The sequence below is a fragment of the Pararge aegeria genome, chromosome 3 (assembly GCF_905163445.1).
Source record: "Pararge aegeria chromosome 3, ilParAegt1.1, whole genome shotgun sequence".
Lineage (NCBI taxonomy): Eukaryota > Metazoa > Arthropoda > Insecta > Lepidoptera > Nymphalidae > Pararge > Pararge aegeria.
Genome location: NC_053182.1, coordinates 14201089 through 14436660, shown reverse-complemented (window position 1 = coordinate 14436660; position 235572 = coordinate 14201089). Strand labels below are relative to the sequence as shown.

The 235572-nt window shown below is 34.7% G+C and overlaps 10 protein-coding genes across 16 annotated transcripts; 4 read left to right on the top strand and 6 right to left on the bottom strand.

Annotated features, from left to right (window-relative positions):
• Positions 1-1949: 1949 nt before the first annotated feature.
• Positions 1950-37697, bottom strand: LOC120637122. The gene is made up of 5 exons (XM_039908780.1): positions 37653-37697; positions 17048-17156; positions 4513-4692; positions 3709-3845; positions 1950-2424 (listed from the first exon to the last, which is right to left on the bottom strand). The coding sequence occupies exons 2-5, from the start codon at positions 17154-17156 to the stop codon at positions 2179-2181; spliced, it is 672 nt and encodes a 223-aa protein (XP_039764714.1). The 5' UTR covers positions 37653-37697; the 3' UTR covers positions 1950-2178.
• Positions 37698-59363: 21666 nt separating this feature from the next.
• On the bottom strand, positions 59364-70495 carry LOC120637323 (NHL repeat-containing protein 2). The gene is made up of 11 exons (XM_039909113.1): positions 70222-70495; positions 69425-69591; positions 68662-68821; positions 67656-67834; positions 66419-66566; positions 65265-65432; positions 64323-64481; positions 63310-63417; positions 62220-62324; positions 61582-61691; positions 59364-60723 (listed from the first exon to the last, which is right to left on the bottom strand). Exons 1-11 carry the CDS (start codon positions 70376-70378, stop codon positions 59920-59922), a joined length of 2265 nt encoding a protein of 754 aa, XP_039765047.1. The 5' UTR covers positions 70379-70495; the 3' UTR covers positions 59364-59919.
• A 292-nt stretch (positions 70496-70787) lies between these two features.
• LOC120636372 (cysteine protease ATG4B) lies at positions 70788-77151 on the top strand. The gene is made up of 9 exons (XM_039907827.1): positions 70788-71060; positions 71141-71336; positions 71704-71850; positions 72758-72837; positions 73414-73562; positions 73991-74125; positions 75350-75448; positions 75713-75878; positions 76928-77151. Exons 1-9 carry the CDS (start codon positions 70940-70942, stop codon positions 76984-76986), a joined length of 1152 nt encoding a protein of 383 aa, XP_039763761.1. The 5' UTR covers positions 70788-70939; the 3' UTR covers positions 76987-77151.
• Positions 77152-79312: 2161 nt separating this feature from the next.
• LOC120636363 (protein phosphatase 1L) lies at positions 79313-83111 on the bottom strand. The gene is made up of 2 exons (XM_039907817.1): positions 82001-83111; positions 79313-81676 (listed from the first exon to the last, which is right to left on the bottom strand). Exons 1-2 carry the CDS (start codon positions 83000-83002, stop codon positions 81296-81298), a joined length of 1383 nt encoding a protein of 460 aa, XP_039763751.1. The 5' UTR covers positions 83003-83111; the 3' UTR covers positions 79313-81295.
• Positions 83112-83742: 631 nt separating this feature from the next.
• Positions 83743-146607, bottom strand: LOC120637367 (dedicator of cytokinesis protein 9). Its single transcript, XM_039909183.1, has 34 exons — positions 146560-146607; positions 144651-144770; positions 143963-144135; positions 142759-143053; positions 140910-141081; positions 140328-140535; positions 139008-139311; positions 138235-138452; positions 137473-137663; positions 136459-136703; positions 135739-135938; positions 135282-135402; positions 134855-135127; positions 133959-134075; positions 133640-133822; positions 133189-133326; positions 132643-132838; positions 132395-132465; positions 131691-131850; positions 130779-131018; positions 130161-130278; positions 129351-129494; positions 128374-128591; positions 127380-127616; positions 125871-126031; positions 125298-125418; positions 124735-124830; positions 124124-124254; positions 122939-123080; positions 93698-94110; positions 92871-93087; positions 91943-92108; positions 90795-90920; positions 83743-88084 (listed from the first exon to the last, which is right to left on the bottom strand). The coding sequence occupies exons 1-34, from the start codon at positions 146605-146607 to the stop codon at positions 87871-87873; spliced, it is 6177 nt and encodes a 2058-aa protein (XP_039765117.1). The 3' UTR covers positions 83743-87870.
• Positions 95167-102382, top strand: LOC120637371 (venom acid phosphatase Acph-1-like). Of its 2 annotated transcripts, XM_039909187.1 has the most exons (7): positions 95167-95322; positions 96115-96225; positions 97102-97341; positions 98284-98466; positions 99059-99179; positions 99971-100179; positions 102176-102382. In XM_039909187.1, exons 1-7 carry the CDS (start codon positions 95167-95169, stop codon positions 102338-102340), a joined length of 1185 nt encoding a protein of 394 aa, XP_039765121.1. In that variant the 3' UTR covers positions 102341-102382. The 2 variants fall into 2 exon arrangements, 1 of the variants encoding a protein (XP_039765121.1); XR_005659429.1 differs by lacking the exons at positions 95167-95322; positions 96115-96225; positions 97102-97341; ... (1 more) ...; positions 99059-99179; positions 99971-100179 and adding an exon at positions 101737-101991 and having other exon boundaries at positions 102176-102299.
• LOC120637370 (prostatic acid phosphatase-like) lies at positions 103362-107440 on the top strand. Its single transcript, XM_039909186.1, has 7 exons — positions 103362-103574; positions 104039-104149; positions 104224-104466; positions 105503-105685; positions 105758-105878; positions 106576-106787; positions 107209-107440. The coding sequence occupies exons 1-7, from the start codon at positions 103422-103424 to the stop codon at positions 107368-107370; spliced, it is 1185 nt and encodes a 394-aa protein (XP_039765120.1). The 5' UTR covers positions 103362-103421; the 3' UTR covers positions 107371-107440.
• Positions 110130-122903, top strand: LOC120637368 (venom acid phosphatase Acph-1-like). 2 transcript variants are annotated; one of them, XM_039909184.1, is made up of 10 exons: positions 110130-110227; positions 113267-113382; positions 114530-114597; positions 115698-115805; positions 117315-117396; positions 117991-118148; positions 118823-119005; positions 119782-119902; positions 120691-120938; positions 121815-122903. In XM_039909184.1, the coding sequence occupies exons 1-10, from the start codon at positions 110196-110198 to the stop codon at positions 121977-121979; spliced, it is 1281 nt and encodes a 426-aa protein (XP_039765118.1). In that variant the 5' UTR covers positions 110130-110195; the 3' UTR covers positions 121980-122903. The 2 variants fall into 2 exon arrangements, with proteins under 2 accessions (XP_039765118.1, XP_039765119.1); XM_039909185.1 differs by lacking the exon at positions 110130-110227 and adding an exon at positions 111654-111865.
• Positions 146608-147549: 942 nt separating the features above from the next.
• On the bottom strand, positions 147550-197579 carry LOC120637278 (muscle, skeletal receptor tyrosine-protein kinase-like). Of its 5 annotated transcripts, none has more exons than XM_039909036.1 (11): positions 197085-197579; positions 155445-155526; positions 154991-155134; positions 154432-154518; positions 153823-153909; positions 152746-152889; positions 152164-152264; positions 151000-151203; positions 150264-150432; positions 149414-149572; positions 147550-149336 (listed from the first exon to the last, which is right to left on the bottom strand). In XM_039909036.1, the coding sequence occupies exons 1-11, from the start codon at positions 197136-197138 to the stop codon at positions 148564-148566; spliced, it is 2004 nt and encodes a 667-aa protein (XP_039764970.1). In that variant the 5' UTR covers positions 197139-197579; the 3' UTR covers positions 147550-148563. The 5 variants fall into 5 exon arrangements, with proteins under 5 accessions (XP_039764970.1, XP_039764969.1, XP_039764973.1 ...); XM_039909035.1 differs by having other exon boundaries at positions 147551-149336; positions 150264-150486; XM_039909039.1 differs by lacking the exon at positions 197085-197579 and adding an exon at positions 155708-155746 and having other exon boundaries at positions 147551-149336; positions 150264-150486.
• Positions 197580-228435: 30856 nt separating this feature from the next.
• Positions 228436-232906, bottom strand: LOC120637448. Its single transcript, XM_039909297.1, has 4 exons — positions 232569-232906; positions 231289-231480; positions 230792-231003; positions 228436-230674 (listed from the first exon to the last, which is right to left on the bottom strand). Exons 1-4 carry the CDS (start codon positions 232745-232747, stop codon positions 229521-229523), a joined length of 1737 nt encoding a protein of 578 aa, XP_039765231.1. The 5' UTR covers positions 232748-232906; the 3' UTR covers positions 228436-229520.
• Between the last annotated feature and the right edge of the window lie 2666 nt (positions 232907-235572).

Sequence of the window (235572 nt, the reverse complement as noted above, 5' to 3'; positions counted from 1 at the left end):
ATGCCCATTAAGTACTTACAGTAGATTGTGATATTAAAAAGTTAAGTGTACCTTTTGAAGCGCTTTTTAGTTACCAATATCTTGATAGTCGATGGCTTAATTTTGAGCTGCCAGTAAGTATTTTGTTCCTAAAATTGCAATTTTCTTATTTTTTTCTATATAAGTGACTAAATAATCATTATCTTATAAATAACGATCCATTGAATCATACAAGTTACTTATTTTTTTAATAAAACTTCCCATCGATGTTGTAATTTAAAAAACAAATCTAAATCTGTTAGTGTTTTTCAAAAAATGCCACGTTAAATTGACTGTTCAAATTTTAGAACGAGTGATTGAAATAAAAGGATTAGGAATATTTTGTTTTACGTTGAAATTTCTATTTTAAGATACAAATGTTAATAATAAGCAGGTGTCCTCTGAATCGGTCATAAAAAATTTTGAAATAATTAGGACCAAGTGACATTATTTAGTACATTTGACATTATTTACATTTACTGTGCAATGTTCATATATTTTAAAGACTGAAATAGATCTATCCACATTATGTTTTTTGTCATGTAAAGGAACGCTTTAGGAACCTAAGTACTTTGAAATTGCTATTTTCATATTTTTTCCAATAAATTTCAATGTTTAAGTAGTAAGTCAGAATCCATGGAAAAAGGCAATTTTACGTGAAACTTACCACCAATGTTATTAATTAAGGACTTTTTCAGAAAACTGTTTAGTTTTTTCGTTCGTTATTATAGTAGTTCAGTTTAGAACATTTTTTTTACGTTATATCTATCTGCAATCGGCTTTGCCAGCCATAATAGATTTTATGTTGTTTAATTTTGAAGGGTATTCGAGTAAATATCCTCCCCTATAGAGTTAATTATAGTGCGGTCAGTAAAGCTTTATCTTCGTCCAAGTACGTGCCATCTTTTCAGAAGTTTAGTATTTGTGTCTGCAGTGGCGTGCACTGGTTTTCTTACCAGGGAATGCATACAGCAGGGAAATTGAATAAAACAGCAAAAAAATCTACCTCCGATACGAGTTATATATAAATTTTAGGGTAGGCAGTGCTTTTGTACATGTATGAAGTGCACGCCTTGGGATGTTTCTCGAGTCTGAGCTTGTGTTTCTTGGAGTATTTGTTCACTTCCTCTTTGGTGGTTGGTATTTAAAAATATCTTTGAATTTTCTCATTCCGTGTGAACCAAGGTGTACCAGAGATTGCTCTAAGGACAATGTTTTGGAACCTCTAGTCTGGAGTATCTCAAGATTGGAGTTACTAGTTGATCCCCAGAGTTAGTTTAGAACATTTGAGTGTTCATTTATTTTTACCAAGTGATCGAAATAAAAAGATGAGTTATTTTTTCGGATTTTTTATTTTATATACAAATGGAAATCTTCCCTTAAGTAAATAATATTACTAACTTATTTAGACTTATCCTATTCTGTACAAAGATTGTACGACGGAAAGGCAGTGCGTGTGAAAGAGATCGCTACATGTTGGGAGTATGGCAAGTCCTCAAAAAGGTGCTTCATAAAATACGGTGCTCTTGTTTTATTTTAACTGGTAATTCGATAAATTTATAAAGCTACATGCACATGTGATATTTTAACTGGACAGGTACGACATTTCACAAAAAAGTTGCAGTATAAATTGCACTCTACTGAGACAGATACCGAAAAGTCTGCTTTTGAGAGCAGCTCGCGCATAGTCAGTCCATCTCTAAGAACCACCAAGTTGTTTTGTGGTAAGTATACCATACGGGATTACAACCATTGCTTAAAGCAATCCGTATTATCTTAATATTGTTAACGTTCTTGCTCGAGATATGCAATCCTTATTTCGAGGATGTGAACTCTGAAGGTATATATTATAATACTGTCGTTTTAAAATAGTGTTGCGTTATGCGGTTGGTGTCATAGGTAAGCGACTGCGAAGTGTATTTTTTTCGAGAGAAGTTCGACTTCAAAATAAAGGGTTACTAAAAGTAATACCATTTATCTACAATTGAATCGGTGTTTTAGTCAAATTCCTTCAAATTGTAACTACTGTACCAAGTGTTTACATCATAAGATACCAGATACCAGAAATAAAAAAAAAGAAAATGTAGCTTTATCGTATCATCGTTGAAGTAATTCAGGTGTAAATGAACAGATATAAGCTTATGTTTAAACTGGGTTCAATCACAGACGTAGGCCGGGGTTAGTACTGGCCACGTAGTTCAAGAGCTCTTCGGAATCCTCGCATACAACAGGTTTCTCGTGGTAGCAGGCGACATCGTGCCACGCAATACCATCGTTGTAAACGTTGTTGAGGATAGAAAGGCAGGACTCTGTGGTTCCGTTGATGTCGAATTCGGCGTTGTCGGGTTGACGCTGCTTCTTGTGACCAGTTTGAGACCATGGGTTGTAGCCCCAGCCGTTGGGAATCTGAAATGATAAGTTATTTAAGTTCGCACTCTACGTTAAACTTTGATCTTGCATGTTTTCGATATTTAAATAACAAGTGACGCCGACGCTGTTGTAAAAATATCTCAAATAAACTAATTTGACAGGCTGAGAGTTCAGTTGACGGGTAAAGCTGTCCTATTCATACATGTCTTGGAAAAGGATAGATGAACTATAACTTTATCTATAATTATATATAAGTATATTAACTATAGTTTTATCTACACCTATTTGGGACATGTTTTTTTATTTGCGTGTCAGTGGCGTGCATAGAGGGTATGCACAGGGTATGCGGACAGCAGATGATATTAAATTAAGAAAATCTCCAGTACGAGTTATGAATACTTAAGAGTAGGACTTTTATAACTATAACAATGTCAAAAGTTTTTTATAAGTAGTACTGGAGATTTTCTTAATTTTACATAATCTGTATCCAGTGTGTATACCCTCTAAGCACGCCACTGCCCACCATGGAAACCATCGCTTATAAACATAACAACATGGCCGACAAAGTATCGCCCTGTGTCTATTAACCTGAGGTGTTAAGACTCATGCGCCTGTAATTACTTTAGACGAGAACAAATTATAGCAAAAATACGACTTTGCCGCAGAAATAAGCGTGGCGGTAGTACTTCCCAGGACGAACTCTGTCATAAAAGCCTCTTCATACTGCTATGTATAACTATTTGCGTGTTTAATTTGCTTTTTACTTTATAATTTTTTGTCCTTGGAAATTCCCTTAGAAAATTGAAAAAAATTATGAAAGCAAGCACGCCTTTCACACGTGCAGATAAATAAGGGATACCTACAGTTCATCGGCTTTAATCTCGTAAATGCCGAAAGCGTCATGACACTGTATAGGCACTGGGTATTGACCACTTCGTGTATGCATTTTTTTCTTGAAGGCGTAAAGCAGGATGATTGCATAAAATGGAAAACGTTAAGGACAAGTATTATAAAGTTTCATAAGGCAGAGCTTTAGTGCATATACGAAATGCACGCCACTGTCTGTATGCCTATCACTGTATCTGTGTTATGTATTACTCTGTGGCGGTACTATTTCGTTTGAACATAAATCTCTGAACTAAACAGTCAGGTCTGAAACTAAACTTATATTAATTTTCCTTGTGGAAAAGCCAAACACTTGAGGCTTGCCAGTTAGTTATTTTATGTAATTTAGCAGCAATGTTGCAGTTAGATCTACCCTCCCAGTATGGTACCTACTAGAAATTACTTACTTAAAAATGTAAATGCAATTTAACAAACCTGGTTAGTGGATCCAATCTTTTCACGATTAGCAGACCAGAACCATCCTAAGATGTTCTTAGGCTCGAGGTCCTTACGGGATTCGCATCCTTTGAAATCGCAAAGACGGCCAGAGGTCCAGATGTATGGAACGTCGTCTGTAAATAACCGAGTAGAAGTAAATACGAGATATCAAGTTGATAATTATAGGAGAGTCTATTTAAATAAAATCTGGTTGGTCTTTTCAGATAAAACTTATTCAAACAATAAATCTCAAGTATTTTTGGGTAAATCTATTTACAAGAGTTTTTAAGTACCGAATTGTCCTGAACAAACAATATAAATATAACGCGAAGTGAAAAATTAAGAAAAAACTAAATACGTTGGTATCTAAAACTACATTCAATTTAACGACGCGAAATCCAGGTAAACCTACAGTCGTTATACACAGACTTGATAAGACAAAGCCTACAGGCGGGTGAAGCTGAATAGCTAGTGATTTAATTCAAATTCAAATTCTTTATTAAATTTCTTTATTCATGTAGGCCTATTACAGGCACTTATGAAGCGTTCATACATATATGTTTACATAATTGTAAGGGGATGGTGATAACTTCGTACGCCAACTTAAACCTAAAGTCCGTTCCAAACGCGCCCTGGTCTAAGAACAGCCCACAACAAACTTAGCAATTTTTTTTTTGTTAACACCATCTTACAGTTTATAAGTCTTAAGCTATGAAGCTAGAGAAATTCACACCCAAGCTTTTTTATCGTTCAAGTAATCCTTAATATTATAATAGGAAAATTACAATTAATAATACTTACTTTGCTGGATAAGTTTGAAGATTAGATTATTTTCTTCCTGTGTCTCCATTGAGACCAGGTCCATGCAGTACTCGCGGCAGATGTTGCGGCCGTCTAACCAGTCCACCTTCCTGTTAGCTAGCTCAGGAACGTGCCCACTGTAGAAGTAATTGTGTCCACGGTAGAAGAATTCCTTTGGTCCTGAAAAGAAATATTGTATTTAATATTTAACAAAGTCAAATGCAAAGGGGGTAGATACTAGCACAGCATCCGTGAATGTATCATTAACACATCATTTAGAGTACATAATTACTGGAATTGCCAATATCATAATTATCATATGAATCCAATACCGGCCCACTGGAGCCCCGGGTATCGGTCCAGCCGTTTCGGAGCCTTTACGGAACATACTCACACACTTTCTCTTTTATATATATAGAAGATAGATAGAAGATTTGATAATTTTCCTAATGACAAGATTGCATAATAAATATAAGCACGCTGCTCAGTTATTCTCTCGCAAGATAGATAAATAAAGTGTGCGTGCCACACGTTGCAGGACATGTTCTTTACACGCCCTGTGAACTGTTGCTCCTTTCCTTAAAACGCACATAACTCAGCCTAAGGCAGGAATCGCTTCTAAGCGATAAGGCCGCCTTTTGTATTCTACTCCAGTCTTTGTGTTTCTCTCTATCCATCCTTTATTTTTCTAATGTATGTAGTGGTGTACAAATAAAGAGTTTAAATAAATAAATAACTTAGAAAAGTTAGTTGTGCGTGCTTGGATTCAAACTCGGCCCCCCAAAAGAGAGGCCGAACTCCTAACCACTAGGCTATCGATGCTTTTAACTAGAATTCTAAGCAACTAAAATTCTTTATAATGTCAACCTTAAATTATGGCATTTAACCTACATAGTACTTATGTGGTAGGTACTTAGGTCCCCAAAATTCAAGAAATCCATCTTACATCCTGATCGACTACTATGACTCTCCTGCAGCGGTACGTGGCATAACAGAAAACTCGTGCATGTAGAATGTCCGGTCGGTAACTTTTGCAAATAGTGGGTACCTACAGTGGATGTCGCTTGCACCGGTATGATGTACGAGCAGCTCGCATCAGTAAAATATGCAATATGTTAACGGGCGATATGGCGGACGGAGTTCTTGCTAGACTTGCGAGTGTAATTGCATGTAGATATGCGCCTAATTGCGTGTGATCTCCGAAATCGTTTGCGATGTAAGTTGAATGTACATGTGTAATTGAACCGACGACTTGAAGCAACATATTGTTCAGCGTATGCACCCCTTATCTAGCGAAGGCCCACCATGGAATGGTGCTAAATTCCTACTAGACTTTTCTGAAATAATTTTACCTCAAGCGCATGATAAATCGTAATTTGTCAATTTCGAGACAACAAATCAGTATGTTATAACAGCTTTCAAAAAGTTGTGTGTATCGATATTTCTAAATCAAGAAATATAAACCTAACCAATACTACCAGTATTTAAATAAATAGCACAAATGCCATTTGACCTCTGGTAACCGGCTCAAGACGTTTCGATGGACCAATTGCATATTTATTGGAATCATTATTGACCATTTGTATCTTTAAATGATTAATACAAATCGCTTCGAATATAGTTATCGAAATTATCTATTTACAACTCGTCATCATCAACCTATTAACGTGCAAATGCTTATACAGGGCTCTTCTCTAATAGGAGCGACGGTTTTAGACCAACGTGGCTTTGACACAAATATTGGCACATTGTTTACTACCTAGCCTACCTGTTTTCCTATATTAAATTTTGTACTTAATATTTTTTTACGCAATGGAAAAATACCTAATAATAAAACAGTATCGAAATCAACAGTAAAATGAAATTAAGGTTTTTTTAACTCTTATAAGAAAGAGATGATTTATAAAATTCTTTTTTCAACCAAATTTCTTAAGGAATCTGTCGCTGCAGTACCTGAGACTTATTTAGGTAGTTACCGACTCAAAATCCCTGTCGTATATTAATGTGGCCAGTACATTGTATTTAAGCAATGAACCTCTACAGATTATCGGGCTTTAACTATTCATCATCAACAACAACAACAACAACCCTTTACCGGCCCACTACAGGGTACGGTATACGAGTGAGAACACTCTGAGAGAATCCGTGGATTTAAGCCCAGTGCCCCAGGTTTGGTAGACATCACATACCCTTGAGAACTTTATGTAGAACTCTCAGGCATGCAAGTCCTCACGATGTTTTCCTTCACCGATAAAGGCATAATAAATATATAAGTATATTAAAAGTGATATATAATATATCTCATTGCTTAAATTGAAAAACTATTAGTATCACATATTATACTGTTATCTAAGCCGGAGGCTTAACGTGTTGATGTATATCGATTCCCACGGGATGTAAAACCTTCACTTAATAACTCTGGACTGGTTTAGGGAAATTTTTGATAGTAAAACCTGACTACCTTAAAATTTTTGCCATACCCAGGAATTGAACTCATGGTGCTCAGATATGCTAACTTAAAGTCTATCGAGGCAGAAACTTTTCAATCTATCTAAATTGATTTTTAGACAAAACCCACCGAAGTCGGTTTAAGCTAAGGTAGGCCGTTGAAACAGGTTGGAAGAAGAAGAAGAAACACTTTATTGCACGTATAACATACAGGAAAAGAAACAGTAAGGAGTATACAGTACACGGAGTAAAAGTAAGTAACGCATGTCACCAGATACAATTTGCAGTGGGTACTTAGGCATACAAATACGACAAGGCTAACTATTCGGCCTCACGTAACACAATCAACAGCAAGAACAAATAAATGAATAACAATTCACACGATCAGTTAATGCAGTTACCTATATGTTTAGAGGTGCGTTAATGGCTGACGACACTCGGTACCACAGGTCATGTACCTAACGAAACTACGGAGCCTATCACGGTCGCGACATTGAAGTGTAGCTGAATTTAATAAACGTTAAATTGTGCCTCGCGTGTCGCAAGTGCAATGGAACTCGTCTTTATATAACCCTGCATCGTCGACCTTTCCGTGTTGAGTAAGATTGGTCACCTAACATGTAAAATGCGTAAGCGCTACCAAAATATAATCGGTTGACCAGTTAATGAACTGAATTCTGTTTGGACCTGAAATTAAACTACCCACCTATACATAAGGCTACGACCAGTTTTAATTTTTATTCTATATAAGGTAAATGATGATACAGTCTAAAATAGAAGCGCCCTAGCGGCTTATCTGTATGGAATTTAGAACCCCCATCGGCTTCTACGTAGCATCGTACTGGAACGCTAATTTGCTTGGCGGCACGTATTTCTTGGTAGGAACACTAGTCATGGCCAAAGCCTTGCATAAGACCGCACATTTGTAGGGTATGAAGTTCTAATAAAAACTGTTGAGTAAGTAAGTCACCTTACAAAATATGATAAATGGTTAGCGTTGCCCACTTTATAACCGAATTCCGTTTCGATTTAGTCCACCTATCCGCACTGGGCCCTGGGCCAGCGTGGTGGACTACGGTCAAGTAGTGCAACGTTACTAGGTTAATTATGATGATGGATATTGTTCTTCGAACAATGCGTGTGATGACTTACGGATCTGAAACGTGGCTGCTTCCTATGGGCCTCATAAGAAGGTTCAGAGTCACCTAGCGGGCGATGTAGAGAGCTATGCTAGGAGTAACTCTACGTGATCAAATTAAAAAAGAGGAGATCCGTAGAATAACTAGAGTTACCGACTTGGCTCAGCGAGACGTTAAGCTCTAGTGACAATGGGCGGGGCACATAGCTCGGATAACCGATGGACATTGGGGTCTTAAGATGCTTGAATGGCGGCCCCTAGCAAGGGGGACAGACGACATCAAGGGAGTCTTTGGGAGGAGAAATAAGCGGCCTAGGACCTTGGATTGTGGAACTCCCAGCAGAGTGCAGAAGACCTATGAACATCAGTGGACGACAAGCGGTTGAATTGAATATGAGGTAAGGTTGATCATCTATAACGTATATAACAAGCGAGTAAAATCGGTTGCCCATGCGGTGAACTAAATTCCGTTAGGATGAAATTAAACTACAGCCGATTCCTAGGGTGCGTCCGTAAACAACAAGACAAAGTTAAAACGGTTTTGAGTGCGATTATGGAAACCAGTTGACTGGTGGTCCATATCCTTAAAACATTTAAATTACATGGAAACGGCATCAGCCCCGGGATGCGTTTTTGCGTCCTATAGCAAGGTATAAAATAAATACATGACAGGTATCCAAACATCCCTCTAAGCCAAGATGTCAAGTCTACTACTGCATTAGTAAATTCCAAATTGTTATGTATAACATATTCAAATTTACTGTGACCAGAGCCGGCGCGCCCCTGTGTGCAAAATGTGCGGAGCCATCGAAGTTATTTTTGTTACACTTTCACAACAACATATTATTTATAGTGGAGTATCGATAACGAAGTAGATACAATTTTTCCTTCTTAAGGTTTACTTTTAAATAAAGTCTGCTGTCTGCCGTAGTGTTTGTATCCTCTTTGGTTTCAAAGGTTTTATTTTGTCGTAGTAATTGGCAAGCGGAAGCGAACTGGTTTTACCTATTAAGGAAAATATTCTCTAAGTATATAAAACTGGAGAACATTTATTTTAGAAATGCACAATTCTTCATAGGTTTCGCACTCAGCCGCTGTAGGGGGTGGCACGGCCCCTGACACAGCAAGGACAGTCAAAATTCAGTAAAACACAGCACAGAGATAAAGAGTAGGTATAAAGGTATGTTCCATCTGACCTGCCAACTTAGACTGGCCGATGTGGATGATAGTGAAGATCGCTGAGGTTGTCTGAAGATTAGTCTTTATTATGAATCTAATTTGGCTGACAATGCGTGTGACGAAGTTGAAGTATGCCAAGGAATGCGTACAACTTAACTGGGTAGCTAGGTAGTAGGTACCAACTATTTTAATGTCTAAGTGCCGTCAAAGATGACTGTAATTGTTCAAATAAGTGCGGTATGTACCTACCTAAGTTCGGATAAAATCAGACTTAATGTGAGTATCAGTTACGTTTGTATTTCATTTCTTTACATTTATTACAATCAGGGAACAACGGAAATCAAAATACAAAGTATTATCATCTAAATCGTCCGAATCGCGACGCACCTAATACTTAGTCGCACCGTACTTAGTAATATCCATCGCCCGTTTTTCGGTATAGCCGGCAGACGGTTTGGTAATCGCAGAAGATGGTGGTACACGAAGGACGCTTGTGCGCGTTCTCCGTTATATTACCTTAGTGACTAAGGGTAACCGACAACGGGACTCATCCGACACCCGGGGCGTAAGAGGAGGGGTGATAACTGTATTCTGATCTGACGTCACCACACGCCACGGTAAGACATGCGAATTTAATATTACCTAAAACTACCTATACAAACCTACTTAGATGTATGAAAACCTACTCAGTTAACGACTTGTATAAGTAGGTATAATCTTTGAAGACTTATTTGTAAAGATAAATGCGTGTCTATTGTGCAGCGTGCTTGATCACGACACAATCGCACATCTGTTTGTCTGTCAACGCACAAGGTTTCATTCTCGTCGTGCGAATCTTAGCGCATTCAACTCCACAATCGCAGCTCATTATAAATATTTGTGCAATTGCCTATAGAGATTAACATTAGAATTATATACGTATAGCTGAGTGAGTACGACAACCATGCAATAAAACAAACAAGAAAATAAGCGTAGATAATTTATTAGTTGAACATCTGGATAGGTAAGTTTGTTAAAGCATTGAAAAAGAAATTGATAGTCAGGCCCAGGTTACATTGAAAAGAAGATTTAGATAGCTTTTTAAATAACTTAGTAAGGACTCTTTAGTAGACTATTATGATAGATAAATATGAGAACTGAACGCCAAAATATTTCTCATATTTTGGCGTTCTTTGGCTTTAAGAGTTTGCAGGTTTTGAAAACGACCGCCGCGTCGCAGCGTGGTGATTATGCGTAAACCTTCAAGGTTCGGAGAGACCTTCAGTCCAGCAGCGTATTGTGTTAGGCTATTGATATATCTTATGACCGTAAAACTCAAGTTAGGCTTTTTTTCTTATCACAAAATGCGTTTACGGATCCGATTTAACGGATTTTGGGGTAAGAAAAAAAGTAAATAGGTAATTCCGTGAAAAAGGGTTCTACAATTTGTGCTAATTCGTTTATACTGTTGTCTAAACTTAACAATTGAAAGGTCTTAAAATAGTGATATTCTTTTGTAATAGACAAATTGTTAAAAGAACAGCTACACTTTAAAAACAGTTTACTAAAACAATTGTGCATTTTGGAGAAAAACTATTTTGATACAAAAGACTTTAAACTCCGAGATCCTATTCAATTATATCCTTACCTAGGTAAGTTCTATTTTCGTCAAAGTCAATTTGAACTTTAGATATCCTAGTAAGTAGGTTCTAAGCAGGATAATTTTATATTAATAAATAACCTTTTTATTTGCTTCGTTAAACATTTTAAGTGGGTATGAGATTATAGATGTACTGACTTTAAATCCATTTATTAAAACTAGATTTAAAAACGATGCAACTTTCAAACACCTACCTCTCTACTTGTTATGTAATCCTGATGCTAAATTGCAATATAATAAAATAAACGATAAAGTTCCATTGGTATCAAAAGAAATTCATAATAACAGTAATTCTCTAAGGTGTGTAATCAGTAATCTCTAACGTTTGAATATGTCAATCTCTATTATAATAATTATAGGTTGTCTAGACGCTGTTCATTTGAAAATATCACAGCTTACTTGGCGTTCCTAAGGCGAAATAAGTATAAAATTTTACAATAGGATTGTAGAATTGAAAGGTTGTGTTTGGATGAAGGCTGAGTTGCAACATTCCTGCATCGTCGTGAATTTATTCAACTAAATTATGAATTATGGCGATGAGATGTGAGAATCTATTTTCGATAGAAGATTCATCAATATTATACCTACCTTCCTACTTATCGATTACGGAATATAATAATAATTTATTAACAGTAGATAGTTCTGTCATGTGGCAGCCATTTTATCTAAAAACTGGTATCAAACACGTTATAAAAATTATTACCGTTACCTACACCCTAAAGCTAAACCCTTCCATTCAAACTTTAATAGAGCTGAAGTTTTTAAAATATGGCTGTGACTTTTATTATGATGCGCACCACGAAAGAGTTATGTTCACTTATTATGTCGTCAATCTCTATAGTAAAAATACGAGTAACGGGTAGAGATAAATATCTCGTGATGCATATGCTAACCCTACAGGCTAGGCGACGGATAGAGGATGCTTGTTTGACTGCAGAACCCTATTTTTTGTCGTGGTACAACATATTTATTGTTCCTTATATATATTATATTACACATATGTACACAGTGGCGGTACTGCCATAGAAGCCGAAGCCAGGCTTTTATTATCGAAATCGAAATTTCTAATCAAAACTCGCGTGTGGACCATAATCGTAGTGTTTTTCAAAGATGAGTTGATGTTTGTTTTTTGGCACATCAACAACTGCCATATATTGGCCATATGATGAGTCGAATTAGTCCTATATGTAACTGGGCTTGCTCTTATTCAAGACCCTAGGAACGCCAATGTATGTACATATTATGTTTTTCCCAAACTGATATCTGGCATACTCGGACTCCCGGGGTACCCGTTGTACTCTTTCCGGACGTGACTACGGAACCCTAAGAGGAAGTTTATATATTGTATTTAAACTTTAAGCACATAATAAAAGTTCTTAAAGCATATCTAAGTATGCATCCAGCTTAAAGCATAAGCTAAATATCTGTATAAGTACCTAGACAACATTAAATAAAATTAAGTAGAAGGTAGCTACTTCTGCAGAAAATATTGTACGTGAATTGTGCAACCTCCTTACAGTAGAGTTGAAAGATAGTTATAATAAAGTTAAGTGCTCTATCCGCTACTTTCCTATTGTTTGTGGTAAGCCGTTTTAGAAACAAGGAAATCCAATTACAGGTAGCTACTATCTAGCTAGGATGGTACCCATCTAAATATCTTATGCTAAATAAATTTATTAAATACATATTTTATATTGTGCTAAACAGATATTCTATTTTCATTTTTAAGAAGTATTTATTTTTCGTATGTTGCTGTTAAGAATTATTAATCCGCAACAAGGCGATACGTACCTACTTATTTTTGCCGATATGTATTTTATCATTCAGCAAATTAGAAACCTGAGGCGTAGCTGTTAAGCCCGTATGCTCCTGTAATTACACCGGTAACCATGCTCTTCAACTGCAACAATGTTGCTTAGCGGCAGAAATACGCATGGTAGTAGTACTTCGCCAGACGAGCTCTGTCACAAAAAGCTCTACAACTATTAAGAATTTTACTACAACCCATGGGCGTCTACCCATGAATTTCCAATTTCCACGCTTAGTGCCGTTTGTATCCCACTGATCGCTGCGACAAGTTTATGTTGTCCTGTCCACCTATTTGTCAATTTTCTCCCTCTTATTTTAGGGATCGTTTTCGCTTCATTTCTGACTCTACTTCTCATTCCAACCTTCGATTCCGCCTTGGTAACCGTCTGGTCCCATTTTGTAAAACGAAGTTCTTCGGTAATTCTTTCACCTTTAAAGCAATTATGCTATGGAACAATCTGCCTTCTGAAATCCGTGGAAGTAATTCCCTTCCTATATTCAGAGTCGTCTTAAGGACTACTGCCTCTTTTTGTGTGATGGCATGTGAAGTTGTTGCTTTATTATTTGTAAATTATGTATTAAAATCTACTTTTATATATTATATGTTTATTTTATATTTATATTTCACGTATATTTATTTAAATTATCTATGTATTTGTATACAATATCTCGTTCTCTTGCTGTAAGTTCTTTCTACAAAGGTTGCCTATAAGAGATTGCTTACAGCAATAAGGCCGCCGTTGCATGTCTACATTGTTTACTGTATACCTTCTCCTTAATGTTTCTTTTCCAGTATGTTTACGTTCAATAAAGTGTTTCTTCTTCTTCTATTTGGGGGTGTAACTACTCGTACCAACGCTGCTTTTACCGGTGCGCTGTCGCCAACCTACCAGTAGCGTCATGGTAAAGCAGTGTTTATTGGTTCTCCGAAGAATAAACGCTGCTCGTTTTGAATAGTAAGAACCTACACAATCATTTTTGTTAAGGTTTCAAACACCTCGGTAAATACCACAGCTCGTAAGCAGCGGGTACTTTATCATTCGGGCAGACTGTTTAACTACTGTTACGTGATCCATTCATTTTCACCGCATCTTTCGATTGTTCGGCGTATAGTGTAGCTATGACGAGTCACGAGCGGCCTATTTGCGACATTGAACTTCATTCATATTTACGAGTATATACCTACACGAATGTGTTTTTTTACTCTGATTATTTTAATGACCTTACGGATATATTTAACATAAATATGGCGTTTACATAACCTTGTACCTACGTGTAATAGGGAATGGCATTTCACTGACTGACTTACGTATTGTCTGAATAGCTTATAATCATGAACTCATGCACTATTAAGCCTTAACTAACTACCTAGATTCCTTTATAGGGTGTTAGCGTTTTATTGAAAATGTTAAGGATTAGAACGTTATTAAATCCTGTGTTATTCAAATTAGAGACACGAAAAATCATAAAGTTAAGTGGCTTTGCCTTTATTTCATGCAACAAGGTAATAACAAAAGATAGGAGGGTTCATAAAACTGAAAATTTGTAGATATCTATAGCCCGGTTTTCACTGTAAATTTCTTGCCACGATGTATATATAATATATTATGTAATACACCTATTAAAGTACGTCACAAAAACAAGCCTGACTCTACGGTTACACAACGAATCTGCCAAGACAAGGAAAATCGCTTTCCCTGGCACAACACGTATATTTTGCATGTGATGAATTTACGCTCCGTTTCGTTTCCTCACGATGGTTTCCTTCGCAGTTTAAATTAAGTGATATTTAAATTGTTTAAATTAAAACGCACATAACTCCTAAAAGTTAGTGGTGCGTTCCGGGTCTCGAACTCGGGTCTCCACGAAAGAAAATCCGAAGCCTTAACCACTTGGCTATCACCGCTTTTAATCATATTATTATAAATTGCATCTAAGACTGTATTGTATAAGTATTATCATGTTTTTAAACTTAACAAATCATGATTTATAGGTATAATATATTTATAATAAATACCCACGAAATATATTTATTTAAATATTTAACAAAGTAACATTGAATTTTCAAGTTATCGATATGTTCCCTAAGCAATCTAACGAGGGCAATTATATTATTCTCAGTTAGCACATCATGTGCTCTTGAAGGTCGTCGAATTAGGGGTCAAGGCTGCATAGATCTATGCCATTACGCATTTAAGTTTCTCCATACCGATTTGACGAGCCGATTTGCCCACCTAAGATGGGCTAATCACCTTTAAATTATCTAAACCGGTTCAGTGCAAAATATGTAGAGGCTCATAAATTAAGAGGCACTTTTAGGATTTGTGTACAAGGTAGAGCCAATTACGGTAGGTACCTTTTATCTCGGTTCTACAATCTGGGTTGGATTTCTGATTTGCTGTGAAATTGTGCCATCTGTAGGTGGTACGTTAGCCGATGATAAAAGTTATGGCAGCAGTTCATATAACTGATATTATTTTCGTTTTATTACTCAAAGTTACTGATGTTTCGTTTTTTATTCAATTATAAGTTAGCCCTTAACTGCGATCTCACCAGCAGGGTTAACACAGGCAGGAGACAAAAATTATATCCCCCATTATATCCCCTGACAGGGCGTTTAAACTCATAAATTCAAAATTCAAATTCAAAATTTCTTTATTCATGTAGGCCTATCACAGGCACTTATGAAGCGTTCATACATATTTGTTTACATAATTGTAAGGGGATGGTGATAACTTCGTTCGCCAACTTAAATCTAAAGCTACGAGGGTTCCAAACGCGCCTTGCTCTAAAAAGAGCCCACAACAAACTTAGCCGGGTAAATTTTGTTTTTGTTATCACCATCACACAGTAAATTTATATTAAGCTATGAGCATAGGTTCCCCCTATAGGTTTCTAAGCGACGTCGTACCAGCAGGCCTAATCGTTTGGCAGTGAGGTGATAACCAGCAACGGAAAAGCCACAAGACCGGACCAGAATATTCTGCCATTGATTGAACCCGGGATATTCGAATTATAAAACCCTAACATCAATCTGTGTCGTACCCCTATTGCTTTATTAGAATCGTGCGACGCGTGACCGCTCGATCAATAGTTACATCTATCAATAAATAGTTGCGGTCAGTCTGAGTTATTTTGATGGCAAGTTTAATTAATACCTTATTCACTCGTATGCAAAACTTAGGATGCTGCACCAAATCAAGATTTTGTTTCAAATGAAATAGCTCTATTACCCATAAATGTAGGTAGTGACTGCGATACACGTATAACATACATAATACAACATATTTGTATGGGTAATAAGCCTGGTAATAAGTCATAACATACTTTCGAGGCACTTATTCTACTTTTCCATACAGCATTAATTACGCCTTGTACAAATAACATTGTTTGCTATTAACATCTAATTAGTGTGGCATTAGATTACTTATTAGAAGCAAAAAAAAAATTTTAAATTCATCACTATCGTTAACGTCCGATTGATGGACACAAAAGAGAGATCTTGTGCATAAATCCACCACACTGTTCCAGTGTAGGTTTGGTTTTAACGATTTAGTGTCAACAACCGGGGACCGCTATACCTTAAAGTACATAATCTTCGAGGTGGTCTGAATGTACTAAAATGCTTTCAATCTCTTATGAATTTATTTTCATGTTTATCTTCGCAGAGCATAACCGCATACACACACAGATACCGAAGTTTCATTAAATTGCAGATATAAATCATTAATACATATTTTATACAGAGGATATAAAACGACTCGCAGAGAGTCAAGCGGCACAGAATCATAGAGTGGAAATACTTAAAGCAAACTATGTCCAGCAGTGGACAAATATAAAGGATGATAGATTTATAAGTTTGGTTATTGGATGCTAGGTAGGTAACCTACCGAATAAGAAGAGATCGAAGTTTCTTCTCAAGATATATCCAAGAAATCATATTTTACGGTTTGTTAAGTTACCAAAATATTGTGAAATACCTATAAGCAAATTTTGATGCTATATATAAAAAGTTGTTCTTGCTAATTTTAGAAGTAGTTTTGAAAATGTCGCCTTATCTAGAGCTTTAACAAAGAGGCTGAACATGTTTAACTTGTTTTTATTAATGCGTCAGTCATTATTTTTAATAGAAATAAAATCTTATTCAATTCAATGTTTTGAATACATATCCATTTAGCGAGTAGGTACTAGGTAGTAATATAATTAAATGTATCACATTTTTATATGTGAATTCTATGTAAAGACGATATTAAGTAACAAAATTATAATCAATATATGTGAAGCGTTCGGCAGATGTTACAAAGAACAGGTAAGGCACTTACTGTTGGCGCATTTTTGAGGATTAGGAAGGGATAGAAACCTTCCTGGTTTTTGAGCTGTCGCTAACGCCACCAGCACCGCCGCACACGCCACCACCAGCCACGCATGCATCTGTGAACAATGGGTAAAACAATTTAAAATCAACTTACTGTGAACGACAACTCATCGGCAACAACAAACAAACTTCTTCATACTTATATCTACATATATATCCATATAATTTTCCCATATGGTTTATATAACAAAGCGTAATTAGGTTATTTTGTAATAATTATTTAAAAATTATATTTATTATTATTATTAAGTACCGATTGTCATTGTGTACCTACTAAAGAATTGTAGATCTTCTTGAATCCTACAGAAAACCCTGCACCGGCATTCTCTATCTGTTATGGTAGAATCACGGTTTATAGTTCAGTTAAACGTCTCATTAAAACTTAGAACACTTTAGATAAAATCAGGTTTTTTTTAAATCAAACTGTTCTTAAAATATCCTAGAATAAGGTAAGCAAAGTAAATAGTTTCCATAGGTTTTAGGTTGTGTTAGGGGTAGGCCTGTTACAGTGTATTACTGAAAAATTACCTGTATTCCAAACTCAAACTCAAATTCGTTTATTTCAAGTAGGCCTACTTTATAAGCACTTTTGATACTTCAAGTATGTATGTTTATAAATTATAAATATACTACGACAATAAACACATCGCCATCTAGCCCCAAAGTAAGCGCAGCTTGTGTTATGAGTACTAAGATGACTGATGAATATTTTTATGAATAATATACATAAATACTTATAATATATAGATAAACACCCAGACACTGAAAAACATTCATGTTCATCACACAAATATGGTCCAGTTGTTGGAATCGAACCCACGGCCTTGGACTCAGAAAGCAGGGTCGCTGCCCACTGCGCCAATCGGCCGTCAAAGTCAAAGTTTGTAGGGACTCTACCATAAATTTACTCTTACTTTACCCATGTAGTTAAAACCATGTCTTACACGCTCTTCCCTTTTATTACTGTAATATTACTTAGGTAGCCAAACCCTAATTCCCAATCTATATTATTTGTAAGGTTCCCAACGGCGGAGCGAAAGATCTATCTAGTATGTATCTAGTTACTACGCGTATAAATATCTTATACATTATGCATATGGTATAATAAATCTGAATCACATGCCATGATCTACCCAAGATCGGACATAATATAACGTAACCGAACAGAAATGTCTTTAATTAATCTGTCACTGGAACAGAGTGGCCATTTTAAATATTTTCAAACCAGGATAACTACGGAAAATGCAGGATAACTATATCAATGTTCGGTCATTTTCGATAGATAAGTACTTTTTACTAATTCCTATCCCTACTACTAGTACTATATGCGAAAATATGATTGTTGGTTTATTCTTATATAATTTGGCAGCTAGTTTTTGAAATAAACAATAATACGCTGCACTAGATTGCGCTGCTATTTCGAAACTCTCAAAAGATTAATGTATTTTGTTCAACTCATACGAAACTATTACATGAAGAAATGAACAAATTTGTAAATTGCATTTCAAGTATAGCTTTTGCCGATGCAAACAAATGTAATTTAGCTAATGAAGCTTTTAATAAATTTTATGATACATTTAAGCTATTCTATGATCTTTGTTTTCCCACTGTAAGAGTTAAGATCAGTAATCATAGAAGGCCACGTTGGATATCAAAAGGTATAAAACTAGGATGTAAACGCAAAAGAAAACTCCTTTGGAATTATAGAATAAACTCAAATAATGAAAATAAATGGATCTTTAAAAACTACTCAAAACGATTAAAAAAGATCCTTTGTTTAACGCAAAAATCTCAAAATAACTACTCGATAAATTGGTCTAACAATAAGTCTAAGGCAATGTGGAACATCATAAACCAACCGAAAAATAATTATCCAAGAGAATGTATAACCCAAATTAAGGACGGAGATGAGGTATTGAGAAATCCTATTGACATTGCGGAAATTTTTAATGAGTTTTTTGTATCTCGTCCTAAAAATATTAATAATCAACATTGTGTCAATCGTATTTCCACTAATATTTCTCATTCACTTTTCATATTCCCAACATCTACTCAAGAAGTACATTCAGTCATAAAACAATTAAAAATGACACATAGTACTGGATATGACGATATATGTACAAAAATTATAAAACATGTTTCATGCATCATCTCACCTGTTTTATGCCACATAATCAATCTGTGTTTAGAACAAGGAATATTTCCAGATAAATTAAAAACATCTATTATAAAGCCGTTGTTTAAGAAACAAGACAGAGAAGATATCTCATGTTACCGACCAGTGGCCTTGATTCCAGTGTTCTCTAAAATCATTGAAAAAATTATATACAATAATTTTTACAATTTCTTTGAAAAATTCAATATATTCAATGCAAATCAAATGGGTTTTAGGAAATCCAAAACTATAAATACGGCTATATATAACTTTATTTATAATGTAATGACGAATATAGATAATAAACTAATTGTATCATCATTGTTTATGGATTTAACCAAAGCGCTCGATTATGTTGACCATAACATACTATTGTCCAAATTAAATTGCTACGGAGTTAGAGGAAACGCATTAAATTTAATAAAATCGTACCTTACAGATAGATTTCAAATAACACAAATAGATAAGATTAATGAACAAACACGAATAGAAACTAAATACTTCTCTAAAACACTAAAAGTTACTTGTGGCGTGCCTCAAGAAAGTGTGCTAGGGCCGCTACTCTTCCTCATATATATCAATGACCTGCCACAAGCGACAAAACACCATATGGTGCTATTCGCAGATGATTGTACGGTAATTTATATTAGTAAAAATGTTAAAGAACACGAGACTGCAATAAATAACAGTTTATCGGATATAGTAAAATGGTTAGGTGATAATACTCTAAAGCTAAACTTCAACAAAACAACGGTTATGACATTTCAAAATATACGCCGTAAAACTTCATATAATTTAAAAATTAACTATTTAGGTAAAAAAATTGAAGTAACGCACTCAACTAAATTTTTAGGCTTAAAAATTGACGAAAACCTTACCTGGAAATCACACGCTGAATATGTTTGCTCAAGACTAAATCAATTTTCCTATTCACTATACATGTTGTCCAAGAAGGTTGACCAGAAAACATTACTAGTAGCATATCATGCCCAAGTAGTTTCAATTCTTAGGTATGGCATAGTTTTTTGGGGAAACGCAACAAATATTAACAGTGTGTTTGTTGCGCAGAAAAGGTGCATAAGAGCGATATGCGGAATCAAAAAAAGAGAAAGCTGCAAGCCATTCTTCAAGAAACTTAATATTCTCACTGTCCCATCCTTATACATATTTGAACTTGCTTTATTTCTAAGAAACAATGAGAATTTATTTGAGCGGCATAAACGAGAACGCTGTAGGGATAAGTTTAGGTTTCCCCCTCACAAAACCGCGTTCTTTAACAAAAGTGTCTGTGTGATGGCTATACAAATATATAATAAGTTACCAAAGATCGTAAGGGAAAATAATTTAATTAATTTTAAAAAAGAGTGTTTTAAATTTTTAGTTAACAACACATTTTATAATATTAATGAATTTTATAATGAGTTTAAATATGACATTTAATGTACTAGTTCTAAATAATTAACTTTAGTCTGTAAAATATAAAACCTACACTGTAATTGTTGCACGCCCAAAGAGCCAATATACATTGGGACTTCATACTTATAATTCTATCCAACCTGACCTGTAATATGCAATAAATGAATTTGAATTTGAATTTGAATTTGAACTAGACAAGATTGCGTAAAATAATAATAATAGTGTTTTTCGAAGGCATATAAGACCCATACACAGCATGATGATTTTAGACCCAAATATAAATTTTTTAAGCTATCGATTAAGTAAGTTAAAATTAAATAGAAGATTCGCCTTATAAAATAGTCATAAATTTATATAGGAATTGAGCGCTGTTCCCTACGAAAAAATATCCTACAAAACAGGGAAACTTAAGGACCCTACACAAAACTGGTCAATTGAACAAGAAGCAGCGTTGCATAAGAATTCTTAAGAATTGATTAATTTTTTGGATGGGATTGGAAATGCGCGCACTTTAAATGTCATGGGGTTAATAGATTTTTAATAGGCTGCTGGAATTTACAAGAATATTAAGCACGAGGAACTCTAGCATCACGATTGACTTTTGGTAACATAAACGCGTTGAGCATTTTGTGTCGACACCTTTATTTAAATTATGTATTTTAGAATGAAACTAGGATTCTGAGGTTCTGAGGTGAGGTGGAAATTCAAATAGTTTGGAAAGGATAATCTCGCTTATAGTCTCATTAAGGAACAAACAATCTTTTGTTGCATTTGTCACATTGATACCCATTATATTTTAAGGGTCGATTGTCGATTAAAGTTCGATGTCTTGCGTAATTACAATTTTTAAAGCAGCTTTTAAGTATGCACTTAAAGTCTTTACATTTTACCAAATAAACAAAAGCCGGTCCGAGCGATAAGTTACATTCTTGCAATAAAATTTCGTCACAACACATTTTCAAGTTTAGTGCAATACCGTCACTCTGCGATTTGGCGGTCAACGATGCAGATGAAGAAATATTAAAGCATTATTAGAAACTTGGAAATGCCCACAGGCGCAAAAAATAATAAAAAGTTGACAAAGATAAACTTCGGAATTTAAAAGTTAGATGTTAGATGTGCGTGAAAAATAATTTGAATTTGGTCGCAGTACAAGATGTGAAATTGTAATGCACTAAGGGCCATTGTAATTTGTACGGTTTAATAACTTATGTTAAAGTGTTAGAGGTCAAATTGATAGAAAAACAACTTAAGAGATAATCTTGACAGTGACAGCTGACAGCTGCCAAAAACAAAACTATTAAGCTGTAGTTATAAAATGTGCAGACTATAATTTCGCTAATACACTGACTGTACTTTACACTTGCTATTTGTTTAATTCGTTGACAACGTTATTCTATCTGATTTACAAGCACTTCCATCAACAAGACAAGCAATTGGCAAGTAAAGGAGGGTAAGAAGTGTACACAAATAGACCAATCAAATCATGGCGACATGACAAGATACAAAGTCTCTCAATTTTTGGTAAATTCTTTGACATAATCACATGATACAAAAATCTCAATATCCGGCAATCTTCTTGACTCCTTTGAAGCAAAGATGAAATTGCTTAGTTATGTAAGAGATTAACGCTAGTACGATACCATCATCATCATGATTATCGTCATTATCAACCCAATACCGACTACCGGGCACGCGACTCCTCTCAGAAAAATAAGGGCTTAGGCTGTAGTCGCCACGTCCAAGTGCGGATTACTGGAATTTTCACGCCTTTAAGAGTATTATGGAGCTATAATACATCCAGGTTTCCTCACGTGGATTTCCTTCACCGCTAAAGCAATTTAAATTAAATAGCTGAAAGCGCATATAACTCTAAAAAGATAGAGTTGCGTGGGGGGGATTGAACAGCAGGATATAAGACGTCTTAAAACCGTCATCACACATTCCGTAGCCGAGATAAATGATCATATTCTACCAAAGTTATCCATTTCATTGCATCCATAGTATGTCACGCATCAATGATGTGTCAATTTACAGCTGGCAGGACATTGATCAAGCGGCTCCACTGCCCGCATGCTCGGCTGCGAGCTGTTGCACATTACGTAACGGCCAGACGCGTCTGACGGACCGACTACGCCCGTCGGCGACAATGTACTTACATGTAAACGAAACATCGACCTAATTTATAAACAAGCGTAAACTGTTAACCGTGTCACAACCCATGAGACACTGCAATTGCGCTAACAACCTTTTTTTTTTACCATATCTCTTACACGATTATCACACCACCCACTCATTACTGAACTAGTTAAGAAATCATATTTACCCATTACAAAGGTCGCATCGAATATACCAAATGATCTAAATATAACTTAAAATTTAAGAAACTGCATACACATATATTCCTCAATACTCATTTCCTTTCAATATAGTGAATATTATTCTACTAGACGAGCTCTTTCATTTGATACCCATATTGAGGGAGTTGTGAAAAAATATGTAATTGGTGGCGGCGGCCATCTTGGGCCGATTTCCATCAAAATAGCTATGATCACTCCCGACGAATCATCTTTCGAACAAGAAAAAATCAATAGCGGTTCATCCGTTCGGGAGCTACGATGCCACAGACACACACATACGCGTCAAAATTAACCCGTCGTTGTTAAAAACGTGTGTTGAGTTAAAAACGAGTGTAAATGTACTTAAAACTAAAACTCGTCGCGAGCGTGTGCACACAGGCTTTGTATATTCTAATATAGACTCCATGGCATCAGCATAAGAATAAAACCAGCGTGTATATAGACCCGGAAACTGTCGGTGTCGTCAAGCGGAATGCAGAGAAGTAACCTAGTACCAACCTTGACACGTTTTACTGCTTTTAACTGATGTAATTGCCATAAGCGGCTAATTATGAGCGATTCCACCTCATCAATAAAGATGGCGTCGCGTCATCACGAGTACAGATACAGACGTCGATGCGATGCTTCGTGTAAGATCAGGGCTAGATGGATCTAATTAATATCCTAAGCGTCAGATCGCAGTCTATATGCAGCACGATATAAATAATCTGACCTCCATCGACATTGAAAAGAAAAAGGAGATAGGAAATAGATTTTTCTGACCTAATCCTATTTTTGGCAACATCGTAAAATTAAACAGGCTTCACATGCCAAATGTTTATAGACAAAATTAATGATTGTCGATGATTGATGATGATTGTTGATGATTAGAATTAATCAAATAAGCGTTACAAACCACCTAGGCTTCTTCAATGCCTCTTAGGTACCCACTGCAGAATGTTACCTTTAATAATATGATATTAGTATGAATCTTCATGTTTATTCAGTTATATTACATTTATTTATCTACAAAAATTAACATAATAATAATTATACCTATGTCAAATAGATCAATAAGTATAATATAGACATTATAATTATTATTTACACTGTAAACATACTTCACGGTAGGTATTTCTAGAGAATCGCAAGTAGAAGACCACTTTGTAATGTAGGTACTTGAAAACCTAGATGTGACAATAACAAAAATAGCATTTTAAATCATTGATTATCATTGATTTCAAATGTTATTTTTGTCTGTAACAAAAAAAACACTCAAATGGTGCCGCAGGTTTAATTGTATTTTTACTGGCATTTTTAATTTTAATGTTTCTAATTAATTTTAATGTTTCTAAAAAACATAGTTGCCAACTTTAGGCCTCATAAAAACGCTTAGAGTCATTCAACGGAGAATGGAGAGTTCTTCTAGAAGAGAGAACCACAGTTTCATTGTTTAACGTCGGGCGAACAGAAACCGATGGACGCTGGATTGCCACGGTGCTATAATGGCTACCCTATAGCGAACGAAGCGTTTGGAGAACCGTAACTTGGTTGACTTGTCTTGTATGACCTAAGTTGAAACAGCAAAATCAATGGAGGAATATAAATAATAGTCTGGAATAGTCTAGAAGTATGATAGTCCCTATCACTCGTTCCGGAATTTCCCCCTAAAATACATGTTCCCCAAGAACTGAGACAAGTTGACTAAATTAAGAGCTATGTGTAAGAGCTGAAGAATTACTTTATAACACCGATACAATAGCCATTAGCGTTCCAATCCCCAACTCATTACAAAACAAATAAATCTATCACTACCTAAATCAACAAACGTGCGTTATTAAAATAAAGTACCTGGCACGGCTCCTTTGCATTCACTCCTCACGTCTTACATTCATCAAAGCTCGCAAATTCAATGCTTATTCTTCTCTTAACCAATCGCGAATTTAGTGCGAGACCCGACCACAATGTTCCACGGTTTTGCAAGCGGCTGTCGAGGCCGGTCCATCAGTTTCACGATACTCACGACGCGCTTCGTGAGCCACTTTAGGAAGCCAATTTAACAAACGCCTTGTAAATATGTCGAACATTCTCATTATCAAATAGATACGTGATTTGAGATACTTCTACATTAACATTAAGGATAGCAGAGTCGTTCTATTTTCATCTAAGTTTTGATTTTTGATCAGTCCTCAACAAATGCTTCTACAATTCTGTTTATTTCATTATTTATTATAGATTATAAAAACATTTTAAATTTCAAGTTACTGTGCAGCTGTTGATATGATTATAAACAATCTTTTTTTTTACTACAGTCGATTTGATTGATTCTAGCGGTACTTAATATTATGAAGCTGTAGCTTCTGCATGTCTGATTATTGAATGGAAACTAGAAGGGTACCTATAGGTAGGATACTAAAGGCCGTTTTCACTAATGCCTAATCAAAGAAGATTCCCATGCATACATTTATATACCTTTCACCGATCGATTTTCACTAGGCAACTCATATAACCTAACTTGAGGTTCTTGCCACCAGATGTGGTATTTTGTGTTTGCCTTTTCATATATTCATTATTCGCGTGGATTTAAGGTTATTAAAAAAACTAGGTAATTTATATTTTTTTCATCAGTCTGTCAAGTGCCAGTTTACTAGTCCCCTAAACTTTATTTCCCCTATATCACTAGGCATTCGATTATTCCTAGGTTTAGTAAAAACGGGCATAACTGTTGTAAAAAATAATTTCAAATCATTTATCGAGGAACGTTTCAGGTTATTATCTTTCAATTGAACGCTAGTGAATACTCGGGACCCAGCTATATACCAAAAAGTCCCGTGACTAGTAAGTTTACCTTATGGGATGGTTGGTTGGGAGGTTTTATTACATCTTTAAGGCAATTTATTGTATACGTACCCATTTACTGCTTAAAACATCTATTAAAATTATAGTATTATTAATAAATCGATCGTACACAAACCTAACCAAATCGCGAAATTGACTGCTCTAAAAATAGCTTAGCTCCAGTGACCAATGGGAAAATTGTGAAAAATTGTTTTCTGTTGCATGCAACAGTTAAGTCTTAAAAAAATCGAGAGTCTACGAACAATAGTTTTCAACACCAGTATATAACAGAGCACCAATTATATTAAAACCACTTCATAAAACATCATCTGTATGCAATGATATGACAATGGGAAAGCTCGAAGTCTAATTGCGATTCAACTCATAGCCCATGTTCCATTATTTGCCTATACAATGCTGTGCAATGTCGGCTGTCTGCGTCTATATAAACAAGTGAAACTTTTTTATGATTGTATCCACGTAACATTTGATCTTTTACGTTATTTAGATAATATTAAGGATTATTTTCTTATTTATTAGTTCTTATTTATTAATAACATTAATATTATACTATACCTAGTTGGAGATATATTCTTTAAAATAATTGTTTTATAAATATAACCTAAAGTAAACTAATATACTAATATATTAACTAATATTATACATCTAGTTTATTTGATATAGATAAATCCTTTAATGTATATTATAGAATCGGTCAGTCATCTTATTATTTGTTAATTCCAACCAATTAGGCTACTGCAAAAAATTTAATAAGAAATTATCTAGGCTTCTTACATTTTTTTAAAATTATGCGACCATTTACAACAATAGCTGCCCATGTAATTGTATGAATGTGATAATCATTATGTAAGTAGGATAATAGTAGATTATTAATCTAAATTGTCAGTTATGAAATACGTAAAATGGGTGAGATTAGACATCTAATGGTTCGAGAATTACAAGCAGATCTTGGGAATGTAATGTAGGTTATCTTTGCGTCGTCGATTACTTTTTGTGTATGCGTCGTAATAAGTTTAATGTGTATGCATTGCATAATTATATTTATAAATATAATATATATAGTAGTAAATATTATATAGTATTTTGTTGTTTATCATAGAGCAAAAAGAATAGTATGGATGTTTCCTCTATCTTATTTAAACATTAAAAGTGTGTCTGTTTGTTTGTTACCTATATTCAGCTAATCTAAAGCGACGGGAAACTCCCGCAACCTTATCCTATAGAATAGAAAAATACCCTTCGATATCTTGTGTTGCGTAATAAAGAACAAGTATAGCAAATTTTTATTCTGGCATGGCGTTTTTATCGTGGTACAAAGTTTACCAGGTCATATAGTAATAAATAATAATTAAAATTACCTCATGCTGCATTTCTAAAATATAGTTAAAATGGCTGTTATCATAAGCAACTTTATAACGATAGCATAAGTATGTTGGAAATCTCTTACGAAACTCATCTATCGAAACTGACGATATTAAGTCCCCAGTTAAAATGAATTGTTTCTATTTGGCATTTATAAAGAATTTGCTATTTGAAATACACGTGTCGCAATTTCATTGCAACAGCATATAAACTTTATGACAAATAACAAGATGGGCTTTAAAATGTAATTTAAAACCGCTAATATAGCATTTATGAGGTCTCATTTGATATAAATATAATTTTCCCATCTAGTAATTGATTAGGATATCTTCTTCAAAACTTGTTTTGGATGAGATAAGTAATTTTTTTATCAGACTTCTATTGAAGATACAAACAGAATTATATTTATATTAAATTTTTGTTTTTTTTCCGTAATCTCTATTTGTTCTAGTTTTATTAAGTACAATTGTTAAAGTTGTAATTTCTATATTCTTCTATTTCCGTTTTTAATCCCGCTCGATTTCCAAATATTATTTAGAACGACTTCTACATGATTCTACGAGACCATAAAGACAAAACATACGTATATTATGAGCAGCAGCTAAGGCGGAAATCACACATATTAGCATCGGTAATGTATGTGTATACATTAATTAGCAACGTGATGTAGCTTTGATGATCACATCATTAAAGCTAAGATCAATGTCATGACTTTTTTATTTCGACATGTTTTGTTCGTTTGCTAGTCTGTTACCACATCAGCATTATTATTGAGGTAAGAAGAGCTAAACTATCTCAATTTTTATATAAAATATAGATAGGTTATAAACAAATAACAACTTAGTTGGGGTCGTACTTTGGTTGGCCTATTTTTAGTGCAAATGTAGCTTGAAAACATGGTGAGTGTAACAAAACATAAATAAATAATATTTTACATTATAATTACGCACGCTTATCTGTATATCATCTGCTAATCTCTATTTAGGATTTTAATGTCTCTATTGCACAATTGCTATTATTCAAATCAAGCTGTTCTTTTCCAAGTATTTACACATTTCAAGTTCCAAAACACTCTTGTTTAAATTTGTTGATTATAATTACGATATTTTTAACTCTACTTCCATCATTCGTGTAACTACTTGTATAGATAGCTGTTGTGTAGCAGAAATTAATTAGTTATATTCATAATCTGAGATGGGGTTCTAAACATTATATGAGTCCTAAAAGCATTAAAATCTACTGTTACATTTTTAATAAACAGTCTCTTTAGGTATCGTTGAATAGGGGACGACGGCCTACACGTGAAAATATAACTTTTAAGAAATTATACGCCTAGTAAGTCGTGGCCAACCGCTAAATAAATATAGTTCCATTGCTTGCTTAATAATTATTATTCATGTATTAGACATCAACGCGCTCAAGAGTATCGATCTCATATTTTACAGAAGCGCGAGTTTCTTAATTCACGTAGATAATTTGTTTTCTGTCTGTGTATAGTGAAAGTAACAAGGGTAGACAAGGTAAAATAATTGTAATTAATATTAACTTTTTGATTAACTTTGGCAACTCATAAAACATTTTCTCTTCCAAAGATTAAAATTAAGAGTTAGATATTTTATTTATATTTACGTTTGTAAATACACCGAAAGAATTTTCCGCTTAAACATCTGTTAAGCTTAGTACCGATAGAATAAAGAATAATGCGCTGAGGTATTTTATTTCTCATCTCCGTAGTAGCCTTGAACCATTGCGCAACTCGTTGTTTGTGCCACCGCCCGCCTGACTCCGCGCACCGTGTTTAAGAAACTTCAATGCATTTTAGATTTGTTTAGACAAGATAAGAAGAAATAGGTACTGGTGCCAATTCTGTTGTACACAGATTTCTAAACTACATTAGCAGGTCTAAATGCAGCGCTGTTCTTCTGCACAATCTTTGCCCCTGATATATATTAGGTCAGTGATGTTTGCCTTCAAAATTCACTACCTTAACACATTTCAATTTAGTTGAGCTTGGTGATTTACGAGTCAAGTAGCACTCTCTTTACGGAGAAAGGACAAAAACTATATCCCCTCCCACTTGGATACTTCCGATGGATTTAATATAATATCCAAATAAATTAAGTTTCTTACCCCATTTTCTGTGTTTTGGCAGGCGGAAAAGTAATTTCTATCCATTGTCAGTGGATTTCATTGGAAGATTTTGCTCCCTGGAATTTGCATTTTGTCCTCTGAAAATGCTGGCCGTTGAGTATGGTCACTATTTATGTAAAATATGTATAAAGCGAAACAAACGAATAGACTACGCTGAGTGGATGTTATTATCGGCCGATTCTAGAGTACAAAGAACCTTGTGAATCAAAGTCCTTCATAAACATGCTTGTATTCTACTTGATTTTAGTGTAAGATACATGGAAACCCCATAAAGAAGCTTCACGTACAAATACGAATTCAATCAGTGTGTCAGTGAATAAAGTAATATAACTATTTAATTATCCGTACTTCTGATAGAATTAAGAAACTATTTGTCGCGATTAGCTTTACTTAACAAGTATGTATTTCTTAAACCTATCGAATTTCTTTCTAGTATGGGCACTGACTTAACAATTGGTTGTTTCCGAAAGCAATACGTTCGCAGTTTTGGTAGTTTTAAATTATAATAGAAAAGTAAACGAGTGGTATTTGGTTTCGCTTGCTTTAATCTAGTCTAAAGCGCATTATGACAACAAGAGCAATTAGTTTTCCCCGCACAATCCAACATTTGAGTAAGTAGGTACAATGTTTGTTCACTTTATGCCTTAACGAATAAACCCTTTACTGCTATTTTACCTTATGCTAAGATGGTAGCCGGCTATTTTGTTAGGAGTAAAGCAGTTATATTAAATCCAACCCCCTTAAGTTTTTACGCGGCATCGTATTGAAATGCTAAATTTCTTTTTCGGCAGGGTGGTAACTCCCATGGCTTTCCACCAGACGAAACGAGAAAAAAATCTGAAATTGAAAATTATCTTGTTGTTCCTGCTGGGAATTGATCCCGTGATCTCCGCCTAATATTTGATAAAAAAACACTCACCACTGCGCCACAGGGAGGTCGTCAAAAATATTCTTCAACTTACCTACCCAACAGCAGTTCACTTCAGGAAGTTTTAAAATATGTTGGTAAAGTTTTCATGGTGATTAAGATTTAAAATATAGTAAGACTCCATAATACATATTTATGAAATAGTTATGTAATAATTTATTTATTTTAAGTGCATGCCACCTGTAAGTATCATTAAACAATTTGGTTACCACAAGATACTATCCAACCCCGATGATACAACCCTATTCGCAACTAGTATCCGCCATATGGAAGATTTTTTGCAGGAAATGGAGGACATAAGTCTTGAATTTGGCCTCAAGATCAACCGCAGTAAGACGAAAGTTATGATTGTCGACCGCATGAACAACAACTTGCCAGAAGTTTCTAAAATAGCAAACTGTGAAGTCGTCCAATCATACGTCTATTTAGGAGCGTTGGTCTCGAACAATGGAGGTTGCATAGATGAAATTAAGCGACGCATGGCGATATCGAGGTCCGCTATGGATAAGTTGCAGAAAATATGGAGGAACCGTAACATAACCAAAGCCACGAAAATCCGGCTTGTTAAAGCGCTTGTGTTCCCCATATTCCTCTATGCTTCGGAGACGTGGACCCTGCGGGAGAGTGAGAAAAAGAAGATAGACGTTCTTGAGATGTGGTGCTGGAGAAGAATGTTAAGAATACCTTGGAATGCATTCCGGACCAATAAGGCCATTCTTGAAGAACTCGGCATCACGCAACGTCTATCCTCCATAGTACAGGCTCGTATTCTCACGTTCTTTGGTCACGTATCCAGAAGAGACAACGACTCCATTGAACGTCTGGTTGTCCAAGGAAGAATCGAGGGCACCAGATCACGCGGAAGATCGCCCTCATGGGCGCCCATCTCATGATGGGCTGACCAAATAAAGGCTGCAGTGGCTGTCCCCTTACATAAGTGTGCAAGAAAGGCAGCTGCCAGAGAGGAGTGGCGACGAATAGTTAAGCGTGCCACAACCCTTAAATGACGACCACGACCGCTCTGACAAGAGCGAACCGACTGAGAAGAAGATACTATCCACTGAATAGGATTGTGCTAAGACGTACGTTTTATAATAACTCTTCAAAGACTTGTCTGTCCCGATAAAACGCGTTCAAAAAATTACAAAACGGTTTACAAAAGACTAGATAACATCATGTCTATCTTATTAGGGGGTCGAGGTCATTTCACATTTGTATCGTATTATCTTTGCAAATCGCATTTGATAATATACCTATCATCTTGGTATTTATTACCCAAACAATTATTAGATATAAAATACGTAGTTTAGGTATCATTTGTACAAAACAAAGAATAAAAATATAACTTGAGTTAAAACAACCACCACAGAAGAACGGTCTAGATTTTATTATTAAAAATTATAAAGATTCGACGGCCGAGTGGCGCAGTGGGCAGCAACCCTGCTTCCCGAGTCCAAGGTCGTGGGTTCGATTCCCACAACTGGAAAATGTTTGTGAGATGAACATGAACGTTTTTCAGTATCTGGGTGTTTATCTGTATATTATAAGTATTTGTGTGTATTATATTCATAAAAAAATATTCATCAGCTATCTTAGTACCCATAACATAAGCTACGCTAACTTTGGGGCTAGATGGCGATGTGTGTATTGTCGTAGTATATTTATTTATTTATTTAAGATAAGTTTCGCAATTGATGCCATGTATTAGTAGCTTAAATTTTACTTGGAATAAATATAAATACATCGAAACAGCAATTGAAATTTTATTTAACCAAACGTATAATTTAAAGGTTGTACTGTCGTTGGATAAGCCATTCATAATACGGAAAACATAATTATTTATTATTATTATTTATTTATTTATTCCCATCTTACATTTTGTCATTACAGGAAAAAGTTATCCTAATACGACAATGCAGCATGTTATGTAAATTTTAATAATACTCGTATATATAACTATAGTGTATATGATAAAAACCAAATCGCAAGATTTTTCTAAATGATTAATGTTGATTTCTAAAGATATAGTTAGTGAAATTATATTATCTTTCCGGTAATATGTACTTAAACTTCTAATAGTAAGACTAAGGGTAATTTTCCAAGATATTACCCAATGTGTCCTTCCTCGTGCAGTAATCACGTACACCATCGTATTGTGCCGAGCTGCGCCGTGGGACCAGACGTTTTGCCACAATCAGGCTACAATACAAATGTTCTTTACCACGACTAAAGTTCCTAATTCAAGTACTTAAATCCCACGAGCTTAAAAAAAGAATTGAACCTACTTATTTACCATGATACCCTGGTAGTTGCAACTTACTCGCATACCAATCCGATGTAAAAATACTACACGAGCGTTTTATAATAGTTATTGTGTGCCATACTATGATTTTTTCTACCTACGTTTACTTAGTCGATCGCGTGAAAGTTAGCTGCGATTTATAAGGAATCTGAAGAGCGTCATCTGAAAGCGCCATGATTGGCATAGGAAAATATAGGTAGAGAATCACCCCTGTAGAAGTTTAGTAGTTTTACTTTAGGTTTTATACATAATATTTGTCTAAATCGACAGTTACAGTTTCTTATCATTTAATTTACGTTTAGTACGAGATATATCTATACAATTTGCTTCCAGACTGACGAGATGTTATATACGTTACATAAGCTTATACGAGTACTAAAAATAATAGGAAGAAACGGAGCGGAAGAATCAACCATTAACAGTAAAACAAGTGATACTGAAAAGTTATTATCCTTTTGATTTGCCTTCAGCCTTCAAACAAACAAACATACAAACTATTTAGGCTTTATAACAAAGTATAGATTTGCCGCGCTAAATCGTGTATTATTAACTTAGATGCATAATAATATAGGTTGCGTTTCTCGCCATCCGTCTTCGCGTATTTTGATGTGGTCATTTGTAAACAACTCGAACTCAAAATGTTAATGCCCCAATAGGAGTCCTCTGTAATCTATATCACAAAACCAGTTATGCATTTACATAATTGATCGTTCTATGTGTTCATCTGATAAATTATTCTATATTTATGTTACATAAGTGAAAAATTGGAAGAATCTAAATTCAAGTAGGCCTAATATAAGCACTTTTGAAACGTCAAGTATGTCTGTTTGTAGTAACTCTACCACCGGTTCGGAAGGCAGATTCTACCGAGAAGAAGCCGGCAAGAAACTCAGCAGTTGCTCTTTTCCAATATCGTTTTACAATTTAAGAATCATTGTTCTATCTTGTGTGAGATGAAATCGGAGCGGCTCTTTCCAGGCAACCTTGTCATTAAGAAATTCATCAGTAGTAAGTAACCTCGATGTATTAAATGTGTTTTTATACATTCTTTAAAGTTATGTAATGGTAAATCTAATATTACTTTCGTTAGCATGTTATAAGCTCAGCCCTGTATAAGGTAAAAGGTTTTCTGTACTTTCCTAAGACGATATGCTGATATTACTAATTTATGACCGTTTCTAGTAAGTCGATGTTGTGTTCTACAAAGATTAAATTGTTATAAATATATTGCGATGCTATTTCTTAAAATTTTTCACGGAGAGATTCGCGTGATCGAAGTTTGTATATTGATCGGCATACCTCGTCCATAAAACACGTATGTTTTAAATTACTGGATTTGGCATAGGTATCTACGAGTATGTAACTTCGGTGACAATGGTGAGTAGCACACAAATATCTGAACTAAACAAAATCGACTGGTCTAAAAGTAATGCTGTCCTTATTATACCGTATCCACTAGAATAGGATAGCACTATTTTACGAAATCTCAATATACGAGTATAAATAATGTTTATAAATATATTATGTACAACGGAATTGGCATGATTGTAATTATTTGGTATTGATCTGGGTCTGATAACGATGGATTGGTAAGTTGGTCATTCTGTCTCCGTTCTCAGTTAAAGAAGACCCAACAAGCAGCTCGGCTGCTATGATCTCTGATTAAGCCAAGAACAAAATAAAATCATTAAATTTATCTTTCTAAAATTATCTCATTTTTGACCAGAGTAAACCCGGAGAGCGACTTTTTATAACTTGAATATCCTGAATTGCCACTTAATTGTCCTATGCAAAATACCTTTCCTTTGCGATGACCGATAGGTATTATTAATGATAGCCGACTGAGTAATAATGATGCAACGTTTCGCTGAACGTTGGTTTAAGATATGATTCTAAAATATTACTATCAAGTCTTATAATTCATTCGAATAAAAATTAACGCAATATTTTCTAATTCTGCACTAGGCATAGCATTTGCTGAATAACAATTACCACTGTCTACATCAAAGAGATGTCATTGATACTTTTCATTAACATTATAAATTCGTTGTTATAGTCGTATTTTGACATTTTTCATGCAGCAACGGAGCAGCAGTACGTGGTTTTATGTATTAAGATTTAAAAATCGGACGTGAAGATCAAATTGTACCATGTGATATTAACGAAAAGATTTTAACGAGATTTTTAAATACCATTTACCATTCACCGCGCGAAGAGAGTTTATAAGTAAGTATTAATTTATTAAAATAAATATATTAATAGTAAGACAGAATATAACAATGGGACAGCAGTCGAGTGCAGTGGGTTTCCTACCGGGGTATGCATACAACAGGAAAATTGCATAAAACGACAAAAATCCTCCTCCCATACGAGTTATATATCAATTTTAGGGTAGGCAGTGCTTTTGTGCATGTATGAAGTGCACCGTGCACGCCACTGTAGGTCAGGTAAGTAATAGGTTATTGTAGATAAGAAATGAAGAAATGTTCGACTGGTTTCACATCTCTACCAGGTCAGAAAAGTGCTTAAAAACTTTTATGAATAAAAAGTAAACACGTACGTAAGCTAATTTAACTAACACACTTACAGAAAACCGCATAACAACGGTAAAATTCACACAACTTAATATTTTGTCGAAACCTAACCTAGAGCTAGTTGGTTTACGTCTGATTATTCTATTGTGTGTGATATAGATCTTTTAAGAATTTATGAACTAAAGAAACCATGAGCGTACAAATTGACTTAGAAGTTACGCATGCATTTATATACTCACATACTTTTCTAGCGTCATAGCGAAAATCCGCATTTACATAAATTAGTACCACGTTCAATTGATTATTTATAAATAGTACTAGTGATGATTTGATTAGTTGGGCTGCGCTTAGGATTAAATATGTTGTAGTAACTTATCGCAACTTACCCACATTCTAAAATAGTATCAATCTAGTTCAAAATCTACTATCATTTTTAGACTAAATTAAAAAGATTTTTTGTCTACTTGGAGGCTTTGGCCGTGGCTAGTTACCACCCTACCGACGAAAACGTGCCGCCAAGCGTTTAGCGTTCCGCTAGCCTTATGGTATGCGCTTAGCTTAAGATTTCGAACTTTACGAAATCGGGTGCTTGACGTGAATACTAAATCATGTTTGTCACAAAATATTTGAAAGTCGACATCTTTGCCGGCGTAATAACCTTCATAATGGTAAGTTATGAAACATAAAACTTTGATCTACTAATTAGAATATGCATAGCATGCATTTTTTACAACACGAAATACAAGACTACTATTAAGAAACGTAAAACTTATCTACTTAAGTCGTTGTAATCTTTCTTTGGAAGTAACATTTCAAATAACGGTATATTGGGTAATGGATTACAAGTAAAAATATACACTAACTTGATCATCATCATCATCATATCAAACTATTACCTATCGACCTAGCGCGTATTGGTGACTTCACACGCTTTTGAGAACATTATGGAGACATCTCAGGCATGCAGATTTCATCACGATGTTCTTCTTTGCCGTTGAAGCAAGTGATATTTTAATTACTTAAAACGCACATTAATTTACTTCAACAGTATTATAAAGATTTTAGTTGAACGTTTAAGTAGCGGCTATGCCATTTCATTAGTATACAACTTAAGATTCGCGGTAGGTTAAAAATCCCAGACTCCATGCAAACTTCGGGCAAATGCTAAATATTTGCTAGATGCGTTCAATGGTTTATAGGTTAGAGTAGAGGGTCACAAATTAAAAAAAAAACTTTCGCATTTTTGATATTAAGTATTTAGTGTGGATTTATGTTCGAAACGAAACACGAACGAAAAAAGACGGACGAAAAAAGAGCATAATTTATAAAACGACCGAACTTAGATTAACTTGGCTTTGCTTTAGTTTAAATGACCATAATCCAATTTGCAGACTTTACAGAATTTTATTTATGTGCCTGATTATGAAAATTTATTGATTTTAAATAATTTTAAAAACAGCTGGATCATTTTTTGCGCAAAGAATCAACCTGGCTGTTTAGAGTGACCAGGATTCTTTGCACCATTACGCGCGGGCATTAATTAGTTAAATTATAAGTTTTACTGTAAAATTATCAAAAGGAAATAAAATTTTACCTTACTACTACTGTTGGTATTAATTTTATATTTGTATGACAAGAACCTCATTCGAGCGAATTAAAGTATTATACTAGTCTCATCTTAGCTATAAATGTATTTTCGAATGAAATGCTAAATAGTATTAAATGCAAGATGCAATAATTCTTACATATTAAGTACAAAAGTTCAGGCGTACATATTATTTATGTCAGCTTAAAATTTTATCAAAATGAGTAATTTATGTTGCGGCCCCATAGAAAAGGGCCAGCAAACTTAACAGCAACCATGTTGCAACTCCGGCTTGACATACATACTATCCGAGTAATCTTCAGTTCGTTCGACAAAATACCTACTAACGTAAGGACACAGCTCCGAATAGTTTCCAATCATTGTCTATGAAAATAATAGAGATATTTATGGTACTTAAAGCTAGTTGAGATGTTATTGTTTTATTTACTTTAGAACTTTTAAGACCTGAAGATTGTTATTACGTGCAATTTTGCACATAATAAAAATTTGTTTTAATTTATTAATAAGCAATGAAACCGCCTTTTTATATTTTTATTTAAATTTTAGTTTAGTTTACAGAATATAAATAATGAAAATAAACACATAATCATTCTATTTTAAATTAGGTATTTAAATTTTATACAAAAGGCACTTTTATATAAATAATAAAAGATTGTCAATTAAAATTATTAATTGTATCTGTCCGGAGTTTCGATTTTATTTAACTCAGTAAGTTTCAAACTTTATATTTTCTCATTAGTAAGTATGTAATTTTTTCTTCCTTTACTTATTATAAACTTAACTTAATAGGACTTTTAAACTACTAACTCAATTAATTTTAATTGTTCTTAATTATTTTTTAAGGTCAACATTTTTATCCCGAAACGTCCCTAAAGCTTTAAAAATTTCAATGTGACTTACCTTATTGGATGATTAAAAAGTGCGGCAGGGGAAAATCACAAAGACACTTTTGTAATAGCGCGCGGCAGGTTTTGTCGAAGTCTTTTATAGTGAGCGTAGCGGGGATGCGACGTGTATGGTGGGACTTGACGTGCTACACGGTGCCAGCCTAAGTTGACCTCTGAAGAGCCTACTAGATAAAGGCCCTTATTTATTGAGGCATATTATGATTTACCTGGTCGATACCTTTTTCGGCAGAACGGAATCTCGTAAAGTCCATAAGTTTATAAAAATTGAAATTTCTCTTTAGTGTTCGAGTATGCATAAATAAATTAATGCTTTTTATCGCACTTAAGACGACTTCTGAATAAGCTTGTTGTAAATGAAATAAAATTTCATTTTTCATTTATTTAAAATATTTTTTTTGTTCTTACTTACTATTTGAAATAAAAGTCTGAGAATCCTTTTAATTTTTACAAATATTACTTTAATTTATTGCCATAACTCGGCTTTGAATTAAATTATAATTTTGCACTAGATTCCTACCTAGGCCACCCAAAGAGATGGCGTGATGAAATATGCTGTACCTAGTTTATTCGTTCTAAAACAATAAATATATTATGTACATATACTCCGTATTTCTTATCTGGCGCTATTTCTTTTACCAAGTTATAGTTTTTACCTTAGCTCCTACCTGGATACCCAAGAATACAGGTAGGGAGGGAGGAGGTACATGTAATTTATCTAAATACTCTTGAAAACGTTAACTAAATATAAATTTCGCTCCAAATTGTTATGAGACTCAGATCGAAAAGAAATTTTCGAAGGCATAGCACTATTTAGTTATACTTATATATAAGATAATTCATAATCGTTAGTAAAAAAAATAAAACGTAACCGAGCTCGTGACCCAGAGTAACTTACAGACATGTGTTATCGAGTTAAGGTCGCTACGAAGATGTCTGTCACGAGATTGTTTACTAACCGTGAATGTTATATCGACTAATATCTGTACCCTTAGCATAGGGTCTACAAACTCGCAATCGTATAGTAAAAATTCGTATAGAAATATTTTACATTACCGGGTTTCTCAAAAAATACTTGAATTAGGTACAAAAGTTTAAATCTTAAACAAAGTAAGTTGAAAACGGGTTCCAACACCCCCATAAAATTGTCACTACAACTCTATGCAGAGAGTTAGTGACAGTCTTTCAGATTCAGTAACTGTAATGTTTGAAATAGAAATAACACGTGTGTGTATGCGTGTAAACGCGTTAGTAAATCATCATTATCATTTTGATATTATCAAAGACCAAAATTTTTTTTTATTTGCCTTGTCTGGACCTCTCGTTCTACTCCAAGAACCTGCATATCCAATCGAATAATTATGGGTTATCACGGGTAATATGAACTGTGCTATATTATTCCCAATGACATACAGATAGTTATACGGTTATGCCATGCATGCAATTTCTTAGATTGGCGTGCATGAACTCCATCTCTCATTAGTCTCCATTATCAATAAGGTCAGGCTGTTATTAAATAGCTGTTTATTTTCATTGAACACTTTGAACGTTACATTAATATAACTAGGATAATATACATGCGATTATAGGTATCATCGGCAGGTCCATTAAATGTTTAATTAATATGGTTGTTAACATTGCTAATACGAGAACATAGTTACAGTTGTCGTGAATAATCTTGACGATTGGAAGGTTCTTCGATGCAGGATCCCATAACTTTGCGTTGGTTTGATGGAAAAGGAGTTATGTAGTAAATTATAATTTTATTCATCATTCATTTGTGTAGTAATTTACTACACAAATTAGCCCATTATTTTGCGTATACGTAAGTTAAATATTTATTATAACTGCAAAATAAAATTCATTCGCATTCATATGCAATTATTACACAACTTTTATTTATTATTAAAGCATTAAAGTTTTCTCAGCGCACGCCAACTAACGAATTTTATATGCAAAATTTTGCAGCTTCAGGTTACATTATTGAAAATATCTAATTTATTTGAAAAAAATCTTTCTGATTGTAAATAGTATGGTTAAAATCGGCAGAGTAGTTTCGGCGTCTATTGGGTAGGTACATCAAACAAGCAAAAAAATATTTTCAATCTATGATATCTTAATGCATTGCAATTAAATTGTAAAATGTGGGTCTCACTATTTAATGGACAGCAATAGGTCTGATTAGCTCAAGTTCGCCGCGGCATTTTTCATACTTTCAACATTTTTTACCCGTCGTAACTTCTAAAGGATAGGTCCAATTTGAATAATTTTAAGAAAAAATTTCAGGTATGTATCAATCGCAATAGTAAAACTAATTATTTGAATAAGAATTAATATCATGACAGGTATGTCATCATCTTTCTGCTCTGATTGAAAAATTTGAACAAAAATCGGTTATTGTGACTTAACTATAAAAGTTAAACATCGCGGACTTTTTAGTTGGTAGTTAATGTTTATAACTTCAAACATTTAATACCTATATTATATTTATGTACTATCATTAACAATTTTCTCGGCGCACGCCAGAAAAACTCCCAGTAGGTATGATTTTTTCAACATCTTTAACAATCGTCAGTCAATCACTTAATCATATATTTCAGCCAATTTATAGAAAAACATAAGGAATTATACACTAAAACCTTCCTCGTGAATCATTCTGTCCATTAATCAAAACCGTTTGAAAATCCGTTCGGTAGTTTTCGAGTTTTTCGCGCACAGACAGACTGATACACGTGGAGAGGGACATTGTTTTATAATATTTAAGGATTAGGATAAGGACTAAGTTTATTACGTTTTTATACAAATCCCTCCTTTTATAAAAAGTAGCCTATTTTACATGTAATGCAAAGAAATGGGAAGGATTAGGATAGGAAGGACAAAGGATTTTTGACAACAAAAATCAAGTCGGTGATTGGTTGTCTACTTAGGGAGTTAAGGAAGAAAAAACAAAAAAACAATCAACTTTCACACTTGTAATATTAGTTAGGATTATCAATTAAAAAAGTAGAGATTGATTTTACTCCTTTAGGGGAGATATTTTAAACAAAAAAATTACATATATAAAATTAGACGGCCGATTGGCGCAGTGGGCACTGCTTTCTGAGTCCAAGGCTGTGGGTTCGATTCCCGCAACTGGAAATGTTTGTGTGACTAACATGAATGTTTTTCAGTGTCTGGGTGTGTCGGTATATGATAAGTATTTATGTTTATTATTCATAAAGATATTCATCAGTCATCCTAGTACCCATAACACAAGCTATGCTTACTTTGGGGCTATCTGGCGATGTGTTCAGTAATCAGAAAATTATGGGAGTGTATTACCCATAACTTTGATTGCCCACTACTCTTTTGTAGATCGCTAATGCGTGGCGCGGCCTTGCCCTCACGTGGCCACTACCCGCGGCTGCCGGCTTGCCACAGACCAAAGCCAAATCGTCAATTTGTATAGCCGAGTATAGAATCTACAACCTTACATTCATCACGCCACATCATAAGCATTGTGAGATCCCTCTTAATCAACATTCATGATAGAAACTATCGTCAAAGAAGGTACTTTTAACTTGCTATATCGACTTTTGACTGAAGTACAATTTTGTTTATAATTTTTCATTTTCAACTAACTTATTATTGTTAATTTAAATGTGTACCTAATGTTAACCCAAACTCAACGTAGTATAGTATTTAAATAACATATAAGTAGAGGTGCATACTAATAATTAGGTACCTATTGTGGGCTATGTAGTTAAACTACTATAAAACAAACAAAGTGTTCTATGTTGAATAAAAAAAATTGGTTTATCCAAAAATTAAGAGTTGCTGATATTGTTAATAAAGGAAGAGATTGTTGGTATCTGTATCTCAGGGATAACATGTACTTACCGTACGCTTCTTAAAATCAATTCGATTCAGCCTGAGTACTTTAAATCCTTATACTTCCTTTACAGTCGTAAATATCGTTGAATATTGCACTACATCGGCTAAAATAAGCTGATCTACTTTATATGTTGCTGGTAAGGTACAGTATATGTTATTCTAGATAATTCCTAGTCAATGTCTTCAATACTAAAAATGGGCAGGAAATGTGTTAAATAAATTTATTATTAAATGTCCTGTACTAATCGGAAATACGTCATATTCCATTCGAACTGGTCTTCTTTCCAGATTTGCAAAAAAGAAGTGTGGAGATAGAAATAGTAGGTAGGAAAATGGGGGTGCGGAAGTATCCATGAGGATTTAATTTTTGCAACCGTCACTTAGAGTTCATTGGGTGATAGGTCTGCGCCACGACTGTAAGTGATTTTTTATAAATGAACTACTCGTTCTTTTGCGATTCCTTTTTGTTACCTTTACATGCAGTAATTCTTAACAATTTTTTTATATGTTCACGCTTTTCACTTTAACCTGCCTCCCTTTATGTATAGTACCTACACGATAGATATTTCAAACATTGCCTAAGAAAAACCAGCATTAAATATAATAACAAGGTATTCTTAATTTGACGAATTTTCGGTACCATATATACGTATATGTTAATTAAACCATGCATATGCAAATATATTCGACACCTCGCATTCTTCCGTTTTCTTGTAAATATAATTCTTTCACATTATGGTTTTCTGAAAATAAGGTTCAAACAATATAAAGTTTTATTAAATCTATGAAGTTTTTCACAGCAATAAAAAGATATGTTACTATCGACCATATTTTTGATTAAATGTTTGTCCTTTAACGGAAATTTTATGTAAGGGGTTATGAGGTACGAAATACCACAATACCACTACACATAAAATATGGAGGGATAAGGTATGGAATATTTCGGTTATGTTTAATTTTATTTAAGCAAGTAAAAATTTAAAAAAAACGTGGAAATGGAAAAGTGTCCAGAGCGCCCACGTAGCATTTTAATTTGAGTTTCAGTAGGCAGCGTCAAATCCAATTCAGTCATATCCAGTTTAAAAACTCTATACGACAGATTTACGTTACTCCGAAGTTAAGTTCGTCAACGTAGGTAAACTTGATAAGTTATTCTAGGGATTAGGCTGAATTTCATATATAGGCACCAAATTTTTATTGCATTGTATGCTGAAAGCAAATAATTCAGAATGATTCAGAATCTTATTTTTAAAATTATTAAAAATGTTTACACTTGAGTAAAATAAAACCTTTATATTAAAAATTAGCATCTAAGTTAAATGAACCGCATAAAGTTCAGGGTAAATATAATCACGTATACGTACGAGAAATATATTTAAAACTTTTAACGTTACCTTTAGTCGACCTCAATATAATGTCTATATTTATCGTTCAATTACTTACTTATTATTTTTTCCGATGACGATATGTGGACTTGATCAAAATAAAATAATTACTACGGTCTGTTTTGAACCTCTGACGTAAAAACGAAGAAGGTTTGACAATTCTGACGTGCCTGTTTACTTGTGTTTGTCTGTCTGTGGCGTCGTAGCTCCCGAACGATCCGATCCGATCGATTTTGATTTTGTATTTTTTTTTTGCTTGAGTTTTATTTTATTTTATTTTATAAGTAGCTGGCAGTGTTCTTAGCTGTTTGATATAAATTGGTCCAAGTTGGCCGCCGCCAAATATGGCGGATTATATTTTTTACTCATCTCCCTCTTTATGTATATCAATGGGCTTGACTATACACTATGACAAATTTTAAATCCAAGATGGTTGCTACCACAAAATTACAAATTACTTTTTCTTCATAACTGTCTTAATATGGATATCAAATGAACTTCTATAACTATCATATCAAATGCTTAGTTCGTAAAATAATGTACACTATATTGGAAGTCGGGAGATTACTATATATTATAGTCTGCTTTAAAATGCATTAACATGGGCCGAAGACATTTTTCTCCCTAGGGAAAGGATAAAATTGTACCTTCCCAACGGTTTCATCAGCTCTCCAAGCATTGGTGCACTTATGGAAATAATATACGGGTAATATACGTGTAATAATAAACGGGGGTAATCCAAGATTCCTTAGCAAAGGGAACTGGCGCCAGTCTTTAGTACTTAGTATCTCAGATGGTATGGAAGAGTAAGGAGTTGCATGGCAGAATCCACAAGGCCCAGGGATCGGATATAAATCAAATCGCATATGTATCCTGGTTACAATTCGGTGACCTATTTGGGGAAACCGACATTATGTCTGTTCAATTATGGGCGAAGTCATCAAGACGAGAAACTATCGGAAACACATTATGAGGCTCTCTAGACATACTCGTATGTCCAGCTTGTCATCGCCCTGGGGAGTAGTCTCTCAGACATAAAGTTTCCGGGTGTTCTCATCTTGTTCACGGCGAATACTTGCGCAGACATAATCAAGTAGACAAGATAATACACCAACAACTTGCTCTTAGGCATGGCCTTATAGATTTTGAGATGCCTTACTAAAGGAACGACCCAGCGTCAGTTCTTGAAAATAGTAGTGCATTGTTCTACTGGGATCGAACGATTATCACTGACAGGTATAATATTACAAGTAATAGACCTGATATAGTGCTAATCGATCGATCAGTGCGCCGTGCAATAATTGTTGACATTACTATTCCACATGATGATAATTTGGTTAAAGCTGAGTTGAGTCGACCGTTATCGTTCCGATAGTCGTTTCAGTCAATGATCTTCTCGCGAAAAGCTTCGTCCAACATCTTAAGAAGCTTTCTTTTGGTTGTTAGATCAAGGGTCGGATACAGAAGACAGTAGTCCTTGATATGGCACGCATTGTGAGGAGGTTCAACACTCTGAAGCCCTCGACGCCGGTTGCTTGGGTATTCAATAAAATTATTAATATTGTTTTTTTTGTGTACTTATACTTATAATTTAACATTTTTAAGAATTAAAAAAAAAGGGGGTAAACTTCTCCTATTCCCTGTTGTGGCAGGTGGACACGTAAATTTTATACAGTCAGGGGAATAATTGGAGGATATAATTTTTATCTCGGCTATGCTAGCCGTGCACTAGGTACCTCCGTAACATACCTAACCTAGCCTAACCTACCGTACCAGTTCAGGATTAATGAATTGATGTTGTCCACCCCCGTACCTTTGAAAGCACGTGTCAGTCCCGGTATTATAACTAACTTATTGTAAGCCCGGCAACCCATATTGGGGATGCGTGACAGTTTCTATTAACCTATTAATACATATGCATAGCAGGAGACACAATATTTATAGAATCCAGAGATAAAACCAGTTTCTAAACAATAAAAATAGGCTAACTATGATGAAAATTATATTAAAGTTTTTAATTAAAGGTATAATTAGGGGGTTAAAGAGCTCTGTGTAGTTAACACAACATAATTCAACTTAATTTTTTTTTTCCATTAAAGCTTTATAATCAATATTACCTACTTCACACTATACAAGAGCTCTCTAAGACTAAACAATATGAGTAAAAACTCTATTAAAACTCTTTAATCTTTAAAGAGCCCTAGACGCTATATTCAACTTTAAAATAATAGTCTGAACTCTCCATGATAGTTGGAACTTCTTATAGATGATGGTATACACAAATAACGACACTCATATTAGGTACAAGAACATATTTTTAGTTTGAACAAAATAATCGCGTAATATTACTTACAAGAATAGTCTCTATTTATTAACAAATAAGTAAAGTGGAAATATCTGTCGGTTTTAAAACACCTATCCATCATGATATTTCTTATTTATAACTATAACAAGGGGCAATGGGGCCTTTCAAATAATTAAAGGATTTTATCAATAGTTATAATAACTGTGCTTCTACAATAAATTTTTTGACATTTAATTTTGTATATACACCTAAGTAATTGAATTATTCACTGTATAAGTATATTAATTACTCATACAGTGAATAACTGTTGTGCTGCACAGTGGATTTAAAATAATTCAATTCAAATAATAACCATCGAAAAGACAATTAAAACGTTGCATAGTATTCATAAAATACTATTTTCGAGTGGTCAACATAATCTAACATAATATAATAATATAATTGTCAAACACTCCGAAGACACAGCAATATATTAGTGAATATATGAGTATACACAGGCCGCTACACTGCGCGTCGCCCGGGGCGCAATACGTCACGAGCATGTCGAGGTAATAGGTGACGCGAACCTTTTCCACTACCAAAATTCGTTCAATGCGGCTTAAACTGTTTTCACTTTAAAATACACAGTCGAATGTGCCATTGCAGAAGATATTTTTTAACCAACACCGAAGCAGCAGCTTCTTTATCCGCGAAAGAGAAAAGAAATCCTGCACGTGCAAATTCGCGTGTCAGGTACTATAGCTAGTTACAGAATATGTCATGTGAGACTAATGATTAAATATAATAAGATAGATAGACTGCGCAATCGCAGGAAACACACACGGATCTAACGCGGATCTCCGGTTCATCTCGGTAGGTATAATGGTTGCTACCAAAATATATTTTACGAACTAGCTGTTGCTCACGTCCACGACCACCTACTTTTTGTAATATTTATTGCGTTCAACATTTTGACCCTTAATCTATATCTAGGTCGGTTATGAGAAAATGAGATTTATATTTATTATTTTAGAAGAATGTTTAACTCCCGATACAAAAACGACCGGGTGTTATAGGTTTGACTTGTCTGTGTGTGTGTCTGTGTCTTCTGTGGCATCGTATTAATCCTAACGGATGAACCGATTTTGATTTTGTTTGAAAGTTTGAAGTACGGAGTGTTCATAGATATGTCTGGTGAAAATCGGTCCAAGATGGCCGACGCTTCAAAATGGCGGATTACTACTTTTTCCACCACTCCCTCAATAACTATGGCTATCAAATGAAAGGGCTTGGCTACAAGAATAATGTTTACCATATTGAAAGTCAAGTTTATTTAAATTTTTTATATTTATATTTAAATCTATGGAGATTTTAATGCCCTAAAAACTTTCTTTATTTGTCTTAAAGCTAGCCCTTGACTGTAACCTTATCCGGTGCTAAGTGATGATGCAGTTAAAGATAGCAGGCTAACCTATTAGGTATGGCACTTATTTAATATTAAACCCACACCCCTTATCGGTTTCTACGCGGCATTGTGTCAGAACCCAAAATTGCTTGGCGGCATGTCTCTGTCGGTAGGGTGGTAACGAGCCATGGCCAGGCCAGATTAGAGAAAATTCAGTAATTCTGAATTCCCAAATTTCCGGGGATCGGCCAGGGCCTCCGACATCCACTCACGACGCCTTTCACTTATAATAACAAATATATATATGATGACGATGTTACAACTGAACCAGATTCCACTCGTGCTGTGGCGTGCAATTAATGCATGCACAGAAACAGTGCCTACCTATATTCATATTACTTGTACTGGAGGAGAATATTGCGATTTTATGCGATCTTCCTCCATTGTGCCTTCCCTAGTCAAAAACTTAGTGCACGCCACTGCACTCATGAGTCGTGAGGCATTATCTAACTGACGAGACTTACGAGTTCTATTGCTAAGTTTATTGGTGACCCTGCGCTATGCAGCGGTTTTCGCGGTGGCCTTATTCCCAGGTCCCAAGTTTCGGACAAGGTAATTCCTCAGTTTTGACGACACTTCGGCACTAAACTTATTATTTTAATTTGATCTGATATACTGGAGATTACACCATCTTACCTGCAAAGAGACATCACCAAGTTTTGAAGTAAATTGCTATGGTTCAGGTACAATGCCATATAGAAATCTAAACTAGTGATCTAATTACTGAACAACCCTTCCAGATAAGCATGTATCGCCACTCATCAGGTCATAGCATCAGGTGAGAACGCCAACAGCTGCGAGTTACTTAATTTTTGTAGGTATAGTATTTTATCTATGACTTAACACAGGCAGTTGTTTTTATTATCAATATTCTCGTATCGTTATGAACTTGGCGTATTGTTTCAATTCATTACGTTAACAATATAGCTTTCCCATGAAGAAGACAATAAGATTTGGCAATCGTTTTAATGTTGACAAATAACATTATTGTGAAGTTGTGAAGATATACTTGTCGGGTCATAATGAAATTCCTATGCAGGTATGTCCTACCTACTACCTACCTAATGTATTTTGAAACTAGCTCATTTCAAGCAGATACCATTTTTTGTAGCTGTTCGCTTTCCGATTCGCCTTTTTGGACTAGAGAATGCAAACTAATAGAACACTCGCTTACCCGATAAGGTGTCAAACTGTGTTTTAAAATATTGATAGACTCAGAATGATGGATTTCCCACGACAAAGAGTTCCAAAGTTTTACTACTTTAATAGTAAAAGATTCATTATAACGCTGAGATACGGGCATCTCAAGTTTGTTGTCGTTCGCCGACTGGAGACTGTCGAGATGGAGAGAAAACGCGAAACGTTCATAAAGGTAAAGGGGAGTGGAGAGCAATGGCGTGCATACAGGCTATGCACAACGTATGCACCAAGCGGGTAGATTAAATAAAATAAAATAAATCTCTAGTACGAGTTATAAAAAACTTAAAGATAGGCCTACTCTAAGTTTTTATAACTCGTACTGGAGATTTTTTCATTTTATATGATCTGCATACCATGTGCATACTCGCTTTCACAGGGTACTGGTGGAGAAACCATAGAGAATAGGATATGATAGGACTAACCACTTTAGCTGGGAACGCTATTGAGGGATATGATCAAAGAACAATGGCACTTCCAAACCAATTTTTGTAGTTTTTTTTCTTGCATTGACTAATGAAAAATTAGTTAATGTGTTAAGAATGAATTCTTAAGCATTTTCTTTTTAAGGGTTACTTTTAAATAAACGGTTCGTCGGCCTCGGGTTATCGGTAATCGGTATTAGTCTTCCAACTGTCATAGATAATAAAATAATGATTGTGATACACCTTACAAGTAAGAGTAGTAAGAATTGTAAAGTAAAATTAGATGCTTTCTCTGCATAGATTGCATAGATTGCACTGTTTTTTTTGCTAAAAGAATAATATTTATAATATAACACAAATGAGAGTATTGAAAAAAAAATAATTATTAAACACACCTGCACACCGTGACAACAACATTATTCTTTTAGTTCTGAGATCAGCACAGTCAAGTAGGTAAAATACGTTAGAGAAAATGTTTGAATAAATAGTACCTGGTTAGCAATTAGAGCTGACATTAAGCCTTTATATGATGTTATTACATAAATATATAATTAAACAATTATTAACATTAACAATACCGATAAATCGATTGTTATTTATTGCTTTACATGCATAATTAATACCACGAATCGATGTTTATGATGAAAACAATGTACCTACATTTCGTCACTGGACTGAAATCTGTCTTAAAAAAAAAACGTGAAGAAGCAGCATAACTCAGAGGTTTTTGATCATTAGGTAATTATATTTATTAACTTCTCTGACAGTTCATAATCATCATCATCATCATATCAACCCACCCTTCTCACTGTGGACGGAGCCGTGCCCTGTAGTGGGACGATGGGTTTTTAATAATGAACGCAGCCTCACATTGACTGATTATTGAAAAAAAAAACATTTAATTCAGACAAGTGTTTATTTGTGAGTGTGTGACAATTTTTTCCTTACGTAGAAATCTATTGGGTTGTTACTAAAAAATAAAATTGCTGAGGCCCTACTGATAATTGTATAACAACTTAGTAGCATGTTTTTTTTATGTACATATGTCTTCATGTAGCATTGCTCGGCACGTCTTTGTCGCTTGGGTGTAAAATAGCTACGGTAAAAGCCTCCAATCAGACCAGACGAGAGATTATACAGAAATAATAAATTCCCAAATTGGCCTTGCCGGGAATCGAACCCGGGATCAACCACAACGCTCACCGCTGCGCGAGAGAGGTCGTCAAAAATATAGAATAATATTCAAAAAAGGATTCGAGGATTTTCTTATTAGGTTTTCCCTGCAAGCATTTCGCAACTTTATGCGTAAGGCCACGAAATCCTTTTTAGCTGTCTGTGTATTAGCATACAATCCTTTGAATACAGCTCGAGGTACCAATATTAAAACAATGTGTACCTACTCGTAAGTTAATAATTGACCATTCGTCCGTACTGTGGTGTGAATTCCACCGTCGCGTTTTGATCGAAAGATAGTGTCCTATTGTTTTACTATGAGATCGAAAGACATGTATTTGTTTTATTGAATAGAATCAAAGTTTGTTTTGCTGTTTATTATTAATACTTGACATAATTCATATTAAACCTTCTAACTAACCGATAGTAAAGAGGTATATACAAGATTATATATAAAAGATTTAATGCGGGTAGAATTGAACAATACCAAAAATATTGTAATATTAAAAAAAAATGTGATTTTATTTTACACCTTCATCAAATGAATGTGTGGAATGGCTTTAAATCACTTCCTGAGATTAGCCCCATAAAACATAAAAAAAAAATTTCAGGTTTTGGTTATCGATTCACCAAGAAATCTTTTTGCACTAAAGTCGAAAGTATTTTAAGTTAAGAACTATTTCCTTTTCTCCCTACAAAAGACCTAGCACTCATCACTTCAACCGATTGATGTCTTCATAATGATATTTCCACCAAGTGCAGGTAAAAAGCATTTATATAATTTCATTTAGACTTAATCCAACAACCCCTAGTTAGTCCACGATATCATGAAAAATAACAAATAATAATAATCATTGAAAATTGCATCGTCTTCGCATACTTAAATCGAATCCGGTCATGGCACAATATTAAATTAGTTTAATTATCGTGCTTTTGGACAACATACACACTCTTTAGCTTCATAATATATATCTATAACAGCTACATACATACTGTATAGCTATTAAAATAGAAAAGGGTCACTCACATTCAATCCAACAAAGCGCATAACATGTATCAAATTAAGTGAAACGAATTTGTTTTACTGCAAGGTAGGAGGAGGTAGATCTACAACTAAATTAAATGTAATAAAAAACCAATCGAAATTAAATATGAGTGCAATACGCTCAGAAGGGTATAATATTCCTTATTAAGTTATGAGTAAGCATTTTTATGGAGTATAAACATTTTACTGCATCTACTTCAGCTGAGTCGGAGCCTGGCATGACACATCGACCAGAAACTGTTAAAATGAACTTACAAGCTATTAGATTAGGGGATTCTCCGTATTATGAATAGCTGCATGTATTAGGTATATCTTTATGTTTTGTAATGGTCCTGGTCTGGCCAATGAAAAGTATTGGGGTTTTCTTTAAAGGCAGAAATTCTTAGTAGCCCGGGGTTTGGAAATTGGCCCCGTGCCTCGCAGAGCAAGTTAAGCTGTCGCTCCCGGGCCTGATCTCTTTTCGGTCGTTTCAGATCTGACGCTCCATTGGACTACTGAGAGTGAGGAAATAGAGAACGCATCTGTGTTTGCGCACGCACTTGTGCACTGTTATATTCATGCCGCGCAGTTGTAAAAATCTCTCAGGAGATTGACCACCGTGGCTGAAATGTGTCTTTATATATTACTAACTGTTGCCTGCGACTCGGTTCGCGTTTATTATTGTTTTCAAAGCATCCCGAAGGAACCGTTTATTTGGGCGATGTGTGCCATTGAATGGAGTCGTAGTTCTACTGATTTATGTTCTAATTTTTAATTTAAAATCGGGTGAAGTGTTTAACTATAAGTTTTTCAATTAAATGTATGCCTATGGAATGAATTTAAAAATATTTCATTGCTATATTCTTGATGCTAAAAGTATTTACTTACTTTTACTACGATACTAATGTAACCCAGTTATGTTTCACCGGCGATTTAATACATTTTTAGAACACAATAGCTGCTTGCTCGCGGTCTTTTAGGTAATATTCTTTCAGAACTTCGAGCTATAGGGTCTATAGCTTATATACCTACTCGTATATAGGTAAGAAATTTGAATTCATAAGTTGATCGAGACTCGAGAGTACCTTTGATGCTGGTTTATTTTCCTTTTGTGTACCGTAAAATTATGTCTTGGCTTGCATTATTATAATTCTTCATTGTCATTGATTACTCAGTTTCTCGGCAAGCGGCCAGAATTATTTAATGAATTCTATTACGCAATCGAGTACCTACGCTCAATACAGTCGGCCTGCCCTAGCCCTTGATCCTGATAGAGCGCGATGGTTTTTGGTCACCATTTGGACACATCACATTACCTAATTTTATTTAGTTTCGATATGTATGATAACCTCGGGGACCTCGTCTTGCCTCCAACAGAAGTCGATGGAGACAGTTTACCAACGCGAAGTTGAGATCTCACCAGGACCACGATCTTCAGTCATGAAGGAACGACCATAGAGAGAGAGAGATGTATGATAAGCACTATTTTCTTTTTACTAACTTTTACAGCAAATGCGGCAGATTTTTTATAGTCATCATCAAAATAATTTCAACCGATTGTCGTCCACCGCTGGACATAGGTCTTTTAAAGAGAGTTCCAAAATCCACGATCCTGGGCCTCGTTTCCAGCTGCTCCCATCCACTCGCTTGATGTCTCCTGTTACCCTCTTTGGGGGCCGACTTACGGAGTCGCCACTCGAGCACCCTAGGACCCCAACATCAATCTACATAGTTTAGAGAACGATTGAGGTTGGAGTCCTACATGGGGGCTGCACATTGCCATTTCAGCTTCCCGACTCGTTTTGCTATATCGGTAACTCTAGTTCTTCCACGGATCTCCTCTTTTATGATTTGATCACGTAGTGAGATATACTAAATTCTTGAAAGATTCTTGAATATTCGGCTAAAAAAATTAATGCAAAACCTCCTTTTCTATATTCTACATTAAATCCTGAAACTAATTATGTTTCTCCTTCAGCAAAATCAAAAGGAGTATGACTAACTTCAGCTATTAATGATGATAAAAAACATAATCTTAAAGGTAATATTATATAAATAAATCAAATTAACTTTTGATAATCTATAAATTTTATTAAATTAAAATCTATAACTAAAATAATTCTAGCATGGCTTTTAGCATCGCCCGCAGATTGACTCTAAGCTCCAGGCCCATAGTAAGTTACCACATTTATTTTTATTGTTTTTCCACTTACCGGTCAATTATTACTATTAAAAAGCCTTACAGGAAGCACCGTTAGATTGACGTTCCGCTGATGTCGTAGAGCCCTAGCTAGGGTTGACAGGCTAGCTTTGCGTTTGCCCCATCCCTTTGTCACTGTAACCACCCTTATATTGGTTTAAACTACTCTATGCGAAACAACAACTAAATCATTTCTATAATCCCTAACAGTAGGGAAATAATAATACCTATTTTATCCGTCGAGCGTGATTGCAAAAGCATTTAGAATCGGTGCGTAGGTAGGTATTTATATCAATTTGTCTTGAATGTGCGTAATTATCGCTTTGCATTTCAATGTGGATGCTTCTCAAGCTTTGCATAGCAAATAGATCGTCAATAGACAGCGAAGCGACGATCATTGTAATGTTGAAAGATGATTTTTTCCTTAGTAACAAGATCAGTGGAAGAACCTACTTAAAAAAAACTATATATCTATTATTATACTATTATTATGGGTACTTCGTATTTTCTATCATTTATTGATTTTCGTTTATTTATTTATTTTAAGTCTTATGCCGCTAAATAGCTTTTTTTCCAGCAGGAATACTATGTTCCGGTCTGAAGGGCGTGGTTGCCGGTGTAAATACAGGCACATGAGGGTTAACAAAACCAACCAAAAACCAATACCTCAAATTGATGGACACAGAGCGGCATGTTACAGGCACGTGCCCCTTGCAAAGTTGCATTTTCCTTGAAGCATTGCCTTGTTTGTAGGCGATGATTTTCCACCTACACTCAGATGGGCCATGTGCTTCGTCAATTAATTGTAACTATAAAAAAAATACCAAAAAAAAGTTGGTGTTCTACCAATGTTCCGATTACGATTGGTTCTTCCTCGGATCTCCTTATTTCTAGAGACGTAAAGACTTCCTTTCGTCGAAGATCAAACAGTGCATTTTTCCAGTGATAGCTTATGGCTCAAAAAAGAATAGACTATGAGAAGACATTAAAAGGCTCCACTGATATTTTTATGTTCTTATTTTTAAAATCGGGTGCAGTTCTTAACAATAAGTTTTTCAATTAAGTAATAATAACTGTTTTATTTAGGTGTATAGTGTTTAAACTCGCGACTAATTCTAAATCATATGTTGAATTGGTATGAATTTAAAAATATTTTATTGCTATATTCTTGATGATAAAACTATTTACCTACTTACTTTTACTACGATACTAATGTAACCCGGTTATTTTTCACCGGCGATTTAATACATTATTAGAGCGACTTAATATGATAACATCGTGGTCTTTTAGGTAATAATAAGCAGGTAATTTAATTAGCTCACGCTAAGTAATGAATTTCATAGGCAAAGTTTTGCTACTTTGGGTAATATCATTGCAATTTTCTTAAGGATCTCCATTTTTTAAAATAAGTAATAGCCTATATTTCTTCGTGTTAGTTACTTCGTGAAGAAATTATTAAAATTGGCTTAGTACTTTCAGAGCCTATCGGGTACAAACAAACAAACAAAAAAAACTTCCTCGGCTCCAAAACGTTGACTATGAGCCTCATTAGAAGGCTCAATAGTCACTCAGCGGGCGATGGAGAGAGCAATGCTCGGTATATAACTACGTGTCTGGATGTACTTAGAAATAAATTCAATCTTAAATAAAAATACATTTAAAACTTATTTATATTAACAATCGTAGCAGATCATAGCAATATCATGGACATGCCCGCAAAAAATCGCCTGCTTCTAACCAATATATGAAAGTAATCTTAATTGTCTCTACCTTCAGGTAGGTAGGTATAGGTGCAAATTATTTCCGAAGTTACCTATTATTACAGGTAGATTTAGGTGCATCGCACGGTCTAAAGAAACTAATTGTCGACCCACGATGCAATTGTTTCGACTTTAGGATACCAGGTTGTAATGATTGAGCCGACCTTAGCCCGCTTGCGCTCCGAGTCTCGCACTGATACCACTGAATTATTTAAATCATTCGCACTCAGTAAGATGTTAGATGACAGCTTTTTATGGTATGATGCCGCGTTGTTTGCGGTAAGCCAAAGGTCACCGGCTACATTGTAACAATTACAAATACAAGCCTACTGCCTACGTTTAAAATTATGCTATATATACCTACGCATATCTACACTTTTATGAACATTATACATTACGTTTTAATTATTACTTTTTATTTAGACACAAAATGCGTTATTGTTACTTTTTTTTTTATTAAGTACCTATATTGTTTGGCAGACTTATACTAATACAGGTGTAGGTTCTTAGGTTTTAGATCTACTAATAGTTTTTAATATCTAACTTAAAGTTAATATAAAGCTTTTAAAATAATTGACGACGCTTGATTTGTGAGTAAAAAGTCAATAAAATCAATATTGAACTAATAAACTATTAAATAAATGATGTTAAATTCAACTTCAGCTGATCGATATGATAAGCGAAATATTTTTTCAAGGTTAAGATATATTAGATTAGAGAGTTCTTATTTTATATCTACTGTGTAGGTACTTAGGTAGTTAGGTACGCCGTTTAACTTGACGACCTCTGTATTTTTCTGCGCAGAAGAGAAATAGCAATTGTAGCTTACAGCTTTCTCTATAGATAGGTCTCTATGGCCAGGCGACTACGGCTCAGGAATGGAACATTGCGTAAAAATTAAAAAGCTTCGGGCTATGCGACGGCTGAAATAATGCAGATATTAAATTAAAGGTCATTCATTCTATCGAACCATTATGTTATCGTGACTTTACGTCCATTAAAACTATGATCATATGAACTTGGATTGAAGATGATATTGTAGGTACTATATTTTGCACCCGACTTTGTGAGCTGTTTTTCCAGGAGTAGTATAAACGGTTTGTGTACCTACCTACCAAGGAACCTTACTGAGGTAGTCACAAAACAAATTTAATAATAACATATAGGTACCTAACTGTTTCGCTTAAAGTTTTTTCAATATGTAGGGTTGTTGTTACTCGGCGCCTAAGGGTTGACGCCTTCACAAATCCATGTGACAAGGTGTACAAGAACAAAACATTTTTTAATTTGAATTTATCTTTATGTTTTAAGCTGGACTTATATGCGGTCGTAGGAGCGGGGACCACTAGTGACTTATAATTAACTATGTGTTTATTACGGTTTTTTAGAAATACCGTGGGAAACGCTTGTGTTATTTTCAAGTAATTCTAATGCCAAAAATCAAATTGATTGGTTGCATAGTAAGAGCGTTAAGGTAGGACAAACAAACAAACAAACTTGGCATTTATTTCTTTATTTATATTCTTATTCTAACACTATCTTTACAGAATACTTAAACCTATTTATAATACATATACATATACTATACTACGACAATACACACACCGCCATCTAGTCCCAAAGTAAGCGTAGCTTGTGTTATCGGTACTAAGATAACAGATGAATATTTTTTTTTTTATGAATAATATAAGTAAATACTTATAATATACATATAAACACCCAGACACTGAAAAACATTCATGTTCATCACAGAAACATTTTCCAGTTGTGGAATCGAACCTACGGCGTTGGACTCAGTAAGCAGGGTCGCTGCCCACTGCGCCAGTCGCCGTCAATATTACCTATTTATAATAGTAAGGATTAGGTATGCCTTTTCCTTCCAAGGCTGTTGTCCGTAAGATTACTTACTGCACAACTATATCCTATTTAACATTTAACTCAAACTCAATTCAAATAGACAGCCAGGTGGCGCAGTGGACAGTGAGCCTGATTTCTCCAACGCCATGGGTTCGATTCCCACCACAGGAAAAATGTTTGTTTGAACATTCATGTTTTTCAGTGTCTGGGTGTTTATCTGTATATAATAAGTATTTATGTGTCTTGTATTCATAAAAATGTTCATCAGCTATCTTAGTACCCATAACGCAAGTTACGCTTACTTTGTCGCCGTATATTTATTTATACTACAAAAAAAATTTTACTTACCAACAAATTATTTGGCGAGGTCGGAACGGTCGTGATCATATAAATTGCTGTTGGAGCGCGTTTGTATCCTGGTAACAAATGTCAAAGCCATCTTTGTCGTCAATGCACACGGGGCTTCCACGATTATTATTCGGCTGTAATGTTCTTTTCTAATAAGCAACTAATTTTAATCGAGGTTATGCGACTCGATAGACCCTCTTATCCTTCTTTGTATATAAAATAGGTAGGTACAAGATAATGCAGTCGGATGCTAAAACCATTACCTTGTTTAGTAACTAACATACTAAATCGATGGTTAAGGTAATTTATTTATTTTACTACCTGCCGCGAATTCGTCAGAGTTATATTTCTGAGAAGTACAATTCAGCAAAAAGTTTATTTCGCTATTCTAAACAATATACCACCCGCCTCACCCGCTTCAGGATGTAGGAAGTAGTAACTGGATGTTAAATTCCGCAAGAACTGTGCTGGGCTATCAAAATATTTTTTTTTTTATCCGACACTTATAGTCCGACATCCGACACTTTGTTATTTTGTTTGTTTATTTGCTTGAACGCGGTAATCTCTGGTACTATTACCAGAGATTACCGCGTTCAAGCAAATAAACAAACAAAATAACAAGATCTTTATTATTAGATTAGTACACATTTATAAACAAATTGGTGAACATAATTTACACTATAATATTTTTTGGTCCGAAATCCTTTAAATCGATAAAAGCAATTTCGGTTTTGCACCGGGTAGCAAAATACAGACTAGTGACTTTTGTATAAAATGCCGTTTTTTATATTCCACTAAAAGTTAGCCCTTGACTGCAGTCTCACCTGATGGTAAGTGATGATGCAGTCAGATGGTAGCTGGCTAACCTGTAGGGGGTTAGCCAGTTATACTACACCATACCCCTCATCGGTTTCTACGCGACATCGTACCGGAACATTAAATCGCTCAGCGGCACGTCTTTCTTGGTGGGGTAGTAACTAGCCTCGGCCGAAGCACGCAACGCTGCGCCAAGGAGGTCGTGTTTCATTATCATTTTGTATAATCTACTCTAACAGTCACTTAACATGCATTCTTCATTGGGTCAATATTTCTAACCTCATATAAAACGAACACGAGTATAATGTAATAATTAATTTATTATTCAAATAAATCATAGACATTTTAAATAAAATATTTTTCTTAATTAACTTAAAATTAATTACAGTTCTTGTCATATTAGTAGTTAAAAAAATATATAAGTATGAAATCGACGCTGCCACAAATAAATATGTAAAATATAAATGTTTCATTTATGAACCATTTATTTTAAGATATAACAATTAAAATAATTACTGTAAACTGCTAAATGAATGAAGTGACCAACCGCCTTCGAGAAACACTACGAAAGTGGAGTGGTTTTTTATGCTTCAATATTAGTCGTGTACACGGATGTCCTTAATACAGTGTTTTATACTTGTTCAAACTCATACTTAAATATCGATAATTCTAAAATTAATGCGATCCTTTTTATTATATTATTTGTGCAAAAGCGTAGCACTATTTTAAGATTTGTCTATTAAATTATAAAAATTTGTGTAAAACTGAATTGCCACGATGGCTCAGAATTAGTATTGTCAAGTTCGCGAGTCAACGCAACGAAGCACTAAAGCTGGACTTCTAATTAAATGCAGTTTCCTAACGTTTCGTGAATTGTTCGTCGGTCACTACTTTTCTGTAAAAGCATAGGGATGTTGATGAATATAAATTAACTGAAATTAAAGTACTATTTTATTTTGGCAACAAATTTTTTACAAGACGGAAAAAATTGCGTTAGAAATGCTCGAAAAAAAGAGTCCGTTTTCTGCTGCTGCTGTTTTAGTTATTGGCTAATTTCAAAACAAAAAAAAATATTTTTCTTTCAGATAAATTCACTTTAGTCACTTAATATGCAAAAGGTGCAAATGATTGAAACAAAATGTCTTTATTAAAAATTTTAAACTTAAGAAAGAAAACTCTATTATTAAAGCATTAAATTAGTCTTAAAAAATAAAGTTATTTTAAAATTCAAAATTCATTTATTTCAAGTAGGCCTAGTTTATAAGCATTTTTGAAACGTCAAGTCAGTCTGTTTGTAGTGACTCTACCACCGGTTCAGGCAGATTCTACTGAGAAGAGCCGGCAAGAAACTCAGCAGATTGCTCTTTTTTTTATATATATTGTGTAATTTCTTTTATTATATTTATATTGTGTAATATATTGTAAAACTCATCATATATTGTAATTCTCACTTTATACTGTTGATTTTAAAGTATACTTAATTCGATTCAGACTTGTTTGCATTGTTTGTCTCGCTGAGTAACTAATGAAATATAATAAACCAACCTTCTTACTTATACAGACTATTTTTAAAGCTCGAGAGCATTTCTAATATTTATCAAATATATCAATGTATTACATAAAATAAAATCAGGATGTTGAAAATAATAAATAAATACACTATGACAATACACACATCGCCATCTAGCCCCAAGTAAGCGTAGCTTGTGTTATGGGTACTAAGATGACTGATGACTTATTTTTATGAATAACATACATAAATACTTAGAATATACATATAAACACCCAGACACTGAAAGACATTCATGCCCATCATACAAACATTTTCCAGTTATGGGAATCGAACCCACGGCCAATCGGCCGTCGAAAATATAAAATATTATATTCAATTCAAGAAATTATTTCATTATATCAGCCAGTAGTAAACAGCCTTTTTTCATTTAATACATATAATAATACAACTATTATGACGATGTGTTGTCGTCTTTTGTGAAACGTATCATCACTATATAACTAGGTTGGCAACATTAATATACAGAATGGAATTTTAAAACGTTAGTTCACTGCACCTAATTTAAAGTCTGACTCTAAGGGCCTTACAAATAAATGTAGAATAACGACGGAATAGTTATTAAGTGTTGTGTTTGGTATAAAAAAAAAAAAAATACCTGGCTAAGTTTGTTGTGGGCTCTTCTTAGACCAGGGCGCGTTTGGAACCCTCGTAGCTTTAAATTTAAGTTGGCGAACGAAGTTATCACCATCCCCTTACAATTATGTAAACATATTATATGTATGAACGCTTCATAAGTGCTTGAATTTGTATTTGATGTGACAATACACTGAATAACGATTCCGTCGTTATTCCAGAGTATTAAAGATTATGGGCATATTTACAAAATTATAGTATGGTAACCAAAACCAAATTATGCATTCAATTAACGTGGAGGTAGATATTTTACATTCGTTTGCTTTGATCGGGATCCATGCGATTCATAGGGTTAACTTTACAAGTTATTTTATAAGACTCTACGATTTTAACGGAATCTCGCACCAGTATATTCGATCGTACGGTAAAAGCGTGCGCGAAACACACCCCGGCTTCACACAGCGCCGTATGAAAGCTGAGATACAAGCGATAATGAGTCTTATCCGTCCTGTTTCTAAGTTTCAATTCCACTCTTCCGGGTAATTTAGTTCCTTTGTGGGAGCACCCTACGAATTCGAACTCTTCGGTTGTTACGTCTCTATTGTGCTCGTCGCGTACGCAAAGGTGCCAGTTCTGCGGCGCGCCCGGAGTGAATTTAACCCTTTTAAAATCCGATTCCAAACTCACGTTGAAATATATGATGAGGTTGCCGCACTTTTTGTTCACGAACAGATCATTTTTGTACAAGATCAAATTGTCTGGTTCTATGAAAGTGGGATCTGCGAGACGGACTCTGAACTCTTGGCACACGTTTTTCGCCAAATTCAGTATTTTAATGCAATGGTTGTTAGTGTCCGCTATGTATAGATATTTTCCGTCCAAACTGAGGCAGAGGCCGGAAGGTTCAGCGAACTTCGCCGGGTCCGTGGTCTCGATCATCGTTGGATTTAATGTGGTGACCTTCTGCGGGCCGATGTCCACTTTTTTTATCTTGTGATTGTAACTGTCAGCGATGTACAACTTTTTGTTTGATTCGCAGTACGCGACTGCAAGTGGATGCTGAAGTTTTGCGTCGACACCTATACCGTCCACGTCCCCAAAGGCGAAAAGATTCTGAAAAGAAACACTTTGAAGGTCATTTTGCTTATAAAAATGTATGCGTAACGGAATTTTTTTATTCCACTACAAGTTAGCCCTTGACTAGAGGCGTGCACTCCATAGATGCACAAATGCACTGCCTAGCCTAAAAATTTCATACAAATTGTATAGAAGTAGAATTTATATATTTTATGCCATCTTTCTGCTTTATGCCTACCCTGGTTAAACGCCTATGCACGCCACTGCCCTTGACCAATCTCACCTGGTGGTAAGTAATGATGCAGTCTAAGATAGTAGTGCTAGCATGTTAGGAAGTATGGTAGTCATACCCCTAATCGGTTTCCACGCGACATCGCACCGGAACACTAAATCGCTTAGCGGCACGTCGCTTGTCGCTAGGGCGGTTACTAGCCACGGCCAAAGCCACCCACCAGACAAGACCAGAGAAAATTCAGAAATTATAAATTCCAAAATTGCCCCTGTCGGGAATCGAACCCGGGGCCTCCTACTTCAACATTATTTCGTAATTCGATTACACATTGTACATTGTATGGAGTTTTTCTGTCTAAAAATTCTGGGAACCAGTCCATAGTTGCAAATTTTGGCGTTGATTCAACCCTGTGGCGGACTATATGTTACCGAGTTAATTTGAAAAACATTTAGTAATCATGGTTAAAACCCATCATTTCTTATTGAAACTGCCTGGAGGGTCTAAGCCATTCGCCCCTTTTATGAGAGTGGATTGTGCAAGGTACTTGTAATATGCTGAAGTTGACGATTAGTACCCATAACACAAGCTACGCTTACTTTGGGACTAGATGGCGCTGTTTGTTTTGTCGTAGTATATTTATTTATTTAAAAATAAGTACTAACTAATGGGTTTCGGTCACCGCCGCAGAGCGTGGAGACTTGTCCGGTGGAAAGCATCATTCTTCGTATGGACGAACTCTCAGAATCAGCAATAAATAATTCTGGACTGGTACCTGTACAAAAAAAAACGATGATATATTATATTATATAAAACTACAAATCTTACTTCCTACTTATATTATAAATGCGAAAGTTGGATGTATGGATGAAAAAGATGGATGGGTAGATGTTGTTACTTCACGCAAAAAGTACTGAACTGATTTTGATAAGACTTCACTGTTATATAGATTAAAAATCAGAATAGACAATGTGTTGACTATAATTTATAAAGAAATTTGTAAATTGGCCTCACAACTTGACACAAAAGAGCTCACCGCTGCGCCAGGGAGCTCGTCAAAAAGCTTTTTCATTGCCAAGCGTTTTAGTAACCTTTGTATATACATTTCTTGTGTGCGTGTGTATGTCACTGAATTCCTCCTAGACGACTAAGCCGATTTGAATGAATTTTTCTGTATGCGTTTGGGTGGCACCCTGGATGGTTTAGATTCACAAATCAGCCCGACAGATGGCGCTGGGGTCAGCTAGTACCTATATAATTTTATGTGTGTATGACTTATGAAAAAAAACGATAAAGGACATACCTAGTCTTAGTGCGAGTCCAGAGGGCTGCGCGAATGCCGCAGTATGGGGATAGGCGCTGTTCCGAGCCGCCTCCGCACCCGATCCAGCGATGCATATAGAAGTACCTGCAACGCAAGCGTGCGACTAAAGAGTCTGTAATGCCTCTAACATGGCTGTTTTAAAAGGATTTCAAGGGATTCCATATTCAAAAATAATGGAATAGTATATTATGATACAAGCGTGGTAAGTTTCGCTTTTCTTTTTGACGGCCGTTTTTCCCAAATTGCTCCTGCCTGGGAGTTTATGGACCCAAGTAATTTCATACAAGCCTTCATGCTTATAATAATAATAATAATAGATAAATTTATTAACCAAAATTCACAAGTAGCCATAAAACTATTATGGTGTAATCATAAATTCTTACGAATTTACCGTGTGGTGTACGATAAAATTTGTGACGTCGACAAAAGGTAACATCTAAATAAATTAACTAACACCCACCTACTCACTACATCACTACATCAATTATTCTTATGCGTATGGAGGTCCATGCAGTAGGAAAACGAAAACACTAGTGTGAATAATTTACGACAATCTTACAAACAGAACTAACATTGTAATAACCTGCAAATTATTTTAATATTGGCATTATAGTATTGTAATAGTTTAAATATTAGTTAAATACTACTATTTAATGCCATAAAGTTCACTGTAATAAAAATTAGATGAACCGGTGAACTTCGTACAACCCAAAGAAAGCCAATTCACCCACTAAAATTTTAAAAAGTTTTCGGCTGTTCCTTTTGGTTTATTTTTCAACAACTGCATTGTGAATGGCACCAGAAAAAACCCTTCAAATTCAAAATTCATTAAATTCAAGTAGTACTACTTCATAATGACTTTTTAAAGATCAAGTATGTCTGTTTGTAGTGACTCTTCCATCGGTTCGGAAAGCGGATTTTACCGACAAGAAGCCGACGGTTCTGCCGGGGTAAGAGCGCAGCTATATTACAAACTACCTCGTCATTAAGAAATTCATCAATTGTTACTCGCTGTATTAAATTTTTCTTAACACATTGTTTAAAATTATGCATTAGGATAAATCCTTACCTTCAGGATATGATTTATATTTCCACCATAGTGTATTATCGAGGAACAATGCCCAGATCTGATGCGAACCGGCACAAGCCACCAAAACGACACGACGTTTCACATTTTCTAAAAAAAAAAATTCAACATTACTTAATTTTTTTAAAAGTATTCATTTTATTAGTAACCTTGATTATGTTTAACCGACTTCTAAAATGAGTAGGTTATTAATTCGTCGTAATCTTTTATTTTCTTTATGTATGTTACCCGATTATTCGAAGACGCCTGAACCGATTTGAAAAATTCTTTTTTTGTTTCAAATGGCATACTTTCCAGGTGATCCCATTTAAATTTTATCGAAACTGGTCGAGCAGTTATTAAAAAATCAACAATAATGCAATTTTTTTTTGCTTTTTAGTTCCGGGGCGTATGTTGAAGTCGGTTTTTTTTTTAATTAAAAAATAATTTATGTATTATTAGTCGCGAAGTTAGTAATTGACGGAGCAGATTACGCACGCTGCAGGGCTAGCACAGTTAGGAGACAAAAAATATATCAGTTGATCGACACAGAGCGCTTTGCTGGACGTTTTCCTTTTATGCCCTGAAAAATGTTGCTCTGTTTACAGGCGATGCTTACCACACCACTTACCATCAAGCGTGTCATGCATACAGGGTATGCACAGGTTATGCAGATTATATAAAAACAAGAAATCTCCAGTACGATTTATAAAAAAATCTTAAGGCTAGGCATTGTCAGAGTTATGAAAAGCCTACCCTTAAGTATTTATAACTCGTAATGGAGATTTTCATTTTGTATCATCTGTTTACCCTATGCATACCCTCTATGCACGCCATTGACCATCAGGTTTGTTATCAGCTTGATCCATCAATAATAAACTATAAAAAAAAAATATTTTATGTTTCTTTTTTTCTTGTATAATGTGGTGTACAAATAAAGAGTTATAATAATAATAATTAAAAAAAAAAAACTCTGAGTTATTACAAATGTCTAAAGAAAACTGAAAAATGTTTACCTTTCTCTTCGCTGTCAGTGTCCGGGGCGGTCTGACCGGAGCCTGTAGGCGCGGGTGGCGGTGGCAGGAGTGGTCGAACGGACATGTCCAGGTCGGGCGTCGAATATAGAAGTACGTCCCATGGAGAGGATAACGCTTGCAGTCCAAGGCATTTTCCGCCTGAAATCAAATCAATCATTAAAATATTTAAAAGTAATCTTAGTACCCATAACACAAGCCACGCTTATTTTGGGGCTAGATGGTGATTTGTGTATTGTCTTAGTATATTTATTCCAATTAAAAAGAAAAATTAATTTAATAAACATAAAAAAAATTGATCATACTGATGTTCTTGAGAACATTCCAGACCAGTTGTTTCTAGGTTTTATATTCCAATCCATTTACACATGCTTTTATCGCATTAGCGTTAACACCGCCTTTGCACACCTAAACTAGTTTTTTATTTTCTTATTTTATATATTGTGGTTATATAGTGGACCCCCGGTAGTCCGACAAACATTTTGCAGGGCAGTGTCGAACTATCGAATTCGTCGGATTATAGAGTACTGCCTAAGACCCCCTATAGTCCGGATTTTTTTACAAACGAGTACCTTGTAATCCGACAAATTACAGATCCAATGATAAGATTCTTTATACATACATATTATATATACATATGTACATATATGTACTCTGAAAAACTAATTATACTTCATTATGTATGTCAAATAATAATCAAAAACTATGAATCAATTATGTAGTTTAAGTTTTAATTTTTTTTTGTTTAACAGTTTAACGGATTACAGGGGGCGCCGGATTAGACAGGGGCCCGACTACCGGGGGTCCACTGTATTTGTATTTTGTTTTCGTGTGTGCAAAGAAGAATTTTATAATAATAATAGTCCCGTGTACAATGGTGAAGCTATAATTAAGACAATAGAGTTATAAGCACAAAGGAAATACCTGAATCGCCTACCCGAGCCTGTTCCCCGGTACCAACGAGCACTTCAACGCTGCCCTCGTCAATGTGTATGGTTCTTAAGGCGTGGTTGTTGGTATCGCACACCACTAGCACTGTACTCGTCAACCAGCAGATACCTTGCGGTGAATTGAACAGCGCCTCGCTTAGCTCTGTAATAGAATACTTGGTGGTAAGATTCGGTCAATAATTAGATTTGCTGAGGTCAAAGTGTCAGTGAAACGGTAGCTTTTTACACAGGGGTGTTGTAATGTCTTACGTCCCAAGGGACCTTATCCTTGTAGCACAAGAAGAAGGGTAATCCCTATTGTTTTAGATATTTTACTTTTCACACCTGCAGGGCTAGCACAGCCTGGAGATAAAATTGTAATCCCTGACAAGGGATATAATTAAAGTATAATTAAAGCACGGGAACATGGAATAGGAGAAGTTTACCCCCGTTTATTATTATACAAGTATTATTTGGATATTATTTCCATTTGTGCGCCAGTGCTCTGAGAGTCGATAAAGCTGTGGAAGAAGATAATTTTTTATCCTTTCCCTGGGGAGTAAACTGTCTCCTGACCATGCTAGCCGTGTTTTCAAGACAAACAAAAAACGTTTAGGAGATAAGTTTTGGAGGGTATATTTAATAATAATATATAGTAGTAAGTGATGCCGTTATTAATCGAAGCTAGCTCTAAATGTTGGAATAAACATAATTTCTTCAGTTGAGGTATATTTCTTAATTGAAATCACATTAAAACCCATAAGGTATCCATGGGGTAATGGATATCAATACAACATTACATCCTCACGGTGTTTAAAAAATAAATTATTATTCATGCATTGAAAGCCTTTTTGGTTAATTGGCCTTGAAAATACCTGTGTGATCTGAAGCCTTTGTGAAATAAAAGAAAAAATTATAAGCCTATATGTTAAATTTTTTTAACCATTGAAAAGGTAAGAAAATGGTTTATTAAAATTTTAACAGTTTTTAATGCCTGCTGAACTTCAAAGTTTTTTTTACATTGCAGTGGCCTTTAATTTAGGTTTCAGTAGACTTTTCCCCATATAAATGACGGGCAAAGAAAGCTGTTCAGACATAAACATCTACACTCAAGCAGTTTTTAAGTCAAAATGTCTTATTAATACTCACTCCCGTCTTTAAATCCAGGTTCCGTACCGCCGATGATACGCAGTACGATTCCCGAACAGTCCGTCAGTACCACGCGATGATTTCCGGTGTCAGAAATCGCAAGAAACGGCTCTTCGCCGCGACCCCGGTAAAATGGATTCAGTGCTACCTACAATAATTTAAATAATTACAGATCGAGCCAAAACATAACTGACGAACGCCCATAGACAGCAAAATTCCGAAGCACATGCAAGGAACACGTTTTAAAAATTGCCGCTTGAGGCGTAGGTGTTAAGCCTCAAGTTGAGGCATACATATGGCGGCATCTTTACTTCACTTTTAGCTGACGAAGTATTTAAATGCAGTTTTAAGAAAACCAGAAAATATACAATGTGTTACAGAATTACGAAATAATATTGAAAGATGCATAAGTCTTCTAATAAAGTTTTAATTTAAATATACATAAATATTTTAATTAATTCTTTAATTATTTAAAATATTTGTTTTATAAATATAACCTAAAATAAACTATTTAAAATCAATTAAATCTAAAACGTCTTCCACACCACCGCAGCGAGGCACAGTTCCTAAGATGCTGGCAGCATTAAGATAATGATGCACAAGTATATTTCACAAGGAATCACCCGGTAATAATATGAAATCAAAAGGAGCATATTTATTTTTCCATAAAAACGAATTCAAAACATTCTAAGTGTTTACTTATGGCAACCCTATTGAATATAAAAGAGCGACACGGGTGACGTGTACGGACTAACTTGTAATGGAATAAAAAAACTATATTACTACCTATATTATACTTACTAACTATATTATTATTTGACGGCCGATTGGCGCAGTTTGCTGCGACCCTGCTTTCTGAGTCCAAAGCCGTGGGTTCGATTCCCACAACTGGAAAATGTTTGTGTGATGAGCATGAGTATTTTTCAGTGTCTGGGTGTTTATATGTATATTCTAAGTATTTATGTATAATATTCATAAAAATATTCATCCGTCATCTTAGTACCCATAACACAAGCTATGCTTACTTTGGGGCTAGGTGGCGATGTGTGTATTGTCGTAGTATATTTATTTATTTATTTTATTATTTATTATAATGAATCATGCCAAGCAGCATTCGAACAGCGTGGCGGGTCTAAGTATATTTGCTTGTCTCAAATTAAATGGTGCATTATGATGTGCGCTGACTAGAAATCTCTTTGGTGTAATTTAATATTGACTAGCTATAAACAACACAAACCTTACTAGGGAAATAAAGTATCTCATTATTTGTAGCTTTCACATGTGCGTTAAGTGAAATGGGCAGTGGTGCCGCTGAGATCCGCAATCCAAAGTGACGCAAGGCAGCTTCAACATACCACACCAGCTTGTCTTTGTGTCCCTCACCAGTAATTACAAAGAGGGGTTTGTTAGCTGGGCCTGAGAATAACGAGTTAACAAAAAATATTTTATAATAGCTATAAATGTGTGTTTGTCTTATTCTGGCTTAATAAATGACTACTGGTTGAATAGCATTGGCCTATATATATAGCCATACATTACATATACATACATACATTACATATAGCATACTAGCTACTAGTTGGTTCCAGAGTGATCAACATACAAATAGATTTTAAAAAGCGGCAATAAATCTTCGGCCTGCCTTCTAGGACAGTAGGTATTTAATCTATAGCACACAATTCTAATAAGCAAACTAGTAAATAAAAACAACTTTTTGCAAAAACACAATATTACATTCAAAATGATAATATATGTATAAAAATTCATATTATTAATGTTGTTGTTTCCATGTTTGATGTGTCTGTCTCTCTTTGTCTTTAAACCTTATCACTTTTTTTTTAAATCATAAGAAAACCAGTATGCAGAGAGTTTTCTACAATGTTCTCGAAAGTGTGTGAAGTCTACATACTTGTGGACTATAGCCTAAATCCCTTAAAACCCTTCTCATTTTGAGAGGAGACCTGTGCCATACAATAGGCCAGTAATGGGTTGACAGTGGCGTGCACTTTATGCATACACTGCAAAAAGCACTGCCTACCCGAAAATTTATACAAAACTCGTATAGGAGGAGGATTTTTGACGTTTTATGCAATTTTCCTGCTGTATGCATACCCTGGTAAGAAACCCAGTGCACGCCACTGTGGGTTGATAATGATGCTGATAAGTTTCATAGTATTATTGTATATTATATAGTACCTAAATGGTATATGTAAATTTGTGAAAATTTAAATTGTTTATCTTACCTAATATGAGTAGTGTTGGCCAACATCTAATTCCCAAAGCTTCCCACATAGAACTATCAGCATCATTTACAACAGGGTGGTGTATACCATACCGTTGCACTGCAGATTTTATGTTATCAGAATTTTTTTCATTGTTAAACTTTGCACAATGGACACCAATCTAAAACAAAGTTGATTTGAATAAAAGTTTTTGTGAAAAGTTTTTACTGATGTTTACATTTTTTCTATCCAATTCATTCCATTTGACGGACACACCCATTATTCACCTTGTACAGAGAAATTGACAGAAAACTTATAAATTATGAAGACAGTTTAAGAGGCACCTATAGTTATAGTACTACTCCGGCAGTTTTCTGCGAATTTGTGTTTTTTTTTAAATCCTCCAACTATTACTATATACACTATTTGTTGTACCTATTTACGGGTCGCATAAAATTACATAATAAGCTGTGAAAGCTTAGTGGTTAGGACTTTGGCTTCACTTTTGGGGACCAAGATCGAATTTCTAACTTTTAAAAGTTGTGTTTGTTTTAAGCAATTAAATCATAACTTGCTGTAAAATGGTGAATAAAAACATGCATGCCTGAGAATTCTCCATAATATTCCCCTAGGTGTGTAAAGCCTACACATTTGCACTGGGCCAGTTAGATGGACTATAACAGCCTAAACCTATCTCATTGTGGGAGGACACCTTTGTCCTGTAGCTGGTAGGGGATTTACATAATAATAAAATTATATGAAATAACAAGATGAAATACCATACCACAACAAGTCCACTATGAGGTTTATGAATTTTTTCCAGGTGTGCCAGATCAGGTAGAACATGATAACAGTTTATACAGCAGTATGTCCAGAAGTCTAACACCACAATTTTCTCTGAACAATGCTGAGATAGAGAAATAGGTTCAGAGACATTTACCCATTCCAAATCTACAAAAATAGAGAAAAAAAATCTTTAACCAGTTTTGATAGTGTAATTGTTACACTAAATCTAAAGAAAAGGGATAATGTTAACAATCTTGCAATTGGCAGTGTTCAACAAAAAGGATCTGGCCCACATTTTGGTTGATTTGAGACACTTATTAGCAACAATAATACCACATTTATACATCTGGCCATAAACATCTCAACATTTATACCACATTTTTACATCTGGCCATAAACATCTTAAAACTACCTTAATGTGGGTTGGAGCTTTTGTGTTTAGCTATGTTCAATATAAGCAATGTTTATAAACTTATGCATTCACATGAGGGAGAAAAATACTTTTTTTCTACTTGCTTTTCTCTCACACCTAAATAAGGCCAAAGTTTTGTAACGATGAAAGATAAATTTATCAGAAATGTTATATTATAGGAAAATATTTATAGGTAACATTCATCTCAAATTTAGCTATTTTACTATGTATTTTTGTAAGCAATTCATTTTTGATTCGGTCCTATAAGAGGTAGCCTTTACTATTAAAGGATAAATATTTTACTCTAATCTATTTCTTATTTTTATCTATTCTTGGCTTGATTCCCATGTACACACGTACACAATACCTAAAAATAATATTACTTTTTTTGAAGTCTTCTACAGGCGGGACCACTGCCGAAACCTTCTTTATATGGTTTGTTATTAGAGAATCTCGATCTGCTTCGTTGCTTGCAGCTGCCGTAGCTTCGGTTAAATCCATACAGGCCTGGGCCACGTAGTCTAAATAGCTGGATTCCATCTTTACAACAAACTGTTTGAGGATACAATCAATTTATTTCAAATAACCATTGTATTTGAATTCAAACTAAAATAGCAGCAAATTGTATTTTGGGTATTTTACTGTTGTTCTTGTCAAAACCAGTTTTTTGATTTGATTGATGTACCGTTGTCAAATGTCAATACGTAGGTACCCAATTTGTCACTGTCAAGCCCACGACGGGATATTTAGATCCTCTTTGCCCATTTTTACTTAGTTTACAAAACTATCGACAATGGTTTTATCGAACTTAGATAAAAATAAGTAATTACTACTATGTAAAATAAGTATTACTACGTTAAATTTATTTGTGGCTGCTATAAAACGTAGTATCTATCATATTAATCTGTGGAAAAAATTTGACAAGCTGTGTGACTTCAGAGTTGTGACATGTTTACAAAACAATAAGATTCCTTCTACGCCGTGACTTGTTTTAAGTTAATTTCTTTGTCAGCTGTTTCATTCAGGTTATGTTAATTAATAAACATTATCAAATCCGTAATAAACTTTATCCAAAAACAGTAAGAAAAATTATGTCCGAAGATGGATGCCATGTTTGATATATGTTACCTTACGCCTGACGGAAATAATGTTGAGCCTGATGATATTCCAAAAACCAAGGACAATGTGTGGATATTAGGGAAAAAATATAGCGCGATCCAAGGTTTCTCAATATTAGTAACTTGCAATTCTAGAATACATAGGTGAAAAATGATTTTTGTTTACGAGGTATTTTCTTTTCAGATTTGGATCGTATAAGGCGCGATATAAGTTCTATAATTTGGTGTACGTACAGAAAAGGATTCGTGCCTATAGGAGACGAAGGTTTGACATCAGACAAAGGATGGGGTTGCATGTTGCGCTGTGGACAGATGGTGCTTGGTGTAGCACTGGTTAGAGTTCATCTTTCGTCTGATTGGGTATGGACGCCAGAAACGAGGTAAATGTAGTTATTTTTCGGTTTCACTATTACAAAATCTCAAAAGTAAGTATTGTACAACACTACCTACTGACCAAGACAATACTGTTGAATTTGTAAAGAAAAATTTACTTCCATAATTCTAAAATGTCTTACTATATCCCTCTTAGGTCAGCAGACAAAAAATGTATTTGTTTGTGGTATAATATATTATAAATCCTTATATCGGAAGAAACACTGTACTAAAGTGGGCATTACAACTTGTAAAAGAAATTATGAATGTTCTTATTTTATTAAAGCAACCATTTCCATATTTGCTAATACTTCCTCAAAATTGTGTAACTTTGTTTTTTTCACATATAAGAGCTGTCTATTATTATAATTTTAGAGATCCAACATATCTGAAAATAGTTCAAAGGTTTGAGGAGAGAAAACAAGCTCCTTATTCCATCCATCAAGTTGCACTTATGGGAGCATGTGAAGGGAAGGAGGTGGGCCAGTGGTTTGGACCCAATACTGTTGCACAAGTACTAAAGTAAGGGCTCTTTTTTGGTTAATAATTGACAAGATGCGTAATGCCACTGGGCGAGGCACTGATGAGTTGCCTGCTTTTATAGGATTGAACAACTCCAAATCATATGATTGAGGAAACATAGTAAATTTAAGCTGGTTCTAAGGTTTGGCAGAACACAGCCTAAACTATCTGGTTTACACCCATTATATAATTATAAGTAAAAGAAAAACACTGAAAAAGTATCACCATTCTTAATTTTTATGAAATATAATATGCAACCATAGCATATATGTATGTATGAAATATATACACTATGGTCTCAGATTTGGATTTCAGCAGGCATTCTCTGTCTGATGTCAAACCTTTGTCTCCTGCCAAGTATTTTATCAGCAATGAAGTTTTACACATGTGTTATGCCATGACTCCTAGAAGATGTAGCTCTGAATAAGTTTTTAGAATATACTGGGCAAATATCAAAAAGACAAAAAGCACAAGAAATGATATCTAGAAAAGCTGTTTGGCCTATTACATAAAAATAATAATAATATAAATCTGTACCTTTCGTTACCGTGGAAGGTGGAGTGGTATAGTGATAACCTTACTTAAGTGGGTAAGGCTTCAGCTTTCAGCTTTCCTTTTGGGGGTCCCAGATCAATCCTCTCTTTGGAACACCTTACAAAAGAGCTAAGTTCAGCAGTGGACATCTATTGATTGAAATGTTAAGATCAATCCTCAGCACACAGCGCTAACTTTTCAGAATTGTGTTGTTGTTGCTAAATATGGGTTAGTTGTTGGTGTTTAGAATATAAAGTTCCAACATATTCTGCTGACACATCAACATGCAAAATTTTAACATTAAATGAAATCCCTACTAATATTATAAATGTGAATGTAGTGTAGGTACTTTAATAATTTGATGTTATTTCAGAAAACTAGTTGTATATGACAAATGGAGCTCATTAGTTATACATGTTGCTCTTGACAACACAGTAGTAAAGGAAGATATTTGTAAGTACATTTTATAAATCTAACACACTGATAACACTAACAGACCATGTTATAACTTGTTTAGTATCAAATTAAATTACCTGAAATCTTTACAAAGACCTCAATTTTAATTTTCAATTGTTATTATGTTCATTTTCTTTTCTTTGTTTTGTTGTGGGATGTTATTGTAATTTTTTGTACATCAACTCGCCAACCAGCCTTGGCGCTGTGAAGATCTACTATCTTAATCATTCCCTCCAATAAGAGAAGAGAGCATGAACACAGCTCTCTTCTTCACAGTCTCCTTAGATCTCTTAGTGACTATGAGAGAAGAGAGAATGGACACAGTACTCTTCTTCCCACAGTGCCATTATTTCTCTTAGCATCTCTGAAAGAAGAGAACATGGACAAAGCCACTGTTTCATTAGTTCTCACAATGTCTATGAGAGAAGAAAAACCTTATGACAATGTTGTACACAGTTGATACATTTTGAATTTAACACAAGTTAAACCATGGGATACAACTAGTATGCAATTAAGAAACTTAATGAAGCAGTTAGCACTTATAATCAGTTTCATTTTTCCTTTTGATTGCAGTGAAACAGTGCATTGTGAATAATGATAGAGGGGACACGTCAGACTGTCCAGACAAGCTTGTAGTTCCGGATTGGATGCCACTCTTGTTGATAGTGCCCCTTAGACTTGGACTAAGTGAAATAAACCCTGTGTATTTGGATGGGATAAAGGTAAATCTTATACAATCAGTCATATTGACGGCCGATTGGCGCAGTGGGCAGCGACCCTGCTTTCTGCGTCCAAGACCGTGTGTTCGATTCCCACAACTGGAAAATGTTTGTGTGATGAATATGAATGTGTTTCAGTGTCTGGGTGTTTATATCTATATTTTATCTATAAATTTTTCATCAGTTATCTTAGTACCCATAACACAAGCTACGCTTAATTTGGGATTAGATGGCGATGTGTGTATTGTCGTAGTATATTTATTTATTTATATTTATATTACAATATTCTTTATCTGCAGCCTATTAATGTCCTATTGCTGGGAACAGCTTCCTCTCTCATAGGAGAGACAGTTTTAGGGCATGTAATCACAACGCCACTCCAATGCGGTTTGGTGGGCTAAAACGACTATTGTTTTGCAATTCGTTTGCAGACCTGTTTCAAATTGCCGCAATCCATCGGCGTTATAGGCGGCAAGCCCAACCAAGCTCTGTACCTCATCGGATGCGTCGGCGACGAGGTCATCTACCTAGACCCGCACACTACACAACGATCTGGTTTAGTTGAGGTAACAAATAATCAATTAATCTTTAGTTTTAGAGTTTTAGTACAGAGCTTTTTGTGACAGCTTGTAGGGGGATGTAATACGTCAATGCTTATTTCTGCCACTAAACAGTATTACTGTGTTCCAATTTAAGTATAAAAAGTATCATTCTTATTACAATACGATAAAAAAACTATTTTCTTCAAATACTCTGAATCACTAAAACATTTAGGGTCCATAAATTACGTTAGGTGTTTAAGATAAGATTTGGTGTGTAAGATTTTTCAAAATGTGGGTTTCTTACGTTAACGCGTTGGATTGTTATTGTAAAAAGACCAAGTGATATTTGCCGAGACCCCCCCCCTCTCTCCAACGTAAGATTAGATGAGATTTGATTCGACCTCCTTCCCCCCCTTAAATATTTCACGTTTTTTATGAACGCCCCCTTACATATTATATTTTCATGTGGTCCCCTCATTCTCCTGAAATTTTGGTAATTGGACCACTCCAAACAATAGAGAGAATTTTGTGATCAGCATTAATTATAGACGAGATTGAGATCAGCAAAATAAACATACAGTTTTTTTTTTTAAATTCTTTATTTATTCAGGACTTTTTTTAACAATAAGAATGTCAGCCCCATCGTTCCCTTTACAAGAATTGATACTTCCTTTCTCTTATCTTAACTTAAAATCTAATAGCATTCTGGCTACCTCTGAATAAGGTGCCGCCAGCAGTGGCGTGCATTTCATACATGCACAAAAGCACTGCATACCCAAATTATTTTATATAAGTCGTATTGTGTCTTGGTGAAGGAAGACATCGTGTAAAAACCTGCATGCCTGAGGTTTCTCCATAGTTTTCTCAAAGACGTGTGAAGTTAAACAATCAACTCTGTGCCAGCGTAGTGGACTATGGCGTAAACCCTTCTCATTTTCTCATCGACGGCCGATTGGCGCAGTGGGCAGCGACCCTGCTTTCTGAGTCCAAGGCCGTAGTTTCGATTCCCACAACTGGAAAATATTTGTGTGATGAACATGAATGTTTTTCAATGTCTGGGTGTTTATCTATATACTATAAGTATTTATGTATAGTATTCATATAAATTATTCATCAGTTATCTTAGTACCCATAACACAAGCTACGCTTACTTTGGGACTGGATGGCGATATGTGTATGTGTGTATTTTTATTTTGGGAGGAGACCTGTGCCCTGTTATGGGTTGATTATTAATGTATTTTTTTTCAGAATAAAATGACAGATGAACAGAAAGAAATGGACTGCACGTATCATTGTAAATACGCATCGCGAATACCCATGCTCTATATGGATCCCTCTGTTGCCGTGGTGAGTATTGAGATGTTTTTTTTTTAAACTATTGAGTTTTAAAAATCCCGCGAAAACCGTCACCTTTTTGAGAATAAAAGGATTCTACGCCCGTTGCAAATTATGATCTGCATATGTTCCGACGTTATGCCACGTTTATTTCAACTGACAGGCATCAGGTATGCATTCTTTGAGCGGCCGAATTGGATTGTAATTTTGCGAATGATGCTGTATATTGGTATAAATTGCTTTAATTTTTAATACTTTTCAAACCTTTATTTTTAGTGTTTTCTGTGCCGGACAAAGAGTGATTTCAACGAGTTGTGTTTAACAATAGAAACGAAATTAATGAAGGAGAGCCAGCCTCTATTTGAAATCTGTGATAAACGCCCAGCCCACTGGGGACCAAGCACTAACGATATAGATTTACAAAATACTACGCTATTTGCAGGTAACTATTTCATTATCGGCGTTAATCGCAAGCGCAAGCCTAACATTCCGTCAACAAACTGTTCTACAGTTTGACGGATTGTTTGTAAAATATCTTACTGTACTAATCGTAACCGAAAATAAAAGTATAAAAAAAAGCAATTGGTATTTGCGTACGTTAAAAACTTTACTTACACAATTTGGGAATCCATAATTTCTGAATTTTGTCTGGTCAGATTAAATGGTCTAGCTATTTCATTATTCCATGTTCCCGTGCTTTAGTAGGTAGACACGTTAATTTTATCCCTTGTCAGGTGATATAATCGGGGGATATATTTTTTGTCTCCTGCATGTGCATATATTTAAGGGTGTGTGGAGTCTCCAGTCACTGGTCAGTATGTTGGATTACCGCGCTTGTTATTATGTAAGATAATAAAAATAAGTAAAAACCGAACTACTAGCAAAGTTATGGTGCATATATAATTTTTTATACACGGCTATTTCGAAGTGTCTCTTCGCCTATGATTTACATCTGTATTCTTATTCCTGCGTGCAGTACTTTAAGAACTGTATATATTAAAAAAAAATTACGCGGTGACAACCAGCTATGTTTTTAGTAACTTCAGCTGTGTTATCATTTAAGGTTGCAACTGAAAGAAGATCACACATACTTTCACATGCACATATAAATGCTATGTCAAGGCATTGCTCCGGTTATTAAAATCTGTCCATAAGAATTTCCCTTTCTGGAACCCGTATCTATAGAGTGTAAAACCTTTGCGCTGTGTTTTTATAACTATCCCTGTTCAATCCCAGGCGGGTATATTTGGGAATTTATAATTTCGATTTTTTTATGGTCTGCTCTTACCTTACCGGCTAAGATATGCCGCCAAGCGATTTAGCGTTCCGGCACGATGCCGCGTAGAACGGATTGGAGTACCATAACACAAACAGGTGAGCCTGTTACCATCTTAGACTGCATCATCACTTTCCACGATGTGAGATGGTAGTTAAAGGCTAATTTAAAAAAAAAAATAGTAAAATAAAATATAATCTAATATTATTTTACAGAATTTGAAGAAGTTGATAGACAGTTTGATGATTCCGACGACGAATTCGAAATCCTATGAAACTGGCTTCAAAACAAAGGCGATATCGTCGCTGAACTGAAAAAGTATGCTACATAATATTTTTTAAAACGCATCACAACACTATATTATGATCTTAAAACGTTCTGTATGTTATATTTGAAAGACTTTGTGTTAATTTATGCAATTTAAACGCATTTTACGTTATATATTTGTTTATTGTAAAGTAGGTAGGTAAATATAATTGTATGATGCGGAAATTATGAATCGTGCCACTAAACGTTTACCTACTAAGTTCTATACTCTTTATGAAGGAAATAGGTACATACAAACATTTATTTTTAAACGAGGGAACGATTATTGTATTTCAATATTAGACCTTCGCAAACCATAAGTTTACTCTTGGTAGAATTGGAAATCTTCACTAGAACTGATTGTTTCCCACTTAAACCCGCGCTCCTGGGCCGTTTGTTTCCAGCGGCTCCCAACGACTCGCTTGATGTCGTCTGCCAACCACGTTGAGGGTCGACCAACGCTACGTTTAGGTTTTTACGCATCTAATTAATGGTCAGTTTCGACCACAGAATTAACAACTATTCTGTGGTTTCGACTACCCATCGAAGCAAATAAAATAAAATGGAATTTAATACCTTGTTTTAAAGCTTAAATTCGTTTGCCAAGTGTTAAAGCAAGCGCTCTACGAATATAAGCTTTCACCATGTTCGGATAGACATCTTTTTTCATTTTCGCTTAACAGTAACTAAGACTTACGTTAAGGCTATCCAACACTGGTCAGAAAGTGGACACATGAGACATGCCTTCAAAAAAGTAACGTTAGGTCTTTTTTGCTTTATTGTCCAAAATACTGCTAGCGACAACCATAGCAGTTGTGGCCTCCAATGCTGAAAAATAATAGAGTTCCTTGCCACAACTCGAATTATGTATCGACTGTTTTATTCGAGACTTTGGGCTACCATGATTGTCGCGATAACAAAATAGTGCTAGAAACATATGCAACAAACTAATAAAAACTCCGCGAAGCCGCATTACACCAGTGGCTTTAGGCCGTGTCGCTGATAGCTAATGTATCTATTATTAGTTTGTTGGTCGCAAGTACAATAGGTTGCCTTGCCGCAACGCGAATTATTTACCGCCTGTTCATCCCGTCAGGCTCGACAGGCATTGGACTAGCTGTCCTTATGGAAACGACAGCTAAAATGTTGTTCCGTTGGAAGCGCCACATGACCGATTCGCATCGCATCGCATCGTGTGAACCGGCCGTCTGCGGTCGGCGGTCTGTGATAAATTACATACCACAATTCCAAACGAGGTCTTACACGCTACTTTTGTAGTTGTCTTAGTGGTCGATCAGACACAAAGTACTAATAGAAAATATATGTTAGATTAAAATATTATCTGCAACTATTAAAAGTCAAAGAAGAAGCAAGCGTGATTCAGATCAGCAGTGCAGACTGCAGGCTTTTTTTTTATTAAATAATTCATTGTCAACAAACATACAGTCGGCAAAAAATAAACATAACTTGATTAGGCATGGAGCTAACCTAGTTTGGGTTGGGTACTAACGGAAATTCTAGTTATTGTCAAATTGAGTTTTTTTTAAATATAATTTTCTCTCATTAGTAATTTTTGTCTTTGGTCATTGACACAATAATTGTACAACGACAAACCCTACTACGGACTGATAATTGAGCTGTGCTTTTCTGCAGAGAGCACTGAATACGAATGGTCATAATACTAGATGTTGTTGTTATTTTAGTTGGAGGCCAAACACGTACCCAGGCTGTATATAAATAAGCAATATGTTTCAGTGCCTTTAAAAATAACTTACAATGTTCAATGGATAGACTATGTGCTGTATAATGTTTATCTATGTTGGAAGATGGTTTTTGCCTTCATATTGCCAACTCTAGTCATAATCATTTAAATAGGCAAGACCTAGCTAACGCAACTGCCTTAGACCGCTTATAAATTACTGTTTTAATAATATTTAAAGAAAAACTGGACAAAAGATTAACTAATAATCATTTAGAAAAAAGTTACTTCGGAATCTATTTATAGAATCTTCCCTTAACCCAGATTGTATCTACAATCATAAAATTGTAGCTTATTTTTTGGAAAATTATTACTTGAGTTGGATATCATTTACTTTTTCTAAGATTCCTTAAATCGAGTTTTGATTGAAGGAATTAAAAGATTAATTTGCTTAGGTAGAAATACGTTTATTATATTTTATATATAAATTGCATGGTCCCCACAACTGAACTAAGATGTAAATGAGTTTTATATATATTCCCATATTTTTAATATTAAATAGTATGTAAATAAAGTCTGAATAAACACAAACACATTGTTTTATTATAATTTTAATTGCCTGTATAATTATAGACACACATAATTGTTATGAAATGTTATAGTCAAAAATAAATACATATTCCTCTTACAAATTTAACACACACCATACAGGTACAAAATCAATTAATATATCAAATGATTTTACTTTTATTAAAACATAACCGAATTTCTGAATAAAGCTAAAAAAGGAACTTTTGATTAAGATATTTACATATTGTGTTAATTAACACTTTTGGTCTATGCAGAACCAATATCTAACAAGAATCATTTATGTATAATTAACATTTAAACGTTAAAAAAAAAACTTGTCCTCTGAATATTTCAGATAAAAAAAAATTCTAACATTCGACAAATGTACCTGCAATATGTCTTTAATAATATTTTAATGTCATTCATGAGTGCTAGGCTAACGAAGTTAATGTTAAATAATTATTGCAACACAAAATATACCTATGTTATAAACAACAAAATTCAAAACCAACATATTGAGGCGGACTAATATGCTAAAAAGCGGTGTCTACATTGATAGCCTATAGTAATCTTAATCTACATATTTCAAAATACGTATTACAATCTCAATATTTATGATGACAGATAAAAAAAAATTAAAAATATATTTCATTTTAAATTTTACTATTAAAATTTAGAATACATTCATTAGAGAAGTGTATATTGGAAAGGGGAATATAAGTTCCATTTATATAGAGTTAAATAAATGTTAAATATAATGCTTTGGCCCCAATTTGAGAACATTATTTAAAACATACATCAATATTTTACAAGAATTGTGCATTTAATAAAACAGAATATGGTAAATGATAGGACTCATCAACACCAAAAAGTATACCTACTAATCAATTTTTACATGTGGATCTATAGGCATAAATCAAATTTAGGCAACTTTAGATTGAAATATAAAAATATTTTATCATCATACAATTTTTATTTAATGAGACTTAATACTATCACAACAAAATGGTTTACCCAATCACATCACATTATACATCAATAATTTAAGTTATTATTTTCTTACTCTTTAGTACGAAAATATGTTAAAAGGCTACAACTTTTTTATTAATTTTAAAGTCAAACTACACTAAAAAGTATCAAAACGTTCAACATCATACAACAGGTAAAAATAAAATAACTATAGCTCCACTAAAAATTAGTTTAACACATATTATGCTCGTAATAGAGAAGAATTGTATTGACTAGCACCAGAGGTAAAAAAACATCTTGTACCTACTATTGCTAAATAAAGCTTGGGCATAAAATGCAGAACCTTAGTGTTTGATAAAGTATTAGTTCGTATTTATTAGTATTTCTAGAAGATAAAGGAACTATGCTGTGTAAAGCCATTTACTTTATTAAGTTTACCATTAACTTCCAGAAATATACTCCTTTTAAACTCACTTGCATTGACTCAACAACATTTAGTTTCACTAAAAAACACCTTGGCCTTTGTTTAATGACTCTAAATTTAAACTGAAGTTACAAATAATTGAATCTGAAAAAAAGTGACATTACATTCTTATGGATTTCAAATGACCCTTGTAAGAGAAAAAATCGTATTTGAGTGTGCGCTGAACACAAGTACTTGAATCATTTCTCTACATTTAAACTGAATCATAAGTTAAGCAAGCAACATGAATGTTTGCAAACAAATCTATTCAAATAATGTACAAATATTAAAAAAGTTTCAGACACAACATCTGTTAGTTTATTTACAAAAATGTAAGTACCACTTAATGTTAACAAATAGTTTAAACTGTCTAACTTATATAATATTTAATTTAGAAATTTATCAAACATTGATATTTTAAAATGGTAAATTTTTACAAAACATATTTAGCACATTTGTTTTGTAGTAAAAAAACAGCCCTTAAAATCTAGATTGTGTTAATAAATTACATAATCAAAAACAGATGTTAATATTAATTTCCTTTTACAGGTTAGAATTTTAATAACTGTGAAGTTTTCACTGAGTTGCTGTTGACCAGTTACTATTTGGAAATTTTAGGACTAGTACTGTGATATTGTCAACTGACCCTCGATAATAGGCTTGAAGGGTTAGGCTTTTAGCTCCATAGTCTGGTTCATCTAATCTTTCTTTAATAAATTTAACTGCTTCCTCATTTGTGAAAGTATCCCATAAACCATCTGATGCTAGTACTACAAACATTGGTTTGTGATCATTTAAATTAAATGTGAGTATGTCTGGATCTGCTATAACAAAGTTTTTGTCTTTTAGTGGATAGTCGCCCATTGCTCTTGAGGTTGCTAGGATGCCAGCAACTCTCCATACTCCATTAAATGCAATATAACCTCCAGCAGCCTCAATCCTTTTTTGTTCACGTACCTGTTGAAAATATAATCATTGTTTTTAAAAGTTACTTTATTTGTAGATTTCTTCATAAAAATTTTGCCTTGTAGGATTATGATAATTATGTAACAAGGCTAATATGATGAATGAGTAAAATTTACAGCTTTAATAACAAGACATGAATAAGCGAAAACATAATCTACAATGATTGCACTTAAAATAAAACATATTTTAAATATATTTTACTAAGCATTGGAAAATAAGTAATAATTAGAGAATTTAAAACATTTTAGCCAGAATTATGCATCTGAAACAAGGTAGGTAGACCCATATCTAACAACTTTATAAGTATAACCATACCTGTTGAGGTTTGTGGTCAAATGATACAGGTATTGCATTACCACGGCTATCGCACATTACACCCCTTGAATCTCCTACATTTGCTACAATAAGGTGGTTGTTTTCTAGTATAGCTATTAAAGCAGTTGTTCCTGCTACATTCATAGAGCGTTTAGCAGCTTCTACCAGCAACCTGTCAGCAGCTAAAACCTCATCTGTCAATAATTTACCATAATTTATTTTTCCTTTGTCTACATAACTTGATAATGGGACAGCAATATTTTTTACTGCTTTAGATGGCTTAACTTCTCTTGTTATAATTGGTCTTGCTTTGGACAGCTGAGCCAAAAGAATTGGATCAGTTATCTCTTTTTTTGATGTGTCATCAGCAGTACTAGCAGACTTTTTAAAGCTAGTTTTTCTTTCTAGATCAATATGGTTTCCCTCTTTTGGTTCCTCTGGACTGTCTTTTTGAGGCGTAACAACAATCTTGCCATCTTTGAAAGCACATATTTCGACAACTTTGTTGTACAAATTTTGTATGAGGTGTTCTTTAGCGTAGTTGGCGGCGAAATCTCCGCCGTGGCCGTCAAATATAGCAAACAAAGATATTCCGGTGCTATTTATATTTTCATTAATTATAAATTTGTCTTCCATGTGCATTCTCCTGCCCTTGATTGCATAAGCCGCACTTAGAGTACCTTTAAGCTCCCAGCTTTGTTTGTCGGCTTCGGAGCCTTCCATTAACTTCATCCGCTGCACGGCATTCAGCGGGCTCATAGCCTGTGATAGCCTGCTCAACAGTGTCCGGCTCCATAGCCCAAGCGTTTGAAGATACATGAAGAATATAATGATCGCTAAAGTAAACACAACCACTTCTGATCTCAGCAAATAAAGTCTCACCATCTTCCATAAATAGCTCAATGGAGTGTCAAACGCAACACTGCTTGTAAAGCGAGATAAAATTTTCATACACGACAAGTAAGTCTGGTGTAAAACCCTGTCTTCTAATTCGTCTTCCATGTCCTTGAAACAATTGTAAATAACTTAAAGTAAACTATTTTTCAGTGAAATTGCAAAGTTGCAGTTTTGCAAACAAGTAATAAACCATAGACTATCACTAAAATTATTATTTTTTCCTTCTGGCTTTACACAGATTAGCCCTTAAATTTAAAATTATAGAACAGATTACAGAAGTCTTGGATTCTGGTCTTTTGACATAAGACAGGTAACGAAGTTTGGGTTTCGCGTATAGAGCTAGAACAATGAATAATTATTGATCATTTGCTTTTCTTTTATTATAGTACGGGGCCGCCGCGTGCTTATAATAATTATACTCATTGGGAGACTGTACAAAATTTAATAACAGACGAATATTGTTGTAAAAATTCTTGTCAATAACATAATATTGATAGACCGAGCAGGTACCGTTATTTATCTTGCATGCTAGTCCCGATGTAAGTTATTTAACTTGAGAAAGTAACAAACCTAACTATAGCTAGAAAGTCATTGATTTTTTTTGAGTCATTGGACGTGGTTAGCTGAATAGGCTAAAATTAAGTAGGTACTCAATTCAGAGTTCTTTGCTCAAAATAATGTCGTGCCTCATAGGTGTAGTGGTTAGCATGTTCAAATAGGGATCACGCGTTTCAACCTAGAGTTTGGATATCTTATCTTATTTTTATAAGCGGCAAAAGTAAAAATAACGGAGCTAGGAGATGGGTACAAATGAAAAATACAGTTTATTCTTATAAATGTATTAAAACAGGAAATTCAGATTACAATATTCAGATTAAGATATAAAATCCTCAATTTATATTAATTTGTGCAAAGATACATCGTAACTTGTATATCAATCACGTAGATATAAATATACTTATTTAATATACAATATATTGTATGGCATACGTATAATATTTAGTACATATTGACACATAAACAAAAAAAATAAAGGATTTAAGTAAGTAGCAGTGTATACAAAAAATCATTTAATGTTTTTGTTTTCAATTTTTACCCAAGGCTAAGCTATTGATGTTCAATCATATCATTCCGGAAGTTACACTCATTTGACACAAAATCACCTTTTTTGTGGAACTACGCAACAATAAGAATAAATAAATAGAAACATATATGAAAGTAGGTATCTATTTATATAATCTTATTGGAACCATCTTATTTAATTATAAAACGACGTGCACAAGTACTGAGGTAAACCATATAATATTACATTCTAAAAATTATTTAAATTAATTTTCTTTCACAATTTGAATAACTTTTGTATCATACAATAATAAAATGATTACGGTAGGTATGCATATAACTTAGTATGGTGATAAGTGATAACATAAATTATTTATTAACATAATGGAATGAAAAGAGAATTAAAATATCAGGTTTGTATCCGACTGCGATGAGTTGCAAAAGTAGTTCATTTGTGAATGTAAAAAGTCTTTCTTTAGTCAATTCACAACGTGAGATGCAGAATTTTAAGAATATATATGAAAAATGAATTCTTTATACAATAAATAAGACCCATAAAGCCGGAATAAGAATTTAAAATACAAACAGGCAGCTGCAACAACGATCAACCGAACCTTTCCCAACCATTGGCGTATATTTTTTAGCCAAAACGTTCTCCTTAAAATTTAGTATTTTGCCGGCTATTTTCCCCTGAATGATGAGCTGCAGGAGGTCATATTAATAATTGGTCATATTACCAAAATACTCCAAATTACACCTTTAAACTTACATTCCACGTCGCAATCGTCATCACTGATCCAGCGATCTCCTACAAGTTATGATCGTAAATATTATGGTAAAAACATACTGCTTATAATTTAACGCATTATTTGTCGCTAGATAATAAAATCTATCGAATTGTTTCAAACACAAGTTGCTTTAGGTTAGGTTACAAGTTAGAACTTGAATATAACATGTGCCAAGAAACTTTAGTTCTTATAGGTCGTTTTCTTCCTTCCTTGTATGTGACGGTTTACAATCTTAAGACAGTTTACAGTCTCAATAGATAATAAAAACTAAAGTATTAAAAATTCGATGGCTACATCTAAGTCACAGTCGGTTTTTACAGCTTATTAAACGAATACCTTTAACAAAATTACATTAGTTTTACATAAAATAGGCTTACATCAACTTTAATGGCGACAACTAATGGGTACTATACCTATAAACAAATAAGTTAAACTGATATAAACTTCTCAAAATAAAATTTAAAAATGAACATCAACTGTCACTAAAGTATTAATTTTTATATTTATAATTATTAAATAAGATTGTTAAATTATATAAAAATACGCAGGTCATTTAAATGTATTATGAGAGTATATTCTTTGCATGATGCAAGTGATAAGTATTACTGAGGAACTACATTTTATATGATATGATATGATGGGTGCTTCAATCAATAATATAATAGTCCCGACTACACAATATAGCAGAAAAACTGACCGCTTTTTATTTTTACTGAGGGTCAAAATATTTAATAAAGTATATAACTCATGTTAGTACATCCTTAATTAAAGTAAGGTATTTTGTCACTTTCATCACACCAACGAAAATGGATTGCTAATTCGTAAGTAAATACTGATAGCATGGACACTTTTTGATAGCACATAAATATTGATCGACGGCCGGGCGTAATATAATTAAACTGCTATAAGAATTTTAAAAGTAACACATTTATAGGTATATATGTAAAGAAGGAATTTGTAATTTATATATGTTTTATATTATCTTTTCGCTATACGTGTATATTTTCCAATTCTCTTTTTTGGTAAAAACTAAATATTAATATATTTCAAAAACTATTCACATTATGAGGATTATTCATTTGTTTTGGACTTTGGTATTTATTTGACATTTGTAAAAAAGTTTTAACAGATTATTGTCTTTAAAATGGTATGCCAAATACATTTTAAACTAAACTAGACAAAAGATACATATCTAACTAGATAAATGATTATGACATGAGATTTATAGGGGATCTAACCGTATAATTAAGACACAAGTGTTAAAGTATAACTAGAGAATACGTACCTAATTCCGTATTTACATAACATGTTTGGTGTGTTGTAAATGTTTGGTGGATAAGCAGTGGCTATATAAGTCTAGATAAGCAAATGTGTGACAGCCCGCCAAAAGGAGAGTGTAACAGATATCTCAAGAGAGTGTGAAAAAGTTACTTGTAAGGTCAGGGTATTTTGTTTATAATTATTGAATTATAGTTATGTAATAAATGTGTGGTTTCACTATTAATACAAAATGTATGTTATATTAATAATGTTTTATATTATTAATTATTTTCTGATATAGGTGAGGGATTCCTGTATTTAAGAATGTGACGTCAGTGAATAAAGTGTAAGAAAAATTTAGAGAATTGGTGCGAACAATGTAAAAAATTGATATATTGTTCCCGAAAACTGTTGCCAAAATTTCGATTTGGGTATTAACATTTTATGTTATTTATTAGACCAATTATGAAGTGTTAAAAATAATACAAGTTACATGAGCATTGTCAGAGGATTTTAAAATTTATTTAATTATATTAGAACATAAAATTTTAGTAAACCATGAGTCAGTATTAGTTCAGCTGATTGAAATTTAAGATGTCAAACAACTGTAAAGGGATGGAAGATTTAATTGACTTTATTCTATATGTTATCAATAGTTTAGAATTATAATTATTAATATACAATACTTGCGTTGTTTATTATTTAAACAAAGGAACGGGGTGATAATCGGCTCAGTTTCATACTGTTGATGTATATTTCCACATTTTAAGTCATATTACAATAAAATCCTATCATATTAGTAATTTTGATGACAGATAATGTTATATTTACCTGCTATATTACAAATATTACTGAACTTTTGTTGCGCTATTTTCATCACAAACTACATCGCATAGTGTAGATTTTAGCAATATCGAAACGTCATACGTCATATCATCTACGAAAACTGACGCCGTGTCATCCTTTAATAATTTAATTTGTTGAACCTATGCTATGAGCTCCGATGCACTGTAAGACTTTCTTATCATTTCGATGTGTATAATCACTATGAAAAGTCCATTGGAGGGGACTTGATTATATAAATAGTAAATCATGCTATGTGTATAATAGTAAATATGTATCTTACATTAACATAGGTAAGTTATAAAATTGATAGACATTTAATGCTATCTAATCGATTAAGTTCTCTAGAAGAGAAAACTATGACTAAACTCACTATCGAATCATATTATAATAATACAGGTTTATATTTTGTGAGATTCCTTATGTCAAACGAAAATCAAAAATTTAGCTTCTGATTTAAATGGATTGCGTGGTTTTTGAAAAAATTATATTCGCATTTAAAAAACAACATTACTTAGAAAGGCGAACCCTAACTAATTTGATTCATTATTGATCATGTTTTTGGTTTCAGGCAGAACGGCGGGTTGATATCGTATATCACGACTGGCTTGCGGCAGGCGTAATCTTGCTATCTTTGCTGTCAAACGTCATTTTTGTATTTTTTTTTGCATACAAAACTAAAGTTCCAAATCGAGCAAATTTGAATGACGACGAGGAACTTTGAATATGTTATTTTTTTAAACCAATTATATTTTACTGCTACAAATAACAAATTGAAGATGTTTTTCGTTTATATAACTAGTCATGTAAGATTTTTTTTTTATTTGATAGCTTAATTCCTGAGGAAGGTTTTAAGCTTGGGTGCCGAGCAAACAGCGAGTTATAGCGCAGGCGGGCGATTTGTATTCTGAAGCAGGTCTGTATGGGAACTTATATGAAGGTGTACGAGGACGAAGATAATGGGAATCGCTGGTATTCTAGAAAAATTAGACTAGACAAATGTAAGTGTTATATTGTATTTTAAGCATTGCTAGATTCTAGTTCTACGCCAGTGACCGTGGTGCTGAGGTTCCCATTAAGAAGGATGTCCTGTAAAGGCTGACCGAGCACGCTCGCGAGTGAATCACTCAACTTATAGTAGTTGGTTTCGAGCGCTTCCTGATATGTCACTTGGTCGGAACTTATCAGCTTCGCGTTAAGTTGGAGAGCCGTGTGGCACACTGTCAGGAACTCCCTAAGAAACAAATTAAAATTAGTTTTAATTTTTTTAACACCAAAATGAAGTAAAGTAAAATAATCATAACCTAGATGTGGACAAGGAAACATTATCTCAATAAGAGTGTCTATACGAGACATGTAAGTCAAGAAGGGGAAAAGAATAGGTAGTCTACCTTTTCCGATTTGTCTTATTATCTAAACAATATTTTCTTTACATCATAGGGTAAGTTTACTATGTTTTATAAGTTCAAAACGATGTTTACACTAGTAATTAAAAGATTTTTGTATTATTTATTAGTGTTTTTACCTATGCTTGGAAGAAATAAACAACTATTATTATATTAAAGGATTAATAAAATTGAAACATTGTTTACATAATAAGACATGGAAGAAAAAATTTAGTGTACGACAGATATTGTGATTCAAAGAAAGAGCAGGGCATCGACAAAAGAAACGAAAAAGAATAAACTATTAAAAACATAAAATTGAATAATTCAAAAAGTAATTTACACGTACCTAATCAATTTTAAGCTTTGGCGAGACTAGGCGGAGGCCTACGCCCTAGAGGCGTCTTAAACGTAAATGTTTTAAAAAAGGAAATTAAATTGCACATAAAATTAAATTACTATATAAATATAATTGTAATTACGTTTTAGAAATAAAGGCTTTTCTTAACAATTTTAATTATTTAACTATTTATTTAGATAATAATTAATAACATGTTACGAATATCACCATCTATCAATTTTACCTAAGTTCAGAATGAAAAATTTATACTAAAAGCGGTACAGCCTCGCGGACTTTTTTGTAGACGATAGTAATTACTATGCACATATAGTACAGTATTTTTATGTACCAAATCCAATCATTTTCGCGACGTACGCCAAATAAAGCTCTAAGTCGGTATGACATCTTTTTTATTCCGTTATATTTCAGTTAATTTAAAGAAAAACATAATAAAATAAACTCTAAAACCGTCCGCAAGAGTAACTATATTCATTAGTTAAATCCGTATGAAAATCCGTTCAGTCAGACTTTCTTTTATAATATGTAAAATTAATGCTATAAATGCATGCATCATCACCATTATGATTGTAAACCTAATAAAGATCTACAGTAAGTTTCCTCGGAGGTTTCGGCCGTTGTTGGTTACCACCAAACCGACAAAGACGTGATGTGCCGCGACTGATTTAGCGTTCTGGTACGAAGTCGTGTAGAAACTGCAGAAGTAGGGCATTAATAAAGTGTCATACCGCTAACCGGTGAGCCCGCCCGAAAAAATTAAAAGATTGCTTTTAAGGACATTATGTAGAACTTTCAGACATGCGTGTGGCCTTACGTTGTTTTTCTTTATTATTAAAGCAAGTGATATTTTATTGCTTGAAACGTAAATAACTTTGGAAAGATAGAATTGCTTGTCGGAGATTGAACTCGGTGACCCCAAAAGCGAGCCGAAGTCCAAACCACTAATCAATCCCAATTTTTTAATACTTTATATTAAGAAAATATAAGAAAACGAGCATTCAAGAAACTACTGTGTTCCGATAGAATTTTGCCATTTTTATTTTTATCACAAAATCCTGTTTGAATACGATTAACAAACCATTAACAAACAAAATGTAAGTTTCTTATCTGTTACGGATCAACTTGCTAAAGGCTTTGTAATAACGCAAATAAGACGAACATAATTAACATGTTAATGAAATAAGAATACGCTATGTCGGCATTAGCGTTGCGCTGCAGTTGACATACAAACTGACAGAGAAACTATTGTAAATGCCTTTAATGAATATTTATATTGAGGTTTTTAAATGTAAGCATTCAAGCAAGCAAACGATTTTTTACGTATGTTTTTTTTGAGAAGTCTAACACGTCGATTAAAGATTTTGTAAAAAATCTGAAGAGGAAATGTTATCTGAAAATGCTTAGTATAATAAACATTAAAATAAACCGAATATGTATATATACTACTCAAGTACCAATTGGGTATAAAAACGCACAAAAGAAATCCGGTTATAAATATGCAGCCAATTTGATTTGTGAATGACCCTTTTTTATATTTTTCGCTATATTTAGTTCGTTATACCTTGTTTTCGAAGTCTTTAGTTTTGTTAACTTATTATCCTTACATAAATTCTTTTGTTTTTAAGGATGGCGCATTATGTTTGGGTTATACTATACTAAACCAGAATGGAAAATAAGAAAAAACAATCTCGGTAACTTTAATTATGGAGGAGAAAATATATACTCCTATGACAAGCAATAGTTTCTACCGTTTAAATTTAGTCTATTGTCTAGATGAAAACAAGTTTCACAAAATACTAACATAATATTCTCGGCAAATGGCCGTGACCTTTAATTAACGTTTTATTGATCTTATCTTAGCATATTTAAAATACAGTCCATTCGTAACTTCACAGTGTAATATTGGTTAGTTTCTATTGTTTAGGATATACTTAGTTTATTTTTATGGTCTTAATGGACCATAAAAATAAACTAAAAGTAAAAAAAAGTCAAAAATATCTTTATTCAAGTAGGCCCTGCATAGGTTGCACTTTTGATGCGTACATTAGAATTATACGGTGGTGAGATGATGGCGATAACCTATATATTTCCTGATAACTAATTATTTTCGGTAAACGTAATTTCAGAATTAAAATAAAGTATAGCGTTACGAACATGCATGTGAAATAGTCTTATATAAATAGATAATAAAGGAAACCTACTTGAATACGGCTTTCAGTTTATCGACCATGTCATCTGGATACATGAGGGCCAACGTTGGATCTAGGAACGCGTTTGCATACGCCAGGGGACCAGCGTTTACTTGCACGCAAATACTGCCTTGTAGTCTGAAAATTACAAAGAAAATCAGTTAGGAAAACAAATGATTTTTATATTTCCTCAGCGGAATAAAACCATGATTGGCAATTCACAGGTTTTCTAATAAAAAGCGTTATATAATATACATAAGAAAAAAACTAATCCGGTGTAAAAATTAAAAACACACGTCAGAAGTCAAACAAATATAAAAATGAATCTAAATTATTAAAATAAATGTAAGGTTTATTATTTTTAACCAAGCTTTAAAATTGTTTAATATTTTGTAAAATGTAAAATTTTATATTACATTATATGTGTTTATTTCTGTATCGCCACACATTTTCGTTACATCGAGTTTCAAAACACAATGCTTCTAAAAAAATTTCACTTAAAAAACAAACCATAAGATTGCCTGTTCCATGCGTCTCTTATCAGAAAGAAGTTCATAGAGCGGATATTAAGAGCAGTTCCACCGGCAGATAGTTTATTGTGAGATTTGTCAAACTTGATCACATGTACAGGGAGTCCGTAATTCAGTGCAATAGCATAATTATCATCATTATCAACCCATTACCGACCCTCTTACAGGGCGTGCCCTCTCAGAATGAGAAGCATTTAATAAGTGTATGGCCAAGTGCAGATTGGTAGTCTTCACAGGCCTTTGAGAACATCTCGGAGAACTCTCAGGCATGCAGGTCCTCCTTACTATGTTTTCCTTCACAGTTAAAAACAAGTGATATTGTAGATTAAAAACGCACATAGCTCTGAAAAGTAGGAGGTGGGTAACGGGTATTAAACTTGTTTACCCCTTATGGGAGGCCGAAGCTGTAACCACTAGGATCGCTTATAATATTATACATTAATATTACATTCATAATATTTTCATCATATCAAACGTTTACGGGCCCATTCCTGGACACGGATATTCTCCCACAATGGGAAGGGGTAAAAGCCAAAGTCCACCACGATGGCCCAGTGCGGACTGGTGGACTTCATATACCTTTTGAGAACGATATATGTGCATAATATTTTACTAAATATCAATAGCTACCTAAGTTGCAGTTTTTTAATATCGGGAGCTTTGGCGTTGACAATCTCCGCCAGTTCGGCAACCTGGCTCTCCATCTCGGACATGGCGACTTCTATGGGACTCTTTTCCTCAACCTGCGTTTCAATCACCTGGACTCGACGCTTCACGTAAGGAAACCAGTTCTCGGCTAGGAAAAAGAAAAGTATATTCGTGGAAAATCGCGGAATCTGCGGCATTATCCTTAAGAAATGCGCATGTGTGTGTCGCGACTGATCTGTATAATCGGATTTGGACTACATATATAAAACGGGGGGATCCAATACGATGCAGGATGTGTTCATTTTATAGGAGACACGTTTAATTCCGTCTCGTTCGATGTCTATCCCGTTACGTATGCTATATTTACAAAGCATTCATTGATTTATGTGTATTGTGTTTTACTGTGTGCAAAATTATTTTGGTTATTCCATGCTGATAAAATGGCACATTTGTTAGTTTAATAGATTACTATGCTATTCTAAATATAAAGAAAAATAGCATAGTTATTCTCTTAGATTTTGTGCGGGACTGCTTATTACTTTATGGATTTAAATTAATTAGGCTTTTCAACATATCACCCATTTCCAGCCCACTACAGCCTACAGGGCACGGGTCTCCACCCATATTGAGAAGGGTTCAGGCCGTTGTCCACCACGCCGGCCCAGTGCGGCTTGGTACTGGACTCTACACGCCTTTGAGAAAATTATGAAGAATTCTCAGGCATGCAGGTTGTTTTCCTGCATCGTTGAAACATGTGATTTTTCAATAGCTTGAAACGCACATATCTTGGTAAAGATTGAGGTGCGTGCTAAACTCGACCCCCTGAAAGTGAAGTCGAAGACCTAACCACTGAGCTATCACCGCTACAATAGGTTACAATAGGCTTTTACTTGCTTGGAAATAAACTTACCTGTTAGGTGAGTAAGTCGTAATCTCTGATGATGCACGGGTCCGCGCGCCGCTCCGTCCCTAGTGAAGGGAGTCTCGAAGACGAAACGTCTGACGTTGTGGACCCTCTCAAAGGTACCTTCACCTCCCGAATGGGTAGCCGCCATTCCTTCCGGTGACGCGCGAACCCACGTGACTTGGATGTAAGCTAGCTTGCTGTCCAGCTCTTCGCGTATCACCTAATAGTTTAAGCATATTTTTTACGTTTATGATTTAAAAACTCGACCCACTGGTTTAAAATAGAAAGCAATTAAAGCAAGTCAAAAGCAAGACTGTAGTACCAAACACGAATTGTCTGATTGCAGAATGGTGCACACGAACCGCCATATTGATTTTTTTGCCAAACTTATTTATGGCCCGAATCGTTCAGGACGATGTAAGGAAAAATACAATCTATCTATTAAGTAATTTATAATAACAATTTTAAAACTCACATAGAAATACTTTAAAATATATAAATACACACACTGAAAATACTATTATTTGTGGGCAGTCGTGTAACACATAGCTCATAATTGGAAACACAAAACGACAAATCTTTAGCTACATTAGATGTATAACAATAAAATCACTGCAAATAAAATAACATAAGCATGACAAGATTAGATTTCTCACATTAAGATTTTTATGTCCTAAAAATATGTTTTAATTATTATTTTAAATTGGGATTTTGCCAACGTTTATTTCGAAACAATTCTCTAATGGCCTCGCGGGCTCCATTAATATTCATTTAATTATTCTCTTATCCACAAAGCGCTTAAGTAACCTGTTTTTTATAGGTACACTTACCGGCGCCGAATCCATAATCATCTTGACGTTGCCAATACCAAACTTTTGCTCATAAAAAGTATGAAGTTTTTCCGAAATCTCGCTTAGGGATGTTAACTTCGGTTCTTTGTAAATAAACTCTATACCCTCTTCATCCTCCCCGAAATGATCTTTCCCGAAGAAAGCAACTCTATAAAATCTGCCAAGGAGTCGTTTACCGGAATTTGTGACTTCTATGACTTTTGCGTAAGCTTTCGTGAGGTGTTGGTAGCACGTGAGGAGAGCCTGATAATCCTTTCTTCGCTCATATATGGGAATCACTAGACGATAAAGAGGTCCCAGCAGTTCGTATCTTTCGGCCTTATCCACATATTCTGTGCACAAGACAAGTTGATCGAGGAGAGCTTGTTCGTTGTAATGGACATCGGCCATGCCTGTAACAAAAAGAAAATAATATCTAGTAATAAATATCTAGTAAAATATGAGCTTTGAGCCCACCCCCTCCAGCGAGTGTCGTAAGAGGCGACTTAGAGTTTTAGGCTATTGATTATGGGCATATAGACGTTTCCTATTATTTGTATACTTGGAAAATTCAACACTAAAACCAACTACATAGTAGTTCAGAAACCTTAATTTTTCAAAATTCAACCTACTTTTTTTTTGCTTTTTTTCCTACTACCTACGAACAATATAAATATGAATGATTCTCAGACTCAAAAACGTAAAAAAGCACCCCTTAATAATAAATATGGCGTAACGTAGGAATTATCACGTCGTCTTTTGGAACACTTCAACTGACAGCACCTTTCAAATCTCAGTACGTGTCACAAGACACGTAATTATTCGACACACATAAAATCTAACATAGAACTTCCTTCATTCTTGAAATCGGCTAACTAAGCAGCAGCAACAGACAACTGTTCCAACATACAATACCCATCCGTACACAGGTGATAATTCATAATAGCTCTATAGGTATTCCATTTATCAAGAATTCGCGTTCTGAATTGTGAATTAATTTAATATAAATCTGGTTACAATTACCCGCATATTCGGATCATGTGTCAGATAGGACGAATAGTTCGATTTGCATACGAATTTTTCTTTAAAGCACGCTAATCTACTAATTGCGAACGTTTTGCATGAAACGTATCGAATATAAGACGTATAGGAATAGACCAATAAGTTTGTTAAGGAACTCGACGCTTTGTGCTCAGGAAAGAAGCTTAAATGCACCCTAAGTCACTTGGCTTAACAACTCAATAAGCAAGGACGTAAGAAGCCCCTGCCGAAACTTATTACTAATTGAAAAACACCAACATGAAGCGCTATAGTATTGCCTGCTAAGAACCAGAACGTGTATATAAATTAAAGAGAGCCAACAAAACAGCCAGTATTTATTGGATTGTGTAGATAGGCTGCTGGAAGGAGGTTCTATTATAGCTATATATAATATTTATGTACATATATATTATATAGCAATTGTTGCAATGAGGTTTATTTTGTTAATTACACTGATTATAGTGTCGGTGGTATGTGATACGCAAGAACGTAGTCCTCGTGTTATAGGTTCGTCAGCGCCCATTACAAGTAATGATTTAATAGAGGATAGTTTAATCAATAATGAATTAGTGGTATCTTTTGTGGTAAGTGGATAAATATCAATTAAATTATGTATAACATTAAATAATGTGCGTTGTTGTTATAATAAATTGATTAAAATTAAGTATTGTGCGAATATGTAAGTAGACAGTAACAGAGACATTAAATTCTCGCTTGGTCTCCGAATTTATAAGATTTAATTTTCCCGTTCCCTTGATTGTCAGAGCCGCCTTACTTTGAAATGAAATTAATAAATATTACTCATCTAAATGTATGACATATCCAAATTCGAAATCAAAAGAAGGCAGTAATAACTTTACGCAGACTTTGGGGGTTCCGCTACATAGCATTTTGTAAACAGAGCACAGGTAAACTTCTTGAAAGGTTGTGTAAAATATCTATTTGCTTTATATCTTTTGCATATCGCATTTTAACAAATAAACTTTCATTCCCTATTTACCCCTTTAAGGGTGGAATTTTATAAATCCTGAAACATTTATTTAGCCATTTTAATAATAGTCAACCTAAATACCATTCTTTTCGATATATTTATTAATGAAATTTTATTTTTACGGATCTTAATATTTACCCTCTTAGGGGTTTAATTTCAAGAAGAAATAAGGCATTTATCCTCTCGATAAATTGAGCTATCAAATGCCATTTTTTTTAAATAGATTAGTAGTTTGAGATATAAGCGCGTTCTTTTTATTTTATCATTCGTATACATTAGAGGTAGGAAAACGAGAATTAAAAAGAATCTTATTCCTAAACAATGTCACGAAATTCCTCGTATACCTGTTTATCTGTTGTACTCATATATATATTTTTTTTTTTAGGTTTTTAGACATGGAGATAGAACGCCAGATCAGGCCGAGTTGGATTTGTATCCTGCTTGGCAAATTGATGATAAGGTCTTTTTTCCGTATGGGAAAAAAGCAATAACTATCGTAAGTTTGATATGGGAAGAAATGATTAACGCCAATAAATTGAAATTCGTTCACGTAAAATAGCTTTTCCCGTCGCATGGCGTTTCTAAGCCTAGTATAATGGAAACTCCTTTTCTACTTTACTAAAAAAAGGAAATCAATCTTTGAAATGGATCTTTTCTTCGGTTTAAAAGTAACTATTTCTTATAAGTAGTCCATAAACATCCAACATCAATTTAGCCGTTACAAAGATTATCCCGTTAAAAGACAAACAGACGGATCATAATTTTAAAAAGGTATGTGTTCTTGGGTTAAGCTATCTTACAAACGATCATAAGAGATTCTTAGGGGCAAGCTTTTGCGATGTTCTAGACGGAAATTTTGTATGTGTGTTTTATAAAGATGCAGAATAGTCACTTTATAACAGACTATTATTTATTAACTGAGCTGTTTTCTTTTGCGTGACTGTTGACTGGGTTGATTGACCACTCGTGTTCGATTTTACCTGTAGTAATACTGCGGAGATAGTAGGTACATGGTTTTTGTGTCTTTGACGCCTTGTATACATACGTCCAAAAAGCTGGTTTAACAGCGGTTTGATATAATATCATTCCAAATTTAATTTGTTTGAACAAAACCATTTCGAAACAGATTGCAATGTTTCTTAAGGTTGCTAAATAATAATCAATTCTTTTGAAACCGCTTTGAAGCCCTGCTTCATGGTATTGAGTCTTTTTTAATTCTATGAGTATTATCTGGTAAAATAATGGAAAAGAAGAACTCCAGTCGAAGTCCTAACCACTGGGCTATCACTGCAATGTTATTTTAAAGTAATCAATATAATGTTATTGTTTTATAGTGGGTTTGGATGATTTAATATTTATTTTTATTTTGCAGGAAGGTAGACAGCGCGCATTCCTTTTGGGCCAATATTTAAGAGAACGATACAATGAGAGCATCAGTGAGTTGTATTTACCAGAGGAGATATCGGTTCGTACTACTGATTACTCGCGAACTAAAATGTCGGCTCTGGTTATGCTAGCGGCATTGTATATGCCACAGGATAGACAGAGATGGCACCCAGATATTAATTGGCAACCCGTACCATACAACACATTACCTTTAGAGGATGATGATGTAAGTAGATCTTATAAAAACCTGTGCACAAAACTCTTATATACAATGAGATAATTATTGTAATACTTTTTCCTGTTCCATTATCCTTATAAAGTTCAGCGACTAGTTTTGCTTTAATTTATTCCTAAAACCTTTTGGATATTAGTTATTAGTTATAACACATAATGCTGGGAAATATAACCCGTTATTTTTATATTTTTACCTAACTTAAAAAAAAAGCGAGAAGATTCTTAATTCGGTTGTTTTTTTGTTACCTGAGAGCTCCGTCATCTTAACACCGATTAACAATTTTTTTTTTTAAAAATGAATCTTTAAGATTGGTCCCATAATATTAACATCAAAATAATTTACTTTTGAATCATAATAACGTTACACATATTGTAATCGTGTATCGTGTATCGTTGTACTATTCAAATATTTCTTCGAAACTGCGTAATTTTTAATTTTTACCCAGTGAGCTTATAAATAGTAAAACATCATTGATTATGTTTTCTTACCGTATAGATGAATGTAGACGAACTTAGAATAAATTCGACTTTAAAATTGTAATCATTATATTATTAATTTAATATCTTTTTAAGTATTTTTATTTTTTATTAAGATTATTAAAAAAAACATACTTTAATTCAACAGTTAAAATAAAATAAACAGTTCTTTATTCATGTATCGGCCTTTCCCAGGCACATATGAATAGTTGATATATATTTGTTTACATTACTGTGGGGTGATGGTAATAACTACATTCGTTAACTTAAGTTAAGTCAAGCTAGGAGAGTTCAGAACGCGCCCTCGTGTAAGAAGAAGTTCACAACAAACTTAGCCGTTTTTTTGTTATCACCATCTCACAGTCAATTAATACTTTGCTATGAAGGCATAGCAATTCATATCCAATATTATTACTCCATACATATATATAACTAAAATGTAGCTACTTAATTATAGCTTCTCTACTTCGATCACTGTACTTGGTACAACCATCTCAAGTACAAAGTTTATGAAATACCTCCGATACGCAACATAATTGATTCGTACCGAGACATGTTCAAAATATTGAGTGTGGAAACTGGAAGGAATATAACAACGCCTGAAGAAGTATTCTTTTTGGATAACCTATTTCAAGCGATGGTATGCGATAAGTTTATTTTTAAAATTAATGTTTAAAAAAAATTACATTCGACTACGTTTCCATCTGATGACTTTTCATCAGCGACGAAAGATATTATAAAGGATAATTAAAAAGTACTAAGCCATTAAGGATTGTCAGTTAAAGAAACAATTACACAAATCGCCCAAAAAAACAGCGAAAGTTTGGTGTACGCACTATATCGGTGTACGTACCGACGGGCATTTGAGATTGGTAATGTTTACGTGATTGAAGTTTTCAAATAGTGGATGATTAGAGCTCCAAGAACAAGAACAGATTTAAATATGTTGACTTGTTTAATGATGACAAAACTTTCATAGCAGTCTGCCTCACAGAATCACCAAAATCTCTTCTCTCTATATCTTATCAATCTATATCATTAATATTTAAAATCAAATATACAGGTGTCCATTTTAAAACCAATTTATTCCAGGTTATTATAGATTATTAATATAGAACTCCATAAATGTAATCTATGAGGTTTTTAATTTTATAAGAGCAAATGTGTGCGAAAGAATATTTGATTGTTCACTAACCTAAGTGGCGCATCTAATAAGAAAATTCTAATTTCAGGCTTTTTCTACGGTGACGATTCCGAAATGGGCTGAAGAGATTATGCCGCAGATAAAAAACATGACTAAGATAGATTATTACGTCCAATACTACAACAGGGAATTGACAAGATTATCATCAGGTTTAAAAATAAATTATAATAAAATAAATAAAATGATGTGGTGTCGTGGGACACCAGGTAGGAACGAAGTTCCTTCGGCTACTGTAGAATCGACACAAATTGCAAAAAAAATCGTGCTCAATTTTATGTAGGTTTTCTTGATTTTTCTCTTAAATTCTGCTGATTAGTTTTTATTTAAGTACAAGAAAGTATTTAGGAAATTCAGTATTTTAGGAAATAATAAATTACTTAAAATAAAAAAACAACGTAATTCAATTTATCAACTAAAATAACAAATATGTCTCTTTATTTTTGTTTGACGACATAAAATTACATAGAAATAGCTAACGGTTTTATTCCACGCACTTTTTTCCACGGATTTCTTCTTATGGTTTTACTATCACATTTTTTTCAGTTCGGTCGCGCAGCAAAATCCCTATCCCCTCCAAGCCTGCCGTAAGGAACTTTGTTCCAATATGTTTTTTTTAATTAAAGGGATCCGAAGCTAAAAAAAATATAGCATCACGCTGTATGGCATTATCTCACCTCATCATCATTATCAACTCATTATAGGACACGGGTCTCCTCTCAGAACGTGAAAAGTGTAGATCGTAGTCCACTTCCAAGTGCAGATTGATATACTTCATACATCCTTGAGGTCATTATGAATAACGAGATAATAGAATGCAGGTTTAGTTTTTTATATATATAATACAAAAAATATTACCAGACGTATTTGTTAGACAGGGAAATCACATAGAATTTTAGAGTCGTAAAAATAGCTCGCAATGATGTGAGAGTTTGTATTTCAGGAGTACTCTTAACAGATATAGTAAACATAACGAAGGCTGCTATTGCTGGTAAAGAAGTACCGAAGTTACACCTGTATTCAGCTCACGAGCATAACGTCGCAGCGCTGTTAGCCGGTCTTAGAGTGTTTGTACCGCATCAACCTAAGTACGGATCGGCCGCATTCTTGGAATTGAGGAGAAATCGGGTCACTGGAAAATACGGAGTTATGGTACGATTTTTGATAACCTAGTTATTTATTTTTAATCGACTTAAAAAAGGAGGTTCTCAACTCAGTTGTATTTTTTTATAATGATGTTTGATTAGGCTCATTAGGATCGTAACGTGTTCAGTGACTCATAATCAGTATAAATACGAGGTAGTGTAAGGTAATTCTTTGAGCTATCGTCCACCAAGCAACATAATCAGGAGTGAAAAGTGAAATATGAATAAAAAAAAAAAAAAATAAAAAAAAATATCGTGCCGTTATAAAGTTCCTTACCAAGCAAGAAAAATCGGTTGCGACCATAATGGATGAGTGATCATCGGCTTACGGTGATTCTTGTCCAGGAAAACCATTGTGTACAAGTGGCACAGTTTGTTTACACAAGCAAGGGAATCCCTTGAAGACGACCCAAGGCCGGGCAGGAACAACAAGGTGACCACGCCAGAACTTATCGTTATATATTATATGTGTACGGTAAAATTCGTAAGAATATATGATTACACCATAATAGTTTGAAGTCTACTTGTGAATTTTGGTTAGTAAATTTATTTATTATTATTATTATCAAAAAGTCGACAAAAATTTATTCGACGTTGCTCGCCTAAGAAGGAACAACTTTGGAGTAACCGATACAACCATTTTTAAAATTCCTGCACGAGCATCTCGGCATGACTAAAGTCAGCGCAAGATGGGTACCGAGAATGCTCACGCCGCCGCAAAAACAACAACGCGTGGAGTGTTCACGTGCATTTTTGGACCTCTGCAATGTATTGAGTCGAATTGTTACTGGAGACGAAACTTGGTTTTATCATTATGAATCTGAGTCAAAAAAAGACTCTATACAGTGGCATAGACAGGGCACAGCACCCCCAAGAAGTTTAAGGTAATAAATACAGTCAGCTGGGAAACTCATGGCAACGGTCTTTTGGGACTCAGAAGGAATATTATTGATCGAAAAGAGCTGCGGGGTAAAAATTAAGGCAGTTATTGAGGCAGTTTCAGCGGCAGAGGCAGTATTTTGAGGACAAAGACGAAACATATTTTTATGAGGGTATAAATAAATTAATTGAAAGATCTGAAAAAAGTATCCATCTTGCAGGTGAATATATTGAAAAGGAAAAAAAAAATAGTATTATAGTATTTCCAACCGTTAACCTCCATTTCGCGAACATAATAACGGTCTCTCGTATATCACGTGTCTGGTGGGAGGCTCCGACCTCGGTTTCCAGTGTGATTTAGCGTTCTGGTACAACGTTGTAGAAATGGGTTCAATATAACTCTACAGAAAAAAAAAAACTGCAATTATATGGTAACGATCGTCGTGTATCGATCGGGCTTATTTGTTTTGTCTGGATGGAGGATTTATTTAAGATGACTCTAGGGGGCACATCAAAATCTGTTGTCTTCAATGGGTTTTTAATATTTAGAATTTATTACTAGTACATAATTTTCAAACTGATAATAACCTCTTGTCATAGATTTCTGTTGAATGACATAAAATTACTCGTAATATCAGTAATTGGACGCCATTTGCACGATCAGCGCTGTAAATTATGAAGCAGCTGTGTTTGTTATTTGTTTTAAATTTTTTTTGCCTGAATACTAAAATATGTAGCAGTAGGTTTAAGTGTTAGTGAAATAATAAGAACATACAAGGGGCAGCACGAAATATTAAATTGTAAATGCAGATTTCGTCTGATGGGAAGCTTCCGCCGTGGTTAGCTAGAAAATAAACCTGTAATAAAAATTAAGGGCCGCACTGGACTAGAGTGCAGATCTTACATTTTAGCATCGGAGACAGGAGGACCACGTATGCCGGTAATGATAGTGATGATGATGATAATTCTATGTAGCTACGTAATTTCATCATCTTTAGCAATAAGGCCGCCAATTTTCCCTACATCAATTTAAGGTTAAGTTTCGTACTCTGTTCGTTTACAAATCTGGACAATAAAGTAATTCTCTTCAAAGTAACGAAGTAATTCTCTTTTTTACTCAACAGGTCATGTATGCCCCAGAAACTGGAGGACCCGGTCTAGTTCTACCTATTGAAGATTGCGGGGGAGAGCCAATATGCGATTACGATAAATTCATTAGCCTCACTCAAGATTTGTTATTATCACGCCAAGAATACAAAAAACTATGTTCGACCCATGTTATGTCCTAATGAATTTGTCGAAAATGTTGATTAAAGATTCAAATCAATGAGTACAAGTTATAAATATTTCTTTTCTTGATCATTATAAATATATATATATATATATGTATATATATATATATAGTTTATTTTATGTTTTTATTTGTGTATATTTTGTTTATGTATTCGTATGTAGGTTTATAATAATTTTAAAATCACCACCTATTTGTTCTCGCTCTTGTTGTCTCCTAATCCTATGGTTGCCTGGCAGAGATCGCTTTTAAGCGATAAGGCCGCCTTTTGTATTCTTCTCCAGTTTTTGTTTCTCTTTATTCGTCCTTTATTTTCCTAACTGTGTAGTGGTGTAAAAATAAAGAAATTTAAATAAATAATCATTTAAATAAAACTAGCCCTGTATATGTTAAGGAGTAGTTTTATATAGGTAGATACCTTACTGATGAATAAACGAGTCAATATCTATTTCTATCTATTTCCTGCGACTTTATCGGTTATCTTTCTAATGCCACGTGAGATTGTTAGTTTTACGGAATAAAAAGTATCCAGGATGCACTTAAAATATACGTCAAAATTTCATGATGATCAGTTTAATAGCTTAGGTATGGCGTATGGTATAGGGCGTGCCAAACACATAAAAGTCACATTAGTATTTATCATATTATTTAGGATGTAGGGAAGAATAGATACATTGAACGCCAGCAAAAATAATTATATTGTAAGTTCAGTATAAGAGCTTTAATAATCTGAAATACCCGACTAAACGAGTTCCCTATAAATGGAATAAAATAAATACTTTATTGAATTTAATTTAATTTTGTTGTCGAAAGAGATATCCACATTCACAGTGGTAACGCAAATATATAGCAGCTGAAGACATATTGGTTTTGTTCTTGTATACAAATTTTTCACACTGGATATGTGATATTACAGGCGACAATTTCGCACCGAGTCTAGGTACGGCCCCGGTCCTCTACAGATGTACTTAAATCTCTATATAAATAGAGTGGAGGCCTTACTATATGGCAGTCGATTTCGGCTCGTGAACGCGCGTAGATAATGCCGATAAGAAACCAACGCTAGGTTTTATTGTACAATGGAATCCGTGTATGTCATAGTTCTGATGATAGTGGCGTATGTTGACGTTCAACATGCAGAAGAGACTTCTGGCCTAACAACAAACCCAAACAATAAGATGGGAATGGTTGAAAATCGCCTGACTGACACTGAGCTGCTAATGTCTTTTGTGGTATGTCCTTCACCTTAGTTTATTCTATATGCAGGACACCTGCATTGAGGAATTTAAAATAAAATTTAACAAATTAACGTTTCAATTAACTCACGATTTTAATACCTATAATTATTAGATAGGCAGGTAAATACTACCAAAATTAAATATAATCACATTATACCTATTTAAATTTAGTTTTAGCAGAAAGATAGCTTAAAAAATGTATTTAAAACTTGTATTAAATCGGCTTGAGTAAGTGGTACACGCCGATTTAATTATCTCATCCTTAAAAAAATATCCGTTTAATATTTTTCGAATAATTAGCTAGTTTAACACCTTTTTATGACAATTCAACAAAAAAAATAACAAGACATTGACGCGTAGCTGAAAGATAACGCTTAATTAGTTAGACAATTTAAATGCAATGCGATTTAATTAGATGATTACAAGAAAACAATATTAAGGTAATATTCTGACACTAGGTTTTTCGTCATGGTGACAGAACACCAGATCAGGAAGAATTAGACAAGTTCCCAGGGGATCACCTGAATAATAATATATTCTTTCCGTATGGCAAAAAGGCTTTGACAAATGTAAGTATCAACATAAAAAATAATTTAATAACGATTGATAAAAATTTAACCTTTGTTGTCTGTTTGTTAATCAGAAAGGCAAGCAGAGAGGCTTTCGCGTTGGTGAATACTTGAGGAATCGATACAATAATAAACTTATATCCAAATTATATTTGCCTGATGAGACTTCTGTGCGGACTACGGACTACGCGCGAACCAAGATGACGGCATTGACTGCACTGGCTGCCATCTTTCCTCCAACCCAAGCACAGAGGTGGAATCCATTTTTGAACTGGCAACCGGTGCCCTACGACACGGAACCTCACGAGGATGATGACGTGCGTAGTATAATTAAGTCTACTTCTTCTTGCCTTTATCCTACGTTATGAGGGGTCGCCACAACATTTATAATTAAATTATTGCTTAGCGAGTATGCTCACCACTAGCCCAACAAGGCAGTTGGTGTGGTCTTGGCATATAGACCGCCTGTTTGACATCAATTCTCGCAATAACACATTTCGGTTCAAAGAAGGTAATAAAATCCCCTTTCAATCGCAGTCAGTCAATCTCACTGAGTATCCAAATCATATAATTTTGGACCCTTTGGGAGACGTCGCTTCTCGTTCTCCGCATTTCCTACTTTTGCTATATGTGAATTTGCGTTATAAAATTCATGTACCTATTATGAACTATTACTGCCAACTACATTTTACTAAGGATTACAAGGTCCTGGGTTCCATTCCCGGGTAATCAGGTATTGAATTTTTCTCTTAAGATATTCTCAGTACTACTCGTAGCTTGGAGTTGAGAAATTGGTCTTGTCCATTCGCGCCTCGGAGCATTTTAATCCGTAGATCTCGGTTATTATAGTATTAGTAAAAACCTACCAACCGACATTGATGCAGTGGCGTGTGACTATGCTAATGATTTCTACGAAAAAATTTAATACGCTATTCTACACAATATAACCTCAGCCGTCAAGTAGCATCGCCAGCTTGCGCTTTATATTATTTTTCTGGATTACTTATGGTCAAAACTCTAATTGAATAGCCTTTGGTATATGATACCCTTTTGTTATTATTATTAATAATATACTTTCCAATTTGAATCTGATTTTGTTAGTTTAGTTAATAATGAAATAGGCCATTAACGTGATAACTTTTATGCGCGAAACCTTTTTTTTTTTTTTATAAAAATAGTCATTATCAAAAGTAAGTGAAAGTCCCGGTCAAAACCAACTATATTTTAGGTACTTATAAGTAAAATATTTTAAGCAACCTGAAACTTTCATATTATGCGTTTTGTATAAGCTGTTGTTAGGATATTTATTTTTTTATTTTACAGTAATTATAATAACTTTAATCATTTTTGCAGTTGCTATACTACTATAACTGTCCACGATATCTTAAACTAAGGGAAAAGGTATATGGCTTGCCGGAGGTTCAGAAATTGATAAAGCCGTATGAAAGCCTCTTCAAATATTTAAGTCTGAAAACAGGAACTAATATAACCACATTAGAAGACGTTTTCTATTTAGATAACTTGTTTCAGACTTTAGTAAGTAACTTGAAAAAGTGCATTTTATTTTTGTTAGCAAGTTTTCGATTTTGTCATTATACATTTTTTTAGGCAAATGTAGGAGTGAATCCTCCAACTTGGGCCCAGGAGGTGATGCCAAAAATTAAAGAAATTACAAAGATTGAATATGCCTGCCAATTCTATGATAGTGAATTGATACGCTTATCAACAGGTAAAGAAACACTATAGATTTTATACAACGTTTAATGGTTATAGGACACCTAGTCCCGACCTGGAGATACACCGAGTTGGTGCCAATTCTGTTTACAAAAATCTCTAAACTAAACCTAATTGACCCGTCTAAAGTGGAGACATTATTTTTTATAGAGTATTGTAGACAGAATAGCCCTACTTTAGTTTCGAGTTGTGTGTCTTCTAACAACAATTAATATAATGACGACAGTTTTTCCTGATTGTGTGCACTTATAAGTCCCAGAATGGTTTTCGCAGTGACTTAGGGTATTCGGGCGAGCATCGAAGCTTAGTCAAAGACTGATCCTATTCTAGGGCTCGATGAGTTGAAGAGGAACGTCGACCTATGGGCATCATCTTTGAGGCCCCAACTTTTTTTCTCGGGGACAACGGGGTCGTTATGTGTAGTGGAGAGTACGGGATGCACTTGCGTATTCAACACACATCCGCAAAGCGAATCTCAAACCTCGACGATGGCAGTTGCTACTGAGATCAGTCCATACTGTGTTTATGATCGTTATTTGTCAAGTATATTGAAAAAACCTTCAAATTAAGAGTATAATATCAGTAGTAACATTAAATCAATGCATAAAATTGAGATCCACTAACGTATGTATTATACAGCCTTACATAATTGTAGTAAATTTTATGTACGAATTTATACATTTTGATCCCAGGAATACTTTTGGGGGACATATTAAACGCGACGAGTGCCGCTATGACAGGAGACAAAGAGCAACCAAACTTGCAATTATACTCTGCCCACGAGAACAACGTTGCAGCACTTATGGCAGCAGTAGGAGTTTTCAAGCCGCACCAGCCTAAATTTGGATCAGCGATACTATTGGAATTTAGGAAGCGACTGTCGACAGGGCAGTATGGTTTTACTGTAAGAACCCATTTATAGCATTTAATTGTGATTTCCTATAAAATACCTAATGACTATCAGACAAGACGTTAAGAACTCTTTTAACTCTATGAGACGTCCAGTCGATAATCCCAGTCTGTATACGGAAATGAAACTTTTACGCTTTGATACTCTCAATACCTTGAAGTTTTTATGATAGGTTCTTTAGTTGTAACAATTTCAATTGTTTCTGTAAAGACTTGTTAAGTTTACGCTTCCTATATAATATAACTCCATGGCTTAACTAAATGCCAGTCAAAACGGTGAAACCCTCTTTCTCGACAAGCGTATTTATTCATTAAGTTATGTGATCATGTGAAATTTTAAAGGATTAAACTAATGTTAGTAGAAAAAATATCATATTGCCTACATTGACATACTTAATAGTTATTTTTTGTCCAAGGCGGTATACGCACCAGATGCCGGTGGTCCAGGAATTATTCTTCCAATCTCCGGATGTGGGGGGCAGCCATTTTGTGACTACGACACTTTCATTACTTTGACGAAGAATAATGTACTTTCCCGGAGCGAATACAAGGAACAGTGTTTCATTCTTGACGTATAATGTAGAATATAATAATTTAAAGCATTATTTATTTAAAGCTTTTAAGCTTAGCTTGTTATCAAAAATTATATTCCCGGATTTTTAAAGAAAATTGAAGCTACCGTACCTACTATTTATGTTATCGTTAAAGTATATTAAATCATTTCCTAATCAAGCTCTTGTTAAACGAAATGAATTTGTACTTTCAAATAAAGTTTACACGTTATTAATAATAAATAGGTATGAAAAGCAATTATTATTTTTATATTGTCATAACTTCAATAACATAAACAATATTACATTGTGGAATATATTATAATTTATTGTTGAATGTTTTGAATAAAATGGCTGTGATATTTAGTGTTATACCAGAAAAACAATAAATAATGTAAATAATTGTCACACCACGATTAAAATTTATCAGCCAACGCTCGATGTTTTAATCAACCTATGATTAAAATTCCGCAAATGAATTGAATCACATTCATATAATAATAAACGTAATTTCAACAGACCCTGGCTATTCCCAAAAACATAACCTTAGAAACAAAGAGATAACTTTTTTCTTCTATGGTAAATACAATATTATATATACCTAACATTCTTTGTCTTTTATTTATTTCATAAGTTAATAATATAATAATTAAGTTAAACTGAATACCTTAAAATTTAATTCATAATATATTATGTATTTTAATGCAGTGCGTGACGTTGATCGTGATCGTGATTTTGTTTTTTTGTTAAAATTTTTTATGCGTTCTAGGTGTCGTTCGAGTTCATCATACTCGTAAATAAAATGCCATATTTTGATTCATCATCATCATCGTCTTATCAACCTATCACCGGCCCACTGCAGGGCACGGGTATCCCCCCGAAATGGGAAGGGGTTAAGGCCGTAGTCCACCATGCTGGCCCATTGCAGATTGGTGGACTCAACACACCTTTGTGAACATTATGGAGAACTCTCAGGCATGCAGGTTTCCTCACTATGTTTTTCTTCACCGTTGACGCCAGTGAAATTTGAATTGTTTAAAACGCATATAACTAAGAAAAATTAGAGATTCGAACGGGCTTGCTGGGATTCGAACTCGGCCCCCCGAGAGCAAAGTCGAAGTCCTACTCACTGAGCTAGATATCTTGATTAAAGTATTTTAACCTACACAAGGAGGAAATATCAGTATAAATAGTATAATTTGTTTTTTTGAGACATTGTTATACCTTTAACATATTTATTACAAGTAGGAATTAATGCCTCGCGAGTGATTTATACAAGTTTGCATAGGCAGGCCAAACCACAGGCGAGATAGCTTGTAAGGCTTTCGAAAAGTCTGTTTGTAGTTTGTGCTAAAGTCACAACAAATAGACGGACTTGACGTTTCAAAAGTACTTATATTATTTCAAATAAATAAATTTTGAATTAGAATTTAGTTTCGGTACTAAGAAAAAGCAGACAAGAAAGACCGTTAATTAATTGTAAAAAAAACTTGATAGGCACTGTGTTTCAACTTTCAAATATGTATGATGCGCTTCTTATATTAAACAAGGGGGAGCAGTATGTATATTGTATAGATGTATGATGTTCGAAAACAAAAGGATAATAATAAAGGCTTTTGAATTAATAATTATACCTCAAAATCATAGGGTACCTATATAAAATTGTCTCACGTATATGTAAACATATACTTTTCTGTAGTTATTTAATTATATCGTGAAACCATAACTAACCTTAATTATTACGCACCTCTACACGATACATTGGGACCGCGATAATTTGTATTATTAATATTTTGTTGGGCTACTAAAATGCTATAAATTGGAATTGGAAATGTTAGAAATTTTCTTGGCCATCTTTAAGGCTGCATCAGAGTACGATATCGACTCTTCCTTTAAAAATCACTATTCTTAGTTAGTGATAGGATCTAAGTGATAAATATAGCACCCATCGATTAATTGGCTTGGTTTAACGTTCCTTACCCGGCACTATCGACTGATATTTGGTGCTGTTACTAGGCTACACATTATTAGCAGTCACTTGTGGTTGATGATGGAAGCTCCAAGAACAAGAATGGACCAATTATTCGCGAACATCTTAGTCGTTTGTTGAAATATGTTAAATGAAGTTGATAGAAGTTACTTTCTCTACTTAATATCGTAAAGCAGTGTGTATGTAGATTTATATATCTGGAACTGCCAGTACGATTGAAAAATCTTAGCTGATTTATTCGAGAATGTTGTGGACGATGTAGCTATAAGCTACTTTCCGTAGTTTTTGCGGGGGAACCGCAGGGCTTATACATCATGCTAACTACACTAGTGATGAATTCCTCAATATCGATAGCTTATTTTAATTCGTTAACATTATCTTAATTCGTACAATGATTTTGGAAAAGAGCAACTGTTGAGTTTCTTGTCGGTTTCTTCTCGGTAGATACTCCGTCCGAAATATTGGTTAAATTGCAAACAAATATACTTTAATTATATACATACTTCAAAAAGGCTGATAAAGGAGAGCAACTTGAATTTAATTAATTTAGAATTGAATAAAGATGCTCGGCTGAGCTGGTAGGATGGGAGCTAGCCACGACCAAAGCCAGCTCTACTAATTAGTATTTTTATCACGTTAATGTCACCAGATAATAAAATTATCACGTTAACGAAAGATGGTACTGTTTAATTGTTGCTCGTATTACAAACTAAGCTATTATTTTACTGCCTTTTATCAGATTTTACAACTGAGATATGGACCGCTGAGTAGCTGCTGTAGTTGTTATATCAGTGATCACGGCCACGGTGCAAAGTTAGGGAAATAGCGACACTGTGTCTATACAATTTCATATTTGACTCGTATGTATTTAACGGACATCGTAGTGTGTTTGAAGTAAGATATTGATATTTTTTTTAATTTATTACTTTTCTATCAGTCTATATGTTAAGTTGTCTACTTAATATGTAAAAGTAAAAATAAACTTGTAGTGCAGTTTACTAGGCTGCATAAAATTAGTAATTCATTTAAGGGTAATTGTATATCATTATATAACAAATAACCAGATGAAATCCTTAAGATGTCTATCAATAAGATCCTATTATAAAATTGAGGATTACATGTGTGATAAAAAAGTTTGGATATGATCTGCTCTAACTTCATAGAAAAACGTTAACTCGACTGTGAGATGGTGATAAAAAAAAAACCTGACTAAGTTTGTTGTGGGCTTCTTCTTAGACAAGGGCGCATTTGGAAACCTCCTAACTTTAGTTTTAAGTTAACGAATGCAGTTATCACCATCACCTAACATTAGTGTGTTAACAAGTTAAATGTATTAACGCTTCTTAAATGCCTGTGATAAGGTGCACATGAATAAAACATTTTTGAATTCGAATTTAGAATTTGATTTTATGAATTAAATAAGGAAAAGGGTTTACCTTAGCAGATGGTGTATTACAATATTCATAAGTGAACTTTTCTTTTCGTATATATATATGAAAAAAGTGTGTTTGTTCGTTTGTTGTTCTCAACGATAAATTTTTTTATTTAAAGTAGGCTTAGTTTATAAAGAGTTTTGAAACGTCAAGTCAGTATGTTTGTTGTGACTCTACCACCTCACGCAACTCTGGCATTTACAAGTTTACCATTTGTAGGGAAATAGAGATAGACCTGACTTATCGTAGGTAAACGCGGGTTGAACCACGGGGCTCAGTCAGTATCTGTAAATTAAAAGATCATCATGATGATGATGAACAATTGTATTAGAGGGCCCCGCAAACGGCATACGATCGATGCATCTGTAGAATAGCGGATGAAAGTTTATATGTGAATTTGTCAGTAGTAGAACACGGGAACCACTAGTTACTTATTAAATATGTTGGGAAATTCTAAGACCGAATATCTGTTATCACGTTATCAACTTTATGGTAACATTTTACGAGTAACATTGAAAACTTCAATCAGTAATCAAACATAATATAAGCGAAGGTTTTAAACTAGGTACTACAAAAAAGAAGACCGTGGGATAAACATAATTCTATTATCCCAGGCATTGACCGAAAACCTAACAGAATCGAACTTGCTATGTCAATAAGCTGCATGTCACATAAAATACCGACATCTATAGGGGATCAATAAATTGATGAAATCAGTAGTTCCAATAGCCGCTGACGTCGGCAAGGGCGTTACCTCGGCCCGGGTACTGGGTACAGCCATACAAATGGCGATGTCAGCTCACGCGTGTGTAAATAGACGCCGTACAATCGATTGGACAAAGTCAATCATCTGAGCGACAGGTCGCAGCGACCGTGAATCTGCCGAGCGACTGTGTCGTCCTCAGTGGGACATCACATCGCGTGTAGTGCACTTCCGGCCCGGTATCGGCCGCTCCATACACGGGATACAGGTCTAGTTCGCCCATTGTGTTGTTAAATGGTACGGGCATAGGTTTTTTAGGATGAATTAACTTGAAGTGGTGAAACACGAGCCAAGATAGGACTACGATGTAGAGTTGTCAATCCGGCGGAGGAAAATGTGAGTGACGGTTTGTTTTGAAAACACACACTTTGTTAAAGAACCTCTTAGCTTAAATGTGAAAATATTGAGAGGATCTATTCAAAACGTAAATGGTAGCATAGTCAATAACAATTAAAGGGATCATATTCAGCAGGCGAATCTTTATGGTGTAATTTATAATTTCTTCAATCCGTTTACTCCACACCAAACAAATCCTCGGCAATGTACCCTCGGTGGGTACATCGCCGAGAAATTAAGCTTTATTTTCATAATATATGAATGGATTTCCGCAAAGTAACGCCTGCTTCTATCCAATAGAGATCGGTTATCTACAAAGGTTACTTGCAATGCATCACCTTAGAATCAGAATCCTGCGCTTCCCCTTATTATAAGTGGGCTTAATGACTTTCTGAGGGTCTGTCCATACGAAGCAAAATACGTCAGGATCTTTTAAAACATACATGGTAGATAATCATTATTTTAAAGATCAGTGTTTTACCGAGGTTCTATGCATTTCAGCGCCTCTATTTGTCGTTTCCCCTAATTATATGTGATTTTTAGGACTTTCTAAGGGTCTGTCCAGGGCTCACCGGGGCTTAAGTCACCGTGGAAACGTGAGTCAAGTCATGGACGAGCAGTGTTAAGTTTCTGTATAAACCATAGTACAGACATTAGTGTTTTCAGTTTGGTTCGAAGTTGGCACTGCTTGAACAATTATATACACGGTATATTCCTATAGATGGCACCAAGAAATATAATGCACGCCCCCTCAGATCATATTTAAAACACATGTTCAAGGCATGTTTCCCTCATCCATATCTGATACGTATGCCTATAGGTACCCTGCCTAAATGGTTTCCAGCAATAAGGCCACCTATGCATACCAAAATTTATCGGTATATTTGTGACGTTTGTTTCTTTTATGTTTTGCGTGCAAGCACTTGCGTAAGTGATGACACAGTCTACTATAGTTCTATTAAATCCATAACCCTTAATCGGTTGCTACGCGGCCTTGTCGTTTACCGGCACGCTGAATCGCTTTGCTGCACGTCTTAATCGGCAGTGTGGTAACTAGCCACGGCCGAAGCCTCCCATTAGACCAGACAAGATTAAATTCTGAAGTTCCCAAATTGCCTCTGCTGGGGATCCAACCCGGGTACTACCAATTATAAGGCCACGGCGCTCACCCCTGCGCCACTCGACAAAAAAGGAAACTTTTCTTGTACCCCACAATTTTTTTTTTTGTTTTTTGCCTACGCTTTTCATTATACTTGTTGATTTATAGTTCATATATTCCCTCGTCCAGAAGCATAGAGCTATGACAGACAGATCATAGACAGACCAAGAAAATGCAATTTCACCCAAGGCCACACTAGACCTCGCTGGATTCGTTCAATAATGCGTGTGTAAACGGTACAGGAAAGAGGGCGGTCGCGAGGAGGAGCCGACCAGCGCATCGGAAGTGGCGGCCGGTATGCGCACAGAACACACATGCTGTTGCCTCGGCGTGCTGGTGGGCGTCTCACTCATCGCCGGTCTGTCAACTGTTTGCTTACTTTTGTTTACCTTAAGTGCCTAGTTTAAGTTTTCATGCCTACGTCTACTTATTCGAACGCGTGAAAGTTAATTACGATTTGTATGGAATCGAAGAAGCGCCATCTATTGAAAATACTGTTACCTCGCAAGTTAGTAGAAAATCTCACATTAGGCTAGGTACCCTTATTCGATTTCAAAATATCAAAATATCTATTGTATAAATATAGTATAAAATCAATTTAATTTTTTATTGCAAAAAGAAATTGCAGCACATACTGTCATCGTGTATGTTCCTTTGTTTCTTACTTAGACTGCAACATTTCAAGATACTTACAAAACATAACCAATAAATTTCCGTAATGTGTAAAAGTTTGATGATTTATATGTTTTATTTGAAAGCGTGCACCGTATTGTTTATTTATTTTTGTTGTTCGTACCATTTAAATTTTACTATGCTGATGCTAGCTGTTGAAGATTATTCGAGATATAGGACGGAATTTATAAAATTCCGTCCTATATCTCGAATAATGGGCGCCAGCAAAGTTGACAATGCAGTAAGAGTATGCGTTCGTCAATGAAAAGTATCTACATAACAAATAAGATTTGAAGCGGCAGGACTTCCGACTTTACTTTCGGGGTGGCCAGTTCGAATCCCTGCACACATCTCTAACTTTTATAAGTTTAGTGCGCTTTTAGCAATTAGCGGTGAAGAAAATATAGTGAGGTAGCGTGCATGCCTGAGAGCTCTCCATAATGTTCTCAAAGGTGTGTGGAGTCCACCAATCCGCATTGGGCCAGCGTGGTGGACTACGGCCTCAACCCCTTTTCATTGTGGGCGGAGGCCGGAGACCCGTGCCCTGTAGTGGGTCGGTAATGGGATAATACGATTATGATGATGACATAAGATTTGGTTTGTTTAATCCTATTTATTTGACCTCATGAATGCCATCCATTTGTTGTAGGTACACTAAACTTTAATTTAATCAAGGACACTTTAACACAAGGTACTACGTATTTCAAAACTGAGGAAATTATGCACATATGAATTTTTTTCCATTAATATAGATGAAAGGCAGGAATGCGTTTTCTGTTACAAGTGTGAATGCACAACTATGAAATAATAATAGCCAATAATTGTTAATTTAGCCCTCGTAGCAGTGATTCTGATGAAGGACAGTACTGTAGAGCTGACGATACTTCGACAAGTGCACGTGGTGAGTTTCATATACATTTATCTACCTACAGCAAATTATAAACTGCATACGATGTAGTCGTTAAACGACTTAGAAATGTATTTTGGTTATGTATTTAGTTTTTCGGTTTTTATTTTTATTAATCTCACTAGATTTAATTTAAGTGTATGGTTCTCGCTCCAGAGACGGGCGATAATAACTGCGACTCAGTCTTGCACTATAGCAGTATTATCGAATTTGGGTTTCATGATACACATTACCTTATGTTTGCCTTATTTTGTACTATTTTTAATTTGCTGTGTAACTGTTAATTGAAATAAACTTATTACTATTACTATATCAATGTTGAATTTAATGATATAACACTGTTGAAAATTTTGGAGAATACTGGATATTGTTGGTATTTTAAGGACAAAGTTATGTTGGTTTACCTACTTTATGTAAATCATATGAAACTATCCAGTTTTTGTATATGTGAGCCACTATGGGGTAAAGCTTTAAAAATATTATAAAGCTAAAGAGTATTTTTTGTTTGTATGTCTAAAATCACATCAAATCAATTCACACACACAAATTTTCAAAAAAACTGAGAGAATTTTCAACAATTCTTGTTTAATTTAACACGGGTGGAATTGTGGGGCTCTGCTGGTTATACTATAAATGTAACAGTTTGTTACTTCTGAGAATCTGATGATTATATGTGATGGGTATACAGGGTGCCCAAGAAATAGTGTCAAGCGGTTGTCCAGAGGTAGAACACCATTAGGGTAAAAATGCTATCATTTAATCTTAAAAATGTTACCCTGTCATTTGCTACACGAATTTGTCTAAAAAATTCGAGAAAAATCATAAATCTCAACTCAATATCTACTTAAAATCGCGGGACATACATAGGGATGATTCAGGTAGCCCTAATGGTTTTTTATCCCTGAACAACCACTTGACACTATTTCTTGGGACATCATGTATAACCGGCACTGCAAATCTGAATTGTATTTGGCACATATATAGTCTTCCTTCTGTAACATATGGGAGATACTATGCAGATCAGAAAAGTTGTACACTATTCACATATTTTAGATGTAAGGATATATACTGTACATTTAAACATTATTTTGTAGCTTATGTCACACGGAGAGCGTACACCTAGTGAACGGGAGCTGGAAATGTTAGGAGCGCCCCCGCCAGACCACGTTTTTGTCCCTTACGGCGCAGGAGCTTTGACAAATGTAAGTATCTCTAAACCAAAAGCGTCAAACATACTTCTGCTTATGACTTTTTGAATGTGTAATGGCAAATTGTTGCTAAGGTTCATGCATAAACCTATGGCCCATGAGGTAACGAAATGTAAATTCCAAAATTTTCAAAATTCATTACTATGATTTTCGTAACAATGAATTTACTATAAATACAACGACTTGTAGGGTACGTAGCGATAGGAATAAATGCATTATTTATTTTCACTTTACGATCCGTCATGTCATATCCCAAATGTGTATTTAATAGCTTTAAACTCAAGGTTATTCTTGAGAATCGTGTTATGCTGCACAGTCCTCTGTCCCAGGAGCGATAGTGATAGTAATCGAGACCGACTGCTAAACTGCCCTGCGAGCCACGTTTGATACCTCCTATCTCCAGAGGTACACGGAATTTTAAACAGAAATATCTTATAATTAAGCCATCATGGCCCGACCCAGGAATTGAAACCAGAGCCTCGTGTCATCATCATCATCACGTTCAAATACGGATATTTGAACATGATGAAGAAACGACGCATTTACGTAGTTATGTTATGTTTAAAATATATTTGTCTTACATCGGGTTGAATCACTAAAAAAATGCGGTACAATACCAAGTGTTGCGGTTCGCTGTACCAAATTGATTTAGATTATAGGCCATTACTATGCTACCTTAATAAGCTGTGCTGTGAATACCAATACGTCCTCGTTTTCATTAATCAGTTCTGCATGTAAATCATGAAATGTGGTATTTTAACAAAGGCTTACTTCAGCGTGTTTCCTCTATTCGTCGAATTAATCCGATGACCGTATCGATACGCCCGACTATTGTGATTTGGCGATGTAATTCTTTTGAATTAATTTTTAAATGAATTTCGTATTTGTAGTGAATTTATATGAATTAAGTGTTGCTAATACTTACTAATAGAACCTTGTTTTATATTTAGAGGAATTGTCTAGGGATATGCTTCGGCCGTGGTTAGTTACCAACCTACCGACAAAGACGTGCCACTAAGCGTTGTAGGATTCTGGTACGCTGACACGTAGAAACCGATTGGTATGGGTTTAATATACCACTAGTAAAGAGTGTAGTTACCTATTCGTGGGATAAAAAAAAAAATGTTCGATGATAAAAAAAGGTTGATCAACTTGCTTGCAGAACTGCATCTAATACGTGTCGGGGTATCAGAACTTCTTACAAGACAGTATAGTATCCTGTAGTGGTATTTCTGTATTAAATACGAGGGTCAACTCAAGATAGATTCATAACGAAGCGTTAACTTCCCGGTGCGGCGAGAGGGAGCTCCATTTCTGAAGGTCGCGGGTGCTCTAAACAGGAACGAGGTGTCGAGAGACGTAAATTACTGTCAGTCTAACAATGACATATCGTTTGCAACGCACGTCACAATCAATTTGTATAAAAGCATTCGCTCTATATGATCCCTTTTCAACGCAAGTGCATCACTTACTTTTATGTTTTTTAAATTAATCTTCTTGCAGGAAGGAAAGTTGCTGACATTCGAAATGGGCGCATTACTTAGAAAAAGATATAACGACTTCTTAGGACTTTTCTACGAAGCTGGTAGGTGATTTTATACCATTACTAGACTGTAGGAAAATATCCAAACCAAAAATAACGCACTTCACCATCGAGGTGGACTAAAACCTTCTTATTCTGACCGGAAACCCTGATAATTGCATTGAACAAAGATGATAATGGATATTTCAAGCGAGAATCATCCTACTCCTGCCTGTTGGGCGCAGGCCCCCTTTTTGATTTAGATTTAAAACCCGCCATGAATCTGCTATGCGTGTTGACTGTAACCATTATTGTCACATCCAGAGTCGAGGGTTTAACGTGCTCTATCTGAGGCACGGGAGCAGGCCAGTCTGCTATCTCCGAGCTGGCCGGGCTACTGAGAATTTCTTGACAGATACAGAATAACTATCGCTGGTTCGCGAAAACAGTTAACAAAATACCTACAATTTACAGTAAAGTAATAAAGCAGAATGAAACTTAAAAAGAGTATCGGATCATTGGGATCAGCGTGGATGGTCAACGCTCTTAGTTCCTCTCGACTATGAGAGTTCATTACTAGTCTATGGTTGGTGATGATGATAGGGGAATTTTAGGCAACTTTGAACTAAACCGATGAATTTATGTTTTTGATTGCAGAGAAAAGCATTGTCATAGCCTCGGACACGGATCTGAGCAAGATGACAGCTCTTCTGATTTCCGCGGGGCTGTGGCCACCTCCACTCGACCAAATGTGGAACGACACTATGAACTGGCAGCCAGTGCCTTACACTTATCCACCGCGGAATGAAGACTATGTAAAATAATGTTATATTAATACAGTTAGAGCTCTAGGAAAAAATCCGTGCGATATATATACTCGTGGGTTGTATTCCGCGTATGGATAAAATTTCACCTTACCTTCAAACTGCCAATTGAACTCCTGATTTTCGTATCTTATTATAGGAATTCTTGGTATTAACTGACGTATTGCTGTCCAAATTCGTACTGCAGAAAATATTCGCGCGAGTTTAATACAGCCACCGCTGTATCAATAGTATAGTACACACTTGATTAAAGTTTCAGGTATAGCACTGTTTTTAGACCTGTGCGATTTTAGATTGCGTGCAACTATTGTACCAATTCTGTTGTACAAACAATTCTGATTAAAATTGACTGGCCTTAATTTAGTGGTGCCATCCCCTTTATTGCGTTGTTTTTGGAAAAGGATAGCGTTAGATAGTTTAATTTAGAAGAACAAAAGTGGCGCATGTCTAGAGATGCTAGATATCAGAATTTCACGACTAAGTAATTTGATCAGTTCGTGAATGATAAGAGATCGTATACTCCTTAAACAATTTAACTTTTGAGCGCTCATTAACTTTTTAAACTTATTTGCCTCAAGTTGGAGGTAAACTTGATAGTTTTTATAGCACATACTCTAAAACGACAAAAACCACTCAACTCTGGAGTAAATCTAGTCTTTTTTTAGCTTCTATATGAAGAGAACTGCCCACGCTACAGTCAAGAGAAACAGAGGCTACTGAAAGCATTCACAGAAGAAGGGTTACTAATACCGTATCGAGATCTCTTTCATAAAATTGCGCATATGACGGGCACCAACTTCAGTACACCCCAAGACGCTTATAATTTAAATAATTTATTCGTAATACAGGTATGTCATTATTTTATAACACAAGCCTTACAAAAACATACCCATGTACTAACAAAAATTGTTTTGTCTCCCTGATTCGAATTACAAATTACTGAAGATAGATTGAGAGAAAACATTGTATACCTAATCACTTGTGTACCCAAATGTATGTAGTGTTCTGAGTGTTTTACAACAGACCTATATATCTTAATATATATAAATCTCCTGTCACGATGTTTGTCCGCGATGGACTCCTAAACTATTTAACCGATTTTAAATTAAATTGGCACACCGTGAGCAGTCTGGTCTAACTTAAGAGATAGGATAGCTTAGATCTTTAATTATAGTCGCAATTTTATTTTATTGCAAATTATTTGTCTATAATTAATTGACAGTCACATGTTATATATATATATACTACTATAAACATTTAAGGCTTAGCGATACTGAATACTTTAAAAACAAAATCAAACGCAGACGAAGTCGCGAGCAACAGCTAGTAATATATAGATTTGTCGTCCTTAAGAAATGACATAATAACGCTAAAGCCGAAGTGATTTTTGTTTGTTTTAATACAAATACTTATGAATCTATAACGTTTATGAGATGTTTTATGGAGCGCCGATTGCCGATTTGACTAGCGTTACTAATACGTATGACTCTATAATTTTTAATAGGTGCTATAAGGATTTACAGATCAAAAAGCTTGATCGTCTGTAAGAAATGACAAAATAAAGCTAACGCTACAGTGAACTTACTTTAATACTTACATATTAATAGCTCTATAATGTTTATAGGATGACATAAAAGTTGCAAATCCAAAATGGGCAAAACATGTAAAAAGAAAGCTCATGGACGTTGCTAGACTGGAGTACACTATGATGTTTCACAATAATCTTCTAAGAAAACTTAGCGGAGGTAAGTTTGCCAAAAATGTTTTATTAAATGACGCTACTATAGTCAGAATTTTGCTCTCTGAACTCAAAAAGTATAATTCGTAATTTTATGTAATACACTAGATATATTGTCAGTCCTCAAAGTATCCGTAGATTTAATAGGTTTATCATCATTATCATCATCGTCATCATGATAACCAATGGACGCCACTGCTGGACTATAGGTCTTTTCTAGAGCGGTCTTATGCCGCTTGGGTCCCGCGGTTATCTGCGAATAGTTTGATGTCCTCTGTCCTGCTCGTCGAGAGTCTACCAACGCTGAGTTTAACGGTGCGAGGCCGTCTTTCCAGCACCTTGGGCCCCTAACGTCTATCGCTTCTCCGAGCTATGTGCCCCCTTCCATAGATATTTAGTCTTCGCGACTCGTTTAGCTATTAGTATCTCTACGTGACCAAATCAGAAATGGAGAGATCTTGATCCGGAGATATATAAATATACTAGCGGACCCCAGCGCTAAAAATTCATTCAAATCGGTCCAACCGTCTAGGAGGACGTTCAGTAACATACAAGAAATATATATATAAGGATATATATATAGGTAATAGGTTAGCAATTACTGAGTCGGCTATATATATGATATATTTGCTAGTTAGCTAGTAGAGTCAGAAAGCTTAAGAAGGTAACCTACTGAAGTTAAATTATTTATTTTCATCTTTATTGGTCGAAGGGTAAAATGTTTATTACTACCCGTATAAAGACAAACGCCCAGATGCTCAACTAGAATTTAAGTACGGAAATATTATTTAACAGGAGCACTTCTACAGCAAATAATTAAAGAAGCAGTACTAAGTACCAGGGACTCGACAAGCCCTAAAGTGATAGTCCGCATAGGTACACCAGTATCAGTAGCAGCGTTATTAGCAGCCTGTGTCGCACCACCGCCGCGGCTTCCCGATCCCGGAGCCGCATTACTATTCGAACTGCACGAAAAACAACCTTCTAACCAAGGGAAGAAAGATCAGAATCCTTTGAGTCATGGACAGAGGTTTGGATTTAAGGTACGTAATAATAAATATTGTATCATTATGTATAATATAATTCCTCAGAAGGGTTGAAGTCAGACGGGCAGTCGGTTGTAAAAAATGTGCCAAAACTAAAACAACAAGTCTAAAAACTTTGAGACGTTTTGTATGTCCCAGATATAGTGTGCAAGAACAAAAATAAATGATGTTATTAATTAAAAGCCAGAAATGGGGTCAAAATTTTTGATTATGGTCAAGTGAGGTATTGTATGAAAAGTCTCGATTTGTGGATTTTAATATAAGTATTAATCTCCTTTTAAACAGTATAGCAACAAAATGTACCTACTCTATTATTCTATGTGTATCTTATATCTTTAACCACTTCTTTCTTTGGTGTACAATAAAAGTGTATTCATTCATTCATAGTTTTTTTTCATTTATCATTGATAAAACAAATTGTGTAATTTTCACAAACGAACTTAGTTATGCTATCTAAAATAATGAGGCTAGCAAGCACACTTTCGAAGCCCGAAGCGATTCATAACCTCTACACAGGCGCCGTTTTTTATAGCGAGTATACTAAAACATTTTGCTTAACATTCATCAGCATTTACCAATAGGCTATACCAGTCAACAGCTGGACTAAAGGCCTGTCCAAAGAGGAGTGTTTTCTCATCATCCCCAAGCTGGACAGATGGGTTTGGGATCGCAGTAGATCGCAGTAGTTAGCAGCACAGAGGACGGTGCTGCCCGTTCCTTTACAAACCTTGTCCCTTGTCATTATTAGGTACATATGTACATATTTGAAGTTGGACATATTTGAAGTTCCAAAAGTACACCGATAAAGTTAGCCTACTTGAAATAAATAAATTTTGAATTCTTTAGAAATTTCATATTAAGTAATTCTTTCAGATTTATTACTGGGACGACGACTCCGCGGAGCCGCGTTTAATGGAGGTCCCCGGATGCAACGCACTGTGCCCATTGGACACTTTCACAGAAATCACCAAATATATAGTGTCGTACGACTACAAAACAGACTGTGCACTAGTTCCTGATACAACACATGCCCCATGAGTGATACTGCGGACAATTCTGGTGTATAAAAATCTCTGAGCTAATTTAAATTGACTAGTGCCTTATAATCACTTCGTAATATGTAGAAAAGGGAACTATTTTTTTTAAACCCGTCATTTACAGTTTAGTTTAGTTTAAAAAAAACCAATTAAGACATTTTCATTCCTACAATATTATAAGTTAATTAGTTGCAGCTAAAATACAATGAAATTATAATATTTTTTACAGTGTAATTAGTTTTGAGTTCTCTTATAAGAGAACAGTTCATTTTTCATTTTTTCGAGAACCAAATGTTTAAACCAAACCTTAGTTTAGATATTTGTGCACAACAGAATCATTGCGGCATTATTTAGTTTATATATATTAATTTGGATCTAGTTGAGCGTATCTAATCCACAAGTACTCCAATGAAGTTCTCAAGTAGGCTAAATCTTTTTTAATTTTACAGTTAAAGCATATCTGATGATTGGAATATGCGGTTAGACAAATAAATATATAAATTACTTTTTGCTCATACGATAGTGTCCAAAAAAGGTAGGTCATTAATTCCCTTTGTCCTTAATCTAGGCTTCACCTCAATCGATTGTCTAATGATATATCTATAGAAAAAAAAAAAAAAAAATCACCAACTCTTAGGTGATAAGCACTAGTGAGCGGTTGATGTATGCCTAGGAATCTTCTTAAATTTGGCGTTACTTACTTAGCCTTTTCCTATTTCGTCGTTAGTAAAAGCGGGCATAAGAGTCGCTATGTCGTGTGTCTTGTGGATTGGTACGTTTTCTCATAACTACTTCCATTTAAAAATAGCAAAATGGCACCTAGCGATACGACCATGTATCAAAAACTAATTATAACGTTGTGGTTTTTAGTTCTAATCGTTATCAGTTATGAAATAAAGTACATTGAATTTTTATTTTAAAACTCTTTGAAAGTATGTATTTTGTGGTTTTTCTACTTACCCTCGTCTATTTTAAGACCGCTTTCGTCCCGCGGGATGTTCATGGAGATATCAGCAAACATTTCAGCGCCCCAAGTCTGTGTTCCGCGCAGTTTCAAGTACTCGGCGATCAGTGCCGCTATGTGTAGCTGACAGCACATTGCCTGAAAATGTTGGCAATGTTAAAAGATATTCTCTCTATAAAGATGAAAGCATACAACCAACAGTATATCCTTATCCAATTGTAGGTAAAAACACTAATAAAAAATATAAAAATTATAAAATAGCAATGTGTCATCTCTTGTTTCAAACGTGTCTCATTATACACCTTTTAAAAAGTAGATCGTAACTGCAACGTTTCTTACTAGATGACGCTACAGTCGCTATAAGACTGATGTGAAAGGCATATACTAATTTCGGCGTCGACGGTCGGAGAGCCGTAGCTCAGGCCGCGATTGCCAGAGTGTCGCAGGTTCAAATCCTATCGGTTCCGAATTTTTTTATATGCATTTTAAATTTATAAAATATCCTTATTAATGTTATTAATGCGAAAGTGTGTTTGTTTGTTTGACCTTCCTTCCCGCTATAACTAAGTAACCAATCAACTTGAGTAAAATAGGCTGACCCTTCTCATACCCGCCCCCGTAGTGGTTTGGTAATAATGATGACTACTGAACTATTGTGCGATGTTGAAACGGTGATAGTCCAGTGGGCTCAACTTAAGTTTCGTGGGGCCGAATCCCAGAACGCACCTCCAACTTTTCTGGGTTATGTGCGTTTTAAATAATTAAAATAGCACTTGCAAATCGTGATGAAACTTGCATGCCGAGTTCCACATTATGTTCTCAAAGGTGGAGACCATCAATTCGAACTGAGCCAGCGTGGTAGACCCGTGCCCTGTAGTGGGCCTTTAATGGATTGATATAATGATGATGACTCAAATTCAAATTCAAAAATGTTTTATTCATTCATACCTTATTACAGGCACTTATGAAGCGTTCATAAATTTAACATGTTACACTAATGTTATTGATGGTGTTAACTTAAAACTAAAGCTAGGAGGGCTCCAAACGCGGCCTGGGTGTAGGAAGAGCCCACAACAAACTTAGCCAGGTTTTATTTTTGTTATCATCATCTCAGTCTATCTTTATCACCATGTAATCCTTAATATTATAATAGGACTGAACTAGTGATTCAATACAATTACCTCGTCGTGGTCGTTATGTCGTGCGTTGTGTTCCGCGAGCGTCGCGAGCCACGCGTGACGCAATCGCGGGGTCGCGCGACACGATGCGGCCAATGCGTGTTGGAGTTCTGCTAGGTGTACGCTGCCAGCACCTGCAGCAAATTGTGGTTAAACACATTTTTGTTTTCAAAAGAAATTACAATTTCATTTAATGAGAATATTTACAACTTATTTTAATGTAGGTTATATTAAAAATACATACAACGACAAGTAAAAACACAAACCGAAATAATATGATTTTTCATATATTAGCTTAAAAATATAAATATTTCATCTTAGCCAGGTTTTGTCAGTCAGCTTCGTATTCCGCGTGGCAAAATAGTTCCACAGTATCCGCGATTTCACTAGCATGTGATAATCCGACCCGCATTAGACCTTTGTTCAGAAGTGGGATATTGATAAGCGTAGGAGAATGTATACCAACATTGGATAAGTGTGTCGATTTGTTAATTTGTTATCGTCTATGTTCGGTTCAACCTCTATACCGATGTAACGTCTTATGTACAGTCTCCGGAAAATACATAGGATACTTTATATCCAAGGAAAATTACTATTTTTTCAAGTTAACCAACCAGCGCCAGCGCTGCCTCCGACGCCCGCCAGTCGGGCCCGCGCTCCCACCACGGTGCGCACGCGTCGCATTAACTCTGCAACCTCACTCGATAAACCTGTGTAAAGGCAAACGGAGAAAGGATAGAACCAAAAACCATTTTAAGGTCATTTAAAGAAATAGCAGCTGGGAAATAAACGAGCCAATACTATCCGTATCTAAGAAAGTGATAATGGCGTTAGGATAATCCGCAAAATTGTATACGTTTGTAACCTATAAAAAATACTGTTAATTATCAATTATAGCTTGACACTATGGGTACAGTACTTTTATGCAAAATCACGTCTACGCATTATCTCGTCTATCGCTGAAGAAAAAATACGATTAGGGTAAAAGACATAATTATCTTGTTAAAATAACACATTGCTTTGCCATCAAATTATTAAAAATATGTATATATATTTATTTTATTATATTTTAAACAGCAAAGATTTGCACCTCAATTTTTATATGTGCGCCTACTTTGTACACTATGTATCATACATACATTTAATTAGGTACATATATATAAATACTTCTACATACCTGTTCCTTTCATAGCTTTATCGCCAGTCGCGAAGCAATTTATCACAGAGAGCGACTCTTGAAAACGTTTACAGTTCAGCGCTGTGGAACTGTCTAACAATTTTGACACTGCTATGATAACCTGTGTCGATAAGATACAGACAAATTATTAAGATACTAATTATCGATTATAATTAATAAAATAGACCTAAACACCACACAACCAAAAATCATACTTATCTTATATATATTTTAATGCAAATCAATCATCAGACAATCAATCATTTTTATGTAACTTTTCATACTGTAACAGAGGTCCAGTATCTCTAAAGTAAGCAGTAAGATAGTAACATTTTTATAACTCAAAAGTTTTGTATTTTTTCAATCTGCTGTGGCATATTTAACTAATTATAAACTGAAGAAATGTATGGAAAAAACGTAATGACAACGTCAACTTGGCTGCAGTGAGCAGTAAGTAAAAAAGAGGTCCAGTAAGAGTTACTGGACCACGTAAGAGATGACAAGATTTATACATTTATAATTTTGATTTTTTTTATAATTTGGTTGCAAAATATGTATCCGAAATAAGTTTACCTGAAGGTGAACTCTCGTGAGGTTTCCCCCAGGACCGTGTTGGAAATTAGCCCGCATCAGTAGATACAAGGAGGCTGCTGCCTCACGCCTTAGCCATGGGGCCCTCGCTTCACAAAGCTTCACCACTGAACTCACAATACCAGCACAAAGCGTACTCCCACCTAACAACAAAAAGTAGCATTAAGATTATTCAGGGATGGTCTGAGCTCAGCGATTCAGATCAGAGAGAAATTAAGGCGTTTATATTTGCTACACCAACAAACTACATGCAAGCATAGTTTTATGGTTTAGGTAAAGAAAGAAGTTGTGTAGCTCACACACAGATAACTTTTAATATAGTTCTTATCGATAAATACTTGGAAATACTCAACATTTTGATCTATAACCGCCGACTTAGCGTTAACACAAAACACGAATTTTACGGTAGGTTTATTGACAGCCGGTTGGCAGAGTGGGCAGTGACCCTGCGTTCCGCGTCCAAGGCCGTGGTTTCGATTCCATTGAAAAAATGTTTGTGTGATGAACATGATTTTTTTCAGTGTCTGGGTGTTTATCTGTATATTATATATTATATTATATTTATAAAAATATTCATCAGCTATCTTAGTATCCATAACTCAAACTACGCTTACTTTGGGGCTAGATAGCGATGTGTGTGTTGTCTTAGTATACTTATTTATTTAAATATTTTAACCGATAAATATGCTATTGATCGTTTCACAATGATATTTTTCTTTCTAGAGCGTCCAAACCTGTCGCAAGCTCCTGTAGGAAACTCACGGATATTTAAAAATAGTCGATATCCACTAACATACTTGTAAATACTTAGTATATACTCGTAAGGTATCATTATTACGTTCATTGCAATGTTTGACAACTAAATTGTTTACTGCATTATTTTTCAACTCTATTTCGATTGGATAAGGGCGATATTTATTCGTAGGAAAAGTGTTTCAGCACACTCTACTAGGCTCAAGGTTTGAGACTCGTTCGTTTACAAAAGGGACGAAGATAGGTTTATAATGGTGACGATTAGCTGCTCACAAATATCTAAACTTAACTATATCGACAGTTCAAAAACATTCTTGCCATTTTCACAATATTACCTGTAGAAAACGATACCATTATTAGAAGACTTGTCAATTTAGTGTAGTTTAAAGATGCATTACAGAGATGCAAACCAAAAGCCACTAACACGCGGGACTTTACAAATGTTTAGATTGACAACACTGGTATTTTTATGAAATTCGATTTAATAAAAGCCACTCTTGACGTATTTTTTTGGTACGTGTCATATGCTAAGCAGTAAATTCTCTGTTTGGTGTAACTGAAAATGTATTTTCTTTCTACCTTATTTGCCTTTCTAAAATTTAATTTAAGGTAATATATATTGGTGCTAACTCAGGGTTATACACAAATTCTAATACGCTTGATACGCTGAACGAAACATCGCAAACAGAATACTTTAAAGAATTATAAAGCTAGTTTCCTTTTATAAGTGATAAATACCTTCAAATAGAGTTTCGGAATACTGATTTATATATGCTCGGAGTGCGGCAAAGAGGTGTTTATACAACGTGTCGCTCTGTGGATACATTAAAAGCTTCAGATAAGGCTTGGCTGCAACACCCTCCGCTACGCCGAGGTTCCTCATGAAAAGACACGCGCGGTCTATTATTGTGAGACCAACTTCCGTTGCTAAGCAACCAGCCGATAAAACCGCGTGTTCTGACATCATTTCTAATTCTGTGAAATAAATGAAACAAAATCAACACAATACTCATTTTGAATGACTTTAAAGACCTCCCTAGCGCAGTAGTAAGCGGTCTTATGTGTGGTAGGGAGTACGAATCTTGACGGGGTCAATTTGGAAATATATAATTTCTGCCTTTGTCTTAGCCTGATCTAGTGCTAGGCTTCGGTGGTGGCTAGTTACCACCCTATCAACAAAGCGGTGCTGCGAGTGATTTAGAATTCTGGTATGATGCCACTTAGCAACCTACAAGTGGTATAGGCAGTGGCGTGCACAGGGTTTTGATCAAGGTATGCATAAAAAAAGAAGGAAGTATGGTATATAATGGAAAAATCCTTCACATTTATAAGTTATACAAAAAAATAAGGGTAGGCAGTGCTTATGTGCATGTGTGAAGTGCACGCCACTGGGTATAGGTCTAATATAACAGCCAAATCCCAAAAAGGTTAGCTGCTATCTTAGGCTGAAACTTACCACCTAGGGACCAAGGGTTAGCTTGTAGTGGGAAAAAACAAAGAGAAAAAAATACATTATAACTTAATATTACGATTAACATTAACGTCTCGTAGGCTCTACGTAGACAATACGCCATGGCTGCAATGTCCTGGCGATTGTTTTAACCAACGATTTATAGTTAGCCAAAGAAGTTCCAAAGTCGACACGCACGGTTAAACTTAAAGGCTCTTAAAGTTTGCTTTCAATATATGAAGAACACATTAAAATTCACAAAGATTAAGCTTAAATACTTACCAGTAGTGACAGATGTATTGACTAGATTTTCCCTGTTCACGGTATTATTCTTCTCGACTATAATAGGCGGTTCCTTGGAAAAGTCAGGTGGACTCATTCTAGCCGGCAATGTTCTGGCTTTCATCGGTTTGGATTTGCCATTACAATCCGGCGAGGGCACTCGCAAGTCTGCGAGGATTTTCTTCCTACCAACGTATTGGAACTGCTCAGCGCATATTCTAAAACGAAATCCTTACTAGTAATATTAATGCGTTAAGTGATTTTGTTGGTTTTTTATCAGTCACGCAGAACCAGAGCAAATGGATAGTCGTAACTTTTCGTGATTGCTTTACCCCTAAAAAATACGCCCGCTACAGGTATAATTGCAATCAGGGGCTATTTTGTAGCGGTTCAGATTTTGGCGGAAGAGTGACATGGCTACTTTTTGAACCGGAATAATACACATTATCTATGGGATAGGGTTAAAGCATAATTCTAATAAGCATGGAGTTCTGAACTCCAAAAGTCGTGTTTCACTGGTGATTAGAGGAAAAATAGGGATAGTCTATATAAATTGTATTCATACTCTTATTAGGTTTATTTATGGTAAAAAATATGCATTAGGTCTATTGTAACATAATATAATAGAATAGGGCTTAGTATAGAAGTTTCACTCCTTTTGTCTAGACTACGAAATACGAAATATTTACGAAATACTGTTGAAGGATGCATAAGTATATTTTATAAAAATATTAAATCGTAACAAGCATTTATTTTGCCATACAAACTTATTCAGGACATTCTTAGTGTTTACTTATGACAACCCTATTGAAGTTAAAAGACCGACACGGATCTAGTATTTACGCAACGTGACGCGTGCCTAATTAAGTGGCAGGAGACGCTTTATTTTAATTTTGCATGTGATTTTACAGGGCTGTATTTCATCACTTAAGAACGTGTGCTTTAACTAAATTGTTAGTGATCAACCAAACACTTACTCTAGAACACTAAAGAAGGCGTGTTGTTGCGCTTGCGAGTGTGTTCGCCACCACTCAATGAGTCTGTCCTCGTCCAAATACTTCAACACAAACAGGAAACACATAAGCACATCGCGCACCTCCTCAGCGGACATAACACCGAATCTGGACAACACAACTAAGTTAGTAAAACTTCACAATGTTACTTCGTTAACCGGTTGCTAAACAAAGGACGAGGTGCTCGGTACAATATAAGGATAGCACGAAAATCAAACAAAACAAGAAAAGGCTGCCACCAGCAGCAGAAAAGAGCGTAGAGCCTAGCATAGTGAAAATAGAGAGTTAAGTTCATGAATATGATTCATATCGGCAAAGGTTAGCCCGCTGGTATAGCTGTATAGAAAGCTTAAGTAGAAAAGGGCACATCGTTAAACATATTTGCTGTCTTGGACCACTTAGCTGCAACGTCTCACGTAATTGATCACAGTAAATGGCTAAAGGAAAAGAGTAATATTTCAATGTTCAATAGTAAAACACGATATTTATAAGTGATCTACCACAATTATGAGTGACAGAAGATTTGGGTATCTCTCAACAGATGAATGAAATTCTTTCGAAAACAATTTTATGAGTGTTTCTCTAAAAACAAGACAATATTGTTTAAGTCTCTAAATTTAACTTAATACAATGACAAGAATGTAGTGCTATCCTTTTTCTTAAAAGTTTAATATTGAAAGGGTTGAAGAATTAGTGCCAATGCTTACAATTGAAGGTCCAATCAATATAAAACTATTTAGTAAAACACGTTGTTTAGCTTATAAATATGTTTACCTGTTCACTTGGTCGCCGATTTCACTCAAATCTAAACGCGTGTTCCGCGGCAACGAATCACCGCCTGACATCGTCGATACTGACTCAAGAGAGCTTTGCGACATACTGTTTGCATTATCTACGAAAAAAAGTGAACATAAAGCAACCTCTACCAATAATCACATAAAAAAAACAACAAACTATATATATTATATTTAACAAAAAAAGGAAGCTTACAGACAAATTGTTTGAAATAAAGGAATATGTGTATAGCCATGTACTGGATAAAAACTTTACGGCACTTTTAAAATAAGATTCAATTAATTTGAATTATGGACATGTAGAATTTTTAGGCAATTAAAACAAAGATTTCCAAGATAGGCTTATATTATATTTAACAAAAATAGGAAATTACATACAAATTGCTTGAAATAAAGGAATATGTGTATAGCCATATACTGGACAAAAACTTTACGGCACTTATAAAATAGGATTCAATTACTATGAAATATGGACATGTAGAATTCTTAGGCAATTACACCAAAGATTTCCAAGATTAGTCAGCAAACTATAATAAATATTACCCGAAATAAATATTCAATAAGTTTTTTGTTTAAATCGCACTATAAAGATTCTTACCTTTTCCATACATGTTGTTAGTGATATTTGGAGGTTCTTTAAAGTGCGTAGAGTTTCTTATCGGCGTGTGCTCGAAGTGCAAAGTTAATCTGTTTCTGCGCGGCGTACTGTTTGCTGACGCAACATCTTTCTGTGTGTTATTCATTGTTGCGTTTGTGGTCGCGTCACCATCTACTTTATCGAATCCGTTCTCTATTACCGGACTGGCAAGAGTTTTAGTTACTAGACGATGTGCATTATCTGTAAATATAATAAATAACTTACTATAAAACAAAATGGCTTTTTTAATGCAAGACATATGTTTTCGACTTATAATACGTGTACCTAGAAACTAAATATTTGGCAAACTTGATTAGTTTTGGAAGAGATAGAAAATATTCATCGCATAATTGTCTCTCAGCGATGATGAGCCAAGTATCGATAAAGCCAACAATGCAAACTCCAGATGAGATATATTTCAAAAAAGTGTACACATATGTAATATGACCTTGATTTCCTTTACTAATAGATATCAATTTTTTCCAGCAATTATACCTGGTGGCATTGCCTGGATTCCCAATATTATTAGTTTAAACCATATTAATCGAAGCAGTGGCCAGTCGGTAGGACTTTGACTTCACTTTTGGTGAGCCGAGTTCGAATCCCAGCACGCACGCACCCATAAGTTTTCTAAGTTATGTGCGTTTGAAGTATTAAAAATATAACTTGCTTCAACGGTGAAGGAAAACATTTTGAGGAAACCTACATGCCTGAGAGTTCTCCATAATGTTCTCAAAGGTGTGTTGAGTCCAGGAATCGGCATAGCTTGGTGGACTAAACTTACCTCCTCCCCATTATGAGAGGAGACCCGTGCTCTGTAGTGGGTCGGTAATGGGTTGATATGATGATGATAATGACACCGTATTAACTCACCGAGCACAATATTGAGCCATGGGGCGTAGAGCTGCGCGAGGCGGGCTCGTGTTTGTCGCGTTCGGTATCGATCGTCGTGCTCATGCTTCGTAAGCAAACTACGTAGCACCCCTAATGCGGATCGACGCTTTTGAGGGGCCTCACGTAGAGATTGTTCTACCTATGAAAATTTAAGTTCGTCACGGTTAAAAATCAATATAAATCTACGGAATTTTAATACGTCTGATGTGAAGAGGAATTTTTCCGAATGGGTCCGGAAGAATAAAATTCGGATGCTCGGGGAGACTGACCTGACCTTATTCACTTCGACCCGAAAGGTGGCACTCTACTAACAAAACATTCCCAACGATGATGGACGTCAGGTCTTTTTTTATAATGTTTGACCTATTGTACCTTTAAATGACGTAGGCCGAGCTCTTTCAAATCTTTTAGTGATATTACCGGCACGCAGGTCGGTCGTATAAAAATATGCCATAAACAAAAGAAGACTTCTAGTTTGAAGAAGACAAGTTATCCCGACCCCACATCACAAGGGATAAGTGAATAGAAAGGATAAGGGATAACAAGAAACTAGAGGAATTAACCACAAGAGGCCTAAGAAGCTTCTAGTTTCGTAGGTCAAGAGTTCCTTTGGAGACACAGAGCCTTTATAGCATCGTTCAGCTAACCAGAGTTTTAAATAGTATTCTTGCTACATTGCTTACCTGTTTAAGCAGAATCCCAGCAAGGAAATGCCTCATTATAAACTCATCTGTCAGTCTTAATTTCACAGGATCTAGAACCAGAGAGCAATATATTAACAAAGTGTTTTAAAAGACTTCCAAAAAGGTCAAATCAATATGAAAAATGTTCCAATTAAAGCTTAAGAACTTATAAAATTAATATTGATGACAGAAGATGATTTTTTTGTTTAAATTGATATTAAGAACTCAAGAAATAATCAATAAGTTACCTTCATCAGAATCTTTGGCTAATTTGTTTGCTTGAAGTGGCAAGTTAAAAGGAACATAGTGCTCATGTGAACAAATAGTCTGCAAAAACGTAAACTTGAAATCGAACAACGCTTTGGGGTCGCACGTTTTGAACTTTTCCAAATATTTCTTCACTTGACGAAATATAAAACCTCTGTCCATAAATGAAAGGCAAGACTGAAAGATATATAAAAGGATAACATAATATTCGATAGTACAAAAATCTGAAGATTAAACTTAATCAAACCAAACGTTAAATTAATACTATCCTTTACATAAGGTTTACTAATTTTAGACATGTCAATAATTATTTTGTTCAGAGATTTATGCACTTACAAGGAATTTACACATCACAAGATATAACATTGACTGTGGTGTTCATTTACATAAAATTCGACATTACTACAAAAATATGTAAACTAAAGAAGTAATTTTTCTTAAAACCTTGAAATTTGTGTTCCTAATAATCTATATTACAATTTTAATATGGATAAATTATAAACAAATATTGATGAATTTTTACTTACTTTAAGGAATATTGCAAGATTCTTGTTAAAAATATGCGTCTGCATTGGCTGTTGCAATATGTACGACGGTTCGACAGTAGTAACCAATTTGTCAATGTTTTCCATCAGATCGCTATGAAACCTCTCATTTCTCGACATCTGAAATATACATTAAATTTGATTTATTTATTTTATATAACCAAGAATATTATGTTACAAATCAGTATATAACTATTTGGTATTTTGGTCATTCGTTTAGTTTTTTTCTCATAACCTGTTTCAAAATAAGTATGTAAATAGAAGATTGAGTTTTAAGTTTGGTTTTAGGAGCATACTTTTTGTTTGTATTAACATGATTTAACTAGAAATCTTGAGTGAGTAAATGATATATCTTTAAACTTACAAGTAGATCGTTTACTAATTACAAAGCAATATGTTTGAGAAAACTAGGAAGAAATTGCTTTATACTAACCTTTATCCTGCCAGTATTAATCAAGTACTGGGCCATGCTTTTGATAATGATTTCGAAGAAGAAACTGGAGTACTGCATGAACTTGTGACATAGCAAGAAGTCTTGTTGGTTAGGGTCCACAAACATATGCAGTGGTGCTGTCAGAACTATATGAAGTTTGAATTCCACACAGTTGAAGACATACTAGACAGACAAAACAAACAACCTCATTATTATGTATGATCATTACATCATATTTTCTTTATCCAACTATTAAAATAGATTGAAAAAGAAAATCAGGACAAGAAGTTTGTTTAATAATATTTTAGAAAATAAATACCTTGACATAGCTTTCAACTAAATCTTTTCTTCCATAATCGTGTATTAAGTGCACAAAGTGTACGATTAATTTCACTACTTGAAATCCCATATCTTGCGTGTAACCTTTTTCTATCGTCTGAAAAGAAAATGTCTGTTTAAAGCATATAGATTATAGAATTAAATCTCTTAAATTGTACTGCTTTTACCTGCTTAGAGTCAATAAATTGGCGGTGCTCTAAAACCTTCAATCCTGGGAGGAAGGATGACGTTTATATGAGGTAAATCTTGACCTACCAATACATACATTTCAAAAATGTGTAAAAACACATCTAATACAGCGAGGTTACTATACATTTGATGAATTCCTTAATGACAAGGTAGATTGGAAGAAACCAGCCTCGCTCTCATCTCCCGCAAGATTGAAAAATGATTGTAAATGTTGATGTTGGAAAAGAGCAAAAGGTGACGTTTCTAAAGTGCTTATAAAGTAGCCCTACTTGAAATAAATGAATTTCGAATTTTGAAATTTAGATGAGAACCGGTATTTAAAAAAAAGCCTATCGCTTACCTATCGATGAGCCCTCCCTTAAGATAGATATTACGTACAGAACACCTATTTCTTCGTATCTTTATGATTATTTTTGCTTTGTTACATGTTACTATTATTATTTATTTTTTTGTGAATGTCATGGTCACTTTTTATCGATGTACATATAAGTGAAGAATATTGTACAAGTTTATTACTGTATATGGTAAATATGTATATTGTTAGTGTCTTTAATAAATAAATAAATAAGTGATGATGATGATGATGAAGATAATGGTGATGATGATGATGATGATGATGAATAAGATGGTTATGATGATGTTAGAGTGTTTAAGTGAGTTATTATTTTAATAAGAATAGAAACTTACCATGAGATCAAATAGCTGGTTTAATATAGTAGGTAGGAAAGCTACAAGTGAACTTAAGTTGATAGCATGTGCAGCTTTAAGGGCGTTGCACACGTCATGCCACGGCGGCGGGGTGGGCGAAGTGGGCGGCGAACTCGTTTTAATAAGCCTCTCTATTTGAGCAAATAGATTATGTAAATGCATGTCTCGGGTAGCGACGGTCGAGTCGAGAACCAGTTGACATCGAAATAATGGTTTTTCGCCTTCCACCCATACCACTTCTGGACCTGTATTCTGTTTAAGATGATTTTTTTTTTTAATTTATAAGAACAGACTTTTTGTAGCTAACACATTCATTTCAGTGTTATTATTTGGCAGCAATACAATACAAACGAAATTGGTAGCATTATAAATAGCTGTAAAAAGACATGTGTTAAAAAAACCTTACTCCTTTTCCAAGTCCAAGTGGCTGTATTGACAAATATCCGGACGGCAAATGAGTGGCAATAGGTAAGTTGACAATTTCATCTATGAATTTATCGTTTTTCAGTAATGGAACCCACGCATATCTGAAACAAGTAATTTTAAAATGAACACAGCTAAATTTTTAACCGAAATAAATTTATTATGAATAATAGAGAGAGACGAGAGAAAAAACTACTGTAGAAATATTTGATAGCAGTAAGAAAACGTTTTAAGTTATGGCAGAAAACCTAGTATTATGTATATAAGGCCTTCACTGAGAAATACTCTATAATATCAAAACAGTATGATATCGGCACTTTCATATAGACAGACTAGGCCGACTTTGAATTTGATGATGGTATAGTTTATTTTTTTGCAAAGGATCTTTTGTTTATTTGTGCGACACTAAAATATAAAATACTACGTCTATGTAAACTTACCCTATGCAAGTTTCTACGTTCGTATCATTTTTTTTGGCAAGATCGCACGAGATATGGTGAAAAGTAAACAGCAAGTGATGAGCTGGAGTTATAGTCGCCGGTAGACGGATCTTCGCCTCATCGCTCCAGTTTGGATTAGTATTGTGGTGTAGAACTGAACAACGATACTGAGTTGTCATGCCAATGCGGCCGTATATAACCTGGTTATAAATATTTTTTTTAAAAACATTACAAAATTATAAGCGTCATATTAATTGTAGAAATAGATGAGTATAACTGAAAGGTATACTCCTATATTCCTACAATAAAACGAGGAGTTATATAAGCACTAAAAGAAGAGATTTGCGAGAGCAAAATCCGGCTAAGCGGTCTCTTTAATTCTATTAAAACGATTTTCTGTAAATCTGATTTTAATACTGACTACATTATACCTGATGCTCGAATTATTTAAAAAAACCAATTTACAACCAAAAAAACTATACACCAAAAAGACGATCTGCATCGAAATCTCAAAAAAAAACCAATTTAATGCTCAGTACATTTATACAGAAATAGAGTAGCAACTTCGTCAAGAATTGGGGGAATTATCGAATGGAAGGAAGATTTTTCAAAGCCCACTGGTAGCTTAAGAGTTTAGCGTCTTTGATTACACTACACAAAAGCTTTACTTATAGTATAAATATATATAAAAGGAGTGTTGAGAATACGGATTATTTTTACCTGTAAAGGCTTCACATCGCCGACATCGCATTCTTTTAGTTCTATCGAGCAGGCGATATTCCGCGCTCTGACAAACATTTTCTGTGATTCGAAACTCAAAGACAGCGGGCGTACGTACAAATGGTGGATAAACGCAGCATAAGGTTGCTCTGCTTCTTGGTTTAAAGTCGCTAACTCTAAAGTGAGTGGCGATGCCGGTGGTAAAGGGAAAGGTTTTAAAGCTGCATACGCGCTTGTCATACAATCTAAAATATATAATATTTTGTTATCCTTAGTATCTGGCTGTCGTATTGCAGACTATTTGAATAATGTCAATTATTCAGAACTTAAAATCTTTTCAATTTAATCTTGATTAATATCCACTCAGAAGAACGTTAAAAAAATATAAATTTCTATCAAAATTATTGCCTCCGACAAAAAAGTTATTTTTTGAGAAATGGTTATTAAGTTTCTTTTAAAAAATATATAAACTTGAAAAGCAAAATCACTGATCAGCCATGCGTGCCATTGAAAAAATTATTTAGAAGAAAGTTCTGCTATTTTCTCATCTGAAGTCTATTTGGCTTTATTATGTACACGATCTTTTCATTTATATTTAGTGTTTAAAAAATAGAACAAGGAAATAAAATATAAGACCAAATCTAATAGAAAAATATATTTTTATGAATACATGCTTTTATAATTTTTAAATATTTCCAAAACGAATCTTACACTAAAAATAAATATAAAGATTGTTTACAGAAAAAGGCAATTAAGAAATAATGGAGAGTTGATACAATATTAAGTCTATTCGAAAAAGGATTCGATAGTGTAAAAATAATGTATCTAAATCTAACAAGTATTTATTCTTGTTTATAACTAAATTGATAACATAATTATAAAACGTAGTAAAGTAACGACATAATCAGCAAATACTCTTAAGACAGATGTAGCGCAGCTAATAAGGCTTCTTTCTTAAGTGGAATGAATCCTTATGTTCTAATAATATTAGTATAAAGTAATGAATATGCATACTTGGTATTTGTTCCACACTCTGTTGTATGTTGATGCTTAGCCACCCAGGTATGACCGCTAACTTGGCGAGTTTCTCAGGTTTTCTGTAGTCTGAGAGTATTTTCAATAAGTCCTCATCGGACATTTTGTTTGGTTCCTGGCGGTAGATTGCGGGAAATTCGGGGGTCGTGTCCAAATCATTGCTATACATTCTGTTAACACAATAATCGTATTAATATGACAAATGTGCAAGTTTGGTGTTGGAGGTTTATAACCTGGGGCTGGGGTCAGGTTTTACTTTACCGTAAATTGTATCAGATTGTTACCGATTCTTTATAAATGGAATTCAAAGGGTACCGAAATGATATCAGTTACCCGATACGTCAATAAACATCGAACTAGTCTTGTTGTAAATTTAAAGAAACGAAATCGAGGCTTGCATAACAGGGTTATGCATGCATTTTGGTTAAAGCTTCGATTGAAACTGGTCCTATTTTAATTCCGGTTTCCAAGCCCTGCGATATCATGACGTTAACCCAAATTATTCCAGAACCAGTGTTAAGAACCAAAACAAATCTGACTTTTTCAAGAATCTACAATGACTGACCCAATTTGGACGAAAGTTATTAAAGCGTATGTTCAAATTTCGGGGGTGTATTCATTTTACATTTACTATTAAAAAGTTGATAGATGGGTCCAGGCTTTCATCTGTCTAGTGTGCACGACTAATCTCATTAAATATATGTACGTATATAATGTATCCAGATGATTGATAATACGTACTTGAACAAAGGTTTAGCAGCCCAAGCAAAAGGCATCCGATAGTTTCCAACCCGATTGGCGTATGACTGAACCGTTTTATGAACTTTGAGACCTAATCTAGGATCCTTCGTAGCCTTCATATACGGCTCGAGCACCTGACTAACGTGTCCTTGCAAGATTTTGTCTATTTTTACAACTAAAAACAAATCTGGATGCGGGTTGTTTACTGACATCACCATCTGAAATAAGTACAGAGAATATAAACAAAGTTTAAGTTGTCAATAGAATAAGTATAATAAAATAGTTTATCTACCTATTCACAAGTTACCTACTGTGAATAGGTAGATAGGTACTGTGTTCTAAGAAATAAGTCATGTGTTTTAAGAGTGCACTTTATCAGTAGATTACATTACAGTATTTAAAATATGAATCCTGTTCATGCCACTAGTCCGCGGTAGAATATGTGATATCATAAATACAGTTGTAACTAGTTAGGACTCACCCACACCATGGCCAAATTAGGACTTTTTACCTGAATCTATTCAAATATTTGTGAGTCATAGTAAACCTTGTTTTTATACATATAAATAAATAAAAAATAAGAACTCTTTTTTTTTGTTTTGAGTGGTGTTTATTTTTTTAAGAACCCTGACCAAGATGTTCCATTTTAGTAAACTGAATTTTCTATTTTACACTTGTCTTTTAAAGTGTACCGTTGAAAAACCAGATGGTACTTATATCTATCGTAAGGATAGGTAATACAAGCATAAGGGGTATGAAACAAATAAAATTACCTGTCTTTTTGATTTAAACCATTCCTCTGGAATTTGCTTTACATCTAACTTAACATCGTAGCTAAAATTTTCTACTAATGACTTTGTGCATTCGTTTTCTTTGACTAGATCTCTCACTGCTGGATGATTTAAATCAAAATGGAAGCTCTCCGTGAGCTTGCGGCCACTTCGAGCGTCGTAGAGCGCGATGCAAGTAAAATATGGCTCTACTTGGCACAATAGCTCTTTATCGCCATCGATGGGCGCTTGTAACCTAAACTTTAAGCTTTCACATTTGAGCAATATTCTTTGGCCAAAATGTTCTCTGTAAACAAAAAGATTACACATATAGCTTCATTATGCAAATTAAGCTTCATTTGCTAAACTGCGCAAAAAACAGGAGAATCTGTTTGGTGTGATTTATAATTTCTCCAATCTTTATACTCGTATTGAGCAAATAGATACGACAGCGAAACTCTCCACGCTCGATTTGCTTCGATTGTTAACAATTATTCATTTTAAAGTTACGGAGTATAGCAAATTAGCTTAATTTTCATTATATATCATGTAATTCCGCAAAGCAGCGCCTACTTCTATCCAATAGATATATCATATAGCTACAGCAAAATGCCGCTGGATAGTGGGTACTAGCTTTAATAGACTGTTGACTGAAGTAGCCCTTTTCCAGTAGTGCAGCTTTTTTTTCATTACAAGTGATGATTAAGTGTAAGATGGTAACGGGCTAACCTGTTAGAGGTATGGCAGTTATATTAAACCTCTAATCGGTTTCTACGCGACATCGTACCGGAACGCTAAATAACTTAGCGGCACGTCACAGTCGGTAGCCGCAGCCTCATACCGAAGCAGACCAGAGAATTATAAACTATAAATTCCCAAATTGCCTCTATCCAGGAACAAATCCGGGACCATCCACTTAAAACGACAGCGCTCACCGCTGCATCAGGTAGGTTGTCAATTTTTTTTTTTTTTCTAGTTATAATTGACGGGCCAAGCAAAAGGCCCACCTATAGAAAGAGCCACACTTCGCAGGACACATCCTTCAATGCGCTACCTTGTCTGTCTATCAACCTGAGGTGTAGGTAAGCCTAATGCCTCATTTGTGCCATTCCAATTTTAAGAAACCATGCAAACCCAACGGTTGCAAGATTTATGTAATAGTTACGATATTTTCATTTGTTGATATAACGTAATAATAAAACCAGGGTATTTCTGGAGAAATTCTGGGGGAAATTTTACCCACCAACTCTCCAACTACCTGTACAAAGAGTAAGCTTACTCCTGTGACTAAGTGCCACGTTAATAAGCTGTTATTTTACATACTTGAAAGGTTCCAATTGTGGCTCGGGAGATGGTGTCCTTTTGTAAGGTAGAGTGAAGACATTTGAGCGGCACTCGTTACGGGCCGCCGCGATAGAAAGGTCGGTTTCCCTAGAGTACCGCATTAGGAGTGGATTCATACTGTGTTCCAGGCCCTTTAGGGTGCCGTATGTTGGGGGCGGAGGCTCTGCTGTTAGAGATATATCCGCATCTGTACAAAAATAGGATAGAATCGCTAAAATATCCCTCCAATAATTTTTTTAACGCTTTAAATTTAATATGCATTGCATGCGTTAATGTTAATATGAAAGTACGACTGCACGAGATCGAGGGAGGATAGTAGCATGCAATTAACGAAGAGGGTGCATATATTTAACAACTAAACATTCGATATTTCATTAACATGCAGGAATTCTGTTTTCAAATGTTTCATTCGGTCTTTCGATAATGTTTCAGGAGGAAATCGGGTTTGATTAAAAAAATAAATACTCTATGGATCATAAAGTATTACCACTCTTAATAAAGAAATAAGCGAAAATTAAGATTTATAAAGATACTAAAAAAATATATTTGTATTATACAAACCTTTATCCAACACTTCGTCGGATTGGTGGGATTCTTGGTCTTGATCCTTTTTAAGTGCCGCCTTAAATGCGTTAATCCACTCATTCATTTCTTCCTCGGTGTCTGTCGCGAACGTGTAGCCTTTATTGCCGGACATTCTTAATTCGAAACAAAGTCTTCCACGTTTTGGATTCTAAAAATTCATATTAGGATTTTATTCCCACTTAGAATTGTAACTTTTTACAAGCCTGCCCAAAATGTGTAATGTTTTCAGGGTTCATGTTGTATATTATGTATGTTAGTTCCTCTCCACCATAATCGATATACCTAGTTCCTTATAATTATTCCATTACTGTAGCAACCTTTTGGAGACAATGGGCTCTTGTTCTCGCAGTTCAATTTCTCAATTGCCATAACACCCTCGAAAACTATACCTTTGATCAAATTCAAATATTTTTATCCAAATAGACCTATCACAGGCACTTATGCAAGCAGAGCCTACCACAAACTTAGCAGAAGTTTTATATCCATCTCCAAAGACACCAATACCATGGGACGAATTTAAATAACAATGATTTACAAATATAAAACAATGAAATAGTAAACAGTTGTTATGGTAGTGGTCACGTATAATGCGTAACAAATTGCGTAAACTTCTACTGACATTATGAAACAGATTACGAAAACTATAACTATTCTCTTAATAATTCAGTGTTTCTCTAAATATGGTTACAATCCCTACTAATATTATAAATGTGAATGTAAGTTTGTTTGTTACCCTTTCACGCAAAAACCGATTTTCATAAAACTTTGTACACATATTCTTTCGATTTTCGGATGGACACTTGCCGATAACCACCTGAGGGGTTGCTACGGCGTCACCGGCGGAGTGGGGCGAGCGGGAAAGCTGGCCATGAGAAGAGCCCCAGGGCTCGAACACATATTCTTGGAACTGTTAGAAGTAATATAGGACACTTTTTATCCCGACATTAGGATCGGTTCATATGGGAGAGGGGATGAGTGTTTGACGATTTTACACCATAACTCCGTTAAATTATAACCGATTTAAGAGGTTATAATATGTGTTTAATTATGCCCAAACTGTGGTTGGAGATAGAGGACAGAACTCTTCAGCGGACAGCAGCAAACCCCTCATTTAAGGCATAGCGATACTGAATATTTTAATTTTTTTTAGATCTACAACTATATTTAATGCCACATCTAAAAACAAAATCAAACGCAGACGAAGTCGCGGGCAACAGCTAGTATTAATATATAGCTATCGATTAACGTACAATGACATTTAAAATATTTGCGGAAGACTTATAGATGCAAGAGTTAAAGAGAGCGCGCCCTATAAAAGTGTAGGTTAATCTAAGTAAGTACTTGCATTTGCACTCAGTTACGCTCTAAATATTCTATAAGTCACAGCCCTCTTTTATATCACCTGCGTGACTTTCTTAATACTTTCTACAAATAATAATAACTTGTAATCGGATGATATAGATAGGTTGGCAAGTACACCAGTTTCAAATATATTGCGTCAAAATATTTTTATTGGAACATAGAGGAGAAAATACTTGCTAAGTAGGCTTGATAACATGCTAGTTAGATTTGTTGGGTGGCAAAGTGATATAATGCCAAAGTAAAAACAAATAGGTATGCTATCACAAACACTTAAATGACGTCAGGCAAAGTTGCAACATACGATAATGTGGTTTGCCAAATCAGCTTGTTTTTTAATTCCAAAAATCATCAATGACGATGGGGTAGATCCAAAAAATAATATAAGATCGCGATGAATTAGGGAGATGTGGACCTATTGTAGGAAAGTTGAGTAGCAAGGAACTATAGAAGCAATATAAATTACCTTCACAACATCCGAACAAAAGTCCATGACAATAGTAAGCTTGGTATCTGTTTTCTTTTCATCTTTGTAAACTTCCAGTATATAGGCACCATTCGCCTCTCTAACCATTGAGCAGTAACGTTTCTTAAAGGATTTTGAAGCAAGATTGCTAAATATTCTATCTGAGCCGATTTCGGGTCCTTTGAGCAAGTGTCCTTCTTTAGTACCAACGTCGACCTTTGCTTGAGCGTCATGATCGTTTTCAGTTTCGGCGTCAATATCGAACACTTCTTCCGGTAATTTGTTGTTTATTGGTCTGTAGATACATATCCTAATTAAAATAAAAGTTAACAAACAAAAAAACCGGCGTTATCGTCTAGGTATTTTATAATACAATTAATGAGCATGGATTTGCAATTAAATATAACTAAATCCCTATTTTCAGTGTTACCGCGAGCGTTATTGTGCAATAGAAAGGAAATGATTCAGTATCGCGATAATGAACAACGACCTTTGAAAATAAAACCACTGCTTTTGACCATGAAAAATATGTTAATTGTATCGCGAATGAGCTGGGTTATTAGTATCATTTAAACATTAAGTAGGTAGGTACGTTTATATTAACCTTTACAAAATTAAATTGAATTTCGTTGCAATATACAAGACCATCATTTAATTTTTATAACCTAGCTATATGATAAAATCGACTTTGTCAAGATATGATTCCATTTATGGAGTACGTTCACAAAAATACCCTAAGCTGATTTTGATACAACACGTCTGCTCGCAGTAATCGGCGCAAATACATAGAAATATTAATAATAAGACTCGGAAATACTATTAAAGAAGCAGAGAAAAAAAATCATTCCTATTACTTAAATAGTAAACTAGTGAGCCATTGTCTCTATTAAAGCAATAAATGATGCGTCTATAATAATTACGTTGTTGTTATCCTTTCATACATACAATGTAAAGTTTAGCGCGTATTGTGACGCGGAGTGTCATCTATAATGCTTCTGCGATCACTTTAATAGGTTTAATTTGTATGGACCCATACATACCACATATCAGCTTTCGAGAAAAATAAATACGATGGGATGGCATTTGCAATGTGATGCGCTACGGCTAGCCAATGTGCAATGTGCGCTAACCATAACAGTACTTCTTTAGTCTTAGTAGGTACGAATAGCTTATGTACACTATATAAATAAGGAAAATACTTTACCTAGGCAAATTAAGATAAGAGCCAGAATAACTGCTGTACTTGTAATGAACAAGATTCCAACTAGAAGCGTAACTGAGTAGGGCCTGCCTTGTGAGTAAAGGGCACGTTGCCGCAGTTCGAACATCTGGAACTGCTGTGGTAACTGTCCTCCAACGACGAGGCAGAACTACACTCTACAATACAATGTCATCATATTAAAAATTATAAAAATCCCACAATCCCATCCTTCGGCACCATTCTCTGTTGGTCTTAAGTCTTAAAACATCTACTCATTCTGAACAGGTTTTCATTGAACATAATTTGTCTCTTAACTTAGTGAAGAAACAAAACTAAATCCAAGGAAAAGGACCCATCCCAATGAAATGCTAGAATGCCCTGGATGAACTGGCACACTTATAACATCTCTTGGCCATTAACATTATGCTTAATTTCCTATAATCTGTGAAAAACATGAATCTTAAAATCAACTGTCTTTCCAAGTAGCCAAAAATTTACTTTGTCAACAGTAGGTTGTTATTTCAAAATCTCTGAATACATCTTATGCACACAATCACTGGCATTAAATTCAAGTATTTTACTTTACATAAGAGTAGGTACTTGTTTTTGTGTAAGAATTAATATTTTAATTCCTTTCCTGTTTCTAACTGACCATCAGTGTGAATAAAAATGTAAATAAAGTCAAACTTACAGACACATCATCTGATGGATACAAAAGTATATCTCTTAGTGGATCATTGAGTAGCAAGGTTTTGTTCTCTTGAATATATTTTTCAAAATCAAGCACATTGGTTTTGTTACAGAGTACATTCTGAAAAAAAAACACAAAATTTTTAACATGTTCAAGCCACCTAAAAATAATGATTTTCCCACTAAGAGGTGTACACAGATTTTTTGAACAAGGTAGGCTTCCTAATCATGATCACTGCCAGTTCCATACCTCTTACATCATAGGAGTTATTGATAGCATAGACCCAAAAAGCTAATCCAAAGCTCTTACAACCAGGTATGCTGGCTGACATGGAGGCAGGACCGTAATTCTCTTGAATGAAAAACTAATCCCTAACCATTGTTGGCCTGACCTATAATATGTTAAATTAATTCAGATGCATCTTTTAAATGTCCACAAGTATTTCCATTACCTTAAAATATATACTATGAATATATGATAATGTCAAACAGATGTAGTAGGATAATATTTTGTCTTACTTTTGGTTTTGAAACAGTAAACAATGGCTAATGTTATGTAAATAATATGTGTTCACTACCTCTGGTATATTGACATACCAGAACTAATTATTATGACTGTATTGTTAAAGAATTCATATATATATTGTACAAAGATTCAGTTGTTTACAAATAAATCAATTTCAATTTCAGTAACATTCATTACTATTCGGTACAAGTTAAAATGTACCTTATAAACATTGGAGAGATAATATTAAATATAATGAGTCAAATTGGTGACAACATTATATGTACAATAACTAGGAATGCCTCATCTGATAAGTTTTGTTGTTTATTTCATAGGCAACCAAGAACTATGTCACAGTTGTAGTAAAATAAACTATTTACTTCAAGTCTTTATCCAAATATTATTTTGATTATAAAGAGGGGGGCTTGTCACTGTGTTATTACTGCTATCTCTAAGATCTACTGCAATTTATCATGGTTACAAAAGGGGTACCTAGACTATAAACCTAGCCTGCACTGTGACTTCACTGTGTAGTAGACTTAGTATATTACTACAAACTTTGTGTGCACAGAAATAATCTTGAATTGGAGATAGTTTTAATACATTATCCAATTGCATATGTGTCTTGCGTGTGTCCATGGGGCACTCTAATGTAATAAACTACTTGTTTTATGCTTAATTCTAGGAAGCTAGTAGTGAATTATTGTGAATATCCTAATAATTGCTATAAGGTATTTTATTTGAATTAATACAATGATTATCACCATTTAAGTGTAATGGTTGTCTATGTACAGAAAGTATATTAATGAAATAACTGTTTTGAATCACCAAGATCAAAGCTCTTTCATAGATCAAATATCTATGAGAATATTTGATGTTTATAAATATTTTTTCCTTTAGTGTGTGTCACTGAATTCTTTATAAATTTTTGGGCCAATTTTGATGTTCTTTTTGTGTATTTGAGTGGGTCTCCAGCTCATCAAGGTTGATAATAATACCCAATAGGTTGTGCTGTAATCAGGCTCTTTATTTTTTTTTAAGAGCAGGAAATCCTCTGCCTTGTTTGCTGGTATTTTAATAAATATAGGATAATACTTAGTGTTAACTATGATATTTTAAAAGTAATCAGGTAAAATTATCTATTGGAATATAATATACACTTTATATCTAATGTGAGCAAGAGTTTATCTGGACCGTTTAGAAGCCGAACTTTATAAAACAAACGTAAGTCTGTCTGTTTTAAAACAACAACTTCTCTTCAATGTAAATGAACGCGATATTATCATAATATCATATGTAGATAGTCAAAAGGGTCACGACTGGGTGTGTTCTTAACGGCGACTTTTCATAGTAAATAGAAAGCTTTGAAATCCATAATCTTACTGTTTTTAGCACAAATATTTACCTCGTACTCAGCGCCATTCTTCTTATTCCTAGAAATAACTGGAGGCATTCTGAATTATTCACCATGCGCCATTACTGCTTATTAATATCTTACAACTTCGTAGCTACTAGCTGATATTTTTAAATCATTAACATATTTTTATTTAAATTCATCAGTGATCACAACATAAAACACCGAAAATCCTACGAGCGAATAACGATTTGACTTGCATTTGACATTAGGTGTTGGTTTTTGCAGGTACTGTCAAACTTGAAGAAAACATAGACACAAGGTCTATAAAACAGACTATTGAGGTATGGAACGTACGAGAGTTGGATTCTCCTTGTCTTTGATTCATCGAGAGATTTGTAAGTCGAGAAAATATATTTTCGATATTTTGTTACGTTAAGGAGAATAGAAACATAAGTGATTATAAAAGTAAGTAGTGTTAACTAAATTATTACTAAAATACAATAAATAAACTTTGTTTGTTTCTTTTCAGTTTCAATTTAATTATTATTATAAAACTCTTTATTTGTATACCACAACATTAAATATAATAAAAACAGAAACATAAAGAAAGAAGTAGAATACAAAAGGCGGCCTTATCGCGTAATAGTGATCTCTGCCAGGCAACTTTTGAATCAGGAAAAAAAGAAGAGGAGAATAGACTTGGTGGTGGTGGTACAAATTTTTAATTAAAATATATACATGCGAATAACTATATACTAATACATAAACTAGTGAACACAAATAGATCAAAAGTACATAATATAATTAATATAAAAATATAAATTAGGAAATTGTATCGTCTGTTATTTTGACGTATTAATAATCAGTTAAATTTCAATATCTAGCGTTGCTTATATAGCTTATAAAGCTTAGAAGCTTTTCTTTTCTTTTTTATCTTCTTTCTTTTCAATAAATAATGAAATAAAACAAATATTTTTTTATAACATTTTCAATACATTTTTAATGGGGATTATTTTCACAACGGAGGTCTATTCATTTTATTAACATGTTTTTTTACAGTTTTTAAAGTACATTTAGGTAGGTACATAAGTTTCAAATTAATTTCTATTAGCTTAATAGAACAGATCAAATAATAATTATTATTTTGAAATTGACTACAGTAGGGAGTATATGTATATACTCCTTATGTACATAAATATGTATGTACAATTTGTTTCTTTAAGCACAATATTTCCTAAATAATTAAATTACTTATTCACAAACGGCCCCATCGTGTAGTTTCTAAGTCACCCTGCGCGCCTAAATGAGAGTTAAATGCATATCCAACATATCCTGCAAACTGTTATTTCTTTTTAATAAAATAGTAACACTGTCTTTCAGTCTAGTCCTGGTAGGGAATTTACAGCAAGATGGCACAAAGGGATATATAGTAACGTACCCACTTAGATACAACATAAACTACGTACGATTGAATAAAATTATTAAGCCCATATGTTTAATTTCACCTAGTATATTTTATGTAGAATTTTCATAATGTGCATTAAACTTATAATATGAAGTAGATTGTTAATTATTCTTCTGTACATCAGAACATCCTTCCCAGCTAAGCTAATAGACTAATATTCCATACACAAAAACATTATATTATCTATATGATTTATCACATATATTTTTGGTTTATATAAATGGCACAATATTGTTTAAAAACATGTTCATTTTTACTACTAGTACACTTAATACATCATATCATAATTAAAAAAAACATTATAAGTTTATTATTAGGTACTCTATACATTCATAAATATTCAACACGCCTTGTTACAAAAGAAATATCACACTAATTAGTTGAGTATTATGTATACAACTTTACATAATTATTTCGATGTATCAAAACTTTCGTTTTTCATTTTCTGATCCTTAAGTCACCATTCCGCGATTATTTTAACAATCAAACCGTTAATTATTCATGCGCGGTGGGAATGTCATCGGAGTCGAGCTAGCAGCAGGCGAAATGCGCGGCACGTAACGCGAAAATGGCGCTGGGACTTGACATCAAGTGTACTCCTCGTCGTCGTCATCATCACTAAAATCAGATTCCGGGTCTTGGTCCGGCAGCGGTTTTAAATAATCAACTGATGGTGGGGTATTTGGAACTAAGTAGCCAGCTGAATCTAACGGGGCAATCGGCGGTCGAGGTAACCTTATTTGTGTACCAGAACCTCCTTCAGCTTGAGCGAATTCTAATTTTCTACATATTTCATCAAATCCTATTCTATCCCTGGGATCTATAGCCCAACATGCACGCATTAATTCACATGCAAATCGAGGACAGTCTTCGGGCGGTACTAACAGAATGCCCCGCAAGATTTTTTTGGTAGCTCCATAATTGTTACACCCATAAAAAGGTTGCTTTCCCCGGCTGTATATTTCCCAAAGCACTACTCCGTACGACCAAACATCAGACTCGTGTGTAAATCGAGCATACACAATGCTCTCCGGAGGCATCCAACGAACTGGCATCGGTCGTTCACCACCCATCTTATAGTAATCACAAGTGTAAACATCTCGAGACATTCCAAAGTCTGCAATTTTCACTGCTAAATTGGCTCCGACAAGACAATTTCTTGCAGCGAGATCTCTATGGACGAAACGCTTGGAAGCTAGATACTGCATGCCCCGTGCCACCTGGAGTGCTACATGAAGTAAAGCTGCCTCGTCTAGTGTTGGTTGCTCCCTACTTCCACCACGGGAACCTCTCAGGACACCTGCTAAGTCTCCCCATTTCATGTACTCGAAGACCATCCATGGGCTCACATTCGTATCATCTGAAAGAATGGTAACAAGTAAGTACTTGGGTACCCTTTTAAATGCAAACATGCTACTGTAGTTATTTATATATTACCTTTATACACAACTCCAATAAGAGATAAAATGTTGGGATGTCGGAATGCTGACATTATATTAACTTCTCTCATAAAGTCTTGCTCAGCACTTCGGCCTGCTATCTCTTTTAAAACTTTGATAGCAACAATTTCTTCTGCGCTGATTCCCCTGAGAACACCTGAAATAAAGTATTATATCCATAAAATATTATTAAGAGCCGATTGGCTGCCCAGCCACCCTGCTTTCTGAGTCCAAGGCTGTAGGTTCGATGCCCACAACTGGAATGTGTTTATCTGTATATTATAAGCATTGAATGAAGAAATAGCATACATAATCCTTATTCAGTCATTATTTGTATGCAGTGCATTGTATCCAAAAACAGTGGAAACGCCCCGCGTTCGTTCAAATTACAGTGAACGTTTAGAACATTAGAGGTAAAGTAATTTCTGTCATCTGCTAAATGGTACGAAGTGATTAACCGTTTGTTCGAGAAACTATTCTAAAGTGGAGTGGTTATAGATGCTTTAATATTAGTCGTGTACACGATTGTTGTGTATGTTCTTAATTCTGTGATTATAAGTAGGTATTTCTGTATAATATTCATAAAAATATTCATCACTCTGTAACCATAACACAAGCTACGCTTACTTTGGGGCTAGATGGCGATGTGTGCATTGTCGTAGTATATATTAATATTTAATAATATTATATTAATCCTTAGGTACTTATTACACATCGAAATGCGGAAAATGACTATTGTTTTTAAAATTAAAGGATACAATTTTACATATTACTGGATTAATTTTCAATATAAAGCAGATCTGATAAAACAATATAAGTAGTTGGGCTTATCCAGTATAATTTTTTACCTTTATAAACTTTTCCAAAGCAGCCTTCTCCAACCTCCTCCAAGAACGTGAGGGTGCTTCTCTCTAAAAGCGTAACTTCATGTTCGTGGCCTTTGTTCGCTTGGGGAGGTGCCGGTGTCCCTGGCACGACCATCGGTGTTGCCAAGTTGCCTGCGCCGCACACGCCGTACTGCGGGTTCGTTATATACCGTTCAGCAAGCAGAGGTTCTCCTGGCCGTGCACGCTATAAACATAACGTACTCAGACTAAGCTAACATTGCTAGATTCACAGGCAGGACCAGACTTGCTTCCGAACCACTGCGTGGTGAAAACTATGTCAATAGTTTTATCTTCTAACTTTAAATCGGTTCTTTCCTAAGAGATCAATTTGGTGGTATTCAAAACCGATAAAGCATTTATAACCGTACTCTCATTTTCACACTTTAGCATTAGGTCTTAAATGTTTAATGTTACCGTAACATATGTATTGCGCATTATTTCCCGAACGGTAAAACGGAAACTAATCATGTCTCGTATATATGTAATATATCGTACTCCATAAGTAATTTAATTTCGTTTGTATGACAATAAGGAAACAGACAAGTAAATATATAATCTTTTTTGCGTTGTTTACATATTGTAATTAGTATTATTGAACAAAACTCCAGTATCATTCGGATCATTTTAATTAATAGTATAAACTTTATTGGCTTGGTAATGAATTGTTTTCCAAAAAAAAAAAAAAAAAACATCTTACCGGTTTGACTTTTCTATCGACGTTACAAATACGTTTTCTGAGGTAGATTAGGATGAGTGTCACTAATACCAATAGCATTCCGAAACCTGCCAAAATGCCTATGAGCACGGGCGCACTCGCAATTGTATACGGACTTGATCCTGGAGCTATTGTTTCAGTTCTCGCCGTTGCCTCCGTGAAAACTTCACTACTTGTTCTCGACACCTAGAAATTAAATAAAGTCATATTTAAATCTAATCTAAAATCACTCCCTTTCAAGAAAGTTTAGATGATTTTAATCTTATATATTTTTTTGGTATCAAATTTCCAGCAAGCGACGCCAGCTATTAATTGATACAGGTTTTATGAGCAGGCTTTGGAAAATAAAAAAAACGGCGTATTCCAAGAATTAAATTAGAAAGGATAAATATAAGTCTGGGATGTCACGCTTTATACATGCGAAAGTGCGTATGTTGGTTTATGCGTCTTCCAGGTTGTAACAGAGCCTGGTATATGGGCTACTTTTTATTCAGGAATAATGCACCTGTAACATCTAAAACGCAATCTACCTAGTTGCTAACAAAAATGTAATTATCTTACATCTTGAAAGAATACACATAACACTCACGAGAACCCGAGGAAAGTACAAGTGTAGTAAATAATACTTATTATTGTAGGTATAGGCGAATTGCAACAGATTTGGAGTGGTCTACACTCAAAATCCCTTTCACCTAAGAAAAGGGATCGCGGTTGTACCCAGCGTTAGTGATGGTGAAATGGACGAAGTAAAAAATAAATTGTACCGGAAAATAATACAGGTTTAGAATTCGAAGCGTTTCCACTTTTAAAGTCATTGGTCCTATTTTATTTTGTTATCATAAATCTCTTTAACTAATCTAAACTAAATTTCATCAAGATCGATGCAGAAGAAAGAACAGACACATTTCGCATTTATAAAATTAGTATCTATATGAAATAAAAGTATGGTTGGGATAGATAAAGTTATACTTTTTAAGTTATTCGTTTTACTTAGCACATAAACAGAGGAGCTTTTGGCGGTAACTATAAAGTACAACGGTAGTATTAAGGTGATTAAACAGGCCTATAAAACCAGTGCGAGCTACAAAAAAAGTGAGATAAGGTAAGACGATAAAGGATGATGTTTTAATGGTGATGGATGCTAACCTGTGCGGTGGGCGGTGACAACGACGCTTCCCGCGGCTCAGCTGTCGCGTTCGCCTGACGCGGTGGTATCACATTGTGGATGGCTTTAGGCAATAGTGGTACTGTAATAAGACAGAATACACGGTGACTTTAGTAACAAGCTTTTATATCATTGAATCTTATCTGTGTTTACAAGCAACATATACAAGCTTGTTTTATATAACTATTAAAAAAAAGGTAATATCAAATATTTATACACTGTAGCGACGAACTTGCAGTGTCTAAATCATTTGTAACGTAAGCTGAGAAAGGTTACCCAAGATAATCTGTTATTCGAAGATGGTCATTTTCAACATATAAGGGTGTTTTAAAGTAGGTAAATCTACAATTCTTGTTGGTTGGATTAGTTATTAATTAATACCAAGTACTTACTAAATTACGGGTTGGAAAAATAGCTTGGATTAGTAAGTAGGTCGAAGCTTTACAAATGCGAAATAATAAAACTACATATGTACTATATTTTTTTTTACGTCAATATTACAAAGTACCAACAAATAAAATTTGATATTTGATTTGATAACAAAAATAAATCAATTATCTCACCTGTACTCCTGGGGCAAATGGCACCTTCTTTCGCAGGCTCACCATTGGAGGTGCACACACAATAGTATAAGGTGGCATTATATGGCACGCACGCAGCCTCCTGTCCACACGACGACTTCTCGCAACTTCCGTGGATGTAAGTGACTGAAAGATAATAAATTCTTTAATTTTTGTTATTATTTTTTTAGCTTCCAACTTGTGGTAGGGTAAACTGTCCAGTTAACCGCCCCCCAATTTATCAGTCTGCAGGTCTTAGTTACTGCTTTCTAAATAAATTAGGAAAACTCATTTGATTTTGTTATTGAAACCGATATTTTTTTAAATCTATGTTGAGCCAACTACATTCGCCACCTACCGTCAGTAATCAGCACAGTTAGAATTTGAAAATGGATTTGAGTGCACTTTTGTTACACTATATAAAACAATGTCTTAAAAATTGTTAGGAGTTCATTGTAAATGGCGAGTTCGTTTTAATTTATTCATTTTGAAAACTGTACTGTTTTAGGACACTTGTGTACTTTGGGGCGTAAATATATTAAATGAGAAATGCGGGGCTGGAAAACATGAATAACGAAAGCTACTTTTAATGCCCGACCTAACCCAGCTGAGCACTAGCTTGGCCACCTAAATGGTGTGTTACATATTATTGTATATAAGTATGCTTTGAAATTCAATTTTATTAGAAAAAGCTCTGTTAATTTCTAGCTTACCACCTAAGTTCCAGTCTCCGGCTGCCGAAATAAGCTAAACAAATATGAACTTTCATGGGGATAATGTAGTCGTACTACTGTTGGTTTTGACCATTACCTTGGCAATCTAAAAAACTAAGCGGCTGAACTGGCTACCGTTCCAGCCGCTGTCTACTATTTTTGCATAAATTAAACCTGTAGGACCAGCAAAAGATTTCGCAGGAAACGGCTTGTAATAATGAATATTATACAATAAACTCATATTATTATTATATCATCTATATTTTATCTTGAGTAAAACCGTAGGGCGCCGAAGCAACCCTAGGCTTGTTATAAATAAGTACTAAATTTTTTGAGCATTCAAAAATAACTGTTATTTAAAATATACCGAGAGTCCATCCACCATTGACTAGTCTGTTACGTTGCCGAAGACTAGGCATAGAGAGGTCAGGAGCTGGATTGGAGCGACTGGACTCTGGAAAAAACATGCTTTTCCAGAAATCTATTTTCGATGTATGTAATTTTTCATATCTAATGCGGTGGGTCATATCAGCTGCTGACATGGCAACGAACAGTGGGCGTTAAATTGATTGCTTTGATTGCACACATTTTACAAATTCAAGAAAAAGTGTTTTTTTTAATTGTCATATTTATTTATTTCATAAACTATGCTTTCATGCACATGTAGTTATATGTATACTAATAAGCCAGAAAACTGGCTAACGGTCCAGTCTAGGGCCACTATATACGCTAAATTAACTGTTCGCGCTGAATTTATGAAAAATGGTCGGAGAAAAAAGCCGGTAATAAATATTATAAATATAAATGTGCATTACACTGGCGTTCTCATTTACTAAACATACTGATGGACAACAGCATTCAGCATTTCAGTACTTTATTTACTATATTATCTATGTTTTATTCAAGTAAAACCATAGGTTAAGAATAAGTACTAAATTGTATGAGCATTCAAAAATAACTATTATTTAAAATATACCGAGAGTCCATTCGCCATTCACTAGTTTGTTACGTTGCCGAAGACCATGCATAGAGAGGTCTGGCACTGGATTGGAGAGGCTGGACACTGGAAAAAACATACTTTTCCAGTAATCTATTTTGATGTATGTATTTTATATATCTAATGCGTTGGGTCAAATTAGCTATTGGCATAGCAACGCACAGTGGGCGGTAAATCGAGATTGCCTTTCATAGAATTTTAGTTTGAAAATAAAGTTTTTTTTTATGTATCATTAATTACATAAACCTTATTGATTAGGATAGAAGACAATTTGAGGTGGTACGTAGTTTACTAGGGCATCTGTTCTTTTAAAATTATTTTCTAACTTCATAAAAATATAGTTATTAATACACTGGTTCCCTTTGGATTTCCTTTTATCTTATAATAAGTGAAATAAGTTAGCTGATGTCTTAAGAGGCCGGAGACTGGACATGTTACCCTAAGTAGGACGTTGTCCGCGTTTTCTGTCAACTTTAAGGAAAATAATTTAAATTTTTATAAGGGTCCGTCCAAGTTTTAAAAAGAACAGTCGTCTCACCTGTACTCCGGGGGCATTTAGCACCTTCTTTTACAGGATCACCACTGGAAGTGCACACACAATAGTATGATGTGGCGTTATATGGGACGCAAGCAGTCTCTTCTCCACAAGACGACTTTTCGCAACCCCCATGGATAAAAGTTACTGAAAATAAAAGTTTTGCTTTTATTAATTAAGACTCTTTACTATTCATTTTATATATGTAGTTCTTACATTTTAGTTTCAAATATATTTTTTCAAAAGTATTTTGTCAAATTACTTTTACTTATTTTTATGATAAAGTAGTTTCCAGTAATTTAATTTCCCCTTAACTCTTAAACCGCTCAAAATCCCCTGAATAAAAGTTTGCAGACCACACTTTTGGATCGCTCTGACACGTAAAACTTATAACATCCCGTCGTTTTGGCTTCAGAGGTTAAAAATTACTGTAATTCGTTAAAAAAAATTGACTTACTAGTATTATTTTTTGAAGACTGCCTCGGTCTTGCTTCTTCTCTGGCAACTCTTGCTAGCTTCGTTGTCTTTTCTCGCAATGGCTACAAAATAAGAAAAACTTCATGTTTTCTATGTTAAAAAGGGTACCTACTAATAACTAATAATTTTTCTGTACATATTTCAACAATTTTATATGGATATATTCATAGTATTCCAAAACTTATAAAATAGCTTTTTGCTTCTCAGGTATAAAAGTAACCTCATATTGTATTTAACACTTACAAAAGTACTATCTAAAGGCTCACAACGCACACTTAAGTATTTTCAATATACTGTTCTCAACGTTCTTACTCTTAGCTATGTTGTAGGAATGAAAACAGTCATAAGATTCAAATGAGTTTTTCAACAAATCAATATTCGTCAAACATAGCGAACAAAGATTCCCACTACTAATTATAATGTTCTTTCATACATATTTAATACCACGCGTAGGTATACAAGTTGCACAATAACAAAGATTCTATTAGATTTCTATGTAATGAGATCTTTTGATTCTTTTATCTATACTGATATTATAATGAGGTAAAGTTTGTGAGTTTGTGACACTGTCGGGGGTAAACTCTGGATCTACTGAACCGATTTTATAAATTCTCTCTCCAATATAAAGCCACATTATCCGCGAGTGTCATAGGCTATATATTAACCTGCAAAGAACTTTTCGTAGTAGTCGGATTTATAAAGTAAGTCGGAGAAAAAAGGTCGAACGAAATCGTCACTTACGATCGCTGCCTTAACGATTGAGTTCAGTAGAAAAGTTGTAGAGCTTGATAATGCCTACAAAAAAAACCTTGATAGCATATGTATACTATCATACTTAAGTACCAAAAAGTAGTTTTTAATATTTTTAAAATAATGAAAATCGTTAGGTCACGTTTTTTGGTCATAATATCAATAATTATGAATTCTTATCAAAATAAGTAGACTAATCTTCTCAAGTATTTAAAAAAATATTCCCTTTTAGTGCATATTATTTGGACAAGTGGTTAAAGAGATAATACGAGATATGTATGGACTCGCGATTATGTCGTAACCTTTTGAGTGATATTTATTCTACAAGACGGTTTTTTTATGTCAGTCTATTTAGAAATAATCTATGTTGGCGTTACTCGGGTTGGAACTCCAGAAGGACCGTATAACATTTTTGTACAGGTACCAAATAAAAACATTACATATTAATTTGTAACATTGCTGAATTCCATGAAATATTATGAAAATTAAGCTTAATTTGCTACAAAGCAGGAGAATCTGTATAAGTAATTAATAATTTCGTCAATCTTTATACTCCACGTCCACACCAAACAGATCGGCAATGTTACGCAGACAGTCGGACAGACAGACAGACGGACGGATGGACAGGCACGGGTCCTCTTGCTATGAGAAGGGGTAAAGGCCGTTGACCACCACGCTTGCCCAGTGCGGATTGGTGGACTCCACGTACCTTTGAGTACATTATGTAGAGCTCTGGGTTTCCTCACAATGTTTTCCTTCGCGTGAAGCAAGTGATATTTAATTAATAAAGACGCACATTATTACTATTATTAACTTAGGAAAGTTAGGATTCGAACTCGGCCCCCGGAAGGGAAGTCGAGCTCCTTCCCACTGCGCTATCATCGCTTATATAACTGTAATTAGATACTTATTCGAAATTATGTGTTTGAGTTAGTTCTTATAGTCCATATAGTTTGAAAATAAAACTAGACCCGGTAGGTGGCGCTGCGTAGGTTCTAGGATTTTGATGATATTATAAACGGTAATAACCTATTTTGTGCAGGCGAAGTTGCGCGGGTCACCTATTATTTTATAAATAAGTACCCATATTAACGATATCAAAATAACATGAATAACACGATTGAATCGTAACATCATCTGGAACGGTTGAGACGTTCGATGCAGTTATTTTGGACACCTTATCGTGGTGCGTGGCCACTCCGCGGCTGCCTGGGGTTACGATAAATCAATAATATCATATGCATAAATGAATTATCGATATTTTATAGTCCTCAATTTAAAGAACATCCCAAGTTATGTACCTACTTTGATTGTGAAAGACAGTTTTATAAAAACATTATGATATTTTGTAACGCCTACACATTTATAAGATTACACACGCCTGTCTCTGAGTTATTAATGCATTAAACATAAAAACCAATGCAACAATAATTTATCTGATGTTGTAAGCCATAACATGTTCTCCGTGAAGCTACATTGGTCGATATTAAAGGAAACAATAGAACGCTACAATACTACCTACTAAAAGTTCGTATAAACGTCACAAGTTCCAAAATTGATTATTACGTTCAAAATTGAGCGCAATCTCAAGGTGAGTTTAGTAATTATTATGAATAAAAATAAATAGCTTGGACATACCATTTGTGGGTAGGAGGTAGTAGGTTTAACTTTTTGGTCTCCTTCCTTCCAATAAAAGGCATTGTTAATTACAGTCAGTAGTGTAAAGCCATTTTAACTTTTTTCAAACAAAAAACCGGGCAACTTTGTCTCAGAATCGATCGCCGAGGCTTCCGTACGGAATTTAATAATTATTTTGTTATTTAGTTAATTATCATCTATAATTATAATAAATCTAGAGATTTCTGTACATTTAATATATTTAAAAAAAATTTGTTCGGGGGATGTTTTATAATCGATTATATATATTGATATATACTGAGTCCAAAACAGATTTTTATTTCATTATGGTCACGGGCATCACGTGAAAACTACCGAACAGATTTAAATAAAATTTGGTATAGTGGCAGCTGATATTCCGGGTCAACATATAAGATGCTTTTTATCCCGAGAAACAATAAATTTCCTCCGGGAAGTAGGATTTTTTCTTAATAAATTTTACTTCATAGCTCCGTTAAATTTGAACCGTCTAAAGTGCTTACTATCAAACATGTATTTTCTAATTTTAATGACGATCTGATAAATATTGTCGGATTTAAGAAACTCCGACAATAACAGCAAGAAAGCGACTTGCTGTTATCTGTGAAGAGGTCTCTTCACAGATAACAGCAAGTCGCAGTCAGCAAGGCATAGGGGACAACGATCGAATGCATGTGTACCATCTAATCAATATTATAAATGCGAAAGTTTGTGAGATTGAAAGTTTGTTTGAATGGATGTATGTATGTATGGATGGATGGATGTTTGATACGCTTTAAAGCCTCAACGAATGAACCGATTTGGCTAAAATTTAGCGGAGACATACAACATAGTCTGGAATAGCTCATAGCCTTATTTTAATACCGGAAAAGCAAACAGCTCCAACAGGATAGCATCGCTATTTTTTCCGCATTTGCCTTTCAAAATCCGCTCAATTCGCGTTTTAGATTAACATGGATTTTAGGATAGGCATAGTTTAGGACCTGAAAAGTGACAAAGGCTACTATTCTGTCTATATCAAAAAAAAAAAAAATTCAAATTGATTATGTACACCTGCAAAGTCCTCTTTAAATTATTCAAATTGGACCTATCGTTTGAAGTTACGCCGGGTATAGAAATGCTAAAAGCAAGAAAAATGCAGAGGGTCGCCCGGCCGCGTATTATTTAGTTTGGAAATAAAACTGGATAGGTGGCGCTGCAATTAGGAACTTGGTTTCTCAAGATATAAAAACCTATAATAACTGATTTGATGCAGACTAAGTTTTGCGGGTCAACTAGTGTATAATATAAGCAATCGGTATATTAATCATAATTATTATGAGAAATGTTTTTTATTTTCGTACCTGTACGGCAGTACACATTACATACCTAAGATTATATTCGGTATATTTGTACGACCAAACCCAGGGCGTATTTTTATGTACAGTGATAATGCTGACATCGCACATTGCAATGTGCGGTATCTGCTTCAGATTTAAAACAACTTACAGTGTAATAAACGCAATTGACGGTGACGGACGTTTCATTATCATCATATCAACCCATTACCGGCCCACTACAAGGCGCGGGTCCTACTACAATGAGAAGGGTTAAGGACAAGTCCACCAGCATGGTGGACTACTGTCTTGTCTGCCCAGTGCGGATTGGTTCTCAATGGTGTGTGAACATCAATGGGGAACACATTTTTCGTCCGTCTCCAAATTGCCGTTTTTTATAAAGTAAAGGTTATCGAGATGCTTCTATATCGGTAATTCTTATGTTGAATATTATTTTATTCGTTGATGGCTCTCAAAGTTAACGCTAATCAAAAAATTACATTGGGGATCATACTGCCTCGCCAATTTAATCCGTACGTAATCGAATTACACAATCAATGCTTTTCATGAACGCTGTAAGCTCTCAGTTGTATCTCAATTATTATTTTTTATTTTAGTATGACCTCATTTACATTGGATGCCTTTAAACAAGGTGACTTTTTTTCGTCTTATAGCAGTGACCTGTGAGAATTGTTTAATTGTACGTACGTAGGTACAATGTGACTCTACCACACTAAAATCCTCTATTGTTTAGTTTAGAGGCAAGTACAAGTGTTTAGTTTAGAGGCCATTACCGTGCTCACTCTAAAATTCTAAAATGAACATCAAATATTTACAAGACGTGTAATATCATCCATATTCTAATATTACCAACTGTTGCACAATCAGCGAGCATTCATCTAACGCGGCCAGTTGTTAACGATGCCTCATTGTGGTCAAAGTGAAATGTGATCGATCCGGAAACTGAGTGAATGCACAAAGTCTGTCATATTTTGAACGAGGGCTCAATGGCTAAAATATATCCTATTAAGAACTCAATTTAAATCAAAAGAGAACATTTCACGCGCTGGACGCTTTTTCTTTACAGTATACACAACCTAACTATTAATTATGCTATATGGTTCCAACGAGACTAGTTAAAGCTCTCCGTCTATTCTGTCACAGACTTTGCAGGATAGATATAGGTAGGTATAGCTTCACTCTTCAGCCGTAATAGATGGCCAGTTGTAATTTTCAAAGACTACGTGTTTTTAGAGTATTATTCGTGGCACATAATAAAAAATTATGTCTTGAGTTATGTTCATTAGAAAAACAACCCTAAGTTGAATTAAATTGAGGTTGAAATATTATATAAGAAAACACTTTCAATAAAAAAGGTCAACATTTTTAAATTATTTATATACTTAATTATGGGTACAGTGGGAAGTGCAAGTGGGATCAGTCAAGGGAAAGAGTAAGTTACAGGACATCACTAATTTAATTTATGAATAAAGTAAAATAAGTTTTAAGAATTTACTTAAAACATCAATATAATATATATCTATTCACTTACTTTGACGACCTCATTGGAGTAGAGGTGAACGATGTGGTTTTATATTATATGTTGCTACCGGGTTCAATCCCCGGCACTTTAGCATTTACAATTTCTGTATTTTCTCTGATTTGGTCTGGTGGGAGGCTGTAGCCGTGGCGTTAAAGACAAAGATCTGACGCTAAGCGATTTTAAAGCCGTAATGCCGTTGCCATAACAGATTAGCCTTCTTTGCCTGCATCTTGTCTTATCTCCAGGTGAGATTGCAGTCATGCTATGGCTATGGCTAACTTACAGTTGCATAAAAAAGTGTGTGCGTGTGTTAGGAAATAGGGAATTACAGCACTTTATCTATGATAAACCCGATGATTATATTAAATATATCAACAAATAATAGTTTGTATACTCATTGATAATGTATTGAAAATAGAATAAAGGACTTTAGTAAACTGTCAAACAAAAGTATAGGATCTATGGCGGGAGACGCGAGTTTGACAAGTTAGATTGGCGGCAAAAGAAAAGTGAGGACGGATTTAAAATTAATGAATTGAGAATAGAAGATTAAGTAAAGTATTGTGGATAGAACGTTACAAATTGGGAATAGATGATTTATAATGGAAACGACATACTTAACGAAATATTGTTGTGGCAAAACAAGAGTCGTATATACTGGTGATGGAGTTGAGATAAGTTGTTAAAAGTTGTTGGTACTATGGTTGTACCTGATGTTGCATCAGATAAGTATATCTCATCCTTTGGTTTATTTAGGTATCATATATGGAGCCCTAGATCAACTTTATACCGACAGTTTATGTAGCAGAGGTTGCTCTATACAAGCGGCTTGTTCCAAAAGTCCTGATGTTATAAGTGATAATAGTAGTTATGTTTGACCTGTCTTAAAATATGTCTTGTATCAAAGGGCCTAGCGTTATTACATATGACGTTGTAATGATGATGTTGTAATTGTGTTTATAAGTTGTTTTAATTGATTGAATAAAAGAGCAACGGTAGAGTTTCTTGCCAGTGGTCTTCTCTGCCGAAGACAGCATTCCGAACTGGTAGTAGAGTCATTTGAAGGTAACAAGTAATATGAATTATAGAGAAGCTTAATATACAGTATTAGAGTCAGTCCAGTTGTTTTATTTCACTCCTTGGGAAGTCAGGTTTATAGAGTACAGACCCACAACACTGCTCTAAAGCAGGTTGGTGGGCTTTAATGATGTCTTTTATAAAATGAATACTTTAATATAAGAAACTAGGTATTTAGCTTCAATAATACTGTTAATTAATGAAAGATCTAAGTGCCATCCTGAACATTGTGGGTATTGAAGTGAATAAGTGAATACCTGGGCCTTCCACCATCTATATTTTTTTAGCATCAGAAGTGGGATCCTATTCATGTCCAATTTATGCTTTTCTCTAATGCAGATTTACTTTTTTTAGAACCATCCCGTCAAATATGGACATAGTAAAGAGTTTGATGATTTTGATGATGCCTCAACTTTTTGCTGCTATGTGCTAACACAGAAACACTCTGGAGACAAAGCACCATGCTTGTTGAAATTCTATTTAAGGATATGTGGTCCGAGGAACCAATTAATAACCATCCCGGCAAATGTGGATATAGTACATGGTTTGATGTTTTTGATGATGTCTCAACTAATAGCTGGTATGTGCTAAAACAGAAACACTCTGGAGACAGAGCACCAGACTTGGTAAAATTCCATTGAAGTATATGTGGTCCGGGGAACCAATTGATGTGATATTTTTATTTATCTTTTCTTTTTGTGGTTTCTACTTTTGAAAGATAGTACTTATTACCTGAAACTGATATGGCCTAGTGGCTCTTTGTTTATTTTGCTGAAATGATTAAGTTTGTTTGTGATAACCAACAAGTCAAGTTGGCCAAACAGAATGTGTAATAAGTTTGATAAATTTGAATTATCAAGTTTTATTTAACTAGTCTGGTTATACAAATGGAATTTGTGTTAAGCTTTATTTTATTAGTCTGTCAAGGTTAAAATACATAAACTGGTCAGGTTAGCCGAACGGAATGTGTGATATATTTTTCCTATGATTCTTATTTATTACATACAAGATTTCAAGTTTAAATTGAGCAACTAGTCAAGTTGGCCAAACAGAATGTGTGATAAGTTTGATAAATTTAAAATTTCAAGTTTTATTTAACTAGTCTGGTTATACAAATGGAATTTGTGTTAAGCTTTATTTTATTAGTCTGTCAAGGTTAAAATACATAAACTGGTCAGGTTAGCCGAACGGAATGTGTGATATATTTTTCCTATGATTCTTATTTATTACATACAAGATTTCAAGTTTAAATTGAGCAACTAGTCAAGTTGGCAAACAGAATGTGTGATAAGTTTGATAAATTTGAAATTTCAAGTTTTATTTAACTAGTCAGGTTAACCAGATGTAATTTGTGTTAAGTTTTATTTTATTAGTCTGTCCAGGCTAAAATAAATTAACTGGTCAGGTTAGCCGAATGGAATGTGTAATAGATTTTTCTTTTAATTCTTATTTATTACATACAAGATTTCAAGTTTATATTGAGCAACTAGTCAGGTTAGCTGAGCTGTTAACTTTTATTTAGGAACTTTTCTATGTACTTCGAGATCGAAGTACTTGTCAGGAAAGCCGAGATAGGAGAGATTATGTAAATTATTCAGAACATATAAAAGAATACACATAAAACAAAACGAAAAAAAAAACAAAAAAAAAAAAATTTTGTTGGTAGAATAGAATAGAATATGATTATGTATCAGAACAATACATATAGGGAAAATTTCTACTGAATAGCTAAATGAAATAGTTTAGTGTCTATGTTGGATTGTGCGAAGAAAATAATTGGGAGTCAGCTTAAATGTTATGGGTTAGGTTAATAATCTTTCAGTACGATGGTTAGAGAAGTTCTTAAAATTATCTAAGAATAAATACAAATATAAACTAAATTAATGTTGCTGCTGAAAAGGAAAATATATTAGTTGCATTATAAATAATTATATTATACTTAGGTCTACAGTTGTTTAAATTTTCAATTTCTATTTGAAATTTTAATAGTCCTTGTATGATAAATGATTCTGTTAAACGGGTGATTTAATTGATGTTTAGATTGAAATAAAACATTGAATAATAGAAATAACAATTGAACATATACCTTGGCTTTTATGATGAGATGATAAAAAAAAAAGATGTAAACTAATATAAATAATTCCATCTTAGCATTTTTATATTAATTTATTTATATTTATGTTATATATTACTTGACTTGGACAGTGGAAAAAATATGAATATCACCAGTGGGTGATGATGTTGTTGATATCACCAGTGGGTGATGATGTTATTGATATCACTTGAGAGTGATGATGTTGTTGATATCACCAGTGGGTGATGATGTTATTGATATCACTTGAGAGTGATGATGTTGTTGATATCACCAGCGGGTGTTGGTGTTTTGGTATATATTGGTTTGACTATTAGACTGTACCGATTGCATCTGTGACTAAATGAGACTAACAATGCAAATAACAGAATTGAGGAGAAATACAATTATGTGTATATTTTGATAAAGTTTGACTAGAGGCAAATGGATAAATTGTTTGAGATTTATATTGAGATGGAAATATTTGGATTGTGATTTTACATGTTAAAATGTACAAGATAAATGAAAATGAGTATTTTTGATTTACATTGTTGAAAATTAATCATTTTTTTTACTTTGATAGAAGTATTACATTGTTATAATTTGTTAAATGGTGTGGAATTTTGATGAAAATTTTGTTTTGGTCTCTTTCACTTTAATTATGAAATGTTATGATTATGCCTATCTTTTGATAAAATATTGTGTACAGTTTATTGATAAAAGTGTATACAGAATGTAACTGATTTGATGATTTTTTATGCTTATATACCATGAACTAATTTTATAGAGGTGTACATAAGATGATGTACTTATAAGGATGTTCTTTGAACCTAAAGACTTATGATACAATACATATACCTAAAAAGAATAACCCTATGTACTTCGAGAACGAAGTACTTGTCAGAATGGCCGTGTTAGGAAATAGGGAATTACAGCACTTTATCTATGATAAACCCGATGATTATATTAAATATATCAACAAATAATAGTTTGTATACTCATTGATAATGTATTGAAAATAGAATAAAGGACTTTAGTAAACTGTCAAACAAAAGTATAGGATCTATGGCGGGAGACGCGAGTTTGACAAGTTAGATTGGCGGCAAAAGAAAAGTGAGGACGGATTTAAAATTAATGAATTGAGAATAGAAGATTAAGTAAAGTATTGTGGATAGAACGTTACAAATTGGGAATAGATGATTTATAATGGAAACGACATACTTAACGAAATATTGTTGTGGCAAAACAAGAGTCGTATATACTGGTGATGGAGTTGAGATAAGTTGTTAAAAGTTGTTGGTACTATGGTTGTACCTGATGTTGCATCAGATAAGTATATCTCATCCTTTGGTTTATTTAGGTATCATATATGGAGCCCTAGATCAACTTTATACCGACAGTTTATGTAGCAGAGGTTGCTCTATACAAGCGGCTTGTTCCAAAAGTCCTGATGTTATAAGTGATAATAGTAGTTATGTTTGACCTGTCTTAAAATATGTCTTGTATCAAAGGGCCTAGCGTTATTACATATGACGTTGTAATGATGATGTTGTAATTGTGTTTATAAGTTGTTTTAATTGATTGAATAAAAGAGCAACGGTAGAGTTTCTTGCCAGTGGTCTTCTCTGCCGAAGACAGCATTCCGAACTGGTAGTAGAGTCATTTGAAGGTAACAAGTAATATGAATTATAGAGAAGCTTAATATACAGTATTAGAGTCAGTCCAGTTGTTTTATTTCACTCCTTGGGAAGTCAGGTTTATAGAGTACAGACCCACAACACTGCTCTAAAGCAGGTTGGTGGGCTTTAATGATGTCTTTTATAAAATGAATACTTTAATATAAGAAACTAGGTATTTAGCTTCAATAATACTGTTAATTAATGAAAGATCTAAGTGCCATCCTGAACATTGTGGGTATTGAAGTGAATAAGTGAATACCTGGGCCTTCCACCATCTATATTTTTTTAGCACGTGCATAACCTTTACGTGCGATTGAAGTAAAACTTTTATTACTACTATTTATTGATGAAAAAGTAAAATGTGGCTGGGACTCCGCCATTTCATTTTATATTCTATTCATTAATATCACTTCACATTTTATAAATATTTTTATTTTCTAAATAGAATAATTAAGAGTAGAAAATTGAAGGTTAGATCAGCACATGCCAATATAACGTTTTCATTTAATATTATAGAATGTCGTAATCGTCAGAAAATTTACTAATAATTTATTTATTACTAAAAATTAATAAATATTAAATACATTATTTTATTACAAAAGTAATACAAAAGTATTACAAAAGTAATAAATAAACAAGTATATTTAGAGATTTTTAAAAAACTTTGCAATTTAATTTTTTTTTTTTTAAACTGTTGAATTTTTATTCACTCAGTCACAATTGATCCGTTTGAAAATATTGGAAATAAATAATCCTAATTGCTAGCTGGCGTATAAGTCTAGAAGCGTGGAGTATACGACATAGACTTACGACCAGTCCAAATTATTATTTTTAAATAGCGGAAACTACAAAGACGTCTGACGTAAACGTTACTACCGTCAGAAAAAAATCTGAGTTACTCCCTAGTCGCGCCTAAAGAAGTTTTACTTTAAAAAGTTATAAAATGCAATATGTAGGTACAAGGAATTTGATAGTTGCATGTCGGAATTGTGAACATGACTTTGTTATTTAAATATCACTATTCAATATATAATATAAGATAGTTACAGCTATGAATTATGTGATACATGCCTACTTATTCAAAATTAACTCTAGTGTCTGACATGCGTTAACGTTAATTAGCAATTGAGTTGTGTTATCGTTAATCACACGACATTTCAAAATTGCATTGAACTTTTCAATTAAATATGTTGTTGTTGTTGGGATAACTACTGTTATATAAAGATCGACAAGACAAGTCTACATAGAATAAAATATAGTCGCTGGTACGCTTAGATCTTGTAAACTACGCAACGGATACTAATTCATTTTTCAGCAATAGATACGAGGGATTCAAGAGAAAGGTTTATATGCGGTAAATATGCAAATGACAGTACAGAAAAAACACTTTAATATATTATAGTACAAGACAAACATAAAAACATAGTATAGTACCAGACAAAGAAATTTAAAGATTTGTAATGTGATGTGGTAACAAGCATACATGTGTGCTCGTACATTGCAAACGCTGGCCGAACCGTATGAGACAGATTAAATAAATGTAAGTGCTACGGATTTTATTTGTATTAATGATCACTCCTAAGGCGGGTCGCTAGTCTATGTTTATAAAATGCTATTTAAAGTCTTGGAAAATTCCCTGTTCGTGAGAATATTCGATGTTCCATAACACTAATGACTTAAATATGGTTCGTTAACTGATTTTTTTAATTTTTTTTATATTTAAAATTGTCTTTGTGTACCATCTTGAATTAGTTTAAATTTAACATAATATTGATTTCGAACAACAAAGAGCTAGTCAATTGCACATGATTGCTTTGATTGATTGCTATAGAAATACTGTGTTACAAGTTACCCCGAAGGCATTATTACAGAGCCTTAACAATAATACAAATTATAGGTGCACGTGCATTGCAACACATTAATTGTAATAAATAACATAGTGTTGATATTAAATTCCTACAGTCTTGATCAAAGATAGACTCCGAGAAAATAAAATACATACCTTTTTGCTAGTAGGTAGTAATTTATATGCAATTGCAATAAGTCTGTCTGGTTTATATAAACATGAAGTTTATTATTTTTAAGTTAGTGACATATACCTACGTACCTACGAGTACATATTTTATTTATTTTATTTTTTATTTCCCAGCGTATGAGTACCTACTCCAGCGCGTTGCCAGAAGCCGAGATTAAGTACTGCAATACATCAAGCAAAAATAAAAGTCGAAAATAAGGACCACTTCCTGAGACATGAGCCATACCAACTCTGCAGCAGTTGCTGGCTCTCTACTCTGACTTATAATGATGGTCAAAGTATAGGGAAATGACGCGAAGAAAGAAATCCTGGTCGATCAACATTCGTGAATGCATCAACATCGCTAGCGTGGAAAAATTATTTCGCTTGGCGAAGGACCGTGGAACTTCGCTGTGCTGAATAACTGGAGATCAACCTCCAGTGGTCCGCAAAAAGAAGAAGGGAAAAAGTTGTAGTCATTTTTGCTTTAATCTCTTTCAATACAAGATATGATGATGCAAAATGGAATTGTAAAATGTTGCTGTTCAAAAAGTTCCATGATGCGTTCTTCTCGGTATAATATGCCTTCTCAATCAATGGTAGAGTCAACACAAATAGAAAGCCTATCTTAGGCTCCTGCCTTACAAAATCTGAATACCTTGATTATTTCCAATGATTGAGTATAATTTACTTGTCGCCATGACAAAGCACGTTTACAAGTAAAGGCGAAGTTTATCTCCGTTTAATATTACATTTGTATTATTTAGATATTATTTCTACCTGTGCGCCCATCCTCGGATAAAACCGTGGGAGAAGATAAATATTTTATTATTTCTCCTTCGATTGTTACTGTCTTATGCTAGCCCTGCAACTAGACTTAATGTAAGTGTATAATAATGTATTTCAAAGGCAACCCGCAGCAAAGAATTTTATAAAATTTTCGGCATAAAATTAAGGGTTGCCGCTAAAATTCTTCCGGAGGTTTAGCTCAAGGACTGAAAAAAAATCGGGAGCAAGGGCTGTAATAAAAAGAGAGCACCCTAAGGTCCGCGTGAAGTGTTCGCGTATAATAAGTTCTTACTCAAGAATTTCCTTAGTTTCTGATGCAAAACAACTGAAAAAAGGTAACAGAATATAATATTTTTAGTTTTTATGAGGACATACCTAATTATTATATAAGTAATGGCACGTTGTTGATTGAAGTCCTAAGAACACTTAACTTACGGTATCCATTAACACTTAACTTGCGTATTTAAAAATCAATAACATAACCGAAGAACAAAAAATATGTTCATAAATAAAATATAATACCTGATAGGTATGTTGCTTTTATCTTATTTTGGAATACCCAGTATATATAATACCACCCCGTGTACGAGTAAAGGTCACGTCTTAAGACAATAATTAGTGTTGGCGTCAATGTTTTGTATAATATTGTAAACAATAAAAATATTCCGAGAAGGAAAATATCATTGGAACGATAGCTTAGTTGACCTCTCGTATGAGATTGTTATACCACAATTTCTCTTAACCTCATTAATCTAAATATTAGGTGCTATGGAGTAAGTAGATACTTGTACCCACTGAACCCAAAGAGGAAATGAAGTTAAAATTTTAATAGCTTTATAAAATTGTAAATAATTATAAAAAATAATTCTTAATTCATTTATTGATATTATTTAAGCAGTGAGCTTATAAATAGTTACACAAGAAAAAATTAAAAATAAAATCGTATTAAAGCATAAGTCATATTTTAACTAAAACAAAAAATTATATAATTTAAATGTTGATGTCAATTGTAATAATAAATGTCATTTTCAAAAATTGTGTCCTTTGGACCTTTTTGGGAACTACTTACCCCTAAAGGCTTAATATTCACGAACAGCGCAGCGGTAATCTCAAAGAAATCAGAGAACCTATCGTTTCTGTATAGATAAAATAATAATTCCTTCCTGCCTCATAATAATTTTCGAATAAACTTACGACAAGTAGGCGTATGTCTGTTCCTACTAATTTGTAATCCTTGCTACATCCACAAATATATTTCCATAACATTTATAACGCCGTTTTCCAGAAATACAGTTTAATTGTTATTACAGGTCATGTCAGGGAATTCTGTGAATAGGAACAAAAGAAGTTGGAAGGTACGTGTCAGAGGGTAGAAGGGAAGGGAGGGGAAGTGGGGGGTGCGTGCGCGGGCGCACCGTCTGCGTACACCTGGCAGAGCGCAGGCGCGGGCCGATCATTAAAAATGTTTATTTAAAAATCCGACCGCTTAGCGTTCGTCGGCGTTAAGCAGCAGTGAACAAGTTTACAAAATATGGGTAACTTCATATTAATATTTGCAGTTGAATTCTTCATTATTTTGAATCATAAATCTGCACCATATGCCATTTTTATGGTTTTTCGCTGCCCGGAAATGTAGTTTGGTTTACTACGTCTCATACTATGTTAAACAATCTTAAGTTGGCACACCGAAATAAACTGAAATACACATTGCTTTTAAGAGATATTTTTTATTTAGTTTGATAATTATAAGTAACGGAGTAAATATTTAATTCCTACCTACGGCATAAGCCTTGCCAATCCAAATCTATTGCTCTGTCTATTTTCCTAAAGTGTCGGAGCTCCAGCGGCTCTACCGGCCGGACTTTGCTATTTAACAAAACAAAAGTCTTTCCGTAACATCAACAACATATTATCAAGAGCGTAGCTTTATACATTAGAGGATTGAATATACAACTCAAAACCCTTCATTTATTTTTTTCTCTTTCTTATCAAAATATATCTCTCGGCGATACTAATTACATTTCAAAAGCTTTTAATTCGCGCGTGTCTACGATATTACGTATGCATTACTTTTTGGCCAGTATGAATAAAATCGTTTCGTTCGCGTCATCTGTGAATCATTTAAGATTTATATAGAAAAACATAAAGTTGGTCTTCAAATAAAAAAGTAAAACACAGCAGTCATATAAAATGGATTTGGGTACAAAAAAAAACTAAAGATCCTCGCCTGCCGGGAATGATAATCCTGAACTGTTTACTCAACAATAAAGGCGCCTAAAGATCACTAAACTATGACATAAAAAGTTTAAAAAGCTCTCAGTAGATCAAACAACTTGAGTAGTGTCGGTCGACAGACGGCGTGGTGTTAGGTTACCGGCGGCGGGTCACATTTGTCCCAAATAATAAACACCAGATTGGTGTCAAAATGAACACTTTTTATTATCCCATCAACCCGTAAACTCCCAATTTAGTGCGGGCGTAAGTGTTTATTTTTATTTAATTTTCTACGAATTTGGACGATCTTTCATCTAACGATCCCATGTTTTTTTTTAAATTTCAGATGGATATGTTATAAATTTATTGTAATGTAAATCAACCATCAATTATTTTGTATTGTGGTTAGCAAAATGCTTTATACGAAGTTTATGGTGCAATAAAACTTCGGTTGGATTATTTTAGTCTTGTCCTGATTTCTCCTAACCTTATTATGGTATCCATTGTTTGCTCTACAACAATATGTGCTAATTTACAAATTGGAATTTATTTAGGTTTGGTTAAAATAGTAAACTATTTTTTAGGCTTATAAACAAAAACGTTATCAATTTTATAATAACACAAGTTGTTGCCGCGACATCGTTTGCGTGGAAATTTTAATGTGTATGCTTAATTCTCCGAATTTTCGGTTCCGAATTTTTTGTATGTATTTTAAAAATCTATAAAATTGTTATTTAATCCAATTGTAGGTTAAACACTTATGAGAAATTATAAAATTATATTATATCAACTTCAACTTAGCGAATATCTAAAGAACGGTTTCCATATACCGCTATTTTTACAAGTATCTACAGTGGCATGAGTTTCTTTAGTAGGGGATTCCCATATATGGATGCTATATCTTCACGATCTTTATTTGCCTTATGTAAAATGAGAGATAAGGTATAAATCTCATTGGAGAGATTCTCTTATTCCTAAAATGAAGTGAACTTTCGAATTGTGGGTGAAAGTGTTGCATAGACTTGAGGACGTGCAGGATTGTGATTTATTAATGGGTTTGGAAATTTTATTAGACTTTAGTAACAAGATAATTTCTTATGCCTCGGTTACTTGACGACAATTACTAATAATTGGTGATAGTAAATGTATAAATAAGGTAATGTTTACATAAATATACAGTGGTCTACAAAGAGACCATATTTTTTCGACCATTTTTTTCGACAACAGAAAAAAGACGAAGCCAAAATCCTAGCAAATGCAAATCAGATCTTTATGAATATTAATATGAAAGAAGGTAAATTTAAATATTAACTTAATATCTACAGCCTTAACACAACATTCATAATAGGCGTGACTGCAGTACTATTTTTTTTTTTTATTATAATTTATTTTTAACCTCTACGCTGGTTATTATTATGAGCTCATATAAAGACCGGCGTCGGGACTTAATACGGAAACGCGCATTTGGATCATGTGAATTGGTGGATAGGTGCGTTCGGAACTACATCCACTTCGGTTATTGACCCACATTCGAGTTTGCTTTATTACTTTGACGAAGGGTCAGGGCCAGGGATGCTACGCTTTTATATCCTGGTAAGTAGTACAACGGTCTGGGATGTTTATCTGAGTTAAACTTCGATATGGTCAATCCAATTCTATGTGACTTTCGGACATGTAGAGTAGTAGTTCCCAAGAATTTATCTGGCTATTTTACCGCGGGAAGATTTAACCGATTTCGTGGATTCTTTTTAGTAGGACTGGAAGAGGAATTTTGAAAAAAAAGGGGCAGTCTTTTCGGACTGCCGATAGAAGTAATAACTTTACGGTGACAATGAGGCGAGTTGCACACTTTTTGTTTACTCAAAATGTATCTATATATAAACAGTATACATACAGCTGTAGGAAAGCGTTTACCGAGGATGGCGCGAGTTTTATGATTTTAATTCACCCAAAAAGTGATCAACGCGCCTAAAGAAGTGTTCATTTCAAAAGTATTACAAGCTATATAATACCTTTGAAATCGGAAAATAAACATAAAGTGCCGTGTTTATATTTACTCAGAGGAGAGATTACGAGAAGGGCTAGTTTGGAAATATTAAATGTCAAAGGTGTGCAAAAATCTTCAATAATTTGATTAAGTAAGACATGAGAAATCAGTTCACTGTTCCAATTTTACGTGTCGATAAGAATTATATGTATTAAGTCGAGTGATTGGGATCGAATGCAGCAAAATCTCAAGTGCATCGATAGAAATGCGTCTAATAAGAGTTGGTTGCGTAAGAGTGCAATGTGCATGCTTTGAAGTATTACAATGTCTAATTAAAGGTTCATAGTATGTGGGTCGAGAGAATCACGTACAATCGAAATCGACGGAAATACCTAGTGAAGCGTTTTAAAAAAATCGCAAGAATGTATTCGAGGACAATAGAAGAACTTCTTAGGATCAGGGTCCTCGTATTACTTAGACTGCACTATAATTAAGAATCAGGCTTTTATTTATTCTACAACATGTTAGACCTTGACTTCAATCTCACCAGGTGATTATATTTGGTGTTATGGCAGTTATATCCAACCTTATCGGTTTATGTTCGGCATCGTACTGGAACGCTTATTAGTTTGGTTGCAAGATTTTTCTCTCTACAATTTAACCAAGAAAGCCCGAATATAAGCTTCTTTATATTTTCTTTAAAAGCTTATTTTCTGGATCCACCTTTGATCGATGGGATAAAAGTGATATTTTACGTGACAGCGAAGAAGCACTTTGGAACCCGATCCGTGAGGATTTAAAAACGCTAACTTTTTTAAACATTACCTTTGCACTTACCTATCTTAACAAATTTTTGTTCATAGCTTGCATCCTAGTATATAACATTTAATAGCTACTTTTATCTCGGAGAATAAAAGTGTTGTCGTTTTATAAAACCGATATAAACCCCGATAAAGTCGCGGGCTATAGCTTATGTTGATCATTAGCAGAAAAGCACCAAGGTATATTGTATAAAGTTACACGCGAATAGTAGTTAGGAAGACGTCGCGGGCAGAACTAGTATTAAATAGAAGATTTACATTATCACTTATCGCAAATGCTTACGCGTGGCTAAGTGGCCGTGTTCCAAAGTATGATCGCTTGGAGTAGACATGGTATACTCCGCTGCACCGCGCAATTTCGCTAAAACACTTTAGTGCACCGGATGGGTCAACTAATTTTTAAAGGTGCCACGTCATACCGGATAGCCAAATGGTTAGGACTACGGCCTTCATTTTACGGGACCGACTGCAATCCACGGCACGACACTGCTTTTTCCATAATATTGTTAAAAAACGCTTGGGGGTTTTCCATTATATTCTTAAAGGCGTCTGAAGTCTACTATTCCGGACTTAGCCAGAGTGGTGCCAGGGTGGCAGACTAAGGGCTAAATCCTTGCTATTCTAAGAGAGGACTGCTGGCCTAGAGTGGGCTGGTAAGGGGTTGATAACGATGATATTGATGATGTCACAGCGCACGAATGACGCCGCTGTGCTACTGAGCATTGGGTTTTATACATAATGCTGAGCCATGAACCATGGCCATGCAATGAAATCTCTTTCAAACGAGCCGTGATAACATACCGCCAACATTACCGAAAAGAGGTAACTCAGCTCAGTGTGGAGTATTTGAGTTACTATGTACATCAACACGGGAATTTTTGCTGTGTTACCCATCTCTAGTTCGGAGGCGCGTTGCGGGCGTGGCATGCTTCCATACGTCCTTGAGTTGCCGGCTCTGTTTATTCGACTGTCGTCTAGCACTTAACGCCAACGTCGATATTGGTTATATTTGCACGGTACAGCTTTAAGAAAGTATTCACTCAGAACCTAAAGCATAGGTCGGTTCGGTAATATAATTGATGCTCCAAAATGATATCCATAGTGAGCTTTTAAAAATGGATCGCTCAAAGATACACAGTGATAGCTTTTGGTTCACGACACCTCGGTTGTTTCTGTCCAATGCCACTCACTAAACAATACAATTATTAATAATTCGATGTATAATACAAACACCGTGTATTACTGTAAAAGATATGGTTCGGGACGCTAAGTATACATTGCTATGGTTATAATATTCCACTACAGATATATTTCTTAAATTCCATGAGCTGTTCAAAAATGCTTACTAACACTTATTTCTTTACTGTAATTTTCCATTGCATGTAAAAACAAATTAAAGCAAATAAAATATTTTTTTTATTATATATAGGACACTTTAAGGAGATATCAGTCTAAGTTCTACGAAAAAACGGATGAAATCGCATGAAACTACTGATATGATACAATATAATGGTTTTCATCTTTGAACTCGATTTAACTCATGAAATAGATAGGCTAAAAATATTTATTTTCCTAAACTAAAACATACTATGACGTGCTCGTTTTCTAAATGGATTCCATGATCTAATATTGTTTACGAAAGAAATTGCTTCCTTCATTTTAAAGAGCTACACTCTATGAGATGATCTGAATTTTCAGGGTCTCCTTTTCGTGCCGACAATGAGTTTCCTGCACTTCGGTTTACAAATTTAACTTTGTGGTATAGTAGGGAATCTGTCTTTAGCAGTTTTTGACTCTGTTATGTCAAACCCGCAGACTAAGCGCCGCGCCGCCCCGTTTTATTTGCATCCTGCGTGCAATTTATCAAAAAACTAGCTCGACCGCGCGCTTCATGTAATTGGTCGCACGCTGGACGCAAACGTGAACTCCGCTAAGGACGCAGTTGAATGCCGCGGTTTTGTCTTGCCTTAATGCTGCTGTACCTGTATATTTTTTACATGCTTCATATTATGGGACTAACAAATACGATGTGAAAGAGTTAAGGTCAGGTAAACTTATAATTGACAACAGGTAGAATCTAGACATGCTACGATAACGACCACAAAGATGAGAGACAAGAGCCGGCTAGCATGCAAATGCAGGCCTAGCTTTACACGCGTACCGTAACGATCCAGGTTGGCTAGAGTGTGTGTGTGTTTTTATCTAATGGGAGGTTTCGGCAGTGGCTATTTACCACCCTACAGACAAAGACGTGCTACTAAGTGATTGGCCTTTCGGGTACGATGGCGCCTAGAAACTGGTAAGGGGTATCGGTTTAATATAACCCCTAACGGGCTAGGTTAATTACACTACATCAACATTTAACACCAGATCCAGGGTCATTTGTAATTCAGTCGAAGGCAAACTTGTTGTGGAATTAAATAAAAAGCTGAAACTGTCATGCTGCGCAAACATACTTTTTAAGAATTCAATTTTAGTTGTATTATGCGTGCTACATGTTAAGAAGAGCCAAAGTGAGGCTCGCACTTATTCATTTTGCGTCTTCGTTTTTATTGAAATTGAAAATATTATATTTTCCAAAAAATATAATATTTTCCAAAAATGTAGGACTGCTATTTTTTACTAGTTAGAGACTTCCATAATCCCATAAACACTTAAAACCTAGTAAATAATATTTAAAAAAATTGTACCTAGTTAGCGAATCCGGGGTTCCCCCGCGGGTCGTTTCTTGTTCATTATAGAATTTCTCATCATATTGTTGTCAATTCTAAAACACCATACTACGTAGTACTTACGATTTTGTTATACCTAACTATCTAGATAAAGTTATTAAAAGGATTTTCTTAATTTTTTTTAATGTCACAATGTAAAATTGTAAACGATTGTGGTATTTCAATTTAAACCGTGGATAAAAAAACTGCATTAAAGGTATCTAATTAATAGCTGTTAACAAAAACTCAAGATTGATGTGTTAAAGATAAAATTACGTGTATGTTTAAGATCCTTTATATTGATATAATTTATATCAACAAGTTTATTTTATCGTTAAACGAAAACAGCTGCAGTAGGCGCCACTCTATTTAATAACAATAAAATAACAAAAAAAAAAATCCCTTTCTTATCGTTAAATTGAATTGATTTTGAATTCTCACTCCCTTTTTGTGTTCATATAATTGCTGCAATTCAAAAGTTTTATAATCTGTAAGCCAATTTGTAATCGCAATTAAGTCTAATATTTCTTTCGTCAATATTTTCACTTCTCATACCGAGATACGAAACTTCGGAGAAGTCCATTTTGAGGCACTTAAAAATGCAACCTGTGTACATTGCAAAAGGTATAACACATTCTCAGACCATACTCGTGTGCAAAACTCCTTAGCACACAACCAGTAAGCGGCGCTTCTTATTCGGTATTGTGAAAGAAAAACGCAAGAATTCAACTGTTTATCCATATAAGGTGCGTGAGTAGTGACATAGGCAGTTTATGGAAACTGCACGGAGGCAAGTGACGTTAATTAGGTACTACATTTACGGCGGGTTCCCACTGCGCTTCCACTTTATAAATACCATCATTGACTGTACGCACAATATTAAAAGCTTCCTTACTATGAACATTAACTTTTGGTACCGATGTTTTTTTAAATTTATGTTTGAAAAATAATTGCTTAAACTTCTTCTGGCCCTTATACTAGGCTTTTTGGGGTTAAGACAGAGTTTGAAGATATGCATTTAAATATTGAATTACTTTACGTTAAAAGAGTAAATTTAGGTAAAAAAAAAAAAAAAAAAACCAAACAGGCACACCATCGCCTTTGTTTGTTTTTAAATTATATAATTTGCATGGATTTCGTACTTTCGTAATTTTTGTTAATGCCTTCTATTTTCCAAAAAAAAATATTAAGGTACGTACTTGTGCTTCATTAGACTAAGGATAAGTTTATTAGAGTTGCTAAGTTTCATTAAACCCAGCACTTTCCAGTTATTTTTATTTTTCGCCCGATGTAAAAACATGTGGGAATAATCAAAAGTTGCCACTATTATCTCAATACATTTTTGTATTTCATGTAACAGTCGTGGTTTAACAATAAGTGTTCTCCGTCATACCGTGGGGGCCATAAATCACATCTACTTATTATTATATTCGAAAATGTTTATCACTTCGGTCTTAAAAAATAGGATTAAAATGTCATCGACTTATTGACTTGAAATATTATCTTAATCTGGAGTCCGGAGACCATTTTTTTAACCAATAAATCACTGACCTTTGGGGTTAAAATTATTAATAGACATTTGTATTTTGGTGTCAACGAGAAAACCAGTGGATGTTAGTTTGAAATGACAATATAAGCAATATACTTATGATACTGTATTTAGATGTCATAAATGACCGCTCTATAAGCACGTGATAAACAATATTAAACATTTGTAACGTATAATGATAAAGTAAACTCTAGGACTGTATATTAATGTTAGATTTTGGCCGTTGGGCGTGGCAAGAGCATCTCATCCACTTAATAAAGTAACTTATATGAACGGTTGTTTTTATAACATAAAAAAGGCTTAGTTTCTGAAAACGTGGTAGAGTAATACTAAAAAAAAAAGACAACGATTAGGCCTTGAAATAAATAAATTAATTTAATTTTTTTTAAGTTGAAGTGATAACTTAACACTGTGAATGTCTGTGATATAGGTATTCATTATTCTGGGAGTCTGTGAATTTTGAGACCGGTTCGGAATGAAGATTATACAGCCGAGAAGCCAGTGAGAAACTTTTTTTTCTGTAATCTGTATACCTACTATGGTATAGATAAGATAAAGGAGAAGATGTATTACGCGTGGATTACGACAACACATGCCTACGTGGTTTTTCATTATATTGATGGCGTGCAGTAAAGAAAAAGCTTGTATTGAGTTTAGATAACAAATAAATATTTATAGATTCCATAAATATTTATGAAAATTTATACGCATTTTCATCCCAATAGGTACGAGTTATCTTATTTACTTTATTATACTTAGATAATATTTTATCGAGATGCATCTTTAGTTTTTGATTTCCTCAAAGTGAAGACATTTGATAGCATCAGTACAGAAACTATAGTTTAAAAGTATTAGCGAGCAAGTAGGTATACCTACATAATTTTACAAGAACAAAGATCGTATATAGGCATTGATTTAAATCCCTACTAGTATTATAAATGTCAATGTAAGTTTGTTTGTTACGCTTTCACGCAAAAACTACTTAACCGATCGTCATGAAACTTACGCATATTCTTGGAAGTATTAGAAGTAATATAGAATACTTTATATCCCGACAGTAAGCTCGGTTCCTTTGGGAGAGGGGATGAGTGTTTGACGATTTTACACGATAACTCCGACAAATTATAACCGATTTAAATAATTATTTTGTACTATAGAGGTCATAATATGTGTTTAATTTTTCCTAAACTGTGGTTGGAGATGAAGGGCAGAACTCCTCAGCGGACAGCAGTAAACCCCTCATTTAAGGCTTAGCGATACTGAATACTTTATTTTTTTTTTAGATCTACAACTAAATTTAATGCCACATCAAAAACAAAATCAAACGCAGACGAAGTCGTGGGCAACAGCTAGTATGTTATATTTGTAAGCTCTCTGTAGGTAGGCACTTAGGCAGTATAACATCAACGATCATAAGTCATGTTGTTTCAATAATTTAATTTAATTAAAAATTTGGTCGGTCGTGTTATTTGCCAGTATTTATTATCGAAAATTGGAGGTACTTTTTACTAAAATTTTTCCCCCGTGTATTTATTTCTCAATTCTTCACTAAGCTTGAACAACACAAAGAAATCAATAAGTAGACAGATCCTTAGAACCAGTAAACATCGATATCCGTTATACTCCCTAAAAACACATTGAATTATTAACTTACATAGAGTCACCAGGGGTTTGCTACTCCTGACATTTTTTATCAAAACGCAGCGAACGCATCCTACCAACAAGTCTCATGAGTAGAAACAATCGTGTAGTGAAGATGTGCGCGTTATCTCGTACTTTATCTCGGAACGCGACCTCGATATCTTCGGGTCCCCGCCCGCCCATCTCACCAGAGAATTCTCCGTCGAATGCAAATAAATATGAGCCGTGTATTTTACTTAACGTAAACCATTAATTTAGAGACGCCGCGGTCTGTCTTTCATTATTTACGGTTGGACCACCTTGTCCGTTTATTAATTGATCGTATGATAAGGTTTTTCTTGTAATCCAATCAGAGGGATAATGTTTTCTCTGTAGCGGTATGATTTATGTTCAACTACTTTCGAAAACAAGAAATTAGCATAAGATTTACGCACTAAACTACTGACTCTATTACTGTCTATATGAAATATGAATAAAGAAATTATTTGTTGGTAAACACATTTAACCTTTATTAATACAATTTTGATAAATGTTAAATGTCTTAACCAACTTCTTAACCAACAAATAATTTTTAAGAACATTTACTCATACTTATAAAACAAAATTATATTGTTTAATAAATAGGTATGTATTTTTCATGATTGAATACAAGTGACATGAATAAGCCGAATCGGGTATAATTTATAATGGCGTGCATTCTAAAACAAATTTATCGTGAAAAACTGTTGGTTGAGACTAAAGTCACTACAAAGATACATAGTTGAAGTTTCAAAAATGCTTAAATTATGCCTACTTACAATAAATTAATTTTGAATTTGTATTTGATGAATAGAGATGTGTGTAAACTTTGCAGGTAAAATAAAATCAAGAAAACTATGCTAGTTAGGGACTAGCATAGTTTTCTTCCATAAGAGCAGCAATAAATCTCTACAATTAGGGTTTTTGTTTGGTAATTAATGCTTAAGTTATTGTTTCATCTGTGTACTATTTGTTCTAGAGTACAAAAAAAATCTGTGCACAAGTATAATTCACACCGCACAAATCCCTCATCGTTAACATTACCCACGACAATTAGCTTTTCGGTGAGATTTGTCCGTAAAGTCTAACTAAAACTAAGCCCGTTTACCAGGTGTTTTTATTATAGCCTACAATCGCTGATATTAAGATGACGCACATTCATAAAGAAAATTCTATTCACTCATGACGTAAGTAGGTGGTAGAGAAAGAGGGAGCCGTGTGGAGCATTCCAAATGTTTGCGGTGATTAGTATAAACGAGGTGGCAAAGCGCTCGGTACTTATCCAGTTCAACCAGAGGAACCAGATCAAACTGTTCCTGAGCTCAGTCTCTGAAATGTATCTAGTAGATGACTGATAGACTGGCAAACTAGCGACGATGCGCCGAACTTTTAATCCGAACCAGGGTTTAATTAATATAATTGAAGAACGAACTCAAAGTCATACATCAATATATTGTTTTGGGATAAACACAATAACGAAGCATCATTGAGCTCAGCGGTCGTTTTGTAATTGTAATCAATCAATGCTTTATACAATAGACAAATCGATATAACTATGTTAATTTTGCTAATTGATTTGTATCCTTGAGACATACCGACAATAGCGTCCATGATAAATAGACGATGTATAACCATTGAAATCTTCTAGTAGGTTTCTACTTAAAGGTAGATGCTGAGCTATATTCCAGTGATCTGGTGCACTGCTAACATGGTAAGCCACAGCGGAGCCGAAGTCCAGTTTCTCTATCACTATCATAATCATCATATACATTACCGGCCCACTACAGGGCACAGGTCTCCTCCAACAACGAGAAGGGATAAAAGCCGTCCATCAAGCTGGCCCAGTACGGATTGGTAGAATCCACAAACCTTTGTGAACATTGCGGAGAACTCTTAGGCATTCAGGTTTCCTCACTATGTTTTCCTTCACCGTTAAGCGAGTGATATTTTAATTGCTTAAAAAAAAAAGATGCGAGCTGGGATTCAAACTCGGCTCGAAAGTATAGTCGAAGTCCCTACCCACTTGGCCATCACCGCTTCAACGATCGATCAGTAATAAGTTAAGCAAAATAAAATGACGCCCAAATACAAGCTCCTTTCGTACCAACATAATCATCATATGGAGTCACCTCTCAGACCCACTTGTTGAACTCTTATGGACTACTTATTTTAAAAAAGTAATAAATTTTTCGTTAAAATCCATCCATCCGTTTGAACGACAACAGCGTTCCCTTTACTCTGCTCCAAAAGACGCGCAGCACAGACACAAATTTAATTTAATTGCTAATTCGGAATCCTTTGGCGGTATTCTTACTAAGCTTCAGTAATTCATGGGACACAAAATAAACGACAAATCAAAAAACGACTGATTTCAACGGATTAGTTTAAGTTACTGCTAATGTTTTGCAACTTTCGGCAAACAAAAATCTTGTTTAGCATTATTGGGAAACGATAACAAATTTTGTATGAGAGAGTACGTACAATAAATAGCTAGATTCCTCTCAAAAATGTATCTACAGTAAGAAATACCAAATTATCAAAGTCGCAATTTGTTAAAACAGACTTTTATAAGCTACTAAATTCATGCGTCTAATATAGGCAGTCTGTTAAATCTACCACCTGTTCGGAATGTTTCTTCTAAGAAAAGAAGAATTGGCAAGTAGCCTGTAACTCAATACATAGATCTCTCGAAATTTTGTGATGAATGAATGAGTGAATACATTATTATTGTACAACACATACAGTAGTAAAGAAAAAAAACCTATGTATATAATTTGGTAGCCTTGTATTTGAGTTTTTATTCTAAAGTTCGAATTTAGTTATAGTTGCTAATAGATACTGATTTAAATGGCTTGCAACTTGTTTGTAATTTAGATAATAGTTGCTGTTCTCAAAGAGTAGCGAAGAACTTGTTTTTTTTTTAAATATATTATAAAAATGACTGCAAAAACTTGAATCAAAAATTTATTAGCATAAGGAAAATGTAAGATTAGATTAAAAAAACATTCTTGAATATCGATAGATAAATTAACAAAAACAATTTTTTTTATCGTTTTCGTTTAGGTATGCACTTAATAAGTTAAAGTCAGCAAAAATACATTTAAGTTTTTCTAAAGTAAGTATCTAGTGAGTTTCGTAAGTGTGTGCACATAGTACGCTACTATGTATCTTTAAGGCGTTCGCATAACACATTGACGTGACGCCGACTCTACGCCAACTCTAGTCATGTCAAGTCAAGTCATTCAGGTCACATTTGCATGGTAGACGATGCAAAAGTGTAAAATTTCATTCATACAATAAGTTGTAAAAACTGTAAAAATAGTCGACTACGCGTCGTCCACTCGTTGACGACTAGTGGCCGTCTAGTCAACGTTGCTGGGTCCTTCGCCTACTGGTGGACGATTCGTTGACATTGAGTAAGTTGGAGTTGAACCGGCGCGGCACGGCATTGATACGGTATTAGAACGAGTCGATAGATGAGCGAAGGCCTTTATAGAGTACGTATATGCATGATTTTTCCTAATGCATGCATTTGTTTGTTTTCTCGTAACTGCGCCAAGGTACTTGTCAATAGACAGTAGGATTTAGTTGCCAATTACACAAGCGACATTTTGTAATAAATTACACACAGAGAGTGCAAATTTGCAATAACCTGTGCCTTTAATCTGCTGAGTAACTTTTTTAATGGATTCCGATTTTTATAAAACGTTGCCCAATTAATCAATTTCCTTTAATAAATACATGATGACTGTTGGTAAAGTTTTTTTACCAACAGTCATCATGTATTTATATAAGCATCAGTTAGTAATACTTGAGTTTATACTCATAAGAAAGTCTGTAAGAGTCTGTAAACATCTGTTGTCCTTTTCATATTGTCGATATAAACAAACAACGGTCTTTATGGTAATAATTTAAACCATTTATGAACCTTTCAACATATTTCTCTATAAACAACGAATATGAGGTTCTTGAGTGACGTAAAGATATCGTAGAATTCGTAAAGTTTTGCCGATAGCTGTGTCGCGGGTCAAAGGTTTCAGTGGCGATCAAACGTATGTAGCGGCAAATGTTGATAAAACTATCAAAATTTTACATTAATTACATGAAAAATACTGTTAAAAATCGCGCTATAAAGTATAAATAAACAATCGAAATACTAATTTACCTCAGTGGGTACATTGATAAGACTGTAGGTACCTACCTATTAGGAGCTTTCCACAGTCATTTCCGTTTTTCGGCGAACGTTTTCATACCTTCCAAAAGCTACTCGTACGTTTAGTTGTGCTATTCACGAATGGGCTGTGTCTATGTCGATGAGGGTGTACACGGTTTTACATATTAACGCTCACTCTGTTGGCGTCAACTGTGAACGTAAGTTGATCAATACTCGCTTATTTGTTGCATATTTTCACTATAGTTTTAGCGCGAGGTATTAGCGAGGTGAAAAACGTGTTGTTCGGAAAGTTTTAATAAACTATGGTCTAGGCGAGCAATTGTGTGTTATCTTAATACAGACTAAGTGTGTAACTGTTGAATGGGCGCAGTGATACCAGGCACCAGCACCTCACAAAAACCCTTTGATCTGTGAAAATCCGTCACCTCCCGGATCTCTGACCAACGGGTCAGTGTCGTTCCTAGGGTTTTGAAGATAGGCAAGCCCTAAAAAATATATTAAAGTGTGTCCGGCGTACGACTTTCAGACATATTAACAGAGTTCTCTGTTGCTAACATCGGGAGTTCGTGCGCGACCTTGATATTTTGGCACATTTACGCCGCCACTCTGAAGTTCGCTGCGTTCGGGATATTCCATACCGCTGCGTTCAGATATCGAGCAGTGTAATTCTATGGGCCGGTTGCTACCACACCTCCAGTCGTAGTGTTTGTATACTCATTGTGCATACACTATTGAGTCAAAGTTAAAACATCGTTTTTTTTTCATTGCTATAATTTATGAATTATTTTAGGAGATTTATTGTAACGCAAGCCAGGCTATTCGGCTTGTATGGTAGTACCGCCACTGCATCAGATTAATTTATCTATTTGATACTTCCTACTTAGTAAGCTGTCTTCAAGCCGCACTCCATGACGATCTGCATGGAATGTGTTATCAACACAGTCTCAGCACAATCTCCTTTTTATGTGAAAGCTCAGTCTCAAATAAATGGTTATATATTATGTTTTCAATTCTCTCGATTCAATCGATTGCTATAAGTAATGCGGAATCAAAGTAGGTCCCCGGGATTTGCGATTGACAATGTTAATTGCGAAAGTGTGTTGTTTGTTTGCTATTCGACTGGATCGAGCTCGATTAAATTTGGCACAGATATAGATTCCTGGAGACGGACATAGGATACTTTGCATTCTGGAAAAGCCTAGGTACTGTCTGCTAGCTTTCTGACATAGATATACTTAGCATAATTTTAAGCCTGGGAAATTTAAGTAATATACTGTTTCTACGGGATGGTTTAAAAAACGCGGACAAGTTATTAAATAATTAACTTACCTACTAATTCTCAAATTCGATGATATACCTAATCTAAGTATTATATAATATTTGCGCTATTAAAAGCTTGCTTGAAAGGTTAACACCCGATCCCACTTTTCCAACTAGTTTCTGACCCTTTCCCGATAAATAATTTACTAAGTACCTACCTACAACACGCGCGTTCCCTTATCGCCGCAGTCACGCAATTTGAGATATAATCGCATACATTTGTTAAAATAACATCGTGCAGCGATATTGTCAAGATTCGTGCTTAAAGTTTGACATGGACGATATCGTGAGCATTCGTAAACACTGACATAATAATATTCACTGCTTTATACTAACTATTTTGCCCGCGTGACTTAACTACAAAATCACTTTGTATCTCCTGCCGCCCGATTCCGTTAAATTTTAAACAAGTTGCCATCTGGTCGTCATACAAAACCTCAGATACTCAAAATATAATTTTTCAGTGTTAATTCATCGCAAATTTTGTAGAGAGATAACAACCGGACATGCAAATGTCAAAAAAGCTAGAGATAGAGATATTTTTTTAAAAAGAAGGTATGATTATGTTGTTTATTATAGAGGAGGGGGTTTCTACGTGCATTCTTACCAGTTGGCTCATGTTGATAAAGGCACAACGTATATAATTATTTAAGCACAAGGCGTATATTATACCGAGATAGTTCGACAAAAGTTATCACCATAACAAGTAATTCAAACAAAATAGCATCTTCTTATTACTAATCTTTCACATAATTTGGTAAACATTAGGCTTATCTATTTACGCATCAACATTGCTTATTCAACAGTAGTTACGGTTACATCTGGCATCGCAAGTCGAGGAAAAGCTTTTAAGGTAGGTTTGTCAACACATTTGTATTGAAAGTGTTCTGCATAAAAATCTCGAACGGAATGCACAAGCTCTCACTATAAAGCTGCTCACAATAGTTACATTAATTTCAACAAAAACGTATTTAGCCTCTGTCTACAAAACCTTCCAAAACGGCCTGCTGTTCCGGAAGAACGTGTAAGTTCTTTATTCTTTTTTTTTTGCGATAGATAAATGAACGCAGTTGAGTAAAGACACATAACGGCTTTTTCATCAATATCCTTTCTCTTAATGTCCTTATTTAATTTCTAAGCTTGCATCTTCTCTAAATTTGGAAAAACGACATTTTGAGAAAAATATATTCTAAGAAATCATATACAATTTTATACATGAACAACAACCAAATAAATAAAATGCGAAGCCTGGCACCCGCTCTTCTTTATAATTGTTAGACTTGTGAAGCACACATTCCCAATTGGGTAAATACACAGGAACAACTTGTACTTAAATTAATGTAATACGTATATGGTATGGAATCGGATAGGTTTTATTTCCTAAGCTACAGTAGATTCTCGCTGGAGTATTGATTAATCTCTTTATAACCTTTAATTCCATTGCCAAAATTATTACCAACAACGTCGGCAAGCAGGTATTATCTTGGCATTTTTTTTCTAAAGATATTTTTCACAGGATTTTTACCTGATAACTCAACTTCAGAAGTTCTAATGCGACAATTTGATTTTAAAATAAATAAGTTCTACCATAGACTGAAAACTTAACACAAAAAATTGTTATTTATTTGATTCGATCATTCTATCAATCAATCAATTTACAAGATTATAGAAAGGTAGTCTCTCCGTATAAGGGGACCTTACGTGCAGCTCGACAAAAAATTTAACCTGGCATATTCCCAATGCCTATAACTACTAACATGGCATTATAGCTGGACATTATGCCATTGACCTTCCAGTCTTAAACTAACAAAGTAGTTCCAATATATTAAATCTGATAAGATCCCAGAAATAAACTACGTAAATTTATTTTGAATCTGATAACTGGCATTGCCGATACTCCACGGTATTGAATAAAATAAAAAGTCCTTTGTTTGTTGGTTAACTTTTATATTAAATTTAATTTCGTCAGACTCGCAATGCAATGCGAAAATTTGTTTCGAAAACTTTTAAATCTCGATAATTGTTTTTGTAAATTGACTGAAAAGTAGTTAATGATTGTTTGATGCTTCTCCGTGCCTCAAGACTGATTTTATCCTCTTCCTAAAAGTAAAATTGACGGTCGTCTGGCGCAGTGGGCAGCGACCCTGCTTTCTAAGTCCTAGGCCGTGGGTTCGATTCCCACAACTGTAAAATGTTTGTGTGATGAACATGATTGTTTTCAGTGTCTGGGTGTTTATCTGTATATTGTAAGTAATTATGTGTATTATATTCATAAAAATATTCAACAGCTATCTTAGTACCCATAACACAAGCTACGCTTACTTTGGAGCTAGTTGGCGATGTGTGTATTGTCAGAGTATAAAAAAAAAAACATTCTGCTCTTACAGTTAGATAAAATAAACCATTTAATGCTAATCAGACTCGGGCATCGTGGGTTTTATACCTCGGAAAGAAAATCATAAATATTTAACATTTTTCAATCATCCCAACGAAAAAAGAATAAATAGTTTGATTTGGTACAGTTTACAAACTACATTATTTATCGATGTTTTCAGTATTTTTATTCTTCGGTGTTTCGTTTTACAGATATATCTACTTCGTAATAAGAATATTGCAACCCGGACAACTTCGACAGCCTCCTATTTATTTATATTGGAGTCATAATTTATTTATTTAACTAGGTACTTCTTTAAGATTTCTCGTCTTGCGATGTCTTGTGATCATTTCGGAAGGCATTTCGACATTTTTATTAATTATTAATATAGAAGGTAACTCTACGGCCAAACTTTTAAATTTTAACCCCTGCATCTCGGCTCTGTTTACAATGAAAATATATTTTTCTTTAAGGACCTAAAGTTGGACATCAATTATTCGTAGCGATTTCCAATTTCATGTATGATTGATTGAGTCCAAGGCTAATAATATCTATCCATTAACTTAGTGTAACTAATAGTTAGTTATAACATTACTAATAGTAAATATATATATAGCGTACTTAGCCAAGATTCAAAGATCTCTGCCTAAATAACGTATCAAAATCGTTGATCTCTACTTTGTGAAAATTGGAAGTAAAAAAGAAGAAACAAGAGTTAATAAGAAGATAAAACTATATAAAAGAATAACATAGAAAACGGTTGGTCAACTTTTTCTGCATAATTAATTCACGAACATGATAGAAAGGCGAATAGAGTGGTAGAGGACGACCATGAATGGATATTTAGTACAAATAAAACGAAAAGTTTTGGTACGGAGACTGAAGACAGGGCCGTGGACAAAAAAGGTTGGGGAGGGCTATACTGAAAAGAGCTTTGCTTGAAGAGAGGACATCAAGAATGTATAGAAGTTTTGGACCTTAAGATTTTACCTTTTTATAACGAAACCAACTGCTTACTATGGGCCTCATAAGAAGGCTCAGAGTCACTCAGCGGGCGATGGAGAGAGCTATGCTAGGAGTATCTCTACGTGATCAAATCAGAAATGAGGAGATCCATAGAACAACTAGAGTTACCGACATAGCTCAGCGAGTCGCGAAGCTGAAGTGGCAATGGGCAGGGCACATAGCTCGGAGAACCGATGGACGTTGGGGTCTTACGGTGCTGGAGTGGCGACCCCGCACCGGTAAATGCAGCGTAGGTCGGCCCCCAACGAGGTGGACGGATGACATCAGGCGAGTCGCTGGGAGCCGCTGGACGCAAGCGGCCCAGGACCGTGTATTGTGGAACTCCCTAGAAAAGACCTATGTCCATTGTCCAGAAGTGGACGTCGATTGGTTGACATGATGATGATGATGTTGATGATGAACGAAACCAGTAAAAAGTTTGGTATGTATACGTTTTAATAGTTCAGCAGAGCTTTAATAGAACGATCGTAAGTGCATGTTTGGAGAGATATAAACTTTTTATTGATATTTTGAATTTTTTCGTCATAAATTTATTAGCATTACAAATATTATAGCAATGTCAATGTGCTACTTGACTTAACAGTATATCAGGAAAGAATAATATTTTATTTAAAATCTTATTCTTATTAAAACCTATGAATATTTATATACTATTAGCCTATTTAAAAAAAAGGAGTATATTTTACGCAAAGTTATTTTTGTACAACATGTTTTATTACCTTTTTTAGGTCGTGTAGGGCTCTCGTCTATTAGTGGTTTTGTTATTTCGATAAAGTTGTGTATGTAGGTAATTGGAACTAGAAAGTTTTAGCATAAATCAAAAATCTTGTGTATTAACTTACCATAATTTTACGTAACTTTAAATATTTTGATTGTTATGAAAAATTATATTAAATTAAGGTATATAATTTTCCTAAAAATCAACATACAGTTATATATTCAATATTATATAATACATGCTTTATGTATACATGTATTATATATATTTTACTAATGGGTATGAACCAGGATGAGGTACAAAAGCTAAAACACAAAAGGTTTTGTTTCATGAGTGGATGAGTGGTTTCATGCAATTGCATGAATTTCCTTTGCTTCAAACCTACCTATTGACTTTTTCTTATTTTGATTATTTATTTATAAAAAAAGATTTTGTTGGTCAGTATTTATTCTTTTAATCCATTTTTATATATAAATAATGAAAAATTTAAAAAAAAATGTTTTTGTACTTAGGGGCCATCCATAAAGTACGTCACACGTTAATGGGGAGGGAGCAGATCACCGAAGTGTGACATTGTGTGACAAGGGGCATGGGGGGGTCAATACTTTTGTGACGTCACATGTTAAAATTTAATATACTAAAACGCAAAGTTTGGATGTGAATTAAAAATTTTGATTTTATTAGATTATTATTTAATAAAAGTAAGTAAAAAATGAAAATAGCTGTTTTCTCTCGATTATTTTTAAATACATACATAAATTTAAAAAATGTGTGACGTCACATCAGGAGGGGGGGGGTTATAAAAATGTGACAACCTGTGACAAGGACGGGGGGAGGGGTTCAAAAGTCCTAAAATTCGTGTGACGTACTTTATGGATGGCCCCTAATATCACAGATTCAACCAACAAAAAATCATAATTTCTCAGTAGAAAATAAGATTTTTTGTGAATCGCGGCAAAATTTGTATTTATTTGTTCTATTTTCGGCACCTATTTATTCTCTTTATTGCCAGCACCGCATGATACTAACCCGTAAGTGTATAAAGCCATGCCTTCTCATGTTTCGGTGAAGATCTTTAAGACTTGTATATGCTTAAGCCCTCAGCAGTGGACTTTTTAGATGTCAATGCAGGCGTAGGATGTTCATAACGGAACGAATGAACCCGAAATATAATACCACGAGTCGACGCTAAACTGTGAGTATTATTATCATAGAACTGCAGTCAAATCACGACTCAGAATTATTTATTGGCCACTAACTTGCGGGCGTGATGCGATCTGATTGCGGTGCTCTTTGAATTCAAATAAATGATAGTGCTAAAGTGCTACAAAGAACATAGACGACAATAAAACGAGGTTCTCGTTTTTCATTAAGAGTAGTAGTGAATAATAATTAATCCAAAAACTGTATTATTTATGTTTTATGTCACATTATTTTATATTGCTTTAGGACCATGGAGGAAGTGAAAACGACTTTAGAAGACGAATTCAAATAGCTAAAGGTGCAATTACCAAATTAACAATTTGGCAGAACAGAAAGTTATCCGATACCACCAAAAAGAGACTAGTTCAAATATAAGTCTCTTTTATCTTCCTCTATGGTTCTGAGGCATGGACAGTTCGAGCGGCTGAAAGGAAAAAACCGGACCGCTAAGAGAACTTATATATCGATTAATACCAGCAGCTACGTATTAATACCAGGCTCTCCACATTGTGCTGCAAGAATATTCTTAGCTGCTTTGGTCACATGGCTCGACGCCTGCCCAGTAATCTGGATAAGCTAATACTGGTAGGCTAAATGGAGGGTAAAAGACTACGTGGCCGATCGAGGTGATCGCTGGTCTGACAAGGTAAAGGCGCTTATAGGCCTCCCGGCAGGATGGAAGGCTGTGATAAAATTGCTACGAAGGAACTTAAATCCGGACACGACCTTCAGTAATGAAGTAAACGACCTAAAACCAAACCACCATCACCCAAGCCAAAGGTGTAATTAAAAACGGTAAGTGCCATTCTTTGCTAGAGGACCTACTCCCAGCGGGGATTATCGTTCAGTGCAACGTATAAAATTACTGAAGGATAAGATCCGGTTGTTCCAAAGGCCACCAAAAAAATAAACTTATTTCGAAACTACTGAGTAGATATTAAGTAAAGTTTTTTTTTTGGGACACGTATTTTGAAGAATATTTTTTATTTCTTTATGAGATGTTTAAATGCGTTTTGATAACTATCTCATGGCATAATCGAAGATGTAACTTATGATGCTAAGGCAGCATACCGATTGCCGTTATGAGGCCGTATTTCAATACACACATATTCCACAAATTTAAAATATCAATAAAAACTTTATATCCCTCCGAATATGCCATTTGCATTAAATGTTAACATTCAGAGATTTTACGACCGTTGAATGGTATGGATGAAAATTGAAAAGGTAACTTGCATCATCGAACAATTTACTCAAACTTAAGTATTTTTGGGTCGGTCTAGCTGTGGTTTCACCTATTTCACGGTATTTGTTTGACAGTTTTGTCTGGTGGGAGGCTTCGGCCGTGACTAGTTACCACTGTACCAGCAAAGACTTGCCGCAAAGCGATTTAGAGTTCCGGCATAATGTCTCATAGAAAGATTAGGAGTATGGCTTTAATATAACTTCCATCACCTACCATCAGGTGTGATCGTAGTCAGGGGCTAAATTGTATAGGAATAAAATAACCTAGTAAAGAATAAAGAAATCTAGGGATACTACAAGGGTTCGGCGTACTGCTACAGTTTCCAACCTTCCTCAATAAATCAACCTTAGATATATTATTACGTTAATCTGTGTACGTAACGTAAAGATTTTTTCTATATTAGGTACTAGTAGTTCCACTTTAGGTACCTACAGTTAGTGAAAATAGCGATGCGTCTTGTTTCAGCATATTTCAACAAACGACAGATGTGCTTGCTGGCCACGGGAAATATCGCCTCATAGGCGCGGATTTCTGTATTTTTATGTGGTGTACAATAAAAGTGAATTTATTCATAGAATGCCCTCCAAAATTACCATTTTTTTACACAATTAGACCTGTTACAGTTGTAAGATAAAAATATAAGTAGGTATGGATAAGAACACAAAAAATCATACATTTACACAACTATTCATTCTTTAATAATGGGCCCAGGGATCCTATCTCATAGAATAGAGATATTTAGAAAGTAGTCCCACAACGTTGCTCCAATGCGGATTGGCGGGCTTTAACGAATGTTATCCTATGTTAAATATAATCTAACACACACACAGAAACATACACACACACGCACACATACACAACACACACATACACATAGCGCACTCTAGAGGTCTCTTTTCTCCAGGCTTTTGCCTAACTACTAAAATTATCTTGGCAAAAAAATGCCAATGCCTGTCAAATCTTTTGCCCCAATAAGCAAATCGTAACCAGGACTCTTAATCTATCGTCGTATTTACATTTAAATTTACTTATGACTTACAAGGCAGGTAAAAACGTACCTATGCCTAAATAATAAATTATTAGGTAGGCATAGGTACCTATTTATATAATTGGTACTAATTGAATTACTGGTACGATTAATCAGTTTAACATTGCTCTACCACCCAGATAGTGTTTGCATTTTAAGTAGAATTTAAATTATTTCCCGTATAAGCGCTAATCGCCTACCCACATGATTATACCGGTCTATAAATAAACCACATAGAACCTGAGTTTATTTAGCCTGTTTTATTAGTTGAACCGAAATAGTTATTTACTTAGATAAGAGTAAGTAAGTAATTACTTTCCGTATATTTATTGTTATTTAGCGTAACTAACATAAAATTCTTTCAATAAACAAAGTCATCAAAAGTTGTTGTTTTATTTAAACTTCACGCGTGTATAAACTTCCATAACAAATTTTTAAATTGTTTTTTTTAATCTACTATGTATCATAACCCGCTATATCCCAATAATCGAATGCCTCTATGAAGCATCTTTTAGGGATAAGAGTTTCCTTGACAACATCTTCCTCGTTTATAATAATACTAACGTACCCAGCCCGCTTCGCCGGGCTAGATTTTGCTTTATTTTATTTAAACAATAAACTTACATCATTAAATTTTTAATTTAAGTCTCATAATATATTAAATCATTTATTTCTCGCCGTATTCATTCTCTTGTATTCTCTTCTCGAGCGGGTGAAGATCATTATCTACTCCCATGAACACTCAACAATAGAATATCATCATAGTAAATAAAAGCTGTATTTGACAGTTTGACAGTTCAAAAATAGGAGTGCTCCTATTCGGAGATTCCCTGAAAGTTTCATTGAAATCAGTCCAGCCGTTTCGGAGCCTATACGGAACATACCCACACACTTTCTCTTTTATATATATGTCAGTTCTTTTCATTAATAGCCTATTAAAATCCATTGCTGTCCTTATTTTTCGCCTGGTTCTTCGTTTGGTATACCGCGGAAGAATAATCGTTAAAGGCAAAAAAAAAGTAACGATTACACCGTTACTTGTATGTTTTGTATACCGGGACAAAATTTTCTCGACGTGCGCTTAGTTGTCCGTCTAAAATCTAAAGCTACGGCCGCATTTCTTTACTGCTCGAATACATCGTTGTTATATTTACAAACAAAACTACCAAGCATGATGACAGATTCCCGGTTTAAGAGCTCCGTTACGAAAATGCTAAAAACTAACTTTTATGATGATACTGCCGGTCCCAACGTATTACAGATGTAATTAATAATACTATCTACTTGATACTTTGATTGGTAAGAGTATATATAGTAACTGTACAACTTTATACTATATTTTATTAAAGTTGCCTGATAAATTGGATAGTTATCATACGAGGATTTGTAGGTTTCAATTTTATTTATGTTTTGTTTATCGGACCTTCGAATCATCGGGAAAAATAGCAAAAAAAATTAAGTTACTTATACGGATCAGTTATATCAAATACATCGAACAGAATAACTATTTATACATTTATTTCCAAGGTGCGGAACTCACTGTGTGTGAACCCACCGCGCACTTACCGGTTCTTAATTAAAACTAATAAGAATGGTTTTTATATACAAAACCAGTTATGCCCAACAAGTTTTAAACCTATCCGAGGTTCTTAGTCATGAGCTCATCACTCAGTTCTAGTTTTCCACATCACTATCTATATAATTATACTATTACTCAAATCTGCAAGTTTTTTAAAATACTTATAAAGCATGGTTCTCTAGATTGTTATGACACTTACTTATTGTAAGAATTACAAGCATAACAACCTACTAGGAAATCATGCCGAAGAGGAGCCGCTTTTGAAGCATAATATGTTTGATGAGTTGCGTTGCTAAACTAGCAATAGGCAGAGCACACAGCTTGGAGAACCGAAAACCGCACGGTTTATTAATGGTCATACATCCGAATTGTGGGAAGTCCTTTATTGCGACATTCTGGCTTGTTTTTGCCTACCATGTAATCAGCAGACATACATGTGTTACAATGCCTATTATTTTAAAAATATTGACATAACTCAACAGATACCTAGCGGGACGATCAAGCAAATCCGAAAGTCTTGCGACTAAGAGTACATAGACTCGTAAACCCGGCCGGTTTTATATTCAAATATCAAGTCACTTACAAGTCACTACTTATCCCAAACTACCTGAACATGTAATTAAAGGTAATGATTAAATATAGCCCGTTAGAACTTAATACTATATAAAGATTTAAGTGCCTAGATAACTGTTTGTTTTAGTTGGTTAGTATAAAATGCTGTTAACAAGTAAACAAACAAATAAATTTTAACTAAGTAATTAACTACACCAATAAACTACCTGTGTGTGAAGTGAATTAAAACTTTAGAACCATTATTACCATGTATAATTCATAAATGAGCTTTTACATGTTTACGTTTTAGAAACAAAATACCATTATTTCAATTAATTTTATTTAACAGACAGGCTGTTTTTTTCGTTTCCTGGATAGATTAGAGCCCTCCGCATTTTAAAATTTTCTTTTCTTAGTAAATAAATTACAGTTGATTTTGCCGAAATGTCCGAGGTTTTTTTCCATCACTTGGAAAGCACGTATAGTTATTTAAGTAAATAAATGATTCGACCGGCTACTTTTTAAGATAGGTCCCGCAGTAAAATTAGCTATTCTTAAACTGATAACTATGAAGATCACCCATCACAAAAAATATATTTCCATCCTATGAATTTGCACGCTATGAATTCTAGTCATGACACCGCACATGTCAGAGTAAGAAACAAAAATTGTTTGCCGAACCCTATGAGCCTAAACTTGTCTGTAATTCATTTCGCCTACGAACAAGTGATCCGAGACATACGGACGGACAGGCAGACAGCTGAGTGACATTAATAGGGCTCCATTTTGCCATTCGGCATGGAACCCTAAATATTAACAAAAATGTAAAAAATTATTTGTATACTTCTTATTTTGAGTTAGAATAAAATACAGCAGGACGGCAGGTATCGACTGATCTATTTTAAACAGGTAAAAATACAGCAAAACCAGTGTGGGATTTGGAAACATTGGATTTAAAAGCAATTACTTAGTGTAATAGCTAAATATAGCAAAATTAGCGTAATCTATTCACAGTTCACTAAAAATGACCCATCTTTGTGGACTGGTCCCTTGGATTCTGAATTTCAACTTCTCTGGGAGTAAGTAAGTCGGTCCTGATATTCATGATAGTCAGTCATGATATGTAAAATTGTATTTGTGGGATGTAATGTTATATCTACGATGTGGTTCTCTTCAGAACACTCCCCGTAATTAACTCGATAAAAGTATGTGTTTTATCGAGGGTGCTAACATATATGATTTGGCGCTCTAGGGACTTCAAGGTACATGTGAATTTGGAATTGTCCACAGGTTGAACTGCCGGCTTTTGTCCAGACTAAGAAGGATCTTAATAATCTTTACCTAAGCCCGCTTAATGTTATTGAAAGAGATTGGTAGATTTATGATGTAGATATATCTTCTATGAAAGTGATCAAAGCTGAGAAATAAAAGATGATAAAATAATGGCTGGAGCCGAATGCCAAGTAAATAAAATGTTAACTGCATTAAAGAGTTTTCTCTTGTCAATGCCACTCATATATCGATTATTTTTAGTGTCTCCCCGTTAACTGAAAAATCTCCCCATGGTCACATGGTAATTTTTCTCCCCTGATATCTATTGACTGAAGCAGATCACAGTAAATTAGAAGACAAACTTATCATGGTACTTATGTTTAGTTTATCTTTAAATATTCATTTTAAGAATGTGTTATTGGTTTCTTTCCTATGGGAAATTCAATATTTCTAGCCAATAAAACGGGTACACACTTAATTTAATCGTACTGAGTAGTGTGTGTCGTAATCGTAGTGTATTTTAAAATCCATTTTCTATATCAACCTCTAACGTAAGTACGTAACCAATTTGTGAATGGAGCTATTTTTTCAGTTTCGAACTATTTTCTTATATACTGAGTTTTCACTGCTGAACTACTGAGGGCATCTGAATCTTTAATTTAATCGTAGGCACATACATGTTTACTAATTGCACTAAATACGTTACCTAATAGGGAGAACTGACGTGATCTCTGATACTGATGACAAACGTACAGATAATTGGTTTAACGATATTGTTTCTAGATTAATAAGTACCTACACGCTCCGACCTAAAACAAAACAGATATTGTTTATGTTATATGACAATGGTGTCTTAGATTGAATAACCCAATCGTGAAAGAGGTTTTGCAATTTATAAAATCTTTTGGTTTTCGGATTCTACCAGGCAGCGTACCGGAACTCTGTAAGCTTAGTAGTAAATACAATTTATATTTAAAAAAAAGTTCATTACCGAAGCAGATCACAGTAAATTAGAAAACAAACATATCATGGAACTTATTATTAGTTTTACATAAAATATTAATTTTAAGAATGTTTTGTTGATTTTATTCCTATAAGAAAAACGATGTACGCATCCCCTCATAATATCCTCTAAATGGTAGTTATATTATTTTAAAGTAACTCAATCCACGTAAAAAAAACAATTATATTGATAGGTTAAATAACACTAGGTACCTTTAGGTAAATTATACTTACTAACTTGATTTGTTTACACACAAAAGTAAGAATTATCATATCATATATTTAACTAACCCTTCGTTTTCTGTTCGGTTTTTCCGACGTTACCGCTTGATTTTTCTTCCTCATCTTTACTGTTACAATTATCTACAGAACATTCAACACATACCAAACACACAAAACGTCTTTTCACAAGTCTTTAAAAAAACAATCCAAGCTAAGCACCGATAATATAAAAAACACTAATTAAAAAAAGTTTCAGTGCAAAAAAGTTTATCTTTTCCGATAAGAAATTTTAGCACTTCACTAGCACTACGTAGAACAGCAGCATGAATCCAGAAACTGAATCGCTGATGCATATTATATGATATCTCCCGTAACTCCGTTATCCGTACAGGCCGCGTTTTCGCTGAAAAAAGTTTAGCGTTCGCGGCGTAGAGCGGGAACCGTTGGGCCGTGAGGCGTCTCGCTACAGACCCACACTATATCGGAGTGGGCATCCTTTGGCGGTAACATGCTACTCCCGCCTCCGGACTCCACGCGCGAGAAGCCGCGCCGCGTCCCGGCCGCCGCACACCTCCCGCCTACTCCGAATCATTCAAATAGATCACTTTATTTACCCTTCTCATCCTAATTGCTCCTCACTAATACATTCGCTTGTTGAAAGATTAAAATAGCTGAGATTTGTTGCAATGCATTATGATAACATGCTTGACTCATACATAGTTACTTCCTATTCAATCCACGAGGAAACGGGGAAGGTATTTGCGTGAGGTATGTGTTTGTTCGTGTTTTCATTTTCATTTTTTTCTTTGGGCCAGTTTTTTCTAAGGGTTTTTTTTATTAGTAGCTATAACGAGGGGACCATCATCAGTGGTCTCTGCAGGTTTAGGTTTTGTTAAAAGAAAATATAGTTTTACACTTCCACATTTTTAAATAAAACGCTCAGAACTACCAGGTGTTATTGCAGTCAAGGCATAACTTGTAACATTACATTACAGAAATTTTTTTTTTTTTTTTTTTTTATTATTGGATCATATTACACAGTACACACTAGTAATAATTTTATTATTTTAAATTACTATACTATTAATTAAATAACACCGTTTGAAGATAATATTATTAAGATCTAAAATTGTATCAATGTCTTGTTTATGTATGAAGGTATCACTTTTACTTTCGTAAACAATTTATTACAACTTAGAACCTTTAAAGTGCGAACGTGAAATCATTGCCTCCATAATAAAGTTACCTAGAGGTTGAACTGCTTATGTTAATTGCTAAAAGCTAATCGACATAAGGCGTTGGTCATACAGAAATACGAATATTATACATATTAAATTCTTGGAAGGTAGGTAATACTTTGACAGATTAGAGCTGAGTTAAAGTTCTTGATACATCTCTGCTACGAGAAAGTTCTGTGTCTATGCCACTTTGGTCATAATTAGAAATCAGATACACTGATAATCGCTGCAACATCATCATATTTGCGCTTGTGAAAAGCGCCTATAAAGGATAAGGTTAAGGAAGGTTTTAGGGCAGTATACTTTTGCAGCATGGACATCAACAAACTCAAGTGACAAGAAAGATTGAATAATTAGGAAACTATTAGGTAAATAAGTGATGTCAATCTAAATAAAAGAAGCCCACTGACTCACTGATTGATTTTCAAAAATTTATTCCACGATAAATTTGGGTAGGTTCATTTAAAGTGAGGTGCGTGAGTGTGTCAAGTAAAAAATTTCGTGTCCCAAAAATTGGTCCTTACGTCTAGTGACCCAAGAGCTGGCGCTTATTTAGCCCAACGGCTAAGTCTAGCAATTCAAAGGAGCAATAGCGCCAGCATTTTGGGGACCATGCCCATAAGTGAACAGTTAGACGGCTTATTTTTATTGTAAACTAGCGTACCCAGCCCGCTTCGCCAGGCTAGATTTTGCTTTATTTAATTTAAACAATAAACTTAAATCATTAAATTTTTAATTTAAGTCTCATGATATATTAAATCATTTATTTCTCTCCGTATTCATTCTCTTCTATATCTTTCTCGAGCGGGTAAAGATCATTATCTAAACCCATGTACACCCAACAATAGAATATCATCATAGTAAATAAAAGCTGTAATTGACACTTTGACAGTTCAAAAACAGGAGTGCTCCGATCGTCACCAAACTTTACAGGATTACTCGCCAGGTAAATCCGGAGATTCCCTGAAAGTTTCATTGAAATCGGTCCAGCCGTTTCGGAGCCTATACGGAACATACCCACACACTTTCTCTTTTATATATATTGTAAATATATTTTAGTTTGTAATTAATAATAACCGTAGATTTCATTTAATATTTTAATTAACAGAAAAATATATTTTACCTCGGTTCATTAATAAATTAATTTAAATTATAATTTTGAACATTATTCAGGTTCTATTGTCAAAGACTATTCTTGAATCAAAGATTTCGCCAAAGCTTTCGGTCCTGTCAATTTGCTGTTTCTTCAAACAATTTATAATACAAAAAAATATTCAAAAAGTGTATATATGCGTGTATGTCTCAAATACATGGATGGTGATATAAAAGAGTATATAATAAGCGTACCTATATGTGTTTTTATTGATTTGATGAATGTTTTATGCATAATTAAAAAAGAAATGAGCATTCTGCACTCCACATTTTCTATATAAACTATACTTAAGTGTGGGAATTTCAAACTCCTCCTTCCACACAATTTTTGTTAAAAGGGGTACAAAGTTTTTGCTTCACGTATTAATGATAGATTTTAGAAGTACGATTTTGAGAGGTATTGCTAAAAACAAACTAATTAATTGAGTTTTATGTTAGGCATTTTATGTTAAAACGCAAGTTTTTCAAGGCTAATCGATAGTGTAAGTGTATGTTTTCTGAACGATCCGAGCCGAAGACAACCGATCTGAAACCACCGTCTGTAACAAGTAACAAAACAAAAATAACAAGTAACGCTGTCTTGAGACAGCGTTCTCAAGACAGCGTTACTTGTTATTTTGTTATCATAAATATAACAAAACAGCGATTTCTTTTAAAATAACGTAAATTTAAAAACACTCCGCAGTCGCGAGCAACCGCTAGTTTAATTTAAAAGTAGGAACGCTTTCGCATCTGGACTATAACAATTTAAAGACATAACAAAGTATCTATAAATTATACCTAGTTAGAATCTGTATGGTCGCTGCCCGAGCCGTGTGAAAATCGCCCTGTTGCTATAAACACCGGCTTGCATAGATGTTGCATACAAATTGTTCGTGTTTTTAGTATACTTTGAAGAGTCACTTTGCTCACGCATAATCGTGTTCGCGTAATGTTCATTGCTAATAAAATATACTATTATGCGCTGTCGACGTGTGTAAAAGAGGCTTTCTCTTTTATACTGCGACTGCTAAGTATTTAAAACACCAATGTACAACTGAATCATGCAAACTCTTTCTTATCATTTTCCAAAATAATACCGACCGACTAGGGCACTCGGCTTCTCTCAGAATGTTGTAGGCCACGCTGGCCAAATGTGATATTTAATTGTTGCAATTAAAAAAAAACTCACATAGCAATAATTTTATATATTTTATAAAGTATATTACAGTTTATAATTGTTTTTATACTATATCTGGGCATGTATTTCTTGCATGGTATATATGTATTACAATTTCCGAAACGATTGTATTTTAAAAGTAGTTATTTCTTAAGAAGGTACATACTCAGCATTCACCCGTTAAATTTTTCTCATATTCGAGGCACTAACGACATTCTATATTGCATACGGTGCATTGTGTCCAAAAACTGTAAAAACGCACCGCGCTCTGCTCACTTCACAGAATGTTGCTAGCTCACAAACTTTTCCCATTTTCCCCATTTTATGGTAAACGTTTAGAAAATAAGAGGTAAAGTAATTACTGTCAATTGCTAAATGGAATGAAATGACCAACCACTAAATTTGGTTTTTGATACTTCAATATTAATCGTTTTGAATTATTATTTTTTCATTGATTTCTATTAAGATGAGAATCAATCTTCCGTACTATACTGAAGTGTATAAATTGGTTGCTTACTGGTGGTCCTCGTCATTTCAAAAATGCTGACAACAATTTAAGGAAGGTGCTAAATATATAATTATAAAAATCATTTTAAAAATCTACACCTTATTATCTGGAGTATTTTAAAGAAATACATTGTTAAAAAAATGAATGAGGAATCTCAGTGATATGAAATAAATTTGGCTGTTGTAGGTAATTAAAAACACCATTACATCAAAGAAATTATATAGGTACCTACTAATTCAAAATTAGAATAAATGTTAAAATTATTGTCTTTCACTCGCGAGAATCACCACAAAGTCTGCATCTCTTAATAAAAAAAGCTTTTATACGCCGCCTTTTTTAAATAAATGATCATAATTTTATATATTTATATACAAATTATGACCATTTATTTAAATTTTGACGTACTTAAATGTTTCTTTATATTTTATTTTTACCTACCTTCGTTCAAGTCTCTCTTAAGTAGTTATAATATTTTGCCTAAAATAAAATTACTGTCGATTTAGAGAGTTTCCGATTTAATCAATAAAACATTCCTTTACGTCCGGCGGACGCATCTACCGGAAACTGATACTTACCGCCAGCTCTAACATTGTCCCAATCGATTTCAAATAGCTTACTGTAAACAAATCATAATTAGTAAGTAATTATTTATTATTCTCTACTTACCATTCATGTTTGGCGTGATACATAAATAATGGCTTATCTCGAATGAAATGTTTTTGTGGAACTTGTAAGTTCCTGTACTAAATTGAGATATATATGTAGAAAATAAAACATCCTGTGCTAATGTTCTGAACAAATTTCACTATCTGCTGCCCTCATATCTATATAAATAGAAAGTATTTTTCATTTATACCGGCTAGCCCGCCCTGACCTCAGAGACAAACGGAATCTAAAATAAAAAAAGAGACCAAACCCTGCTCATTCAAAGTCAAAGTCAAATATTTCTTTATTCAAATAGGCACATAGATGGCACTTTTGATGTGTTATTATATACAAAATGTGTACATAGCAGTGAGTAGTGATGGCGATAACTACAATCGTAAACTTAAAACTAAAGCTACGAGGGTTCCAATCGCGCCCTGGTCTAAGAAGAAGCCCACGGCAAACTTAGCCGGGTGTTCTTTTTGTTATCACCATCTCACATTGTCATTAGAAAATATTTAAGAAGCAACCTGGTTAGAGCAATTGTTTATGTGGGTGTAACCAAGCTTTTTTATCGTTTACGTATAATCCTTTATACTATAATATCCTTTATACTATAATAGGACTTTTCTATATTCTGAAAGGAGACTCGCACTTTGTAGTGGGCCGGTAATGGGTTGATGCTCATCTAATCAGTGAGCTTACAATAAATAGTAACATATTTAATCATTGGATCTAATTATATCCTCAGAAGACTTCGTCATAAAGTGACACACTACATAACTTATATCCGACCTATCATGACATTTTCGAGTATCGCCTTCGCACATCCCTCGTCCTCTCTCTTCCATAAACTACAAAACCGCTCCATACGCATCACAACCAACTATTTTTGGTTAAAAAAAGAACTATGATTAAAAAAAACTATCGAAAATCCCTAGACGGCTGTCTAACGCGTGCGACATCTCTGCTTCATACAGTAGAGTTCATGCAGTCCCATTTGACTTACCCAACCTCCTCCTAGCGCTCCTCTCATCAGAGGCGGCCCAAACACGTCTTGTGTTCTCTGATGATCACTGCTGAATACGCCACGTCTCATGACATGAATTAGGACACCTACAATATAATTTAATCACTGAGTATGAGCCTAAAGCTTAGTCTTATAACAAATCATTCCTTTCTATTTGTCATATAAAGCTGCAAATATCCATGGTGAATAGCTGTAAATATACCTTGAACATAACTTGTAAAATTAAATATTGTTACATCGTTTAATCCAGTATAAAACCCTTCAGCGCGGCGTTGTGGCATTTTTAAAAACAGCTGAACATCATTTTTAGTATGTGTAAGGTATTTAAACAATACACTATAAGAATTATAAAATTCGTCATTCAGCCTTTTGGGTAATAGATTAGTCAAGACAAATCTTTTTCAAGTTTAGATTTTGTGAACCTACCTAACTGTAGTAAAATAGATCCGCCTATTATCTTGTACGTTTAATATTTATAAACAGCTTGCATTAACATTTAAATTCCCATTAAATTAAAGACAGCTAAGAATGACATACACAATGATCTCTCAGTACCTATTTTAATGGAAATAGCCGTCATTTCTGTACATTATATCAGGATGATTAAATGAAACGGCTTCTATGATTTATTGTTCAATGCTTCTTGCAACATGAAAAATAGGGCCGCTAATTATGCTGCATTATCTGTACCTAATATTTATGAACTAAATAATTGTGATAACTATAACATATTATTTTATAAGTGACTAATGTTTTATTTTATTACATAACAATTTATTTATAAGGGAGGCATATTATGTTAGATATAAATTAGGTATCTACTTCTAATAGGGTTTCCCATAAACAAATAATGACAATAAAGTACCTAACGTTTATGTTAACGATTGTCTTTGCAATATTTCAAAATTAGAACAAATCACAAATTCCTTAAATATAATTCAAACATTTCTCAAGTAGTTACTTCACATTTGTTAGAAATCAGCCTGAGGCTGCTCTGTGTATAGTGTAGGTACGTACCTTTTATTTTCGCCATAAATTTATTTAATGGCAACCAACGTCGTGGGTATGAATGCCAGCACCCATTACCAGACTGTCAATGGTTACGTACGATTTGTTATTTAGTACTTATCGTCATAAAGAGGAGTTATGGTGGGTATTTATGTCACAGAGCATGAGCTCTAGGACAAACTGTATCTGTGCCTGATCGCTTGATTTGGTATTATTGACTTTGATTAGACAAATCCATGAAATTCGCATTGCAACTTGCATAACATATTCAACTAGGCGGAAGTTGGTATTGATTGTAGTTTATACAATAAGTGGTAACGACAGCTGACATTTATTAACATTAGATAATTGTGTTCGACTAAATATACCTACCTATTCTAGATTTATATATACTGGCCAGTAGCTAAAATTTATAATTCTCTAGGAACTTTTTATTATATGAAAGGAGTTTGTTTAGTTCAACGCACTAATATCAGGAACTACTGGTTCGAATTTGAAAAATCTTTTTGTGTCGGATGTTCTATTTATCGAGGAAGGATAAAGGTTATATAACATCATGCTACGACCAATAGGAGCATTAAAAAATATGTTACACATAAGTGAAAAATAACGAATATTTCTCGTGCTTCCAATACGTGCGATCTGTAAACGGTTAAAGTTACGCTACAACAATTTATGATAGAAATGATCTTCTTTAAAGTTCCGGAAAAAGTCCGCGACAACATAGGTCTATCATTTTAGGTTAACTCATACGAGACAGTTGCGGGAGACCACTAGTTTACTCATACAAGGTAGGTTAGTAGTAAGGAGACATTGGTTAAAAAGCACTACTACGTAAATTATGAAAATTAAGCGTAATTTTCTAAACTCCGCGGAAAGCAGGAGAATCTTTTCTAACTTAACAATTATTAATTGTATAGTCAACATCTCCTGAGGATACTCCGGTTCGGGGCGAAACGTGCGTAGAGGGTACATTGCCGAAGATCTGTTTGGTGTAATTTATAATTTCTTCAATCCTTATGATTGAAGAGATTATAAATTACACCATACAGAGTCTCCTGCTTTTTGCGGAGTATAGAAAATTAAGCTTAATTTTCATAATATAGGTACCATGGATTTCCGCAAAGTAACGCCTGCTTCTGTCCAATACTACTACGTAAACAAACAAAGAAACACACAATGTCTTACTTTACTTACGCGTTATACCGGCTTACCTTACCTACTTCGCGCCATTCCGTTGTCGTGAGTAAAAATGCGTCGCATTGCACCGTGCGGCTTTAACCACGCTTCCTTTCTACAATTATTCAACTTGATTTATGGATAGCCTCGTTTGATAGTATGTAACGGGAAAATAGATTAAAAGTGTGTGAGAACATTAACATTCACACCTTCAGTTATTTATTGAAACAAAGGTTGACATATGCACGTGTAGTTTACGAAAAACGGTCGTTAGCAATGTACTAAACACAAATCAAGTGTGTTCCAATTTTGAAGTTAAAAAAACAAAAACATAAATGTAGTAGAAGAAGAACTAAATACCCACGTAACCTAACCTAAGGTTTTAATGGTAATCATTGAAAGAAACAAGCAGATGGTATGCAGATGATATAAAATGAAGAAAATCTCCAGTACGAGTTATAAATACTTAAGGATAGGCTTTCTATAACTCTTACAATGCCTATCCTTAAGTTTTTTATAACTCGTACTGGAGATTTTCTTCGCTTCGCAGGGCATCCAAGAAACAAGTGATACAAAGTGCCGCTCTGTGTCCCTCAACTTGAGCCCATAGGTTATGCCTCATGTGTAATGTGCCTGCTAGAACACCAGTAACCACGCCCGGCCGATCGGGGATCAGCAATGCTGCTAAGCGGCAGAAATAAGCATGGTAACTTCCCCGGACAAACCAAAATTACTTAATTTAAATTTAATTTTAATAATTTCAAAATTCCTAATAAGTTGAAAGAATGGACTACAAACGCTATATACTTTCGGGAGCGGAGTTCGAATCCCAGCACGTACCTCCAACTTTTCTAAGTTATGTGCGTTTTAAATAATTAAAATATTACTTGCTTCAACGGCTAAGGAAAACATCGTGAGGAAACCTGCATGCCTGAGAGTTCTACATAATGTTCTCAAAGGTATGTGGAGTCCACTCAGGTGGTGGACTACGGCCTTAACCCCTTCTCATTGTGGGAGGAGACCCGTGCCTGTAATGCACCGTTAATGGGTTGATGTGTGTGATATTAACTATTTATTTTATATCTCAATTTTTAAGCGACAATTACGCAAGAAAAAAGGATTCATTCATTGTATGTTACGCGTGATTCAGTATGTTCATATACGAAATTATATTAATAAGATTGTAAAATGGAAGTGACGCAGATAAATTCCGACACATCCCTTTTCCTGTTCGGTAATCAGACTGATAGGTGCTTGTACTTAGTCAAAATAAACTGCGGGCTTTATACAAGACGGCCGATTGGCGCAGTGGGCAGCGACCCTGCTATCTGAGTCCAAGACCGTGGGTTCGATTCCCACAACTGGAAAATGTTTGTGTGATGAACATGAATGTTTTTCAGTATCTGGGTGTTTATATGTATATTATAAATATTTATGTATGTTATTCATAAAAATATTCATCAGTCACCTTAGTACCCATAACACAAGCTACGCTTACTTTGGGGCTAGATGGCGATGTGTGTATTGTCGTAATATATTTATTTATTATTTATTTATTACAGCAAACCCATAATAACTATCAAGAAGACTGGTATGCATGTTCAGCTTATCCGACCAGTAGTCCTCGTACATAATATTACAGATTATATTACAGTTAATATTACAGATTTCAAGGCTGAAATATTTAATATCTACTAATGCAAAGCTTTAATTTTTCTTGTATAGTTCGATCAAAGAATTCCATTTACAATATATTTTTTGTAATAAAATCCTTTTCCTCATTCCTCAAAGTCTCAGGGAGCTATTAATCTAAGTTAATTTCATTGGCTGATATAGATTTAAGCTAAGTTAATTGTAAATGAAAACTAACTACCTACAGACTAAAAGCTTTATGATTGTTTCCTATAATAAAAAAAAATACTGAGATGATAAAGATTCTGTACAGAAACAAACTAAGCATAAATAAAACTCATAAAACAAAATCACGTCATTGCATCTGTTACTGTAAAAGCCCGAACGGTGTTAAATCCTACTTAGGTATAAAATGCTTGGGTTTTTTAATATGTTTTCCACAGTTTACCAGCCTTGTATGTTTCTAGATATTTTTTACGGATTCTCATGCTTTTTTCTGCCTCCAAGCAGCATTGCGGCAATGATGTATTCCGTTCTGAAAGGCTGTAAAGAAGGTCTGAAAGGGTGGTTTCAAGGGTAATTCTAGGTATATGAGGCTTAGCACCCATGCCTCAGTTTGATAGACACTGAGCGGCAAGGTGTACCACGTGTTTGTGCCATGCGACGTATTGCTCTGTTCATAGACGATGGTTTTTCATTTATCATCACGTGGGCCATTTGCTTGGCCAACAACAACATCATTATAATGCTTAGCTAACTTATAAAGTAATTTTCAATAAAGCTTTCATACGTGGGTTGCTTCAGAAGTTCTGATAAATACATTGGAAATTTGTACCTGGTTTTCTACTGCTACGCCAGACCGGAAGGGGAATTAGTGCAAGTGAATCATTTAAGCAGGTCGTGATCTCAATTTCAACTTTATTTTAATGAAGTGGTTTGTAATGTTATATCTTTCAAAATGAGTAGCACTAAAACTTGTCTTAAACACGATCATTTGAAGTCGCGAAATAAAAACATCAATGTGGGAAATGAGAATCTGCAGAGTTTCTTCTACTAGATTCAGAATCTGATCCGGTGGTAGAGTTACTACAAACAGACAAAATTGACGTTTCAAGCGTTCTTATAGAGTTAAAGGTACAATAAATGTTTTTTTTTTCTACACGACACAAACGTTTGCGGACCTCTGCTTTACACCTATTCTTGGCAACGTTAGCTCTTAGGACTCCATTCGATCTCAATTAACCCACTATCGTGTTACTTCTCTCAGACAATACTCATAAAATTGGATTCTTTAAAATTTGGCTGATGACGAGATTTCAGTGCTCGTAAATCCCAGGCGGAAATAGTACCCGCTGTTGCAATGACTTTGACATTTTTGATTAGGCTATCGGATGTGGTTCTGTAAACTCGATTTTTTGGTTAGTCTAAATCGAAGATGTCTGATTTTGTAATTGTAACTAAAAAGTGCATGTACGCTTTAGAGGCGACCATACAAATTTTTATAGATTAGTGAGAGGATGACAACTAAATTAGTTAACTTAGAACTAAAGCTCCGAGGGGTTCAATGCAGATTGCATTTGGAATTCTGGTAGGGCTACGTACTAATTAATTAAAATATTATTATAACAATTTTCTCGTCCTATTTATATGAGATATAAAACGGGAAAATTGGTTGAGGTATTTATATGTCGGTGTGCATACTAACCACATTAGTCTAGGAAGAAGCCGACAGCAAACTTCACCAGGTATTATTTTTGCTAACACTATGTCACATTGTCACTTTAATGTATAAAATAAAGCACTCGATGACTACTATAGTGACCTTATTAACGAAGCTTTTATTAAAAGCGTATGACAGTTCACTGTGGAACTAAAGACCTCTGCACCTGAAACTTGCCCGTCTGTGCAGCGGTTGTCCATAATCACAAAGCTGGGCAGACGGGTTGGTGAATGCAGTAGAAGCACTAGCATGTAATACTGCTACTACTAATAGAAGATTACTACTAGGAGTAAACTACTACTAGTAGAAGACGCTGTTGCCCGTTTTTCGTAACATTGGTTGGTGAATGCAGTAGATGCACTAGCATCTAATACTGCTACTACTAATAGAAGACTACTACTAGTAGTAAACTAGTAGTATTTACTACTATTAGTAGTAAATATTAGTAGTTTACTACTAGTAGAAGACGCTGTTGCCCGTTTTTCGTAACATCAGTCGCCTCGTACGAAACCCGCGGAAGAGGGAAGGTGATGACTGGATGATCTGCCGTTACCACACGGCACAGCCAGGCTTAGTTCCAACTTAACAGCAGACTATGGCATCATGTTGAATTAACTTTGTTAAAGTAGTAGTAGTTTTCCAAGCCACATACTGCGGTCAAAGATCATAACTCTCCTACCCTACGTAACGTAATTTTAAATGTGTTACTAGAATATCTTAAGAGTTGCGGTAACCTAGCTTTTACAGCAACTCCTGTACCATAAACACCAAGATGTTTTACAATCATTCAGCGTAGATAGATTTATAGGTAATCGTGTCTCGCAACAATACTAATTAGCTTCTTGATTGATGTTCTTGAATGACAATGTCTTTTTTAATTAAACATGTAAACATTTCGTGTCATCTAAGAAAACAATTGTTTTCCTAAACGGGTGTTGATACGATATCGTTTAAGTACATACTCTGTACCTTATTTAGGAACTCTATCATTCATTATTTTGTTCGTATTTTTCCTCTCAGAATATCTCTGGCAAAAAAATAAGTTGGTAAAAACATCATGCTTGCGGTTGCGAATGTTGTGATAAAAAAGCTGAATTAAAAAATTGTTGATGTTGGAAAAGGAACTCTTGAATTTCTTGCCTGCTTTTCATCGGTAGAATCTGCTATCCAAAACGGTGGTACAGTCAAAAATTACTTCTAGAATAATGTTACTTGAAATTAATGTATTTCGAAATTGAAAGGTTAGCAAGAATTATTTTTTTTTGGATTGATATGACTATGATGTATTTATACATCATCGTCATATCAACCCATTACCGTCCCACTACAGGGCAAGGGTCTCCTTCCACAAGGTGGACCCTACGTGGTGGACTTAACCCCTTGTTAAGGCCGTCTACCACGCTGTCCCAATTGGTGGATTCCACAAACCTTCATGCTGCATGCAGGTTTCCTCACGATATTTTTCTTCACCCAGTGAAGGACTTCTACTTAACTTCAGGGGGGCCGAGTTCGAATCCCAGCGTTTACAAACCCCTAAAGATTCTAAGTTATGTACGTTTCAAGCAATTAATATTTATACATTGTTCGTAAAATATACATCCTCATAGCGCTCATACCTTGAAATAATGCTAACAGTCGATAGACTTATAAGGCTTAAAGCTTAAAGGGTACAATTTATTGGTTTTACAACGTGAAGTTTTAGTTCCAGGCGAAGTAGTGGTACAATCAGTATAAATTAGGTTATAGATAGATATAATTACATAAACCCATTAATTAATTAAAACCCATTAAGAGACACAATCTGAGGGATAGATAAGCAAATGCTATAAAATGTTGTTTTGCAATTATTCTAGTAGAATTAATGAATTTGCGTGCTTAGCTAATTTATCAATTTGTCCCGGCGCAATAATAAGATAAATAGACGTCCAATCACACAGTCCGGAGTCTTTAATGGAATTTCAAAACCAAATTGAGCTAATATAGGCACTTTCCACGCGATTTCTAAGTCCTAACAGTTTAAATCTAATCGGTAGTCCAGTGGTCTACGCATTTGCGTGACTGTTTTCAAATTAATCAACTCCTGCTAATTGATTGGGACACGATTAACTTGACTACTTGATAGACTTGGTAAGTTACTATGCAAATCTTTAGAGCAATGGCGTGCGTACTGTTTCAAAATGCTTCCTATATCTACATAATTTATGCTTGCACATATCTTGTGACCTTTTCAGAGATGGCAGCACTTTTGCAGTAGATTTTATTTCTGTAAAGATACTATATATACAATAACGGCATTTATTTCAGCACAATTATTTAATTATCTAATACCATGTCGTATTGTTATAGGAGTATCAAGTATGACCTCACGTTTCGAATAACGTAATATACTTTACTGCTTATAACCCTGAAATCGTTTGAAACGGGTCGCGTCATTGAGCCAGACGCAAGCACCTTTCGAGGATAAAGATAAATCCAGAAAAAGCGTAGCACTAAGTAATTTACTCTGCCACCAGGCACTAAATGTACCTAACTGTAAGTCAGTTAGGTTCATTTAGTGCCTCTAACCGACGAATTCCTTGAGAAAATAAAAATAGATTCACAGTCCTCCGAAAATGGTATCCATTGTAATGATGAACCAGCAAATTAAGATGTCACATAGCAATAAAATGCCCTTTATTTATAAAACTTTTGTCCAGCCTGTCAAGAATTACCTACCTAAATTTCATCGCCCTTGGACTTCAGCGATTCCAAACACTCCAATACCGTTTTATCGCTGCGCATCCTTCTTGGTTCTTACGCAACTCCGATCACGACAGGACTCTTGCATTGCCCAGGTTTGCCCAGCACCTCGTGAACCTCGCAAAAATCTATTTCTAGTAGTTTCTCGTACATTCGTGAGAACGAGGTGGTCGTTCTCCACGCCCTCTGAGACGCAATGACTATCAATATCACTACGTATTAAACCAAGTTTCAGCCTAATAAATAAGTACCTACGATTTTTTTATTTTATTTATTTTTATAATTGTTAATACAAGTAGATTGCCCACCTGGTGTAATACCGTCACCAATAACATCGAGGGAAATGCACGTACTGCAAAGAACCACCGTGTTTCTGTCACCCTCACGTGCTATTGCATTGCTGTATTCCTGTCTATATGGCGTGGTGCTCAACGTGCAACCCCGCCCTTCACTGCAAAGTAACAATGCTGGCTTGGCGGCAGAAATAAGCGCGGAAAGAGCTCAGTCACAAAAAGCTTTATTACTGCTAAAACTATGGTTGTTTAAATTAGTAAAGAGGGTTGACTACATATTTATATATTTAAAGTTTACAAATTTATATATTATACCTAAGTTAAATTATTTATTTATGTTGTTCGTTGGTATACCTTCACGCGGTACACGCGGTTTCCTGTGAAATAGAATAAATCATAGAATTGAAATTCGCTCAATAAATTGCTTTAGTTACGAGTAAAGTAAAGGTATTCCTTAATTGCTATGCAAATATACCCTAGTCTACCCATGTTCTCTGAAGTTAAATTCAGTGATGAATATTTAAAATGATAATTACTTCTAGTCAAATCTATCATATATATTGTATGCATTGAGACTGTAGAGACGTTGCTTCATTAATAAGTAAAAAACAATATCTAAACTCATAAAAAAACTATAATTCCAACATTTAGTATATTTTTCATCACACTTGCTCGTAACGCGGTCCTTATTACATTGATTTAAGGCTAACAATCCAAGATATTAGACACGCGTGTTTTATTAAAAATTACCGTACTTGTGCTTTATTTGGGATGTCCCGATTAAGTTCAGTTTTTAGCTCACTGCAAGTTACATGCATGAAAGTGGACCATTTTTAATTTAGTCGGGTAATACAGATTGCTTTTTTAACCTACAATACTATTAAATTTATTTATTGTAAAATGTAAGGCATTTCCTTAAATGAACAAATATTTTTACCTTCTCAATTAAGATTTACGACGTTTAATTTTAACAAATTATTCAGAATTCATAACTAGTTATTTTTACACATGTTTTAAATATGTCCTTTATTATATGTTGTGTAATAAATGAATTTTATATTTGAATTTGAATTGGTTTAATACAGGCTGCGATGATTTTTTTTAAATATTTTTTCCATAAAATTTTATTTATTTCCTTCCATTTCTTTGAGTATAGGCTTCAATTTGGTTTAAAAAAAATTATAGGGGAAGCTAATATATCCAAAACATTTTTTTTGGCTATATTGCTCTAGGTCTATGAAAAAGCCATCCATTCTTGTGATAATGGTGCCAATTCTATTGTACAAGAATTACTAGACTTAAATAAATAGACACAAGTAAAAACAGCGATATCTTTTTCTAAGGGAAACAAAGTATAAAGGACAGCCCTACTTCTAAGCTCTACAATCTCTAAACTAATCATTAAGGTCAGGTTAGAGATTTTAGATTGTAGATTTATGTATAACAGAATATACACCATAATTGACAGTTATTCAGCCTTATTGAGAGGTAGACCTTTTCGACTGGTGCGGTCATAGGTGCTCTACATTTTCCATCTACCTTCTTGTTACAAATTTTGTTTAGGAAATTTGGTGTGTAATGAAATGTACTTTTATTTAATTTCATTGATTCCTTTGAAGAATCTATTAACAACAAGAATGTTCAAGGGAAATTATTAAGTAATGTGCTGCATCTAGTTGGTAAGTAATGTTAATTAGATTCCGAGGCATCCGCGCTTTGAATAGACAAACGATGTCGAAGTGACGATGTAGGTCGTTCCCGTCACGCACGCACGCCTGCAGGCTTGTGTAGCTTGGTGCATGTTACGGTGTGTTAGTATTGTTCTCACTAGTCATCCTTTGTGCACCCCGCAATAATAGATGGCTCTTTTACCAACTGATCGAACTGGAACAAGAAACCTTATTTCGAGGCTACGTTTCACAATGCATTCGGGTCATTCAAGTTATCCTGTTGTCGTCTGATTTTCTATCAATATTATTTCTAATCAGACGGTAAGGTCGGTAAGTAAGATAAAGATGCTGAAATGGGGACTACCTGTAAGCAAAGCGTGGGACGACTGAATGACCGAAGTGGCGAAACGTGCTCTTGGAAAAATGTATGCCCAACTGTGTACGTATATAGGTTGATTGGTTGATGCTAATCAAAATCGAGGCTTTAAATACATTTAAATTTTTAGTGAGTGTGCTCTAAACTATTTTTTAATCCATTAATAAAATCCTCTGAGTAACTTTTAATTAAACTCATTTTCATTTGATTCTATACCAAAAATTTAATTAAATTTCCTAGTTCAAAGTCTAATTCCTGAAAATCAATTTCCGAAAAAAAGATAAATATTACGTACCTACCCAAAACATCAAAGCAAAGTAAAATTTTCAATCATTAGCAAACAAGCCTTTGAGGTTTCAAAACTGTTATTAATTCAGAGCTGTAATTAAAAATAAGTAATATCTATATTGATCGTAGATACCAGAAAGTTATAAATATGGCGAATATCAACTTTTCTTCAGTTTTCTGTAAAATTAACATGCTAATATTACTATTATATTTACTTTTGTTAATTTTATAGACGAGCTTGCGTTTGATAACAATCATTTATGTCTGAGGGAAAGCAATGACCTGATCTAGCTTGAACCGGTTGCCTAGAAATGCGTACATGCGTACATGTGGCAGGAAAACCTTTTATACTCCACTATCTTGGATGGAACGCAAACATGGAGAGGTAGACAGATGGCTAACACAGGTTTAGAGTGGACACGTACTTGCATACCATAGGTAAAGCTATAAGTGACGACCCCCTTCTGTGGCGAAAATAATACTCCACAGCATGCCATTTTTGAGTGCCGTATGTTTGAACATGAAAGAAATCTGACTTTAGGAAATGAAAGCAATTTAACGCCTAAAAACTTTAGGTGTTACTTTACACATACTTTATACCCAGTATGCTCAGGAATAAGGATGAATGGGAAAGAGTTGCTAAATTGGTAAAGCTCATTATGAAAACTCGGGAAGCTGGCGAATGGATAGGCAGAACACCGAAGCCTGAATTAAACAGCTGCCTGTCTGATTGAATACTTAATGCAATACCGGAAAGTACAGTGGAGGATGGCTGGAGATTGATTCCGCAGGTCACTCCATAATTAATGTAGAGGTTAAGTCGGGCATGCCAGCTAATGTTATCCATATATCCATTTCATGGTATCCAGATTTTCCTCTTTATATCGATGAGGATATATACAAAAACAAAAAAAAAACTCCGTACATACCACGATAATATTGATAATTTGAGTCCCGTCGTGACCACGATCCATGCAACTGGGTCGAAATATCGACAAACCCAAAAATATTGTCGTGGTATGTACCCGTTGTACTATATTTAAGATGTACTATATTTAAGAAATGTTGATTAACCACGAAAATCTTAGTTTAAAATCTTCGATTGATGTCTCGGCACTCCAGAACGTACTTTTTGCACGCACACGCATTGCCACTTTAGCTTCGCAATTCCTTTAGCTGTGTCAGTAACTCCGCTTCTACAACGGAAGTAGGTACTCATTGCAAATTTTATCACGTAGAGCATATCCAGACTTAAACAATCGCTAAAGGTCATTGTTACTTATCAGTTTTCCACCCGTTTTCAGGAGTTCTGCAATGAATCCGTCATTACCTGGTACCCTGCTGTTCTCAAGTTATTTGAGAGCTATAGATACTAATCGGAGCGGCGCTAACCCAGTGGGTAGGACTTCGACTTTCTATTTGGGGGGGCGAGTTTGAATCCCAGCACGAACCTCCACACAATTGTAAGTTATACGTTTTAATTATTAAAATATCACTTGCTTCAACGTTCATCGTGAGGAACCCTGTATGCCTGAGTTTTTCCATAATATTCTCAAAGGCGTATGCTGGCCATCGTGGTGGATTACGGCCTTATACCTTGTTATTGTGGGAGGACACCTCAAGTTGCCATATATTGGACGGGTAATGAGTTGATATGAAGGAACAAAATTTTTAATTCGTTAAGAAATTTAAGTAACTCCTACTAACTGTGTTATGTTATTTTAAGGACATCCATATTTCCAACATAATCACACATGTTACCTTAGTGACTATGTATCTAAGCTCTTTCACCAGGGACTTAGTGATCACGTCAAAGCCAAATTTCAAATTTCAATAACGATACCAAAAAAAATTAAAAAAAAAGAAGATACATGCCTACTGACATTATGTAATTAAAATCAACAGAGCAACAAAATATTGTAGTTCTACAAGTACGCGTTACTTTTATATTAAATAATTTGCTACAAGCCATAGCCAAGCCAAGCACAGAATAAAATATAATAGAGTCACCGATAGTTATGAATTATAGCTACCTATCTCTTAAAACATATGACGAAGTTAGTAAAGATTATGTACACTAATTAGAAACATCTATCAGTCGAGGACAAGGGCAGTCTGTTAACAATTTGGGTCAAATGATTCTTATGAATAACACAGGCCGGTTATATTTTAACACAAATATTTTTTGCGGCTATTGCGCCTATTTCTAACCTGCAGCTTTTGCGTCGTTTTTTCAGCTTTTAATTTTTCTGAAGAATCTATCAATGTAGACGTTAATATTGAATCCTAAGCAAAAACATTAATTTGAATATTCTTAACGTAAATTTCGGCTATTTAAAATATTTTATAATTAGGCGCCGAATGAAGAGAATAAGTTGGACTGAGAAAATACGATAGAAGTGCTAGCTAGAGTCTGTGAAAGGAGTATTATTTATTATTAGAACTATAGAAATCAGAAGGGGGAAAATGATTGGCCAAGTATTAAGGCAAGATGAATTTATCACAAATATACAGTATAACTTAAGAGCTTAGCTCTTAAGAAGTTTTGATATATAAATATATGGACCGAATAAAAAATTAACGTACAACTTTTCATAAGTTTCCCAAAGTTTCCTATACTATCTTTGTATCAAGTCGCTTCGCCCTGCCTTCCACAAGAATCCTCAAACAAAAAAAAACTTTTTTATATTAAAATTAGTTTAATTTAAGTATAGATTATAAAAATTGGTATGCCAACCAGCATTGAGGTAGAGTGGGGAAGTCTATGGTCTTAAACCGTATCTCATACGACAGAGAAAGAAAATGATTAATCATTATAATAACACGCGACCTGCCTGTGAGAATGATGATTATTCATTTTCGCATTTTTCATATATATACCTAATGCTCATATTATAATATGCCGACACACAAAATTTAAATGCCAGTCACCACCGTCGTTTCAATATTGTGCAGTCCACGTTATTTATTGGGTGATTAAGCTCTAAATATAGATATTCAAGATGATTTGTCTCCTTTTCTGGATCTACTACTACTACTTATCTTATTGATTCTAATCAATTCATTACTAGCGCAAGCTACTAAGTTTTCACATCTGTTTTATTTTTATAATTATTAATTAATGGACCAAGTAGATTGCGCACCTGATGGTATGTGGAAAACCATCGCCTATTAACCCACTCGCTGCCCACTATGCCAATCGGTCGTTAAAATGCCGATGAAAGGGGTTTGGATAAATATTATCATTATCATTATCAACCCATTTCCGGCTTAACAAAACACGGGTCTCCTTTCAGAATGAGTAGAGCTCAGACAATTAACCAAGCTGGCCAAATGCGGATTGGTGGACTTCTCACGCCTTTGGAAACAATATAGTGAACTCTCAGGCATGCAGGTTTCCTCACGATGTTTCCCTTTATCGCTAAGCACGTGTAATTTAATTGCTTCGTCGTCATCAAGTCAACCAATGGACATCCACCGCTGAACATAGGTCTTTTGTAGGGTTCAACTTCTTAGGGCGCATAACTTCGTAAAGATAGAGCTGTGCGTACCAGGAATCGAACTCAGTTCCCCAAAAATAAGATCGAGATCCTAAACGGTTTGCTATCACAGAACGTCTGGAGGCAGAGCAAAATACACGCTTATCGTTTTATACGCGACCTGAACGTTTAAACTGTTGGGGGGCACGTCTTTATCGGGAGGGTAAACACCTTGGTCAAATCCTCCTTAGTAGAAGGAAGATAAATAAATAAAGAAGATAAATTCGCATATTTTCCTCGCCGAGTATCAAACTCCTCCTCCTTATATGGGTCCTCCCACTTACTAAATCGTCGCCTTTAAATGAGAATATGTATGTATATGAATTTGTATGTATATTGTGAGTTGATTTTACCTTTTTTTTTGTGCACCATCAATTGCCCACCTTACGCTCGGATTGCCTTTAAAAGGTCTCCCTAAAGTGATAAAGCCGCATCCTTACACAATGCTATATCTTTGACTCTGTGAATTGCTTCTGTGGGTTTCGTTTCAATAAAGGTATTAAGTATATATTTCTCAGAATAAATTGGGGTACAAAACATTTTTATTTTTAATTTTTTCACGATCTCCTCCTCTTCCACACCTCTTCCTTTGAAGCAAGTGATATTTGTTCAAAACGCACATAACTGAGAAAAGTTAGAGGTGAGTGCTGGGATTCGAATCCGGTCCCCTGAAAGTAAGTCCGAATCGTAACCTATAACCTCTTATCGGCATGGTATTTGATGCCTGTCTTACTACTCTTGTATAAGAAAAATTAATACCTAAGTAGCAAATATGTATTAATTGGTGGTGATATTTGAAAGAGTTATAGGTACCTAGTCGGGTTTCAGTTTTCAAACTTTATTCTACTATTAGTCTAATGGAGGAAGGTCGTTAATGTCTGCCTCTGACAGGAGTCCTTGATTTAAAATATTGCCAGCGATTATATTGTGACAGGTCTTACTCAAAGTGCCAACCTCGTGCTTTAGGGCCATTTATCAAACAATCTAAACATTTATAATATTATGGGCTGAGATAAGTTAATTATATGAAATTATAGCTATTCATAATAAGCCACAGAAATTTTCTTTAATAAAACGTTCCCACCGTAACAAGCGTAGTTTGGATTATTTGGTTATAATATGCTATAAATTAATTTAGTATCTACAATTTTAAATAATTTAAAATTATTATATAATTGCTTAAGTATTTAAATTATTTGCTCATAAACTGTAAGTAGAGTAGGTTAAAATTTTTTTTTTTCTTGATGTAACTACATTAGCAATCATATACCTATATAATCATAGCCTATACTCGTGTCCCACTGCTGGGCACATACCTCCACTCTCATGGAAGAAAGGTATTTAAAGCTCATCGTGGATGATAAAAAGCACACATTAGAGTATAAAATGAACAAAATGAAAAAGGTTTAAAGTTTGATAACTCTGGACTGCAACTGATATACGAGTGTTCTTGACATAAAAACCCTAACAATTCGTTTCTTGTGATCCATAATAAAAATACCAGCGAACAGAAGAAACGCGACAACATACTTTTACACCATGCGAGTCGTTAAGGCATAGGATTCTTTTGTGAATAAATTGTGATAAAAAAATTATTAAAACTTGAATCGTATTTCTATTTTAAATGCAGAGAAATAACAAAAAATATAATGAACAAAAACTCTCATGGGCATAAAAGCGAAAGGTTTTAACTATAGAACGTATTAAAAAAAATAGTGCGCAATGAATTATGAAAACCGTTGAAGAGATATACGATTGGTTTTGGGTTAGGGAGTTTTATCCCGATCGTATTGCGTAACTGGGAACAATCGTCGAAATGTATTGTACTTCTTTTTGGCACTATGACGCAAGTGTTGACGTAGTTTAACCGATTAATTCTTTAGAGACAATGTTATAGTGATTGCAAACGAATCGATAACTTGACCACACACGAAGACTTCATTGACGTCCACAAAATATGTACTTGGACGACGCACGTAGATGCCCTAAATCAACTTCTATTCGCACACCTATTGCCCAACGCCTGCACAAAGAAGATTATAAACAAAACACGCATGATTTTTTAGAGAGCCAAATATCTCTATGGTAATTTTTGATCATTTTTAATTAAATATTTTTTGTGGTTCTGAAAATATGTTAGCATTTCAACCTTGTACCTTAAACAGGAGGGTTTAATAACAAAAATGCTTTACCTGCATACTTACTGGCTGAAATAACTATATTTCATTTTAGTTTATCTGCAACGAGGCAACAGAGTCGTATGTACCATATTAGGTTTCGATTTTGCCATTTTGGTATGAAACCCTATTTAGTCACAATATTAGCCTTGCTTAATCATTAAACGTAGTGTCGATACCAAATCAGGATCATAGACTTAACATTTCTATCACGTCAATTGGTTTTAATAACTATTAAGAATGGTAAGCACTTCCTTTAAATTAAGTAGAATAAATCGCCATTACTTAGTCATGACTTCTTAAGTGTAAACCCTTTCTCTACATCTCATCGCTTCCATAGGGCAGAGCTGAGCCTAAGGGTTTTTCTAAAAAAACATTAGTCTGGAACTATTTGTGAGTTACTATGTCGTACTATTAGCGTCGTAACAGCCACCACACACACCACAGATTATAAAGTAGCTAAGTATATACACTGCCATTGGCACACATGGTTATCTATATGCCTACGTGAAAATTAATGATTACTAGGTCAAATCCAATTCATCGAAAAGGTGTAAAGTTTATAACAATGAAAGAAGGTACAATATTATAGCATCGACTTTAATCGTTCAAACGGAGAAACGGAAAACGTATGCCATTACAAAATATTCATTCTAGATAACTCGTGACATAAATTTAGTATCGCCTTGTACAGTTCATAGAACTTAAATTGTTTGTTTATTTGTTTGTGTACACAGATATACATGAGATGGAGACGTGCATGAGTCAATGTGGAAAGTCATTATGTTATCGGCGGTGTTGCGTTGCGGAGAAATGTGTGCACTGAGGGCGCAGCGAACACACTGGCCCGGAGATACAACTTATCACCAGGCATTGTCCCGTACGTGACCAGTTGATGTTTATTGATTAACATTCTTGAACTTTGTGCGTGTAAACATATCTCACATTATCTTTATTGCTTCTTAAAAATAACGTACTAGTTAATTTGTTAATATATACCTAAAAAAATGTATTTAAGTACCTATCCGGAACTAACTGCTTGTAGCTAAGGCGTCAGTCTCATCTTTATATTATTAGTTCATAAGCCATAAAAATAACAATGTCATATATATTTTTGCAGACCTTATCGTAAACCTAATATTACTTGTAGGTAAATTAAGCTCACGATAACTATGTAATATGTTTATTAAATAGTTTCGACACTGCTTTTCTAAATGACCTAGTTGAGGAGACAGATAAGAAAAATCCACTCTTGAAAATTTGTGCTGCTAACGGCACCTATGCAAATTTGATATCACTAGATAGTTAAAAAGAATTCTTCAGGTAAATAATCTTTATAACTTATAAGATGCCTTTGTTGTCTATTGTATATTTTGAAAATCAAGCTTAATATGCTCTGATCTGTTTGGTGTGGAGTATAAGTGTTGAAGAAAATGGAAATTACACCACACAGATTCTACTGCTTTTCGCGGAGCATAGCAAATTAAGTTTAAAATTAATAATATATCATGGATATCCGCAAAGTAACGCCTGCTTCTATCCAATATTTGTCTATTGATCTAACTGAATCCATAAACTACGTTGCAAGTAGAACTAGTTCAGTAGTTAGCAGTTTGACGACCTCTCTGGCGCAAGGGTGAGCGGTGTGAATTTAAATGGGAGGTCCCGGATTCGATTGACAGCAGGGGCAATTTGAGTATTTATAATTTCTGTATTTTCTCTGATCTGGTGTGGTGGGAGGCTTCGGCCGTGTCTAGTTACCACCCTACCGACAAAGACGTGCCGTTTAACGATTTAACATGCCATACTCCTTAACATGTTACACCGCTAACACCTTGGACTGCATTATCACTTACCACACGGTGAGATTGCAGTCAAGCGCTAAATTGTATTGGAATAAAAAAATAAAAAAGTAGTTCACTATACTGCTGGAATCAAAACTGCTTGCCCAGACAAACTCACGATTGGAACCCGAAGGAAAAAATGCATAAAGAAACGGTTTGTTAAGTAGTGGAGAGCTTCTTGTGACAGAGCTCGACCAGAGAAGTACCTACTACCGCCATGCTTATTTTTGCTACCTATCTGGACTCGATGACTGTGTTTTCGGTGCAGTTGCAGGCAAATGAGGCTTCGAAAAAGTGTTCGCCCTATGTCCATCAACCTAAAGAGTAGGTCTCTTAAGTCTGATGGACACAGGGCGAACACTTTCTAGGACGTGTTGTCTTGCATACCCTACGAAGCAATACTCTGTTTAACGGCCCTATTTTTCACTTATCAAGTATACCAGATAACCCGTTAATTATTAAAAAAGCCTGATGGTGGAGCATTCTAGACTAGAAGACTGTCAAAGATCATCTCTGCGTTTTAGCTTAGAGAATACCAACTTCTTCTAAGATAGCCTTTAAGGCTCCTATATATTAAGGATGTTCTAGAAAGTAAATGCAGGCAATTCGTGTGGGATCCACTAATTGGATCGTTCATTTATTCATATTCCACCAAAGCTACGCCATTGGTTAGGAAACCAATGGCGGAGAAATATCTCTACATACCTTACATACCATGCCTGGAAGAGATCGCTATGTAGCGTTAAGGCTGCCATATTGTTATTCAAATATTTTTGTGTAAATTTTTGTTTGATGTGCAATAAAAGTGCATTCATTCATTGATTCGTTGAAATGAAATGAAATAAAATGATATTAATGAAATTTTATTAATTTTAAGGAGTTTGCTTCCATGTAAATCCATCCCTGTTAAGGCGCATTCAGATTGGTAGATACGGGGATTTGCATAGATTTGATTGGCAACTTAATTAAGTTATTATTTAACTAGTGAAATTACAATTATTGGAATGCAATTTATCTCTCGCATTCCGTCTTATGGTACCGATGTCGTCGGCTCAAATAACGGATGTCTACTGCCAGACACAGTTCTACTATAGGGATATCCACATACCAATACTATACGCCAGGCACATGCAAATTGTTGAACTAGCTTCCATGGGCGTTGTTTCTACTAAGTTAAATCATGGGATTGTCTAAGCTGCGGATAAACAAATGTCTTAAAAACAGGCAACACATTGGCGGTTTCTCTGATGATGTATATGGTCATGGAAGGTCACTTTACATCAGGTGAAAATATCATATTGCTATCGAGTGCGGCTTGTGTCCAAAGGCTACCTTCGTCTCGGTCTATGTCGTCTGTCCTCGTAGTGCGGAGTAAGCTTCTCATTAAATCCCCTTGCCATCCCCTTGCCTTCCCCTCGCTCCCCTCCCCAACCCCTAACTTTACTCGGAGCTATTGCCATGGCCACCGTCTCTTTAGTATCGCAACTCGTTAAAATACGAGTATGTCGATAAATCTAAGGATATTTTAACGTAAGGACTACTACTACTACTACTACTCTACTCTGAACATAGTTCTATCTATCGCCTGCTAAGTAACTCTTGATAACCTTATCCTCACCATATTTAGGATGCATGCTTTTTATGTCATGAGTGCAACACGCACTGTACGAATGAGTCATAGTCTAATGGCACGTGCATAAAAATACTTCCAATGAAAATTCGCCCTTATAATATTGGCGGAGAATCCCTATTTCACACTTTACAATTTGACATTAATGAAAAATATGAACGTCGTTTATATTAATTAATAAGGCATTCCTTGTATCCACAGCAATAAGCCAAAGGGTCCCGTGAATATAATTTACATTATTCAAGCATTAATTTCTAATAGAATAAATTATAAATTAGCTAGGTATAAGCGTAATATTGTATTATCATGGAGATTTTACACAACGCATTACAAGTTACAAGTACTTATCTACCTATTTACTATAATTTCTGGTTATTGGTAGGTAATGTATTTACTAAGCATTTACAAACCGCTGCATTTGTATTATGGGCGGATTTATTGAAAACATTTAACTGGCTTTAAAGTTAGCTCAAAGCCTTACAAGCTTTTGTTGAATTGGTTGGTTATAATAGATGGTGTGGTGGTTCTATCAAATTGTTCAGTGATCATACAGATAACTAACTAACTACGATTTAACAAAGCGCTCTCTCTATTCATGTTTTGTATACGGCGAATAACGGAGTCGAACTTTGTCAAGTTACTTTATGATTCGAACATTTATTTATTTATTTATTTAGGAAGCCAACGTTATATAAAATACCTTAAAATTATTAACATAACGGTAACATTCTGAATTTTACATTGTATACCCCACTTACAGGCTAACTCTGAATGCATCATGAAATATAGACGTTCTTCAATATACAGAACCTAAAACTAAAGAGATAAATTTAAAAAAAAAAATACAAAAGATACTACAAACTGTAAAAAAAATAAAAATATAAGAGGATTACGTAACAAACAGTTTTTCAATTTTGCGCTTATAATTCAGAGCGGAATTGTGAAAAATATCTAAGTAAATCAGCTTTTTTAAATGCACAATTGTAGGCTGAGACAATTCTATTTATCGGGGCGGACCTGCCTAGATTAGTTTTTGTGAATGTAGGCCTAAAAACACAAATTAATTTATTTGTAAATTTCGATTAATTTGTGAGTAGTTGTAGAGACCCTCGGTAGTGTAGAACCATTCTTACTTGAAAGTTTATCTCTGTAATTCAATGTAACAATTTCGAATATTGATGTAATTAAGAGCTGTTGTTAAAAAAAAAAAATATCTCTAGACTATTTATCTATATCGCCTACGTCTGATTTGTGATGTTTCAGTAAAAGGGATGAAGCTCTTTGCAAGTGCAAAACTTTCGAACAAAATTCTTTAAGGAAAATAATAAACAACTGAAACAATCGAACGCGAGCCAATAAGAATAAACGAATAGTAATAATTAAAAGGAACACGCTAACACCATGTGTTAATGTCTTAGAGTGTCGGATGTTATATCCACTATTTTACTTACACAGCCTTTTTGTAATTTCTCATGATCACTAAATATATTAATATTCATTAGGCTGCAAGCTATTACTACCTCCCTTACTATAAGCAGCAAACCCGTTAAAAGTCGTAAAACGCTTTGCACGTGTAAGGTTACTTGCATTTTCGTCAAAGTAAAATGCCATTCTAAGCTAGATTATCGATACTAAATGCACATCATTTAAATCAATAAAATGTAAAAATGAAAGATAAAGGTAAAGGTGTATTAAAGGTGTACAATAAAGTGTATTTGATTTGTCATGCTAGCCGTGCTGCCAGAATGGGGGCGCAGCTACCGCCGTATCAGCCGTCTTGACGATACGTGGCCCCCGGACTACAGAGGCCCCTTGGTATAACGTGTGTAAGTTATAAAGTAAAAAGTTCAAAAAAACATCTAGCTTGGTATAAGAAACAAAACTAATTTCTACCTTCTAGTTTAGTATATTTAGTTACAATTTCAATTTATTGAACACAATTATAGGTACTTAATGTTCCATTTATAATACAATATTTTAAAAAAGAAATATTTTTAAAAATGAAATAATTTTATGAAAGAGTGTTTTTTTAGTTTTTTTTCTCTAAATTATAAAAGACCTTAGTCATCAATCCTTCCATGGTCGATAAAATTTGATGTTACTGCCACGAAAGTTGGAAGGACTGGCGACTATAGCGACGCGGGGAAAGAAAAAGAAAAAAAGTGAAAGGAGGGGAAAAAAAGACGGCGAAGAAGAGACAACGGGCGTTTGGGATTACTTGGGGATATTTGAAAAAGAGGAAAAGGAAAAAGGGATAGGATTATAATAGTAAAAGAGTAATTATTTTATGAATTTAAAGTGGAGAATATAAGAAGTATGTATATATGTATACCGTAATTGACAAAAGTATATGTTGGTGTATGATTCTGATATTGGTTTTTTATTTGGACTGGAGTAATTTTTACACACGCAACATTGCTACCAATACTTGCTAACAATTTTAACTATCTGATTGGCGTGTTTGTTAGAAATAATATATAAATTGTTTTTCATATGAGAAGTATATTAAATCAGTGAAGTAGGTATCATACGTGTACATCTCGGCGGCAACGGACAACGCGCTGTCCTCAGCGAAATTCGATTTATCGCCGGGCAAGCACAACGCGGGTCGTTGTAGAGTTCCGCCTCTTTACTCGTGAGCCAGAACGCGTCAGGGCTACCGAGAAAAGAATTAATTATATTTGCAAACTATTACACTATACACAGACTGAAAAAAAGTTAACCGTCACGGGATGCACGAAAAAATCTAATAAGTAAAATGTTCTAAATAATTCATTGTTCTTAGAGAATATAAAAAAACACTACATTTTTCAGTGGTATACAGAACGTGGTGGCCTGACAGCATAAGAGACCGTTTGCCCGTGATACCATTCTGCTCAATTTTACTAGCAAGACCCGCTAATAGATTCTATATTTCAACTTCAAGAGCTAACCTTTTTTTTATTCATAAGCTGTGTAAAGTAAACGCTACATTAATTATTCAGGTATCTCTTCTGCGTCCGGGACGGCTTGCAAATGTACGTACTGCAACCCATATCAATGCAATGTCCTCCAAGTGCTGTACCTTCCCGAGCAGTTTTGAGTAACACTAAAACAGACAGAACTAAGCGCAATACAAAACTGCTTGGAAATAGTGCACCCGGCGTGAAGTTACGTCGCAAGTTTTAGCAGAATATATATGAGTACGATGCCTGGCTAATCTCTGTAAAGGCGAAAGGCAAAAAAAATAGTAGTTCGGTAAACTTCAATTTCGGTACTCGTTCACCAATCTACCATAGAACCGCGAAACTAGCTCGAAAGTTCTTATTTATCCTAATTTTTACAGGACGACGACGTCAGGCGATTAGGTACAGGCGACGTCAATGGGTGCAGTAAAAAAATCGTCCTCGTATTCTGAAGCGGCTATGATTGCCTGGCAAATCTTTGTTATCACACCGATTTGATCGACTTTACCACAGACAAGTAGAGCCCATTGTAAGGCAAATCAGGGTGCTTTTATTACCGCGGGAAGGACTAAATAAATTATGACAACTTTTTCAACAAGAAAGGAAAAATAATGAGGCAATCTTTTCTGGCTATGGCAGTTATATTAAACCCATACCCCTAAACAATTTTTACGCGACATCGTACCAGAATGCTACATAACGTTGCGACACGCCTTTGTCGGTATGGTGGTAACTAGCCACAGCCGAGATGAGATCCGTGGCCGAAATTTTACCAGACCAGATCAGAGAAAAACGAACACAAAACATTTTGGACTATGTGTATGTCGCAGTCTTTTAACAAGATTATTTAGTTATAAAAACGCAACCCTACACCGCAGTCTGCAAATTAGTATCGAAGATTGAGTACAAGAAGTGTCGGATTGCAGTGTCCGACGGGCGAGGGCCTTACAAGTTACCAGCCTCCGCCAGCCGCGGACAGCTAGCGTTTATTTATGCCCTTCCTTACTCTCTGCATTGTATACCACTACTTAGGGCTGCAACGATTTGTGGCCGATTAGTTTCAATCGCCAGCGAGATCATAATGTATCTTTGGACCGGCGATAGACGGCAAATGATATAGTGCTTAGTTGTTGTCGGGCAAAGATGACAATAAAATTATTCAATAAATGAAGTTAATCTCAATTTATGTAGTGTAATTAATCAATAGCCTAGACAGTCTAATTTCACGTACATAATTGTAAAAGCCCTTCACCCTAAAGTGAAGCGCCCTCAAGCGGTTTAGCGGACTAGGACACCCAAATAAAATGAAGGTGCAAAAATAAATCTGCTACCTTACTCTTTTATCGCATTCACCTGAGATTGTAGATCTTTAACAGTCCAGACATGTTAATTCCTAATTTACCAAAAACTAAACAAATTTTGTGTTTGGTCAGCGGTAACGACTCGATACAGCGGTAACGCCATAGTTAATTCACAAATAGATGCAATATGAAATAACAAACGCGAGTGAAACCGCGGCGCACAGCTAGTCGGCTATAAAGTGAAAAGTCACTGGCATAATATGATAGTCTCTTTATAATAACGTTCCCGCGGCCTGAGTGCAATTACCACACTCATCTCCGGACTTCCATCGACAGGGCACGGTGAATTAGCAAAAAATAATCATCAAAGTGTACCGCAGGTCGGGCTCACTCCCGCATGCTTATACATGATACTTACTGCAGAAATTTCCATGAAATTATATTTGCAACGAGTGTATTAAAGATGGTAATAAGTACCTATCTACGTTATTAAGGAAATTATTCGTAGCATTAATCAAAAATTACAGTGATTAGTGTTTACGTTGCCTCGTTGTTATATTTTTTATGGGGCCCTGGACTCCCTGGTGCAGCGATGTGAATAATATCGTTTCATTAGGGATCTGGGATTAAATCCTAGTACCTAGGAGGCTAGGTACAGTTTTAAAAATAAATTTTCTTCATTTGACTTACTAATTTTCAGCATTTTAGTTGGCACTTTAAATTTTTTTTGATTATAATAAATTCTTGCTATTTAGTTGTTTAACGAAGTAAAGTTTTTATTTCCATATTTTTAGTGGGTAGGTATGCAATTAATTATCTAAGTCGACAAAATGTGTCAATTGCTTATAACCTTTTACAAAATATTTACCATTATCGAACCGCAACCAGATAGTTGTTATTGCTTAGTTCCGGTGGCCATCCGTGGTCCTAATCATCAGTTTCACTTGACCAAATGATGATTTTCGACAGAAAGTGCACGAATTCGCTCTGTCCTGCGCGTCATAGATCTTGGTCCCGATTGTAATAACTAGAGATAATATCATAATAAAAATCGATACAGCCCGCAAGCTTGCATTGAAATAGCGTTGCGAATGATGATTACTTTTTTTGCTATATACTCGTATATTTGACTTTTTACATTTTATAAGTAAGTGTATATTAACGAAAAACATCCAAAACCTCGGCGGTGAGAACAAAGGCACAACATCAAAAATCGTGTTCAGTTTTTATTAAATTTTAATTTTTTTTTAAATAACTTTAGATGTAAGTAAACTATTTTTTTTAATTAAAATTCTCTTACCTAAGTACTTACAATAATTTAATAATAATTAAATAATAGCTATCACAGTGATGTCTGTCATTCTTTTTCATCTAAAAATAACTTATGACTAATCTCTATAGAGCATCCGACAAAATTATAATTCGACTAAAAAAATTACGATTCGCATCATCAACTGCTTATGAATGAATGACGATCTGTGTTATGATAAAAGGCTCATCGTATGGGTAATCCACCCGACTCTGGAGTAGGTATAAGTGCATATGTTATTTCATATCTAAGTTTAATATTTAGTTAATTGCTTACATAAGAATAGGTATTGTGAATACTGAGAAGTCGAACGCGTTTAATAACACATAAATTAAAGGACACTTGCCTACATAGTTAAAACCATAACTGGATACTTGTTTCGTTTATTTCGGATCATAGCGCGAATATCTAAATTGAAACAAGAAAGTACTATATAGTTCCGACGCTGTCCAGCGTATTTCAAAACAACTTCGAATCATTTTAATCCACGGGCATTTAAGAAAAGTGCTCATGGTAAATAAAAAACAACAATCCTATCCTACGTATGCTATTAAGGTGTGCAAAACCCACCTTCTACTACCATCGTTGTTTAAAATCATTCGCAGATTCTTCTAGTCTCAAATAGTTTATTTTAAAACTAACTTAAAACCTTTTTATTGCAAGCCTTTGACGTGCTGCACGCGTCTACTTTCAATCCAATCGTACAAGATCGAAAGCAGTTGTTAGCATCAAATAAATAACAAGGCAAAAGGGGAAATGGTTAAAAATTGTACAGCTGCCGAAAAGGAAGACTTCAATCACAGCCGTAGTAATTTCTTTGAAGTGAGTAACACAAAGCATCATGTTTATTGCTATAAGTGTATTACGCCATGCACCTTTGGAATGTCAGCGTAGAAGAATAGGGTATATAACAAAACATACGAGACTAATGTTGTAGTCGTAAATGTAAACCTTACGCAATGCTATTATTGGTTTTCTCTTAGGAAAAGCAATAAATAGATCTGTCAACGTCGTTCTTTCTAAAACACGAACCAACGGTGGCCTTAAAACCTCTTACATAGGTACCGTTTTATATTAGTAGCTATTTATTATTGTAGCTAAATTAAACTTTATATTACTTATATTACTTTTTAACAACTCTATTTAAATGCACTACAGTTTCTCTTGGCTGCAACAGCAAGAAATATACAATAAATAGCATATAACTTAACAGCATACTGCTAATTGTCACAATTACAACAAAACCTTTCCACCAACTATGAAGATTATTGTCAATAGACGCCCATAATGAAATGAAAATAACGATCTCCACAGTGCACACTATGATCCAAAACACATGCCACACGCGAACGTGGCGGAAACGAATCTTAAACTCCATAAGGCAGAACAAGTATATGAACGCGAGGAACACATAGAACGCTCTCTTCACCGTACTCGCTTGCGGTACTATTAGAAATAGTAACATCACCTGATAATGACACATCAAAATAAAAATGGCAACGAAAGGAAAGAAATTTATAAACGCAGCTATGGATATCAACCGCGCTACGAAAAATGAGTACCACCCTAAAAAGTTAACAAGCGCAGCAGTTGCGTCCTGAGGCAGTAGACCTCGCAAATAGGTTCGCGGAACTCTGCGCGGAATGTCAGGCTCGTCCTGAATTACTTCCCAGTGCTTTCTCCGAGGTGGTGCAGACAGCCAGGTTGGTATTGATTCGGCATTTTCAACTAATTTCTCCGCCCACACGGCCAATGAGCCAGGCCGCGGCGCCGGTTCCGCCGGTGGCGGTGGAACATCTACGATTTCGATTGTGTATTGTGTGTCACGCCTCCGCGGTGCTACTCGATCTATAATGGATATAGGTCGAACGTATTCGTCGTCGCTGTCATAGTTCTCGTTACGGGTAACAGGAGGGAAGTCTTCCGAACTCATGTCTGAATCCGAATCTATGTAATCATCGTAAAATGGTTCTTGGATTTCTGAACTACGCGGGGAAAATTGTATTAAATCACTATTCGCTTGTTCTCGATCCTCGTTCTCCTTCTGCGAAGAGATTGACTGTTGTTTCATTATTGGACCGTAACTTATCCGGTGTTGATCATTGTTATTTGTTTGGTCGATGTCATCTTCATTAGATGTTTTCTCTTGATTTTCTACTTCATTTCCCCATGGATATTTCCGGCCACACAACTTTTCCCTTTCGAATCTACGATACATCGTAGCTGTACTTGCCATTCGAAGTGAAGATGCAATCAAGCTGACTGCTTGCAAATTAACTGTAATATAAAATATATGTTCATAATAATTATTCATGTACGTAATTCATAGTTTAAGACGTTTTAAACATTAGCTGTACTACAACAAAGAAAACGCATTGTTTACATCATACGTACTCTTATCAAAGTCCGGACTCGAATAGCGTGCCAACATGTCTAGGATATTGATAACGGCGTAAGGTGCGCAATGTATGAAGGCCTGCAGAAATAAATAGAGCTCCATTGAAGATGGGGCGCGGGCTCTGGCAATCGCTTCCCGGGTCCGAGCCTCGTCTTGCATGCGAGATGCACAAACCGCTTCTATCCACCAGAATATCAAATAGCAATATCTGTAACATATAAAAAAGCCCATTTCAAATTTATGGTGGCCTTTAAGTTCGATGGCGTGAATATTTACATGAGAGCCATGCATTTAAATTTTAATCAGGCACCTGGTAAAGTTACTATAATTTAAAAAGATTCTTATAAAACTAAACCGTGAAGAACCAAATATGCCTCGAGAGATTTATTTTGAAGACTATATAACTCGCGGCTCGCCCTATCCTATTATCAAATAGCGCTATTTACTATATATTAACTTAGTAATATATACTTATTATTCGCACTTTTCTCACCTCCCAATCGCAGCAATAGGAAAGAAGAGAGCACTTAAAAATTCTTTAACAATCCATAGCAAATCAGTCTTCTTTATTTTTACGGTGAAAGCTGACTCCTCTGTCTGCAAGCCTGGTGGTGGAGAGGCGAGAGTGAACACCAGCGACAGCAGTGCAGGCATCACCATTATAATCAAGCAGAACATTGAAAGCCTAAAAATAAAATTGGTTGATTCGTAAATCTTAGAAAATAGTGATCCGAGACTGTTAGACACCCAAGCAGAAGGTCATGGTCGACATTTCATGTGAAAAATAACTTATGTTTAAGATCGAGTTGTACACTGGTTCGTTACCTATGTCCGGCTAAATCTTTAAACTGATCTTCTTGAAATTTAGCTCACATGTACCTGGAGATGAATAAAAAATCATATTTATACTATGGACTGCTGGTAAAAAAATACCATTTGTTACTTAACCGCTTAACTTATCGTTGTGAAATTGGGCATAAAAATTATTTGCATCCTGGAGACAGCCATAGGATAGGTACATTTTATACCGGCAAAGTAAAGGGTTCTTGCGGGATTTTAAAAAAACCAAATTAATTACACCAGAGAGATCCAAACGTCCCACAAACCAACGCAACGCAAACCCTCACATAAAGCACTATTATTTTAAAATTACAGTTTATTTGACTGACTTGCTGTTCTTAACATAAGGATTATAATTCTCAAACAAAACATACAATATTGAAATAATAACTATTTCTTTTCATATCTCTAAACTGCGGGTGAAAAACACGTCATTACATTAACGCGGGTGGTTGTTCTCTTTTTGAATTACTAAAGTAAACAGCCTCTCATCCGCGGGCCGGTACGTGGGTATGAAGGCAGTAGGCACACAAACGAACCTTTTGCTTTAATTTAGGCTTAAATAGATATTGTAGTTTTTTTTTTGCTCTTTATTCTTTCCCATAGGGAAAAGACAAAGTAAGTATAATTATTTCACTTTTAAGGTAAAATCATCATAAGTTACATTTTTTGTTTAACAACTATTCTGTGTAACTCTTACAGAGTTAAACAGAATAGTTTCAATACACATCCGATTCTCACCCAAGATTTATGTATACACAAGCATAGCGAGGGCTCACATAGTTTTAGGGTTTTCCATCTCGTTTAACAATCTTCTATTAAGTGGTAGTAAGGGCCCTGGACTAAGAAAACCCCACAAAAATCTTATCCGCCTAGGTATATTATATTTGGAATATTAGTACCTACCTACTGAACATATATTATAGGACTTACGTATTATCATTATTCTGAAACTGTTCGTAAACTAGTGCCAAGTCGTAGCAAATGACGATCAGGTAAATCACCAGCCCCCCGCAAGATGGCATAACTCGGTGCAAAAGCAAAGCCTGCCATGCCGGCAGCTTCCACCCCAAAATTTCGCCTGCGACATCTTTGTCCAATTCACATACCATCGTGTTTAGTTTTGCTAATAATAATGAACTCAAATGTTGTCACTCATTGTGAAGATTATGAAACCGTTGATGAATACATATGACATTTTTACTAATGAATGAAGTAACCAAATTAATCACTGAACATTGATTTTAAAACGCATTTCCCAAAAAACTTAAAAGGTGTAAATACTATTAGTAAGACAAAATAAACTGAGTCAAGTTCTATTCAGAGTAGCCCACGCGTGTTGATAATAATATAACAGCTGATTAGATAAACTTGTTGATTCACTGATAACTCTTGTCCTATGGCATAGTTTTACTGTATTTTTTAACGTAAAAGCAATGTTTCTTTTTACTTGTTCTTTTACAGGTATTACAGAACTATTTTTAGATACAACCTATTTCTAAAATCATATAACTATTTATGTTTATTCGGGTTATGAGCATTTTTGGCTATAATTTTAGGGAACCATAATTATTGTAAGTGAAATTTACTTACATAAAACATTGAAGAGACTTTTTGCAATCAGGTGGATTTTAAGATGGTAGATGTAGATGATGATAGGATGACCTGTTAGGGGAAAAATAGTTATACTTATTAAACCCTTACCCCTAATCGCTTCCTACGCGGCATCGTACCGGAACGCTAAATCGTTCGGCGAAGACTCCCACCACACCGGACCATAGAAAAATCAGAAATTATTAATTCCCAAATTGCCTCTGCTAGGGATCAAACCCTCCCGGGTCAACCCCCCCACTTATAAGACCACAATGCTCGCCACTGCGTCAAGCAAAATCAGAAGGAAGATATATACTCTAGTTATAGGATTTTTTTTTCCTTTTTTTGGTTACACGTTATAAATTACCTATCACTAAAAAACAAAAACACTCAACACAGTTTTGCTTTGTAATTTAAGTTATATGCACTGCGCCGTCAGAGCTCTTTTTACGTGGCACGTTGTATAAGCATTCCGTGAAACAACAAAAATGTTGACCAGACCGGCACATCTCCATATAAAATATTTCGTAAGATTATGCTGGTGCTAATAATTATCACAATTATCAATTATCCATATCCTATATTAGGTAAGTATATGATATGCTGCATCTCAGCATTATCTTCACCCAAATCTTAACATAAATTATGAACATTTTATTTGTTCTTAACATAAATTATGAACATTTTATTTGTTTTGTATGACCCAGGCTCATTTAATACAAAATTCTAAAATTCCGATTGGCGAAATTTACGACAACTTACAAATGAAACAAATATTAGGTCTTTACCTATGAAATTGCCCTTTTGTATGGAATGAGATAAAGTACTTATTTTTCAAACTTTTTTATTTCTGTTATTCAAAGTAATCACCCATACAATCGACGCCTCTTTGCCAACGCATCGGCACTTGATTGATGCCCTTCTTGTAATAATCAACTGGACGGGAGGCACCAAACTCTTCAAAGGGATTGTACTGCCTCTCGGGAATTGTATTTTTTACCCCTTAAAAAGTTGTCTAAATTTGAGAAAAAGTAATAGTCGGTAGGTGCAAGGTCTGGTGAGTATGGCGGGTTAGGTAGAACTTCCAACCCCAGCTCTTGAAGCTTGAAGACTGTCTGTTGCGCAGTATCGGGTCGCGCGTTGTTGTGAAGGAGCAGTGGGGAGGAGCAATTGACCAAAACTGGTTGCAGATGTGCAAGCTTCTCCATCATTCTCTCCAGTTCTTCACAGTACACATCTGCAGTAATGCTCATGCCGTTTTGTAAAAGGCTTGCTTTGGTGCTGAACCAGGTTCTAACCAACTTGCTGAGCGCTTTCGATTGTCGAAGAGAATATATTTTTCGTTGCATGTAACAATTTGTTTCAAAATTCCTTCATTTCTTTGCCTGTTGAGCCGCGAAAGGCAGGTCTCGACGCGTACGTTGCGCTAGATGGCTGGCTGGCTGGCGTTGGTTGTGGGCCACCCATCTATCAAGCTTTTTACCTTGCCAATTTGTCGCAAATGTCAATCAATATTGTTTTAATGCTTACATCAATAGCTGCTGCTAGCTCAGCTGTAGATTAAGTTTCGTCAGCTTCCACAATCGCCTTTAATTCGCTATTGTCGACCAGTGTCCAGACGAACACGAGCTTCATTTTTCAAGTCAAAATTTTCAGAACGGAACCGGGAAAACCAATAATGGGTTGTGCGTTCGTTTGTATCCGTGAACGTTTTTGATGTTCTGTGCGGTTTGTGTCACGTTGGTGCCACGCCGTAATTCATATTCCATAATTACACGAATTTTAAAAGTATCTATTATGACGAAAAATGTTCAAATGTCCTGAAAATACAACGCTAATCAAAAAACAAAAGACTGAGTTTTTAAAAAGAATTCATGGTTTTAAAACAAAATTATTTTGTATTTAGAAAACCGAAAAATTACAAACTTTTTTTTAATTGAAGTTTGACCAGTGCTGAAGAAAGGCAATTTCATAGGTAAAGACCTATTATTTTTATATTGTTTAGATTTAGGTGTTGATGGGGCTGAGAACTGATGTTCACCTTCGAATCGAGAGTTCATCTTAGTTGGAATAAGTACGAGGTCGGACTAAGAATAGGTATCAGCCCTAAGTATGGAAAAAGGCGTCCTTTCGTCGGCATAGGACTCGGCGCGGAGGACCGGTTACTATTTTTTTTAATTAAAGAGACATTTTATACCAATTTTGCTGTCGCTCGCAATAGGAGTATTAAAAGTGTCCCCTACAAAATAACTAAACCCCTTTTTACAGTTTTTGAATAATTATCTTCCCTCATCAGCAGTCTTGCGCATTTACACAAAATATTCAGAGAAGGTTGCAGGATACG

Coding starts and splice junctions, on each gene's coding strand:
- LOC120637323 (XM_039909113.1), bottom strand. CDS start 70,378: ATGGAATCCAGCTATTTAGACTACGTGGCCCAGGCCTGTATGGATTTA. Junction 69,592..70,221: donor TGTAGAAGACTTCAAAAAAA/GTAATATTATTT, acceptor CTATTTTTGTAG/ATTTGGAATGGGTAAATGTC. Junction 67,835..68,661: donor GCCAACACTACTCATATTAG/GTAAGATAAACA, acceptor CGTTATTCTCAG/GCCCAGCTAACAAACCCCTC.
- LOC120637370 (XM_039909186.1), top strand. CDS start 103,422: ATGGAATCCGTGTATGTCATAGTTCTGATGATAGTGGCGTATGTTGAC. Junction 103,575..104,038: donor AGCTGCTAATGTCTTTTGTG/GTATGTCCTTCA, acceptor TTCTGACACTAG/GTTTTTCGTCATGGTGACAG. Junction 105,879..106,575: donor ATTGATACGCTTATCAACAG/GTAAAGAAACAC, acceptor TTTTGATCCCAG/GAATACTTTTGGGGGACATA.
- LOC120636372 (XM_039907827.1), top strand. CDS start 70,940: ATGGATGCCATGTTTGATATATGTTACCTTACGCCTGACGGAAATAAT. Junction 71,851..72,757: donor ACTGTTGCACAAGTACTAAA/GTAAGGGCTCTT, acceptor ATGTTATTTCAG/AAAACTAGTTGTATATGACA. Junction 72,838..73,413: donor AGTAGTAAAGGAAGATATTT/GTAAGTACATTT, acceptor TTTTGATTGCAG/TGAAACAGTGCATTGTGAAT.
- LOC120637368 (XM_039909184.1), top strand. CDS start 110,196: ATGTATTTAACGGACATCGTAGTGTGTTTGAA. Junction 110,228..113,266: donor GACATCGTAGTGTGTTTGAA/GTAAGATATTGA, acceptor TAAACGGTACAG/GAAAGAGGGCGGTCGCGAGG. Junction 117,397..117,990: donor AGGACTTTTCTACGAAGCTG/GTAGGTGATTTT, acceptor TTTTGATTGCAG/AGAAAAGCATTGTCATAGCC.
- LOC120637278 (XM_039909035.1), bottom strand. CDS start 197,138: ATGAGGAAGAAAAATCAAGCGGTAACGTCGGAAAAACCGAACAGAAAA. Junction 152,265..152,745: donor CATTTGCCCCAGGAGTACAG/GTGAGATAATTG, acceptor GTCTTATTACAG/TACCACTATTGCCTAAAGCC. Junction 149,337..149,413: donor TATTGGAGTTGTGTATAAAG/GTAATATATAAA, acceptor CCATTCTTTCAG/ATGATACGAATGTGAGCCCA.
- LOC120637122 (XM_039908780.1), bottom strand. CDS start 17,156: ATGCATGCGTGGCTGGTGGTGGCGTGTGCGGCGGTGCTGGTGGCGTTA. Junction 4,693..17,047: donor TCCTCAAAAATGCGCCAACA/GTAAGTGCCTTA, acceptor ATTTCTTTTCAG/GACCAAAGGAATTCTTCTAC. Junction 3,846..4,512: donor CTTCAAACTTATCCAGCAAA/GTAAGTATTATT, acceptor GGTTATTTACAG/ACGACGTTCCATACATCTGG.
- LOC120636363 (XM_039907817.1), bottom strand. CDS start 83,002: ATGGAAGACGAATTAGAAGACAGGGTTTTACACCAGACTTACTTGTCG. Junction 81,677..82,000: donor TTGACCACAAACCTCAACAG/GTATGGTTATAC, acceptor TATTTTCAACAG/GTACGTGAACAAAAAAGGAT.
- LOC120637448 (XM_039909297.1), bottom strand. CDS start 232,747: ATGGTATGTGAATTGGACAAAGATGTCGCAGGCGAAATTTTGGGGTGG. Junction 231,481..232,568: donor TTTCAGAATAATGATAATAC/GTAAGTCCTATA, acceptor TTTTATTTTTAG/GCTTTCAATGTTCTGCTTGA. Junction 230,675..230,791: donor GAGTCCGGACTTTGATAAGA/GTACGTATGATG, acceptor TTTATATTACAG/TTAATTTGCAAGCAGTCAGC.
- LOC120637371 (XM_039909187.1), top strand. CDS start 95,167: ATGAGGTTTATTTTGTTAATTACACTGATTATAGTGTCGGTGGTATGT. Junction 98,467..99,058: donor ATAACCTATTTCAAGCGATG/GTATGCGATAAG, acceptor TTCTAATTTCAG/GCTTTTTCTACGGTGACGAT. Junction 99,180..99,970: donor ATTGACAAGATTATCATCAG/GTTTAAAAATAA, acceptor TTTGTATTTCAG/GAGTACTCTTAACAGATATA.
- LOC120637367 (XM_039909183.1), bottom strand. CDS start 146,607: ATGCCTCCAGTTATTTCTAGGAATAAGAAGAATGGCGCTGAGTACGAG. Junction 144,136..144,650: donor ATCCATCAGATGATGTGTCT/GTAAGTTTGACT, acceptor ATTGTATTGTAG/AGTGTAGTTCTGCCTCGTCG. Junction 138,453..139,007: donor GGTTTAAATCAAAAAGACAG/GTAATTTTATTT, acceptor TACTTATTTCAG/ATGGTGATGTCAGTAAACAA.